This window comes from Bos grunniens, chromosome 28, assembly GCF_055505025.1.
Source record: "Bos grunniens cultivar Pamir isolate PY7600 chromosome 28, Bosgru_T2T1.0, whole genome shotgun sequence".
NCBI lineage: Eukaryota > Metazoa > Chordata > Mammalia > Artiodactyla > Bovidae > Bos > Bos grunniens.
The window spans coordinates 21,183,442-21,422,034 of NC_141192.1; the positions used below are offsets into that span (position 1 = coordinate 21,183,442).

The 238,593-nt window shown below is 38.1% G+C and overlaps 3 protein-coding genes, 1 long non-coding RNA gene, 3 other non-coding genes and 3 pseudogenes across 27 annotated transcripts; 7 read left to right on the forward strand and 3 right to left on the reverse strand.

Moving 5' to 3' along the window:
* Nucleotides 1-7,088: 7,088 nt before the first annotated feature.
* Nucleotides 7,089-139,471, reverse strand: TET1 (tet methylcytosine dioxygenase 1). Of its 10 annotated transcripts, XR_015157096.1 has the most exons (14): nt 139,163-139,471; nt 126,574-128,600; nt 94,649-94,702; nt 49,947-52,263; nt 46,878-46,968; nt 46,251-46,344; nt 27,806-27,895; nt 26,689-26,900; nt 22,888-23,038; nt 22,456-22,542; nt 18,884-18,973; nt 17,165-17,302; nt 13,818-14,166; nt 7,089-10,818 (listed from the first exon to the last, which is right to left on the reverse strand). XR_015157096.1 is itself a non-coding variant. In XM_086382635.1 (13 exons), exons 2-13 carry the CDS (start codon nt 128,476-128,478, stop codon nt 9,806-9,808), a joined length of 6,501 nt encoding a protein of 2,166 aa, XP_086238761.1. In that variant the 5' UTR covers nt 128,479-128,600; nt 139,163-139,471; the 3' UTR covers nt 7,089-9,805. The 10 variants fall into 10 exon arrangements, 9 of the variants coding, with proteins under 9 accessions (XP_086238761.1, XP_086238762.1, XP_086238763.1 ...); XM_086382635.1 differs by lacking the exon at nt 27,806-27,895; XM_086382636.1 differs by lacking the exons at nt 27,806-27,895; nt 139,163-139,471 and adding an exon at nt 139,002-139,128.
* On the forward strand, nt 10,507-15,254 carry LOC147343004 (uncharacterized). Of its 2 annotated transcripts, XR_015157102.1 has the most exons (3): nt 10,586-10,725; nt 13,905-13,970; nt 14,950-15,254. It is a non-coding gene; the product is annotated as an uncharacterized LOC147343004 (long non-coding RNA). The 2 variants fall into 2 exon arrangements; XR_015157103.1 differs by lacking the exon at nt 13,905-13,970 and having other exon boundaries at nt 10,507-10,725.
* LOC147343005 (cyclin-A2-like) lies at nt 56,299-58,141 on the reverse strand (annotated as a pseudogene).
* Nucleotides 69,679-69,785, forward strand: LOC147343006 (U6 spliceosomal RNA). The gene has a single exon (XR_015157271.1). It is a non-coding gene; the product is annotated as a U6 spliceosomal RNA (small nuclear RNA).
* Nucleotides 92,148-92,429, forward strand: LOC147343007 (cytochrome c oxidase assembly protein COX14 pseudogene; annotated as a pseudogene).
* LOC147343008 (small nucleolar RNA SNORA36 family) lies at nt 100,838-100,971 on the reverse strand. The gene has a single exon (XR_015157237.1). It is a non-coding gene; the product is annotated as a small nucleolar RNA SNORA36 family (small nucleolar RNA).
* Nucleotides 139,472-156,612: 17,141 nt separating the features above from the next.
* On the forward strand, nt 156,613-156,684 carry TRNAY-AUA (transfer RNA tyrosine (anticodon AUA)). Its single transcript has one exon. It is a non-coding gene; the product is annotated as a tRNA-Tyr (tRNA).
* A 4,058-nt stretch (nt 156,685-160,742) lies between these two features.
* On the forward strand, nt 160,743-189,731 carry SLC25A16 (solute carrier family 25 member 16). 4 transcript variants are annotated; one of them, XM_086382701.1, is made up of 9 exons: nt 160,743-160,969; nt 166,995-167,087; nt 171,953-172,086; nt 173,090-173,153; nt 177,893-178,014; nt 178,256-178,322; nt 182,539-182,701; nt 186,517-186,585; nt 188,109-189,731. In XM_086382701.1, exons 1-9 carry the CDS (start codon nt 160,846-160,848, stop codon nt 188,212-188,214), a joined length of 942 nt encoding a protein of 313 aa, XP_086238827.1. In that variant the 5' UTR covers nt 160,743-160,845; the 3' UTR covers nt 188,215-189,731. The 4 variants fall into 4 exon arrangements, 3 of the variants coding, with proteins under 3 accessions (XP_086238827.1, XP_086238825.1, XP_086238826.1); XM_086382699.1 differs by having other exon boundaries at nt 188,137-189,731; XR_015157104.1 differs by lacking the exon at nt 182,539-182,701 and having other exon boundaries at nt 188,137-189,731.
* A 7,787-nt stretch (nt 189,732-197,518) lies between these two features.
* Nucleotides 197,519-235,079, forward strand: DNA2 (DNA replication helicase/nuclease 2). 8 transcript variants are annotated; one of them, XM_086382710.1, is made up of 21 exons: nt 197,519-197,704; nt 199,290-199,475; nt 200,207-200,390; nt 202,163-202,308; nt 207,253-207,384; nt 214,392-214,611; nt 217,690-217,807; nt 219,043-219,202; nt 220,606-220,800; nt 222,301-222,531; nt 225,855-225,971; nt 226,053-226,162; nt 226,453-226,562; nt 227,539-227,763; nt 228,930-229,123; nt 229,217-229,306; nt 229,389-229,593; nt 231,128-231,217; nt 231,844-232,026; nt 234,063-234,209; nt 234,841-235,079. In XM_086382710.1, the coding sequence occupies exons 1-21, from the start codon at nt 197,631-197,633 to the stop codon at nt 234,928-234,930; spliced, it is 3,207 nt and encodes a 1,068-aa protein (XP_086238836.1). In that variant the 5' UTR covers nt 197,519-197,630; the 3' UTR covers nt 234,931-235,079. The 8 variants fall into 8 exon arrangements, with proteins under 8 accessions (XP_086238836.1, XP_086238829.1, XP_086238831.1 ...); XM_086382703.1 differs by having other exon boundaries at nt 234,816-234,914; XM_086382704.1 differs by lacking the exon at nt 197,519-197,704 and adding an exon at nt 197,804-197,924 and having other exon boundaries at nt 234,816-234,914.
* LOC147343012 (U6 spliceosomal RNA) lies at nt 209,783-209,858 on the forward strand (annotated as a pseudogene).
* Nucleotides 235,080-238,593: the final 3,514 nt, after the last annotated feature.

Here is a 238,593-nt window from a genome sequence, read left to right on the forward strand (position 1 = left end):
TGTGCAACTTATGGGATCTGTTCCCCTACCAGGGAATCAAACCCATGAACCCTGATGTGGAAGTATGGAACCCTAAAACTGGACTGTCAAGGAATTACCCACAAGATCTGTTATTAAAAGATAACTGTTTTAAAGGATTATTCAGGTTGTTGTCTCAAAGAGCATCAATTAAGATAAAGGAGGGCATTCTCTGGCAGTCGTGGTTAGGAATTAGTGCTTTCACTGCCCAGGTTTCAATCCCTGGTCACTGGTCAGGGAACTAAGATTAAGGATCTAGAACCCGTTTCACTAAAGAAATAGTGACGAAGTGTCTATTTGGCCTAGAGAAGACTCAAAAAACCTGATAGTTGTCTTGTAGGGTACCTGTCGAGTTAGGATATTAGCTGAGCTATTTATTCTTCCATCCCCTAGAGTGTTGTTCAGGTCTGTCTGTACGTTCAGCATCTCTAATGTCTCCCTTTTAACCAGTCAGGAAGGAGGTAATAAATGTAGTCTCTAGCTGCCTGGAGAGGAAGTGGAGAAGGGGAGGTGGGCCAGTGGAGTAGTTTCTATCACTAGAAGGAAGACTACTGGGATGCTACAGAGAAATAGGTTTCTAACAAGATGAATTTAAAGTAACTTATTTTTCTATAATATTTGCTGGAATATCACTAAAAACGTATTTGTTTTTTGTGTGTGTGTTTTGTTTTCTTTTGTTTTGTTTTGTTTTCATTTCGGATGGTAGAGAATCTGCCTGCAATGAGGGAGACCCGGTTTCCTTCCCTGGGTCAGGAAGATCGCCTGGAGAAGAGAATGGCTAGCTACTCCACTATTCTTGCTTGGAGAATTCCATGGATAGAGGAGTGGCAGGCTTCAGTCCCTTGGTTGCAGAGTCAGACATGACTGAGCTACTAACTTTTTAGGATGTCAAATTTAAAATAATGTTAGCATTCTGTGTTCAGAATTAAGTTTTATTAAAATAATGATAAATCCAAGGGAGGGCATGAGTCAATATAGAACAAGGTTGATTAACAGCTTTGCTAATTACTAGGGGTGTCAGCTTAACCACTTTAAGTTCCTGAATTCATCTGTAAAGTGGGGTTAGTAAGAGCCCTTACTTAATAGCATCACTGTGGGGATTAAATGGTTTAAAACGCAAGGGTTCTGCTACAGCCATCCTGATTTGGTTTTGAACCCAATGCATATATTTGGTTATCTCCAAATAAATCGTATAGTCCTGTGTAGTTAAAAATATGTGACTTTTATTGGATAGTAAATGTAAAAAATATGATTTTGAAGAGGAAAGAAAAATTAGACCACCAGGTGCAAAATAGAAGTATAAAATTTATTTAAAACCACCCACAAAGTTCTGTGTAATCAGGAATGATACAATTTGCAATAGTTTTTTTTTTTTTTAAAAACTCATGACAAAGATTTAAAATATAATTTCAATTACAGTATTCATTTAGCCTTATTCAGTTAGAACTAAAAAAGAAACTTTATGCTCTAAATAAATGAGACACACAGGAAAATATAATAGACAATTTTCACAACTATCTTTACATGTATTTTTCAAAACTAGTACATTTCAAAGCATTTTGCTACATAAACATGAAATCATGTACAACTGCTGTGCACCAAAATTTAGCTTAATTAGGTCTTTCAAGTAACATGCAATCCCAACTCACAAGTCTTCAAGTACTGCTGGTAAGTGTTCCCTTGTTTGCAGAGTCACTACCTATTGATCCTGAATTGAAATCATCATAATGAAGATTATCTTTCCCTTCTACATGTTGAAGTGCTTTTATAAAAACTGTTCCCCCCATGTGTTAAGAGCCAAAAATGGATATTTGTGGGGTTTTAAAATCTTTACTAACCTATTTCATTGTATGGGATATTTAATACAGTAGGACAGCAATAGGTAAAATCTTCCAAAGAAAAAGATCAAAGATACAAAATAAATAGTAAATACACCCCAAAGAGAGGAAAACGTCAGCTGGAGACATAAATATTATTTTGTAAAATCGATAATTCTCTATTGGGAATTTAGTACTACTCTACTTCACCATGGTGAAGAATCTGAATATTTTGTTCCCACTAATGATAAGCATAATCGGTATCCTCCAAACAGATATTGATACACCTGTGAATCTATTTGGTAGGTCACCACATAGCATAAGAGAAAATGAAGAAACCGATAATCAATACTTTTCTTTCTGCTGAGCAGATTTTTGAGCTTCTCTTTAGGGAACACTACATGATTTCTTAGTAACCGAAAGATGACTATCCACCCAGACATGACAATACAAAAGCTGCCCTTTACTTTTACTACAAAATCATTCTGGAAAAATATTTCTCTTAAAGCACCTATCACAATGTTAGCTCATAAAAGTTAAAAAAAAAAAAAAAAAAGACCGTATATCTGTTTTTTTTTTTTTAAAGAGCTCTTTTTGTAAAGTCATCAGGGATTTATTTAGCAATATCACAGAGAAGCATTAGGGTAGGCAATTATGGAACTGAATCACAAAAAATGTTATTTGACTATTTTTAGAACAGTCTGGACTATGTTTTTTGTTAGTAGCCCATAATATACTGATGAAGTAGCCCAACTTTCCTCTTTATAAAGAGCTTACTAAAAACTAGTACATCTTATTATTTTTCTTAACTCTCTGAACAAAGGTATATTTAACCTTTGACACAGATTTTACATGGCTGGAAAAGTAGAAAAAAAAAAGCAAATTCAAATAACTGGGAGACAGAGCTATTTCTGAGAGATGTCAACAATTTTACATGTTTACCATGAACGCCTGGGAACTAAAATAATCAGTTTACCCAGCACATTCCCTTCAACCATTTCAAATTACAAAACCATTGAATTTTGATTATGAGTTGTTGACCTTGTTTCCCTTTGTTTCAGTAGTATGGGGACATTCTTTAAACAAAACAACAACAAAAAAAACTTTTACAGGGGTAAAAATAAAGCTTCATTAATCTAAGCCCTAATACACAAGTCCTATGAATCTGACCGGACCTTCCAATATATGCATAAGAAAATAGCTGGCTAAAATAAATAGTGGAAACAAAATACTTCGGAAGCGTATTTTCTGTACAATAAGTAGACTTTGTATTATTCTTAGATTAGATCGGACAAAATATTCACTCAGTAACACTCTCTAAGTCATAGTTTATGGCAAAGAAATCTGTTCAGCAGTCTGCAATTATTACCTTAGTCTCAAATGAGTTGACTTGCTTTGTGATTAGGAGAAAGTCATTTGTTTTTCTTGCCAATCTGCAGCTTTATCACCAATAAGAAGGGAACATTGTTCTCTGTCCAACCATCAGCATTATGGAGAAAAAAGTGGCAGATAGGAAAGAGTTTGATAGCCTAAAACATTATAAAGTACAAGTATTATAATTCTTACTTCCATATTTTCTTTCAAAAGGGTTCCTCATTTTGAGTTGCTATTTTTTTGGAAAGAAACTGGTATGGAGTGAGGAGTAGAATCATTATAACGTGGTTTTGAGCTGGTAGGTGAACCCACAGGCTGCTTATAGGAACACAGTTCTTCCTTTCTGCCCCTTAACTTCCTCCACCTGTGCTCAGAAGAAAGCACTTCTGATGACTGAATTAAGAACTCTTCAGATTACTTTCAGTCCATTTAAAAAAAAACTTTTCGCATCCAGGTTATAAAACAGTTCCTATTATTGCCAACAACCAAATTCCAAAGGAATAAATCTACCTTAGAAAACAGAAACCATCCACAAAATTGAGCTGTGAGATAAGGAAGAAAACAGGCCAAAAAAAGAGAGAAGATACTATCTAGTCTATAGATCACACCCACTAATTCAAAGTCACTGGTCAGAAAATTGATAATTAGTATGATGTGTTACAGAGAAATAGCAAAGCTGGAGTGCTAGAATATCTAACTTCTCAAGCAACTTTTTGTAAAACATTCAAACACTAACAAATGAATTGAGGGTCAAACATCACTGGGATAGGTAAAGAGCACTTGATGCTAATCTGGGGGTTCCTAAAAACTGAATTTGCCTCTTAACCAAAAGGGCTGACTAAAAGCTTTTAATTCTTTTTGATATTATCCCAAAAAGAATTGATTGATGAAGTGATTTTAAAAGACAGGAAAAGACAACTGACCAAGTTCACTGCTATTCTTAAAATGAACCATGTGTATCTGTGTAAGGGACATACATGGGGGAATGAAGATAGAACAGAGAGAGTGGAAGCAACAGTCTTAAAGAAAATCAGAGGAAAGGACTAAAAACTGTAAAAAGAATGAAAGTACACTTGCTGACAATGTAGCTTCAGCAGTAAAATGAGAAAAGAAAAATAATACCAGAGTTTCTGCTCAAAGATGCAAGTTTATACCTAGCCAGATGGAGAAGAAACCAAATTACTTTCCAATATTATTTCTCCAAAAATGAAAATGTTTCTGAGAGTTGAGGTTTTTTGTTTTCTTTTTTGGTGTTTGTTTTTTTTTTTTTTGTGGTGATTGAGAGAATGCTTTTCGTAACAGCTACTAGGACTTTTTTTTTTTTTAGGAAAACTAGGTTTATACTCTTAACCAAGGGTTTCCAAAGTTGCACTCAGACATAAAGGGGTTAAATCCGTTTATATATAACATTTACCTTAGACTAAGATTTATTTTAATTTAAGGGACATCTATGGCTGAGCAAACTAGAAGAAAATTTATGATCCAAGGAAGATCATGAACATCACAGTAGGGATGGGAAAGGAGTACAAACAAAAGAGAAATGATTAATGTTAGACTTTTACAGCTAGAGATATTAAACAGTGCAAAAGACAAACACAAGGTGAGACCCTCACAGAAGGGAAAATAAGCAGTGACAAATACACCTGGATTACCTGAAGGAACAAAACACATGCCCTTTGAAGTCAACAATGGTATTTAATTCGATACTGAGAAGAAACAGGCATTGAAGGGAAGTCGTCCAGATGCCGGAATGCAGACAATTAGTTTGTCAAGTTCATTATGGACAAGAAGAGTGATGTACTGCATTAAAACCAGCTCCACCATCTCCAAAATTAACATAAGAACTCACACTCTTATTTTATACACTAGAGAAAAGCAAAGATTCCAATGATTCTCAATATATTCCAAGAAAATACACAAATTCCACTTCTGATAAAGAACATACTGATTCTTTCCAAATTCTTTATTTCAGAGCCATAGATGGCATCTTTTTTTTTTTCACTTGCCAAGTTAAGAATTATGTTTTATTCAGCGAAACTTCTAAGGACTTCAAGCCCATGAGGCGGTCTCTCAGATAGTTCTGAGGGACGGCTCCTGGCATCATTTTGTAAACCATTAGAAGAAAGCTCAACACGGAGCCTAATTTGGTTTAAATAAATCCAGACTTCTTCAGAAATCAGGGCACTGAATTCTATTTTGGTTAAGTGTGCCATATCACTGACATCAAAGTTACACAAGTTCAGTACATTTACGGGCAAGTTTAGGAGCTGTGCACAAAACAGTATTCTAACACACATAGACAGTCCCATCAAAATAACTAGTCTAGGACTCTGTTGTGAGGCCAACTATGCAAGAATGTGGATAGACTGTACAACTATGGCTAGGGAATATATACAATGGAAATATACTTTCCCCAATTATTCCAACCATTCAGTCTTTTATAACTCCCTTTATATGCCAAACACTTGTTCCAGGGGAAATAAAAACCTGTACTCTATCAGTACTTGATTTTCATTTATTGAAATAGCAAATAGGACAATTGCCACATTTTGTGAGATGAATTAACAGGACAGCTTCATAGGTAAAAGTCAGCTAGATTTCCCACAAAAGGCCCACAAAACTCTACAGGCAGGGAAATCTTGATTCAATTTCACTTCTTACCCTGAATTGCTCAGAAAAAGAACCCAAAAGCCATTTTATTTTGACTTGTACCAAAGATAAGATTACTTTATAGTGATAAAGTCCCCTGTGGGTGAGCAGATCAAATTTTCCTATAGTCCTCCTAACCAAAAAGTGGCCTTCATTTGACTGTTTAAATTTTATTTCCAAACATAATTGAACACCAACACTGACATCTGTCTGGGCCCCAGTGACTGGACTGTATGACTTCTAAGGTATCTTCCAGGGCTGTGAGGCCACTATTTTACCTTATTTCACAACTCTCATCATAAATTTCTACAAGAGATCAAAATTCCCAGTTGTACTAAATCTAGACAAAAAGGATTTCCATGCATCAGGAAGTTGTGAAATAGAAGGTAGCTATATATTAAAGGTCACATACAGCTACTGATTTACTGGGCACATTCAAAGGAAATGCTGTGCCCATTATTGGTGGAAGTTGTCATGCAATGTCATAAGTTCGTCCAAGATAAAAGATATAATTTAAGAATACTAAACTTAAATAGATTGGGGTTATTTTCATACATGCTGTTGTGAAATAAATGATAATCAGTAGGAATCCACTGAAGTAGTAACATTAGAAAGTAGGTTACTTCATATGAATTCGGTACCTCATTTACACAGCGGTATGCATTCAATTAACTATGTATTGGGGTTATGTCTTAAGTAAATTGCTTATGAATCTCATCTAGTTGAAATTCTATATTTAACAAATGAAATTATTTCATCCACATGCAGACTGCATAATAAGGAATGTGGAAGCGTATTTAAGACGCAAACATTTTGCAAAACTTTACCTATAGCTATACATTTTCAGCTAGCCTCAATTTTCAATATGTTTCAATCAGGTTTATGATATGATCTATTTGATACTTTGTGGATGAATTGAAAATATGAAGATGAGGCTGACAGGCACAAGAGAAAACTGTTTTCATCAATGGCCTGAGAGCCATTAAAGAGACATTGAAGGGCAACATGACATTTTGTAGGGTTCTACATCAAGTAGGAGTTATTCTCTCATTATAATTGGTAACTTTGAGACTATGATGAACAGGTTGGGCTAACTTAAGGGCCAAGTATAAATGAATTCAATTATCACACCATGAACAAAGGCAGAAGATGAAACATAAGGCTATAAAAGAGGTAAAGCAAAAGGTTTTACAGTAAAACGTAAGTGTAGAAATAATGTTAGATGACCAGTTTTCTGAGTGAAAATGTCATTTCAAACAAATTTATTTCCTTGCTTCATGATAAAGAGAATTCTAAAAACAGTAAAGCCAGCATACAATCACAATCCTGCAGGACATATAATAAGCATGAGCTTTGAAAAAAAATCACAGGGCACACAATGGGATGGTACACTGTGAAACCTGGGAAATAAAGAGTTCAACAAGGCAGGAATCATATGTGGTTCCCACCAAGGGGTTATCAGTAGAGGCAAGCCATTCATGGTGCTACTTACAATAAGAGAATGGAAATATTTTAGTTGAGATAGGGTATTTTCATGTATTCGTTTTGGTAAATTGCAACTAACTTCACAGATCTGAATGTTCCCCTACGTCAACAATGGTGTTTCAAGTTTAGATTGTTAAGGAATTTATTCAAACTTAGTGACAAACTGATTTAAATAACTGCAGATGTATTACAGTGGATTGTTTTGAAGGAAATTTGCTGTTTTTGGAAAAAAAAAAAAAAACAGTACCTTTTGGGATTTTAATTCTTTAAGTTTACTACGTCAGGGTGGTGACTTAAAGAAAAACAAAGCTAATACTTAAATTTGGCAGACATTCAATGAGAACTGAATAGAGAATGGATAGACGGATGGATGGATAAAGGTTCTTACAACTTTATCCATTAAATCTGTTGAGGAAATAATTTCTGGTGGGACCTAAGGCCTAAAGTCTAAAACAAAATATCACAAGGGTGTATTCCTGATAGTCTAATACTAGTAACATCTTATTGAAGCAGCGGAAACAATAAACAATCACTTATTTATATACTTATATGTATAAGAAACCTTAGGCTCACAAAAATATACATGTTTTAAAACAGAAATCTAAGGCACACAAAATACTAAAACAAGTCAATGATTTACTCTATTTTACATATTCAAGAAGCAGAAATCTACTTGACAAGATGATGGTCAATCAATGGACATTTTGTTATTTACAATCCCTTCATATTCCTTTAGTCAAAATCAGTCAAAAGCTTGAAACTGATACTTTGCACCATATATTATTTTAATATAAGTTACAATGAGTTTTCCTTTAGATAGCTTGTTGGAACTGTTTGCTTTTGCACCAGAAATGTGAGTGTTAGCGGTTGTGAGCTTCCTATGGCATTTCCAAGGGAGAAGCACCAGTAGGTTTTCCATACTCCCAAGGAATCTGACACTTTGAATGTTGTAGCACCTCTGCATTTTAACAGAATCAAGTATTTCATTGAAATTTCTTCTTGTTCTAAACATTTTAATTGGGAAATCACTTTTGCTTTGCTATAAGTTGAGTCAATAAAGCAATGGGAAAAATAATGGGAGAGCTAAAATAACTGGAATGCCTATTTTCCTGTTACCTAGAAAAAGATAAGTTAACATTTCCCCAAAACAATATACTTAGATAAACTACTTTGGATTAGCTGTTAACGGACAAACCATGTTTAGGATACCATCCCTACTGTTTATTTAGAGAGTGTGTGTGTGTGTGTGTGTGTGTGTGTGTGTGTGAGGGGGGCAATGTGTGATGATGATGATGATAGGAAATTTACTATCAAAAAAATTTCTACAGGAATTTTATTTGTCTTCTGAACCAGAATGACTTTCAGAATGAATAAGGGGTAGATAAGGTTCTTGCCACATAATTTTTTAATTTTATCACCTTGAAACTTTAGAAGCATTTGACTCTTCAGAATCATCTTATGTCTCATCTCCTTTTGGAAACATCTTTTACGGATTATATTACAAAAGCTGGGGTAAAAGTAAATCAGGGCCATTGTTGCTCAATCAGAAGAGATCACTCTTATTTAGTTCCAAAGAAAAGTTAATCAATATTGGTGATATGCTTCCTAATTCCAATTTTACAGAGAATTAACAATTTTTGCATGATCTAACTATTTTATATAAGTAGCTAACCTTTGAATGAGAAAGGACACATTTAAAAAACACAAACCATATACATGATTAGGATACACATTGCAGTTAACAAGATGGAACTCTACACAGCAAGAATAAATGATTTCTCTTGTATGCAAGTATGCACAAACAATAGACAATAGGATTCTTATACTATACTATTTCAAGTTACTTTTAAAAATAGAAAGTGCTTTTAAAATATATATTTACAATTTATGAACAGCCTCCAACCATTACTAACAATAATGAATTATTTTATACAGGAGAAATATTTTAAGAGAGAAAACACTTCATTGGTTTATTTCAAAGGAATATGCCGATTTCCTAGCAATGATTGGAAGATGTTGGAACAATGGCACCATGAAATAATAAATCAGCTTATTTTTGTGTCGATGTGGTTAAGCACCAGGAGCTGTGTAGAGTTAACACTGTGTGTCTTAATTTTACATCATAGCACATGAACCTGTTAAAATCCTCTAAAAATGACTCGTTTCATAGTAAACAATTTAAAGCACCAAACTGAGTGATTCTATCAAGGTTAACACCTAACCAAAACATTTCTTTATGTATTTAAAACTATAAAACTTTAATTTTTGCTTAAAATGTGCACCTTCTACCAATTGTCAAAATATAGTCACAGTTAAGAAATACCCACCCCCAATTTTTTTTTAACCTCAGCCTTCAAATGGGTGAGATGAAGCTATAGTAAACGACAACATGACTTTCTTTTAAGAGCACCTTGAAAAAATACACTGCACTCGCAAAGGCATTAAGAAGGGGAGAAAAGCCTTCAGACCCAATGGTTATAGGGCCCCGCAACGTGTGTGAGAGCATAAGGGGACACAGTGACAACATTGTCATGGGTTAATGTTAACGCTTTGTGAGAAGGAATCTGGCTAAATTCATTAACTTCTGTGGACAGTTCAATACCCTCGTTAGCTGCCTGGTCTTTCTGTTCGGAGGCTTTAGTTTTCTTATTCTTAGCTTCTTTTGCCTCAAATTTAATCTTGTTTAGTTCGAAACCGTGTTGGGGCTTATTCAGGTTTTTGTGCTGGTAGAAGACAAGAGAGAGGCGCGTAGGGTGATTTCGGTTGGGGTGTTCAACAGGAGTCGTGGCGTGAAGCTCCCGCCGGGCGCACTCGATCAGAACCGAGCCGTGGGAAGGCGCTATAGCCACGCCGCCAACATTGGCATCCAGGAAGATGTGCTCACTGTCTGACCAATACTCAACAATGTGGGGCAGTTTATCCTCAGCAGGTGACAAGGGGTCGTCTGACAGGGGGTCGTCTGATGGAGGCTCATCTGCTTCAGAAGGCTGCTCGTCTTCTTCCACCAGAGAGGAAGCAAGCTCATGAGGAGAAGTAATGAATGGAGGCTGCTGGTTTGGCTGATTGGAAGTTAGCTGCTCAGATGGGCCAATGGGAGGCTCAGAATAACCCAGGGAATTTGTCATAGGAGTAGACAAGGTGGGAAGAGGAACCACTTCACTAGGCTGTGCAATTTCAGCGCATTCCCCAGCAGCTACATTAGCACCACTGTGTCTCGCAGAAGGCATTACGCAGTGGGGATTGCTTCCTCTTTCTGAAAACCCGTACGAAAGTGATCCATCATTCTTAAAAGGAGCTGTTGTGACCAAAGCAGTCTTAGAGGACCAGGAGAAGGCTGGAGCGAAGTTTGCCTCTTTCCCTGGGTGAGGAATGGACGGGGTTGGTGAGTAGCTTTTAGTGTTGTCCGAACCTTTGAAGATAAGATGGGGTTCAGTTTCACTTTTTATTTCAGGTTGCGCAGGCTCTGTTTTATTTCCTAAACAGAGAAAAGGACACCAAATGTAAAGATAAACATAAACTAATTTGGTAGTTGTTGTCTTTTAAAGATAAATACAAAGATGAATAGAATAAAACCAGATGATGGCAATGATGGTCAGTTTTGTTCTATTTAAAGTCTGACATATGCACACATTAAAAATTATAGGTGGTTTGGGTATGCTTTTTCATTCAATACATTTTTACTTAGAATTGATTACTTTGGAAATAATCATTTAAAAAGTCCACAAATTTAGCAGGATGTCCATTGTCTAAAATGGTACGATACTAGAAATGACCCTAATTGGCTATGAAGTAAATATTAAAACTATACATCAGAATGCAGTGCAGATGATAATATGGGGACAGCAGGTTTTCACTACCCAAAGAACTGTTTAGATACATTTTAGATATTGCATGATCAAATTTCTGAAAAAATTAAAGTAAGTAACAATTGATAAAGATTTCTAGATAGCAAAAGCATCATAACTGGCAAAGTTTATTGTTAAGCAAAAGGAAGTAACATAAATAAGCTATTTGTAACCTCAAAACAAGTGTATTTAAGCTGCATTTCTTTCTCACAAAGTAGGTAGCAATTTATTATGATGATGATATTGGCCAAAATGTGGGCCATCCACTCTGACATATCCATGCAAATCTCATATCAAATGGAAACATTTTTCTTGAGGACGTTCTCCTTTTCAGAAGTTCTAGCAAAATGCTTGAAAGGTAGAGCTTCCCTGGTGGCTCAGTGGTAGAGAACCTGCCTGTTCCTATCCATGGGTCGGGAAGATCCCTTGGACAAAGAAATGGAAACCCACTTCAGTATTCTGACCTGGGAAATCCCATGGACAGAGGAGCCTGGTGGGCTAGAGTTCATGGGGTCACAAAAGGAAAAAAAAAAAGTTTGAAAGGCAAAAGCAGTAGATCTTAAGAATCAAAAAACAGCAAAAGTAAAGTGGTGCTGTTTTAAAACAATAAAAAAAGAAGAAGAAAAAGCTCTCATGGGTTATATTACAAAAGAACAAGAAGTTATAGGGCAAATATTGTACATTTGGCTACTAATAGAGTACATATTTTAAAAGAATAACATGTAAAGATGCAATTGGGAAATGACAGAAAGGTGAAAATGTTATGACTGTCTTAAACAAGCAGCATGGAACCAGATATGTGAATCTTAAAATAAACCTAAGTATCTGTAAAGTGGAGCTACCAGCATAAAGGAATGATAATTCTTCCTCGCCTCTTCCCTAACTCTGTTGAATCTTTCCCAGTGTTATATAAAGTCTGCACTATCAGTTCTCTCATCTTAAAAAAAAACAAACAACTTTTCTTAAAAATACAAAAATCGAAGAAGTTAAAGAATACCTTGTAGCTCTGACTTTGAGTATCAGTTTAAATTCATAGTATTAGTTTTTTAGGCTCCCTAGAGGAATGGCTGATTTTAGATATGGGGCAGGATTATATAAGAGGAGCCTAGAACATCTTGTCAGCACAGAAAATTAAGGAAGTTATCAAAGACAATCAGGGTCACGACAAAAGAATCATCTTCTCTGAATAACACTCTTATTCAACTGCTTTCCTAACACCTCAACTTGAATGTCTGACAGGTATCTTGAACTTTTACCATGTCCAAAAGTGAGCTTCAGATTTCATCAGGGTAAACCTTTACACTTTTTTGGTCCACACTCCAGATTTAAATCTATCAGAAATCCCATTGATTCTACCTCAAAACATCTAGAATCAGACATTTCTCATGTCCTCCTCATTAGCCACTCTGATCCAAGCCTCATTGCCTCTTTCTTAAGTTGTTAATGGATAGCTTGTTTATCAACACCTTAATATTTCTCTGCCCCATCTGACTCTAGCTACAATCCAATAACTAGAATGTTATTTTTGAATCGGATCATAGCCCCTCTCTATGATGAAATATCCAGAAACCTTCCTCTCCCTCACAATACAGGCCAAAGTTTTACAGCAATCTACAAAGCCCAGGGTGAACTGCTCAGATGTCCCTCTTACCTCTCTGATCTCATATCCTGCTGTTCTACCCATTTCACACCTTGCTCCAACCATACATGTGCTCAGTCGTGTCTGACCCTTTGCAACCTCATGGACTGTATCCTGCCAGGCTCCTCTGCCCATGGAATTTTCCAAGAAAGAATACTGGAGCAGATTGCCATTTCCTATTCCAGAGGATCTTCCTGCCCCAGGGACTGAACCACATCTGTTGAGTCTCCTGCATTGGCAGGTGGATTTCTTACCACTGCGGTACCTGGGAAGCCCTCTGTGCGCCAATTATAATGGCTTTTTTGCTTATATCAAGTATTCAAGGTAAATTCCTCTCTCCTAAACTTTGCATTTGCCACGTCTGCTACCTGGAATGCTATTTCTCCAAATAAAAACATTGCGGATTCTCATATTCTTTAGGACTTTACACAAATTTCTCAGTCAATCCTTTTATGACAACCCTGTTCAAATGGAATTCTTTCAGAGCACTATCTCCCCTCTTATTCACTGCTACAGTACCTAGAACAGTCCAAAGTAGTGCTCAGTAATATTTATTGAATGAACTACTTAAACTGATGCTGAAGCTGACGAAGTAAGACTTCAAGGAAGTGATGTCATTTTATCTGTGTTGAGACAGCTTATTGGTTCACAATAGCTGGGGAACAAACAATAGGAACATGCTTTGGTTTTGTACTTTTTTTTAAGTATAAATAGAGGGGGAAAAAATACCAAGAAATACTGATAGGTCACTTTCTGGTTGACTTTTAATTCTGGTAAGAATATGGAAATATACTGTGTCTTCCTTTGAATTCTAAATGAACTATATAAAAATAATTAGCTAGTTGGATTGACTGGTATCTGATCTAAAGTTTTCTTTCATAATGCCTCATTCTCAAAAGAGTAGCAAAGATGAAGCTGCAAAGGCCAAGTGCAAATGCAACTGCCAATGGAAGTTGCGCACAGAAGATTATCAGAGTCCATAAACCTTACCTAAAAGGGGCAGTGATGAAGCCTTACTATTGTTTGCCATTGAATTATTCTTCCGCTTGATTCGAGGAATAAATTTCTTTTCCACAGCCCTTATCTTATGTGCCAGAACCTCTGTCATCATCGCTGCTCTCTTCTTCCCAGAACGAGGAACAGGTTGAGTAAATCGCATTCTTTTTCTCTGGCGGGGTGCAAGGACCATGATGGCCCCAGATTTGATCTTGGCTTCCATTCCTTCCCTTGATCCAAACTCATCTGTGTCTGAAAGTTTATAAAGAGGAAGCACATGCAGCTGCTCATCTTGAGGAATAACACCAAATGAGCGGTTATCTTCTCGTGTTAAAGTGCAGACCTGATAGGAAGAAAACATGAAATGGGAACCAGAGATCCTGCACATTCATCACAGTTATTCCTACCTTCTTAGTGATTCCTACCTATTTATTGTTGCCATTGTGAAAGGGAACTATTTTCAATTGGTTACTGTGATAAGTTAATTCATTTTGGAAAAATATTTTATATATCAAGTTACTCAATGCTATTCAATATGAGTAACTTATCAATTGTTTTTAAGCAGACCAGTGTAATTTTGAGTTGATTTTCTAAGTACATATTATATGTGTTTATGCATTTTATAATATTTTCAATATGAAGGCTTCTTTGTTCTATTCCATCTTGTTCCACAGTTAATAGTTACTGAATTGTTCACTATCATCATATTAAATAGCAATGAATAAAAGATATTACTTCAGGCTACAAATCACACTATTTCTTACTATTTGAATAATGTCACATTCCTTGGTTAAAGGTGGCTAAATCATGAGGAATTTTCTAATTTGCTGTGATTTTCTCTATGATTTTTTTCACTTCTGCTTCTAAGTGAAATTCATCTACACATATATTACCCTGTCCTGTTTGTCAAGGTGAGTTTTTTTTCTCTTCTTCATTAAAAAATTTGGCAGATATTAATGAAGCAAAAGAAGCCCAGATTTCATTTTCTAACAGGACTTATATACCCCAATACTTTTAAAAATAAATTCGCTGAAATATTTTATCTGGATAAATAATTGTTCTGCTCCATTTTGATTTTAGTTAGGAGTATAACAGTAAGTCTGTCTTTTTCTTGGATGTAATATAGGACTTTTTAAGAAAACTTTGTCTTGGACTTCCCCAATGGTGCAGTGGATAAGAAGCCACCTGCCAATGTAGAGGACACCTTCTTCGATCCCTGGTCCAGGAAGATTCCAGACACCAAGCAGAAACTAAGCCCGTGTGCTTAGAGCCTATGCTCCACAACAAAAAAAGCCACTGCAATGAGAAGCCCACACTCTGCAATCAAGAACAGCCAATGACCATAACTAGAGAAAGCCAGCGCAAAGCAACGAAGACCAGCACAGCCAAAAATCAATAAATTTTAAAAATAAAAATTTTGTCTTGAATATAGCCAATCTCAGCCTTCTCTTTACTTTATAAGTTATTTTTGAGGTGGGAGGGAGGTTCAATAGGAAAAGGACATATGTTTACTTATGGCTGATTCGTGTTGCTGTATGGCAGAAACCAACACAATATTGTAAAGCAATTATACTCCAATGGAAAAAAAATTTTTTTCTAAATTATTTCTATTCATTGTAGAGAAATGAAAATACAGGGAAATGTATGAAATTCCTGATGTTGACACATAAAATTATATTTATCATAAATTAATATTTTAATGGTAATTAATTTTCAAATGTCATTAAAGAGCCATCAAAAATATACCCAATGATCTCAAAACAAAAATTTATCCAATGATCTCATTATTTTTCATTAAAACATTTCTTCCACAACTAAGATCTCTTCCTAAGACAGCAAAGTATTTTAAGACTGGAAACTGCAAGATTTGATTTCTCCAAGTTGATAGAACTTGATGGATACAGATAATGAAGTATGTTAAAGGTTTTTAAAGTCACATGCCTTTCTAAACATCTACTGCCACATTTACCATCAAGGCCTGAAACACTGAACTCTTTACGGTGTAATTTGTTAATAATTTTAAAATAATAATCTTTAGAATTGGAATATTTCATTTATAAATGTTTACTTCAATTTATTTGGTCACAGGGAGACTAAGAAGGGGACAAAGACAAGAGCATAATTACAAAGACCAGGGAAATAAGGAGGAAGAAAAGTTGGCAGAAAACTTTCAGTTCACGTTTTCAGAGGTGGGGAAATCTAGCATCACGCCAAGTTCTAGGCATGTGCCTCATTGCATAAGCAATAAGAGAAGTGCAAAGAACAAGCACTGAATAATACATAAGAAGAGAAGGGGAACCAAAACTTAGTTTGATTCTCAACCTAATCTAACCTGATCACTAATAATTATCTCTAATGAAGGAACTCATGGAAAATGTACTAGCCAAGCAAGATGTTGAATTACTCTTCAGCTAAGATTCATCTGGATGGATTCGTAAAATTTCAACATTTGAAAATAACATTAGTCTCAGAGACCAGAGTCAACATCAGTGAAAAGGCATGATACACCAAAAAAAAGTTATTTTTGCTCCTTAATCTGTTGCTGGTAGACCGCACAGACCAAAGAAGGAAGGAAGACTGCATTTTGATGGATCAGACGGTACACTTTCAATCAAAGTGGAACAATCATAGCTCTGTCTTCAAAGAGGCCAAACTGGTATAGTTCAGAAATAGAGGCAATCACTCTCTGTTTTACTGGGTAAGAAGATATCTACTTAAAGCAAACTCATTTCCCTTATAAAAGGACTATTGCATGATCTCTCCTGAGATCTTCTCCTTACTTCAAATATATTTTGATTGATTTCATGCTAGAAGCATGTGATTGTTTTCCATGGCTGTAAACATAACAACCACATATATGTGCAAATATTTCTTCTAAATATTCCTACAAACTAGTATTAAGAACCAACATTAAAATTTTGGCACACAGTTCCCTCACAAAACCCCTGAAATACAGGGGAATTCCTTGGTGGTCCAGTGGTTAAGACTCCACGTTTCCAGTGCAAGGGAGATGGGGTCCTATCCCTGGTCAGTGAACTAAGATCCTGCAGCCCGTGATGTGGGGCAACAAACAAACAAAAACCCATGAAGTACAGATGGCAAAAAAAGAAACATTAACTAGCTTAACTTCCTACCTACCAGTTTGATAGCCAAGAGTGGTAGCTTTGAATAACCATGTAGTCCTCCATCCCAACAAACCTACCACAATATATAATTTGAAACATTCAAAAAAATATTTCAGGCTGGTTCTATAACTTTTGGGGAGCACTGTTGATATCAGGATCTCAGCTTGAGACTGTGTTGATGGAATCTTTAGAATTAAAAGCTACCCAGGTACATACCACTGTGCTCCCATTATTCATGTTGTGAATGTCCCTGTGGGGATGGGCACAGAAGTCTAGGCAAGCAGTGACCCCAGAGAAAGGACGACCTTCTTTCTTCCCAAGCCGACATTCTCGGGCAATATGTTCAAGCGCCACCTGAAGAGTAATGAATTACCCACAGTTTTAAGAGACAAAAAGAATCACCTTCAATAAAGATAAAAAATCACTTTATGACAAGTTTATAACTTAGTTACACTTATTATTTCAGAGATTTAGATTATCACAGTGATTGTGTAGTTTAGTAATATTCAAGGTAAAGAATTTGAGGCTATATGAATTAAAATGACAATCACTGAAGGCAACAGGAGGACACTGATACTTGGTGGCGGGTAAATAAGAAGAGTAGCCTGAAATATTTCATTAGGAGAAAAGACTAATATAGTGCTTTGATCATGCATCCAGTGTTCAAGGTCTATAACAACAGTATAGAAAGTCAATTTGTAACCGTTTAAAATGAAAGGTTAGAGAAGCACCCTGGTGGTCCAGTGGCTAAGACTCCAGGCTCCCAGTGCAGGGAGACCAGGTTTGATCCCTGGTCAGGGAATTATATCCTACATGCTGCAACTAAGACCAAAGATCCCATGTGCTGCAACCAGCACCCAGCCTAGCTAAATAAATAAATAAAATGGAATTGGAAAGAGACCTTGTTATTCATGATAATACAAATAAATATTTAATTTTTATCATATATTTTAAAAATATGCACCCCTGGTTATGTTTTTCATTTTTGTTTGTTTTTGGCATAGTTGCTCAGTTTGCAGGATCTTATTTCCCTGATCAGAGATAAACCTTTGCCCTCAGCAGTGAAAGTGAGGAATCTTAACCACTGGACCACCAAGGAATTCCCTGGTTACATTTAAAAGGTATTTTACACTTATTTCTACTTTGTCTGCTATATGATTTACCATTATTTTCTCCCAATGTATGGTTATCCTTTTCTTTTCTTTAAAAAATGTTTTCCCACCTCACTTTGATTGATTTTACTGACATACATAACATATGTAAGATTAAGGTGTACAATGTGATCACTAGATACATGTATATGTTACAAAATGATTACCATAATAAGGTTAAACATAATTACAATTTTTTGGTGTGTAGAGGTAACATTTAAGACATAATTAAAACTTTTAAGTATAATACAATATTATTAAATATAACCAACAAGCTGTGCACCAGGTCTTATTTATCTTATTGCTGGGAGTTTGTACCCTGTGGCTAATATCTCCTGATCTCCCCCACTTCCTAATTGAATTAAATCTCATTGTGGATATTTAATTCAATTGCCATGAAAAGAAAGTGAAAGTGAAGTCGCTCAGTCCTTTCCTACTCTTTGCAACCCCAAGGACGGTAGCCTTCCAGAGTCCTCCGGCCCTGGGATTTTCCAGGCAAGAGTACTGGAGTGGGTTGCCATTTCCTTCTCCAGGGGATCTTCTCAACCCATGGATCAAACCCAGATCTCTTTTTTTGCAGGTAGACACTTTACCATCTGAGCCATCAGGGAAGTCCTCAATTGCCCTAATACTGTTTAAAAAAAACACTAGATAATTTTTAAAACTGTCAATAAAAGATCTACATTGAGGTAAAATTTGCAAAACAATTTCTGTTAACAAGGACATTGTTTAGATGTAAATTTCAACCATGTTTAAAAGCTCTATATAAGGTCCCAAAACATACCTGGTTTTGATAAGCAGCTGGAGCATACTGCTTATAAATTGGAGCTAATTCTGTAGCCAAACTCTGTAAATTATCTTCAAGGTTTTTTTCCTATAGGAAAAGACAGTCCATAAAAGTTGTTTCATAATTACATATGAGTGATGAATTTATATAACATATGAAAATGAATTATACCTCACTGCTGATATGTTCGTTATTGGTGCACAGTTCATACTTACCCTGATAAGCTACCAAAGAAAATGACATGATTGCTACCATAAATCTAAATTATTAGTCACTGTTATGCTTAGATTTAGTCTTTTGAAATTAGAAGTCTATGTTATCAGCTAATGAGAAATCTAACTGGTGTTAGAGGTAAGTTACAAAGCTGCTCATGTCACAACAAGAACCACATTTTATATTTATTCAATAGTAGAGGTCACTTGAAGTAAATCAAGACAACTTTCCTGGTGGCAAGTGGAGATGTGGAAGAATTCTCACAGTGAAACAAGGTTCTATAACAGAGATGGGAGAGCAACGCATATAAGGCACATACTGTGTATCAGATCCCCGTGCTAAGAGCTTCAAATATAATAAGTAGGCAATAGGCTGTCTAAATCCAGTGTTTTATTTTCTACACAGTAATGTCTACAAACTGAGGAAGATTTGATAGAACTGTGGAGAAGCCTTAACACTTTATCAAGATTCTGGGGTCTAATGATAGTAGAAACATGTAAGACTTTTTTCGAAGGACAACTGTCATGACAAGAGTAGTAAAAATGCCACTGATGACAGTATGAGGTATGGAGGAGAGGAAGGAGCCTTTAGTAACACTAGCTGGAAAAACATTGTGATAGTTTTTCAGAGATGATTGTATCCTAAATCAAATCAGAGATTGATAAATGATCAGTCACAAAAGACAAGTGATGAAGAACTGACAGCAATGAAGGGCTTCAGCGGTTTGAAGGTTTCTGTCTCATTTGTGATCTGGTAGATGAGGAAGGAAAACCTTCCTGAGGATCAGTTCACCTCTGGTATACAGCAAACTATTATAAAAGCCAAAGCCACATAGCAATGTAGACATAGGAAGTTAATTCTTGAGTGCTTTATAACAAGACCCAGTCTTGGCAACTGCAAAGCACCAGTGATAATCCTTTTAGTTTCCTACTCATTTCGGTTGGTGTGTTCATTGAAAAGGAAATTTATATACATAGGGTCTATATCTAAATTGCTCTCTTCTATTCATCTGTCTACTTATATATCTGTTACTTAATGTAGCTTAATAAATACAGTCAAGGAGGTCAGACCACTGACCAAAAAAAAAAAAAAATCCTTCCTGGCTATATTGACACATAATTTGAGGAAAACTTCAGAATTACTACTTAAATGGCTAGTTAAAAGACTTTATTACATTTTATTGCACTTGGATATTGGGTAGGGTAAATTGTGTTTTACTGCTAGAAGAATGTTACGAATCATTCAGTGTCACTAGTCAGGTTGGGCAATTTTTTATCTTATGAAGTAACATTTCTTGTATACAAATGAAATAAAGCACGTAAATAGAAAAAATTAAAACATTTAAAGATGATTATTATTGAATGCAGGTTCTTTATCCATATTATAAAAATCCTTACTAACTGTTTCATTAGAGTAAGTGGGTGTATGGAGATTTCTTATTAGATCTTTACACAATGGGGCTCACACCCTACATCCCTCTGCCCTTCTCACCCTGTACCTTATCTCTCGGGTCATCATCTCCACATCAGTGCCTACAACTACCCACCTGCATCACATATTAACCCTGAGGTTCTTATTAATGACCAGACAGCCTCATTTGGATTTCTCTTAAGAATCTCCAAGCCAGGGCATCCAAACTGAATCGATAATCTGTCTTCTATAAACCTAGTCTTGTTTCACCACACCCTTTGTCAAGGAATAGCACCTAGTTTTAACAACCTGTCCAGAACTACTACTTATCATTTCTTCTCTCACAACCACATTCTAAGTCACTACTATCGCTTCTTTGGACTATTCTAAGGCAATGGCACCCCACTCCAGTACTCTTGCCTGGAAAATCCCATGGATGGAGGAGCCTGGTGGGCTGCAGTCCGTTGGCTTGCTAAGAGTCGGACACGACTGAGCGACTTCACTTCACTTCACTTCAATAGCTAGCCTATCTTGCTAAATGAACTCTTGGCCAACTCCAGTCCACAGAGCAGCCAGAGACATTCCATTAAAAAAAAAAAAAGGTATCATTTTATTACTCTCTGCTTTAACATTCTTCAATGATCTTCCCATATTCTTAAAGGCCACTCTATGCACCTCACTTTCCCTAGCCTGCTGAGCCTCACACTGGTCTTTTCTCAGTTCCGGAAAAGAGGAATGCTTCTTCCTGTATTATAAACACTACATAAACATTACTCATTGTTAATAATAACCATAAGCAAAAACTGATCGTCCATTTATTATATGAGTGTTATAGAATATGGCAGCTTCATCAGATAATTATTTAGAAAAAAATTAACTTTAATTTTAAGGTTTATTTTAAGGAAGAATTCACATCTCATTATCCAATATTCTGATCTTTGAACATGTTACCTTCTCATTATCAGGTATTTTATATGTCCTTTTAGTATAGTTTTCTCCCTAAAGGTCTGATAAACTTCTTGTTAGACTTCTTCTAAGGTATTTTATCTGCAAAAGACAGTGCTCTCTAGAGTGATTTCCCTCTTTTATTATAGTAGATGGGAACAAATAATTTTGATTAATCTTTAAAGGGATTATTTACTTATTCTGAGCTTTCCTGAAAGATGTTACATTCCTTGTATTATAGATACAATTAGAGTAATTCCTGTTGCTTTATTTTGTGTTTCCTATTTATCTTATATCCCAATTAGATATTATCTTATATCTCAGTTACATTTTTTAAACTAACCTTGCTGACTGAAGAATGGGTTTTTTCCCACAACTAGTTCAAAGCTTATAAATTATATTTGTATTCATCTAAAAATTTTTAAATATACACTTCTCAAATACATATTTCTGACAACATTTAGAGCAGTATTTTCCAAGCTGTGGGTCATGACTCTTTAGTGGGCTAAGAATTCAGTTTGGTAGGTCAAAACTAGAATTTAAAGAAATGAAATTTTATTTAAAAAATGTTTTGCTGCATCAGTGATCCTCAGCAATAACTATCAGATATTAACTTTTTAATATTTAAATATTATCTTTGTTATATGTAGTAAGGCTAAATGTTATTTTGTGATAGTTTTATCTATTCATTTCAAGATATATTTTTCCAAATAGTTACTTGTAGTATAAAATGTTTTTACACTCTTGGTCACAGCACAAAGCTTGAAAAACACTGATCTTGGAGTTAATCATTATCTAAATTCTCCCCACTCCAAACAAATCATAAAACATTGCCACACTTAATTTATATAGGTGCCCCACCCCCTCCCATTGCCTACCCACCCCTGATTTGAGAAGAGTATTGAATTATACTTATAGGTTGTTATTTCAATTAAAAAATGTAAGTACTCAACTTATTTAATTTAAACTTAACAATAAGGTTGACTAATTTCTTTGCTCACCATGGCCTCGTGTTCCGGACAGATTGGTTCCGGTTTCATATATCTTCTTTCTGGATTACGTCCTTTAGTAATTCTTTCATAGTAGTGCTGTGGGTAGTAAACTTACTGAGTCTTTGAAATGTTGGCAAATAGCTTTATTCATTGTTCCTACTTTGGCTGGGTATAAAATTCTAGGTTTTTTTTTAACAGTGAATTCTCTTTAGGGTGAGGGAAGGAGGGAGTCAGGGACAATTGGAATTTGGGTTGATAATTAAAGATTTTACCTACATTATTTAGAATTTTAAACTATTTTCTTATATATACATATACACACACATATAGTTACTATTTTGTCACTACGTTCTAATATTAATTTTTTACAATTTAAAAAAAATTTAAAGAAATGTACTTATATATTAATAAGTATAATTCATAAGTAAAAAGGACACTTACATGTAAGGGAGAACTTGGATCAATTCTAAATCTTCTAGGACTTGGGCTTCTACCAAATTTGCAGCCATTGAAATACATACTCCATGAACAGCCAAAAGAGAAGGAAGCTCCACAAGTCTCTGGATCAATTCCTTGACATGTACAGGTACGACTGTAAGATGATAATTGCAAGGGAATGAACTGATAATGTAGGATAATACCTCAAACAGAACATTTCAGGTTCATATATATATATGGAAGCAAGGATGGATAATGAAATTATTTTAACATATCTATTTCATTACTTATTTTATCTAAGGTAGTGTTAACAACACTAAGCTAATAATACTTGAACGTAACTAAAGCTTCAATTAAAATGTTTGTTCAAGATTATAAATCCAATAAAAGGCAAGAAACCATACAGATCTGGAATATATATAACCTTGTTTGATTTGGAGATATCCAAGGTAAGAAATAAAAAGCCTGGATTTTAATCATAGATCAGTTTCCTATCAGAATTTGAAAATTATAGCACCTCATTGGACTTAAAAATACATTTTTGAAAAATGATAAATAAAAGAATATAGAAATTTGATTTTGATCAAAACTATATTTGATTGTGAAAGTCAGGAAAATGCTGAATATGAAGAAGGAATAGTTCAATTATTCTAATTTTCACAAAGATAAAACATATACTTTAAAGGGAGCAAAAGATTACAATTACTTGAAAAGAAAAAAAATAAGATACAAAGAGTATCAAAGAAGAGAAACTTTAAATTGCAGAATTTCAAAGAAGTCAAAAAAGTAGAAAAATGTACTGTGTTTAGTCGCTCCATCACGCCCAACTCTTTGTGACCCCATGGACTGTAGGCCACCAAGCTCCTCTGTCCATTGGGATTCTCCAGGTAAGAATACTGGAGTGGGTTGCCATGCCTTCTTCCAGAGGATTTTCCCAACCCAGGGATCAAACCCAGGTATCCTGCACTGCAAGCGGATTCTTTACGTCTGAACCACCAGGAAAACAGGAATACTGGCTTCCCTGAGGATCTCCCAGGGATCTTCCCGAACTGAGAATGTAGTTTAGCTATTAACTATGAGACCTAAAATTGTCTCCTAAATAGTCAACATCACCAATGATGAGACAAAAAGACTTTAATATAGCTCTTAATATTATGAACCGAGTGTAATATTCTTGCCAATAATTCCTGAATTGAATTGAATCAGGAAGACAATCAAAAATTGAGCAACAGTTTGCAAAATTACCTTGTCCCTTTCAAAAACACAGTGCTATGAAACACTGAAAAAATATAGATAAAAGTACCAAGGAACCCAAAAGACAAAATAACTTATTCCATCAAAGCCTGGGTGGGAGAAAATTAGTATGCAGTACCTCATAGGAAAGTAGATGATATTTGAATTAGAGAATAGCATTTTATCCAAGTGAAATAGCCTGGTTTTGATAATTGTACTGGTACCTGGTACCTGATTTTGATAATTGTACTGATAATTGTACTGTACCTCATTCTCTGAAGTATTATTTAGAACTAAAAGTTTGCAACTACTTCACAAATTATCCAGAAGAAAGTATAGAAAAGAGCAGTAATGATAATGACATGTAAGCTTATGTGTATTGTGTGATTATTTGTGGAATTAGAAATAATGATGCCACAAATAGGTAAGGTAAGGGGTATATAAGAATTCATTGAAGTATTCTTGCCTCATTTCTGCAACTATAAATTAAAAAAAATAGGCTTGATCTACATTGAGTAAAATAGCATAAAACTTATTTATGAATTATTGGGAAAAATAAGCTTATATGTACACAATTTACAACAGTTTCTTTATATTAGAGGTATTACTATTATTATGAAGCCACACAATAAAGTAGATATATTAAAATTATATATACATATTTATTGGTATTAGAAAAATAATAAAAAGCATAATGAAATGATTTTAAGCATTAAAAAAGTACTCTGGAAGATATACAAACAATCCTATGAGGAGGTTAGAGAGGGGATATTTTATAATTTGTATAACAACATTTCTTTTTTAAAAAAAGAGAACTTTTTGAGGAAAATCATACAAAACACTGTTGAAGAACACAAACACTTGAACAAATGAAAAGAAAAATCTTTTAATGGGATTGTAAGATTCAATATCAGAATAATGTCAGTTTATTCTAATTTAATCTAATCCCATTAAAAATACCATTAGATTTATCTTAAAACTAGACAAATTGATTATGAAGTTCATTTGAAAGCAGAAACATTTTTTAAAAAGCCTTGAAAAAACAAGAATGGTGAGCTAGTATAATGCCTCTATAATATACAGAATTCATAAGAAAAAGGATTTGATTTTTGTATAAACTTGGTATTTTGAGTCAAGGGGGAAAGAGGAACTCTTTAGCAAGTAGAGTTGTGATAAAAGGAAAAAAGAATAGAAATGGATCCCTTCTTCTCACTTCTGTCCAGCATAAATCTTAAATGATTTCTGTTTTAAAAATTTCTGATTTCAACAAGAAATAAAAGAAAATATGGGTGAATTATTCTAGAGCTCATGTGAAAGAAAAATGGTCTTAAATATCACAAAAAATTCAGATACAGTAAGGGAAAAGAGATATAATAAGTTACATTAAAAAAAAGTCCCTGAGACTGCAAGGAGATCCAACCTATCAGTCCTAAAGGAAATCAATCCTGAATATTCATTAGAAGGACTGATGCTGAAGGTGAAACTCCAATACTTTGTCCACCTGATGCAAAGAACTGACTCATTTGAAAAGACCCTGATGCTGGGAAAGATTGAAGGTGGGAGGAGAAGGGAACAGCAGAAGATGAGATGGTTGGATGGCGTCACCAACTGAATGGACATGAATTTTGAGTCAACTCCGGGAGTTGGTGAAAGACAGGGGGGCCTGGCGTGCTGCAGTCCATAGTGTTACAAAGAGTCAGACACAACTGAGCGACTGAACTGAACTGAACATACAAAACAAAGTCAATTTGCTGTACAGTTGAAATGAACAAATATTGTGAATCAACCATACTTCAATGAAATTAAAAAACTAAAACACAAACGGCAGATGCTCTTACCATATGAAAAAATATTCAGTCATAATATGAAATATGCAAATCAAAAGAAATTGAAGACATTTATCGGAGAAGGCAATGGCAACCCACTCCAGTACTTTTGCCTGGAGAATCCCATGGACGGAGGAACCTGATAGGCTATATAGTCCATGGGGTCTCGAAGAGCCGGTCGGACACGACTGAGCGACTTCACTTTCACTTTTCACTTTCACGCATTGGAGAAGGAAATGGCAACCCATTCCAGTGTTCTTGCCTGGAGAGTCCCAGGGACAGAGGAGCCTGGTGGGCTGCCGTCTATGGGGTCGCACAGAGTCGGAACGACTGACGCGACTTAGCAGCAGCAGCATCCCCTATTAAATGGGCAAAATTCAAGTTTGACTACAATGAAAGCTATAGAAAAATGGATATTCTTTTACACTGCTAGAGAAAAATGGAAAATGGTACAATTCCTATGGAGAAGCTGATCCTTTATAGAAAAATCTCTCTCTTTCAGACTCCAGGGCTAAGAAGGATCAGGTGTCAAAACGGAAACAAGGGAAGAATTAAAGAGAATATCCTAAAATGGCCTTAACTCACTATGAAATAAAGTCTCCCTTCTAAGCAATGTTCATTCTTTTCAGTTGCATAATACCTAAAATTCTGTTCTCACCTATAATATATATATGTCTATTACTTGGTAGTCAATTTAACAAGATATAAAACTGATGTTAAAACAGTACAAAACAGATTTGATTACTTTTCATTGAGCGTGCATCTTCGGTCTGTGGGATGACCATTGTATGACTTGAGACTCTCGGTAAGCTGTGAGTACAATTTGTCAGCCATCGGGAGAGGAATGCCGTCCCATACCATGATGAGCACCACCATCACAGCTGTTGGGCAGTGGTGGCCTGTACGCTGTCGAACCAGACAAAGAACTTTCTCTTCGTCGCTGCTTCTTCTTAAAACCTGCCAAAACAGAATGTATACATTTATGGAAAACAAGAAACCTAATGTCAAACGCAGTGGATATTGCTTTTAAAGCGCTTCATCACTACATTCTAGTTTTTTAAACTTACTATTTCTTAAAGAATTGACGCCTATTAGGCCTTTAGCTGTTAGACTAGCTGCCTCCAAACAACTCATCACAGGGTATCCAAGGTTACTTGACTAACAAACAACAGGCTGAACAGAAATCTGTGGAAACAGTTTGTGTTTTATTTCACTGTTAACACAGTATTGCAAAACAGACAACAGAGAATCCCATGGAAAAGAGCCTAATTAACTCATCTGCTCTTCCATAATTGTCACAATAGGACAAATCTAGCTAAATGGAAATAACCTAGTACTCCCAACATTAAAAATAAACTCTGAGCACTGATATTTAGCATCTGAGGAAAACTGTGGATATTTGCCTTGGGCAAATGGTTTTGCCATATAAAAAACAATTCATATGTACATAAAGCAATATTCCTGCAATTTTTTTCCATGCTGCCACAGATAGTTATCATACCCATCTTAAGATTAAGATGTTCCAGCTGACAGACAATACAAATTATAAGTAATTGTGAATTTATCTTACACTGCATCATACACATGGGTAGCTAAAAAAAGATTCATAAGTATTTAAAATACTGTCCAGTGGTCCTAGTGTTTACTTTTGTTAATTACATTTAATTACTATGCTTAAAACTCCTTCCATATATCACATATTACAGACAGACTAATTAGATCAATCAGTATGTACTCAGTAAATGATGAAACTGCCCACCCCTGTGACGACAATGGAGCACCCAATAGCATAATTAATATTCCATTTTTGTTGCTATAATATTACAAAAACTTGAGATGAAACTTCTTAAGATGTTAGTTACCCAATATCACTTTCTTCTGTCACTCCAGATGGTTAACAATCATTGCTACCAAGGCATCCCTTGAGTAGAGTTGGCTTTAGGACCTTCCCCCTAAACACAATTATTTACATTAAAAAAATTTTCTATGTTTTTATGTCCTTTTACAGCCAAAAAATACATTTGCTTCCAAATAAGCTCAAATGCAAAATGATATTGTATCAAACAAAGTCACACCAGATAAACTTCATGCTGTCAAACCAAAAAGTTATAGTGCTAGAGTCTTTGTGTAGGAAATGCTAAAATGCTATTTATTCATTGTATTCATGCCTTTTCTAGATCTGTCATAGCTCTTTCAGTGAATAAAAGAAAATTAAGCAAAATGAGTCTGTAAAAGTTTCAATAAGCTGCTTAAGTATCACTATCTTATGGATATTTATGTTCACTCAAAATTCATATAATGAATGCCAAATCTAAACAATGGTATCAATAGAGCCTTTGGGAGATGCAGATGATTAGGTCATGAGGAGGAAGCCCTCACTAATGGCATCAGTGATCTTATAAAAGAGACCCCTTTCTCTCTTTAGCTTCTTCTACCATTTGAAGACACAGGGAGAAAAAGGACCCACCAGTCATGCTGGCACCCTGATCCTCAACTTAAAAACCACAGAACTGTGAGAACTGAATTTGCTGTTTATAAGCCATCCATTCTGGTATTTTCTCTAGTACTCTAATCAGAGTAGGACAAATATTAAACTTCTATGAAATGTTTGAAAATTATAGAAATATTATTGAAAGAAATTAAAGAAGAGCTAAATAAATGGATATACTATTTTCATGGAATAGTAATTATTATAATGATGTTAATTTCCCCAAAGTTTGTTGCTAGATTTGATACAATTCCAATCAAAGCCCTACTAGAATTAGTTTTGTTTGGGCATGGAAATGGACAAAGGTTTTGCAAAGTTTATATGGAAATGCAAAGGACCAAGAAGTGGAAAAAAAGGAACAAAGACAGAAAAAATGGTTAATCAAGTATCAAGACTGATTGCAAAGATATGATAATTAAAACAGTTTAGTATTGGTGCAATAACAGATAAGGAGATCAATGGAATAAAACAGAATGCAGGAGAGCCATATATATGTGGTCACTTGACTATGACAAATGATACTGCAGTCCAATGCAAAAAGTAATCTTTTCCACAAACTGTAGTGGACAGACATCCATATGGGGGGAAAAAATGAATCTTGATGCCTAATTCACACCAGTAACAAATTATACTGTGGATCTAATAAGTTTTTAGAAGAAAATACCTTCATGACCTTGGAGTGGCTATAATATTTTAAAACAGATCACCAAATTTAATAATTCTAAAGGAAAATGTTAAGAAATTGGAATATACTAAGAACTCCTGTTTATCATAAATATTAACTAATAAAGGATTAAGAAAGCATAAAAGCAATCAGTACAATGGGAGACATATCTGCAATATATATAAACAACAAACTATTTTTACCCAAAATATATAAAGAACTTCCTCAAATGAGCAATAAAAGCAAAACAGAAAATTGGCCAAGAAAGTTAAACAAACAAACACAACATCCAAACAGATGATGAGCATATGAAAATATGCTCAACATTATTAGTCATCTAAGCACTACATATGTGAATGGGGTTTTAAAATGGTTTAACTGCCAAGCAAAACAGTATGAAGTTCCTCAAAAAATTAAAAATAGAACCAGCAGTCATATGATCCAGCAATCCCACTTCTGAATATATACCAGAAAGAAATGAAAATAAAGTCTGAAACAAATCTTTGCATTCCCATGTCCATTTCATCACTATTCACAAGAGCCCTGAGGTAAAAGTGATACCCAAATGGTCATCAATAGATGAAAGGATAAACAAAATATTGTATATGCACACAAAGAATAGACACAAAAAGGAAGGAAATCCTGTCACACACTGCAAATGAATGAACCTTGAGGACATAAGTCAAAATGAAATAAAACAGTCATGAAAAAGCAAACATTTTAGGAGTTATCTAAAGTAGTCAAATTCATAGAAACATAAACTAGAATGGTGTTAGGGGCAAGGGTGATAGACAAATAGAGAATTGTTTAATGGGGACAGAATTTCTTATTCGCAAGAAAATGTTTGGGAGATCTGTTTCAGAACAATGTGAATATATAATACTACTGAACTGTACACTCAAAAATGATTAAGATGGTACATTTTTTATTATTGCTATTTTACCACAATTTTTTTTTTAAAAAAAAGGAAAGGAAAGGAATGAAAAAGAAAATGTCATGTTGAGAAAGATGTACATTATTGCAACTTGTACATTATTCATGAGAATGCAAAAACAGATAACCATTTTGGAAAACTGTATTGACCCAAGCTGCACATAGGCAACACCCCCACTATCTCCTAGCAATTCCACTTCTAGGTATAAAACAAACAGAAATATATTTTTGTATTTCCCAAAGACAGCACCACTATTCATGACTACCTCAAACTGATAACAACACAAACATTAATCACCAGAGAACAGCTCAATAAGATGAGAATTCTCTAACAATGCTTAGTCTCACAATTATACTGCTATGAGATAGTTGATATATGCAGAAGACCACATACTGCAAGACTGCATTTACATAAGGTTCAAATTAGACAGGATTAATCAATAACAGTAGGGGGCAGGAGAGTGATTCAGAGGGGCAAGTAATATTGACTGCTGGTTACACAAGTTTGTGCACTTTAGAAAACTTGTGATTGAAGAATTTCTGAAGTCTTCTGCATGTATGATATACTAAAATAATGTACTTAAATCTAAATTTAAAACAAAAACCCAAAACTGCTTAGTCACTTACTGGCTCATGACACTGTAGCAAGTTTCTTAACTTTGCTATAGTAGCACAGACATAGGATCTAATAAATATTAGCCACTAACTTTTTTTGCTTTTTTAATGCATACTTGGCTCCTGAGAACAGAACTCAGCTCATGGAAGACTCTCATTAAATATTTGTTGAACGAATGGTTAAAAACCACAAAAACCCAATGTGGTTGGATTTTATAAAACTTTCAAAAACAAGTTATGCTATTAATAAGACAGAATCTCTCATTTCAGAAACAGTCCAACAAACAGTCCAAATTTTAAAACATTTGGCAAAAATCACATTTTTTGGTAACTGGAACAAAATATTAATTGGTGAGTGGTTGAAGCCAGGGTCTCACAACAGATTCACTTTACTTTTTATTTATTTACCGTGGCCAAGCACCATGTGGGATCTTAGTTCTCTGTCTAGGGATGGAATCCTGTGCCACCTGCATTGGAAGCATGGAATCTTAATGACTGGACCTCCAAGGGAGTCCCCAGAATCACTTTAGATGGTAAATGATGTGTCCAAAATCTGAGTAATGTAATGTTCATGACTACTGTCCTGTCATTTTTAATAGTCTTATTTTATGACATGCAAGTGTTATATCTTATGAAACATCATACATTCTTTTAGTACTTGTGCTAAAAACATACCCCATACTGAATACTGCCACTTCCCTTTCACTTCTCACTTTCATGCATTGGAGAAGGAAACGGCAACCCACTCCAGTGTTCTTGCCTGGAGAATCCCAGGGACGGGAGAGCCTGGTGGGCTGCCGTCTATGGGGTCACACAGAGTCGGACACGACTGAAGTGACTTAGCAGCAGCAGCAGCAGCCATTTCCTACTCCAGGGGATCTTCCTGACCCAGGGATTAAACCAGCGTCTCTTGAGTCTCCTGTATTGGCGGGCGGATTCTTTACCACTGCACCACCTGGAAAGCCCTCATGGATATTACCCTTCGTAAAAAACGGAAAAAATAGTTTGCCACCAGAAATAAGCTAGTATTGGATTGGCAAAAAAAAAAAAATCATTCAGGTTTATCTGTAAGATTACATGGAAAAACCTGAAAGAACTTTTTTGGCCAAGCCAATACAATGGCAATTCTAAGATTTTTGGAAAACCGGTCTACAAAGTAAAGGTGTTATTTAAGGAAGAATTCTGCCACTTGCAGTCATATCAAGTGGACCCTGTGATTATAAACCTCCCTTCATTAAATTAATATACATAATTGGTTCAATTTCTGAGATAACTTCTTGCTCAGTTTTTAAGATGTAGCTCAAAGGTCAACAGCTCATTAAAGTCCTTCCTGTACCCACCAAAAGTTGCTCTCAGCTACTTCCCTCTCTGCTCCCTCTAAAAGCCATTCTCAAGCAGGCGAGTGATAGGGGATTAGCTAGCACACATGTAGTCATGAACAAGATCACCTAAGAGGGTATATTATAGACAGCCTGACTTGAGCAGGTGAAGAGTGATGGGGGAGACCTGTTTTTCCCCTAGAAACCAGGCGAAACTTCCCAGAAGAGGGAGTAGAACCAATAGTTTGAACTGCTTCAGAAAGGTTCTGAGGATTTAGACTTTCTTTGGCAGATAAAGTATCAGTAGTAATCATTGGGATAGTGCTGAATAGCTCCAGAAGTGGCGATAAAAGATCAGTCTGATGATCATTAGGAAAAGATTTCCTAGCTATTTCTATGATGGAGTCTCCTTCTTCTGGATTATCAATTATTCTGCTTCAATAGCCTATCTATGTACAGCTCTGAAATGCACATTCTAAACTATTTCTGTTAACTTGGTCTGGATGGGATAACCTATTTAAATTCTAAACTGTGAGCTTTTGAGGCATGATAGACCATGATCAAGAATAATAATCTCAGATAGTCTAAATAACCTCTGACCATCTAGTAGGTTTAAGGCCACTCTGGAGAGAGAAGACTGCTCTGAGAAACAAAGTTACTGTTGTAATTTATGAGAAAGCAGCTGTAGGTAACAATTTTTTTATATTCTTAAGACATAGAAGAAAACAAAAAATATGGAAAGAAAAATCTCAAAAATGGAGGGCAGTTTCTACATAGCAGTCAAGCTTGACTTCTAGCCATAGTACATTTACATGGGTAATAGAATTACTTAAGTAGTTTTTTATTCCCCTGACTCCAAAATCCAGAGAATTATATACACACTCTTGCTTTGCACAAACAATAAAATAATAATAATGTTGATGAATAGTATGCTTGCATTTAATTATCTTCCATTATAATCATTGGAGAAGGAAATGGCAACCCACTCCAGTGTTCTTGCCTGGAGAATCCCAGGGACGGGGGAGCCTGGTGGGCTGCCGTCTGTGGGGTCACACAGAGTCGGACACGACTGAAGTGACTTAGCAGCAGCAGCATAATCATTAATTTACCTTATAGTATAGCCTAATAATTATATAACTGTTCTTTTGGAAACACAGCATCTTGTTTGTTGGGTCAGAATTACAACATTTACTGGTACCTGCAGATATCTGAACAAAGGCTAATCAAACTATTGTTTCTGAAAACTAGAATTAAAGGTGATTTTTTAAACATACTTTAAAAACAAGTATTATTATAATTGGGAGACAATTATTTTTTATACATTTGAGTCCTCCTAGGAAACTCAACAGAGGGCTTCCCTGTGGCTCAGACGGTAAGTAAACTCCAGAGAAGCAAAACTTTACTGGATTTTTAAAGAGAATAACACAGGTGGCTACTTATAAATTTTGAAGACTCAAAGGTTTAATATATACCAGCAATAATCAAATAGAAATTTGGTTTACAGCTTCAATTAAACATTAAATTAAATATAGCTGTGAGGATTATCTTAAGGGAAATGCATGTAAGTAAATCTTAATTAAGTTGTTCCTAGATGGAAGGTCAGACATTAAAAGATTTTTTAGTCACCCATCTATTCCCTATTGTACATATACTTAGTTTCTGAAAGTTCATAGGAAAGAATAAATGAACATTAAGTCATGAAAAAGACTTTTTACATATGAAAGATAAATGTCCTTTTAAATTTAAAAGTTTTCTGCAAAGCTATAACAAAAAACATAGTACCAGCCTAGGAATGGTATTCCCTAATGGGTCAATGACCAACAGCAGAAAACAGGGGCAAATTTCCTGGTGGTCCAGTGGTTAGGACGCCAAGTTTCCACTGCAGAGGACACAAGATCAATCCCTGGTCTAGGAAGTAAGACTCTGCATGCAGTGAGGTGCAACCAAATTAAAAAAAAAAAAAACTTTTTTAACCAAATACTAAATCAATACATAAAATTATAAGAATACGGGAGACACTATTTTTATAGTATTAGGGTGGAAAAAGTTTTCACAGCAAGATGAAAAATCTTTAAGGCACGTATTAAGTGACGTAAGTTTGACCTGCTAAACATTTCAAGCTCCTATAAAATAGGTCTTCCCTGGTGGCTCAGACAGTGAAGAATCTGCCTGAAATGAAGGAGACTTGGGTTCGATCCCTGGGTTGAAAAGATTCCCCTGAAGAAGGGAATGGCTATACTCCAGCATTCTTGCCTGAGAACTCCATGGACAGAGTAGCCAGGAAGGCTACAGTCCAAAAGAATAGGACATAACCCAGCAGCTAACACTTTCACTTTCATACTAAGATAACTGTCAGATCACTAAAACTAAAAGAAAATCTAGTATGAGATAATGGCAAATATATGATAAAGTGTTATTTATAAAAATACAAAAAATAACATCAACAAAAAAAGGCTATGAAGAGTGAATTCATAGAAGAAATAAAAATGGATAATAAATATATAAAGAAACCTAATTTTACTACTTAAAATGCAAATTTAATCAAGGTAGTTATTTTTAATTGCTAGTTAACAATGACAAAATAGATTTTTCACCAGTAGATTAATATATTTTTTCTATTTAAATGTTTCAACAATAAGAAAGAGATTTATTCTTTATCGTGAATTAAGAATTTGGTGATGGTGAAAACCAAGACAACCTCGTATAACAATTATCCTCCAATTAAAATTTTTTTTTAAAAACTGGGAAAAATTTATCCATTTCCAGCAATTTTTTTCTTACAGTAAACTAGTTCTTTGATGTCTATTTTAAAAAAAATTTATGATAGTGAATTCAAACCACTCCTGAAGAATTGAGCTATATATTCCATTTCAGTATGCAGAGAAGCAAAATCTCACGACTAGTTTCTGCTAAAAAAAACAAAACAAAACAAATCCTATGTTCACTTAATCAAACATTCTTGAAATTTAGGAAGTTGGAGAATTTGACTTCACTCTTCTGCTTAACATACTTCAGCAGGTACCCAATTTTTAACATCCTAAGTCTTCATTTGGGTATACTCAAAATTGCTAAAAATCATTATCTCTAAAGGAGAAAACTAAGATGTGTTTCAAAATTTTAAATTGTTTTGAAATTTAATATGGAGTTTTAATTTTCTACGTGGATACAAATTAACACTGAATTTAATTTTACTGTTATTTTATTGTTCTTTTTAAATTTTTAAAAAATTTTAATTGGAGGATAATTGCCTTACAATATTATATTGGCTTCCAGCATACAACAATGTGAATCAGCGATAAGAATACATATGTCCCCCTATTTTTATTACACAATTTAAAGAAAGGAAATTAAATAGTCCTTGTAATATTAACCTTAGCAGTAAAGATTCGAAGGTAACTGCTACTGCTAAGTCACTTCAGTCGTGTCCGACTCTGTGCGACCCCATAGACGGCAGCCCACCAGGCTTCCCCATCCCTGGGATTCTCCAGGAAAGAACACTGGAGTGGGTTGCCATTTCCTTCTCCAATGCATGCAAGTGAAAAGGGAAAGTGAAGTCGCTCAGTCATGTCCGACTCTTAGCGACCCCATGGACTAAAGCCTACCAGGCCCCTCCGTCCATGGGATTTTCCAGACAAGAGTACTGGAGTGGGGTGCCATTGCCTTCTCTGCGAAGGCAACTAGGTTCCTGCATAAGCTCAAACAAAAATCCATGGTCCGCAGAATAGACTATAGTTAAAGCTAGGAGCAACATTTATGTCAAGTGTGGCTTACATTAATTACCCAAGAGAGATCACTTTTTGAGTTTATCCATAACCGTGAGAGAAAATTAGAGTTAAATTTTCAATACAAAATGATGGAGGCCGTCCCCACCTCTCAAAACCCAAAATCATCCACTGATTAAGACCTTTAAATCTTTCTTCTCTTCCTTCCCTTCCCTGTTCACCTGAAACTACCACAGCCTTGTAAACTGACTATGTGCTATGCTTAGTTGCTCAGTTGTGTTCTACTCTTTGCGATCCCATGGACTGCAGCCCACCAGGCTCCTCTGTCCATGGGATTCTCCAGACAAGAATACTGGAGTGGGTTGCCATTCCCTTCTCCCAGGGATCTTCCCGACCCAGGGATTGAAACTGGGTCTCTTGCATTGCAGGCAGATTCTTTAAAGTCTGAGCTACTAGGGAAGCCCCAGTAAAAAAATAAGTAAAAAAATAATAATAATTTAAATATGTCCTATATATTATAGCTAATGAACTTCAACCCCATTTTTGGAGGGATGGTGGTGATTGGATGCATGAGAGGTTTTCTTGAGTTGGTGTGATGATTTATTTCTTAACCTGGATGATTTGATTTTGTAAAACTTCAGTGGCCTGCACACTTATGATTTGTGTAGTTTTGTGTATTTTACAGTTCAATAAAAACTTTCCTTAAAAAATGAATTCTATAAGCAAGTCAATTAGTTCAATTTAGTGACTCAGTTGTGTCTCACTCTTTGTGACCCCATGGAGTGTAGCACGCCAGCCTTCCCTGTCCATCATCAATGCCCAGAGCTTGCTCAAACTCATGTCCATGGAGTCAGTCGTGGCATCCAACACTCTCATCCTCTGTCGTCCCCTTCTCTTCCCACCTTTAATCTTTCCCAGCATCAGGGTCTTTTCAAATGAGTCAATTCTTCACATCAGGTGGCCAAAGTATTGGAGTTTCAGATTCACCATCAGTTCTCCCAAAGAATATTCAGGACTGATTTCCTTTAGGATTGACTGGTTTGGTCTCGTAGTCCAAGAGACTCTCAAGAGTCTTCTCCAACACCACAGTTCAAAAGCGTCAATTCTTTGGCGCTCAGCTTTCTTTACAGTCCAACTTTCACATCCATACATGACTACTGGAAAAACCATAGCTTTGACTAGATGGACTTTGTTGCCAAAGTAATGTCTCTGCTTTTTAATATACTGTCTAGGTTGGTCATAGCTTTTCTTCCAAGGAACAACAATCTTTTAATTTCATGGCTGCCGTCACCATCTGCAGTAATTTTGGAGCCCCCAGAAACAAACTCAGTCACTGTTTCCATTGTTTCCCCATCTATTTTTCCATGAAGTGACAGGACCAGATGACATGATCTTAGTTTTCTCAATGTTGAGTTTTAAGCCAACTTTTTCACTCTCCTCTTTCACTTTCATCAAGAGGCGCTTTACTTCTTTGCTTTCTGCCATAAGGAAGGTGTCATCTGCATCTGAGGTTATTGATATTTCTCTCTCCTTCATTCAGCCAGGCATTTCGAATGATGTATTCTGCATATAAATTAAATAAGCAGGGTGACAATATACAGCCTTGACATACTCCTTTCCCGATTTTGAACCAGTCCGTTGTTTCAGGTCTGGTTCTAACTGTTGCTTCTTGACCTGCATACAGATTTCTCAGGAGGCAGGTCAGGTGGTCTGGTATCCCCATCTCTTTAAGAATTTCCCACAATATGTTCTGATCCACATAGTCAAAGGCTTTGGTTTAGTAAATAAAGCAGAAGTAGATGTTTTTCTGGAACTCTCTTTCTTTTTCTTTGATCCAACAGACGTTGGCAATTTGATCTTACTATAAACAAGTAAGCAAACATAAAAGTAGTTCTAATGGTACATTGGTAAACAGTAGTGAAGAAAAATGTTTTATAACAAAAAAAGAAAGAACAGTGAAAAGGTAAGTCAGTACCAACCCCTCTGGTGTTTGCCCAATTTTAATCACTGAAGTATTAAATGGTTTTTTTCACATTAGCAAGATTTTGCAGATAGTAGCCAGCCCATGACTGCCTGTTTATTATTCTGACATGGTAATACACATAGAGTGCCTGATCTGGGCACAGACATAAGCAGCACTGTGGTGTAGCTTGAAGACAATCAAGGCAGGTTAAGAGTCAAAATCTTGGAAGAAAGGAATTCATAAAAAGGGAAGTCTTTGAAGATATGTGTTTAAATCAAGGCAAGATGGTTTTAAAACCTTTAGATACATCAGCTTCATTTACAAAACACCCTAAAAACTCTGATCACTTCACACCCAAGTAGGCAATAAAACATTCAGTAGTACACATTGTCACACCTGCTCTACTGACTAATAACAATCCTAGGTAGGGAAACCCATGAACTTGGTTGGGCCAGGTGTGAATTTCTCAGCATTTGAGTCATTTATAGTAAAGGGCATTAACAGAGCTTAGTATATTAAAGAAACTATATTGCCCTTTCCATCAAAATTTACTGAATAACAAGATATAACTACTTCCTGCCAAGACACAAAATGACAGAAGGAAGAGTTAGAAACGTCTGTCAAAAATTAACAATTATGGGAAAGTGTTAAAGACCACCTAGCAAAGAAGAAAGATTTTGAAGAAAAGATTAAAACTGTTTTTAAGAACAAACGCAAAATATAGTGAGATTGGCTTAGAAAGTTCTGCTCCCAGTTAGAATATGTTGTTAGGCTTCCTGTGTGTGACCTAACCCCAACAACTCCCTTCAAGAAAAGAAGGCAAGTGCAGCATGATAAAAGTAGGATAGAATTCAACCACTAGGGACTTCCCTGGTGGTTCAGTGGCTAAAACTGCATGCTGCCAGTGCAGGGGGCCTGGGTTGGATCCCCGGTTGGGGAACTAGATCCAACATGCTGCAACTGAGACCAGTGAAGCCAAAAAAAAATTAACAAATAAATATCTTAAAAAGAATTCAACCACTATTACCACACGTAAGTCTGCACACACATGAGAAAATATACATCAAATCACAAAATGCTTGATTTAGGTTAATGTTTAATATCAAATACAGGACAAATGTAAAGTATGCAAGATGAAAAGTAAGTTTAAGGCAATACTATATATATATATATATATATATATATATATATATATAAATTCTGCAATGCAACCTAAAAATTCTATCAGTGGTGTTGAAAAAGACTCTTGAGAGTCCCTTGGACTGCAAGAAGAGCCAACCAGTCCATCCTAAAGGAGATCAGTCCTGGGTGTTCGTTGGAAGGACTGACGTTGAAGCTGAAACTCCAATAATTTGGCCACCTGATGCAAAGAGCTGACTCATTTGAAAAGACCCTGATGCTGGGAAAGATTGAGGGCAGGAGGAGAAGGGGACGACAGAGGATAAGATGGTTGGAGATGGCATTACCAACTCAATGGACATGGGTTTGGGTGGACTCTGGAAGTTGGTGATGGACAGGGAGGCCTGGCGTGCTGCAGTTCATGGGGTCGCAAAGAGTCAGACACAACTGAGTGACTGAACTGAACTGCATTACTGTTATTCTAGAGAAGGGATGAAAGAAAGGAAGAATCATCCAAAATCCTACCACTTAACTCAGCCACCTTGCTCTTTTGGATCACTTAGTCAAGGGGAAGCCAGCTGCCATGAGTATACCTTCATGCCTTGCTGGTTTAGTTGGTATGTCTTGTCTGACTCTTGAGATCCCATAGACTGTAGTTTCCCAGGTTCCTCTGTCCATGGGATTTCCCAGGCAAAAATACTGGAGTTGGAGTGGGTTGCCATTTCCTTCTCCTTATGCTTTGTTACTTAAAAGCAAGTAAGTAAAAAAATATCAAACAGATACAGATTAACAAACCTATGTAAATTATCAGTGTCAAATATTGGGAACCAATCCTTACTCCTTATTTCTACAAATGTGCAAGGTATGATGTAGGGGCAAAATACAAAAGCACAGTAACCGTACCATAAGGAAATATAAAAGGTGGGGAGATGGTTCTTAGGGTCTCTGAGAACCTAGCAATGTTGTATTTTTCACTAGGTAGTAGCTTGTGTGCTCAGTTGCTCAGTTGTGTCCGACTCTTTGTGACCCTGTGAACTGTAGCCCACCAGGCTCCTCTGTCCATGGGATTTTTCAGACAAGAATATTGGAAAATGGGTTGCCATTTCCTTCTCCAGTTAGTAGCTTGATGTGTATTCAACTTATAATTATAGGTAAACTCTAACTTTATTACCTTTTTTCTTGAAATATTCCATAATGAAGAATGTTGGTGTTTAACAGCATTATTTTGTGAATTAAGATCTACAGATTAACGTTTTTTTGCCTTTTTGAGAAGCTAGAGCTAAGGAAGATAGTTACATTTTATAATGTCAATGTAGTATCTTAAACATATTGATGCGGGTTTACCTGATAGCTCAGAAGCTAAACAATCTGCCTGCAGTGAGGGAGATGGGTTCTATTCCTGGGTTGGGAAGATATCCGGGAGAAGAGAATGGTTACTCACTCCAGTATTCTTGCCTGGAGAATTCCATGAACAGAGGAGCCTGGCGGGCTGCAGTCCATGGGGTTGCAAAGAGTCAGACCCAAGTGAATGACTGACACTTTCACTTAGCATATTGATATTTTTAGTGAAGAAGTGATACTGAATTTTATGAATAGCCTGTCTCCAAGATGCCCCCAATCATCACCACCACCTAATATTTTGTCTCCTCATAGTCCTCTCCTACACTAAATAAGGGACAGCTATGCAGCAACTTCTGAGGTTAATGTCATAAATGACATTGTGGCTTCCTTGTTATATTTTGATTGACTCACCCTGGGGAAAAATAAACTGCTATGACTGAGAAAACACTTAAGAAGTCCTATGATAAGAAAGTGAGTCTTGGGACTTCCCTGGCAATCCAGCGGTTAAGAATCCTTCTAGCCACCTATTGCATGACACATGGAACTCTGCTCAAAGTCATGCACCAGGCTGGAGGGAGAGGGATTTGGAGGAGAATGAATACACACATAGGTATGGCTGAGTCCCTTTGCTGTTCACCTGGAACTAGCACAGCATTGTTAATCAGCTATATGCCAACACAAAATAAAAAGTTCAAAGTTTGGGGGAAAAAAAAAGAATCCGCCTTGCAGTACAGGAGACCTGGGTTCCATCAAAGGTCAGGGAACTATGGGACAACTAAGTCCTCATGCCACAACTAGAGAGTCCGAGCACTGCAATGAAATATTCCACATGAACAAGTATCCCAAGTGCCGCATCTAAGACCTGACATATCCAAATAAACAATATAACTAAAGCCTCCTGCAAATGACATGGAAAGTAGACTCTAGCAACTTCCTCTCCAGTCAAGTTCTGAACTGATGAAGCCCTCTTCTGGAAGCACCCTCCTAAGTTCCCACAGACAGATTTCTGACTCACAAAATTGATGAGAAAATAAATGTTTGTCACTCAGAGCTACTAAATCTGAGTAATCTGTAAAGCACCAACAATAAAGCTCATCAATAATAATACTTAAATAAGCTTAAAAGTGAAAGTGAAATCGTGTCTGACTCTTTGCGACCTTGTGGACTGTAGCCTACCAGGCTCCTCTGTCCATGAGATTTTCCAGGCAAGAATACTGGAGTGGGTTGCCATTTCCTTCTCCTCAGAATGCTCTTTATAAAACATAAACCAGATAGATAACATGTGTGTGTGTGTGTGTGCATGCATGCATGTTCAGTCCATTAAGTTGTGTCCCACTCTTTGAGACCCCATGGACTGTAGCCCACCAGACTCCTCTGGCCATGGGATTCTGTGGACAAGAATACTGGAGTGGAGACTTCCCTGGTGGACCAGTGGCTAAGACTCCATGCTCCCAAATCAGGGGGCCCGAGTTCAATATCCAAGTGCCCCAATTAAGATTTGGTACGGCCAAATAAATTAATTAACAGTTAAAAGAATACTGGATTGGGTTGCCATGCTCTCCACCAGGGGATCTTCCCGACTCATGGATCAAACCCGGGTCTCCTGCAACTCCTGCATTGCAGGTAGATTCTTTACCACTGGAACACGAGGGAAGTCATAGGGATTTTAAGATATCCCAAGTTAAAATACTTCAAAGATTTCATATTCATGGACTAAAACTCACGATGGCCTAATAAAACCACTTAGGCTATTGCTTCTGCCAACATTTCACATTCACTTGTTTCCATTCTCTACCTCCTTTACTTCACTAGATTTCTGATTATTAAAGAATGTACTGTCTCCCTCAACCTTTGTACCTGCTTTTTTCTCTGACTAGGAATGTTCTTCCTTATGCTCTTAGGGGTATTCTTTGCATACAAGCCTCCTTCTTGTCACTCAGTTCTCAGCTTAAAAGTTCTCTCCCAAAGAGGCCTTCCCTGATGACCCTTAAGGAGAAAACTCTGGAAGGTCTCTACTAAAAAGATGAAAAAGATAAGTAAATTTAAATTTGGAATTACTTTATTAGAATAAGCGTATTAAATGAAAAAAAGAATTTACTAGTTTAAATTTTAAAGGGGAATATAAATTTGTCATTATATATTATATGATTGTACACCTGAGATACACAAGAGAAATAAATTGAAAAACAGGAATCATGTAAACTATGGGGAAAAAAACACTACAGAAGGACAAAGAAAGACATCAACAAACAGAAAAGGATAGCATGTAGGGTCAGAAGACTAAATGTCAAAAATGTAAATTCTCCAAATTCTCTCGCCAATGATTTCAATCAAAATATCAAAAGAAATTTATTATTACAAAGACACTGGTGATTATAAACTCATATGGAAAAATAAACAAGGCAAGAAGAGTAAGGAAATTGCTGAAGGATTAGCTCTATCAGATATGAAATACATTTTTAAACCCAAATAATCAGAATAAGTTGATTATGATGCAGGAGAAACATAACAATGTGGTAAAATACAAAATCTAAATATGAACAAATATATCAATAGGAAGTAGATGAACAATTATTTAGGTAAGTAGTGTTGTTTAACTGGGTAGTCAGATGAAAAAATATAAGTTGTGACTAACATTTTACATACAAGAGGAATAAAATAAGTAGGTGTATGAAAATGAAATAAAAAAAGAAAAATGAAACCATTCAAATATTATAAAAAGAAAATGTGAAAAATATTTATAAGCTAGAGGTTGTAAAAGTTTTTCTAATTAAGATACACTAAAGTCATAAGCAATGGCAACCCACTCCAGTACTCTTGTCTGGAAACGCATGGATGGAGGAGCCTGGTGGGCTGCAGTCCATGGGGTCGCAAAGAGTCAGACACGAATGAGCGACTTCACTTTCACTTTCCAGTTTCATGCATTGGAGACGGAAATGGCAACCCACTCCAGTGTTCTTGCCTGGAGAATCCCAGAGACGGGGAAGCCTGGTGGGCTGCCGTCTATGGGGTCGCAGAGTCAGACACGACCGAAGCAACTTAGCAGCAGCAGCAGCAGCAGAGCCATAACAGCAAAGTTTTTCATTAAAAATTTAACTTAAATTTTCATCTCATTTAAAATTCAGAATGTTAAAAAATATGACAAAGAAGGACTTCCTTGGCTGTTCAGTGGTTAAGACTATGCTTCCATTGAAAGGGGCTTGAGTTTCATCGCTTGTCAGGGAACTAAGATCCCCCAAATTTAAAAAAAAAAACAAAAAAAGCAAACAGAAAACATATTTGCAACTTATCACAAATGGTTAATTTTCTAAAGAACCTTCTATAAAAATCAATAGAAGCCAAATAACGCAACAGAAAAAAATGGACAATGTGTATTATTTATTACTTTAAAATGTTTTGAAACAACAACTTTTTCAAGAGTGAATAAAATATAAAAATCACTAAATCACCGACTTGATGGACATGAGTTTGAGTGAACTCTGGGAGTTGGTGATGGACAGGGAGGCCTGGCGTGCTGCAATTCATGAGGTCACAAAGAGTTGGACACGACTGAGCGACTGAACTGAAGTGAAACAGTGTTTAGGTTTATCTTCATCAAAACTCTTACATGCGGTGATTGACCTGTTTGGGTTTATGTTGTGGAAAACCATGTAACTTTCACAGCTGAGTTGACAGGAGTGTACACAGCAAGACAAGAAGCTGATCCTTGGGAAACAGGACTTCACAAACACTGACATCATCCCGCTCCAAGTCACCTCAAACACTAACATGAAGGAAGCATCAGGGAAAATTCTACACTTCCAGGGAGCATTTCAGAAAATTTTAGTTCTTGAGAAGCAAGATGACTCCAGGAAACACTCGTGTTACTACAGAGTAAGCGAACTTTAGTCCAAAATGTGTTTGTGATAGCTGATATGTCTCAGGGCCAGTTTCTTCCCATCTACACAATGAAATGACTGATAAACTTTAATTCACACTTGTATCCCCAGTATCTAGCCTGGAGCCTGCCAATGAAAAGTTCTCAATAAATACAAGTTCCTTCACTTACCTTTCTCATCCTAAAATTCTATTTATCTTCCAAATTCACCCACACTGAACAAATTAAAGGCAGGTATCTTATTTGGGACTCAATTCTACTGCACAAAACAGAAAACTTCCTAATAGGTTTTAAAGACGTGAAAACCAAAAAATTCTGTTATGTTAGAGAAATCCAGGTTTAAGAAGCCTGAGGATGGGACTTCCCTGGTGGCCCAGAGGTTGATTCCGAGCTCCCAAAACAGGGGGCCCAGGTTCAATCCCTGATCAGGAAACTAGATCGTACAGCAGTTCTACTGGTATCAGAGATGCAGGCTCCTTTCGTCTCCCCATCCTAAAATATATTTTCTATTATCAAGTCAATTCGTAGTATCACATGATTTCTGTGTCTCCAACTATTGAACCCATGTTCTATAGATGATGAGGGAAAGGAGACAGATACAAAAGAGTACATTCTGTATGGCTCTAATTCTATAGAAACTATCTAAAAGATCTTTATAGACATGGAGGTTAAAATAGTGGTTATTATACATGGAGTTACCAATGGGGAGCAGGCAAAGGGAGCCTTCAGGGGTGCTACAAAGATTTACATCGCTGTCTGGAGTAGTGTTATATGTGCAGAGAATCACTTGATATTTTGACAAGACTATGCACTCCAAATAGACTGAGGAAACTGGAAGTATTCTAACACACTTAGTGTTCACGCCCAGTTCTTGTGCTATCACTGCTGTCACCTTCCAGAGGTTGGTTGAAAAATAACCAAGATAGGGATTTCCCTGGCATTGCAGTGGTTAGGATTCCCTGTGCTCCCACTGTAGGGAGCATAGGTTTGATCCTTGGTCAGGGAACTAAGATCCCACATGCCAGATCAAAAACAAAAACAAAACAAAGACATACAGTTTTCTAGAAGAGATGCAGGTGCACCAATCGTCTTGCTTCAGGAATAGCCAGGTCCAAACCCTCTTTTTTTTTTTTTAATGTTTTTTTGTTCTTCTGAAATGGGCATAAAAATAATGAGTTTTATTTTTCCAAAATCTTAAGAGTCCCTCTGTGGGGATTAATGAGGCAATGTATGTCAAGTACTTAACATGGTGCCTGATATTTAATGAAAGGTAGTGGTTACTGTTATTATTTATTATCATCATGATAGTCGTCATTACAAATGATAGGACAGGATCTCAAATGATCCTTTAGTGCAAATTTCCAAAGAAACTGGTCAACATACTTGTAAATGTGAATATCTTCCTGAAAATATACATTTGGCTAGGCAGGTAATGACATTGTTTCTCTGTTGAGAACTTTCAAAAGAAGCTAAATCCAGTTCTTACCTCTGATAGCACCACAGTTTTAGAAAACTCAAAGTAGTTATAGAAATAATTTTGGAAATATATTGTAAAATTTTTGATTTTGCCTTCAATATTGCATGACCTTCATTAAGGTGGCCCCATGAAACAAATGGGCTTTCCTGGTAGCTCAGCTGGTAAAGAATCCGGCTGCAATGCAGGAGACCCTGGTTCGATTCCTGGGTTGGGAAGATCCCCTGGAGAAGGGATAGGCTACCCACTCCAGTGTTCTTGGGCTTCCCTGGTGGCTCAGATAGTAAAGAATCCACCTGCAATGCAGGAGACCTGAGTTCAGTCCCTGGTTTGGGAAGATCCCCTGGAAAAGGGAATGGCAACCCATTCCAGAATTCTTGTCTGGAGATTTCCATGGACAGAGAAGCCTGGCAGGCTATAGTCCATGGGGTTGCAATGAGTCAGACATGACTGAGCAAGTAAAACACATACATATATATTTACTTACTATTTATTTATGCTGTCTAATTATAAGAGCACTCTACACTCTCTAAAAAGTAACAACAATAACAAACAAACAAAAAAAACCTGGTAAGAATGATGACTCTAGATCACTACATACAGATTAGGAATGCCATACCCTTTTGTTCATTAATATAAAAAGCCCAGGCTAAGACAGATAGCTTCCTTATTTCCTTGGGAATAAGGGAAGTGGGTATTTTCCTAGTCCATGTTTTCATGGAAAAAATTACTGACTTAGTTTTTATGTAGAGTAAATCCATTTTGGAAAATGTATAAGTACAAAATACTTACCCACTTAGCAACTGGACACCCATTAGAGCTTTTTCCTTCTTTCCCCGTGTACACTACTATTTCTATCCTTACTGCATTTCCTTTTTGACCATACCTAAGTATGAAACACAGTGAATGGAAAATCATTGAAATAAACTTTTAACATCGTTATGGGAATAAGATTTACAGAAGCACAAAAATCAAACACTCCTCATAATAATAACTTTGTTAAAAATGTACTTGTGTGTGGCAGATATTTTTGTTGTCCAGTTCTATTTACTTGTCCTTAAGGATCACTTTTTTAAAAAATGGCCTGGCTCCAAGACAAGCAAAACCAATGTGAATGTAGTGTTGACAAAGGTAATTTTAACTATTTCTATGATTATACAGTAACAGGAAAATAAGTATGTCTGCATTTAACAAAGACAGCCTTGCTTCGTGAGGGTCTTTATTGAGTTCCCAATGGCTCATGTGAATGACTTGGCAGGAACACCAGGACACTGGGCTTTTCCTGGGTGCTAAGAAACATCCAACTCATATTCCTGAAGGTTTTCCATTCACCTCCTATTTGTTCCCAGAGAGTATATCTCTGCATTGAGTTAGGTCCCCAATAATCAATGATTTTAACAGGGAAGCATATTTCCTCACCTATTCTCCATGATTTCCCTGACAGCAGCAACACTTGGTCCTGCCCCAAGGTGTGTATAATATGGGCCTTTGTCTTTTTGTATAACTCGATCTGTGGAAGGAACAAGATTATTAGACCCAAAGCTTTACAGAATTGCATAGGGGCGCGGAAGAGCTAGTTTTACTTTTTTTTTTTTTAAATTCAGAACAATGAATCTTGACAAGATTTTGGTAAGCTTTAGTAATTAAAAACTGGGACAACAGGCCCTGGAGTGTAACTTATCCCTTTTTTCTGCTCCTAATTAATCCATTCTTTCCTGAGAATCAGAGGAGGAAAAACATATTTTAAGTTGTGGTTAACATTTATTCTCAGATCTTCTGCTTTTAAAAAGACCTATAAAAATTGAGGTACGAAATTAAGTTATCCTAGAGCAATACATCTTAAAAGCTTTGCCTCAGAATCCTATTAAAATTGAGCCCCCCCCAAAAAATTGAGCCCAACAATTGCACTGCTAATTTATTTTACTACACACATGCATAATTATTTATAATGCACATGTACACAAGAATCTTCATTGTTACAATAATATGTAATATCAAAAGAGAGAAAAATGGAATCTTCCAATTAAATAATAGTTAAAATTTAGGGTTATTTATACAGTGGAATATGATACAGCTATTAAAACAATAGCATTTACAGACATTGAAAAATCCAAGTTAAAAAGCAAGCTGTAAAAGTAGTATGTTTTAAAAGCCTTAAATTTTGTAAAACTTATAAAATTTTTTTTTACAAAAAAATTTTGTTAATATTAAAATCACTAACAATATTAATTCAATAGAAAAATTGTAACAGCTAGTTTCCTCGAAAAAAAGTTATTCGCACCACATTTCTGTACCATTTGAGTTTTTGTGAGTATGAATTAAGTACTTCTTAGAAAATGTCATTTTTAATTTGGCCTCTGAGAATCATGTCTAACTAGAATCATTGGGGAATGCATGTCTACCTACATCAGAAGGCTATTACTTACCATTTTAATTGGATATCCAATAAAACATAGGATTATTTTTGTGGCTACTTAAGCAAGATAGCAGTGAATAATTTTTTATTTATTGGTGATCTAGGGCAGGACTTCCCAGGTGTCTCAGTGGTAAAGAATCTGCCTGCCAATACGGGAGACATGGATTCGATGCCTAGGTCGGGAAGATCCCCTGGATAAAGAAGCAGCAACTCACTCCAGGATTCTTTCCTAGGAAATCCCATGGACAGAGGAGCCTGACAGGCTACAGTCCGTGGGGTTGCAAAAGAGTTGGACATGACTTAGTGACTAAACAATACAACAATCTAAGGCAATGGTTCTTAATCATGGATGGTTTTGCAAAAGGGGATATTTAGCACTATTTTGAGTTACGACAACTGTATGCATGTATGTGTGTGCGTTTTTGCTAGCTAGTGAGAAGAGGCCAGGGAGGCCACTAAACAGCCTACAACAGATAAAGCAACAGGTAACAAATACACAGATAGCAAAGAATTACCCCACCTAAAATGTCAGTAAATTTGAGGAACACTAACTACCCTAGTTTTACTAGGACATAACACTTTCTTAGAAATCCTTTACCCTTGGATATGATTGGGATACTTTACCCTCACTTGGGATGATTTCTGAGTCTGCTCTTTTGTTTTTCTTTTTAAATTCCCATCTCTACACAATGAACACAATAATCTCAAATGGAACAATTATAGGAAAACATGTAACTGACAGTGTATTATTACATAGTTCCAGGTCCACTGCAGATACTGAATAAACTTTGAAAGCCTGGCTGTCTCAATTCCTACAATGTTACAAGATAGTATGTATAAGGAAAGAGTTTTCAAACTAGCTAATCATCTTATCGAAACTATGTATAGGGTTAAATTAGACTAGCTCAGGTCTATAACATATTTATGGCATTTTAAAGACTTCTTTTCCATGTTTAATGACTTATTAAAAAAAAAAAAAAAGGTCTCTTTTTCAGATTTTTGATGCAAGAGGATGGAAGTTACAAATACAGCCTCTGGAGTTGGGACTGCCTGTCTTTGAATTCCGGTTGAATCATTTACTAGCTATGAACTTCTCTGATTCAATCTCTTCACTTATAAAATGGGGATAATGAGCATTCCCTTTGGTGGGTTTTTGTTAATATAACAAGTCAAGGATGCAGCAGTTATGAGACCTGCAGGGAAAGATCTGGAATCTGAGCCATTATCATTACCACACTCTCCTGTCCTTGGTCTGAGAATCTCTCTTTCCCAATTCAACCCACTCAGACAGCGCTGTCACCCCTCCAGACTGTCCGACCCTTCTAAAAGGCTCTTCATTCTGAGAGGAGCCTATCTTTGGTGCCTGGCATGAGGTAGGCTGTCAAAACAGTGCTGAATGATGGGCAGAAAAATGGAAGGATTCATTTCAGACTATTAAATGCACTTTGAATAATCAAGAACTGAAAGTAATTGTTATACTTCACTATTTTTTCTATTGTGGTTAAAAAAGTATATCAGAATGATATACTTACTCCATCCTTCCAATCAGTCCTTTAAGTACCCATTCTTGAATCTACCAATGAATCATTTTCTTCTTGACTGGATTAGCAATTACACAGATACTTTTCTTATGGTTATTTAAGTTATATATATATATTTTATGTTCTCTGCATACATGTTTAAAATGTACAACTTAAAAATACTTGATTTTAAACAAAAGGCCTAAGGGTTGAAATTTTTCTGAATATAGGAAGAATAAACTGTGATAAAGTATTAAGGGATTCATTCTTATGATGTGCACAATAAACAACTTGAGAGACATCTAGCTTGAGCGAACTCCAATTTTCCACTTAAGAAAGTTTCTGGAGTACCAGTTGCATTTCCCATTTATCTGAGCTGCATGAAAAAAAAGGTCCCACAGAAAAATGGATATAGAATTATTTAGTCCATCCTAGCTAGAATATGAATGGGGCCAAAATGTCACATATAAAAACACAAATCAAACTTTATTTGATAATGACTTGAGGCAATTAAGGCAAAAAAAAAAAAGAAACACACATGCATACACTTACCAAGACAGTTGCAAGTAGGCAATTCAGAATCTTTCGTTGTGGACACAAGGGTTTTTGTAGGATTGGTAAAGAAGTTCATCGCATAATCATTAAAAGTTTTCTGTGCACTGTTTATTGGGGAAAATTCTGATGTTCCAACACTAGATGAACAGACATCCTCTTCATTTTTGGTAGAAACCACTGTAATTCCACCTGAACATACTACATTTAGGTTCCTGAGAATTTGTGCTGGGTCTGGTAAAGGGGTCTCATGAGAGATACCAGGAAATGTTGGCAGTCTCTGATGCATGAGTTGGTCTTTAACATCCTCTTGGAACTGTCTTTGGTCACTGCCATCCAGGACATTAGCACACTGGTTGGTTGGAGAGGCTGGCTGGAGTAAAGGATGAGCTTTCTGATTGACATTCACTGTTGGCTGTACCTGAGTATATGCATTTTCTGAAAATGCCTGCCCAGTGGATTCTGTTTTTAACGGGATTATGGGGATAGAATCCAAGGGTTCAACCTTCATCTTTTCCTGTGCTAATTCAGGATAATATCTCTCAAATTTTATCTGAGCAAGTGGAGGAAATAATTTTTTGTGTTCTAATGCTGAACTTGTTTGAGTCAGTGGTTTCCATACTTTAGTTAGGGGAGGAATTTTTCCCAACAGAATGGGAAAATCGTGTGGACCAAATTGACCAAATCTTTGAAATTTAGATGCTATCCAAATGTCATGTAATTTACTATACTCATATGACAACTGTTCCTGCTTTTTCTGGTCATTTTCTTGACAACTTATGACCATGTGCTTTTTTTTCCGTCTATCTCTTGATGGAGTAGATTTTGTCTTTTTCTGGATTGTGTTCTTTTGCTTTATTACTGATGAGCCTTGATTATTTTGAACACTGGAAGGTGGTTTCTGTGGTGGTGTGCCCATCTCCTGGTTATACTTTTGCTGTACATTATATGCAACAAGGCTTGTTGGTGTACTTTCAACTTTTTTGTCCTCTGGTTTCACATAATTGAATTTAATCATTGATGCAAGTTGTGTTAACTGTGCGGCAACATCTTCTTCTATTTTACTGTGAACTGAATCTTGACATGATGAATCATCCTTTGAATCCAACTTGATGCTGTTGTCCAGTGACTGGTTACAATACTCTGATTTGCTAGTTATTGTGGTCAACTGCTGCAAATTCCTAGAACTGTCAAGAGAAATCCTACCTTGTGGAATATTTTTATTGGTATCAGTTTTAGATGAATTTGAATTTGGTATAAAAAGTGAATTTGTGACGGTTGAATTTTCCTGTGCCTTTGTGGATGCTTGGTCACTAGGTGAGCTGTTGTGTGACTTAGAAATGCTGTTTTGGCCATTGAACACTACAGCATTGCACGAGCTTTGCTTTTCCAAAGACGGACAGTGATGAAGGCTCTGTGACTCCCCTTTTAAGTTTGGGTCTTGGAAGTCTTTTCTCACAGAATACAGAATAGCTTTACAGCTGCTAAGCAAACTAGCTGTTCTCTGTTCTGTTTCTTCATCCTTCTCTGACTTTGATGGAGAGGAATTTTCTGATGGGGCTTCTGAAAGTTGTGTGAGAGCTTCTATGGCCACTACTTGTTCTAGTGTTAATCTCCTATCTTTCATTAGGGATAGGAGACTTGGTTGAAGTGTTGATCCTTCTTTTAGTTCTCTATTTGCTATAATTTCTAGGGATTTTGGTTGATCACTTTCATTGTGTATAGTAGTATGACTATTTGAGTTGCAGTTCACAGGATCTGGGAAAGACTTACAATTAAAGCCAGGCTTCTGAATAACCAAAACATTACTCTTCCCCTTGAGATGATCACAGCTCGCACTAGAAGCAATGGTGCTCATGACATTGTTATGGTTTGCGGTGTCTTTCAGGAATTTATAAGGATTGTTTTCAAATGCCTTGCCAAGTTCTTCAATGTTGATTTTTTTAAAAGACAAATTTGTTTCAGTTGGTAAATAGTGTACATTTTTAATGCCATTTCTTACAGTTTGTGCAAACAATTTTTGAGGTTCAAGGAGGTCAGTAAGTAGAATTTTTTTCCTGTCATCTTCAGAGTTTTTCAAATTTTCAACTTCTGTTTTAATTGTATTAAATTCTCCTTTGACATGATCAGTTAAGTGTGATTTCTTGTTTTGTGTCCAATTCTCCACTTCAATACCTGTCATACTTTCTTCATTTTTAGTTACATTTTCTAAGGTACATGAATTCAATTCCAATCTCTGTTCTTCCTCATGAGCACAACTACTGTATTCCATGGATTCTGACTTGGGGCCATTTACCAGTTTGTTGTCAAAATCTGCCTATAAAATAAACACAGAAATTACTCATATAATCTACTCCGATACCTGAGGAAGAGTTATAAGAACTTTACAATTTAAAAGCAACTAAATGTGAAGTCCCTGAAAACATTTTATTTTCACTTTTTATATTTTCTAATAATTTATGAAAAATCAATAAGGGGAAAAGAAAAAAGAGAGGTAGAAACCATTATAATCCCATGCCTGTTAATGTTTTGGTATACTCATTTTTTCAAAAATAAAATTTTTTTACAATTAAAAAACAATTGTAAAATATTTTCACAATTGGTGTCATGGCAACCCTCTCCAGTGTTCTTGCCTGGAGAATCCCAGGGACAGGGGAGCCTGGTGGGCTGCTGTCTCTGGGGTCTCGGAGAGTCGGACACGACTTAAGCGACTTAGCAGCAGCAGCAGCAGCAATGAGCAATACCTACTATTTCAATGCAAACTGTAATGAGACACACACATACAAAAAAATCATACATCATCATAGGTAAATCTATGGCTGGTTCACGTTGATGTAAAGCAATCATCCTTCAATTAAAATAAATAAATTTAAAAATATATAAATCATAAATACTTATATAGCTTGCTGAGTTTTCACAAAACTGCTATGTATCCAAATCCCACCAAGAAATTTACATCTAATAAACAAGGTCCTACATTATTGCACATAGTATATTTAATTTCTTATGATAAACCATAATGGAAAAGAATATAAAAAAGAATTTATATACATATAGCAAACACTTTGCTGTACAGCAGTTACACTGCAAATCAACTATATTTTGATAAAAAAAATTTTTAATTAATTTTTAAAAACGTATCATCATCACTCCAAAACCAAAGCGTAACCACTGATTTGGCATCTTAGATTTCTTTTGCTTATATCCATACTTTATACAACTGACTTTCTTTTACTCAAAATTTTGTTTGTGGTAGTTTTCCATGTTGTAAAGTATAATTGTAATCCATTGATTCCTCCTGCTATACAGTAATTCATTAATTGAATATACAATGTATTTTTGTGTTCTACTGTAGACGGACATTCATTTTTACGTTTTTGGCTACAACAAAGTACACTATAACATATTACTGTTATCTTTTGGTGAACTTATATATACATGGGGTGGAGGGAAGTGCTGGATCATTCAGTGTGTGTATTAATATATGTGCATGCACCTTCAGCTTTAGGAGACAGGCCAAATAATTTTCTACAGTAGCTATCGATATATACTCCCACAAGAATTATTAATATGTTTCCATTTTTATTAACAATTAGTTCACATTCTTATCAAAACTTAGCATTTTCTGTCTTAACACATTAACCATTAGGGTGAGTGGGTAGTGACATCCCTTTTTAAAATTTTTTTGAGATGAACTTCCCATAAGATAAAATTCGTCATTTTACTATTTCAAGTTGTATAATTCTGTGATTGTATACACAATATTGTGCAACAATCACCTTTAATTCCCGAACACTGTCATTGCTTCTGAGAGAAACACTGAACTCACCAAGGAATCAGTATTCCCCTCTTTAATCCGTATTTTTTGTAAACCTTGAAACAAGGATTTCCCTGGCAGTCCAGTGGTTAAGACTCTGCACTCTCAACGCAAGGGGGCACAGGTTTGATCCCTGGTCAGAAAACTAAGATCCCGACTGCCGCACAGTGCTCATCCAAAGTTATACCACAGGATGACACAAGAGGGGACATTTCTGTCAGGAGTAAATAGAAAATAATCTTTATATTTAACATGGTGCTAGATGTTTTAGTCAATGCCTGAAAGACAGTAAAATCTAAATATAAAAATATTGAATAAATGATTATATAATTGACTCTAATAGAAAAACCAAGAGTATTGACTAAAAAGAAAAAAAGATTCAGAGTTCAGAGTTCATATCTAATTTCCTGTCAGGGTACAGGTTACATAGGCTATGTTTAACATGTCAAAATTCATTTCAAAAATGCAATATCATATATACATTATCCTATATGTATATTACATACACATAACAACTTTTTAAAAATAAATAAGATAGCCAATTTTTTTAAAGCAATATATAAAATTTTAATATTAAAAGGACTAATAAGTTAAGCATTCCGGGTAAATAAATTAAGAGAATAAGTTCAATAATATTTAATATTATTGTTAAAATGCTGGCATTTGTAAGCAGCAGAGAAAATTATCAATTTCTTAATAATGACAAGAAAGATGTTTGATCCTTATAACATGCAACAAAAATTCCAGATATATTAGTAATTTAAACAGAAGAAAAACTAGAAAATAGGAAAAATCTTCCAAAGCAAGAGCAAAAAGTGGCAAGCCATAAAAAAAGACAGAATCCTTTGACTACATATAATATTAAGACTCTGAAAGGCAAAGACACCATAATATGCTTTTTAAATTGCTGATCACAACCTGAGTTCCAATACAAATTTCATGCTTTGTAACAAATGCTTTTTTAATAGAATATTAAAGAAAAATAAGTATACTATATTTAGTAAAGATAAGTATTATCATAAAAATCTTTTATGTATGGTTTTGTGTCCATGTACTGAATAATGATGTAAACTGTATTTACTTCCTGATATGCATAGCTACTTATAAAGGTAGGAGAAATATTGTCAAAATTAAAGTGAAAATTTCATTGAAAAATTTTTATATTGAAATTTTTAAAAAATCAAGTGACAGACTGGATAAATACAAGATATATAGTTACTGTTCTTAATGAAAAAAAAATTTCTGAGAAATTAAAAAGGAAAATGACTCAATAGAATACTGAGGAAAGAACAGGCATAAGTACTTCACTTCGGTGGAAATCAAAAGGATCAAACTCTATCCAACTTCTTACTAGAAGAAAATGAAAATAAATGCAATCCAAATTGCAATAATAAAATGTAAGCAAATCATAATGCAATATAACATTTAGAGAAAATACGAAATAAACCCTCATATATTCACATTGTGAATTAATGTGCAGTCATTACTCAATGTATCAATCTAGTGATTGCATGGCAAGTTATTAATAATACATCATTAACCCAAAATAATGTGTGATAACATGTGATAAATTAAAATATCTTTTAATTTAAAATATACAAACAGTACGAATTCCCTGGCAGTTCAGTGCTTAGGACTCAGCACTTTCACTGCCTTGGCCCGGGATCAATCCCTGGTCAGGGAACTAACGTCTCACAAGCTTTGCTGGCATGGTAAAACAGAAAGTACGTCCAAATAATGTATTCATCACAAAGTGGATATAGAACGAACATACCTCAACATAATACAGGCCATTATAATAAGCCATAAGCCCAGAGCTAACATCATATTCAACAGTGAAAAGCTGAAAGCATATCCTGTAAGATCAGGAACAAGACAAGGATACTCGCTCTTACTACTTTTATTCACCATAGTATTGGTAGTCCTAGACATGGCAAACAGACAGAAAGAAGAAATAAAAGATGGCTAAAGATATCACATCAAAAGATGTTCAGCATCACTAATCAGAGAAATGCAAATCAAAACCACAACTAGAATTCACTTCACATCAGAATGGCTATCATCAAGAAGACCACAAATAGCAAATGTTGGTGAAGACGTGGAGAAAACAGAACCATTACACACTGTTGGTAGGAATATAAATTGGTGCAGCCACTATGGAGAACAGTATTGAGGTTCCTCAACAAAGTAAAAATAGAATTACCACATGATCCAGCAATTCCACTCCTAGGTATTTATCTAAAGAAAATGAAGACAGTAATTCAAAAAGATACATACACCCCCAATGTTTATAGTCGATTTTTTTTTTCAAATCAATTTATTATTATCCTGACAGCTGGCATCATTAATACTTTGATAGAAACCACTTAAAATTAGCCAAACATATAAGATAATCACATGCAGAAGATATACAAAGTATAACCATTTAAACGGAGAAGGCAATGGCAACCCACTCCAGTACTCTTGCCTGGAAAATCCCACGGATGGAGGAGCCTGGTAGGCGGCAATCCATGGTGTAATAGATATAATTTGTACTTGACCATAACTTCTGTACCCAGAAATGATTGTAAAATTAAAATCTAAGATAAAATCTGTATACCATATACTTTGAGTGCTTTACATCTTAGAAAACAAAGGTAGTCTTTCACTGTTACATATTTAGTGTCTCCGGTGAGTTGAGAGAAACACCATAAAACTTTGAATTTTTGTGCTTTTCTCTTATTAACCATTGTGCATGCTGTGGTGCTCTGAGGTAGGTCTGGTGAAGGTCCATGAGACAAGGCTTTAGAATTTCCAGCGGATATCCAGTCTTTTATACTAATGAGTCAGGCCAGCTTTGTCTCATGGCTGTGTAGACTGCTAAATGAAAGACCACAGTGGTGATAACCGATGGCATATATTTTAGATATGAGTCAGCGTCTATTCAGAGAAGGCAATGGCACCCCACTCCAGTACTCTTGCCTGGAAAATCCCATGGACGGGGGAGCCTAGTAGGCTGCAGTCCATGGGGTCACTAAGAGTCGGACATGACTGAGTGACTTCACTTTCACTTTTCACTTTCATGCACTGGAGAAGGAAATGGCAACCCACTCCAGTGTTCTTGCCTGGAGAATCCCAGAGACAGGAGAGCCTGGTGGGCTGCCATCTATGGGGTCACACAGAGTTGGACACGACTGAAGCGACTTTGCAGCAGCAGCAGCACCAGTGTCTATCAAACTTCGCTCTCACAAAAGCACTGCTAAACTTTCAACTTTGCCTTTTGCAGGCTGCTGATGCAAAAAGTACTGGGTAAGAAGCTGATTTATTGTTTGTACAGCTAAGTCAAAAGCAAGGACTTTCAAGACTAGGTGCTCCATTCTCAGAACCTGTTTCTTGATACAAGTGTCATCTGTAATGTATACAAATTCTGCTACTTCTGGGGGTCTGTATCTTCAAACTTTGAGGCTAACAGCATAGCAGCAGTGCCCCTAAGTTGAAGTTTTCCTCTCAACACAGACATGGATGAAAGAAACCTATCAAGGTAGTTCACAGTCAAATGCAGGGTCTCATTTTGTAGTATATTCTTCTCCTACGTCAGCTAACCAGCCTGCGAGGATAGCCTTCATACTGTTAGTAATGTCTGGCTGTTTCTTCATGTAACCCATGTTAGGCTTACATTTAACCCCCATTTCCTAAGGTATGTGTGAACATCCTCATGGTAGTCTGGTACTTCATTAACATTCCCTGGCTTTTCATCTTCCAACACAATTGATGTGAACATAGTATGTGGTGACTGCAAACTACAATCCACGGGGTAATCAAGAGGTACCAGTGGTTTTCTTGGTCCTGGTAAAGTAACAGCCAAGACATCTTCACTTTCTGCTTTTTTAGATTCAGTTGGCCTCTTTTGCATCCTTCTGCTTCATCTATATGAATGGTAAAGGCAGGCTGTTTACTGTTTAATTTCCAGGGAGGAACAGTGATATGCTCATCATTTATAGGAAGATCCTTAAGAGGTGCAACCCATCAAGTGTTAGGCCTCTGGGGTGCTGGACCCCGCGAGTTTCCGGCCTTCAGTACCACCAGCCCACCTGGTCCGGGACTGCCTCCTTCTCAGGGTTGATGTTCTCCCAGTCCTCCTGGAATGCTATCCGCTGCAGTGTTAGCGCCGAATCCGCCTAGCGGGCCAGTGGCCGGGGCGGGGAGCTGCCCACCATCACTGGGGCGCGGTGGTTCAGCCCTGCGCCAAGCAGCTTGCACTGCATCCCGCAGACCCCCTGAGGAACTCTCCAAACGTACCCCCGTGGCAGCCTGAGCCAGCCTGCTCGCCCACCCAGGGGGACCGTGTAGGAGCAACAAAGTTGCTAAAGGCGGAGGCAAGCACTGCCAGGCCTGGAGGGGCAAGGACGCCTCGGAAATGAAGCGAGCCTGCTAAAGTAGCCCGTTCTTGCAGTTCAAATGTATAGCAGAAATTATTTAATAGCCAAGATATGGACACAAACTGCATGTCAATCAACAGATAAATGGATAAAGATGTTGTTTTATTATAGAAACTGGAATGTACTCAGCCATAAAAAGGGATGAAATTTTGCCATTTGCAACAACATGGATGAACTTGGAGAATATTACGCTTAGTGAAATAAGTCAGACAGACAAATACTGTATGATATCACTTATATCTGGAATCTAAAAGATAAAATGAATGAATTTAACAAAACAGAAACGGAATCATAGATATAGAGAACTAGTGGTTACTAGCGGGGAGAAGAATGGAGGGGAGGGTCAAGTTGGGGTAGGGAATTAAGAGATACCAACTACTATGTATAAAATGAATAAGTTAAAAGGACCTAGTATACAGCAGAGGCAATGTAACCAATATTTTTTGTATTTTTTCTTCTTTTGTAACCAATATTTTATAGTAACTTTAAATAAAGTAAATAATCTTTATAAAAATTTTGCATCCTTTGTCGTATACCTGAAACTATTATTTTAAATAAACTATTCCTCAATTTAAAAAATACATAAAATCAACTTATTTAAATAGATAAAATCTAAATAAAGTATATATAGGTTTGTTTTTAAAAAGAAGTGTTGAAAAGAAACCAATTTATTTGCCATTACTATTTAATCTTGAATACTAACACGGGGAAGGAAAGAGCAATCCTTAGGAATTGTACAACCCAGGATGTGCTACTTAACCTTAACTAAACCTTAACTTAAAGTTTTCTCTTTTTAAGAGATCATATATGATTGTGATGGTAATTAAGTGAGATAACTGTCAGATAATAACCGACTCAAGAGCACAGTGACAATGAGCTATCACTAAAAGAGAGTATAATTTCATCACAACAGTTATAATTCCAAAGCCATTAGCTCTATTCTAATATAGTCATTACCTGCAATAACTCATTTAATCTTCATACAACCCTGACATAGGCACTGTGGAAAGATGCTCAACATTAAAAGAAATGCAAATTAAAATGACATTTTTCATTTATCAGAATAGCAGTCAAAAAGTTTGACCACCTAGACCCTTGGACAAGCTGTAGGGAAATAAACTCACATATTGCTGGTGAAAGTACAAAAGGGTGCAATCTCTATGGAAGACAATTTGGCAATAATTATCAAAATTAAGTGCAACTTTAATACAGCAGTTTGAAATTTATCCCAGTTATACTTGCATATAACTACATGTTTTGACAGCTTTGTATATTTAAACAAATAGCTGAAAAGATTCCAATGTCCATCTGTAGCAGGCTAATTCAATTGTGATATAGCTATATAATGCCTTGAAACCATAAAAAAGGATCAAAAATTCCATAGCTAACAGGAAAAGATTATATGTGAGATACATTTTGTATAAAAAGAAATAATATACACATTCATATTTGCATAAAGTTACTCTGGAAGAAACTAATGGTGAATAGAAAGAGTTTAGGAGCAATTCTTTATAGTGAGGAAACAGCAAAGGTTTATTTAGGCCAGATATGATTAAAAGCTATTTTGACTTTTTAATATATTTCCCTTAAAAGTAAACCAAAATTGACAAAGCACTCTATGCAAAGACTTCTATGTATAGTAAGTGAAAGAAATCTAAATGCAGAATAGTTTATGTAGTATCAAATTACAAACAAATTAGAGCATGAGGAAGAATGCAGAGTACATATTTTTTTATAATATTTGTTTAAGGTATTTTAGGAAAGCTACATACAACAGTCAACATTTGTCTTTTAGAAACTCTACTCAGTGGTATTCTGATAAAGGTTTAACAATCAACTTGGGAAGTGGTGGGGAGGAAGCCCTATTTTGTAGGGTTGGCCAATTTTTGTGGTGCCAATCCACTATCAAAGTGACCAACTAAGCAAGAGTTGGGAAGAAATGCACACACGTAATAAGCTGGAAGGAGCTGTTTCCATGACATCACCAAGAGCGTGAATCCAACTACTTGAAACAGGCCCCAGTGGCCACAGTTTTTAATGATGATTTTATTGGCATTTAATCTGCCTAGGTATAGTGTATTTCCTGAACATCCATCTTGAAGTGCAAATTATTGGGTTGGCCAAAAATTTCTTTTGGGTTTTTCTGGAAGCTGTCTGTTACGGCAAAACCCAAATAACTACCTACCTGTGTTTGTGTCTCTTCTCCTACCCCAGCCCCTCCCCCACAGTTCCATTCCTGTCCTCTACTACTCCAAAAAGACCCAAGGGTACAGTTTAAAAGACAGTAAATGATTTCAAAGTCCCCTAGTTGTCTGTCTTCCATTCAATACCCATCCCACGATTACAGGTTGCGCGTACTCTGAACTAACAGGAATGTTGAACTCCTGAGATGAGATCTGGATCCAGTAGTTCCCAAGCTATTGCCATGTTCTCATTTTTCCACATTCCTATCCTCAGGACACTTATACCTAATTTTGCAGGAGCCAAATGGTACTGAGGAAGTCAAATGAAGCCGTTCACTCGTGTCCGACTCTTTGCGACCCTAGGGACTGTAGCCCACCAGGTTCCTCTGTCCATGTGATTTTCCAGGCAAGGATAATGGAGTAGGTTGCCGTTTCCTTCTCCAGGGGATCTTCCCGATGCAGGGATCGAACCTGGGTCTCCCGCACTGGGGGCAGACGCTTTACCATCTGAGCCACCAGGGAAGTAGGAAAGAGGGCTTCTCTTCTGAAAATTCTGACTCTGCCCTTTGAACAGGATCTGATTGTAGCCCTCCCAACACATGCTCACATTCCATACGTGCTGTATTTCCTACATCCAGAAACAGGTACCCAGACTACATGAAAAAATAAAAACTTTCAAAGTATTTTCAGAGCTTTGGTCCAACAAGACTATGACCTTTACTATACAGGTAAATCAGTTTGTTTCTTAACCTAGTTTTCATTTTTTTCCCACCCCTTATTACAGAAGTCTTTTAAAACATTTTTTCCCTAATATTCCTCCCCAGAAGATCTTAATACCTCCCCAAAAGATCGTCATATCATAGATATAGTGTGTATGTGTTTACATACAGTGACCTCATTGTGATATCTTAAGTTTTTTCAACCCCTCCCCCACCAAGAACCAATCTTTTTCACCTCCTTGGAGGAAAAAGCAATTTTAAAAACTAACAAGTAGAGCAGCAAGAGCAGCCCACAGTGTATTTATCCCTAATCAGAAGAAATACCTTCCAAGTCTGCTTTCTCAACCTGAAAACTGAGCATATGAAGAAAAACCCAAGGAAAAACCACTGAGGCCTCTGTTAAGTTTGACTTTAAGAAAACACAATCATTCCTGATACTGTATTTTCCTCTCTCACATTCCCTTTAAAATACACCAAGAAAAAGATGCAGAGGTCAGCCCTGCTCTCCAACCTACCACCAAACAATGCTCACCACAACTGCTTGCTAACAAAATCAAATTTAAGTCAAAAGTAAAGACGAACCAGTGACTCACCAAAGATCCACCTAAGGAAATTCTAAAATAAGCATTTAACACACACATACATCAAAAATATCCTCCTTCAAAGGGGATCTATTTTATTTTATTAGAGCAGTGACATTATCTACTCCAGAATCCCAGCCATTAATTTCCCCTTTTCCTTTTTTAGGCATAAAAAAGGAATATCTGCCCTACCAAGATTTGTAACCCTAACATTCTTTTTTAGTTTTGCCTCTTATCTGTTTCTCCAGTTTGCCTACAGCTACCCAGTGAGGGGTTTCAAAGGCCACAGATAGGCAGGGCTGGGTGGGTCAGCCGGATGAGAGGGAGCATAGAGACTGGATGACTATACACCCCAACCTGTCCTACCTTGGTGCCACAGGGCCTCATGGTTTTTCCAAGCTTGTGCCGAATGGGAGCCATGGAAGAAACTACAGATGTTTCTCAATTTTCTCCTTCAGATCCAGAAGCCAGATCCAAAAGCTTTCCTAAAGTTTTCATTCTTAACCCCCAAAACTCCACCCTCATTTGGCCACAGGGTTTTAGAATCCACAATAAATCCTTTACTTGGGGGTGGGGCAAAGGAGGAGACTTAACTAAAGGGAGGGACAACTTCTATTTAGTCAAAAACCAAGCTAATTGCAAATGAGTTCCAAAAGTATAAACCTAAGAGCTAAACCTCTCTAGCCGTAGATGACCTTGTCTTAGACCACCTCCTCAGAAGCTAAGAGCCAGTATAATTTATTCCTAGTCAAAAAGATAAAAATCCAGAACTTCCCTGGCGGTCCACAGAGCTCAAGTTCAATTCCCTAGTCAGGAAACAAAGTCCCCACATGCCTCGAGGCATAGCAAAAAAAAAAAGTATGTAAGACATTAAAAAAAAAAAGAAAGAACGATAAGAACCCCCTCTCTGGTGGCAAGGCTAAAAGCACTAAGGCCAGGACTGTCTGTCAATAAGAGCCCATTATGGTACCTCCCTCAGAAAAATGATGAAGAAAATTGAAATCAGCCAGCCCACCAAGTACACTTGCTTCTCTGGTTGCAAAAACAAAATGAAGAGACAAGCTTTGGGGATCTGGTTCTGTGGTTCCTGAAAAGGTGGCAGGTAATTCCCAAACCTACAGCACCACTTCTATCATGCTATAGTTTGACTGAAGTAACTCAAGGTCCACCGTTCATAACGTTGCTAGCCTATAATAAATGTGTTAATTCACGTAAAAACAACAAAAGACAAAAAAAAAAACCCAAAAACTCAGACTCCAAATCTGCCTCAAGCTATCAACCCACTAAATCCCCTCCTCATTCAATTATCTTCAGGGGTTACCCCTCAAGGTTATGAATGACTTCTGAACTGCCAAATCCAAACATTCCTTAAATATCACACACCTACTCTGCTCTTCTGTAGATCCCCAAGGGCATTCTCTAATGACACTAAAATCTAGATCTCCCCTGGAGCCCCTCTGTCCCTTGAATGTCTGTCCCTTGGCTGTAGGTGTGTCTCCCAAGCCTGTTCCTTAGAAGATTCTAAATCCACTGCCTTTTTGTTCTTCACACTTTTTGTGAACAACCCTATCCAAGCTTAAAATTAATAACCAACTCTATGTTCAGTGTGTTATTCTTAACACTTTTTTACATACCCTAACTGTTCCATATATTTTTAATAATGTGAGCTTTCCCGGAATGAAAATGGTAACTCCCCTTTCTATTGCTTACCAACCACATGGCATAAAGCTCTATAGATCCCTTTTGCACCTCAATTTCCTTATGATAACTCAACTTACACACACGACTATATATAAAATAGATAACCAACAAGGACCTACTGTATTGCACACGGAACTATACTCAATAATTTATAACAACCTATAAGGGAAAAGAATCTAAAAAAGAATTGCACCTGAAATTAACATGACATTGTAAATCAACTAGTATTGTTGCTGTCCAACTCTTTGCGACCCCATGGACTGCAGCACACCAGGCTTCCCTGTCCTTCATCATATTCAGCAGCATGCTTAAACTCATGTTCATTGAGTCAATGATGCCATCCAACCATCTCATCCTCTGTTGTCCCCTTCTCCTCTTGCCTTCACTCTTTCCCAGAATCAGGGTCTTTTGTAATGAGTCAGCTCTTCGCATCAGGTGGCCAAAGTATTGAAGCTTCAGTTTCAGCATCAGAACTTCCAATGAATATTCACTATTGATTTCCTTTATGATTGACTGGTTTGATCTCCTAGGAGCTCAAAGGACTCTCAAAAGTATTCTCCAACTTTACAGTTCAAAACACTAATACTTAAATTAAAAAACAATAATTTCTCAGGACTTAAAAAATAATTTTAAAAAGATAAATAACTACTGTATAGCACAGCACATACTACATCTATTTATCCGTCTGTGAGTTATAGCAGAACAGCATTACTCTTTAAATAAAATATCATAACTTAATCTCCAAATTCAGTATATGCACATAGGTTTCATACAGGGCTTCCCTGGTGTCTCAGATAGTAAAGAATCTGCCTGCTTTGCAGGAAACCCGGATTCAGTGCCTGGGCCAGGAAGATCCCTTGGAGAAGGGAATAGCAATCCACTCCAGTATTCTTGCTTGGAGAATTCCATGGACAGAGGAGCTGGAGGGCTACAGTCCATGGAGTCAAAGAGTCAAACATGACTGAGAGACTAACACTTTCACTTTTCACACAGGGTTCTCACAAATTATTAAGGAAAGGAGTGAAACTGGGACCCAATTTAGAGGCTAGTTCTTAAGGAAGCAGTCAGAGGTCACCGTCTATTTCTCCCACAAATATTCCTTGACCTATAAATCCTCTTCAGAATAACCCTGGTATGTTTTACTTTCTAGTATAACTTTTTCTTCAAATTTGTTAGTTTCATATAATTAGGAGAAAAAGATACAGTGAAAACTTCCTGGTATTAAGTAATACCATAATATGAATTGCCATATTAATTTTAAAAACAAAAGAAGAACGTACAAATTGCAGATTATTTAATCTGACCACAGTTTTTGCAAATGCAGTTTACATGCACTTTTTTGGGTTTGTTTGTTAATGGCACTTAAACTCTACTCAAGATTTCTGGAGATTAGTAACCCTGTTTTCCACTAGGGTTTAACCCCTGTCAAGTCACTCCACCTGGAATGTTCCCTCATGATCAAAGATAATATTCAAAGACCTTGCCTCACCTAACTCCCTCCAGAAGGCCATCAGATAACTAGCTAATTCATGATCCTATGAGGAACCAAGAAAGTTTTAGTTTTTGATGCATTCCACATTGCCCATATGCATGCGTGCACACTGGTGGCACAGTGGTAAAGAACCCTTCTGCCAATGCAGGAGACACGGGTTCAATCCCTGGGTCAGGAAGATCCCCTGAAGAAGGAACTGGCAAACCACTCCGGTCAGTATTCTTGCCTGGAAAATGCCATGGACAGAGGAGCCTGGTGGGCCACTCTTTGGGGTCCCAGAGTCAGATATGACTAGCCATGGACACACATCCAGGCTTATGGCCCACATGCCTTGGGTCTCTGCTCCCTTCCTCCAACATTTCCCTTTGAAGAAAATATGTCTATTTCAGTTTAGACTTTCTAAGAATAATAACATAATCTCCAAGAATACTGACTATTTATTCAGCACTTAGCTGGTGATGGTATGCACAGAGGTATTTATACATTCCTAACAAAAAAGTCAGAGAGCATTCTGGAGTCAAAGATCAGTAAATCTCTCCCAGCTACCTTCTTCCCCACGGCCTAGGACACACTGAAATCTTTTGTCTTGAGAAAACAAAAGCCTCCAGAAATATTTAGCTCCCACCCTACCTCACTGCACTGTTCACAAAGAATGTCATCCAAACTGCAATCACCTACCATGTACCTTCAACCCACTATAATTAGGCTTCTGCTCCCACTACCCGACTGAAACTATCCAAGATTCACCACTGTAGTCCAGTTGCTCACTTAAGATCCTCCTTTCAGTTCTGAGTCCATCATTTCAGTCTCCCTGGTTGGCTTCTTTCCCCACATATAAAGGATAGTATTTCCCTTTGTCTCCTCTCCATTCACCCCATTTACTGGCACACTTGCCCTTCAGTCTATGATTGCCTGCTGTTGATTCTCACATCAAGAAAAGATATTCCTCCTGAATGTGAAATTTATCCGCTAACTGGACATCTTTACCTGGCAGTTACAACTGAACCATGTCTAAAAGGGCTTCCCTGATGGCTCAGATGGTAAGGAATTTGCCTGCAATCCAGGAGACCCAAATTCTAACCCTTGGTCAGGAACATCCCCTGGAGAAGGGTATGGCTGGCAACTCCAATATTATTGTTTGGAGAATTCCATGGACATAGGAACTTTGGTGGTCTACAGTCAATGGGGTCGCAGAGTGTCAGACAGGACTGAGTGGTTAAAACTTTCATGTCTAAAAGTTAATGAATTACTTCATTCTTTGGGCTTGCTTTAACCCCCAAATCCACCTAATGACCCATGAGTCTTCTGAGAAGCCATTAAGTTGAGCAGTTCAGTTCAGTTCAGTAGACCCTTCCATTTATCCCTGTGTTCCCCATTCCTACTTCTTTGCCTCCGTACATTCATTCAAAATGCCTATAGAGACCAATAACAAGGCATGTATCCATCAAAAGTAGAGAAAAGGGACCAGTTCTTATGGAGCTCACATTTTAATGAGTGTTAGATAGCAAACATTGTCAGGACCTAAGCTACCCTGAGTGGATTAATCTCAGAATTCAGATTGGCTTGCAGAATATAGCACTCCGAAACCTTCATGCTGTTCTAAGGAAGCACTGTCCAATGTAAGTACAATGTGAGCTACAGAAATCATTTCAAAGCTTTTAGGAGGTATTTTCTTTAGGTAAAAAGAAGCAGGTAAAATAAAATTTAATATATTTCTGTTTAAGTCACCATAGCAAGCATATTATTTCAGCATGGAATTATTGTAAAAATTATCAGATAGTTTACATTTTTACATAAAACCTATGAAATTTAGTGTATATTTTATACTTAATGAACCGCAATTCAATGCTAAATATTCAATGATTGAAAGAAAATGCAGTGGTACCAAAATAAAGTTGTATTTTAAATTTTAAAATTAAAATAAAATAAAAATTGGTTTCTCAGTTGTCCTACCCAAATTTCTAATTATTAGACAATGCAGTTATTTATGGAATTCATTTGAAATGCAAATCTAATTGCTTTAGGCTATATTCCACACTGCACCTGGCTAAACAACAACATCACCCAAGGGGGTTATAGAAACCACACATTCTAAACTAACCCCTGCCTGGTTCCCTTAGATCTAAAGCTAAAAAGCCCATAAAGACTCAAAGAACAGCCTGGTAAAGGAAAGAGGGAATCAAGATTCCCCAGAGCAAAATTCACATTTTTCAGTCTAGCAAGCAAGGCCTCCAAGTTCCTGGCTTTGGGCCATATTTTACAGAATGTCTCTTAAACCAACCATTCTCCCCTACCCAGCCCTACCCCCCAGCCTTGCTTCCTCTAGGCTATTTTAAGCAGGCCTATGATCAAGTAGAACTTAACATAGAAAGCTTTTTGGTCTTCCAATTTGCCTCTAATAAAGAACTAGAGGAAATGTGACACTGTGGAATCAAGTATTTCTTAATTCCCCAGCTTTTTATATATTTTCTTCTTGCTGTTGGTGGTGGTGTTTTTATTTTTTTATTTTTTGGTCCACATCACAAGTCACGAGGGATCTGATCTCTCAAACAGGGATGAAACACTTTCCCAGATGAAACACTTTCCCACTTTCCCACATCAGTGGTAGCCCAGATTAAACACTGGACTGCCAAGGAAACCCCAGATCAAATATTTCTTTTTGTTTCAAATCAATTATTTCTTATCCTGCTGCCTCACTCAGATAAAAGGGGCTTCCCTGGTGGCTCAGATGGTAAAGAATCTGTCTACAATGCAGGAGATCCAGGTTCAACCCCTGGGTTGGGAAGATCTCCTGGAGAAGGAAATGGCAGTTCACGCCAGTATTCTTGCCTGGAGAATCCCATGGACAGAGGAGCCTGGCAGGGTACAGTCCATGGGATTGCAAAGAGTTGGACATGACTGAGGGACTAATGCACTCAGATAAAACCGAACACTCCCTTCTTTACTATCTCTGCACACATATTTAACACATCAATTGATTGCACTTACTTGTTTTGTTGTTCAGTCACTCCATCATGTCTGACTCTTTTGAGACCCCATGGACCGTAGCAAGCAGGCTTCCCTGTCCTTCATTATCTCCTGGAGTTTGCTCAACCATGTCCACTGAGTCAGTGATGCCATCCAACCATCTCGTCCTCTGTTGTCCCCTTCTCCTGCCTTCAATCTTTCCCAGAATCAGGGTCTTTTCCAATGACTCTGCTCTTTGAATGGTGGTGGCCAAAGTATTGGAGCCTCAGCTTCAGCAACAGTCCTTCCAGAGAATATTCAGGGTTGATTTCCTTTAGCATTGGCTCGTTTGATCTCCTTGCAACCCAAGGGACTCTCAAGAATCTTCTCCAACGTCACAGTTTGAAAGCATCCATTTTTGGTCCTCAGCCTTCTTTACGGTCCAACTCTCACATCTATACATGACTACTGGAAAAACAATAACTTTGACCATACAGAACTTTGTCAGCAAAGTAATGTCTCTGCTTTTTAATATGCTGTCTAGGCCGGTCATAACTTTTCTTCCAAGTAGCAATCATCTTTTAATTTCATGGCTGTAGTCACCATCTGCAGTGACTTTGGAGCCCCCAAAAATAAATCCGCCACTGTTTCCATTTTTTCCCCTTTTATTTGCCATGAAGTGATGGGATCATATGCCACAATCTTAGTTTTTTGAATGTTGAGTTTTAAGCCAGCTTTTTCACTCTCCTCTTTCAGTTTCAAGAAGCTCTTTAGTTCTTTGCTTTCTGCCATAAGAGTGGTGTCATCAGTTTATCTGAGGTTATTAATATTTCTCCCAGTAATCTTGATTCCAGCTTTTGCTTCATCCAGCCCAGCATTTCACATGATGTACTCTGCATATAAGTTAAATAAGCAGGGTGACAATATACAGCCTTGAGGTACTCCTTTCCCGATTTGGAACCAGTCCATTGTTCCAGGTCTGGTTCTAACTGTTGCTTCTTGACCTGCATACAGGTTTCTCAGGAGGCAGTAAGGTGGTCTGGTATTCCCAACTGTTTAAGAATTTTCCACAGTTTGTTGTGATCCACACAGTCAGAGGTGTTTGCATAGTCAAGGAAGCAAAAGTAGATGTTTTTCTAGGATTCTCTCGCTTTTACTATGATCCAACAGATATTGGCAATTTGATCTCTGGTTCCTCTGCCTTTTCTAAATTGAGCTTATACATCTGGAATTTCTTGGTTCACATACTGTTGAAGCCTAGCTTGGAGGATTTTGAGCCTTACCTTGCTGGCACGTGAAATGAGCACAGTCGTGCAGCAGTTTGAATAGTAGTTCTTTACTAATATGAGAATATTTATGTGAGACTTTCCTAGTGGTCCAATAGTTAAGATCCTGCGTTCCACTGCCTGGTGCATGGTCTCGAATTTAGGTGGGGAATTAAGATCCCACTGTGGTGTGGCCAAAAAAAGATTAAAAAAAAAAAGTTTGGAGAATTTTTATGTAAAGCTTGTTTGAGCTGCATCATAACAACAAATGTTTCAAAAGGATACAGGACTGGGTGAATAAAGTACCGTAGAATATGTCTGTACAATGGAATTCTAGGTATTCACTAAAGTAGCCTGTATTGCAATGACAAAATTTCAAAACATAGTATTAAAAAGGGCAGCTGAAAAATTACATATGATACAGTCCTCTGTATGTGTATGTGGAAAGTGTTAGGGAGAAGTATCTATGTAAGTGTAGATTCCAATCATCAGCTACCTTTATAATAAAGGTTGTAAAAATTCTAATTACATTAAAAATAGAAATAAAAATTCAGAAAACCACATCCAGGAAACTTCAGTATCAATAAACTTTCTATGAAAAACTGTCTCAGTGCTCGCTTCAGCAGCACATATACTAAAATTGGAATGATACAGAGAAGATTAGCATGGCCCCTGTGCAAGGATGACACGCAAATTCATGAAGGGTTCCATATTTTTATGGAATTTAGAAAGATGGTAATGATAATCCTGTATGCAAGACAGCAAAAGAGACACAGATGTATAGAACAGTCTTTTGGACTCTGGGGGAGAGGGAAAGGGTGTGTTGATTTGGGAGAATGGCATTGAAACATGTATAATAGCATATATGAAACGAATCGCCAGTCCAGGTTTGATGCATGATACAGGATGCTTGGGGCTGGTGCACTGGGATGACCCAGAGGGATGGTATGGGGAGGGAGTTGGGAGGGGGGTTCAGGATGGGGAACACATGTATACCCATAGGGATTCATGCTGATGTATGGCAAAACCAATACAATATTGTAAAGTAATTAACCTCCAATTAAAATAAATAAATTAAAAAAAAAGAAAAGACAAGAGTATATGTATATGGAAAAATAAAACAAATAATTTTTGAAGATAAAAAAAAGAAAGAAAAACTGTTTCATTCCAAAAATAATAAGTAAATAAAAATTAAGGACTTAATGGATATTTTTTGCAAGAAGACAAACAGGTGGCCAGCAGGTACATAAAAAGAAGCTAATCATTATTCACTATTAAAAAAACACAAATCAAAACCACAATGAGATACTACCTCAAATAAAGTAGTGGCACTATTCAAAATAGTCAAGGTAAGGAAACAACTTCAGTGTCTGTCAATTGATTAATGAGTAATGGGTACAAAAAATGTGGTATATATACAGAATGGGATTTTATTGTCTTTCAGTTCAGTTCAGTCGCTCAGTCATGTCTGACTCTTTGCAACCCCATGAACCACACCTTGCCAGGCCTCCCTGTTCATCACCAACTCCCAGAGTTTACCCAAACCCATGTCCATCGAGTCGGTGATGCCATCTAACCATCTCATCCTCTGTCGTCCCCTTCTCCTCCTGCCCTCAATCTTTCCCAGCATCAGGGTTTTTTCAAATGAGTCAGCTCTTCACATTAGGGGGCCAAAGTACTGGAGTTTCAGCTTCAACATCAGTTGAATCAGTTCAAAATCAGTTCAGGACTGATTTCCTTTAGGATGGACTGGTTGGATCTCCTTGCAGTCCAACAGACTCTCAAGAGTCTTCTCCAACACCAGAGTTCACTGATTCCTAGAATGTTGACGTTCACTCTTGCCATGTCCTGTTTGACCACTTCCAATTTGCCTTGATTCATGGACCTAACAGTCCAGGTTCCTATGCAATATTGCTCTTTACAGCATCAAACCTTGCTTCTATCACCAGTCCCGTCCACAAATGGGTGTTGTTTTTGCTTTGGCTTCATCACTTCATTCTTTCTGGAGTTATTTCTCCACTGATCTCCAGTAGTGTTTTGGGCACCTACCGACCTGGGGAATTCATCTTTCAATGTCCTATCTTTTTGCCTTGTCATACTGCTCACGGGGTTCTCAAGGCAAGAATACTGAAGTGGTTTGCCATTCCCTTCTCCAGTGGACAACATTCTGTCAGACCTGTTCACCATGACCCGTCCGTCTTGGGTGGCCCCACGTATAGTCTTTAAAAGGAAGGAAATCCTACCATTTGCAACAACATGGATGAACCTAATGGGCATTATGCCAAGAGAAATATGTTACACAGAGAAAGATAAATATTGCATGGTATCATATATATTTATGGAATCTAAAAAAAAAATCAAACACAGAAACAGAGTAAAAATTGATTCGTAGGAGCTGAGGCATGAGAGAAACAGAGAGAGGTTGGTAAAAGGGTACAGGCTTTCAGTTATACAATGAATAAGGTCTGAGGTCCTAATGTATAATTTAGTAACAATAGTTGACAACAATGTACTGTATAACTGAAATTTGCTAAGAGAATGGAAGGCTTTCCAGGTGGCTCAGTGTTAAGAATTTCCCTGCCAACGCAGGACACTTGGGTTCAATCTCTGGGTTGGGAAGATTCTGAGAAGGAAATGGCAACCCACTCCAATATTCTTGCCTAGGAAATCCCATGGACAGATGAGCCTGGTGGGCTATGATCCCTGGAATCTCAAAAGAATCAGAACGATTTAGTAATTAAAAGAACAACAACAAGAGAGTAAGATTTACATGTTTTCAGAAAGAAAAATGAAAAACAAAGGTAAATCTATGAGAAAGGGAAAGATAAATCCATGCTAATTAACTCAATGGAGGGAATACTCTTCACATTGTACACTTTAAGTAGGTTGCAAATCTATTTGTCAATTTTTTTGAGGTGGTGGAGGGAGAAAGCTACACTAGGTAATCTGTGGGATCCAACTAGTTTCCTGACCAGGGATTGAATCTATGCCTTCAGCAGTGAAAGCTCAGAGTCCTAACCACTGGACTGCCAGGAAATTCCCTTTATTTGTCAATTATACCTCAATAAGACTGGAAAAAAATCTCAGTAATAATTTTTAAAATGAAAATAATGTAATCACTTAAAAATGTCAGACTATAAAGAATAAGGATTGATAATATCTAGAGGTGATAAATTTGTTGCTCTTGGTTTAAGTTTAAATTTAGAGGAAAATAACTATCAAAAATTTTTAATTTACACCTCAGGTACATTATTTTTGTTTACACTTTTCTGGAAAATCTTTTGCCCATCTTTTGCATTTCAACTCACATTGCTTTTAGGTGTCTTGTGAACAATAGATCATTTATATTTTGTTTTATTTATTCAGTCTGTGGGATTTCTTTTAGGTTGGGTCTATATTTGTTAAATGGGTCATTTTTCTTTTCTTTTACTCTATTAATTTAAAAGACAGACTATTTTGATTTTATGACTGATTCCCTTTATGTCTTTAAACTCTTAAATTTAAGAGTACTATTTAAAGGATTTAAGAGTAGTGTCTTTAAATAGTACTCTTAAATCCATATTTCTCAATTTATTAAAATCATGATAGAAATCTACTTACTCTGACCCAACAAGAAGTACATAAATTTAATATTACAAGAATGAAGCCTCAAAAAAGTAATATAATACAATCTAATTTTTATAAAACCATAATTAATGTTAGTGTAGTTATAGGAACATAAACCAAATGTTTATTATTTGCTATGGAATTAGTGACTGGGGAAACATTCTTGTAATGAGAAAAAAATAATTTTATTCAAGAGAAAAAATTTTCTTTCAACTACATGCTCATCTCCCTCCTATGTATTTATACTATAGAAATTTACCCTTAAGAACTATAGTATTGAAGATGCATGCAGGAATGACAAAACTTTATATAGACGAGTAAAGAAATGATTATGCTAAGGGCAGGAAAGAAATTTCCTCTTGGGGGTTGGGAAGATGATGAGATGTTAGAATGATATGCACAGATGGTTGCAGTATTGGCAATATCCTATTTCTTAACCACTTGACTGGTGATTGACTGTTCTTGTACTAATTCTGAACTACACAAATGTCTTACATGAACTCTGCATGTATTATTTCAGAAGTGAAATTTAAAAAGCATATGGCAAAATGATAGCGTATGATACCACTCTCTGTATATATGCTTTTATATGTAACAAAAGTGATTTGAAACAATATGAGACAAATGTTAATAATGTCCATCTGGGTGAGTTGGAGGCGGCTCTTAGTCCATACAAACTCTATGTATACATACTCTATGCATACATACATATGTATGCTCTTATATGTAACAAAAGTGATTTGAAAGAGTGTGAGACAAATGTTAATTCTGTCCATCTGGGTAAGTTGGAGGAGGCTTATAGTCCACAACAAATAAATTTACTATTAAAGGAAAAGATACTTAAGTGTCTGCTTGGACACATGTTATTTGAAATAAAACATTAGCACTGGCATTGCCATCATTGTTTCAAATACTTCATAGGGCAAACAAAATGTCATAGATGAAAATGAAGGCATTACAAGGAAATGTAGACATTACAAAAAAAAATAATAATAATTTAGAAGTCATTTAATGATATAGAGGAAGGCACTGCATTTTCCCCTTTCCTTTTAAGTATTTCTTTAACAATTAGAAACAGGCAAATTCAAATCTACAGCTCCATTACTTTTCAAAACCTCATAAACATCTTAAACATAGAATATAAATCAAATAAAGGAAAAGGAACACAAGAATAAAATCATAAATCAGAAAAAAGATTCTGAATTTTACAGTTTCCAAAAGACTGGTGTTACATGATGAAACGGGAAATCCTTAAGGTTTAATATCATCCACTAAGTATGGTTGTAAAGACTGACAACCAAATATAAGGCTTTTAATAAAAGAAAATGAAAAGAGCACCAGAAAATGATTTCCTAGTCTATGAACACTGATGGTTTTTTGTTACTGCTGAATTTTTCTCACCTCTCTTTTAAGGATTACAAAGTCACAACTTGACCCTAAATTTACCTCTCTGGCAAGCTGCCAGCTAGCCCTTAGTGGTCTGTTCCTAAACCAGTTTGATGCTTGCTAACAAATGAGATGACATCCATGGAAACTAATGGGAGTTTTGAGAACACAAGGCTCCAGGCAGGAAGAAACCTCAGCAGATGTTATACATTTGGACATTGATAATGAAGCAATTCCAACAAGGTCTCTGGGTATTCTACTTGCAAAATTGATTCAGACAAATCAGCTTGGGGATGAGCAATCAGAGGGACTAAAGACTGGATTAAATATGGTTAACAAAGGACTTTTACCAGGGACAAGCAATACTTGTCTCATAGAGATTTAAATGATATCTAAGACCTTTTAACTAATAATTAATTTTAAAACAGCAAAGAGCAAAATTTTAGCCAGTAATAAATGAGACTAATGCTACAAACTACTAAAAGGGAAGAAAATTTCACTGATTCCAAAACAACATAAAAATGTGAAAATCATTTCAAAACATACACATATATCAAATTATCACATTACACACCTGTATGGATCACAATAAACTGTGGAAAATTCTGAAAGAGATGGGAATACCAGACCACCTGACCTGCTTCTTGAGAAATCTGTATGCAGGTCAGGAAGCAACAGTTAGAACTGGACATGGAACAACAGACCAGTTCCAAATAGGAAAAGGAGTACGTCAAGGCTGTATATCGTCACCATGCTTATTTAACTTATATGCAGAGTACATCATGAGAAACGCTGGGCTGGAGGAAGCACAAGCTGGAATCAAGATTGCTGGGAGAAATATCAATAACCTCAGATATGCAGATGACACCACCCTTATGGCAGAAAGTAAAGAGGAACTAAAAAGCCTCTTGATGAAAGTGAAAGAGGAGAGTGAAAAAGTTGGCTTAAAAGCTCAGCACTCCGAAAACGAAGATCATGGCATCTGGTCCCATCACTTCATGGGAAATAGATGGGAAAACAGTGGAAACAGTGTCAGACTTTATTTTTGGGGCTCCAAAATCACTGCAGATGGTGACTGCAGCCATGAAATTAAAAGATGCTTACTCCTTGGAAGGAAAGTTATGACCAACCTGGATAGCGTATTCAAAAGCAGAGACATTACTTTGCCAACAAAGGTCTGTCTAGTCAAGGCTATGGTTTTTCCTGTGGTCATGTATGGATGTGAGAGTTGGACTGTGAAGAAAGCTGAGCACCGAAGAATTGATGCTTTTGAACTGTGGTGTTGGAGAAGACTCTTGAGAGTCCCTTGGACTGCAAGGAGATCCAACCAGTCCATTCTGAAGGAGATCAGCCCTGGGATTTCTTTGGAAGGAATGATGCTAAAGCTGAAACTCCAGTACTTTGGCCACCTCATGTGAAGAGTTGACTCATTGGAAAAGACTCTGATGCTGGGAGGGATTGGGGGCAGGAGGAGAAGGGGACGACAGAGGATGAGATGGCTGGACGGCATCACTGACTCGATGGACGTGAGTCTGAGTGAACTCCGGGAGTTGGTGATGGACAGGGAGGCCTGGCATGCTGCGATTCATGTGGTCGCAGAGTCGGACTCAACTGAACTGAACTGAACACCTTAACCTTGTACAGTGTTATATGTCAATTATATCTCAATGCAGGGTGGAAAAAATTAATTTAAAAAAAAATAAAGTTTGATATTTTTGTACAGTAAAATAAATAAACACAAAACAAGAAAAATAAGTTTGTTAAAAATAATATATTGCTTCATGGAATTATCATGGAAAAAAGGACAAGTGTAGAATTCATCTGAAAAATATGAAAATGTCTGGCGGGAATAAACCCAAAGCTGAAATTCTAAAGAAGTGATAAAAAAGGATTTGCAGTGGCAGTAGGCAACAAATCATAAAACAATGTACTTGGTACTAGGAAACACAATGATACCAGCAAATACAATCATCTCCTTTACACATCCCAAGAAAAATTCACCTTGAGCTAAACTTACACATCATTATATGTAGTTCTAAGAAGTGAGAACCCAGCTACATAAAAATAGTGGAATCTTTCATGTCTGGCATTTTAAGATTATTTACATTGAAGTTTTATACATCTTACCCTTTGCCTGCAGTGCCAGCTGGGTTTTACTAATTATGGGACAGATACACCAGAGGCTAACCATGCTCTGATATAAAACCCTTACTACACAAGCTTAGTGGCTAAGTAAGTTATGAAGTGGCCATCTGTGTTTTCTGCTTAAGCTGCTGAGAGGATCGCAAGGTTAGAAGAGACTTTCAAGGGCATGGAGTCCATCTAGTAAGGCCAAGCACCAACTATCTGCAACTCCTCTATCAAGCAATCCACCAACCTCTGCTTAAGTGCAAACAGTAACAAGAAACTGTCCAGTGTGCCGTTTCGTCCCACCCTTCATCCATCAGTCCTACTTCATCCTGGGAACCTGATATGGCAAGTCTCCCTTAAGCCTTCAGTTATATATCAGTGATGGATTATACTCCACAGAATAGAACAAAGGGCTATGAGTCCTTTCTTTGGACTGAAGTAGCCATATACTTTCAAGACTATCCAAATTGCTCTCCAGAAAGATAGTGGTAGTGCTCAGTGGCTCAGTGTCTGACTCTTTGAGAACCCATGACTGTAGCCTGCCAGGCTCCTCTATCCATGGAATTTTCCAAGCAAGGAGGCTGAAGTGGCTTGCCATTTCCTACTCTAGGGGATCTTGCTGACCGAAGGATCAGACCCACGTCTCCTGCATTGGCCGGCGGATTCTTTACCATTTCAGCACTTCAGGGAAGAAGGAAGATAGTACCAATGTATTTTCTCACAGAGTGCATAGACTGTCCCATTTTAAGTCAAATTTTCCATATTTTCTGATCATGTTCTTTTAGCTTTCCAAATTCATATGGAAAGGAAAAAAGATAGAATAATGTATGCTTTTCAACTTATTATAGAGGCTGACCATTTAAAACTTATTTCTTGGACATTTATATTTCTTCTTTTGTGAAGCTGACAACTTACTACGTTTTTTTCTCCTTTATTTTAAATTTCCAGGCACCTCTATCGTTCCCCATAACATCATAAATCTTACTGATGTTATTTGTAAGTGCTCTTATTTCCAACTACTGTCAGTATTATCTGATGTAATCTACCTTATTTAGAAATTTGAACTCTTTTTAGACCAAGCATGAGGTTTTTATGCTATCAGGAAACATCTTGAACTTCAATTCCTCTTTTCTATGTTCTATTTATGTTTTAATCTAAAGATTAAAGGCCGATAAACAGCAAAGCTACAGGATAAATTGTCTCCTCTCTACAGTTAACAAAACTAAACACAAACTCTTACAAAAAAAACTTACGTCACCTTTAACTTTATTTTTTTTCATAGTTATTATAGGCTTAATGTTATCTGACATTATATAACATCTTTATAACCTATGCTGCTGCTGCTGCTAAGTAGCTTCAGTCGTGTTCGACTCTGTGAGACCCCAGAGACAGCAGCCCGTCAGGCTCCCCGTCCCTGGGATTCTCCAGGCAAGAACACTGGAGTGGGTTGCCATTTCCTTCTCCAAAGCATGAAAGTGAAAAAATAAAGTGAAGTCACTCAGTCATGTCCGACTCCTAGCGACCCCATGGACTGCAGCCCACCAGGCCCCTCTGTCCATGAGATTTGCCAGGCAAGAGTATTGGAGTGGGTTGCCATTGCCTTCTCCGTTATATAACATCTTTAAAAAGATAATTATATAACATCTTAAAAAATCTGTGTTCAATCAAATATGTTTACTTTAGCAATAATTATAATGATGAAAAAGCAGAAGCCAATTATTTCTCCTGAACAATAATATTTTCCTGACAATGCTATTGTAATTTGATAATGCTACTATTTTAGGTAATATATAAACTATTATTCAAAAATAAATTACAGTAAGACTTTCCTGGTGGTCCAAAGGCTAGGAATCTGCCTGCCAGTGCAGAGGACACAGGATCAATCCCTGATCCAGGAAGATTCCACATGCCTGGGGGGACAACTAAGCCTGCTCGCTGCAACTACTGAACTCCTGCACCTAGAGCCCATTCTCCCCAGCAAAAGAAGACACCAAAGGAGAAGCCCTTGAACCACGACTAGAAACTAGCCCAAATGCAGCAACAAAGACCCAGTGCACCAAAAATAAATAAATAATAAAATGTTTAAAATGAATACATTGTTATAATTAAAGCAGCTATTATAGAGCCATTTAATGGGTAACAATTGACAAGAACACAGCTATAACTAGAATGACTAAATAAAACAACTGACAAGCCAAATGTTGGAGAAGATGCAGAGCAATTAATAGTCTCATAATTTCAGTGGAAGAGTCTTAAAATATTAAACATACATCTACCCTACAAGCAATTCAAATTCTACTTATGCAAGACAAATGAAAATATATGTTCACACCCAGAAAAAGCCCTTGCATAAAAATGCATTGGCCTGAATGTAGAGAAATTGGATCTTTCATACACTGGCAGTTCCTCTAAGAGTTAAACATAGAATTAACATGACTGAGCAATTCCATTCCTAGGTATGTACCCATGAGAAATGAAAACATGTCTACACAAAAACTTGTAGTGAATCCACATATCGGCATTGTTCAGAAGAGCCAAAAAGTGGAAATAACTCAAATGGACCTCAGCTGGTGACTGAGTAAGTAAAATACGCTGCATGCATACAATGGAATATTATGCAGGAAGAGAGGAAGGTACGTGCTACAACATGGATGAATCCTGAAAGCATTATGTTAAATGAAAGAAACCACTTATAAAGTATGATCCTTTTTCTGTGAAATACATTATTTGGGGGGATAAGGAAAAGGTTCTAAAATTGATTGTGGTGATCCATGCACAACTGTGAGTATACTAAATACTCCCAGAAAAATATATTCTATAAAATTCAATATGTGAAAAAATTATAGAAAAGGCAAAATCAACCTACGGTGATAGAAATAAACCCAGTAGTTGCTTGGAGGGGGAGCAGATTAACTAGGAAGAGGTGCTGCTGCTGCTGCTGCTAAGTCACTTCAGTCGTGTCCGACTCTGTGCGACCCCATAGACGGCAGCCTACCAGGCTCCCCCATCCCTGGGATTCTCCAGGCAAGAATACTGGAGTGGGTTGCCATTTCCTTCTCTAATGCATGAAAGTGAAAAGTGAAAGTGAAGTCGCTCAGTTGTGTCCGACTCTAGCGACCCCATGGACTGCAGCCTACCGGGCTCCTCTGTCCATGGGATTTTCCAGGCAAAAGTACTGGAGTGGGGTGCCATTGCCTTCTCCAGGAAGAGGTGCTAGGATGACAGAAAAGATGGATGTCTTACTGTGCATTCATCAAAACTGGTTAAGTAATATTTTTAAGACCTGGGTATTTCACTGTATATAAAATACATTTCAAAAATAAGGCTAGGGACTTTCCCAGTGAGAGTCAAAGTTTTATTCCCTCACTCATGCAATCCCATGGATTGTAGCCTGCCAGGCTTCTCAATCCATGGAATTCTCCAGGGAAGAATACTGAAGTGGGTCGCCATTCCCTTCCTCAGGGGATCTTCCCAAAGCAGGATGTATCAAACCTGGGTCTCCTGAATTGCAGGCAGATTCTCTACCATCTGAGCCACCAGGGAAGCTGGTGGTCCAGTGATTAAGACTTCATGATCCCAGTGCAGGAGGCCTGGGTTCGATCCCTGGTCAGGGAACTAGATCCCACATGCCACAACTAAAGAGTCTACATGCTGCAACTAAGACCTGGCACAGCCAAATAAATAAGGCTGTTATTTAATGCCCACAAAACTACTAAGAGGATCTACCCTTCAGATGTGAGAGTAAGGAGGATTAAAGAAGGGAGGGACAATGAATACAAAGAACATTTTTCATTTTCTTCATATATTTCTTCTTTTTTTTTTTCTCTGTTCCTCCAAATTTATTCTTGTGCGAGGACATGCTGGGGCTTTTTTTCTTAAGAGCTTATGTTGTATGTTCTCTTCCCCAGGTCACCCCTCTAGTGGCTGCAGCCTTTCTCTCCCAGTCACCTGACTCATAATCGGCAGGATGTTTTGCGGGGTCCCAGCCACTTCTGGCATGGGAGGTGAGTATGGACCATGCTGGGCCTAGGGACCCAGAGGGCTAAGGCTTTGAACCTGCAGAGGCTGGGGGTTGCCGGCAGGCTATAAGTCCCAGGGGGTGGCCAGGGGCCAAGAGACCTCCTCCAAGTGGGGTCAGCTGGATGCAGAGATGACAGCTGTAGTGTGGCTGGACTTCTCTAGTATCTCAGAGTCCCGAAGCCAGGTAGATAGTTGAAAAGCATGTGACAGACCTTGTATGCCCACAACCATGTCATAAGCAAGGTGTGGTCACTCAGCTATAGGGGCAAGTAGCTGAGCAGGAGGGGTGGAATGGAGCACCAGGCCTCACATGCAGCCCCAGGACCCAGAGGCCTGTGCTCTGCTTGGGTCCCCTGCAGATTGAGGGGGCCCTGACCTCTGATAGAGTCCCCTGTAGACTGAGGGGGTCCTGTCCTCTGCTTGAGTTCCCCACAGATTGAAGTGTGCTGTCCTGCTCACATCCCCCGCAAATTGAGGGGGGACTGTCCTCTGCTTCTTCATACATTTCCTTCAAGATTATTCTTTTTTTGTAATTTAAAATTAGTTTAAATGAGTTCATTGGATTTCCTTTTAAATCATACTGATGTTTGTATTTTCTTGCTCAACAAAATTTTGACTACACTTTAATATTTGTTTCAGATCATTAATTGTACCTTGGGTGCTAGTATACTTTTCCTGCTATTCTGATAATCTATAAATATCACCTGGACGTAAAGTTTTGTAATTTATACACACCCTGAAAGATGATTAATGTAATTTATTTCCTATCTAGCTCACAATCAACAACAAAAAAAATTTTAATGCTACTTTGTCCTAGATTGAGGGAATAAGCTGTTACTGATTGACTGGTTATCTTCTATTTTACTTTGTCTCCACTGAGTTCCTCTGAGTTAGACTTCTCTCTTTTGCATTGAGTTTTTTGTAAGATAGGGTTGTGTGGAAGATAAGAGTGGAAAGGGCAAGATAAAGAAGGAATGAAGTCTGAGTCACATTCTCTTCCAATCCTAAACCTACTTAGCCTCATCATCTTCTCACTTCCATTTTTCAACATCCCAGATACTTACTATGCCCATATTTGATCATATAGTGACCAGAATCCAACTTTCTCAACCAAAATGAACCATTTGGTCACACTGTGCAATAGGACGTTAAATAGTCAGAGGCATTTTTCATTATTATTGAAAAGCTTCCTTCATTTAACCTCCAAAACTTAAAATATGTGCCATTATTATGTCCAAAGAAAAGTTAAGATGACTTAAAGATAACCAAATAAAATGTTCAGCTTAAAATGAAGTCCATCATAATTATATCAGTCAAGAAATATGAATGGATACTAAAAACTAAGAAGTAACAGAATGCTTACACAGTCTTAAAGCATCTCTACAGGAGAAATTTATTACAGAAGGAAAAAGGGTAATTTAGGAGAAACTTGGCAGATGCCACCTTAACCAAGAGATCAATGTTAAGAACATAGTTATGGAACAAACTGACATCATGTGCTTTCAGATATAAATTCACTGAAAAAAAACAAAAAAACAAAGAACTTCGCTGGTGTTTCACTGGTTAAGAATCTGCCTTCCATGTTGATGTATGGCAAAAATCAACACAACACTGTAAAGCAATTATCCTCTAATTAAAAATAAATAAATTATTAAAAAAAGAATCTGCCTTCCAATGCAGGGAACGCAGCTTTGAGCCTGAGCCCGTATGTGTACTAGAATGAAGACCTAGCACAGGCAAAATCAAAAACAAAACAACCAACAACAACAATAAAAACCAAAGCACTGCTAACTCACTTCTGTGGCATTCTTGTTAAAAATGCATAATCTGAATCTAATCATGAGCAAACATCAGTTCAGTTCAGTCGCTCAGTCGTGTCTGACTCTTTGCGACCCCATGGACTGTAGCACGCCAGCCTTCCCTATCCATCACCAACTCCTGGAGCTTGGTCAAACTCATGTCCATTGAGTCAGTGATGGCATCAAGCCATCTCATCCTCTGTTGTCCGCTTCTCCTCCCGCCTTCACTCTTTCCCAGCTTCAGGATCTTTTCCAATGAGTTAGTTTATCGCATCAGGTGGCCAAAGTAATGGAGTTTCAGCTTCAGCATCAGTCCTTCCAATGAATATTCAGGACTGATTTCCTTTAGAATGGACTGGTTGGATCTCCTTGCAGTCCAAGGGACTCTCAAGAGTCTTCTCCAATACCACAGTTCAAAGGCACCAATTCTTTGGTGCTCAGCTTTCTTTATAGTCCAACTCTCACATCCATTCATGACTACTGGAAAAAATTGAAACTTTAACTAGATGGATTTTTGTTGGGAAAGTAATGTCTCTGCTTTGTGATATACTGTCTAGCTTTGTCATAGCTTTTCTTCCAAGAAGTAAGCGTCTTTTAATCTCATGGCTACAGTCACCATCTGCAATGATTTTGGAGCCCCCCAAAATATAGTCTCTCACTGTTTCCACTGTTTCCCCATCTATTTGCCATGAAGTGATGGGACCAGATGCCATGATCTTAGTTCTCTGAATGTTGAGCTTTAAGCCAACTTTTTCACTCTCCTCTTTCACTTTCATCAAAGGCTCTTTAGTTCATCTTTGCTTTCTACCCTAAGTGTGGTGTCATCCAAAAATCTGAGATTATTGATATTTCTCATAGCAATCTTGATTCCAGCTTGTGCTTCATTCAGCCCGGCATTTTACATGATATACTGTGCATGTAAGTTAAATAAGCAGGGTGACAATAAACAGCCATGACATACTCCTTTCCCAATTTGGAACCAGTCTGTTGTTCCACTGTTGCTTCTTGACCTGCATACAGATTTCTCAGGAGACAGGTCAGATGGTCTGGTATGCCCATGTCATTAAGAATTTTCCACAGTTTGCTGTGATCCACACAGTCAAGGCCTTTGGCATAGTCAATAAAGCAGAAGTTTTTCTGGAACTCTCTTGCTTTTTTGATGATCCAGCGGATGTTGGCAATTTGATCTCTGGTTCCTCTGCCTTTCTAAATCCAGATTGAACTTCTGGAAGTTCATGGTTCACTTACTGTTGAAGCCTGGCTTGGAGAATTTTGAGCATTACTTTGCTAGCGTGTGAGATGAATGCAATTGTGCGGTAGTTTGAGCATTCTTTGGCATTGCCTTTCTTTGGAATTGGAATGAAAACTGACCTTTTCCAGTCCTGTGGCCACTGCTGAGTTTTCCAAATTTGCTGACATATTGACTGAAGCACATTCAAAGCACATTCACAGCATCATCTTTTAGGATTTGAAATAGCTCAACTGGAATTCCATCACCTCCACTAGCTTTGTTCATAGTGATGCCTCCTAAGACCCATTTGACTTCTCATTCCAGGATGTCTGGCTCTAGGTCAGTGATCACACCATTGTGATTATCTGGGTCATGAAGGTCTTTTTTGGATAGTTCTTCTGTATATTCTTGCCACCTCTTCTTAATATCTTCTGCTTCTGTTAGGTCCACAACATTTCTCTCCTTTATTGTGCCCATCTTTGCATGCAATGTTCCCTTGGTATCAAATAAACCCATATAAGAGACATTCTAACTGAGGTATACTCTTTGAAAATGTCAGGCTGACAAGACTAATGAGATAGAACAACTGAATGCAATTTATAATCTGAAATTATTTTTGATATGCACTGCATTAAGGACAGATGGTGAATTTTGATCAGTAGATGGTAATAGTATTGTATCAATGTTAACTCCCAATTTTGATTATTGTATTATAGCTATGCAAGATGAGGTCTTTGTTTATAGGAAATACAAACTTTAGTATTTAGGGGTAAAGAAACCTCATCTTTACAACCTCAATTTCACATCTGAAATTACTCTCAAATAATTTAAGGGGGAAAATCTACATGAGAAGACATAAAACAAATAAGATAAAATGTTAACATGAGTAACCTAGGTGAATGGTATATGAGAATACTTTGTAGTATTCTTACAGCTTTTCTGTTGTTTGAAATTATGTCAAGGTATTTTTTTAATTTTAATGAAGCTAACAAGAATGAAGTAGGAAGATGAGATGCTTCCTCATTTTGGAGTTGAGCATATTACATGGTTTGACCAACAAATACTACTGAATTTTCTTAGTTGAAAATCAAAATAGAAAATTCTGGCCATGGGCAGCACATAAGTTAGTCTTGACAGACACTTTTTCACTAGAAATTATACTGAGAAGTTAGACTGTCCCTTATATAACTATGGCATGTCATGATGCACAGTATCTTAGAAAACATGGCCCAGGTAACTCAGCTTTCGGATGGTTCCAACTTGTTTTAATGAAGTGATCAAATATCAGAGGCTTTAAATAAACCCTGGATAGCTGGATTAAATTTCTGATGAAATGTTCTAACCTGCAGTGCAGCTATTTTATACTGTCTGTTAAGTGAGACATAAACGAGATTTCAAGTGTGCTGAGTGACAAAAATCATTGTTTTGAAATAGCTTCCTTTTGTTTTAATCTGCAAATAACATTCAGAATTTTATAAGTTTCATCAATAACCTGACTTCAAGCCAATAATAGTAGCTTTACAAGTGCTTCCCCATGGCTCTATAAATACCTCTGCTTCTTTTTTTATTTTTCATTTCTTTATTTCAGTTAGCCAATAATTAAGGCATCCCTTTCTCTTCCACTCCCTGCTACCACTTGGTATAGATGTGGCAGGTCAATTTAATCTCTGAGTTTAGCCAACCACATTTAGTTTTCCAATCTGCTAATCTCTTCTAATTAAGAATTTAGGATCCAATCCAGGAAGCATTGGACAATCTCCAACAAAGGCCCCAATAGTTAATGTAGATTGGATAACCTATCTGAAACCTGAAATTTATTGTAATTTACCCAGATGACTTGATCCTCAAATCAAAACATTTTACAAAAATGTGAAGAAAGAGAAGTAGTGTTCAAAATCACCAATGAAAAAACACTTACACACACAATGGTGGGAAGAGGAGATAAAGGAGTGCAAAGAGGCAAGACAACCAAATCCAAGACATGATCTAAGATTACAGGCTGGATCAGGAGGAAACACCTAAAAAGGATTTGTGGGGAGGGGAAGAACAATTGAGAAGATTTTTAAAGGGACAGTATCCTCTGAATCATTAAAGGTCTGCAGTATGATCATTGTATTGTAGTTAAGGAGAGGCATGCTGCAGTATTTATAGGTAAACTGTCACATGGCTCAGCAAAAAAAGAAAGAGTACTGATGCACAATGTGTTATTCTTTCATCTTTTTTGTAGGTTTGATTTTTTCAAATAAAATTTGAAGAATTAATCAAATTAAAAAAAATAAATATATATATATCCTGATTTCCATAGCAATTCATTATCAATACTACCCAAGACTGGCTTGATGATTTCAGAAAGTGGTTTTCCTTACATACCTAGATGTCACTATAATAATTTCAGCAGTTCAGACCTAACTGACTAAAGTTAGGCCATAAAATGCATTAATTCAATCATTCATTAAACCAACAAGTATTGAGTTGTAGGTAGAAGGTATTACACTAAGACCGCAGAACATAGAGTTAAATGCTGCTCTAAACTTAAGAGGTTGACAATCTAGCTTAAAGAATAATAAAAGCAACTACAAATCTAAACACATCAATATTCTATAAAGGATTTTATTTGATATTAACAGTCATAACAAAAACAGTCATGATGTTGACAGCTATCATTTAATGAACATCCACTCTGTGTGGGATAAATTTAGTAAAAATTAAAATTAGGTAATCTGCTAAACAACCCTGTGGATTAGTTATTGCTCCCCCTTTAAAGATAATGAAAACAGTTCTCAGAGAGTTCAATTAACTTTCTCTCAGTCAAGCACCTGCTTTTGGGTACTGTTGATACCACAAAAAAACACACAGTTTAAATTTTAAAATTAAAAAAAAAATTTTTTTTTTTAATGAAAAGTAATCAAAAGCACTAAATATCTTACCATATCAAAATTTAAATACTCAGGGACTTCCCCGGAAGTCCAGTGGTTGCGTCTCCATGCTTCCAGTGCAGGGAGCACAGGTTCCACCCTTAGTAGTGGACTACTATAGTGGAACAACTGCATCTTAGTAGTGGAACTAAGATCCCAGAAGCCAAGTGGCAAAAAGTCAAAAAATAAACACTCAAGAAAATTTCAGATTTGTGTTTTCCATTATCAGAGAAGTTACATCTAAAATAACATTAGTTAAACTTATTTCAAGAAATGGAATAAACAGTTATTAGATTTTCCCCCTTTCTAAAGTAGAATGAATACACAAGATGATAAGTATGAATAAAAATATTTTTCCAAGAAAAAAATATATTCAGATATTTAAGATATTTAAACTTTGTGACAATTGAGTGAGAGTGTTCTCATGTGATTCTTATCTAGAAGAAATCACGCTTAAGGCACATAACTTGCAAACAACACTATAACTTATATCCTGTTTCAAGTGCTCATCCTAGTCCACATTTTTCTTTGCAGCTGAGGCTTTTTTAACCTGTTTATTTTTAATTGATGGATAATTGCTTTACAGTATTGTGGTGGCTTCTGCCAAACATCAACATAAATCAGTCATAAGTATATGTATGTGCCCTCCCTTTTGAGCCTCCCACCACCTCCCTCCCCATCCCACCCCTCTAAGTTGTTACAGAACTGTCCCTGAATCATAGGGCAAATTCCCATTGGCTATATTACATATGAAAATGTATGTTTCCATGTCACTCTCTCCATACATCCCACCTTCTCCTCCCCACCACACCGTGTCTATAAGTCTATTCTCTATGTTTATCTCCATTGTGTAGCTGAATTCTATAATAGAAACTAATTATCAACTGTGAGATTATATTTCATACAGATGATATTCTAGTCTTTATTATAGAATTATTGATTCTATAAAATATATACATATAAAAAAGGGGGGAAAGAGAAATTTAATATTTTCAAGGTTTAAAGTCTTCTTTCTGATACTTCTCATTTACAAAAAGCAGAAATGACATTTTTAAAAAGAAAGGAAAGGCTTTGGGGGATATAAAGAAAGGGAATACATTGGTAAAAAAAAAAAATACACATTTTCCTAAAGGCTCACTTAATATTTTTAGTAGGATAAATTATATTTTTAGATTTAATAATAATACCACTGATTGAGAAATTTCTATGTGTCCAGCTATCCTAAGCAATGTAACATGCATTAAATAATTTGCTTATGTGTATAATTATCTTATGATCCTATGTGTATTTTTGTGTACTAAATTTAAAATTAAACAACACACAATATAATGTTTAAAATAAATAGTTTTGTTATTTAAACATAACTAACTTCCTAAACTAAGTTTATTATTTAACATCTGGTTCTCTAAAACCATGAAAAGAACCTATGCTTTAATCAAATTCATATATCACTAAATTATAGACATAATAAAACTGTACCATCTCTTAAATTTTTTCAAGTGCAGAAAGTCCTGTTTTTAGTTCAAAAAGGAATAAAAGTTAGTATTTAAAACTATGAAGCACAAGAACAGGTTAAAGAATGACACTGTAATCTTCTTTCTCTGGAATAAGCCAACTACAGTGGGCAAATCTTGCCATCACATCTTTAAAAACATATTTTTATGACACACTTTGAATACTGAAAGGCATTCCATTATCAAATTAACTACAACTTGAAGATGATTTCAGACACTAGTAAGGTTTTAACAAAAATTTAACTAACAGTTCCTATCTTGGCTCTTTTTCCCTATCTGTTGAGATGATATTCTAGCCAATACATGGAGAGCTATACAGTAAAGAAGGCAGACATCTGAAAACAGTACGAATCTAGCACTATCAAAACACAAACACATTATCAGATGAGCATAAGGATTCAAGACACAAAGCATATGTTCTTTTCTGAGCTCAGAAGAATTCAACAGACTTTTTTTGTAGCCTGAATGAAATTTTCTTCAAGCCTATTTACCCTACTTGGCTTCTATTCACTCTCATTCTGTTTGGGATCATTCCTAGAAATTACAAAATGGACATGAGTCTTGAATCACTGGAAATGTTCGTGTTCCAGTGATAAATGAATGACTTGACTGTGTGTGAGTTGGCTTAGTGAGAACTCAGCCCTGAAATCAGTCTCATCATCCCTGGGCAAAATGCTATGTTACAATTTCTGGATATGCAAACCAGAAGCCCCATGTGTGCCTTTGAGCGTGTGAATAAACATTGATGAATGAGCACACATCTTTGATAGTTTTTGCCAGCACATGACATAAGGAGGAAAATAAGGACCATGTGTTGTTGAATCATAAAGCTACATTCTTAAGTTTTATATGATCACCTTATATGCTAAGATTATCTTCTTCCAAATTATATGTTTGTGGGGTTTTCTTTTGTTGTTTTTTTTTTAAAGCTGGTATCCCTTTGCGAATACTCTTACCACTCACTCTGAATTTTTCCCTCCTGATGGTCTGTTATATTCAGATGTCTGGGATTTCTTGCCTGGGACTATGTAAGTCATAGGACTTCCCAGTGGTCTAGTAGTTAGAATTCTGAGCTTCAGCTGCACAGGGTAAAGGTTCAGTTCCCTGGTCAGAGAACTAAGATTTCACATGCCATGTGGTGTGGCCAAAATTTTTAAAACAAAAACGAAACACAAAGAAACTATCACTATGCCTCCCTATGCCCCCAATAACCATCAAGATCACTATAGGATGTCACTAAAATTTGCAGCGAGTTGCTGCTATAAGTCATAGAAAGTTACTTTATAACTAGACTTAAATCACTTTACCAATGATTTAACCAACTGAAACAAAGTTGTAGATAAGTGTGCAGAGACAAAGCTTTAGTAACCTTGTTATCTTTCATTTCTAGTAACTTAATGAGTTTTTAAGATAAACAAGGTAACTCAATTGTATCTAATTTGGTACTTTTGAACCCTCACTAGTATATGTAACAATTTACAAATGAAGGAAATAGTTTTCAAAGGTACCAAGTAAATTTCCCTAGGGGGTGTTTTGCTCTATCTTGGAAATTTTTTTGGTTTGTTTTTTTCCCTCAAAGTATATACCACAATTTGTAATTTAATAATTTGTTTTTTTTTTTTTTTGCCCTCAATCTCTTTGAGGGCAGGGATCACTTTGGACTTATACACCATTGTAGCCCAGCATTTAGTATGGGCTAAAAAAGTATCGACTGAATGTTAATAATACTGTTTTTCAAGAAAGAAGACTCATTGAGCATTAACTGTGTGCCAGGCAATGATGGTACTAAATATTTTGAATATCACTGTCATGTAAATCAAGATCACATATGAAAGGTGATTCATTTATGATTTGATTCTCCTTTTAAAAGATATTTCAAAAAGACTAATCAGTATAGCTACATGCCATTATCTTGTCCTTCTCTTAGTGAGACGTGTCTTATTTCCCCTCATTCCATACCTCCCTGCCCCCTCAACCACTTTTTTTTATCAGCATCATCAAGGAAGGAAGGAAGCAGTGAAGAGCAGGGCTGCCAGCACAGAAGCTAGCAGGAAGATCACTTGGTTTTCTTTTCTTTTTTTTCTTTTCTAAATCATTTGTAGACAATTTCCTGGTTTAATGTCCCCTGATATTTCTTTGTATTTGTTCAAAATATAATACTGTGATGATATTTTATAACCAAATAGCTAGAAAATGTTTCTTACCAGTCAAGAAATTACAGAATGAATAAATGCAGTTCACTCTCAGGGATACCCACACTTTTCATGCTGACATGATTTTAGGTTTTCAGATACGTTGCAAAAATAGTATAGAGTTCTTATATAAACTTTACTCAACCCTGTCAGTGTTACTTTCTTACATAATCATGGTTCTGTTTTGACCCTACCATACTGTCCCTGTGGTCATTTAGTGATGCTGAATATATTTTATTTGTCCTTTCAGGTCCCCACTCCATCTTCTACATCCTCTTATAAGACACAGGAGGCTGACCAAGATATATCTCATTAGTAGGCTCCCTTGCTCCTTTTGGGTTCTGGTTGGGATAAACCAATGAAAGCAGCAAAAAACTGGAGGGCAGAGTATTTATTTCCATACCCACCTCCCCATGACTTTCTTGCTGAAGAAAGATCCCATTACCACAGGCCACTCAATAGAACAGTCCTGTTCTATTTAGCAACAGCTATCCTACCTGACTTTCTGCTCCCAAGCCCTTATCCCTTCAGGCCTGCTGCTGCGTCACTTTAGTCGTGTCCGACTCTGTGCGACCCCATAGATGGCAGCCCACCAGGCTTCCCGTCCCTGGGATTCTCCAGGCAAGAACACTGGAGTGGGTTGCCATTTCCTTCTCCAATGCACGAAAGTGAAAAGTGAAAGTGAAGTCACTCAGTCGTGTCCGACTCTTAGCGACCCCGTGGACTGCAGCCTACTGGGCTCCTCCGTCCCTGGGATTTTCTAGGCAAAAGTACCTGAGTGGGGTGCCATCCCTTCAGGCCTAGGAGGGGCAGTATGTCTGCTGTCCTCAGCCCTAGGATGCTTTGTCATCCCTAAATTTTTCCGAATCCTGCCCTCACCCTTTTTTAAAAAAATCCCTTTCTTAAATTCTCTCCAATATTTCCAACTAATTGTGCAATCTGATTTTCTCCAGACACAATGACTGACAACCTAACCAAAGTGATGTTGCCTTGAATTGACTTTTTCTAAGGGTATATATCCTTCTACCTCAAAACATAAAGCAATGGTTATTTACATACAGGTTTCTGCCAAGAAAAGTTCCAAACCATGCCTCTCATAAGTACACATTCATGAAACACGGCCTGGAATCATCTCATGCGCTTACCTTTCTCAAGAATCAAGCGAACAATTAAAGCACAGCTAATAAGCTATCATCTATAAAAATAACTCCAGTGAGTTAAGGCAGAAACGTGGCCCTCTAACACCAGTAGGGAATGAGTTTGTGCTGAGCACCCTAACCTCATCCCCCAGTCATTTGATACCCATTCTGGCCATGAGAGTACTTTGAAAAGAAACTGTGCTTTCAGCTAGAGGAAAATGCTCTCTTTAGTCAGGAATGTGAGATCACAATTTATAATTCTAAATATTGAATTATAACAGCATGAATACAGATTACCAATTCAAATAGATTGTTTAAAGATGAGAGGTGTGAGACTCAACAGGCAATTTTAACCCATAACTGGATTCAGGATTTAGTTAGTAGGTTCACAGTAGGATGAGACAAGCTTCCCAGTTTCCTTAATCAGACTCTTCATTTATCCTGCTACTGCTGCTGCTAAGTCACTTCAGTCATGTCCGACTCTGTGCGACCCCACAGATGGCAGCCCAACAGGCTCCGCCGTCCCTGGGATTCTCCAGGCAAGAATACTGGAGTGGGTTGCCATTTCCTTCTCCAATGCATGAAAGTGAAAAGTGAAAGTGAAGTCACTCAGTCGTGTCCAACTCTCAGCGACCTCATGGACTGCAGCCTCCTCCATCCATGGGATTTTCCAGGCAAGAGTACTGGAGTGGGGTGCCATTGCCTTCTCTGTTCATTTATCCAACTACTTCCTAATAGATTATGAAGATGAAAATCAGTCAGGATACTTATAGGTAGCAACTACCCTGACCAAGAGCAAGGACTGAAGAGATTTGAAGACTTCAGAGGCCAGAATCCAAGGAAGAAGAGCAGCACTCAGGCATAAGGCCAAAAGCAAAACTGTAACCTGAAGAGTCCCATCACTGATCCCTGAGTAGCAGCTGACTGTAATGTTAAGGCCTCACCCATAAAATCCTAAATGGAAAGTTTTCCTTTTTCTCCAGCCTCCCTCCCGAAATGCAGATTTAGTTTTCTTAACATCTCCTTTAGGGTTATATCTATGCTTGAACTGGTCCAGTCCAGGTGCTGCTTCCAGCTGCGCTAAGAGATCAAGGCAGGCTGGAGGCCTCAGTTGGACAGGAGAGAGCGGCAGCATCCAGGGAACAACATGCCAACTGCCAAGCAACTACCTGACATGGGCTGCAAGACCTTCTTCACCTCCATGAATCTCCTCAGTGTGTACGGGGGCTACTTCTGCAGTGTCCGAGCCTACCACTGTTTCTAGCGGCACAGCTCCCAGCGCCGGGCTGCAGAAGAACGGAAGACCTCGGGAACCCTGTAGAACGGGCGGGCTTTTCCCCTTGAGCAGAGAAGCCCAAGGCCTGCTGTGGAAAGACTGCACCTGCAATCATTTCTGAGTCCAGCGGACCAGGGCCTTAACAGCTTTCGAACTCTGCTGGGGAAAAGTGCCCATGTTTTCTCTGATACGTCCACTTTGGAGAGGCTATCGAATCAAAACAGGAATGGGAGGGTGAGGCACACTTACTGACATTAAATAACTTGCCATTACAAAAAAAAAAAAAATTCTACACTTGCTCAACTGTATTTTACACATATCAAGCTGAAATCTGAAAGTATCTTAGCATTTCTTCTGTGGTGCAGAGAAACAAAGCTGTCTTTGGAGAAGAACAAAAAGGTATGCCCAACAGAAAATTAAAGAAAACATTTTAAAATGTCAACATCAGAAAATCATTAATTTTTTTCTTTTTAGAGCATTTCCTTACTCTTGTACAACAACTGATAACTACAGAGGAAGTGAGCAACAATTTGGTTCTGCTTGTTGTGGCACATGAATATCAGCCACACACAGGCACTTATTTCTTTTTAAAAGTCAGAGTTCATTGCCACGATTCAAAAAAGCAATACACAGTATATTTACTTCTGGAATTTATTTCAGGTAACAGGACACCCACAGACTAACCAAATAAACAGAATTCAAGAGTATTCCCAAGGCCCAATTCTACCTCATAGCAAAGGGAGGTAATGACTTAGCTACCAGGGTTAGACCATATTAGTTTGTCCATGTGGTTTCCTTCCTTTCTTCTATGCCCCCTTCCCACCCACCCTCAACCTGCCCCCCCACCTGCCTCCCCACCTCACCCCCACCCACCCACACACACACAAATCTGAGGGCCATTTATAACAGCAAGACTCAAACTACTTCTCCCTTGAAGATTTTAAGACAAAATACCTGAGATGGATATACCCAATACAGCGAGCGTGAAAAGAGAATAAGATATACATTTAGGGATTGTAATGATATTCTTCTATAATTTGGGGAGGAGAAAAAATTAAAAGGAGGCAGGTGGATCAATATGCAGAAGAAAAACAGAGAAGGGTTTAATTTACCTTGAAAATAACCAGTATTCTATTTGTCTAAGCCCAGTGAGAATTTGTGCCAAGCAATTTCATTCATTTCACAGTGCCTAGCACACAACTGACTGTGCGGTAAATATTAAATAAATACTTGTTGGTTGATGAAAAATGTACATGGCAATGCTGTGTACACACAGGAAGCAGAAACTTGAAGTGGTCAGACAAATTAGAAAGCAATGTAAGGTCTGGTTCTGCACGTCAATAGCATTTTCAAGGTATACAACTGAGGAAACAGATGAGAAAAAAAAATGTGTCCCATCCATAGTTCAAACATGTTCTTCCTCTTTGAGTGCCAACACTTTATTTGCAAAAGAAAAACTAAGATTAGGATAAGATATTTTTAATTATATATACACAATATACTTTTAAAGACCAGTCATTTTATTGCTTAATATGTCTTTTTGAATTAAAAAGGTTGCCTGCTCAAGATACTTACATTCAGAATAACAACATACTACCTGAAACCTTTAACACATAAGCACCTATTTACTAGACTAAAGCTAGCCTTGAACTTTTAGTAGTGTATATGATTTTAAATTAACCCTGCTAAATACCAGACAAAGCTCATAACACAGACTGCTAGCTTATAACTGAATTAGGTAACTACTAAATACTCATTAGGCAAATTACAGAAAATAAAGGAAACATACTCATTCCTACAGCTTCATGAATGCCAAAATTAAAGATGATATAATGAGAATTTGGGATTAAGCAATTGTAATTTGGCTGTAAAATCTCAATGGCTTACACATTTTAAATTGAAATAAAACCTCTAAGCATCTTTTCCTTTAGAAAAATCACACATTTTAAAATAGTGTCTAATGGAAGGACTATTAAAACTACAATGGATCATAGCTGTCAACTTTAAATAGTGTCTTTCTCCTTAAGAGCTTAAGTTTACACACTGGTGCAACATCACAAATGCAGATGCTACAAAGAGAGCTACAAAAAAAGCCACAAATTTTATTCACAACACTTTGCATATAAAGTTTTCCTTCTGCAGACTTGTGTGGAGTTGAAAATAAAGGATGCTAATATGCACATTATGTAGCATATAAAAAGAGAGAAAGAAAGAGAAAGAGATAAAACACTTTAGTTGAGTGAAAATTCATATATCTACTGAAAATCTGGGAGAACTCATATCCACTGTACTCCAAATTTACCCCTCAGTGACAGAAAAATACTATATGAAATGGAAAAAAATTAAATATGATTTAATCAATAGCTGATTACCTTTAAAACTTTGGGCTTCTTTTCCCTCTGGGGCCTCTTGTTTTCCTTTACAACCTAAAAAAAATCAAATTGCAAAATGAGCCTCCGTTTAAGAGAAAAAAAAAATTAGCTCCCACACCCCCCCCCCAAATTTTTTTTGGCTATTTCTCTATAAAACTACTTATCCCATCTAAAATCATCAACATGTTTGCTAGGCAGAACCTAAAGAGCTTATGTAAAATGTATACTTTAAAAGTCACTGAAAAAAAAGCCTTGCATAAAGATGAAGTAGGGAAATACCCTTTTTTCCCCTTAAAGTCTGTCTTAATTAGCCTCTGCATTCTTCACAGCGAAGCCCACGAGGTAGCCATCTTGCTTGCTTCTGCAGAGGAAGCCTCTACAGTGGAACAGTTCTGCAAACTGCTTTTTGGTATTATTATCATGGTGTTTAAAGGCAGCCCTGGCCTGCCAGCACTGTAGACGTGCTGGGCATGCCTTTTGCAAAAACAGCCCCACAAAGAGTGCAGCCAATGGCAATGCAGAGCTTAGCAACTCCAAAGTGATCTTCTCTGCCTAGCCTTCCTAGACAAAGGATCTCCTGTGCGGCTCCGCTCTCACCACAGGACACAGGCAGCCACAAGCTGCGACATGGAGTTCGCTGCAGAGGATCTGGTCCCGCCGAAATCACAGGAGGCTTCAGCAAAAACAATGCACACAAATCCCCAGGTCTCCACCATCGGATCGATGGCGGAGTCTCCCTGATTAGTAACCTCTTGGCGGCTCCGAGGGCAGGTCTGCGCGGGGGGGTTGGGGTGGTGGGGGTGCATGGCCCTGCCTCCAACATACAGGAGATATAACTGAGCTGAGGGGGGCATTTGGGCTTGCTGAAACTCTGGAAGGTATTGTGCATTTTTACTTTATAAGGCAAGGCTAAATATTGGCGATATTTAAGGCAGGGAGGTTATGTGAGGACACTGTAGGCTCAGCTGTTGGGCTGCGTGTCTCATTCCTCGGGAACCACACCTCTCTGCAGCCGGCGCTTTGCCCAGAAACACAGCAATTTGATTTCTGTCAATAAATGTCCAATGACAAAGGCAGATTAAAAAATAATAATAAAGCCGCTTAAAAGGAAAAGGACAGGATGAGGACAAGGGAAAGGGGAGGAGTTTTCAGAATACACTTGCCACTCTGAGTGGCTGGCGATTTCAAAAAGCTTTCTCTTTCTTGCTCTGGATGTTTCTGATGACCTTCATTTCCCCCAAGAAATTTGTCGCTTCCAGAAAGTGGACTCATACTTCTGGGACATAAGAAGCACCTTTGGCTCCTCTACCTTCCAAGATCTTCAACTGTCACCGAGCATCTCTCCACAAAGCTGCCAAGCAGGTCCCCACGTGGAGCCTGTCTGTGCACGGGCTGATGATCGGACACGGCCACTTGGTTCTCAGGGACTGGGAGCTGAGCCAGAGGTAGAACTAGCAGCCACCCACACTCAGCACACCTGGACTACCCCCCGCCCCCGCCCCCATGCCGAGTGGGTGGCAGGCACTGGGAGAGCAAGACACCACAGTTGGAACTTGCCAGACTCTGGGAAGGACAGAGCCAGAGGAGTCTAGCCCTTCCCTTCAGCCCCTTGGACAAGTAATAATGGCAATAGACAAAGAACCAGGACAGCTGTTTGAGCTGGCAGGTCTCAAGGTCACTGCCAAAATTCGGTGCAGAGGCCAGTCACAGTGCCATCACAGCCACCTTGACAGCTGCACAGATCTCGGGAAGACAGCTTCAGCTCCATCCTCACAGGGCCAAAGTCTCAGCAGCACATTTGGGGGATTGGCAGGAGGGCCTCTCTGGCTGCTCTGCCAAAGATGGGTTTTCCACTTGCAGTTGGATTCAGAACAGATTCCCACAACCAGAAATCAGGAACAGAGTGAGGGCCGGAAAGCCTGTATTTCATCACCCTTGATTCCTAGCCTTTCGGTTTGCCACAAAAGCACGCTTTTCTAGTTGGAATGGGAAATCCAACATGCATTGTTTTCCCGCTTTAAACTACCTCACCCCCACCCATCCACCCTCAAAAATTTTAACAAATGTAAGAAGCAAGCAAAACCAGTGGATTGTAACCTAACCACGTTCACCACGGCAACTTCAAGCACACTGAGCCCACACTAAAAAGCTCTCTGTGGGGAGTGAAGCAAACATGAAATGGGTCAAAAACAGGACCAAATATAACAGGATTTGAAAATGGGTGCAAAACCTTTTAGCCCTATGTTTCTTTCTCTTTGGAGGCTTGTGTGTATGTGGTAAATTATAGAAAACAAAAAATGTTACATTTTTACCATTTTAAAGTGTATAATTTAGTAGCATTAAGTATATTCATAATATTATGCAAGTATCACCACTTTGCATTTCTAGAACTTTTTCATCATCCCAAGCACAAAGTGTATACACGAAGTTACTCCCTACTCCCTACCTTCTGTTAACTTTCTGTTCTACTTTGTCTCTATACATTTGCCTGCTCTAGGTACCTCATATAAGTAGTATCAAGCAATATTTGTTCTGTTGTGAATAACACTGGGTATGCAAGTATCTGTTTGAGTCCCTGCTCTCAATTTATACCTAGGAGTAGAAATAATGGATCTTATGAAAATTTTGATTAATTTTTGGGTGAGGAAACACCAAACTATTTTCTGCAGCCAAGCCACTTTTTTCTTTTTCTGCCATGTTACATTCCCATCACAGAGAAGGCAATGACACCCCACTCCAGTACTCTTGCCTGGAAAATCCCATGGATGGAGGAGCCTGGTGGGCTGCAGTCCATGGGGTCACTAAGAGTTGGACACGACTGAGTGACTTCACTTTCACTTTTCACTTTCAGGCATTGGAGAAGGAAATGGCAACCCACTCCAGTAGTCTTGCCTGGAGAATCCCACGGACGGGGGAGCCTGGTGGGTTGCTGTCTATGGGATTGCACAGAGTCGGACATGACTGAAGTGACTTAGCAGCAGCAGCAGCAGCATTCCCATCAACAAGACATGCAAGGATAATCCTACATTTATTTCTTAAAGTGTTTTCCATTTCAATTAAAGATTATGTCTCTCCCCTTGAATACCTGAATAAAAATTTTTTAAAGCGTGAACATTTTCTCAGGTTGATTGCTCATTGTTTAGTAAAGTGGTCATGATATATTAAGATATATATATATTTTTTCCCCTCATCATATGGCTTATGGGATCTTAGTTCCCTGACCAGGGATTGAACCTGGGCAGTGAAAACACAGAGTCCTATCCACTGTATTACCAGAGAATTCCCATAATTATATATTTTAAATAATTTCATTACCTGTGTGACCCATAATGTATGCCTCAATAAAATAAAATAAATAAAAATAAATTCAGGATCAGGGTGTTAGGTCTACTAAATATCCACACTGGTGAGAAGTTCATTTTTTTTTAAAGCCCCATGGGCAGGCATTTTCACTGCATGGGATACTCATGAAACTGCATAATACTCCACTTGATAACCTAAGCAAAACAAACATCGAAGGTCTGTGTGCAGTGTTCTGTAAAATGAATTAATAAATAAAGCCAAAGTTCATCCCAGCTAATTAGAGTTAATGGAAGTGATCATAGCTAACATTAACTCCAAATATCCAACTGATACTACACCATGAAAATCTGTACTTGTTTGAATACAGAATACATTGGTAGCCTCTACTGGTTGTGACCATCTGTTCTAAATCCTACACTTAGCGATTTATCCATCTCAGCTCAAGTCTTAGGTGATAGTGAGCTTTGATGGAGAAAATAATCAGAAATTACTTGCAGAGAAAGTGGAGGTCAAGAGAGCCATTTCCACTCTCTTATTATTCAGAGCAAAATGCATACAACTAGATCTTATTGAATGATAAATTCAGAAACTAAGAAACATGATGTTGTAGTCCTACTTATTCAGAACTGATTTTTGTTACTTAAGTCTATTTGTTTATTCCAACCTAACCCTAATCACAAGGAACTCATTGCATGAGTTGATATTTAATTTTGTAATTAACTCATGTGTACTAGGTTCTTTCAAATGTTACAAAATACTTCTATCTCTTTACTCTTAAAAAATCACATAATTGGAACTTCCCTTGTAGTCCAGTGGATAAAACTCTGTGCTCTCAATGCCGGGTGCCTGGATTCAATCTCTGGTCTGGGAACTAGATCCTGTACCCTGCAACTAAGACCCGGAGCAGCCAAATAATAAATATTTAAACCCCTCTCCCCCACCTCCCCAAAATCACATGATTACAGAGATTAAAAAAGAGTATCAGGGACTTTCATGGTGGTCCAGTGGTTAAGAATCTGCCTTGCAATGCAGGGGACACAGGTTCCCACATGCCAGGGGGGAACTAAGCCTGCGCACCACCACTAAAGAGGCCACATACGCGTCAATGAAGAAAGACCACACGTACAGCAACTAAGACTCAACACAGCCAAATAAATACATAAACAAAATCGGAGAAAATTTAGGTCATAGATAAATCTAAAAGGTGAGACCCAGAGAAGTGAAATTACTTAACTCAGGTTACATAGCCAGTTAGAACTTGAGCCTGAATCTAACCATCTTACACAGCTCTCTCTATAACTTCTCATTTTCAGTACTCAACAATAGACATTTATAAATATCTAAAAAAATAACCTTAAAGGAACTGTCTTCGAAACCATACCCTTCAGTATAAGAATATTGAATCATTATGTTGTACACCTGAAACTAATACTGTAAATAAATGATTTTTTAAAATCAATTATATTAAAAAAAAAAAAAAAAAGAACACTCACATGCATCATTTCTAGCCTAGAACAGCAGCTCAAGAAGGTTAGTATTTTAGGGGCTTCCCTGGTGGGCTCAGTGGTTAAGAATCCTCCTGCCAATGCAGGAGACATGGGTTTAATCCCTAGTCCGGGAGGATCCCACATGCCATGGAGCAACTAAGCCCATGTGCCACAGCTACTGACCTTGTGTTCCAGAGCCTGGGAGCTGTAAGTACTGAAGCCCCTGTGCCCCAAAGTTCCTGCTCCACAACAGGAGCAGCCACTTCAATGGAAGCCTGTGCACGCAAGTAGAAAAAAGCCCACACAGCAATGAAGACCCAGCGCAGCCAAACAAATAAATAATTTTTAAAAATTTTAACTAGTATTTTAAATTAACATTACATCAGGTGTACTTTTTAAAAATGTATTTTTTGCCCTCAGAGGTAAATCTATGAATAATTTCAAAATCCTACTTCTATTTCTAAACATAAGCAGTTCTGCACCCACAAGAAACTAGATATACAAATACTGACTAGGAGGAGTCTTCTAAATTAATCTCAAGAGTTATTCACTATGCCCCAATATTGACACCTCTGCAGCACAAAATCCTTCTAATATAAGCTATTGTCTCATCTCCCATGAAATCATTTTATATTTCTTTTCTTACATACTGTTGGGAGACTCATGGCTTTTGCACTGAAACCTTGGTAAGATATTCCAAGTACCATCTTTTGTAGATTTTCAATCAACAAGAATAAAAAAAGAGCAGCTCATACTTTAACAATTCTAATGGAGATCTTAAAATCAGTTTGATTTTATTTCATGTGCGAAATAAGAACCTGAACTGCTAACACTGGAGGTCTTCCTGGATTATAGGCACAGTCTTTCCCTGTGCTTTCCTCCCCCAGTTCCTTCTCTGAGGCTTATCTACAGTAGCCCTTTTCTTCTCTAAGGGGCCAGGTCTCCCTAGTACCCAACTGCATTCTCTCTAGCAGTCCTGCTTAGTGCTGGTAAAAATAACTGCTCTTCAATAGCTAGAACTAAGGAACAAGTGAACAAAAAGTGATCTTCTGCAGTTGCCAAGCAAGGGCAGTTGACAATGAGGTGAACCATAATGCCCAAGACTAAATGGGGCTGAAATATCACCTCGCCCCAATTTCTTCTCAACGGTTCTTCATGCTAACTTAAAACTGACAATCATACTCCCTCTATTACAGTCTAGATCCATAATTTGAACAGAGAAATCCAATAACATCATCTATGTGCTTTTTTTGTCAAAATCAAATCACAAAGGATGCTGTGATTTAGAAAAAAAATTTCCCCCTTTGTGAATGATAAGATGAAGTTTCCTTCTTATTATTACTAGTCTGTCCTATATTTTATAATTAATATTACTTATTTATTTGCTTTTATGCAGTGTATCTGTAGACTAGGCGGTATACGAATAGAGTAATGCTTTCCATCCACTCATCCCTCCTAGCCTGTGTTTCAATGTCCCAGAGTTCAATTAACAGAACAGGGAAGCTGCCCTGAACTGAACTCAACACTCTGGAAATCTTTCTTTGTTTCTTTGTTTTTAAAGGAAGTTCTGTACCTTTGGGCTCCTTCTCTACATCATGCAAGAAAGCTGAAAGTTGACTCTAGAGAACCTTGTATCCTCAGTTTTTGATCTAACAGCAAAATCTTAAAAATATTTTGTTTCACTGAGAAGCTCAAAGCATTTACGCACATACAACTTGTTTTTTAAAAAGTCAGACCTAGGTGTCTCCTAAATTTAGGAAAATCAACCTCATTTGTTAATTCATGTTTTTACAATGAAATTCCCCAACTTAATAACCAAAAATCCTTAAAAGAATAGTGTTGTTTTATAAACAACTGTTGGGCACTCTCAATATGTACACATGTTCTGGGCTTGCCCTGCAGTCCCTCAGAATGTACCATCTCAGAAGACACATAAATAGATAGTTATAAAGTAGTATAGAATGGAGATGAGCCCAGAAAGCTATATAAGACTAGAGAAGTCTCCCTAGAGGATGTGACATTTATTTCCACTCAGACCAAAGGATAGGTAAGAAGTTGGTTAAACACAGGAGAGAAGAAAGGTGTGTGCCCCAGATGAAGGTAACAACATGTTCAAGGACACTGGGAGCACTGTGGCTATTGACAGTCACACTATGGGGAGAAATGTATGTAAATAGATGCACTACTACTTGGGCATTGTTGTTATTGTTCAGTCACTCGATCGTGTCCAAGTCTCCTGTACAATGTTACGAACCTCCGTCCACAGTTCTTTAGGCACTCTGTTTATCAGATCTAAATCCCTTGAATCTATCTGTCACTTCTACTGTATAATCATAAGGGATTTGATTTAGGTCATATCTGAATGGCCTAGTGGTTTTCCCTATGTTCTTCAATTAAGTCTAAATTTTGCAGTAAGGAGTTTCTGGTCTGAGCCCCCTAGTCTTGATTTTGCTGACTGTCTAGAGCTTCTTCATCTTCGGCTGGTCATTAAGCATGCATATGAAGAGATGTAATCAACCTTTAATTCTATACCATTCAGGTTTCAAATGTTTCTATTTCAACCTTCAACTTTCCATTATTGGTCCCTTCAAAACCTAACAATGATACTCCTGTTAAGTTGTTCATCACAAATGTCAGCTACCTTTTCAAGAGAACTAAGGGCTCCCCAGGTGGCTCAGTGATAAAGAATACCCCTGTCAATTCAGGAGACATGGGTTCAAAGCCCTAGGTGGGGAAGATCCCTGGAGGAGGAAACAGCAGCCCACTCCCATATTTGCCTGGAAAATTCTGTGGACAGAGGACCCTGATGGGCTACAGTTCAAGGCATTACAAAGAGGTGGACACAGTTGAGTGACTGAGCATGCACAAGGAGAAATGACTGGTTTATCCCAGATCTGAAACCCTTGTATTTTACCTGTTTAAAATTCCCACATATAACTAAGTCTCCTAATCAAAGAAAAGCAATATTTTGAAAATCAGTGTATGTAGGTTTTTGTTGAGATGAGGCCAGTTACTCCAGAAGGGTTAATGTCTTTAGTTTTTTAGCTAATTGACTAGAGTCCCACACAATATTTGGAGAAGAAAGATTTGTCTGCCTAAAAATGTCAGTCTTTCATCTGGGTAACTGGTTGTACTAGACAGATGCTTCTGATGGTTGGAGAAAGGGAAGTCCTTCCTTTGTTCATTCCAGAAATAGAACAGAGAACACCAACTATATTAGAGGCACTGCTTAACACCTGTGGAATCTCTGACTCAATGAATAACTTCTGCATTGAAATTAACTCAGGTAGAGAGAAAACACAGAAAACTTGCCATGGAACCCATAATATCTACAATTATAGAATGCCTAAAATTAGTCTTTTTCTGAAGTTTGTTTGACTTTCTTGATAGCCAAATACTGGGCACATCAGTTCTTGTTTAAAATAAATGATTCTCGATATTCTTAACAGAGACGTTTCTTCTAACTTGCGAGTACCATTTCACTGTCTGAAGGGATCCTTTTGGGCTTTTGCAATGTAAAGCCCTTTAGGAATACCTTGTGGGATCAGAAGGAGACATATTTGTCATAACAGGAAAACTAAAAGGTTATTTTTCACTACAGTGCACCTTAGATAACAGGTATGGAGCACAAACTTCTACCTGTGTTAACTGTGCAAGTTTAAATGAAAAACTTGTCTATGATTATCAGGACTGTTTTAACCTAACTGATTATAATGGCATTTCCATAGATACTCTTAACGACCAGTTGAGAAAATGCAATTTCCTCCCAAATCTGTTTGATTTACCTGATTTCAAAATACTTATTCAAAAGGCACAGTAGCTCTTGTTGTTTAAAATAAATGGCCCTTGATGTTTTTACTAGATATTTATAAGCTATGAATTGATATTTTCCTTGCTCATAACAACAATTCTTTCATGCACATCACTTGAGAGTAAGTCAAACTGCATTCATTGATGCTGTGGTTGTTTCTAACTTGATGAAATATATACCCATATTTTTATAGGGCTACTTTTGCTAATAATCATAATGAAGCCTTAGTGACTTGGTGGGGGGGATGACCAGTATACCTAAAAATTCCCTGATCGTAGCTATGCATGTGATGAAAGAAATTACTTTAGATTTTTTTGAAACAAAAATATTCTTTCCTCCAGGCCCCCTGTTCACCTTAAGATGTTATATTACACATAAAATATAATTTATTTTATATACTATAATAAAATAATAAAATATTTATAAAATATAATATATTTTACACATATTGTTAAAATATGATATTGTACAAGATCAGTATGTTCCTGTTGTTGCTGTTTGGTTGCTCAGTTGTGGCCAAATCTTGGTGACCCCATGCACTGCAGCACACCAGACTCCCCTGTCCTTCACCATCTCCCAGAGTTTGCTCAAATGCATGTTCATTGAATTGGTGATGCTATCTAACCATCTCATCCTCTGGTGGGATCCAGATCCCAGTGATGCTTATTAACTGTGTGACCTTGAGCAAGTTAGCCTCCCGTAGACTTTGTCCCCATGAGGGACAAAGCTGACATTAGGGTTAAATGCTATAATGGCTATGAAAAAGCTTATGGTATGGCAGCTGACTTCCAGGTGTTCCACAGAGAACAAGCTGCTTCCAGGTGTAGCAACAGAGAACAATGTCTGTCATTAATTAAGAAAACAAGTACAAATAAACAAGGTATTGAGCAGTAAAAACTCATTTAATATAAAAATGGAGGTATTCAAGCAAACAGTATTTCAGGACATTGGAACCTCTCCCAGATAAGTCTAATACTAACAAGATTTCTGATAGAGTTAGGGCATGCTAATTTCACCATGGAATATAACCTAATCTTACATTTATTAGTTTAAAAGAAAATGAGGGAGTTCCCTACAGCAAGTGGTTGGGATTTGGCGCATTATCACTGCCGTGGGCTGGGATCAATCCCTGCTCAGGACACTAAAATTCTGTGCTGGGGTGTTGGGGCGTGGGGAAGAGAATGTGAAACTGTCACTTCCAGTTGTAACAGAATTGGTAATTTGGAACAACTGCTTAAGACAAAGAAAAAATACACAAAATATAAAAACATTTGCATAGAGGCATAGAAGAGTGAAAAATTACCATGATAGTGTAGAATTAATTACCAGACCAGAATTTAGAAAGGAATGAGGTCCAGGGAGGGTAAAAGTTTCTTAAGGAGAAACTAAAAATGGAAAAAAAAAAAGAGCTAGAAAGATGGTTTAAAAGACTGTAACCTTTAAGATTAAAGATCTAAACATAAGACCAGAAACTATAAAACTCCTAGAGGAGAACATAGACAAAACACTCTCCGACATACATCACAGCAGGATCCTCTATGACCCACCTCCCAGAATATTGGAAATAAAAGCAAAAATAAACAAATGGGACCTAATTAAACTTAAGAGCTTCTGCACATCAAAGGAAACTATTAGCAAGGTGAAAAGACAGCCTTCAGAATGGGAGAAAATAATAGCAAATGAAGCAACCGACAAACAACTAATCTCAAAAATATACAAGCAACTCCTACAGCTCAACTCCAGAAAAATAAACGACCCAATCAAAAAATGGGCCAAAGAACTAAATAGACATTTCTCCAAAGAAGACATACAGATGGCTAACAAACACATGAAAAGATGCTCAACATCACTCATTATCAGAGAAATGCAAATCAAAACCACTATGAGGTACCATTTCACACCAGTCAGAATGGCTGCGATCCAAAAGTCTACAAATAATAAATGCTGGAGAGGGTGTGGAGATAAGGGAACCCTCTTACACTGTTGGTGGGAATGCAAACTAGTACAGCCACTATGGAGAACAGTGTGGAGATTCCTTAAAAAACTGGAAATAGAACTGCCTTATGATCCAGCAATCCCACTGCTGGGCATACACACTGAGGAAACCAGAAGGGAAAGAGACACGTGTACCCCAGTGTTCATCGCAGCACTGTTTATAATAGCCAGGACATGGAAGCAACCTAGATATCCATCAGCAGATGAATGGATAAGAAAGCAGTGGTACATATACACAATGGAGTATTACTCAGCCATTAAAAAGAATACATTTGAATCAGTTCTAATGAGGTGGATGAAACTGGAGCCTATTATACAGAGTGAAGTAAGGAAGGAAAGAAGGAAAGTAAAGAAGGAAAAACATAAATACAGTATACTAACGCATATATATGGAATTTAGAAAGATGGTAACAATAACCCGGTGTACGAGACAGCAAAAGAGACACTGAGGTATAGAACAGTCTTATGGACTCTGTGGGAGAGGGAGAGGGTGGGAAGATTTGGGAGAATGGCATTGAAACATGTAAAATATCATGTAAGAAACGAGTTGCCAGTCCAGGTTCGATGCACGATACTGGATGCTTGGGGCTAGTGCACTGGGACGACCCAGAGGGATGGTATGGGGAGGGAGGAGGGAGGAGGGTTCAGGATGGGGAACACATGTATACCTGTGGTGGATTCATTTTGATATTTGGCAAAACTAATACAATTATGTAAAGTTTAAACATAAAATAAAATTAGAAAAAAAAAAGACTGTAACCTTGAAATTAAAATACAGAAGCAGTGGATTGGCAAACTCAAAGAGTTTAAATATTTGATTCCTGTCAAAAAATTATATTTTTGTAAAATGAGCTTATAAAATTCTTTTCTTAAAATTTTTATTGAAGTATAGTCAACTTACAATGTTATGCTAGTTTCTGGTACATATCAAAGTGATTCCGTTTTTTATATGTATTTTTTCTTTTCCATTATAGGCTATTACAAGATATTGAATATAATTCCCTGTGCTATACAGTAGCTCCTTGTTAAAATGATCCTATAAGATTCTTATACAACATCTCTTTCGAAGTTTCACAGGCCTAAGATAGCAGCAATAAACTTAGCATGGCTATCTTCAACCAGTCCACATTTTGGTCCTGCTTCTCTGAACCCTCCAGGTTCTTTGCATTTTGATTGATGCCCTTGCTCAAGGACATGGTGGTTAAAATGAGCCCTTAGCATATAGACCAAAGGCTCTAATCCAAGATCAACTGTGTAGTCTTAGACAAGTTACTTGGCCTATCTAAGCCTCATTGTCTTATTTTATACATTGGTGGATGAATGTACATTTCATAGGACTATTGTAAAGATGAAGTGAGACAATGAGCATTTCAGTTTTTAATACAGTTCCAGGCACTTAGTATGTATTCAATACATAATAGTTGTTATTAACCTCTTTGGATGTCAGTGTTTACCACACACCAGTTTCACAGCCATGACTAGTATCATTCAATTAGACCAACATTTGCTTGATGCATATCAAATGACAAGCACCACACAATTTTTGTGCCCCCCCAAATTAACTTGTTTTAATCCTAATGCCTAATATAAAGAATTCGAAAGTTGGGCCTTTGGAAGATTCTTAAGTTATACCAGTTGAATTGAATGAGATTGTGGGGTCTCTGGGAGTCGGACATGACTGAGCGACTTCCCTTTCACCTTTCACTTTCATTCATTGGAGAAGGAAATGGCAACCCACTCCAGTGTTCTTGCCTGGAGAATCCCAAGGACGGGAAGCCTAGTGGGCTTCCGTCTCTGGGGTCGCACAGAGTCGGACACGACTGAAGCGACTTGGCAGCAGCAGCAGCAGCGCATTCTAATGGAGAAGGCAATGGCAACCCACTCCAGTACTCTTGCCTGGAAAATCCCATGGACAGAGGAGCCTGGTGGGCTGCAGTCCATGGGGTCACTAAGAGTTGGACATGACTGAGCGACTTCACTTTCACTTTTCACTTCCATGCATTGGAGAAGGAAATGGCAACCCACTCCAGTGTTCTTGCCTGGAGAATCCCAGGGACAGAGGAGCCTGTTGGGCTGCCGTGTATGGGGGGTTGCACAGTGTCGGACACGACTGCTGCGACTTAGCAGCAGCAGCAGCACATTCTAAAAGAAGCTCCAGAGAGTTCCCTAGCCTCTTCCACCATGTGAGGACACAGTGAGAAGGCACCAGTTATAAACCAGGAAATGGGCCTTCACCAGAGCTATGAGCAGTGAATGTCTGTTGTTTATAAGCCACCCAGGCTGCAGTAGTTTGTTGTAGGAGTCCAAATGGACAGACTTGAAATAGACACTTCTCCAAAGATACACAAGTGGTCAATAAACACATGAAAGGATGCTTGACATCATTAACGAGAGAAATGCAAACCGAAACCATCCTGGAGTATCACTTCACACCCACTAGGAAGGCAATCACAAAAAAAGTCAGATAATAAGCTTTGATGAGGATGTGGTGAAACTAGAACCCTCATACATTGCTGGTTGAATCTGAAATGATATGGCTGCTTTGAGAAACAGTTTGGCAACAAAAAGTTGCCATAGGACCCAGCAGTTACACTCCTCAGAATATACACAGCTCCAAAGAAATCCCTAGCCTCTTCAACTCAGAAATTTCCCTAGCCTTTCCACACATATTTTTGTGTGAAAAAATATTTTCACACAAAAACCTGTACACATTTGTTTGTAAATGCATTATTCATAATAGCTAAAAAGTAGAAACAACTCAGAAGTCCATCAACTGATGAATGTTTATACAAAATGTGGCTTATTCATGCAATGAAAAAATATTCAGTCATGAAAGTACTGATAAATGCAATGACAAGGATAAAACTTGAAAACATTAGGCTAAAGTGAAAGAAGTCAGATACAAAAGACCAAATATTGTATGATTCTAGTTATATGAAATACCCAGAATAGACAAATTCATAAAGACAAAAAGCAGATTAGTGGTTACCAGGAGATGACAGAGGGAAAAATGAGGAGTCACTGCTTAATTATACTGGGTTTCTTTTTTGGGGCGATGAACACATTCAAGAAATAGATTGTGGTAATGGTTGCGCAACCTTGTAAATATACGAAAGACCGGGAATTCCTTGATGGTCCAGTGGTTAGGAAACCAAAGTTCCAGGCCGAGGGCATGGGTTCAATCTCTGCTCAGGAAATTAAGATCTTGAAAGTCATGTGGCCAAAAATAGATAAAAAATACGAAATATTATATAAATATAATACGTATTTAAATATATATATAAAACACCAGAAATGTCCCTAGAAAATGAAATTAGGTGAATAAAGAATGTAATTTAATTTTATGTTGCCTAGTAGACAAACCTCCCTGCAATTCTGTATCAACTCCTAAACAAGTTACTTACTCTGTCAAGAATGGAGGAAACTAACACACACACACACAAACACACACACTTCTCTCTAAACCTAAACTGGATGCTGCTGATGCTAAGTCGCTTCAGTAGTGTCCGACTCTCTGCGACCCCTTAGACAGAAACCCACCAGGCTTCCCCGTCCCTGGGATTCTCCAGGCAAGAACACTGGAGTGGGTTGCCATTTCCTTCTCCAATGCGTGAAAGTGAAAAGGGAAAAGTGAAGTCACTAAGTCGTGTCCAACTCTTCGGGACCCCATGGACTACAGCCTACCAGGCTCCTCTGCCCGTGGGATTTTCCAGGCAAGAGTACTGGAGTGGGTAAAAGTCCATGGCTTGCATGGAAGCAACCTAACTGTCCATCAATAGAGGAAGGGGTAAAGAAGATGTGGTACATATGTATAAGGGAATATTACTCAGCTATAAAAAGGAACAAAATGGTGTCATGTAGGTGGACCTAGAGAGTGTCACACAGAATGTAGTAAGTCAGAAAGAGAAAAACAAATACATATTCACATATATATGTGGAAACTAGAAAAATGGTATAGAAGACCTTATTTGCAGAACAGAAATAAAGACACAGACATAAAGAAAAACATGTAGACACCAAGTGGGCGAAAGGAGTCGGGGCGGGGACGGTGAATTGAGAGATTCAGACTGATATATATGCACTACTATGTTTAAAACAGATAAGTAATGAGACCCTACTGTGTGTCACAGGAACTCTATTCAATTGACATAGCACTGTAAAGCAACTATAGTCCAAAAAAAAATACCTCCATGACTTGAATCAACTGTGGGCTTCCACTGTCTTAACCTCCTACTTCCTCCTGCCTTGAACCTACTTTTGTACTTTAACAGAAAACTCACCACAAAATGGTGTTCTATATGAAATATGATATGAAAATTAGCTGTGTAGTGTGAATGTCTAGAATACAGCAGAAACACCAAAACCCTTTCATTATACAAGGACAAGAAAATAACTGTGGCATCATTGTCTGGCCGGAAACCATAATTATAATTCCGTATCACATGGGAATGGTGAAATCAATTCATTCATAATGCGTCTTAAACCTCTAGCAGGAAAAATGCATTTGCAGATACTGTGAAATGGCACGAGCTGGCTACTTCTGCAGACTTTAGCTGCTGCTGCTGCAGCTAAGTTGCGTCAGTCGTGTCCGACTCTGTGCGACCCCATAGACGGCAGCCCACCAGGCTCCCCCGTCCCTGGGATTCTCCAGGCAAGAACACTGGAGTGGGTTGCCATTTCCTTCTCCAAAGCATGAAAGAGAAAAGTGAAAATGAAGTTGCTCAGTCGTGTCCAACTCCTAGTGACCCCAGGGACTACAGCTCACCAGGCTCCTCCATCCATGGGATTTTCCAAGCAAGAGTACTGGAGTGGGGCGCCGCTGCCTTCTCTGCAGATTTTAGCTACTTTCCTCTAAAAAACCAGAGTCAAATAGCAAGAGGGAAATGGGTGAAAGTAATGAAATGGATAGGCAAATCTCCACAAGAATAAAACAATAACCACCACATTTAAGCATCCATATGTAGCAGGGACTCTTCCAGGCTCTTTGTAGACCTCAGCGCTGCTCCTCAGGACATCCCTGCTTCACGGGTCTGACTATCACAATGTTAAATCCATTCTCACAATGGAGGAACATCAGAACTCTTCATATAATTTAATCATAGTAACAGTTGTCAATTTCATTCCTGCCAAGCTGTAAAAGATTAGTGTGATTCTCTTGTTTTTATTTTGGAGGGTAGAAAATATTTCTGTGAAATCTAATGAAAGTTAAAGATCATCTTTCCAGAAAAACGCATAGAAAGCATATAATTTTGAGGGGATGGCATTACAGAGCACTGAAGTCCATCCAGATTAAAAACCTCTGCTGTAGTTCTAACTTTATCATTTTTGAAACATTATATGAAAGACAAGTGTTGGGATCATTGAAATTAGGATCAAATTAATCTTAGGAATTCTTGTCTAGCAACCAAAAACATGTGGAAAGTGTAGCAGGACTAAAGCACTAATATAATAATAAATTTAAAAATTCTGTTTTTTCCATAGTAGCTAAAAATACACCAAGTACCTAATCTGATCTGGCTAGTATCCAGTCATTAGTTAGGAGGTATGCTGAAATGCTGGCTCAAGCTCCATCTATGAGAGGGCGTGAAGATGTGTTTAGCAAAAAGAATGTAACAGAAACTTTAGTTTCTCATTTTTTGAGAAGGAAATGCACTTGATTTTCTAAAAACAAACAAACAAACAAAAACCTGTACTACAAATTTTAGGTTTCCAAAGGTGACAAAGGTTTAAGAAACTGTTGTGTGTGTGTTAGTCACTCAGCTGTGTCAGACTCTTTGCCACTCCATGTACTTTAGCTTGCAAGGCTCCTCTGTCCTTGGGATTCATCAGGCAAGAATATTGGAGTGGGTTGCCATTTCCTTCTCCAGGGGAATCTTCCCAACTTGGGGACTGAACCCGGGTCTCCCACATTGCAAGCAGAATCTTTACCACCTGAGCCTCCAGGGATGCCCCAATAGGCTTCCCTATTTAGGCAATAATAAATCATAAATTATTAGCAAAATACCCAAATTTCAGTTACGCTAATACTTCTAGCTTGACGTAAAGGACTAGTAGATTCCAGTGTCAAGAACACAATTTTAAATGGGAACCAAGATTTATACAGATAAAAAAAGTTCACTAAATATAAAATAATTCATCCAGTTATGAAAAATTATTTAGTGGGTTATGTTCATTATCCCAAAGGAATATTATACACATATTTTTAAAACCTTTACAGATTTTTACTTACAAGGGAAATGCTGATGATATACCAAGTAAAAATAAAAAGGAGAAAAAATTTTGCCCCAATCAACTTTAACGATGTGTGTGTGCACACATTTAGCTTTATTGTAACAAAGCAGTTTGTATACCTTTAACATTTTAAACTGAGATCATCTTTCCTTTCCAGTGAAACAAAAAAGAAAAATAATTTAAAACAATGGTATTTTTCAAATGTAGAAAAAATACTATATACTCATAGCGGAGAAGGTAATGGCACCCCACTCCAGTACTCTTGCCTGGAAAATCCCATGGATGGAGGAGCCTGGTGCGCTGCAGTCCATGGGGTCGCTGAGGGTTGGACACGACTGAGCGACTTCATTTTCACTTTTCACGTTCATGCATTGGAGAAGGAAATGGCAACCCACTCCAGTGTTCTTGCCTGGAGAATCCCAGGGACAGGGGAGCCTGGTGGGCTGCCGTCTATGGGGTCACACAGAGTCGGACACGACTGACGCAACTTAGTAGCAGCAGCAGCAGCATAGCGATTGCCTCTAGATAATAGAATTAAAGTTTATCTTTTCATATTTGTTTCTTTTTTCTTTCTTTTTTGCTGCATGGCCTGCAGGATCTTAGTTCCTGGAACCAGGGATTGAAACTGTGCCCTTCGCAGTGAAAGCATTAGTTCTAACCACTGCACTGCCTCTTCTAAACTTTCTAAATGCAAATTACATCACTTTGATTTAGTATGTTTTATTACTTTTTAAATAAAACGTAAGTTCTTTATGTAGAAACTCAAACCATTTTAGAAAAATTTAGTCAAAAATTTAAAGTCATATATTTTTTAATATATCCCTCCTACATCCAAAAAATCCAGTCCTCAGAGGTAAACGGTTCCAATGTTTGGTTTGGTAGGCATGTATCCTTCTAGAATTGTTTTCCAAAATTCCATTTACAAGTAGAAAAATGTAATTTTGAGTTTTCATGGTCTTTTTTCTTTTGAATTTTGAGCTGTCTAAACTTCGCATCTTGGTATAACTCAAACTGCAAATGGACATGGCTGTAATTTTAAACAACACCAACAACTGCTTCTTTTTAACATATTTTTAAAGCACTGCTTACCTTCCTAAAAACATTTTTCTCAAGTCTTCTTCTTAAATTTCTATTATAGGTATGTCATGATTCTAATATCTTTGGTACTTGAAAATGACATATATAGGATAAACCCCAAAATTTTTGGAGTCCTAGTTGCTAAGATGATATAGTAAGGATATATGGAATATGATGGTTTACAGTGCACTTTTTTTTAAAGATACACTAGTATGTGACATAGGCTGAATCTTACATTTTTTTTATGATATTTCATTCATTCATTGAGTCATTTGTTCAACAAACATTTGTTGAGCACCTATTATGTGCTGGCACCTTCCCTAGCCTGGGCTTTGGCTTTAGAAGTAAACATTTCACCTCTAATCATTGCTTTCTCATGATCCCCTTCTTTTTAAAGCTTCTCTGGTAGCTAAGCTGGTAAAGAATCCTCTTGCAATGCAGGAGATCCCAGTTTGATTTCTGAATCAGAAAGATCCCCTCGAGAAGGGATGGGCTACCCACTCCAGTATTCTTGGGCTTCCCTGATGGCTCAGATGGTAATGAAACAATCAGCAATGTGGGAGATTTGGGTTCAATCAGTGTTCAGTTCAGTCACTCAGTCGTGTCCAACTCTTTGCAACTCTATGAATCGCAGCGCACCAGGCCTCCCTGTCCATCACCAACTCCTGGAGTTTACTCAAACTCATGTCCAGCAAGTCGGTGATGCCATCCAACCATCTCATCCTCTGTCGTCCCCTTCTCCTCCTGCCCCCAATCCCTCCCAGCACCAGGGTCTTTTCCAATGAGTCAACTCTTCGCATGAGGTGGCCAAAGTTTTGGAGTTTCAGCTTCAGCATCAGTCCTTCCAATGAACACCCAGGACTGATCTCCTTTAGGATGGACTGGTTGGATCTCCTTGCAGTCCAAGGGACTCTCAAGAGTCTTCTCCAACACCACAGTTCAAAAGCATCAATTCTTTAGTGCTCAGCTTTCTTCACAGTCCAACTCTCACAGTCAGTATTAATGGGACATAAATAAATCAGAAAAGAACAAGATTTCTCTTGTTGCTTACTCGTTGCAGACATGAGCTGATGCTAATTACCATAGAATTTCTGGATAATCATGACTTGAGCACCTAGTCTCATTATCAAGGTAATGATTTGAATTGCTTAGATTAATCTGAATCATTTGTTAGTTGTGTTTTATTTTACTATGAAATTAATGCAAAAATATTTGATTACCAGGTGTCACTTAGTGGTAAAGAACCCATCTGCCAATACAGGAGACAGAAGAGATGATAGTTCAATCCCTGCATCAGGAAGATTCCGTGGAGGAGTGAAAACCAATCCACTCCAGTATTCTTGCCTGGAGAATCCATGGACAAAGGAGCCTGGCAGGCTACAATTCATGGGGTCGTGAAGAGTTGGACATGACTGAAGCGACTTAGCGCACACACACACAATGCAAAAATATGTGATTTCTGGTTTTACTTGTGCCACATCCATTATAGTATCACAATGACAGCCTACTTTATAAAGAGAATGACTTTTGAAGCTTTGAAACAATCAACTCTTGAAACACTAATCTGGAATAATTAAAAAAAAAAAAAGTCAAGAAGCTAACCAGAAAGAACTGGGGACACAAGCTCTATAGCAATATAAACGTACCAAACTACAATGCTCACTAGTAAGTGACAGTATAACTTGGATAATATGGATATTAGATGAAGGTGTTAAGTCAGTTTCACATTTTTTTTCTGGATAAGATGGTCTACACAAAATGGCAAGGTAAGATTTGAACCATATTGACAAGATTCTAGAAATTAGCATACACTGATCAGAATCAGTCAAGATCAGCATGGTTTTGTTGACATACTTTATTTATTTTTTATTGAAGTATACTTGATATACAATGTAGTGTTAGTTTCTGGTGTACAGCAGAGTGATTCAGTTTATGTATTCTAAACATGTAAGGTTCCTAGACACCAAAGGCTCTTTTTCCTATGGTCAGCTCTGTGGTGAGGTATGCTACTGAAGACTCAGCAGTGATCCAAAGAGATTCCTTAAAGGCATATTTAAGGACATATAACATCTGCCCTCAATTGCAAAACTTGGTAGCAAAAATTTGTTCCATATGCCATATATAACACATGCCAAAATGAAATCCGGCTGTTTGAAAACAGTAAGAAAAGCAGTGGCCAGGAGAGGCCTGTCCCACTCCACTCCTACTAACATGGATAAAATAAAATCAAACAAGTATGTCAACCAATTCCGAAGAGACATCTCCAGAACCAGACTGTTCGCACACTATCCACTGGATAGTGAACAGCTACTTGTTCCATTTGTATCATATAATACTATTAACTTTTAGCCTTTCAAGTACAACCTATAGGTATTGCTATTTTTCCAGGTGCACTTTCTATTAGCTAGGAAGGTAGCATGGTAACAAATAGCACATTTATGGTGTTATCTAGTAGCTATTAATTTAACCAAGCATAGAATAACCCTTTAATATTTGGGGGGGTGGAAATCAATATTAACTGGAGTACGGAATTTCCTGGCAGTCCAGTGGTTAAAACATAGAGCTTTCACCATGGTAGCCAGGGTTCAATCCCTGATCTGGGAACTAAGATCCCACAAGCTGCCTGGTATGGCAAAAAAAAAAAAAAAAAAAACAACCACGCACACACACACACAAAACTGGAATAAATATTGAGACTATTTCACCTTGGCAACCAATTCACAAAGTGCTTAGTCATTCAATTATTCAATTCATGTAATTAAAAGGTCAGTTTTCATTCCGATCCCAAAGAAAGACAATGCCAAAGAATGTTCAAACTACCATACAAATGTGCTTGTTTCACATGCTAGGAAGGTAATGCTCAAAATCCTTCAAGTGAGGCTTCAGCAGTATGTGAACTGAGAACTTCCAGATGTTCAAGCTGGATATACAAAAGGCAGAGAACCAAAGGTTTAATTGCCAGCATCCATTGGATCAAAGAGAAAACAAATGAATTCCAGAAAAACATCTATCTCTGCTTCACTGACTACACTAAAGCCTTTGACTGTGAATCACAACCAACTGTGTAAAATTCTTAAAGAGATGGTAATACAAGACCACCTTACCTATCTCCTGAGAAACCTGTATGTGGGTCAAGAAGCAATGGTTAGAACCAGACATGGAACTATGGATTGGTACAAAGTTGGGAAAGGAGTACGTCAAGGCTGTATATTGTCACCCTGCTTATTTAACTTCTACGCAGAGTACATCAGGTAAAAGGCTGGCTGAATGAAGCACAAGCAGGAATCAAGATTGCCGGGAGAAATATCAATAACCTCAGATATGCAGATAACACCATCCTTATAGCAGAAAGCAAAGAACTAAAGAGCCTCTTGATGAAAGTGAAAGAGGAGAGTGAAAAAGCTGGCTTAAAACTCAACATTCTAAAAATGAAGATCACAGCATACAGTCCCATCACTTCATGGCAAATAGACGGATTTGGCAAAATAGTGACAGATTTTCTTTTCTTGGGCTCCCAAAATCACTGTGGATGGTAACTGCAGTCATGAAATTAAAAGTTGCTTGCTCCTTGGAAGAAAAGTTATGACCAACCGAGACAGCATATTAAAAAGCAGAGACATTACTTTGCCGACAAAGGTCTGTATAGTCAAAGCTATGATTTTTCCAGTAGTCACATACGGATATGAGAGCTGGACCATAAAGAAGGCTGAGTGCAGAAGAATGAATGCTTTCAAATTGTGGTGCTGGAGAAGACTCTTGAGAGTCCCTTGGACAGTAAGATCAAACCAGTCAATCCTAAAGGACATCAACCCTGAATATTCACTGGAAGGACTGATGCTGAAGCTGAAGATCCAGTACTTTGGCAACCTGATGGGAAGAGCAGACTCATTGGAAAAGACCCTGATACTTGGAAAAACAGGATAGGAGGAGAAGAGGGCAACAAAGGTTGAGATAACATCACCAACTCAACAGACATGAATTCGAGGGAACTCTGGAAGACAGTGAAGGACAGATAAGCCTGGCATGCTGCAGTCCATGGAGTCACACAGCTTCAGACACAACTTAGCAACTGAACAATAAAGGTCTGATACTGAAAAGCACCCTCGCTACTTGTAAACTTCTTTCACTATTCAATAAATAGAATAATGCATGTGTCAATATGCTAAATCACAAATACATATAAGGAATACCTAGCCAAGGGCAAATTCCTAGATGACTATGAGTTACTAAGTTAGTGGTTTTAATTATCTGTATTTCTTAATATGGAGAACTGAACAAAATTAGGTAGAAGAATAACACTTTAACTCTTGTCCAAAGATATCACTGGGAAGACTATTATCACCTTGTTGTACAATTAAAATAAATCATTGGGAGGCAAAAACACAATTTCCGATCAAAAAAAGTAAATCAAAATTGCTTTTATTTCTCCCAGACATTATTATTAACGTCTTGAAAACTGGCATATACCTTTGGGGGCTAAGTATATTTTATAAGAAAAAATAATTCTGTTTTAAAAATGCGTATTTATTTCATATAAGCATTAATAACAATATTAAGATTTAAAAACTATAAATGTATTTTCTCTCTCTCACTCCAACCCTCAATAATAAGTAAAATAATTCTGATGTGAGGAACAAACAAACATATGAAATATATTTGCTTAGAAATATTCTTGGTTATCAAAGTAAATGGGCTTCAATCATTGATAAGCATGTAAAGTATCAAAAGTCTGGTATCAAATGGTTAAAAATAAAACAAATAGGTCTATATTGAAAACTATAAAATATTGAAGTAAAGTAAGACATAAATATAGTATGGTCATGAACTGGAAGATTCAATATTGTAAAAAATGTCAGTCTCTCCAAATTGATATATAGATTCAACAAAAACACAATAAAAATTTCAGCATGGCTTTTGGTGGAAATTTACAAGTGGATTCTAAAATTTGGGTATTCCCTGGTGGTCCAGTGATTAGAACTCTGAACTCTCACTGCCGAGGGTGGGTTGGATTTCTGGTCTGGGAATTAAGATCTGACAAGCCAAGCATGCCCGGTCCCGAAAAAAGAAAAAAAGTCATGGAAGAACAACCAAAAAATAGCATAAATAAATATTTTAAAAAATTACTGAAGGACTTATATTACCAGTCAGCAAGAGTAGCAGTAAAGCCTAATAATGATGCGGGTTTAGATACAAAGATAGAAAAAAAGGCCAATGAAAACAGTCTATAAACAGATTCAGAACTAATCAATCACCTGGTTTGTGACAAAGTTGATGCTGTAGTGGGGAAAGTACAGTCATTTCAGTAATGGTGCTGGTCAAGTAGATACCCAGATGAAGAAGCATGAATCTTGACTCATCTCTCACACAATATGCAAAAGTCAATTCCATATCTTCATACAGCTTAATGTGAATGGTTTTAAAAAGTAGCTTTTAAAGAAGAAAACAAAAGAAAACAACTTCATGACCTTGGAATTTGCAAAATATAGACAAAATATTCTTAAACAGGAAATAAAAAGTTATTAAAAAGTTACCATAAAGAAGAAGAGTGGTAAACTGGACTACATTAAAGATAAGAATTTCTGTTCATTCAGTACTTCCCTGGTGGTCCAGTGGCTAAGACTCCGAGCTCTGAATGCAGGGGGGGCCCAGGTTTGATTCCTGGTCAGGAAACTAGCAAACAGATCAAACTAGTCAATCCTAATGGATATCAATCCTAAATATTCATTGGAAGGCCTGATGCTGAAATGGAAGCTCCAATACTTTGGCCCCTTGATGCAAAGAACCGATTCATTAGAAAAGACCCTGATGATGGAAAAGTTTGAAGGCAGGAGAAGGGGAAGACAGAGGATGAGAATGGCATCACCGACTTAATGGACATGAGTTTGAGCATGCACCAGGAGACGGTGAAAGACAGGGAAGCCTGGCATGCTGTAGTCCATAGGGTTGCAAAGAGTTGGACGTGACTGAGCGACTGAACAACAGGGAGCTAGAACCCACATGCTGCAACTAAGACCTGGTGCAACCAAATGTATCAATAGTTTTTAGAAAAAAGAAAAGAATTTCTGTGCATTAAAAAGCACAGGGAGCTCCCTTGTGGTCCAATGGTTAAGACTCTGGGCTTTGACTGCCAGGCCTGGGTTGTATCCCTGGTTGGGGAACTAAGATCCTGCAAGTCTTGAAGTGTGGCCAAAAAATAAGAAGCACAACTAAGTGAAACATTGTCATAAAAAAGATAAAGATATCTGCAACTACTTATTCAACAAAGAATTTGTTTCAACAGAATATAATAAACTCATGAATTAGTACTAAAAAGCCAATTTAAAAGTGAATAAAAGTAGGACTTTCCCGGTGTTCCAGTAGTTAAGACTCCACGTTTCCACTGCAGAGGGTAGGGTCAAGGAACTAAGGTCCTGCAAACTGCACAGTGAGGGGAAAGAAAAAAACAAAAAGAGCTCAATTTCATTAGTCATCAAGGAAATGCAATGTAGTGATATTACTAAACAGCCAATGAAATTATTGAAACTAAATAAGACAGAAAATACCAACTGTTGGATAGGGAGCAAATAAAGAGTCTTATGGAGAAGGCAATGGCACCCCACTCCAGTACTCTTGCCTGGAAAATCCCATGGATGGAGGAGCCTGGTGGGCTGTAGTCCATGGGGTCGCTAAGACTCGGACACGACTGAGCGAATTCACTTTCACTTTTCACTTTCATGCATTGGAGAAGGAAATGGCAACCCACTCCAGTGTTCTTGCCTGGAGAATCCCAGGGACGGGAAGCCTGGTGGGCTGCCATCTATGGGGTCTCGCATAGAATTGGACACGACTGAAGCAACTTAGCAGCGGCAGCGGCAGCAAAGAGTCTTAATTGGATCAACCACAGCAGTTTGGTAGTATCCATGAAAGTTAAACATATGCATATTTTATGACAAAGCAATTCCACTCCTAGGAATATAGTCAATAGAATGCATGCATATATTCACCAAAAGGTTTCCATAAAAATGTCCATAGTACCACTACGATGTTTGTCCTCCTGTTCAGTTCTATACTGTAACATTCCACTGTGCATTAACAATAGGATGGATAGGCAATATGACATATGACAAAATAGAATAAATATTGTTAATACATGATATTAACAAGAGAATTTCTGTATTGCGATATATACATACACTGGAAAATAACACTACAATGAGGATGAATAACTATAAGCAAGACTATTGATGAGTCTAATAAACATAATATTAAGAAAAGGTGACCATAAACAAGAGTGTACAACTGTTCGTTGCTCTATTAGAATGAACTTCCCTCAGAGAAGTGTTCCCGATTTTCTTCTCTGCCTCTCCATACACTGTTGGATGAGTAGGTCTATAATAGTGTGAGAGTTCAATATAAGGACAACACAACACATCTTCAGAATCAGCTTTGTCTGGAAAAAGGTGATATTTTGGCAAGAGAGAGCAAGTGATGATATGTGAAGCAAGAGATGATATGTGAATATCATCTAATATAGGGAAACTTTGAAATAAGATATGAACAGAAATTAATTAATTAAAATTGTATTTCAAATGAACAATATAACCACGCTGAAGGGTGAGGGTAGTGTGTGTGAGAGAAAGAAACACTAATTCAACAAAACTAATTCAACAAATGCATAGTCTAAATTTGAACACACCACTGACATTTCAGTAACAGCAATAATTTCTGTCACCAAGATCTTGGTTTCTAATTACCATTCTCTACTGAAAAGAACCAAGTTTTCTTGGATAACTGTCATTTCATCTAGGGCAGGATGGGAAATAGAAAACCTTGGAACATTTGTGACAGAAAATAATTATTCAAACAATGGTTGAAGGTGCTCCCTGGCCAAATTTGAGCATCAAAATAAGTAATGATAATAAAGAAGTATAATCTACTGAATATAACAAAAATCTACAAGTTCACGCTGAAATAAATATATAAATAAAGTAAGAAGAAAAAGCTCTTCCTTGGAGTTTAAACCTAGTTAATAGATTTAGAAGAAATGATGGAAACAGCATCAGCTTTTGACAACTATCAGGCAAAAATCAGCAGTGAATAGTAAAACTGAAGAGTGAAAATTTGAGGGATAGCTGTGTATTTACAAGCCTCAATGTCCCTGCAAGATATTTATTAAATACAAAGTGAAAAATACTGATTATACCATGGAGACACTACCTTTAACCAAGTGATAAAAATTAAGATCATAGATAGTGGGACAAAGGACATCATGCCCCTTTTATAAGAAGGTATTCAAACAAAGATGCATAACCCAGATGAAGTCACGAGGAAGCATTAGACAAACCCAAAGTGAGGGACAAAATAAGTAATCTGCACTTTGTAAAAGTAGCAATATCATAAAATATTGCAAAAATATTCTAACTCCCCCCTAAATCTTTGTATTATACTATTCCATTTATATCAAACCCTGGAAAATACAAACAAGTGTACAATGATGAAAAGATGTTTGCCTGAAGAAAAGGGGTGCAGGTAGGGGTGTAGAGACTATGAAGGAATTTTTGGTGAGTGATGGATTTTGACTGTGGTAATGATCACATAGTGTATGTACATCATACTTATAAATTGCATACTTTGAATATGTGCAGTTTATTATATGTCAATTATACCTCAGTAAAGTTGTTTTATAAGTCTAAGGAATTACTACAAATTAACAGAGGCCAAAGGGATATTTTCTTATAGGCCAAATAAAGTCTGTGGGTTAGATAATAACAATGGTTCATTGTTAATTTCGTAATTTTGATAATAATATGTGAGAATATACTTGTTTTCAGGAAATCTATTCTCTAGTATGTCAGGATAAAGGAATATCATGTCTATGAGAAACTTAGTCTCAATTAATTCAGAAAACCTATTTATGTATATGGAGAAGACATATCTGGAAGAGAAAGGGCTTCCCTCATAGCTCAGTTGGTAAATCATCTGTATGCAATGCAGGAGACCTGGGTTTGATTCCTGCATCAGGAAGATCCCCTGGAGAACAAAATGGAAACCCACTCCAGTATTCTTGCCTAGAGAATCCCATGGACAGAGGAGCCTGGCAGGCTACAGTTCATGGGGTCGCAGGAGTCAGAGATGACTTAGTGACTAAACCACCACCATGGAGGAGACAAAAAGAGATAGCACAAGGAACTCTTTTCAGTACTCTCTAATGGCCTAAATGGGAAAAGAATCTTAAAAAGAATGGAAGGACTTCTCTGGTGGTCCAGTGGTTAAGACCCTGTGCTTTCACTGCAAAACACATGGGTTGGATCCCTGTTTGGGGAAATGAGAACTCACATGCTGCATGGGGCAAGCCAAAAAATTAAATTTTTAAAAAGTTAAAAAAGAAAAAAAAGAGTAGATAGATGTATACCTGATTCATTTTACTATACACCAGAAACTAACATATTTTAAATCAACTATACTCTGATAAAAATTATTTTTTTAATTAAAGTGATACAATAAAATACAAAAACAATAAAATGTGTAAAACAGATAGCTAGTGGGAAGCTGCTGTACAACACAGGGAGCTCAGCTCAGTGCTCTCTGTGATGTCCTAGAGGGGTGGAATAGCAGGTGGGTAGTAGACAGGCTCAAGAGGGAGGAAATACACATTTATTTATAGCTGACTCAGATTGATGCACAGCAGAAACCACACAACACTGTAAAGCAATCATCCTCCAGTTTCAGAAAATGTTATCATTTGCCTGAAAGCTAAACTAAATGCTCAGTACTGCAATATTTCCATAAATATATTTCTATAAATCTGAATTATGCAAAGTAAAAGTTTTTTATGCAGGCCAAGAAGCAACAGAACCGTACATGGAACAATGGATTGGTTCCAAATTGGGAAAGGAGTACATCAAGGCTGTAAACCGTCAACCTGCTTATTTAACTTATACGCAGAGTACATCATGTAAAATGCTGGGCTGGATGAAGCACAAGCTGGAATCAAGATTGCCAGGGGAAATATCAATAACCTCAGATATGCAGATGACACCATCCTTATGGCAGAAAGTGAAGAACTAAAGAGCCTCTTGATGAAAGTGAAAGAGGAGAGTGAAAAAGCTGGCTTAAAAACTCAACATTCAAAAAAATGAAGATCATGGGTGGGCAGCCCTCAGCTGGACCGGTGGTTGTGTGGGTTGTAGTGCTGGGCGGTCTGCAGGTGCTAGCAAATCCCACCCAGGATGTAGAGTTAGTGGTGTCTAGGTAGTCGGAGAGAAGGAGGAGGCAGCGGTGAATCACTTATAAATGACTCCGAAGCCGGACATGGAGCCTAAATTCCAAGGTGAGAGAGTGCTGTGCTTTCATGGGTGGCTACTTTATGAAGCACAGGTACAAAATCTGCTTTGAGAAGTTAGCTGAAAAAACTACTGGTCGGATAATAATGAGATTTCAGTGATTGGTAGCTTTAGGGAGAGCTACCTTTTTCACAGATTTTCAGGTTCATAGTTCCTCATCTTCTCTTTATTGGTGTCTTACTGCTTGCTGAGTGGGTCACATACAGCATCCTGCCATTCATGTTACTGACCTGCTAAAGGCCAGTAGTTGGAAAGAGCATTTGAGTGGAAAGATAGAGGTTTGACTGTGGAAGCAAAATAGCATTGTTAGTGATTTGTGAGAAAATACTGCCAAAGTCAATTTTATTGGCAAATAGTTGGCTTAAAACTCAGCATTCAAAAAACTAAGATCATGGCATCCGGTCCCATCACTTTATGGCAAATAGATGGGAAAACAATGAAAATGGAAACAGTGACAGACTTTCTTTTCTTGGGCTACAAAATCACTGCCAATGGTGCCTGCAGTCATGAAATTAAAACATATTTGCTCCTTGGAAGAAAAGCTATGACAAAGCTAGACAGCATATCACAAAGCAGAGACATTACTTTGCTGACAAAGGCCCATATAGTCAAAACTGTAGTCTTTCAGGTGGTCATGTATGGATGTAAGAGTCTGACTGTAAAGAAAGTTGAGCGTCAAAAAATTGATGCTTTTGAACTGTGGTATTGGAGAAGACTCTTGAGAATCCCTTGGACTGCAAGGAAATCAAACCAGTCAATCCTAAAGGAAATCAGTCCTGAATATTCACTGGAAGGACTGATGCTGAAGCTGAAGATCCAATATTGGATCACCTAATGCAAAGAACTGACTCATTGGAAAAAACCCTGGGAAAGATTGAAGGCAGGAGAAGGGGATGACAGAGGATGAGGTGGTTGGATGGCGTCACTGACTCAATACACATGAGTTTAAGCAAGCTCTGGGAGTTTGTGATGGACAGGGAGGCCTGGTGTGCTGCAGTCCATGGGGTCGCAAAGAGTCGGACACAACTGAGTGACTGAACTGAACTGAAAGGTTCTTTTACATTTTTTAGAAATAAAGAATGTGGTACTTAGGAGAGTGTGAGCAATAGCCAATATATTGATTCACTCCTTAACAAATACTAGTATTTCCCACCCTGACAGACCTTGACCACAGTGGCCACACTTGCTTACCAGAGCAAGTTTACAGAAATAAACCACACACCATCTAAATTTCTAAAGCTGATTATTTGAGTTACAAATATATTCTTTTCATTCAATTATCAAGTATTTACTTAGCACCTATCACTGTAACAAGGCTAGAATGCACAAGAAAGACAAAGTTCCCTGGAAGTAAACCTGAGGAACATGCACAGATACAGGTGTTGCACAGGAAGGGGGGAGTGAAGGGGTTTTGTCAGGCAGGAAAAAGGAAGAATATGTACCATGAGCATGAACACGGAGACAGGACCATGCACAGTGAGCCTGGGGAAGCAGAAGCAGCTGGATGCGGCTGAAAGTTCGAGTATAATGTAAGAAGTGACATCAAATAAGACAAAAGAGGTCAGTCATATCAAGACCCTAAAGATCTCATATTCCATGCTAAGGAATCCATGCTATAGGCTTCACCTATAATTGGAAGGCACTATTTTCCATTGTTTTGGGTGAGATGAACCCCATATGCAGAAAAGCACTAATTGGATTAATCTAGGAGAAACAGCATTATAGAAAGAAAACTTGAATTGCACCTAAGGAGAGCTTGTTGTTCAACATCCTGACTTCCCAGCTGGCTGGTATGCTCATCCCACAATAGAAGTGCCATAAATACTTGCCAATAATAAAGAGAAAGTTGAAATTGTCCCAGTACGAGATAAATGCCTCAACAGCTGGAGCAAAGAAAATGGAGAGATAGGAGTGCTCTTATCTTGTAGACAAGAGATAACTAGAAGAATGAGAGAAAGGCCGTTAAAGATGACTGAGTTTTCCATTTAGGGTGACCATGTAGATGGTAAACCATTGAACCAAATGTGCAATGCCAGAAGAGGAGCAAGTTTAGAAAAGAGCAAATGTGTTTACACCTATTAAAAACAGGGTACCTTTGGCAACAATGTCACTTGGCAATGTTACAAATCAGGAGCTTACCAGTGAGATCTTTCTGTTACAAAAAAAATTGCTACTAAGTGTTTTAGAGATAAGTTTGTAAACTATTAAGTTACTGGCCACATTTTGATCTGCTCCCACATATGTGAAGTGAGGAGTCAAGATTATTCATTGCAGTAAGGTTTGTAACAAGTATTTTAAAAACACCTTAAATGTGGGATTTCCCTGGTGATCCAGTGGCTAAGACTTCTCACTCCCAGTACAGGGGGTCCGGGTTCAATCCCTGGGCAAAGAACTGGATCTCACCTGACACAACCAAGTGTTTGCATGCTGCAGCTAAAGATCCTGCTTGCCACAACTAACACCCATCACAGCCAGATAAGTAATAAATAAATATTTAAAACAAAACAACTTAAATGTCACTGATACACAAGGGCTTAAATATCTGATCTCTAGTTTATAATGGTTTAGTCAAACAGAAAGTCAGCATTTTTGAACAGATAATTTAAGTCCAGAATGAAATAGAAAAGGTTGCCTGAATTTAAGTTCATAATATTTGAATCTATTCTACTATACTCATATTCATAGTAGACTCAAAAAATTTCAAGTGAGTAATCTAAAAATCATAAAACACCACAGTTGACAGGTATTTAAATTTAAGCACGTTTGAGTATTAACCAAGCTCCATAAAATTCCTTTAAACAAAGTAAGTCAATGAATACTTTGACTACCTTAGTTTCATAACTGTAATAGTAAGTATGAGTGTTATTATGTATATATCATTTTGGACTTTACAAACAATTTTCGATTTTTGATCACCATTGAATCCCAACAATCCTGTGAGATATGCAGAGCAAGTGGAAATTACCTGCCAAAAGTTGAAGCGAAAATTCTATTATTGTTATACCTCCAAGGCAAAGTTTCAAGATAAAAGATAGAGACAATTTTATTCTCTCAAAAGAAAAGTTTATTTCCTCTGGTTCCTCAGGATGCAAGGCATTTAGTGACTTTGTTCCACTCCTAGTTTTTAAAAATGTAGCTTTCAAAATAAGACACACTAAAATAAGGCACAGTGGAAATCTTTCCAAAATGACATTTCATACAATTTCCCTATTCTCCATCAAAACCTATGATGGAAAAACTTAATGTTCTAGCTTTCTGAGACAAATTCTAAAAATAAGCTAATGTATCACTCAGTGTGCAAGACATGCCTCAGGTAGCTCCTCAAATTCCTCTAGATAACTTAAAGCAACATTTTACCAAAGCAAAAGAATGTAATACTGAAGCAAACTCTCCACATGGATTTCCCTGGTGGTCCAGTGGTTGAGAATCCACTTGCCAGTGGAGGTGACAAGGGTTCGATCCCTGATCCGGGAAGATCTCACGTGCCATGCAGCAATTAAGGCTAAGCACTACAGCTGCTGAAGCTGGTACACTCTAGAGTCCCTGCTCACTGTAACTAGAAAAAGCCTGCATGCAGCAACAAATACCCAGCACACCAAAACAGAATACAATTTTTTAAAATTATTTTTAAACAATAGTCTCCAGAGATCACTCTACCAAGTTTCACAGGTGTCCCCAGCCCTTTGGGTATTTGCTTACCTCCAAAGACACAATGACAGATGGCTTCTTTTTCAGTTCCTCACATTTCCTCTTCTTACAGATCTGATGGCTGTTCTTTCTATTCTTACAGTAAGTACATTCACCACAATTGGTCTTCTGCTGGCAGGGCTCACAGACCCCACATCGCTTTCGTTTCTTCTTTTCCAAGGTAGGTAGCAGAGTTGTGTAGGAAGGAGAAGAGGTACTAGCAAGTGGCACTGGCCTAGACACCACTGTGGTGTTGATGTCAACCAACCTGGTGGCGCTGATCTGGGAGCTCCCTCCTTCCAATGTGCTGGGACTCACCAGGGGGAGCTGGGCAATGCCCTGTGGAGCCGGCTGAGGTCCTCTCTCAGGGGCTAATGTGAACCCCTGAGTGTGAGCTGGCAGAAAGCTTATATGAACCTTCTTCTCATTTTCTATATTGTTCATAGGTATTACAGGAGGTACCAAAATTATCTCTGAGTTTGATGATGGTTGAGGAGTGTGACCTGAACCCAAAGGCAAAATCTGCATAGTGCCCGGGACCTCAAGCCCAGATGAAACAGTGCCCTGGGGCTCGGGCCATGCTGGGAGAGCATTACAGGTAGCAACTGGGTTAAGAGGGGCAGGAAGAAAAATAGGTGGGTCTGAGGCAGTACCACCACCCATACCAAGGACTTGTTGATTTAAGATAGCACCAAAGACCTCTCCTTGGACTGGAATAGCACCAGGAATCTCTGGTGGGTCTGGAGTCTCACCCAAAGGCTCTCCATGAACTGGGTTAGCACCAGGAACTTCCCATTGATGTGGGACAGCACTAAAGGCCTGTCCTAGGACAGGGGTGGTATCAGGAACTTCCTGTTGATCTGGGGTAGCTCTGAGTACCTCTTGATGATCTGGTTTAGCACCAAGGGTTTCTTGTTCTGAACCTGCCAAGAGGAGTTTTATTAATGAGGTAGGATATATCGACCCACCAATAGACAAACAGTTTCTAAGGTCCAACGCAGGTACAACCTTATTAAAGCTGGAGGTGGGGCAGCAATCATGTTCACTTTTGATGGGATCCAGGTAAGAATCAGACAGCTTAAGAGATTCTACTCGTGAACCCAAATCTTCTAACTGAATGCTGGGGTTTCCTTCAGAGGTAACCTTGAGGGCTGCTCTTTGGAGCAAAGGAACACAGACAGTGTCCTGAGCAAACATTCTAGGGGAATCACTGATATTATTCAATGTCTCTCTAGAGAATAGTCCTTCTCCACCACATGTCCCTTCCAGTGACCCAGAAAGAATCTCTGCTGCAGGGTCACTAGGAGTAGAGCAAATTATTTTGGAATCCTGGACACCTTGGGACCAAGACTGGGTTGTCTCTTGGCTCTCGTCTTTAATGAAAGATGCATTTTGTATGCCAATTAGCTTCTCTATGTCAGGGGGGACTGGGGGGTCTTGCATTGGGACTGAATCATTTTCTGAGTGCTTTACTCCCATGTCTGTAAGTACCTTATAATTACACTCATGTTGCTTTCCTAGATTCTTAGGTGGTGGAACTTTCTTGGGTCTGGCTATGACCATTGGGGGTTGGGAGAGTCGTCTGCTAAGAGAGGTGCTTCGCAGAGCCATTGTAAACCCATTGCAAGTTAAGGACTCTGGGTTCTGAAAAAGAACCTCGGTCCTATCCAAATTCATTCGTGCTGCTCCAGCTCTTGTCAGAAGGCTTCTGACTGGCACAGTCAGTTTGGGTTCTGTTTTTTTCTTAACATCTCTTTCTTGCACGAATTGCTTCAATTTTCCAGGGCTCACAGTCTTGACAGTCGCCACATTTTTGTTGGCTGGCTTAGATCCCTTCTTCAGTTGGTTGTTTTTCTTCTTGTTTAGATCTTCCCTCCTGACTAATTTGGAAGGTCTTGCGTGGCGAGATCGAGACATAGCTATGAAGTAGGAAAATCTGAAAGGGCATGAGGGACAGAGTCATTGGTCCTTTGGAAAGTCTCACTTCAGAAGAGAATCTGCATGCACCATGGTTGTGCTCAGTTGCACGAGGTTTTGGTCTGAAATAAAAAAAAACATTGGCAATGAGTCTTTTTTCTATCTAGTCTCTCATTTGAAATAGAATATTGGAACTTCCCTGGTGGTACAGTAGATAAGAATCTGGCTGCCAATGCAGGGGACACAGGTTTGATCCCTAGTCTGTTAAGATTCCACATGCTTTGGAGCAACTAATCCCATGTACCACAACTACTGAGCCCGAATTCTAGAATCCATATGCTGCAACTATTGAGCCCCTGTGCCTAGAGCCCATGATCCAAAATAAAAGAAGCCACCACAGTGAGAAGCCTGTGCACTTCAAGAAGAGTAGCCCCTGCTTGTCAAAGCTAGAGAGAGCTTGTGAGTAGCAACAAAGACCCAGCACAATGAAAAAACTGTTTAGAAAAGAAATGGAATATTCACTAGCAATTATTAATTAAAATTAAGAAACAATATTTACCACAAAACCAAAGTATAATAGACACAAAACATGCTAAAGTACCCTTTAAACCTTGGATTCACAAATAAAGCTCCTTTAATTTCTGTGACAATTGATTAAGTTAATGAAATTCTTTGAATAAGCTAAGCATGGGGGTTTCTTTAAATTAGAAGCCACAACTATTCTAGTTACAAGTAGTTTAAAGCTCAAACCTAATCTTTACAAATGTGAATATTTAAAAGTTACCTCTTTATCCCTTAGTTCCCCAACCAGGTGGCGAGGGAAGGAACCAGGGCCACAGCAGTGAAAGCACAAAATTCTAATTACTGGACCACCAGGGAATTCCCCAAAAGATACCTCCTACACCCTTTTCTCAGTCCATCACTACCCAAGCAGGGTATTGCCTGTTGGACAGCAAAGCTGCTAAAGCCAGAGGAAGAAGAGCTTACATTATCCAGGAAACTCTACTCCTGGAGACACAATAGTATTAATAGCATATTTCAGTTAACAACCTAAATTTTTCAGACATGTTTCTAATAAGCAGCCATGTTTAAAAAACAAATTGACTATATGAGGATCTTATCTAGTTTGTTTCACTTTTTCTATTTCATATTCAGTGCTCCAGTGGCACCCCACTCCAGTACTCTTGCCTGGAAAATCCCATGGACGGAGGAGCTTGGTAGGCTGCAGTCCATGGGTCACTAAGAGTCGGACATGACTGGGCGACTTCACTTTCACTTTTCCCTTTCATGCATTGGAGAAGGCAATGGCAGCCCACTCCAGTGTTCTTGCCTTGAGAATCCCAGGGATGGAGGAGCCTAGTGGGCTGCCGTCTATGGGGTCGCACAGAGTCGGACACGACTGAAGCGACTTAGCAGCAGCAGCAGCAGCAGCTCCCATTTCACTTGGTTTATGTTTTCCAATTTCTCCATCTCTTCTTTTTTTTAATATTCTTTTTAAAGCTTTTATAAAGCATAGTAGAAAAGCTCTTGTGTGTGTGTGTGTGTGTATATATATAAATCATACATATAATATATACCTTTTAGAAAACTTATGAATTTTTGCCTAACTAAAAAATTTATAACATTTTGAGTCCAGTTGTTTGACTTAGCATAAACAGAATGCTAGATTTCTAATTTAAAATAGACATGCAGCAAACAATAAAAGTTTACTGTATACCATAGGGAACTATAGCCAATATCATATAATAATCTGTAAAATAACTTCAAAAATAATATGTGTAACTGAATCATGAAAAAAGAATTCTACTTTTTGAAATTTAGTAATGTTTCTATTTTGACAGTTTTTCTAAATGTTCTATGGACATCTAATAGCAACATATGAGATACAAAATTTTAAATATATTTGTGTAGGATATAAGATTAATATAAATAGAAATCTATTATATTTAAATTATTAATGACATCATTCAAGATACTCTTCTCATTTTTTTCTACACTTGATAAAAATATTCTCAGAGAAATGTTAATATGTTGCACTATGATTATACATATATTTATTTTCCCTTGTTTTTCTTCTGATGTAGCTTTATTTATCCTTGTTTCTTTGTTGTTAGGTATCTAGAGGTTTATGATGTTTATCTTCTTTGTGAATTGTACTTTTTACCATTAAAAATATTCATTTAAAAATAAATAAATTTAATTTAGAATCTACAAATTTTTAGTTTTATACACACACACAAAAACAGCATAAAATCTGGGGAGTTAGTATCACCAGATTAGGTTACAAATAGATCTCATGGGTCTGTAAATATCTGAGTACCTCCTCAGCATAAGGAAGACATTGTCATGGGGACTGTCCACACCCAGAAATGATGTCCCTCTTTCCTCCTTCACCCAACTTAATCCAAAGACTGCTGGTTCTAGGTTCTCCTTGGTGGCCCAGTAGCTAAGACTCTGTGCTGTCAATGCAGGGGGCCAACATTTGATCCCTAGTCAGAGAACTAAATCCCACATGTTGCAACTAAGGGTTCAAAAGCTATAACTAAAGATCCCACGTGCTGCAACTAAGACCCAGTGCAGCCAAATAAGTAGATAAATTAAAAATCCAAAGAAACAAAGACTGATGGTTCTAAAGCCCTTCTACCAAGGGTCCCAAAATTTTCATGCTGAATATCTAAGCAAGGAAATTGGAAATAATGAGAAAATGAGATAATACAAACAATAAAGAATAATAAATCAAGCAACTATTATTTGAAAGTTCAGAAAAGAGGAGAAAATGAAAGGGGACTGGCCAAGAACCATCATCAAATTGCACTGTTGTCTCCTCAAATGGCCTGACTCTGACCTCAAAGAGATGGGAATACCAGACCACCTGATCTGCCTCTTGAGAAACCTATATGCAGGTCAGGAAGCAACAATTAGAACTGGACATGGAACAACAGACTGGTTCCAAATCAGGAAAGGAGTACGTCAAGGCTGTTTATTGTCACCCTACTTATTTAACTTATATGCAGAGTACATCATGAGAAATGCTGGGCTGGATGAAGCACAAGCTGGAATCAAGATTGCCAGAAGAAATATCAATAACCTCAAATATGCAGATGACACCACCCTTATGGCAGAAAGTGAAGAGGAACTAAAGACCCTCTTGATGAAAGTGAAAGAGGAGAGTAGAAAAGTTGGCTTAAAGCTCAACATACAGAAAACTAAGATCATGGCATCAGGTCCCATCACTTCATGGCAAATAGATGGGGAAACAGTGGAAACAGTGGTTGACTTTATTTTTCTGGGCTCCAAAATCACTGCAGATGGTGACTGCAGCCATGAAATTAAAAGATGCTTACTCCTTGAAAGGAAAGTTATGACCAACCTAGACAGCATATTGAAAAGCAGACACATTACTTTGCCAACAAAGGTCTGTCTAGTCAAGGCTATGGTTTTTCCGGTAGTCATGTATGGATGTGAGAGTTGGACCATATTCTCCGGATGTGAGCGCCGGAGAATTGATGCTTTTGAACTGTGGTGTTGGAGAAGACTCTTGAGAGTCCCTTGGACTGCAAGGAGATCCAACCAGTCCATCCTAAAGGAGATCAGTCCTTGGTGTTCATTGGAAGGACTGATGTTGAAGCTGAAACTCCAACACTTTGGCCACCTGATGCAAAGAGCTGACTCATTTGAAAAGACCCTGATGCTGGAAAAGATTGAGGGCGAGAGGAGAAGGGGACAACAGAAGATGAGATTGTTGGATGGCATCACTGGCTCAATGGACATGGGTTTGGGTGGACTCCAGGAATTGGTGAGGGACAGGGAGGCCTGGCTTGCTGCGGTTCATGGGGTCACAAAAAGTCGGAGACGACTGAGCGACTGAATTGAACTGAACCAAATGATCATCAGTCTGTGGTGAAATGAGAAAAAAAAAGAGGCTGAGTACACCTGAAACTAACACAACATTGTAAATCAATCAGTGAAAAAGTGAAAGTGTTGGTCTCTTTGTCATGTCCTGACTCTGCGATTCCATGGACTGTAGTCTGCCAGGCTCCTCTGTCCATGGAATTCAATAGGCAGTAATACTTGAGTGAGTTACCATTTCCTTCTCCAGGGGATCTTCCCCAACCCAAGGACTGAACCCGGGTCTCCTGCATTGCAGGCAGATTCTTTCCTATCTAAGCCACCAGGGAAACACAAATCAACTATATTTCAATTTTAAGAATAAAGAAGTAAAAAAAAGGCATGTAAAGTTTTTCATAAGCCTGAATTAATTTAACTAATGTCTTCCTTTTTCTCTTATTAAAATTTCCTTTCTAAATATATAGAGTGCTTCCCTGGTATCTCAGTAGTGGAGAGCCTGCTTGCCAATGCAGGAGACAGGGGTTTGATCCCTGGTCTGGTAGTATCCCACATGCCTCGCAGCAGCTGAGCCTGTGTGCCACAACTATTGAGCCTGTGATCTAGGACCCAAGAGCCACAACTACTGAGCCCATGAGCAGCAGCTCTGAAGCCTGCTCACCCTAGAGCCTGGGCTCCCCAACAAGAGAAGCCACAACAAGGAGAATTCCCAGCACCACAGCTAGAGAGTAGCCCCGCTTCCTACAATTAGAGAAAAAGCCAAACAGCAATGAAGACCCATTCTTAAATTCTTAAATAAACAAAATTTATTTTAAAAGTAGAAAATTCCCTGGTAGTCCAGTGGTTAGGACTATGTACTTCCATTGCAAAGGGAAGAGGTTGCATCCCTAGTGTGGAAGGTAAGATTCTGCAAGTTGCATGGCCAAAATAAAAATTTTTTAAAGTAATAAAAGTCTTTTTTTGTGAAAAGGTGGAGATGGGTTTTTTTCTTTTCTTTTAAAATTATTACCTGGTACAGTAAAAATTTGACAGTGCTCTACCATCCTCAAATTTTGGTTTTGTTTTGGTTGTACTTTTTTGATCCAGGTAATCCTGGGATACACTATTTGGTTTTGTGGCTAGAGATGGTGTTGCATTAGAAAACCCTCCGTTTCAAGCTGTGATCACCAGCTGTGTCCTTCAGCAAACTATTTAACAGGAGTCAAGTTTCCTGTGTTTGAAATGAGGTTGTTTGGGGGAACCAATGGGCTTCTCTGGGGAAAACCTAGTGGTAATGGTTTCATCCTTTTGATATCTGAGGTAAGAACAAAGACTTTGAAAATAGATGTGGGTTCAATTTCTAGATCAGAAACATTATCAGCCATGTGATTTTGACAAATTCCTTGGTCTCTCTATTCCTCAGTTTACTTACGTATATTAGAATAAGAAGCATAATAAGAACTTTCCTAGCGGTCCAGTGGTTAAGACGGCACACTTTCAGTGCAGGGGTCATGGGTTTGATTCCTGGTCAGGGAAATAAGATTCCACATTCCTTGGGGTATAGGAGGAAACAAAAGCATAATAGTACTGACTTTACTGGGTTACTACGAGAATAAAATGAGATGATCTATGAAAAGGCTTAGCACAGAGCTGGCATATAATAAATGTTTTATAAATGAGAGCTTAAAAAAAAAAAGTCTGCCTACAGGCCAATATACAAAAAAAAAAAAAAAAAAAGAGAGAGAGAGAGAAAATAAATTTAATAGTAGTTATCATTATTATAGAACCAATTTAATTCTGAGTCTGCCATATCCTGCAAAATAAGATCTAATTCTTTTTTTTCTGTCTTCACCTAACACATTGTAGGCCACACGCTATAATAAAAGATCTCAGAGCACAACATTTAGAGTTAAAGCATTGAGCCTTTAAGAAAGATTTTTAAAATAGACATTAGTGATAACATTAACCACAAGAAAAACAGCATTTTGATACATCTGTGCTAAATACAAATACTAGGCTAAATACAAATCCACTTGAATTCTTAGCATTTAAGCTTACTGCTTTTCCTCCTTTCTTAAAAAAAAAAACAAAACAAACAAACAAAAAAAACTAGCTCTTTTGCTGTGAAAAGCTGTAGGATATTTTCTCCAAAGACCACTGGTTTTCACACCACCATTTTTAGAAAACAAAGACATTCCAATTCTAATCTCCAGAAAGTCAGCAATCTTTATAAGGATGTATTTTCAGATAATAAAAAGCAATCCATCCCATTCAGTAGAAATTCAGAAATTCAACAATATCGGTATAAGCATACTTTATGTCTTATATCGGGATTACATGGCTAAAAATTATTAGGGGCATATAATCTAAGTACTGCAATCAGTCATGAAAATTAAAATTTGTATGCTGAGGCAAGTAATCTGTATATGCCAGAGGGTGTCATGGGATCTGCTTTTGAAAGTAGTTTATAACTTGATCTCTGTCTCATATATTCTTTTATATTTTTTAATGGAAGTGCTTTAGAAATTCAGACTTGTAATTAAGATAATGTTTACCATTCAAACCTTATCTCCTGAAAAAGAGCCTGTCAAGGAAATGGAAAAGGTATGAGCAACAGGGATTGGAAAGATGTGGCCTCTTTAAATGATAACAGCATTTTTATGAGATCCCGAAAGAGGCCAATGACCCCTAAAAACCCAACTGCAGGAAAGAAACCACTGGGTACCACTCAGCTAAAGAAACAATCAGAAACAAAATAAGGACTCCCACAAGATCTTAATTTTATCACTTGACTCCACTGATGAAATGTAACCCCTTTTGTGATAAACTAAGTTATCCCCAGGGCTGAACTCTGAGAGGAGAGGCAATAAGCTTTTTCCGAAATTTGGGAGGTGGGGCGAAGGGAGGGAACCTATTCTATTATATAGATTCATATTTAAATATGGAATTTTCTATACATCTTATTTCCTTATTAATTTATAAACATTATTAAATGCTTTATTTCATTTTTGGGGTGCTTTATTTTTTATAGAGTACTTAAGTCATAGAAAAATATATTTACAATTGAATACTAATTCCACTTCCGTTTTTCATTTCTGATGAAAACTGACATTTCAGTATTTCTCAAAAATCAGCTTTATTCTACTCTAAAGTATATCCTAGAGTCTGAGTGCATGGAAGTAGCTACAGGATAACATGATTGGAACAGAAAATAAGAGAATTATGTCCTTGTTATCAAACATACCTAGGAGGTCCCAGAGGGGGCCTACATGCAATTAATTGATACTATCTGGTGAGCTCTATGTTCCTGGAGGAGAAAACAAAGCAAAATGAAACAAGCAAAACTTCCAACAACTGTGGGATGCAAAGCATCACTTGGGTAACTAGTATTTTCAGCAGAGGGCATCAAGATCCCCAACCCATAATAATTTCCCCCCCCCCTAAAGTGTCCTTGTGACATAAGGGACTGGAGTTGGAGTAGTACATGAGATCTAAACATTACTGCCCAGGAGATAAGGGCCAACTTATAATTTAAAACATGCAAAGAGATTCTAGCCCAAAATAGAAAATCGAAGGTTACAGAGAAAGTAGAGAAGAGGCTAGATCGGGTCCCAGGGCCTATGTGTATATCTGCTAATTATTCACACATAATTTAAACATAGCTAACCAAATTGATCAACAGGATCAGACTTCTGCCTCAGTATTATTTGAGTTTACTAAGTAGTCTTTCCCTAAAGAAGCCTTAAAAAGGGGAGATGGGGGGAAGCAAAAACAATTTCTGATGCAATCACCTTGCCTAGAAACTGAAAAGCTGTCTTCCTAAACTGTATCAGTCGTCTGTAAAGGACAATATTGACAGTACTGTGATAGAAAAATCTTCTCCCACCTACATCCCTCCTCCTTCTGGATCTCCTAGTCCCCTGAGGCAGGAAGTGGCTGAACTGATGTAACCATCCAGCCCACATGTCAATTTAAAATTATACTGCAATCCTTCCCACCACCAGTAGTGGCCAAAAGAGTGGTGAGTATTTGCATACATAGAGCTAGTTTCGAAAGAAACTCTGATTTCATAGTCACTCCATTCAGCTTCTTAGAATTTAAAGGCTGCTGCACTTGACTGAGAAATACAAGACTTAAAGCATTTCTTTTTAAAGGGCACCACTTCGCTTAGTTTCCTCCAGTAACTAAGTTCTGAAGGAAAAGGAGGTGGGCGGGCTGCTTGTAGTTCCTAGATAGTTTTCTACCACAGGAAGTGTGAGAGCTCTCCGCACATGGAAAGACTGTGGAGGGAAACTCAGTAGAATGCCAGCAGATTTAGTCAAAGTCTCCTTCCATATGTAAAACACCCTTGCTGCCCTGCCGAGAGCGAGGGGGAAAAAAAGCCAAAAAGGGCCACAGAAAGGGAAGGGATAAGTTAAAATGGAAAGAGAATGACCCCGCCAATAACAAGAAAAGCATAAAACATGTTGAGAAGAAGAGGGAAAAGCAGAAGGAAGAAAATGTCTAAAGGAAAAAAAAAAAAAAGCAAAAAAGTAGAGGAAGGGGGAAGAAACATGTAGCAATAAAGCTAGAATATAAAAAGACAACTGGATCAAAACACAAGACTAAAGTTAGAAAGATGGAGGGGTGGGAAAAGAGATAAAGAGTAGACGAAGGAAAAATACAGAGGCAAAGAAGAAGGTGGGGGAGGGGAGGGACAAACAAGATAAAGAGTGGAGGAGGAAGAGAAACAAAGGGCAGGGACAGAGGTGATCCAAAACTCCAACCCATCAATTCTAGAAGATCCGAGCTGGGAGCCATAGTTAACCTTCGGTTAAATGGTAAGCGGTGATCCAGGAGTTCTTAATATGAGCTACTAGTCTTTGCAAAGAGATAGGGAGAGTGGATACTAATAACTCTCATACTTGATTCTGAAGTTTATTTGAAATAATAACATGGTTTTAAACACTGTCATACATTGACAACCAAGCTAATTAAGATCTCTTAACTGGGGAGTGAAGGCACTTGGGTTTCAACCTGTGTAACCAACACAAACCAGTAAAATCAGGAAATTCACTCAAAATCAACGTTACCTGAGGCTTTTAGTTCTTAGAAACAACTCTGACTAATCCCCAAACCTCTCCTTATCTGCATAACCCGCCTTGTTTAACCGTACGCATAAATTCCTAATATGTCTTAAAAAGTTCTCGCCCTAACCGGTTCACAAGCACATTTTCCAAACTCATTTTGGCATCCTAAGTGAGGCCTAAGGAGGCCGACATTTTTAAATTTTACTTTATAACATTGAGGAGAGGGGAGGTGGAAAGGATGGGCACTTTGCAGTTCAGAGCGGACCTGAGGTTGCTGCCCTGTAGCGCCGCCCTTAACCGTCTGGGTGCAGCGCTCAGACTAGACTGTGCACCTAATCGACTCCTCGCTCAAAATCTTGAAACACTTTTCAAACATGTACTTATAAACTGATCATTACTGTATTATGCAGCTCATTTTGTGCTCAAGAGTGGAGCCGGGGAGTAGGGGAAGAAGCAATGGGCGAGTTGGAGCTGGGGGAAAGACTCCCACTTCAAGTAATATTTATTCTCTTGTTGATACATTAATTTTTATTGGGTCAGAAATGCCCAATTTGTGTTCCCCATTACAGTGGGAGGTATACTGTGAAGGGCCAGCAACTTCCCGACCGCTTTTTTGTAGAGACTGCGCACAGCCCTTAGTAGCTGAATCGCTTTGGGAGTGTGGGTGAGAGGGAGGGAAGGAAGAGAGGAGAGGGAGTGAGGAGAGGGAGAGAGACCTAGCCCAGTCTCTTCCCGACACGTGAAGTGGCGGCGGTCCCTGGCACCCCCAGACCCGGCCCCTCACGTGCCGTCCGAAGTGTCCCGGCACCCAGCTCGGCACATCTCCCACCCTAGGGCCCCACTCCAGGATTCCGTGCTAGTGATGCGACGGCAAGCCGGCGCTTTCGGCGACCGAGAGGCGCCCGTAAGGGTTTTTAGAAGGCCATTTTGACAGAACACTATTCTATTCCCTACTCCCTTCCTCCCGGATCCGCAGAACTCCAGGTCAACCTCTGGCAAGCCTCTCCTGCTACCTCCACTCCAAAATTTTCGTCCCTCAAGCCTCCTCCCCGAAAAGCTCAGGGAAGGCAAGTGCCAAATGTTCTCCCAACGAACTGGCCCCCTGTATTAGCATGGGGGAGGAAGAAAACTTCTTTTCGGGACACACTTGAGTGTGGGACAGCCCGGGTTCCCCATCCGAAACTTGCCCTAACTCTTCGCTCTCCTCAGCCCGAGGCGCTCAGACCTCCGTTTCTCCTCTGAGGGGCATCAATCACGGGCACAGTCGGGGAATCACCCCCTCCCAAAGCCACGCTTGCCCTCCCCGCAATCCTCCCGTTTTCAGCGGAGCCCGGGGTCCTAGCCTGAGGCGCTGGGCTCTCCCCACCCGGCGTCCCAGCCCGGCCTCAGGGCAGGCGACCGCGTCCTCTGGCCGGGGGCATTGTTTACCACCCGCAACAAAAGCGCCCCAAGCGGCCTTGGGTGGGGGGTCGCCGCAGGGAGTGGGCCCATCCCTGCGACCCCCGCGGCCCCGCGGACACGGAACCCCGGCGCACGTCCAGCCCCAGCCGTGCACTGCCCTTCGCAACCCCTTCCGGCCTCCGCGTGTGCCTCCCCAGACCCCTGCCCTCTGTCCCTCTCCCAGCTCACCACTGGCCCCCTCAGGCTCCGAGGACTGCGCGCGTTCCCCCGGCTCCAAGCCTGCAGCAGCCCTCGGGGAAACTTTCCAACTTGCGATCGTCCCCACAACTTCGGAGTCAGGGGCCCCGGCGGGCGCGAGGGGCGCGGGAGGGCCCCGGGAGGACACCTACCGGCTGCCTGGCAGGGTCAGGGCCCGAGCCCCCGGGGTGGGCGACTGCTTCCCAAAGGTCCACAGCGCAGAGGCAGGTAGAGTTGCATGACTGGGGCGGGGCAGGGGGGCGTCCGGGGGGGCAGACCCGGGAGCAGAGGGCCCAGCGGCTGCGCGCACAAAGCGGCGCGGGAGCGGGCTGCGCTGCCGCTCCCCGCCAGGTCAGCCCCCCGGAGCAGCACTGTCTCCCCAGGACAGACCTCAGGGAGTGAAGCTGGGGCTCTGCCTTCCCTGGACCCTGCTCTGCTGAGCGAGAGGCAAAACGCGAGCTGGATTTCCCTAAACTGGAGCTGGACTCTCCTGTGGACCCTTACCCCTCCCCTTGGCCCTCTTCTCTCCCAACCATTTTTTTTTTAAAGGTCAAAGGAGAGTATTGGAGAGGGAAAACGTTATCAAGATCTTCTTGTCATGATATATATATGTTTTTTTAACTAGGTACTCTGGGGCTGACAGAAAAGTTTTGGGGTCTCTGAATTGAATGTTTATAGATACATTAATGGGGATGCGAGGTCAGAGATGCCACCATTGAGCAATATTTGGGTCGCAAGCAATGGAAAACTGCCCTCAGCACCTTAGAGAGAAGCCAGAGAAGGGTTGTGTTCCCTTGACTCAGAGCTTGATGTCTCAAGGATCATCATAACATTTTTGTTCGTTATTTGCCTTTGTGCATTGGTGGTATTCATTTTCCGGATGAAGAAGACATAGGAATAAATAAGTTTTCATCATTAAGACGAATAACCAGTGCCAGTATACCAAAAGTAAGACTGACTGGGGCGTTCCAATTTCTCCCGAAGTGTCTGATGGGCTGTTGCTTCTTCCAGCAGACAGTTATTAAACAGACATGGGAATCTAGATCTTTAACGGAGTCACAGTGGTAAGGAACATAGAAATCATTCCTTCCAGGTCAAATTTCAATGGAAGGGAAAAGACTACTTGTATTGCCTTCCACACCATTCTATCCTTATCCTGAACATAATTTTTATTCTTTGTTATACCTGCTTTAATAAACATAACCAGATTGTTCTTTCGAGAAAGATTCCTAAACTTTCAAACTTTCTCACTGATTGATTCATTCAAATTTATTCTTGAGCTAGGAGCTGGGCATACAGAGTTTAATGCAATTTGCTTCCTACCCAGGAGTGACACACATTCCAGGTTTGCAAGCAGAGCAAATGAATGGCTCCACTGCAGTATTTTCAGGGCTACAGTCAGATAAATACCTTGATTGGAGAAAGAAATGTGGTTTTTAAAATAAAACTTCTGCAAAAATGCCACTCTTCTTAATGTTTGCGAAAGCCTAATTGTCAGTATCTTGTCAGAAACAATCTCCTAGGACCGAAATGAAAAGAATGTTGGGAGAGTTTGACTCAAAACTTAATTTTCTTAAAGAACAAAGGGAGAAAGGCTATCATGAACTAGCAATATCCTGGCTTTTGTCAATTAATTGAAATGATTTACTTTAAAAGGTATTGAGGGGCTTCCCTGCTGGTCCAGTGGCTAAGACTCCCATTGCAGGGGGCTAGGGTTCGATCCCTGGTCAGGGAACTAGATTCCCTGTGCTACTACAAAGATCAAATATCCCACATGTCCCAGCCAAATAAATTATTTTAAAAAGAAAAAGAAAAGCTATTGAGATGGAAAAATCACACAAAGATATAGAGAAATGTCCAAGACAATGCTTATTCTCTCCGTTTCATAAACATTATTTGAGTCCATACTGTGTGCCAGGCACAGTTTCATACTTTGGGGAAACAGCAGGAAGCAAACTGAAACCTCTTCTCTAGTGGTGACTTGGTGCTTGTATTCAATAATGGAGTATTCAATAATGGAGTGGGGGCAAGGAGAATAAAAGCTAGAAAGCAGAATACACATAATGTGTTAGATGGTGATGGTGAGAGTGGGAGGAGGGAGAAGGAGAGTAGGGGACACTGAATCCTGGGGAAAGCTGCAATTTTAAATCCAGCAATCAGCTCATGGAATAGATCTGAAAGAGATTAGGGAGAAAGCTGGGGGCGGATTTTATGCTTAGGAAGGAGCAAATGCAAAGGCCCTGAAGGTGGGTTTGTATCTGTGGTGACAAAACAATTTCACTGTATTTCCCAATGGTAGAAAATTGGAAACTGGAACTTCCCTGGTGGTCCAGTGGTTAAGACTCCACTGCAGGGAATGCACGTTTGATCCCTAGTCAGGGAACTAAAATTTCACATGCCATGTCCAAAAAACAAAATTCAATTAAAAAATCAGAAACTGAGTAACAGTCCATTAAAAACAAGGGAAAAAACAAGATAGATAGGTCCCGATGACCAAGTCTGAGACAAGTTTGAGTTTGGAAAAGAGGTTTAGCTTGGAAAAGCAAATTTGAAAGTCATCAGCATGTAGATGACAATGAAAGTCACCTTGGTATCTGAGACTTAAAACATAGCCCTAGCAACATCTGGTTCATTTGAACCTGTTAGAAAAGGGGTCTGATAATTATAACAGACACTAAAAGGTTGAATAAATTGTGGGAAACTAAACAATAACATGGATCTACCCAAAGAGAAGGAAAGAAAGTGCAATTCTTTCCAGACCTCAGTATCAAAGAATAAATGTTTAAGCAATTTCCTACTATCCTTACCCATTCTTAATAACAAAGCAAGAATTCCAGTCTTATTTCCAAAAACCTCTCTAGAAGAGAGAGGTGAAAATAAGGTAGGTATAGGATCTTTGCTTATGTAACTTCCTAAATACATAACTGTAATTTCAGTTTAGTTGCCCTGTTTACTAATTAACTTCACTAATGTCCTCTATTGGCAAAAAAAAAAAAAAAATTTTTTTTTCTATTGGCAATTTTTTTTTAATTTGGCAGAACTAACTGCTGGTGGAGAACTCTTACACATCCATAAAAGTAAAAATTGTGCAAACAACTAAGAAAGACAGACTTACTATTCTCTATAAGGAGAACAGGCGTGGATGGATGGATTGATAGATGATATAATGATATAATAGTAGCTAGGAAAGAGTTAATAGTCCCTTGGTGATGTGGGACACTAACTACAATCAGAGAGGTCCTGGAAGAGCAGGGGAGGATGGGCAAGATAAACCTGTGCTAATAGGTCAGCATCGAAAAAGATGTAACGCTATCAATTCTGCTAGAAGTCCAAGAAAGCACGGAAAACCTAGAGTTGAAAGACCCAAGGGAATTCTCAGAGAATTTTCATGGAGCAGGTCTGCAGGAATTGACATTTACTTGTCAGTTTACTGGCAGATGCAGACCCAAAATCTTTTTCTCACTCAAGTTTCTAAACTGTATCAAAGATTGTCAAGAAAACATAGGGTACATATAACATATGGTAGGTACAAACCAAAAGACACCTCAGTTGAGAAGGTGGTAGAGGAAATCAAATTGATATTCTGAAGGAGAAAAAATTTTAGGCTTGCCAAATTGGTTTTGGAACTGGTTTTGGAAGGAAGTGGGAAAATTAGCATACCTTCACAGTAACTATAGAGAATGAAGATATATTCTAGTTATGATAATGAAACAAGATCTTTTATTATATAGTCAGCTTCCAAAAGAACCATATCCTTTGGACTTTCCTGACAGTACAATAATTAAAACTCTGAGCTCCTATTACAGGGGGCGCTGGTTCTATCCTCGGTTGGGGAATAAAAGATCCTACATACCTAGAGTTGTGGCCAAAAAAAAATTTTTTTTAATTAAAAACTAAACATATCCCAAATCAAGAACTATCTGAGTGTGGTCAAACTCAGTCTGTTTTGGTAAAAACTCCTTCCCTACTTCTATGACAAAATTCAGCCATTTTCCCCATTTATGCCTTGTCCAGCAACTTTAATGATAAACTTTCCAACCCACTAATTCATTCATCCTCTTAACCTCTCCAGAATTTAACCTATCCTGGAAGCATCCTGATTTGACTTCTACATCCACATCATCCATTTTCTCTACTGTTTGCAAACAGCAGAATTCTGTGAGGGCCTTAGACAGCTTTGACATCATAAGACCTAAATCTGCATTAGGTCTTTATTTCTCCTCAGCAATCACTATTTTGGGAGCTTTTGAGTCTCTTCCTGCCATGAGATCTGTTTTAAGCCTTTATTTTCTTAACCTCCAAAGCTGTCCACAGCCCAGGCTGTCAAGAGAGGCTCTTGATTTCTTTTTTACTTCTTCCAGTTTTATTGAGATATAAATGACATATAGCACTGTATACCTTTAAAGTGTGCAACATAATGATTTGATTTATACACATCATGAAATGATTACCACAATAAATTTAGTGAGTAAGTTTTATCGCATGTAGAGGTACTTCCCTGCTAGCTCAGACAGTAAAGCGTCTGCCTACAATGCAGGAGACCCAGGTTCGATCTCTGGGTCAGGAAATGGCAACCCACTCCAGTATTCATGCCTGGAAATCCCATGGACCGAGGAGCCTAGTGGGGTACAGTCCGTGGGGTCACAAAGAGTCGGACACGACTGAGTGACTTCACTTTCATTTTCACTTTCATGTAGAAACAAAATGAAAGAAAATTTTTTTCCTTGTGATGAAAACTCTTACAATTTACTCTCTTAAATTTTACATATGACATATAGCAGTGTTATATTGTGTTGTACATTATATCCCTAGCGCTTATTTATTTTATAATCAGAAGTTTTTGTACATTTTGACTATCTTCATCCAATTCCATCTCCCCCCACTCTCCACCTCTGATAACCACAAATCTGATCATTTTTTATATGAGTTTCTTTGTTTGCTTATTTATTTTTGAAGTGTAATTGACCTACAACGGTCTGTTAGTTTCTGGTCCACAACACAGTGATTCAATATTTCTACCTATTACAAAATGATAACCACAATAGATTTCTTTTTCATATATAGCATTTTAATTATTTGGCTGTGATGGGTCTTCACTGCTGCGTGGGCTTTTGTCTAATTGTGGCGAGTGGGAGCTACTCTCTAGTCGTGGCTCATGGGCTTCTCACTATGGTGGCTTCTCTTGTTGGGGAGCTCAGGCTCTAGAGCACGCAGGCTTCAGTAGTTGCTGTGCAGGAGCTCAGTAGTTGCGGCTCCTGGGCTCTAAAGCACAGGCTTGACAGTTGTGGCGTGGGGGTTTAGTTGCTCCATAGCATGTGGGATCTTCCCGGACCAGGGATCAAAGCTGTGTCTACTGCACTGGCAGGCAGATTCTTCACCATTGCTCCACCAGGGAAGCTCTACAATCGATTTCTTAATTACCTCTCCCTCCCTTCCTGAACAGTACTGTTTCCGTCCTTACCTGAAGTTTTTTCCCCTGTTACGTGGCCGTCCATTTTCTTGTGCCCTTCAGCCTAGTCTCCATGCTACTTTATTGAAGCATTTCTACATTAATGAATCCTTCTTTTTAGTCTCTTCAGGCTCTTCTTCACAAGTACCTTCTTGTCTACTGTCTAGAGGTCTTCCATGTTTATCATACTTAGGACATGCTTTTGCTTTGTCTTGCCTTCCCGTCTATCTTTAGCCCTATTTCTCTCCATGACAAATTCTATTTCATGCTGTTTCCTGTTCCTATAACAGCTATTTGTTTCTGAGTCCACTGACTTACTCTCCTGAAGTTACATTCACAACACAGCTTCTTCATTCCCTTTTTTCATCCCCCCCCCCCCGCCCCCACTCTCGGAAAAGGCAATGGCACCCCACTCCAGTACTCTTGCCTGGAAAATCCCATGGACGGAGGAGCCTGATAGGCTGCAGTCCATGGGGTCACAGAGAGTTGGAATGACTGAGTGACTTCACTTTCACTTTTCACTTTCATGCATTGGAGAAGGAAATGGCAACCCACTCCAGTGTTCTTGCCTGGAGAATCCCAGGGACAGTGGAGCCTGGTGGGCTGCCATCTATGGGGTTGCACAGAGTCGGACACGACTGAATCGACAGCAGCAGCAGCAGCAGCCCCTACCCTACATTTTGAAATTTCTCATCCCTGGAATTTTGTGACACCTATAGGCCATCCTGGTTCTTCTCCTAGAAGTCCAACCAAAATGCCTTCACCATCTTCTTCCTCTGGCTACTTCCTTCTTCAGAGCCCTCTTGGCATTGCAAACACTTTGGATCTCCTGGTCCAGCCAACTTCCAAAGCTGACTCTCCAGCCCTGAATGTTTTGCTCTGTGGCTGCAGTCCATTATCTCTGACCCCTGAAGCCGTGTGCTGTGTTCCTCATCTCTTTCTTTGCATTTTCACCCGAGACATGCTGGGACCTGCTCTGCTCTGCTCTGATACTTGTTTCTCATTACATCACACGTGGTGACTTCTACCTAGCAGGCACATTAAAGCCACCTGACTGAATTATTTCCAAATGTTTCCTTCCTCCCTTCTGAGAATTCACTTAAGGCTGTTGATAATTTGGCGAGTCTCTTCTAAACAAATGTACTTTCTCTAGCATTGTGAATAGAGGGGATGGAAAAGTTGGGACAGATACAGGTCTGCCTGGAATGTCCTTCTCCCTCCTGTTCTCTCCTCTCTTTCCTCTATATTACTCTCAATCTTGCCAGGCTGGCACACTTATCTTCATCCCTCAAAACCCAGCTCACAAAGCTCCTTGTCTATGAAACCTCACATAATAACCGAGGCAGAATTAAGAGCTTCGTAGCTCTCTCAACAGTGCTTCTGCAATAGTCCCATATCTGTCATAGTACTTCTCTCTCATGCCACCCCGTTACTAAACTGTACATCTCTCAAAGGACTTCTCTTCCTTTTCTATATTTCCAGTGCTAGTTCCTGGTCCACACATAGTGATTCAGGACATAAAACAAAGCAGACACCCAATATTTGTTAAATGACTCTCAAAGGTCCTATCTAAACTATCTAAACGCTGTGACCACAATTATGTAATTCTCTGTGCGAGTGCTAAGTCATTTCAGTTGTGTCAGACTCTTTGAAACCCTATGGACTACAGCCTCTATCCACGGATTCTCCAGGTAAAAACATGGGAGTGGGTTGCCATACCCTCCTCCACGGGATCTTCCCGACCCAGGGATCGAACCTGAGTCTTTACGTCTCCTGCATTGGCAAGCAGTTTCTTTACCACTGGTGCCACCTGGGAAGCCCATATCATTCTATATGTTTGTACAAAAGAGGCTAATTTCTTGGTAATCTTCACATTGTCACAATACCTTACACATGGCAGAAAATGTAAAGTGCTAAGCAGGGACACTGTAGGTCCCTTTCCCATCCCCTCTTCATAGATATAAGATGCATTTCAAAAATATCTATCGTTGCCTTAAAGTTTGCTAAAGCCTTCACCATCTGAAGACTTCTATTATTTAAAATCCACTGATAACTCAGTTCCTCTAGAAAATTGTTCTTTTTTAAAAATTAATTTATTAATCAGTTTATTTGAATGAGCTGAATCTTCGTTGTGGCATGCAGGATCTTTGATCTTCATTGTGGCTTGTTTTTTTGTTTGTTTGGGTTGTGGCATGTGAACTCTTAGTTGTGGCATGTGGGATCTAGTTCCCTGATCAGGGATCGAACATAGGCCCCATATATTGGGAGCACAGAGTCTTAGCCACTAGGCCACCAAGAACCCTAGAAAATTGTTCTTGAACAATCCTACTAGGGAATTCCCTGGTGGTCTAGTTGTTAGAACTCTGTGCTTTCACTGCTGGGGCCTGGGTTGGATCCCTGACCAGGGAACTAAGATCCTACAATCTGTGAGTGGCCCAGCCAAAAAAATTAAATTAAATTAAAAATTAAAATTAAAAAAAATTAAACAGGAAATAACCCTACCAAACATACATAACCTCAGAATTATCTCCCCTCCTCAGCATTCATGAAGAATAGTGTTGAACTTCATTACTTTATACTCACTGATAATGTGATTTTGACACTGTTTATTAGTATTATCTATGTACACATTTTGTTTCCCCAACTATGTGAAAACTTCAGAGTAAGACTCATATCTTCTATTTCTTTTGTGTCCTATCTCTTTAGAGAAACTGATACTATAATACCCTCAATAAATATTCCTGACAGGCCAAATATTGACTGACAGAGCAATTGGATAATATATCCCATGTTATCTTCTCAGTGAAAAACACTAAGCAAATCCATCAGTGTTATTATTGCTCCAGTGTGTGAATAATATAATTGCTACTGTTGATTGAATACCATCTTTACACATTATACTATACTTTCTAAACAAACATGGCTTTAAGTTGCCACGTAAATGCCCTAGACTTCCAAGTTTATCTCTCTAGCCTGACTCCCATTTTTGAGCTCCAGACTATTTTGACTTAGATCCTTCACGGACTTTTTAAACTCAACATTTCCAATATTACATTACTCTTAAAACACTCCTTACCACTGACTTCTATACACACTTTCAACCCCCGCCCTACCCTGCCTCTACCATATATCTAGCTACTCCTCCATCTTCTTTACCAGCTCATCATTCTCCAACTGGCCATTAGGTATTACAGTTACTCAAGGCTGGGGCTTCCTTGGTGGCTCAGACAATAAAGAATCTGCCTGCAATGCAGGATATCCAGGTTTTATCCCTGGGTCGAGAAGATCCCCTGGAGGAGAGAATGGCAAACCACTCCAGTATTCTTTGGAGAATCCCATGGACAGAGGAACCTGGAGGGGTACAGTCCATAGGGTTGGAAAGAGTCAGACACGACTAAAGTGACGTAGGACGCACGGACACGCACAAGGCTGAGTTCTAGGTTCTCTCTCTCTTTAGCTTGGACTTAACTAATATTATATTTTCAGCCCAGACTGCTCCATATATTCACCTCTCCAGTATCTCCTCTTAGAGGTCTCTGAGGCCTCTGCGTACTCCATATGTTGCTACCAAGCAACTCATTCTCTCCCCTGTCCTTTCACTTTGCCCTAGAGTAATAACAAACTGATCCTCTCCCCGTGATCCTTGCCTCAGTGAATCCATCCAGTCATATAACCAGGAACCTAGGAATTAGCTTTGATATCTCCCTTTCCTCAGTCCTTTTACTGAATCCATCACCAAGTTCTATCCCTTTCATCACTTCAGCATGTCTCAAATCCATCCACTTCTGTCCATTCCCATGGCCTTTACTCTAGACCAATTGCCATGTTTTGCAATAGTGTACTCACACCCACTTTTGTCCTATTTCATTATCTAAGCCACAGGCAGAATGACCATTTTGAAATATGCCTCACTATGTTAGACACAGCTTAACACTGGCTTCATGTTGCTTCAGGGATAATGTCAAGACTCCTAAAGTGGCTACAAGGCTGCCAGTGGCTATAAGACTTGACCTATTTTTCTACCTCATCTTCCATCACAAATATCCTAGTTTTTCCCACTCCAGCCTCAATGGCTTTATTCTAAAATTGCAAGCCAATAATTCCGTTCTTGTAAACCAGTGAATTTCATTGGCAGATATGTTTTATTTTAGGCAAAGCAAGCACTTTACAGTTCTTTCGTTTAGCAGCTCCCTCTATTATCTTACCAGGGAAGGCAATGGCACCCCACTCCGGTACTCTTGCCTGGAAAATCCCATGGACGGAGGAGCCTGGTAGGCTGCAGTCCATGGGGTCGCTGAGGGTCGGACAGGACTGAGTGACGTCCACTTTCACTTTTCACTTTCATGCACTGGAGAAGGAAATGGCAACCCACTCCAGTGTTCTTGCCTGGAGAATCCCAGGGACGGGGGAGCCTGGTTAAACGAGCCAACTTAAACGACTGAAGCAACGTTTAAGTCGTGTCCGACTCTGTGCGACCCCATAGACGGCAGCCCACCAGGCTCCTCTGTCCCTGGGATTCTCCAGGCAAGAACACTGGAGTGGGTTGCCATTTCCTTCTCCAGTGCATGAAAGTGAAAAGTGAAAGTGGACGTCACTCAGTTGTGTCCGACCCTCAGCGACCCCATGGACTGCAGCCTACCAGGCTCCTCCGTCCATGGGATTTTCCAGGCAAGAGTACTGGAGTGGGGTGCCATTGCCTTCTCCGGGCTATTATCTTACACATTTGTCAATATAAGTGACCTGCCTGAACCCTGGAGGGGCATAGTATGGTAGTGCATTTGAAGTTGTGATTAGTCCCTTCAAGACCCCAAACTCTTCTACCATTAGCTCTGATTCTTTTTATATCTTTTATATCTAATTGTAACGACATTGAGATAATGCAGTTTGTCTTCTGAAATACTCAGAAAATTCTTACTCATTTTTCAAGGCTCAGTTCAAGACTCTAGCTTTTCCTAATGTTCCTCTCACCACCCCATCCCAATAGACCTGGCCTCTCTCCTCTTTGTACCTTATAATACTTCTTGCACACCCCTAATATTGGATAGATACTGACAAATTGTACTTTTTGTGTATACTTTTTTTGGAACAGCTTGCTCTCTTGCAAAAGTCTTTGTAGGAATTTTATCTGATTTTTATAGCTTGACCATCTAACATAATGGCTGGCATACAGTAGGTGGGTGGTACATATGTATTGGTTGGATGAATAATGATCTGTTCTGCAGGTCTATGGGTACGAAGGAAATGAAAGGAATATAGCACATACCATAGCACTGTGGTAGGTCCTTTGCTGAAATGATCTTATTTGATATTCACAACATATCTCAGGGGAAATATCACTCATCTTTTACAGATTAAAAACTGAAGATCAGACCTTTATTGCCTTTAAGATCACTTACCTGTTAAGTAGAGAAGCAGACAGTCATGTTTCTGTTTGTTTTCACTATACTGTATTAGAAATTTAAGGTACATCTTTGGTGGACTGTAGAAAAAGACCATTAGAAAATGTTACTTTTCATTTTTTGGATACCTGATCACTAATGCCATAATTTAAAAAAAGCCACCGTTTCCTAAAATTCCTGCTTTCAAGAATTCCCTGGTGGTCCAGTGGTTAAGATTCTGTGCTTCCACTGCATGGGGCATGGATTCAATCCCTGGTCTGTCCCTGGTTGGTGAAATAAGATCCCACATGTCACGAGGAGAGGCCAAAAGAAAACAAAAAATCAAAATATATAAAATATTGTACAATGAAATGAAAGGTGTAAGACCCGCCCCCTTCCTTCATGCATTCCACTCTACAGAGGTAATCTCTGCTGACAGTTTCTCGTGTATCCTTTCAGAAATTATTATGATATTTCTTCTAATATACTAAAATGCTATACTTTATATACATATAAAAGAAAATGTGGATGTTTAATTTCATGTGAAGTTGTATAGCATCTAAAATATTTTAAATTTTGTTTATGGATACATTCTACTAAAAACACAAAGATCATGTTGCATGAGTGCCAAGTTGCTTCAGTCATGTCTAACTCTTTGCGACCCTTTGGACTGGAGCCCACCAGTCTACTCTGTCCATGGGATTTTTCAGGCAAGAATACTGGGGTGGGTTGCCACGCCCTCCTCCAGGGTATCTTTCCGACCCAGGGATGGAACCTAGATCTCCTTCAGCTCCTGCATTGCAGGTGAATTCTTTACTGCTAAGACACCAGGGAAGCCCAGATTATATGTTATACATGGATAAATTATGTTGTCGTTATTCAGTCGCTAAGTCATTTGTGACTCCATGGACTACAGCATATCAGGCTTCCCTGTCCTTCACTATCTCCCAGAGTTTGCTCAAACTCATGTCCTTTGAGTCAGTGATGCTATCCAACTATCTTATCCATGGAAATTATATATGACTCCAAAGTTATTTAAGTTATAAGGCATCTCTGATATATGATGCTTATTCCTGGTAAAAATAACTAAATAAAAGTTAATGATCTGTGGTCTAAAAGAGACTAACGGAAGACTTAAAAAGACAACTAAGGTTCATGACAATGTTTGTTGAAATGGGGCCTCCTCTGGAAGTTTTTGCACTGCAATAAGAAGCTTGCACACAGCAGCTAGACAGTAGCCCTGCTCGCCACAACAGAGAAAACCCTCCTGCAGCAAGGAAGAGCATGTTCCCCACAAGGAAGACCCAGCGCAGCCAAAAAAAATAGGGGCCTCTCTTGGATTTTGGGAAGCTTGGGTTGGGGTGGGCAGTGGGCAGGGATGACCCCCGTCTGCAGCTGGCTTAACCTACTCAAACTTGGTGTATGACTGGGTGAAGGTGGCCATCCTCTTCAGCGTTGTCAACACCATGGTGCACCTCGACCCCTTGGATCCCCAACAGGCTCCCCAGTGTATCACAGTGCTCTACACTTTTTTTTTTTTTTTTAGTGCTCTACATTTTTGAGGAGATGCACTTTGACCTTGGCATCAACGATTGGCTCTGCAAGTGTGTATATGACCACATTGTTGGGGAGCACTCTGCAGTGATCCCAGAGCAGCTGGCCACTGGGGCCACATTTGCCATCACCACTCTGTGGCTTTGTCTTATGATATTGTCTACCTGTGGTCATGCTTTAACTGCTTTGGCCTCAACTTTGAACTCTGGGTACAGAAGCTGGCAGAGTAGGGGCCTCTAATGTGAATCGAAGCCTCACGTTTGGAGCAGATGTTCTGCAGGCTCTGAGCTATCTTTGGGGCCATGCACTTCTAAGCCATTATCGCGTACAACCTTGTAAGCCTGAACAACCTTGAGTTCACAGAGCTGGTCGCCCAGTCCCTGCTACTCACAGGGTTCCCAAAGACCATGCTAGCTGTCCTATTTGTCACCTACTGTGGTGTCCAACTGGGGAAGGAGCCAGAACAAACCCTGGTGCAGGAGGAGGAGCAGACGAAGGAAAAAGAGAAGCCGGAGGAAGAGGGAGGAGAAGGAGAGGTCCTGCTCAGCTATTCCCGATTCCAGGTCGAGGCTAGGCCAATGGGCCTGACCGATAGAATAAAAGACTTTTCCACCTCTAAAAAAATAAAGAAAAAAATGGAACATTGATTTCTCCCTGTTTCATGAAAAGCTGGGGTATATGTGGGGTGGGGTGAAGCTTTCAAAGATGACTTTTTAGGTAGTTATTGCTATATTCACTCTATATGGTATTCACATATTATCCATATTTTTAAATAACTTTTGCCAAACATTTGGCCTTTGGTATTTTGTGTATTTTCATCTTTACTGTTTCTGCTGTAATTCCTATTCCCTTTCTGTGCCTTAAACCTGTCCCTCTTTCTGTTTTCCCTCTTCTGTTAATTCTCCATCAAGTCTCTTAACCGCCCTAGCAAAACCTGAAGCAGTTTTGACTTATCCTATGCCTTGCCTTCCATATCTAATTTCTTACCAAGCACAAAAGGTTCTGTGTTTTCCATCTATTTTCTTTCTGATCATGTTTTCATGCTCTCACCAACTCTTTTGTCTGGAAGATTGCAAACGCTTCCTATCTCACTTCTTTACTGTTGTATCTGTCAGTGTCTGTCTTCCCAATTATCATGTTCATCTTTTCCAGATTGATTCTTCTAAAACATAGTTGTTATCAGTTTCTCATTAGCCACTGAATTGAACCTTTAGCCCAAGATTGAAACTGTTCGTGATATAACCTTGACTTATTTCTCTAACGTCATTGGTCAGTGGTCTGCCATACAAATGTTGGGGAGTCATGGAGAAGGGGTGAAGGATCCTAAAGCAGGCAAACTGGATAATTCTTTGTTTTTTGAACGAGTTGAGCTTCCTTATGTGTGTGTCTGTGCAACCTGTGTGTATATAGGTATGTGTGTTTGCCCTGGATGATGTTTAGCTTGTCAAAGGACAGTTCAATGACCTCCTTCCCAGGTTCAGTTCAGTTAAGTCACTCAGTCCTGTCCGACTCTTTGTGACACCATGGACTGCAGCACACCAGGCCTCTCGTCCATCACCAACTCTCGGAGTCCACTCAAACTCATGCCCATTGAGTCGGTGATGCTATCCAACCATCTCATCCTCTGTCATCCCCTTCTCCTCCTGCCTTCAATCTTTCCCAGTATCAGGGTCTTTTCAAATGAGTCAGTTCTTCACATCAGGTGGCCAAAGTATTAGAGCTTCAGCTTCAGAATCAGTCCTTCCAATGAATATTCTGGACTGATTTCCTTTAGGATGGTCTGGTTGGATCTCCTTGCAGTCCAAGGGACTCTCAAGAGTCTTCTCCAACACCACAGTTCAAAAGCATCAATTCTGCGGCGCTCAGCTTTCTTTATAGTCCAACTCTCACATCCATACATGACTACTGGAAAAACCATAGTTTTGAATAGACAGACCTTTGTTGGCAAAGTAATGTCTCTGCTTTTTAATATGCTGTCTAGGTTGGTCATAACTTTTCTTCTAAGGAGTAAGCATCTTTTTATTTCATGGCTACAGTCAACACATTTTGGAGCCCAGAAAAATAAAGTCTGTCACTGTTTCCACTGTTTCCCCATCTATGTACCCTGAAGTGATGGGACCAGATGCCATGATCTTAGTTTTCTGAATGTTAGTTCTAAGCCAACTTTTTCACTCTCCTCTTTCACTTTCATCAAGAAGCTCTTTAGTTCTTCTTTGCTTTCTGCCATTAGGGTGGTGTCATCGGCATATCCTTCCTGGGTGACCTGTGACAAATATGATCGATCTTTCTTCTGTATCCTTACTTTTTACTTGTGTATATTTATTTTACTTTTAGGTTCACATTCATCCTCTGAAATAGTATATTAATCTAGGGAAAGGATTAGTTTTTCTCCATTTCTTTAGCCTCTGGCCACTAGATGCTAGATATTCTAGAAGTGAAAGTCATAGAAAGAGTTGGTCTTTAAGTAGAGCCATCATTATTTACTATCTATTCAGTGTCAAAAGACATAGCAAACAAACAAAACAGATAATTCCTACCTTCATGGAGCTCACATGCTAGTGGGGGGAGACTGATAATAAAAACTTTTTACAGGCTTCCCTGGTGGCTCAGTGGTAAAGAATTCACTTGCCTGTGTAGCAGACATGGGTTTAATCCCTGGTCCAGGAAGATCCTACAGGTTGCAGAGTAGCTAAGCCCATGCACCACAACTACTGTGCCTCGGCTCTTATTGTGGTTCAGTTGCCAAGTTGAGTCCGGCTCTCTGTGACCCCATGAACTACAGCATGCCAGGCTTCCCTGTATTTCACTATCTCCTTGACTTAGCTCAAACTCATGTCCATTGAGTCAGTGATACCAATCCAACTATCTTATCCTCTGTCACTCCCTTCTCCTCTTGTCCTCAATCTTTCCCAGCATCAGGGTCTTTTCCGGTGAATCAGCTCTTCGCATCAGGTGGCCAAAGTATTGGAGCTTCAGCTTCAGAATCAGCCCTTCCAATGAATATTCAGGGGTGATTTCCTTTAGGATTGACTGGTTTGATTTCCTTGCTGTCCAAGGGACTCTCAAGAGTCTTCTCCAGCACCACAGTTTGAAAGTATCAATTTTGGGAGGCTCAGCCATTTTTATGGGAGGCTCAGCCATTTTTATGGCCCAACTCTCACATCCATACATGACTACTGGAAAAACCAGTAGTGCTCTGTAAGAAAGTGAAAATGTTAGTCGCTCAGTCATGTCCGACTCTTTGCATCCCCATGGACTGTAGCCTGCCAGGCTCCTCTATCCAAGGGATTCTCCCGGCAAGAATACTGGAATGGGTTGCCATTCCCTTCTCCAGGGGATCTTCCTGACCTAGGAATTGAACTGGGGTCTCCTGCATTGCAGGTGATTCTTTACCAGCTGAGTTGAGGGGAATCCAATATATATATTTAATAAGCACTGATAAGTATCATGACAAAAAACTAAAGGAGAGAAAAAAGAAGACAAAAGAGACAATGAGCTTCAGTTCCCTTCTTTTCTTCTGTTCCCTCCTCCCTCCCTTTTTTCTCTCCCCTCCTCCCCTCTTTGCACAGGGCCCCTGGCCATGAGATCAGACTCCCAGGGTTCAGTGCCATCTGCAGGCCACTGACCAGGCTGAAGGACACCAAACTGGGAGGATCAGTTCTGAGGCAGGAGGGCCACATTAGTGACTTAATTTAGCCAGAAGGCTGTGGGCTTCAGTGCTTGAAAATATCTAGTCACCTTGGTCCTGGGGCAGCCCTGCTGGATCACTGCCCCTCAGGGCCCAGTGTCCTCACCTGTAAAACAGGCACAAGAGTCATTGGTTGTCTCCCTGTCTCCTCCCTGCCCCTCCTGTCTCCCTCTCAGGTCCCAGGAGACTTGGCTTTTGGCTCCCGGCCTCAGGGAGAGCACCTAAGACTGAGTTCCTGGTGTTGCCTTGCTGAGGCCCACAGAGCATGTCTTACTCCTGGAGCAAGGGGTATGGGCGGGGAGAACTGCCTCAAATTATGAAGAGGCTCCAAGCTCAGAGGAGGAGGGTATATTTATCAAATAAGCCACAAAGCTGGGCTTCCAGACCGGGCACCCACCTTCCAGGAGTCACTGGGTCACCACTGTAGTGACCTCTGCACGCTCCCCTCCCCCACACCTCAGGGAAGCAGCACAACTTTGAAGAAGGTTTCAAGGACCCTCAAGAGCCCCTCATCCTGCAGTTTTCCATCACCCCTGCTCCAGTGGTCTGCCTGTATGCAGCGAACTCTCTTTGATCACCCCAGAGCAAGACTCCAGCCTCCATGACCTTCTCTGAATTCCTAAGGGCAGAACAGTTGGGAATCAAAGGAGAAGCAGCCAGGAAACCACCTGAGGCAAGATTAAAGGGACCATTGAGGTTCATCAAGATTAAGGAGATCCAACCACCACTGCACACACCCTAATTTTGTCAGCAACCTCACCCCTTTGAAACTTTACAGAAGAAGGAATGAAGACTGTTACTGCCTTGATCCTTATCACATACCCTTGCCTGACTATATAATCTCTACCTAGGCTTCCATGGTGGCTCAAAAAGTAAAGGATCCTCCTGCAATGTAGGAGACCCGGGTTCGATCCCTGCATTGGGAAGGTCCTCTGGAGAAGGGCATAGCAACCCACTCCAGTATTCTTGCCTGGAGAATCCCCATGAACACAGGAGCCTGGTGGGCTACAGCATAGGGTCACTAAGAGTTGGACATGACAGAGCAACTGACACATATCCTCACCAGGCATGGAGGCACAGTTCTTGAGGCACTAGCCTACTATGTTCCCCCTTTACTTGGAAAAGTAATAAAGCCACTCTTTCCTTTTCGTCTTAAAAAAGGAAAAGAAAGAGAATGAGTTTTGGTAGGGGTGAGGGTGAAGTGGGTAGTAATTTTAAATATTACAGTCAGGAAAAGCCTCCTTGAGAAGCTAGCTGTTCAGTCTCCCAGTCGTGTCCAACTCTTTGCAACCCAATGGACTGCAGCATGCCAGGCCTCTCTGTCCCTATCTCCCAAAGTTTGGGAGTCCCAGAGTTTGCCCAAGTTCATGTCCATTGCACCAGTGATGCCATCCAGCCATCTCATGCTCTGATGCCCTCTTTTCCTTCTGCCCTCAATTTTTCCCAGCATTAGGGACTTTTCCAATGAGTTGGCTGTTTGCATCAGGCGACCAAAATACTGGAGCTTTAGCTTCAGCATCAGTCCTTCCAACCTCCCTGGTGGCTCAGGTGGTAAAGCGTCTGCCTATAGTGCGGGAGACCCAGGTTCGATTCCTGGGTTGGGAAGATCCCCTGGAGAAAGCAATGGCCACCCACTCCAGTACTCTTGCCTAGAAAATCCCATGGAAGGAGGAGCCTGGTAGGCTACAGTCCATGGGGCCACAAAGAGTCGGACACAAAAAAAAAAAAAAAGAAAAAAAAAATTAAAAAAAAAAGTTAAAAAACAAAAAAAGAGTCGGACACAACTGAGCAACTTCACTTACTTACTTAGCTTCAGCATCAGTCCTTCCAATGAGTATTCAGGGTTGGTTTCCTTTTAAATTGACTGGTTTATCTGCTTGCTGTCCAAGGGATTCTTAGGAGGCTTCTCCAGCACCACAATTCAAAGGCATCAATTCTTTGGCGCTCTGCCTTCTTTACAGTCCAGCTCTCACAACTGTACGTGACTACTGGGAAGACCATTGCCTTGACTTTATGTACTTTTGTTGGGAGAGTGATGTCTCTGCTTTTCAACACACTGTATAGGTTTGTCATAGCTTTCCTGCCAAGAAGCAATCGTCTTCTGATTTCATGGCTGCAGTTACCATCTGCAGTGACTTTAGAGTCCAAGAAGAGAAAATCTGTCACTGCTTCCACCTTTCCCCTTCTATTTGCCATGAAGTAATGGGGCCAGGTGTCATAATCTTAGTTTTACTCAGAGTTTTAAGCTGGATTTTTCACTCTCCTCCTTCACCCTCATCAAGAGGTTCTTTAGTTCCTCTTCACTTTCTGCCTTTAGGGTGGTATCATCTGCATATCTGAGGTTGCTGATGTTTCTCATGCCTATCTTGATTCCCCCCTTGTAACTCATTCAGCCTGGCATTTCCTATGATGTGCTCAGCGTATAGGTTAAATAAACAGGGTGACAACAGACAGCCCTGTCATACTTCTTTCTCAATCCTCAACCAAGCAGTTCCATACAGGGTTCTAACTGTGGCTTCTTGACTGGCACACAATTTTCTCAGGAGACAGTTAAGATGGTCTGGTATTCCTATCTCTTTAAGAAGTTTCCACAGTTTATGACCCACACAGTCAAAGGCTTCAGCGTAGTGAATGAAACAGAGGTAGCCAAAGATGGAGAAGCTGTATACAGTCAGCAAAACCAAGACCTGGAGGTTGACAAGCTTACATATGTATAAAATCTGAAGCAGGAGATTGGAGGAAGTTACATGGAATACCTAGGGGTAAAGAAGTACAGGTAGAAAGAACAGCTTGTGCAAAGCCCTGGGAGAGGCATGCCAGGTATTTATGAGGAACAAAGAAGCCAGTGTAACTGAAGGAAGCTCTAGGCATTGAGGTCAGAGACATAACAGTAAACCATTGTAGGAATTCCCCAAGTGATATGCGAAGCCATCAAAGGGTTTTGGGATAAGATGTGACAAGATATGCTTTAGGTTTTAAAAAACTGATTTGATTGCCATCTTGGGAATAGATAGTAGGAAGCAAGAGAAAGTAGGGAGAGTATTTAGGAAATTAGTCAAGATTTATGGACTGACGATGGAGTTGTGATTTAATGAAATGAGAAAAGGTTGCAGGTGTAGCATGTTTGCGAAGAAAGATGAGGAATTTAGTTTTGAATATGGCAAATAGATGTGCTTCCTTGGTGGTTCAGTTGGTAAAGAACCTGCCTGCAATGCAAGAGATCGCCTGCAATGCAGGAGACCTGGGTTGGATCCCTGGGTCAGGAAGATCCCCTGGAGAAGGAAAGGGCAACATACTTCAGTATTCTGGCCTGGGAAATCCCATGGATGAAGGAGCCTGGCAGGCTACAGTCCATGGGGTTGAAGAGTTGGACACGACTTAGTGTTAAACCACCACCAATGGCAAATAGATGCCAATTAGATGAATGAGTGGTGAAATGGGAAATATGAATCAATACAGTTGGAGAGTGAGTGGGAAGGGCTGGAGATTGGGAGTCATCAACCTATAAAAAGTGAAAGTTAGTCACACAGTTATGTCTGACTCTTTGCGATTCCATGGACTGCAGCCTGTCCCACTCCTCTGTCCATGGATTTCTCCAGGCAAGAGTACTGGAGTAGGTTGCCATTTTCTTCTCCAGGGATCTAACCAACCTGGGGATTGAACCCAGGTCTCCCACATTGCAGGTGGATTCTTTACCAGCTGAACCACAAGGGAAGCCCCATCAACCTGTAAATGCTATTTAAAATTCTTATGGTGGTGGGTTAGTAACTAAGTAGTGTCCGACTCTTGCGATCCCATGGACTGTAGCCCACCAGGCTCCTCTGTCCATGGGATTTCCAGGCAAGAATAATTTAAAACTCTAAGGTTGGGTAAGATCTCTGAGAGTTGTGTGTAGTAACATCTGTAGGTTGAGTAGTTTAATAGTAGCCAGCTGAGTAGAGAAGAAATAATTGGCTATTTAAAGTCACTAGACTTGTCAGTTATCATGTGTATAAACTTTCCATCTTGGACCTGGACTCAGTTTTGGAGTTGAGGGCCATTATGTGATAATTTAAATCTATAAGGTATGTTTCATTTGAAATGGAAATAGATGAGAAGAGATACCAGTACAGCTTACAGGACAGAAAAAAAATACATGTTAGGACTAGGAACCAGACAATTTTGCTAGTTATTTAATAAGAAAGCATAGATCTTTCTCTTTTTGGATATATAAAAAAATCTTATGGAAGTTTTTCTTGTACTTTTTAATTGTAATAAAACATACTTCACAAAAAAATTACCATTTTAACCATTTTTAAGAGTACAATTCAGTAGCATTAATTACAATCACAATGTTCTGCAACCATCCACACTTTCAGGGCCTTTAAATTCTTCACATTAGACAGGCAAATTATAAATAATGATAGTATTTTCTGGTGGAAATTGAGTATTAGGAAGATGGGAAAAGACAAGTTTGAAATCTGAATTCTTCATTAGTGATAAATGTTGGCTAGAAAGACTGCAGAGGCTTATCCATAGAAAGAGAAATGGGGGACCAGTGTCAAAAATAGGAAAGGTTGGAGTAAATACTAACAAAAATCTTAATAGATACTCTCTGAGAGGATAAAAGTTCAGAACAACTTTGGTCACAGTGAATAGGAATAAATTTTGGTCAACTTGAAGTTGATGAGGGATGCTCAGAAAGAGAATAGTGCCGGGTAAGGGGTGGTTTAAAAAGACAGTCTATAATGCAGTGGGACCAGGAAGAAGAAACTTGGAAGTTCCTGGGAGTTTAGGAGTTGGTGGGGAACAGGGCGGAAATCCAGAGCTAAGCAGAAGGCACAGATTCAGAAAGTCCTGGCAAAGCAGAAGTATTTGCGTAATTCCTAGGGCCCCAAAGAGAGATCTTGCTTTAGCAATTATTTCTTTGGCAGAGTTGATGGGAATGGAATTGAAGCTTAGTAGGGGGTTGCTGCTGCTGCTGCTGCTAAGTCACTTCAGTCGTGTCCGACTGTGTGCGACCCTATAGACAGCAGCCCACCAGGCTCCCCCAACCCTGGGATTCTCCAGGCAAGAACACTGGAGTGGGTTGCCTTTCCTTCTCCAATGCATGAAAGTGAAAAATGAAAGTGAAGTCGCTCAGTCATGTCTGACCCTCAGCGACCCCATGGACTGCAGCCTTCCAGGCTCCTCCGCCCATGGGATTTTCCAGGAAAGAGTATTGGAGTGGGGTGCCATTGCCTTCTCCTAGTAGGGGGTTAGAGAGGCAGAAACTGAGGCTCATTAAGAAGTTCAGAAAAGGCAGAACTGATTTGGTGAGAAAGAGTGTGCAATGTGAGTACAATTCCATAAGTTCCTGGAAGGCGTGAAGAACCGAAATTTGGTTCTGAAAAAGGTTCATTATAGGGAATTCAGAAGGCAGCCCGATGGACGGTTACAGCACGGGAGAGAGCTTTCTGAGGCGGCGGGTTTGGAAAGGATCTTCTCCCCTGGCCATACTTCCCTTCTTCTCTGTAACAGAAGAGGCCTGAAAAGCGAATCCAGAAGTAGGGACGCGGGGTGAAGCTGGGTGAAGGGGAGGCGCCCTGCCGGGGCGACTCCCCCAGCGGGCCTTGACCCAGGCCCCGCCCCTGGTATACGCAATCAGCCCGCGTCGCGCGGTGCTGCCCTTGGTATTCCGCCCCGCCCGCGCGGCGGTCGGTGCCCTGTCACTGCCTGCTCCGTCCATGGCTAGGGCCCTTGGGTTGTAAATTGACGACCAAAGCTCCCGACGCGGCCCTGGTCCTGATGGCGGCGGCGGCGGCGGCCCTGGCAGCCACCGAGCCACCTCCAGCGATGCCGCAGGCGGCAGGAGCCGGAGGGCCCGCCGCCCGCCGAGACTTCTACTGGCTGCGCTCCTTCCTGGCTGGAGGTGGGTGTCCCCCTGGGGGACCTGGCAGCGCGCGGAGTGGCCAGGGCGGGATCCCGGGCAGATCGGGTGTAAACGGCCGAGATGACATTCTTCAACTCTGGCTGCTCCAATGCCCAGCCAGGTGTTTGCCCAACCTGCTGTAATCTCTTTCTAATAATTACTGGACTAGTGACAGCAGGATTCTGGGGAGAAACGGCCTCGAGGATAGGCTGGGGATGTGGAAGGGCATAACCAGGCACCCATTCTTCAAGTTTGGATAGCAGGGAAAAGAGGGGAGCCCCGTAAAGGAGCCCAGGGTTTCAGTGAAACATGCTGGACACTCCTCTCTTTTATAGAGACTGCGCACTATCGAGTGTAGAATTGGATTTTGCTGTTTACTTAAAAGCAAGCAAGCAAACAAACAAACAAACAAATACTGGAAGACAGCTGTTTAAGAATGACTGGGAAATTGTGCAAAACTGTCTACAACCAAAACTGGTTCCGGTGGTTCTAGCAAACTGTGCAATAGCTACTTGACATGTAGCTGGTGCAACCCTACTGTTGGTGTGACTGTGGGGCCGGAAGTTTCATGTTATCTCTCAGAAATTTCTTCTGCTTTCCCATAAAGAGATGTTTCAGTCTCTACCCTCTCTTAATTGACTGGGTTGTCATCACTTAATCATTTAAGGCTGGGACTTTTTAAAATTTCCACATCATAAGCACTTGTAGAAAGATATGTGTACGTTGCAGTAGTATTAATAATTATTTTGTTCTGCTGATAAAAACGGAGAAGGCAATGGCACCCCACTCCAGTACTCTTGCCTGGAAAATCCCATGGACGGAGGAGCCTGGTAGGCTGCAGTCCGTGGGGTCGGGAAGAGTCGGACAGGACTGTGACTTCACTTTCACTTTTCATTTTCATGCATTGGAGAAGGAAATGGCAACCCACTCCAGTGTTCTTGCCTGGAGAATCCCAGGGACAGGGGAGCCTGGTGGGCTGCCGTCTATGGGGTTGTACAGAATCAGACACGGGACTGAAGCAACTTAGCAGCAGCAGCAGCAGCTGATAAAAAGGTCATTATTTATACAAGGAAATATTTGAGTGCCTGCTCTGTTTCTGTTACAAGCTTAGTGTACATCAGGGAACAAAACAAGGATCTTAGAGTTTATATTGGTTGAGGACTTGTGGTGAGAAAGACAATGAACAACATGGAAAAATAAGTTGTACGGTGTATTAGAGATGACGAGTGAAATGCGAAGAAGTGAAAAGGACAATGGGCCAAAGAAATGGAGAAGCTAACTGGTACAGTATTAAATAGGATAATTTGTGGTACGTCTCACTGGAAGAATGACACAAGCAAACTTGAAAAGGGGATGGAGTTTAGCAAGTTGATTTCTAAGGTGGAGCATTCCAGGTGGAGAGAAAAGCTAAAGCAAAATCTTCAAAGTCAAGGAGGGCCTTATCACTCAAGGAACATCAGTGAGACCTGTGCAACTGGAGCCAAGTGGTATTGATGGGGGAAGGAGGTTAGAAAGTTAAAGGGGACAGGAAGTGAAGGGTCTTGCAAACCATTGTAAAGATTATGAATTTTATTGGAGTGAAGTAAGGAGCCATTACAGGTCTGTAGTAGAGAAGTGACCTGATATGACATGTTTCCAAAGGATCACTTTGGCTGCTCTGTGGAGAATAACTGTAGGGATGTAAATATGGGAGATGGGGGGCCAGTTTGGTGGTTTTTGCAATAATTCAGATGTTAGATGATGGGTACTTGAATCAGGTTAGTAGCAGGGGAGGTGGTGAAAAATTATGATAATCTGAATATGAAAAGAATACATGGTTTTCTGACAGGTTAGAGATAGGGTAAGGAAGAGAAGTCAAGGGGGACTTATTTTGGTCTGAACACCTGAAAGGATGAAGTTGAAACAGGAAGCCTGTAGTTGGAACAGCTTTCATGATAGTGGTAGGGAAAGATCAGGAATTCAGTTTTGGGCATGTTATATTTTGTGATGTTGACACTGGAGTCTTGGTACCATGTAGGCCAGGTTAACAACTAGGACTCTCATATGCTACTGATGGTAGTGCAAATTGGTACAGTCACTTTGGAGAACTGGTTGTGTGGTTATCTATGAGCATTTGTATACCTGCAGTTGATCCAGCTATGATCCAACAGTTCCACTCTGAGGTATATACCCAACATATGTATTTATGTTCTTATCTTTGATATTCATACTATCCCTAAAGCAGAAGCAACCTACATGTCCATCAGTGTTAGAATATATAACTGAAATATGGTATTATCATAGAGTGAAATACTAGTAACACTGAAAATGAGTAAATTCCTGCCTCACCAACAATGTGTATGAATCTCACAAGTGTAATAATGAACAGGAGGAAGCCAGATACACTCACTACATACTGTGTGATTGTATTTGTATAAAGCTCAGAAATAGCCAAAGCTAAATTCATATTGTTGGAACTCAGAGGACATTTGGTTGTCTCTGAGAAGCAACAAATAGTGATTTGAGTATAAGAGAGGGACTTTTGGGAGACTGGTAATGTTCCATTTTTTTGATTTGGGTGACGTTTCTCTGGATCACGAAACTAAGATCCCATGTACTGAGAAGAGTTCGCATGCTGCAATGAAGATCCCCTGTGTGGGACAGCCAAATAAACAAATCAATATTAAAAAAGGAGTACTTACCTCAGAATGTAATTGTAATGATTAAATAAAAAAGTACCTGTAAAAGCCTAGGCACAGTGCCTGTGGTTGAATCTCTTAACCTAGTAACTCTTACAAAGGAAAGCATACTTGTTTTTTTGCTGATGATTAGCAGTGGTCTTTGGCAAATATCTCAAGTTGCTTAAAATGAAGATAAAGGCTACTTGACCTAACTCAGTGGACTTTTGTAATGATTAATCGAGCTATAAAGTAATATGATGAACAAGATATTATAAAAGAAACTACTTATTCGGCAGATTCTAAATAATTTTTATATGGTTAATTCATAATGACTGGGAAAATAACAAACTATTCTGAAACCAAATATACCCCAATGCAAATTATTTTTAGTTTATCCTCAATTTTGAGTGACCATGACTGTTACTTCCATTAGTTCAGATAAGAGAAGCTTGATATAGAAGCTTACATGTGGATTTAATATTTGAGTACAAATAGGCAACTTATTTCTGGATGTCTCAGAATATGGATTTTAGTACCAGTTACATGCTGAGCTATTAAGTAAATGTGTGTGGATTTTAAATGATTTTGTCTTACATTTTAAACAATTTTGTAAAGTAAGATTCATTCATTCATTGAGTAAATAGGTATTGAGTACCTGCTGAATGCCAGCCCCTGAACTAGTCTCTGGGGATGTAGTAGTGAAGCAACTCAGGAAATTCCAGTACTCTTTTATCTTTCTTAATAAATATGTGATGATGAAGATAATCATAGAAAAAGACACCAAGGACTTTTTTTGTCCATCTTTTTATAATAGTAAAAACTCATTTGGTTGAGTGCTTGCTACATATAAGGTACTTCACCAAAGTGTCTTTAGTCTGTTCAGGCTTCTATAACAAATATACAATAATCTGGGAAACTCATAAGAATAAACTTCTTTCTCCAAGTTCTTGAAACCAGGAAGTGCAAGGTCATGGTACCAGCAGCTATCTGGGGAGACCCCGCTTCATCATAGCTGTCAACTTCTCACTGTGTTTTTACACAGTGCAATAAGCCAACGATATCTCTGAGGCCTCTTTTTGCGGGGGATGGTGCTTGTGGGATCCTAGTTCCCTGACCTGGGATGGAACTTCTGCTTCTCTCAGCGGGAGTACAGAGCCTTAAGCACTGGACCACCAGGGAAGTCTCTCTGGGGCCTCTGTTATAAGAGGATTGGTTCATGCATGAGTGCCCTAATTACCTCCTCTAATACCACCTCCCACCTCTAAATACCATCACTAGGAATTAGTTTTCAACATACAAATTTTCAATTCAGTTTAGTCGCTCATTCATGTCCGACTCTTTGTGACCCCATGGACTGCAGCACACCAGGCTTCCCTGTCCATCATCAACTCCCAGAACCTACTCAAACTCACGTTCATTGTGTCGGTGATGCCATCCAACCCATCCAACCATCTCATCCTCTGTCGTCCCCTTCTCCTCCCACCCTCAATCTTTCCCAGCATCAGGATCTTTTCAAATGAGTCAGCTCTTCGCATCAGGTGGCCAAAGTATTGGAGTTTCAGCTTCAGCATCAGTCCTTCCAATGAACATTCAGGACTGGCTTCCTTTAGGATTGACTGGTTGGATTTCCTTGCAGTCCGAGGGACTCTCAAGAGTCTTCTCCAACACTACAGTTCGAAAGCATCAATTCTTTGGTGCTCAGCTTGCTTTATAGTCCAGCTCTCACATCCATACATGACAACTGGAAAAACCATAGCCTTGACTAGACGGACTTTGTTGCCAAAGTAATGTCTCTGCTTTTTAATATGCTGTCTAGGTTGGTCATAGCTTTTCTTCCAAGGGGCAAGCGTCTTAATTTCATGGCTGCAGTCACCATCTGCAGTGGTTTTGGAGCTCCCCAAAACAAAGACTCTCACTGTTTCCATTGTTTCCCCATCTATTTGCCATGAAGTGATGGGGCTGGATGCCATGATCTTATTTTTCTGAATGTTGAGTTTTAAGTCAAATTTTTCACTCTCCTCTTTCACTTTTATCAAAGGCTCTTTAGTTCTTCTTTACTTTCTGCCATAAGGGTAGTGTCATCTGCATGTCTGAGGTTATTGGTATTTCTCCTGGCAGTCTTGATTCCAGCTTGTTCTTCATCCAGCCTGGCATTTTGCATGATGCACTCTGCATATAAGTGAAGTAAGCAGGGTGACAATATACAGCCTGGGTGTACTCCTTTCCCAATTTGGAATTTTGGGGAACACAAACTGTATACAGCAAAAAGTCTTTATATATTATCACCTTAGAAGCATGCCAAGCTAGTAGGACTGAACTGGATTCTGATTTATGTTAAAGCCCATGTATGTACTTTACTCTCATCAACATGTCTGCACAGTGGCATGTGGTGGGGACAAAATACATAATTGCTGGATGACTGAATGTAGTAGTGAAGGGACCCACAAAGTTCCAGTACTCTTGCATCTTTCTTAACAAATATGCAATGATGAAGAGCTGAACATAATCATAGAAAAGACACCAAGGACTTTTTTGTCTACCTTTTTATAATAGTAGTAACTCATTTGGTTGAGTGGTTATTACATGTAAGGTACTTCACAAAAATGTCTCAGTCTGTTCAGCCTTCTGTAACAAAAGTACTATAATCTGGGTAACTTGTAAGAATAAACTTCTTGTGCTGTAAATGAATAACGGGATTTTATGGGTTAAATTTGGTTATTTCTATGAGAAGTCATCCAGAAGAAGATGTTTCAAACAGAGTCTTGTAGCTGTGTAAATACCTCCAAGTGTCTGTCCCATCACCACATTTAGCAAGATTCCAGTGTTCATCAGCAATTAAGGGGCAGATTTACACTCTTTGAACTTATTTTCAAGCCTGACATGCTCAATTATTAAGTTATAGAGAATGGGAGCCAATCGTCTTCATATCTCTGCTTCTGGGCAGTTCTATTTGTGGGGATCAAATGAGAGATTAGAGTTTGCTAGCTGAATCAGTCAGTTCAGTTCACTTGCTTAGTCATGTCTGACTCTTTGCAACCCTGTGGACTGCAGCACGCGAGGCTTCCCTGTCCATCACCATCTCCCAGAGTTTACGCAAACTCATGTCCATTGAGTCGGTGATCCCATCCAACCATCTCATCCTCTGTCTTCCCCTTCTCCTCCAGCCTTCAATCTTTCCTAACATCAGACTCTTCAACGAGTCAGTTCTTCGCATCTGTTCAGTTGTGTCTGAATTTATTTATTTTTTATTTATTAGCCAAATTTGTTTATTTATTATTTGTTTATTAGCCAAATAAATTTAATCATGATTTCTGTTTGGAAAGAAATGGTATGCCATGTCTTCCTGATCTTTTCAAATTTTGTAGGTATTGCTGGATGCTGTGCCAAAACAACAGTTGCTCCCTTGGATCGAGTAAAGGTTTTGTTACAAGCTCACAACCACCATTACAGACATTTGGGTGAGTTGACAGATGCTGAAGATAAAAATGAAAATGTTATCCTTTTGCTGGCTTGGTTTCTAGTTGTGAATTATAGCGGAAAGAGGACACAAAAGGGAGTTCAAGTTTGGAGGCAAATTTGCAGGAGATGTAGCTGTTACCATTTTAATATTTTCATTTGTGATAGTGGTTATGTAGTTATCATTTTAGGGTACTAATGTACTCTGAACTAAAATCTTTGAATCATTTAAGTAATTACTACATATTTGTTTATGGAGATTAACAAATCACATCCTTAACAGACACACTTAACAGCTTAGCTTGATTAAAAAAAAATACAGTTAGTGATACAGATTAGGTTGTTCCTTTAAACGCTTAAGTGTGTGTTGTAGATACCTTAGGACAAACAGAATCCAGTGCAGTTAGTATATATTGATAAACTTGCATTGTTAAAGAAATATCAAGTCCTTAGTTGTTCCTTACAGACATAAAAATCAGCTATTTTAATTAACTTGGACACTCTAATAACATATCATTGGTGGAAATAAGAATTTTTTATAGCTCTTTTTGGAGGGCATTTTGATAATATGCATCAAAGTCTTGAGAAGACAGGTCCTCTTTGGCTTTGCAATTCTAGTTCTAGAAGTTGTTTTAAGAAAGTAATCAGAAATATGCTCAAAGAGGTATATACAAGAATCAAAGTATTATTTCTGTTGGTTTAAAAAATAAGAGCCAACCAAAATGTTTAATAATAGAGAATTGGTTAAGTTAAATAATAAGTATTATTTAAATAAATAAGTCCATATTATAGACTCTTTTGCAATTATAAAAATTATAAAAGAATATTAACTGACTAGGAAGGATGTTTATAACAGTTAAATGAAAAAATATTGCAAATGATCTAATGACATTGCATTTTGTCTAAGTAAATGTCTGTTTAGAGAAAATGCTAGAAGGAGAAATATGAACATTAAGTGCTTAATTTTCAATGGTGAGATTATAGGTAATTTTTTTCCTCTAAGCTTATTTGTAATACATATTGAACATATATTAACTTTTAGAGAGCAAAAGATTTAAAACAAAAAAATTAATGTGGACAGACACCGAGAAAAAGGTTAGGTCAAGGCAACTAACTCATAACACTCCGTTGCTTTTACAGTTTTATGCTTCAGTGATGTATACTCTGCATAATCTATCCATCATTTTATAAGAAGGATATTTAACAGAGTGAATAATTCAGTTATTTTAACAATTGGGTTTTTAAAATGTGATTTTATTTTTATTTATTGTGGCTCATTTTATTGTCAGTAAATAAATCTGCTCTTTAAATTGAAAGAAAAAAATTGCTAATATCTCCGTGTCCTACTGCTCACTCAGGTATAGAAAGAATCAGATATTTGAAATTGTTGAGAGACTATATATAAAACTGGAAAGGAAGGAAATGATTTTCTTTTGTTGTCTAAATTGAGGATGAAAGGAGTTATATTACTCAGTATCTGGTGGTGTTTAACAATGACCCAACATATGAATGTCTGAGCAGTATTGTTTCATTCCTTTAAACTTCTCCCCATGCTGATGTATGTTGTTTTGTTTCCTGATTTGTAATCATTAGGTTACATATTCACATTAGATTTCACGCTCTACAGGGCTGCATGCCATGGGTTGCAGTGTACCCTACAAGGCATTCAGAATTTGAAATAGAATTCCTGGAATGCAGCAATGAACATATTGGTGTACTTTCATGTATCTTTGAAATATACAACCCCCCCAAAAAAAAGTGTTAGTGGCTTTTTAATTTATTTGAAAAATGTTGTTGGGCATTTTATTCTAGATGCCTCCCTTTTTACATGCATAAGGTAGTTTTTAAGCTTTGCTTAAATTTAAAAGCAAACATGATTTTTCACAAAGATGAAAAAGATATGCTATTGAATAAGACTTCCACTTTAGCTTCTTTTAAAAAGTGTATAGCATTACTTCCAAGGCATCAAAAACTTTATTTTGAATCAAAATTATTCTGACCAAATGAAAAACAAGGGTTATAACTAGAATTTCTTTTTCCCCAATTTGCAATGAGTGTAAGGAATTTTTTTCTTGTAATATATTGAAAATCTTTGACCTCCATTTAACTTTTTATAACCAATGTGATATAAAAATAGGGATTTGAATCATAATAGGCTTATTTAAAAATCCTCTTAATTTTGCTGTCTTTATGTTTTATTTTTATTTTTTGAATGTACAATATTTTCACAAGTTCATAATTCATAAAGTATAAAAGCAAACACCTTTCTCCCTCTTTATCTCTTCATTAGAATTAAGCATTTTTATAATTTTCTTCCATTTCCCTTCAGAGGTTATGTGTATATACACAAGCGTATGCTTATATTTTATTAAATGTTCCTTGCAATTCTAGCTTGATAAAAATAAGGATATAGAAAAGGATCTAAATAACACACAAGCTTGATATAACATAGACACAGAAGACTTTGCACCCTACAGAGAATATATATTCTTTCCAAATATGCTTATAACACATGCAAAAATTTGTTCAGTGTTATACCATAAAGAAAAATCTCAATTTCCCAAAGTAATAATAGTACAGAGTATAGGTTGAAGGAGAAAAAACAGTGTAATTATCTCAAGGGATATTTAAATGCCATTTGAAAACATTCAACATCCAGTGGTTTTTTTTTTTTTTCCCTAGGTGAGATGTTTGTGAAAAGCATATAGCTGGACTTGGCCTTTTAACAGAATTTGAGAGTCTTTGGCTTTTAACAGAAGAATTTATATAATTTAGATTTCTTTTTCAATTATAGATTTGTGTTTTCTGTTCATTGTGCTTTTCTTGTGTCCTCCCCAGCCACCCTCCCTTGCTCTTTGTCTCCTGATTTCCTTTTTTTGAAAGTACTCTATTTCACTTCTACTAATTATTTCTCTTTAAATATTTGTAACAAAGAGTCTTAGAGAATAATTTAATAAACATATTTGGAGCCACACAGAACTTCAGAAATAAGCATTATCAGTACAGTTGAAACCTGATCTATGCTTCCTGTTCCTGCTCCGTGGCCATTGTTCTAAATTTAATTACCCCTAAATTGTTAAAAACACATTTGAGTATCTTAAACTGAGCTTAATGTTAGTCTTCTCTTCCAGCAGGAAGGTGTTTTTGATAGATCTTAGGGGTGGTGTCTAAATATATTTAGTTTTATTATTCATATATTTTGGAAGAACTTTATGTATTATATGTATATATGTTTATATATATAAATAGAATTATTTTAAATAATTAGTTCACTTAGATATCTGTTTATTAAAAATGCTTTAGGGTTTATCTTTTCTTGGACATTAATAAGTACCTACCAGTTTTAATTTCTGGGAAGAGATCAAAAGGTTTCTTGAATTCTAAACTTTGAAATTTACCTTCATATTTGATAAAATTTTTGTTTGGAAAATTTGGAAGGAAACTTGAACTTAAATAGTTTAATGATATAATTTAAATAGTTTAATAATGGAATGTAGAAGTCTGTACTACAAACAGAATTAATGATTGGTATTATTGGAATAATAAACATCAATATGTCAGACCAGAAGTTAGTCTTTTATCTGTACTAATTGAAGTATACTATTAATAAAAATTTGCCCTGAATTTAGCTTTTTTTTTCACTTTTTATTATAGAAACTTTCAAGCATACAGAAGTAGAGAGAATGATATAATGAGACCCAGGTTTCCATTACTGTACTTCAACAATTAGCAACATATGGTCAATTCCATTTCTTATACCATTCCCCCTCTCCACTGGCATATATTTTAAGTTAAGCTCCAGATATTATTCCATTCATAATTGCCTCAGCATACATCTCTAGACTAGAAAGACCACCCCCAAAATAATAATAATAATAATTACGGGCAGACACTTTAACCTCTGAGCCACCAGGGAAGCCCTTATTAACATATAATATTCATTAAATGTTCAGATTTCCATGGAAGTCTTGTCAACTTTCTTTTTGTTTTTACACTTTGTGTGTTTAATCAGGATTCATATGACATCATATGTTACAGTGTTAGAATTGGTTGATATATTGCTTGTGGCCTATAACATTTTCCTATACTTCTTTACTTTTTTCCTGTTTATTTATGGGGAAAGAAAACTGGGTTATTTATCCTATAGAATCCTCCATGGTCTGAATTTGGTTATTATGTCCCATGTTATTTTTAGAAATTAATTAATTAACTAATGAGTGAACTAACCACTGGACCGCCAGTGTCCCATATTATTTAGTGTCTTCTTGTATCACCCACATTTTCTGTAAAGTGATAGTTAAATCTAGACTTTGATTGGATATAGGTTCATTTTTTATTTATGGTAAGAATATATCATAGGTGGTGCTGTGTACTTGTGTAAATAGTTTTTAATTTGTAGGTTTTTTGTTTCTTTTATTAGCAGTTTCCTGCTTGAACAAACCACATATGTATCTGGGTCAGTCTAGGAAACCTTCTTCATCCTTCTAGATACCTAGTCATCTGCATTGCAATATCTGGACTTTGAATATAATTTCTATTAATTTTTTGGGTTATTTTAGATTTAATTAACAGTTTACCAAAACTTGTAGCTATTCTTGCTATGTTTTACATGTTTACATGCTGTGCTAGTCACTCAGTCATGTTCGACATGTTTACATGAGGAATGTTTGTGTTATTTGGACATATGATGTATTTTAAGTAGCTTTAAGTGTTATACAGAAATTACTATTCATGTAATTCGTCAAGCAAAATTACATCATGAATGATAGCATAGTAATTTTTATCTGTGATTGTCATGAAAATTTGGATTTAGGTAGTTTTCTCTGTTGTAATAGTATTTCTCTTCTAAAAATCTTTCTGAAAATAGGAGTATTTTCTACATTGCGTGCTGTTCCCAAAAAGGAGGGATACCTTGGATTGTATAAAGGGAATGGTGCAATGATGATTCGAATTTTTCCCTATGGTGCAATCCAGTTTATGGCATTTGAGCAATATAAAACGGTACTTGAACTTTTATCTTTTTTTTTTCCTCTTTTATATCTTTGAATAGCATACTTAGTTGTCAAGGCATTTGCTTTGGCCTTTAATGTTACTTTGGATGAATGGGTAAAGTAATGCCTTTTTGAAGGAATAAGACTTCTGATAATTTAAACTTTTAAGTATAACTTGAGTTTGGAGTTATCTGTTTCAGAATTGTTAGTCATTTTTGACTAGATTGTTTGTGTTCAGACTTATGAAGAAGAGCCAAGTGGATAATAGTAAATCCGTAAAATATCAATAGCTTTTTGATGTGCTTTTTGTTTCTCAGTTGTAGGAGAGGAATAATTGAGCCTTTGGATTTTCCTAATAAATAAAATAGTGAACCCATATTGTGAAAGTCTGTTTTTAAGTGACATTATAAGTTAACACCTTTCCCCATGTACTAAGTTTCTCTTCTCTGCCTGACTGAAAGTTTATCCTCTCAAACATCTTAGTGTAGAAAGGGATTAAATGCATTACATCACAGGGTATCTTAAAATGAAAAGTAAGCAGTAGAGATTGGGAACAACATTCTAACCTAGTCAGACAGAGAGTCAGTGCTATTATATCAAGACCTCCATAAATGCTTCATTTACATTTTATTCCTACTAATGCCATTCACACTTTAAGTATTTGTGGTCATCAGTGTGTAGTATAGTATATTTGGCAATATTGTTTCTGTCAAAGTGCATAATCAGAGCAGATGCTACAGAGGAAATTGTTGTTTAGTCGCTAAGTCGTGTCCGACTCTTTTGCGACAGAGGTTGCGACAGAGGAAATAACTGACCTCCTTTTGATGTGATATAACACTGCTCAGCTTTATATAATTGTGCTCATTTCACTCACATTCAGTACTAATTTCCTTTTTTTTTTTTTTTTAAAAAGCTAGTTCTAAAACCCTTTTGAAAACAGTCTTTATCATTAAACAGTGAAGTTGGCAGCATTTAAGAAATATCTCATTTAATTTGTTGTTTTTGGTTTCTAGCTAATTACTACAAAACTGGGAGTTTCTGGTCATGTGCACAGATTAATGGCTGGATCCATGGCAGGTAAGGAGTGGGTATATTTTATTTCTGCAAATTAATTTCCTGGTATGTGTGACATTGATCACATAGCACACATTTGTTATCTTCCTATGCTCAATTATGCAAGAAATCATTTATATCCCAACTCAGAGGCTTTTACAGTAGGAGATGGTAAGGAGTAGTCTGCACTTAAAACTATGTGAAACATATGTTCCCTTTGACAGATCTACTTCTGGAAATGTGTATTTTTTTCTTTCAAAAATTTTTTAAAAATTATAATGGCTATAGTAATACATATTCCTATACAGTGAAAAATAGTTCCACTCCCTGGAAGCAGTCATATTATTAATAGCAGTTTCTTATGTTATGCTTTTTTCTAATACTATTCTATAGGATAAGAACTTTTCTTTTACAGTTATCTCAAGACTCTGTCCTGTATCAGTACATAGATCTTTCTTACTTTTGTAAATAACTGTATTGTATTTTAAGGTAAGAATGTACCATTATTAAGACCACGGGAAGGTGATATATCAAAATCTTAAATTTTTGTGGATATCACAAGGTTTATAGGATTTTGATTTTTTTTGGACCTAGATTTACAGTGTGCAACCTGACCTACCTTATCCATAGTTTTGCCTTATCCAATGTTTACTTAGTTCTTTTTTACTTCTGATAGGCTGACCCCAGATCAGTAAGTAGAAAAAAATAACCAGGAATAGTGTTCAAAATGTTCAGCAAAACAACTGTAGAGATGCTAAAAAATAGGGCAGGTTTTGAAAGCCTCCAGTTAACTTTTTCATGACTGGATCAGGAAATGGTATGTGGTGGTGGTGGGAGTTCTGGTTATGGGAGAGGACTATCACAGGCATGATGGGGGCAGATCTTGGGAGCTGGAGCAACAGCTTTCTGTCAACTGGTATTTCACACTGGCATGACAGTGCTAACATGTATTGTGCACTTTCTTTGTACTGGTCACAGACCTGAGTACTTGTAATCTTTGGGCACTTGACATGTAGTTCAAAGAACAATACTATGAAGAAAGTGCTATGATTATCTCTCATTTTACAGAAGGAAAATTTTAATAAAGTTTTCAAATCTTATAATTTATCATTTCTAACATCATTTTAAAAATTTTTTGTCTCTTAAATTTTATAAGTGACTGGTCAAACTCTTTCTTTCAGGGTTGTAGGAAAGATGAAGTAGGATTATGAGTTAAATCCTGCTTTGTATTATTTTCTTTTCATGACACTTGATTACTGATGGAATAGCATGTTCATTTGGTGCTTTCAGCTTCATTTTTCTGAAATGAAAGTCATCTTAACATCAAAATTTCACTATATACTGGAAAGTAATAATAAACCAAAGGCACTTCAGTTATAAATTATTTAAAGGCTTTGGCTGTGCTAGGCCTTGTTGCCGCAGTCTTCTCTGGTTGTGGTTCGCAGGCTTCTCACTGCGGTGGCTTCTCTTGTTGTGGAGCCGGGCTGTTGGGCAGGAGGGCTCGGTAGCTGTGGTGCACGCAGGGGCTTTGTTGCTTCACAGCATGTGCAGTCTTCCTGGACCAGGGATTGAACTCGTGTCTCTTGCATTGGCAGGTGGATTCTTTACCCCTGAGCCACCAGGGAAGCCCCTCAATTATGTTTTAATTTTAATTTATTATTATTATTTTGGCTGTTCCAGGGCAGGTGGAGTCTTAGATCCCTGACCAGGGATGGATCCCTCACCCCCTTCAATGGAGGTGGATGGTCTTAACCACTGGACCACCACTGAAGTCCAGTGTGGTATTTTAAAAAAGCATTGACAGAGTCATCATGAAGTGAATCAGAACTTAGTTGAATAACCTCAAACTTACTTTACAGCACAGTATTGATTTTTGTTTGAACAATGTAAGATGTCATAATCTTTTCTCTACTTAGGGCTTCATAATTTTATACTTCGAGTGAAGGGTAAAATATGATTATCAGAAGAATAGTTCTCACCTCCCACTTATTCCAAGGATAAATAAACATATTTAAAATCTTCAGGGATTTTCAAGATTTATCAGAGTACGAAAGTACTAAAAATTTTCTTGCTAAATTCTAAAGTTTAAAATTACATTTAAATCATTGAGTTGCTTTTAGAAATATCAGACAACAACCCCTGCACACTCCCCCCCCGCCAAAATTTGTAATTTTTAAACATCCTGGTTAAAAGATTTTGTTTTTCTTTAGGAAGATTTGATTAATTGCTCAAATTCAAAAGAAACACACCATATAAAAACATGCTGAAATCAACTGGCTGAAAAATTGTAAAACTAAATCATCAGTTGAGTATTATAGTAATCATAGGCATTGTTTTTACCATTCTCTGAGGTATAGTTATGTTATGGCAGCTCCTCAGCCTGACTTATAGTGTTACAGCTTTTAAGCTAATGCCTCCTTTACCTTTACAAATTTCTGGATGACCTCATTTTCTACAGAGTTTACTGTAGAAAAAAAATTTTGGTCACTTTGTTAATCCATTTATTTCATGTTAAGCCACTTGAAGCCAGTAAGAAGACAATGAGAAGGCTTGAGGGCATGTAAGAGGAAAGAAGAAATAAATGAAGTCTGGGAGAGCAAATGGGAGAGGAAAGACAAAAGTGATCCAGATAGGAAGCAGAAAAAAAATACAGGAGTTGTAAAAGTTTACAACTAAAAAATAAAATGAATAGTGATGATTTGGATAAATAAATTCTAGCAAAATCTGATGTTTAACCAAGTTGTGTCACTATGATCAAGCCTTAAAAAATGGTCAGTTTTTAAATTCTTTTCTATAGTTGTTAAACTCCTTAATATGAACCATTTCAATAAACATGAAACTTGTTTATAGAAAATCTCTCTTTATTTTGTTAAAATTTCCCTTGTAAAAAAAAAAAAAATTTCCCTTGTAAAATATTTAGCACAAGCTGCAAAAAATTAAACCACGCTGCAAAATATGTAGTTTTTAAAATATCTGGATAATAAGATATTTGCTGTGAATTAAACATGGTATTACCGCCAAACCTTGTCTTAGGAACATCACATTTGCACTGTATTGGTTTAGATTCAGACTTAAAAGAGGCCATTTAGAAAAGTCACTGCCTGGACTGCCAGACATGACTAGTTTGAATACCAATAGATAAAAAAAAAATGTTAAATAGTTGGGAAATGAATAGCTTGAAAACAAATAGCTCAGATGGAGAGCTTAAAATCAAATTGACTGAAATGAAGGATTGACATTTCCAACAACTGGACTGCTGGAATTCTTCTTCTTTTTTAAAAAATAATTTTATTTATGGCTGTGCTGGGTCTTTGTTGCTGCAGGAGTTTTTCTCTAGTTGCTGCGAATAGGGGCTACTCTTTAGTTGCGGTGGGCTTCTCATTGCGGTGGCTTCTCGTTATGGAGCGTGGGCTCTAGAGCCTGGGCTAAGTGGTTGTGGTGCACAGGCTTTGTTGCTTTATAGCATGTGGGAATCTTCCTGGATCAGGGATCAAACCTGTGTCTCCTGCATTCTGGTGGCTTCTTTACCACTAAGACACCAGGGAAGCCCTGACTGCTCGAATTTCTGAACTAAAAATTTCAATGTTAGAAAATATTAAGTAAATGTTTGAGAAAATGTAATTATAGGGAAGGAAATATATGTTGTGATATGAACCAGAAAATTTAGTCTCAAATTGTACTCTGTCATACAGAAACTCTGTGGATTTGGTCAAGTCTTTGGTGCTTTACAAAAATAAAAGACTATTTTTAATTTAAAAAGTAACTCATACATCAACTATACTACAATAAAGAAGATAAAAATAAAAACTCAGCTTGTTAGTTTATGGAATTTTTTATAAGTCATATGTTGATAAAAATCTAGGACTTAATAACTAAATTAGCTTAACAAGAGATTTTTATCCCTAAAACAAATTGTTTCTATTACTTTGGACATTATATTTTTATTATGTTTAAAGTGAAAGTCGCTCAGTCATATCTGACTACAGTCCATGGAATTCTCCAGGCCAGAATACTGGAGTGGGAGCAGCAGCAGTAGCCTTTCCCTTCTCCAGGGGATCTTCCCAACCCAGGGATTCAACCCAGGTCTCCCGCATTGCAGGCGGATTCTTTACCAGCTGAGCTATCAGGGAAGCCCCTTATTATGTTTAGTCAGTAACAAATTTATCTAAATATTATATATTTTTCAGATTTTTTTTTCTGTCATGCCACAGGGTATCTTAGTTCACTGATCAGGGATTGAATCCAGGACCTTGGCAGTGAGCGCATGCAGTCCTAACCACTAGACCACCAGGGAATTCCCCTTACTTAAATTTTAAAAAGAAGATACTGATTATGCTTTGAATTTTTTTTAAAAAGTGCCCTTATTTTATATTTAAAAGAATTCTTTGGGTAAGTTAAGCATATCTCCATTTTAGGATTAGAAAAAATAAGTAAAACATCAAATGTCCTGCCTACTGCTACGGAGATAGTCAGTTTTTCTTTTCTGATATCTTATCTGACAAGTAATAGAATTTTTAAAATACTCATGATCCACTAACACTGTAGTCTTTTGGTGCTAACATTTTAACTTCACAGTGGCAAGAATTTGAAAAGATGGTTTTTAGCTGATGAAATTATTATATAATTCTGTCAGTAATATTACCTTTGATTTCATTGGGTTTTCATCATTACTATATAATTTGAGACATTACTAATGATAGGATCTGATCTGATATATATATAAAATGATTCTTACACATTTTAAGTTTCTACTTTCTTTTCAGGTATGACAGCAGTTATCTGTACTTACCCTCTTGACATGGTTAGAGTACGCCTAGCATTCCAGGTGAAAGGGGAACACACTTATACAGGAATTATTCATGCATTCAAAACGATTTATGCAAAGGTATTTCATTTTTACTTTTCTTGTCTATAACATGCCCTTTTATACTTAGGCAATTATTTTTAATGTTATCTAAGTAGTTTTTCTTTTGTAATTATTAACATTAATAATAATTATGAAAACATATCTGTGTTTTAGTGTGGGTCCAGGATAATATATCCATTATAATGTATGCTTTTGTTCTTTTGCATTTGTCATAATGAGCTCAATGTAATTTTACTTCTAATTTTTCTTCATGCAAAAGGAAGGTGGTTTCCTTGGATTTTACAGAGGCTTGATGCCTACTATATTAGGAATGGCTCCATATGCAGGTATGTTTTACATTTGGCAACATCTTGCGTTTTTCATTTTGTTGTAGGAATGATTTTAAAGTTGAGCATTTATTATTTAAGCCCCTAATCTGTCCAGAATTGCTTTTTTTCCTTTCTAAGGATAACCATTGATTAAATAATTTCTTCTTTTCCCAGTGATCTGTAGTGTCACTTCTTAAAACAATAATAGAGTGCAGTTTTATAATAAGTCCTTACATTTGGTAGGACAAGTCCCTTGACCGTATGTTTCTTTTTTTTTGAGTAATATAAGGACTGTAGATATCTTGCTATTCCACATGCATTTTAGAATCATTTTTTGATGTTGTACAAAAGTCTTTGTTGGAAGTCTGAATGAAATTGCATACAGAGCTTCGACATTTTTTGTTAGATATATTTATAGACACCTTATAAGCTTTGTTGTGTCTTTTACAAACATTATGTTTTAAGTTTATTGCTTGATTTAATTTTTATATGATTTTATAGCTAGCCATTCTACTTGTTGGTATTATAGCCAGTTACCATGTAAGTGCTTTGGATTTCCTGTGTGCACCATCACATCCTGTGCAAATAACATCATTTTTCTCACTTCAGTTCAAATCATTATTTGTCTGTTTATGTTTATCTTGCTGTACTAGCTAAGGATCTACAGTGCATCAGTGAATAAAAGTGGTGATAGTTGGCGTTTTGGCTCATTACTGAATTTTAAAGGAAATGTTTCTAGTATTTATTTAGCCTAATGTACTATTTATCAGGTTGAGGTAGTATGGTAAGAATTTTTATCTGAACTGGTGTTGAATCTTTTCAGACACTCTTTTCTGCATTTACTGATATGATAAGTTTTTTCATTTAATCTATTAATTTGATGAATGACTTTAATAGATGTTCTAATGTCAGCCCAAATTGGTTATGATACAGTGATCTTTTTATATCCTATTGGGTTCCATTCACTAATTGTTTTTAGAAGTTTTACATCTATATTTATGAGTGAGGTGTGAGATTAGTTTGCAATTTTCTCTTCTTGAACATCCTTGTGTGGTTTGGGTATCATGGTTACATAGGTCTCATAGAATGAGTTGAAGAGTATTTCCTCATTTCTATCCTCAGGAACAATTTGTATAAAATTATTAGAATTATCTGTTTCTTGAAAGTTTTTATTGTGAGATGATTTTTAAATACTGGTTTAATTTCTTGAATGCTTATATGACCATGTAGGTTATATGACCATTTAGGTTTTCTGTCTCTGTGAGTGATTTTTGGTAATTCATACCTTTCTTTACCATTTTGAACTTGACTGTTTTGTGTTTGTTTTCAACTTTCTTGGCAAAAGGTTTTCCTTATTTCTTCATATTTTTTTCACATCTGCTCTATCTGTAGTTCTGTTGTTTTTTTATTTATCGGTTATCTGATTTTATAAAGAATCAGTTTTGGCTTTCTTTCTGTTTTCTAGTCTACCTTTATTTTCCATTTCATGGATTCTTGTTCCTGCATTAGTTATCTCTTTTCTCTTGGGTTTATTCTTCAGTTGTGTGCTTACCTCATTAATTTTTGGCCTTTGGGTTTTTTTTCCTTTAACTACCTGCTTTAGTTTCATCCTTTGACTTTGTTATTTTATTCATTTGTTTTTACTTAAAATTGGAAAATTTCAAACATATTCAAAAACTGGCAGTAGTATAATGAACCACCGTGTACCCATCTAACTTCATAGTGGTCACCTGATGACATCTTGTTTTATCTATTCCCATTCCTTACTCTCTTCACCTTTTACCCCCCCCCCCAATTTTTTTTAAAGCAAATTCACTTTATTATATTTCACCCACAATATTTCCAGTATTCAGCTCTATGCTTTTTTTTTAGTGAGTATAACCACAGACCATTATGAAACTTTTATTTTTACATTCTTTTTAAAAAATATATTCTTTTCCATTGTGGGTCATCATAGGAGTTGAATACAGTTCTCTGTACTACACAGCAGGACCTTGTTCATCTGTTCTCTATATAAAAGCCTGAAACTGCTAACCCCAGCCTCCCTTCCGCCAGCCCCCTCTCCCCTGGGAACTACCAATCTCTGTGTCTCTGATTTTGTTTCTTGGATAGGTTCATTTTGTCATATTTCAGATTCCACATAGAAGTGCTATCATATGGTATTTGTCTTACTATTATGAAGCTTTCTTAATGTTATCTAGTGTATTGTCATTGTTCAAATTCCCTGAATTCATAATTTTTAAACCTAGACCCAAGTTAATATTTGCCTGGGTTATCTTTCTTCATCCTTTCATTTTCTACTTTTGCATGTTTTTGTTTTAGGTATTTATTTTGTAATCATCATATAGCTGAATTTTTTTTAATCCTGTCAGTAAAATCTTTAATTGCCAGTTAGTCTACTTAATGGTTGTTGTGATTATTGATATATTTGGATTTGTTTCTTTACCTTGATATTGATTTCCTCTTGTTGTTTTTCTTTTTATGTTTCTTTTTATTCCTTTCTTGTTTGCTTGTTTTCCTGAATCCTTACTCCCCCAATTTTTATAAATATAGAAGTTTATTTGCCTCCTCCTATGCCTGGTGGTCTTTGTTTATTTAGTTTGTTATTTCCTGTGGGTTTTTTTTTTCTCGGATGGTCTTTAACTATGAGTTTCTATTACCTTTTTTTTTTTGCCACATCACATGGCAGGTGGGATCTTAGTTCCCTAACCAGGAATTGAACGCATGGCCTCTGCACTGGAAGTGTGGAGTCTTAACCACTGGACCACCAGGGAAGTCCAACATGTTACTGGATCTTAATTTGAGTTTCTGACCCAGTGATTCCATCTTCTCAAGGCCCAACGGCAGGATCTGTCTCAATGGCTTGACTGTTAGTATCAAAACGTAGAGTCACTCCACTTCTGTCATGGGCCACAACTCCCAAGTGGACCTCAGATTATATTTTTGGAAGGTGATGCTGCTAGGGATTCCTAGAAACTAGGGATTCCTTTCTGTAAGCCCAGCAATGGATATAGTTGTTCTATAATGATGAAGACTTGGAATACCTTCATTGCCATTATGCTGGAATAAGAAAGCTTTACTTTTTTTACTATATGTTCTTCTCTTTCTAATTTTTTGTTCTTAGTTTTATTTTTGAAACATTTTTTACATTGTTATTGTATGTACATAATTTTGTTTCTTAATTTTTCCAGTTTCCCAAGTCTTTTTCATATTTCTGAATACTATTCACATTTTTAAAAAATCTGTCATATTTCACTGAATACCATTCTACATAATTTAGGTATTTCAATTTTTTTCTTACTTGTGTTTAATTTGCTATGAATTTCCTTTTTGTGACCTATTTTTGTAGTTAAGGTTTCTGTGTTTAAGTTTGGTGAGTAGATTTCCCAAATATAAAAGTGTATGAGTATTCTAAAGTTGTATATCATCATTTTTAATACTATAAGTTCGTAAGAATTTTTTATAAAGAATACATGCATATATTGAGTTATTATTCTAGACTGAATTTTTGTTAGGGCTTATTTGTTCTTAAGGTTAAGTATTTTTTTAAATATGTTTTTAAAATTTAGTAGATATCAAGATTTCTTGAGTAATGTTTAGTTGATAGGAATGCTTGAATTTTGCTTATTTTTTTTAACATATGACTTTTAATGTTTCTATTATAAAATAAATCATGTACATATTCAGCCAGTACCAATTGCACATTATCAATAACTTAACTCAGTATTAATTAGATTCCATGTGTCTTCTGAGTCACTCATTGTCATAGCTATTCCTTGAAGACAAAATTAGACACTGAATGAAATAATGCTTTGTCACTTCTAAATTTGTTGCCTCTTCCTTACATTATCATCATTATTACAAATATGTTATATTTAGTTAAAATTACTAATCATTAGTTTAACTTTTACTTATGTGAAATCTTGCGAAACTGTTTAATTCTATTCATGTATAAGGTGGCATTATACTCAACAACTACCTTTATTCAGTGAACTGAACATTATACTAGTGCGTGAAAAACCAATGCTATAATTTTTTATAGGTGGTAATTTTGTTGTCTTTAGGTTATTTATAAACATTAATTAAATCTTTTCATCTTAGATTAAGCCAAATATCTGAAATCAGGAAATGCATAGTTAGTTCCTTGAGTTAATTGGTTATTATGTAAGAATGGTGTCTTCTCACAGCTTACATTCTGTTAAGCATCGTGGTGAATTTATATTTTGTCTTTCAGGTGTTTCATTTTTTACTTTTGGTACCTTAAAGAGTGTTGGGCTTTCCTATGCTCCCACCCTTCTTGGCAGACCTTCATCAGACAATCCTAATGTCTTAGTTTTGAAAACTCACATAAACTTACTTTGTGGAGGTGTTGCTGGAGCAATAGCACAGACAATATCGTAAGTTTCTAATCAACTTAAGTCAAATACGTTTATCCAAGCCTGATTTTTAGCATTGGTTAGTTATTTTATTTTTTTCTAATAGGTTATTAAAAACAGGATCCCTTGAAAAATATAAATATTAATTTAATACATTTTTCCAATGTACCTGCCCTTAAAGCGTATTATAAATAACTTTGTGCCAAATTGACCAAATTAGCTTGAACCTACTCAATTTCTGTGGATTTTAAAAGAAAGGAAAAGGAAAGCTAGAAGGAAACACTGAGTATAGTCTTCAGCCATGTTTTCTTATGAATTTGCCCATATGAGGTTTCTGAAATCTGAGCCATTTATCGAGTATGTGTATATATGTGTGTGTGTGTAGGCACAAGTTTTCTTGCAGTAAATCTTAAAGACCTGCTTTGTGCCAGAAACTACGCTAAGCACTGGGATTTTCACTAATGGAAGAACAAAACTGTTGCCTCAAGAAGCTAATACTCTTATTGAGACAGTAGCAGTCAAGGGAACTCTATATTAATATAAGTTGTATTAGGGACATGGGATTTCCCAGGAGGCTCAGCGGTAAAGAATCTACCTGCTAAGCTGGAGACCCAGGATCCATCCCTGGATCAGGAAGGTCCCCTGGAGAAAGAAATGGCAACCTACTCTAGTATTCTTGCCTGGGAAATCCCGTGGACAGAGAATCCTGACGGGTTACAGTCCACTGGGTCACAAAAGAGTCGGACATGGCTTAGCGACTAAACAATAACCAGTTAGGGACATAGATGAATTAGGTGGAAAGTGTAATGGAAAGGTGGCTTCTAAGAATTTCTGTAGACCAAGAGAGATTGGATAGATGAGATAAAATGAGGCTGGAATACTATGAGGCAGGAACATTTCAGGAACAGGAAGAAGGAAAGATTTCTGTGACTGAGGAGTATCCTGAAAAACAGGAAGACAACAGGAAGTACTAGAGTCACAAAGGCTCAAAAAAAATAGTATCCAATGGAAAAAAGAAAAGTCAAAGTAGGATAAGTACTGAAAGGTAAGGTGTTCATTGAAGTTTATGATTAAGGATTACTTTTGTGAAAGCAGACTCAGTATACTTTGTAGGAGCAGACTAGGTTGAAGGTAAAGAAAAAAAGTGTAGTTTACTTTTAGAAATATAGCTGTGGAACCTTGTTCATTTGGAGAGAATGCTCACCTCTAGCTATTCTGTATTCTCTTCTTGGTTTTACTGCCCTTTTCTTTATTATTTACTTCCAATTTAGAGCCTTAAAATCTGTCTTCTCTTTTCCACTTCTCTTTGTATTCTACACGCATTGACTCTTACAGATCCAGTGGCTCTTCTCAGTTCTTTTATCCTCTTTCTAATTGTTTTGTTTCCTTGGTTTTTGTAAACAGTGCCCTCTCTTGGCCATCATCCTCCCACCTTTCCCTTTTCAGGTATCTTGCTGATTCCTGTTTTCCTCCTCCTCCCTATCTGTGCTGATACTGTTAAGACCTTGCCAGACTTTAGTCCTTTGCTCTTCCTGTAAATATCTAGAGTAGCTCATCTATCTTTAAGGATTCAAAGGTCAACCTCTGTACAGATAACTAATTCTATTGAAATCTTCATACCGGTTCCCTCTGGTAACCTCTTGAATATTTCTACCTGGACTTCTGTCGTCAGTGCAAACTCCATAATTCATATACTACGTTCTTGTTTTCTTTTTTGTGCCCGTCCTTAGCCCGCAACTTTCCTATTGTTACTGATAACCATTAATCTTATAGTCCTGATAATACCTTGAAATCATTTTTCACATTGCACATATCCAAACAGTTTTGCAATTTTTTACGTAAGAACATTGCCTGGAGTGTTGTTTTCTTTCTTTCCCATTGTTACTTCCCTCGTTCTGATCCTTGTACTTTGTCTCCTTACTTTCTCCCTATTAGTCAATTTCTTCTACCCAGACACATCTTCTGCTTAGAGACTGAATTGTTCAGGTTGAGGTTTTGGTCCCTTTATTCCCCACAAAATTTTTTTATCTCTCCACCTCCCATTAAACGATAGTTCGTGGGACTGCTCTGGCAGGTGCCCAGGTTTGATCTCTGATCAGGAAACTAGATCCCATGTGCTGCAACTGAGAGTTCGCATGTCCCAACTAAAGATCCTGCAACAAAGGTTGAAGATCCCACGCGCTGCAACTAAGATCCGGCACAGCCAAATAAATAAATGATTTTTTTTTTTAAAGATAATTCATGGAGGGGAATTCCCTGGGGGTCCAGTGGTTAGAAGTCTTCACTTTCACTGCAGGGGGCATAGGTTTGTTCCTTGGTTGGGAAACCAAGATCCTGCAAGCCTTGAGGCAGGGTCAAAAAAAAAAAAAGATTGGTAATTAATGGAGATGCTATTGAGATGTATAACACACTTCATCTATTACTAATGTTATTTCTTAAGCTGTTTGGTTGGTATATGGGTGGTTTTTAAATTATGACTATTGCATAGTAAATTTAAGTGTATATAGAAGTATATACTTATTTTTCTCATATATCACTATGTGTATATTATATATGTATTTATAACATGTGTGGCTCAGCTGGTAAAGAATCCACCTGCCATACGGGAGACCTGAGCTCAATCCCTGGGTTGGGAAAATCCCCTGGAGAAGGGAAAGGCTACCCACTCCAGTATTCTGGCCTAGAGAACTCCATGGAGTGTATAGTCCATGGGATCATAAAGAGTTGGACCTGACTGAGCGACTTTCACTTTTATATTTATATATATATATATATATGAATGAGAGCTTTGAATAGGAAAGTAGAAAGCAGTTTTATGGTAGGGAAAATGTCTCTAAGACTCAATTTTCTTAACATTGAGATAAGAGTACCTGTCTCATGCAATTATGTAAAGATGGGATGAGATGATATACTTTATCTTGCTTAGCACAGGACCTAAGTAGTCAATATTAGCCCTAAAAATATGATTTAAAAAATGACCTGAGTCTTACTCCAAAGAGATTATTTTTGTATATTTCATTTTAGACAACCTAAAAATTTGTAAGTTGAGGTATAATTGACATATTACTTTCTGGTGTACAACATAATGATTTGATACTTGTATATATGGCAAAATGATCATGACAGTAAGTCTAGTTAACATTTGTCCCACCATACGGAGTTACAGAACCAGGCAATCTTTCCACATAAAATTACCTCTGTCCTCTCAATACAATCATCTGCATTGTTAATTTTCGCCCTTAAGGAGACTTTTTGTTGGCCTGCTGTATACAAGGGCACTTGCTGAATGCTCTTAGGGTAGTGATTCTTAACTGGGGGTGGTTTTGCCTCTAGTAGATGTTTAGTAATGTCTGGAGACATTTTTGGTTGTTACAGTTGGGGATGTGCTACTGGCACCTATTGGGCAGAAGCCAGAGATGTACCTACACATCCTACTGCCCAAGACAGCCCCCACAACTGAGAATGGTCCAACCCAAATGGCAGTAGTGACAAAGTTAAGAAACCCTGTCTTAGGGTCACAGCAGCGGAAAGTACTCAGTTTATTTCTTCAGGAAGTGCATTTCACTTTCCTTTGGGGAATAAAGAGAACTTGACATTGGGTGATGAAAGAGAAGAATCACCAAACCCAAGAGAACCACTTCTGCAAAGGGCAAAGAGACCTCGGTTTTGTTATTTGGTTTTATTCATGTGCCTATATCCTGACTCCCAGGTTAGACAAAATAATCAGAGAATAGGAACACATTATTTCCTAGCATACATGGGACTTTGTATTCAATAATTGCTGAGTAGAAAATTAAAAATCGTTTTTAAGTCCTTCTGTCTTTTTCTTCTTTTAGCTACCCATTTGATGTAACACGTCGGCGAATGCAGTTAGGAGCTGTTCTTCCAGAATTTGAAAAGTGCCTGTAAGTTCTGCATTTGTCATTGTTCAATTTCTTTAGGAAATGTAATGTGTAAAATAAGTAGGGAGATAGGACTGTGATCTCATAAGCAGTCTAGAGATTTAATTTTATCTCCCATAGTGTGCTTTGGTTAACTTTATAAGAATTTAATCAGGTCCTAATCCTCCTATTGGGTTTCCCTAGTGGCTCAGACGGTAAAGAATTTGCCTGCAATGCAGGAGACTCGGGTTCAGTCCCTGGGTTGGGGAAATCCTCTGGAGAAGGAAGTGGCTACCCACTCCAGCTCCAGTATTCTTGCCTGGAGAATTCCATGGCAATTCCAGGCAGAGGAGCCTGGCAGGCTACAGTCCATGGGGTCGCAAAGAGTGGGACATGACTGAGCAACTAACACTTCACTTTCAATCCTCCTATTAAAATTTTATTTTAGGGAATTCCCTGACAGTCCAGTGTTTAGGACTCAGAGTTTCACTGTGGGGGCCTAGGTTCGACCCCTGATTGGGGAACTTAAATCCAGCAAGGCATGAAGCCAAAAAAAAAAGTCATTTTAGAGCAGCTCTGTTAAGTAGAAATATTATGTGAATCACATGTAATTTAAATTTTTTTGGTAACCACATTTAAAAAGTATTAAAAGAAACAGATGAAATTGTTTTAAAATATTTTATTTAAACCAATATATATAAAATTTACCAATATATATAAATATATATATATATATAAACCAATATATATAAAATTTACTTATTTTACATCATTTTTATTTATTTATTTAAATTTTTAATCCCTTAAAAAAAATACTACATATTTGAAGTCCAGGGGATATTTTACACTCAGGGCACATTTCAGTTTTGGATTTGCCACTGAGTTTCATGTACTCAGTAGCCACATATGGCTAGTGGCTAACACTATTGCATAGCATAGCATTATAGAATTTTCTATAATTTATAACTTTTGAATCATTCTGTTTGGTGACGTGTTGTCCCTCAGGGAAAGAGCAGAATATTTATTCAGGAACTTGAGTTGCCTTTATTCACCCAAAAGATTTTTTTGAAGATTTCAGCCCACATTGCATATTGAAAGAGAAAGACAAAGCCCAAAATGTTGGTTTGAAAGGAAAGAACACTGAAACAAGAAAGTCTTCATTGCTGAAATCTGAAAGACAGTCCTTCAAGCTTTAGTACTATAACATCTACTCATTATAGCATACAACTTGAGCAGAAATGAGAGCTTAAAGGGCAACTGTTCATATATCCTTTAAAAAGACTACATTAGTATTTCAAATATTATTATGAAATTGTGTTGCTAGTAAATGTCACAGACATAATACAGACAAAATATATTGTATTAATGAACCCCAAAATTCTATGCCTAATGCTTTGATCTTGTTCGGAATGAATTGCTGTTTTATTGTGAATTTTCAGCTTGTTTTAACACTTGCTTTCCAAAGGCTACTCAAGATGGAATTTTAGCTTCTTTTAAAAAAATGCTGTTATGATTCTGAAGTTGTCTGTTCATGACTGGGCATAAAGGTGTTATCATTTTATCTTTCTCTTTCAGTACCATGCGAGAGACTATGAAGTATGTCTATGGACACCATGGAATTCGAAAAGGATTATATCGTGGTTTATCTCTTAATTACATTCGCTGCGTTCCTTCTCAGGCAGTGGCTTTTACAACATATGAACTTATGAAGCAGTTTTTTCACCTCAATTAAAAAAAATCATGATTTCTTTTCCTTTATAAACTCTCAGAGGGAAAAATAAAATGTTAATTTAATTTGGGGGAGAACATTACTTGAAGGGGGATATTTACCCTGTCACAGGAACCACTGGTATTTTAGTACTTGATTTTTCTATTCATCACAAATCAAAAGTGCTTACTATACTTTTTGATGCCAGTAGTTATATTTTAGAACATTGCAAAAAAAAAAAATTCCTAAGCTGATGCTGGTTAATCAGTAAGGTTATTGGAAACCATTTTAAAGTGTTATTTGAAAGTAGAACTAACTTGAATTCAAGAGGTTGCCATTAGTTTTATTATGCTATTCCAAGCTTTTAATTATAATCATGATTTTCAAAGACTGTAATATTGGTTTTTGTTATTATAATAAACAGGCTTGGTTATATTACAGCAGAATGATGAGAACTGACATTTTAAGTTATATGAAACATAGGTTAGAAGCCAGCATTGAAGTATTATTCATATGTCTCTTCTCATAATTCTGCTCCACTGGATAGAAGGACAAACACTTTTTCTCTTCATTTTTGATAAATATTGTATTTAAAAAGTAGCCATGTAGACACTCATCAGTAAGTCACGAATTTTCAGGTCTTGCTCAAATGTCATTTCCAGTTTCTGAGTGATTTAAGTATGTTTTTAAATTTCACTGTATTTCCCAAGGGCAGTAATAGTAAATATTGAGTATCTTTGCTCTCAAAACAAATTAGCATTATAGATTTGTTTTTGTTAGATGATTTGGTGTATGTTAGAAAATTTATTTAAGTGGACTGTGAAATATCCATTAATATAGATGTGAATGTTGAAGAATGTTTCCGAGGTATTATGTTATGACACATCAACTAGTTCTTCCACATAAAGTAATTTAGTGCAATATAAACTTAAGTAGAAATGTAAAACATGAGCTCAATTGCTATCCTTTATAGTATAATGGTTTAAAATGTAGGAATTCCATTTATTATGTTCAGAGTACTTTTTTATGTTTTATTGTAAGCATGACAAAAAATGAGAGGGGAACAGTTATAGTTCTCTCCTCCAAAATAGCAATTTGTAGAGTTAATATGATTTTTAAGGCATTAGAAAACTAAGTTGAAAGTGTTATTTTTGTTTCAGTTTTTATTTTTTTTTTTTGCATAAAGATTTCTTGTCATATCTTGGTGAAATTATATGAACTGGTTTCATTTTCAAAGTCTTTATTTTACAATAAATGTTTATCTTTGTATGATTTATAAGTATACCCACAGGTGTACATGTGTTCCTAAAACTATTTTGTATATTTTCATTTGTGGGCTACACTGTAGCTAAATACTGTTATCAAATCTCAAGATAATTTAAATGTATAAAATAAGTATCTCAGTTATGTTATCAATAAAGGAGGACTGCAAATATTTTTTTAAATAAAAATTTGCATTCTATATCTGTTACAGAGTACCTAGGTTATTAAAAATAAATTTTATTCATATCTCAACAATTACTCCTCTCTTTTAACTATTTACACTATTGAAGCATAAATAAACATAAGTGGTCAGAATGGAAGAATACTTGAAATAATGACAGTATTTATATCTAATTTATTTCAGATCGATAACTCAAAGTGAATCTTGATTGATTATCTTGCATTTGAAGATCGACTATGTCTGTTTTGATTGCCATTGTAATTCTTTTCTTGCCTTTTGGTGGGTACAGCGCTCTGGTCTATGGAATGGGAGAGTGATTTTGTCTAGGGATCGATGAGTGATGTACCCTTCCTAGCTCTTAATGGTGGCCTGTGTGGAGATTGAAAGTTTAGTGGTGATATATATATATGTACACACACACACACACACACATAGTAATGTCTTATCCCATTTTCCCCCGGGTACTCAACATTCATTTATTCAGCACCCACTGTGTGCCAGGGATTATGTCAGCATTTTGTGGGCATACCTTGAGATGTCTCTCAGCGGTCCTTACAGTGTGGTTTGGATTCCCAATAGCATCTATCTCTGGGTACTACACTGGCGGGGTATGTACCACACTTTTTGGTTACTGCGTGTTTACTTATGTTCTCCTAGTTGGTTCTCTCATGGGCAGAGTCATCCCTTCATCTCCTTTTAAGGAGCACAGTGTATGGCACCATAGTAGTTGTTCAGTGATGTTTACTGATGAGCTAAAGGAAGGTTTGGTCCCTGTTTTTGGAGAAAATGTTCTAGTAGGAAGAAATGAGGTACTACTAGTGCAAAGAAAGAACAATTTATTTTATTTATTTATTTATTTTTTTACCGTACGAATGACCTTTATTGTTTGCAGCGGGAAGTGGAAGAGGGGATATGACAGCTCCGGCTCTTGGGGTGGCTCCACAGACCAGACCACACTCCAAGAAAGAACAATTTAGAAAGTTTTTTTTTCCCCCCCCCCACAGAGATGTCTTGCTGCTAATTTGAGCCAGGATGAATGGCAAATAATAAAACCTATATTACATGAATAATTCATCACCTTGCAGAATGGGCCGATGATATCTGACACACTTATATAGCAACCATATATTTAAACACTTCCTCACATCAATTCTTTGAATATCAGACACTGTTAGGCACTAGGAATCAATGACAAATGATGAGTTGTGTATTTCCTGAGGATTTACTGTGTTCTGTTGCTTATTTTAAGCACTTCAGATGCCTTAACTCTGTTTCTGCAACAATACTGATAAGAATGGTACTATTAAATACTCCTTTTTTACAGTTGGGATGATTGAGACCCAGGGAGATCAAGTAACTTGTCCAGGTTCACACAATAAGTGGTGGATCTACGGTTCAGATTCAGCCAGTCTGAATCTGCAGCTTAGCCTATTAGACACGATGCTAGTAGACACACTAGTATCCTTCCTATTCAGGTAAAACTCTAATATGTCAAGAAATACAAATCAATTAATAGAATGATTACAGTTTTTGGAAAGTGCCTTTGTTGTTTTCCCCATTCTTGAAATTGGTAATTTATGTTCTTTTTAGTTACTGGTTTAGCTGGAGTCTTTTGAATTTTCTCCATTGTCTGAATTTTTTGTTAATTTCTGTTTCTAAGTACAAATAATTGCTGATAGAGTAGAGTGATCTTTGTAAAAATATAATCAGGCAGGGGCTTCCCTGGTAGCCCAGTGGTGAAGAGCCTGCTGCAAGTTCAGGGGATACAGGTTCAGTCCTGGTCCTGGAGGATACCACATGCCATGGGACAACTAAGCCACAACTAACTGAGCCTGTGCTCTGGGGCCTGTGAGCCACGACTATGAGCCCGTGAGCTGCAACTATGGAAAGTCCTTGAGCACCTTGAACTCGTGCTCTGCAACAAGAGAAACCACTGCAGTGAGAAGCCCAGGCACCGCAGCTAGAGAGTATCCCCCACTTGCCGCAACTATAGAAAGCCTGTGTGCAGCAATGAAGATTCAGAGCCACCATAAATAAACATAAATCCCTTAAAACAACAACAACAACAAAACCCCATAATCAGGCAATTTTATTCCCCTGCTGAAAACCTTCCAGGGCTTCCCATTGCATTTAGAATAAAAGACAAAATCATTACTAGATCTTATACAGCCCTGTAAGTCCATCTGCCTTGTGTCTACTCCAGCCCTGTTTGCTGCTACTCACAGCATGTTGTGAGGAAGCTAGGCAGTCCCTGTAGAGGCTGGCCTCAACTTGCCAGCCATTTGAGTAAGGCATCTTCAAAGTCGATCGCTCAGCTTCCTGATGATGCTTTATGGACAAAGAAAAGCTTTCCTCACAAAATCCTGCCCAAAATGAAAATTCATATGCTAAAAAAATGGTTGTTTGGTGGTTCAGTGGTTAAGACTCCATGCTGCCAATGCAGGAGGTATGAGTTCAATCCCTGGTTGGGGATCCAAGATCCCACATACTGCATGGCTTGGCCAAAAGATTAAATAAATTTTTAAAATGATTTTTTTTACATAGATTAGATAATCATAGCAGGTATTCATGGAAAGCCTACAGCTAGCATCATATTTAATGCTGAAATATTAAATGTTTTCCCCCTGAGGTCAGTAGAAGGCAAAGATGCCCAGTGTCAGAACTTCTGTTTAACCAGTGAACTTAAGTAAATGATGGAGAAGGAAATGGCAACCCACTCCAGTATTCTTGCCTGGAAAGTCATGGACCAGGGAGCCTGGTAGGCTACAGTCCATGAAGTGACAAAGAGTTGGACACGACTGAGCGCTTCACTTCACTTAAGTAAATGAAGTTAAAAACAAAGATCAGAGGAAGAAGTAGAACTTCCTCTATTTGTAGATGACATGATTATTTACATAGAAAGTCTTAATGAACTACTATTATCAACTTCTTGCAATTACTAGCAAGGTCTCAGGATATAAGGTAAATTTTAAAAACTATTTTTATATACTAGCAGGAAGCAATTGAAAAACAATCCCATTTAAAGTAGCATAAAAATATAAAACATTTAAATTTAATAAAATATTAATATACAAGAGTTTTACATTGATAATTACAAGATGTTGCTAAGAGACATTAAAGGAAATATATATAAATGGAGAGATAAACCAGGTTTATGAGTTAGAGGTCTCTATATTTTAAAGAAATCAATTCTCAAATCGATTTTTAAGTCTAATGCAATCTCAATTATACTTCCAATAGGCTTTTTGTAGAAACTCACAATTTTTATACTGTGTACAAATTTTTATACAATTCAATTTTTATACAAACTCATTCTAAAGTTTGTATAAAAATTTAAAGGACCTAGAATGTCCAATGAAGGAGGAAATGGCAACCCACTCCAGTATTCTTGCCTAGAAAATCCCGTGGACAGAGGAGCCTGGTGGGCTGCTGTCCATAGGGTCGCACAGAGTCGGACACGACTGAAGCAACTTAGCGTGCATGCATGCATGCATTGGAGAAGGAAATGGCAACCCACTCCATTATTCTTGCCTGGAGAATCCCAGGGACATAGGAGCCTGGTGGGCTGCCGTCTGTGGGGTCACACAGAGTCGGACACAACTGAAGTGACTTAGCAGCAGCAGAATGTCCAAAGCAATCTTATAAATAGCAAAGTACCTGTCTGTATGACTTACTCTACAGCTGTAGTAATCATGACAATGGGGTGCAGACACAAGGATTGACAAACATCAGAAGAACAGAATTGAGAGTCAGAAATGGACCAGCATTTAATTTGATTTTTTTCTTCAACAAGATGCCAGAACAATCCAGTGGGCGATGAGAAGTCTTTTCAGCAGGTGCTACTGGGAAAACTGGATATATACATGGTTGGGGGGAAATGGAGTGGGGGGGAATCATGACTCATTCTCTACCTCATACCACACACAAAAATTAATTTGAGATGGATCATAGACCTAAACGAATAAACTGGTGAATTTCAAGAAGAAAACAAAGGAGAATATCTTTACTTCCTCAGTTCAGTTCAGTTCAGTTCAGTCACTCAGTCATGTCCAACTCTTTGCAACCCCATGAATCGCAGCACGCCAGACCTCCCTGTCCATCACCAACTCCCAGAGTTCACTCAAACTCACGTCCATCAAGTCAGTGATGCCATCCAGCCATCTCATCCTCTGTCGTCCCCTTCTCCTCCTGCCCCCAATCCCTCCCAGCATCAGAGTCTTTTCCAATGAGTCAACTCTGCATGAGGTGGCCAAAGTACTGGAGTTTCAGCTTTAGCATCATTCCTTCCGATGAACACCCAGGACTGATCTCCTTTAGAATGGACTGGGTGGACCTCCTTGCAGTCCAAGGGACTCTCAAGAGTCTTCTCCAACACCACAGTTCAAAAGCATCAATTCTTTGGCACTCAGCCTTCTTCACAGTCCAACTCTCACATCCATACATGACCACTGGAAAAACCATAGCCTTGACTAGATGGACCTTTGTTGGCAAAGTAATGTCTCTGCTTATCTAGGTTGGTCATAACTTTTCTTCCAAGGAGTAAGTGTCTTTTAATTTCATGGCTGCAGTCACCATCTGCAGTGATTTTGGAGCCCAGAAAAATAAAGTCTGACACTGTTTCCACTGTTTCCCTATCTATTTGCCATGAAGTGATGGGACCAGATGCCATGATCTTAGTTTTCTGAGTGTTGAGCTTCAAGCCAACTTTTTCACTCTCCTCTTTCACTTTCATCAAGAGGGTTTTTAGTTCCTCTTCACTTTCTGCCATAAGCGTGGTATCATCTGCATAGCTGAGGTTATTGATATTTCTCCCGGCAATCTTGATTCCAGCTTGTGCTTCCTCCAGCCCAGCGTTTCACATGATGTATTCTGCAAAGAAGTTAAATAAGCAGGGTGACAATATACAGCCTTGATGTACTCCTTTTCCTATTTGGAACCAGTCTGTTGTTCCATGTCCAGTTCTAACTGTTGCTTCCTGACCTGCATATAGGTTTCTCAAGAGGCAGGTCAGGTGGTCTGGTATTCCCATCTCTTTCAGAATTTTCCACAGTTTATTGTGATCCACACAGTCAAAGGCTTTGGCATAGTCAATAAAGCAGAAATAGATGTTTTTCTGGAAATCTCTTGCTTTTTTGATGATCCAGCAGATGTTGGCAATTTGATCTCTGGTTCCTCTGCCTTTTCTAAAACCAGCTTGAATATCTGGAAGTTCACGGTTCACGTATTGCTGAAGCCTGGCTTGGAGAATTTTGAGCATTACTTTACTTCCTAGGAGTTGGCAAAGATTCCTTAGGTCACAGAAAGTGAAAAGCATAGATGAAAAATGGATAAATCAGTCTTGATATAGATGAAAACTTATGCATAGCTAAAGATCTTGTTACTGAACTGAACTTGGGTCTCCTCACCTGTGCAGTAGAGCCACTGACACTGTGTTGTGGTGAAGGAAAGTGCAGCATTTATTATAAGATGCTAATACAAGAAGACAGAGAAGGCGATGGCACCCACTCCAGTACTCTCACCTGGAAAACCCCATGGGCGGAGCAGCCTGGTAGGCCACAGTCCATGGTGTCGCTAAGAGTCACATACAACTGAGCGACTTCACTTTCACTTTTCACTTTCATGCATTGGAGAAGGAAATGGCAGCCCACTCCAGTGTTCTTGCCTGGAGAATCCCAGGGACGGGGGAGCCTGGTGGGCTGCCGTCTATGGGGTTGCACAGAGTCGGACACGACTGAAGTGACTTAGCAGCAGTAGCAATACAAGCAGAATGGGTGGCTCTACTCTAATATCCCAAAGTCCCTGAAAGCGTTTCAGCAAAGCATGTCTTGATAATTTTATACGAATAAACATGAATATGAAAGATACCTTTAAAAAAAAATTCATTGGAGTATAGTTGATTTACAATGTTGTGTTAGTTTCTGCTGTATAGCAAAGTAAATTAGTTTTACATATACATATAGGTCATTACAGAGTATTGAGTAGAGTTCCCTGTGCCATACAATAGGTTCTTAATATCTATTTTTTCAAAGTTATCTATTTTACATATAGTAAAGATTATTTTTGAGTTGGGTTATACCCATATACAGTATTTATTTTTTACTCATTTCTGTATATTTTAAATATTCCATTGCATATTATTTTTTTTTCAATTTAAAATTATTTATTTTAATTGGAGGCCAAACATGAATCCACCATGGGTGTACACGTGTTCTTCATCCTGAACCCCCCTCCCACCTTCCTCCTTGTACCATCCCTCTGGGTCATCCCAGTGCACCAGCCCCAAGCATCCTGTATCATGCATCAAACCTGGAGTGGTGATTAGTTTCTCATATGATATTATACATGTTTCAATGCCATTCTCCCAAATCATCCCACCCTCTCCCTCTCCCACAGAGTCCAAAAGATTGTTCTATGCATCTGTGTCTCTTTTGCTCTCTCGCATACAGAGTTATCATTACCGTCTTTCTAAATTCCATATATATGCCTTAGTATACTGTATTGGTGTTTTTCTTTCTGGCTTACTTCACTCTGTATAATAGGCTCCAGTTTCATCCACCTCATTAGAACTAATTCAAATGTATTATTTTTAATGGCTGAGTAATACTCTATTGTGTATATGTACCACAGCTTTCTTATCCATTCATCTGCTAAAGGTGGTTTTTAATTGTGTATGCAAAGAAATGGATTTTTAATTCAAAAATTAAAAAATAAAAGTAAAAGAAAAGTGAATAGGAGTTGAAATTAGATATAGGCTTGATAAAAAATTCTTTAAAGCAGGTTTCCTCAGGAAGGTGGCTAAGAGAGTAAGTTCCATCAAGGTAACATTTTCAGGATGGGAGGTGCTGGGTCACATTACAAGCCTGGGAGCTATCTGATAATGAGGGCCAAACTGATAACAGAAGAGAATGCCCTAGAGAATGTAAGGTGGCTCTAGTGGTAAAGAACCTGCATACCAATGCAGTAGACTCAAGAGACAGGGGTTTGATACCTAGGCTGGAAGATACCCTGGAGGAGGAAAATGGCAATCCACTCTAGTATTTTTGCCTGAATTCCACGGACAAGAGGAACCTGGTAGGCTACAGTCCACGGTGTCACAACGAGTTGGACATGACTGAACACACACACACACACACACACACAATGTAAGAGTGCTTGGGATCTCCTACACACACACAATGTAAGAGTGCTTAGGATCACATACACACACACACACACACACACAATGTAAGCGTGCTTGGGATCTGCTACACACACACAATGTAAAAGTGCTTAGGATCACATACACACACACACACACATACACACAATGTAAGAGTGCTTGGGATCCCACTGTACAAGTGGAGGGACTGTCCACGAATAGGAGGCATTACTGAAAAAAATGGAAAAAGGTTATAAAACAGGGAACAGATAGATATAGCCATGGCACGATGAGGAAGTTCTCATCTGACAGTTTGAATTTTCTCAACTGAGTTTTTCAGAAAAAAAAAAAAGGAGGAGAGGTGTTTTTTTTTTTTTCCCAAAGAGTGAAAATTTCCAGATTCAAACAAGGGAAGCCTGAGTTTGGACAACAGCAAATAGTTCATTCATTCTAAGTGCCTGTGTTGGACACACGGGTCTGCGAGTCTAGAGAAAGGGCGGAAGTATTTAGAATGGGCCAGATTACGAAGACTCCCAGTTTTCCAAACCCTAAGGCAAAGGAGCAAAGGCGCCTTCCAGTTCTTGGTTCCCCAGGTGCGACTCTCCACGAGAGGCTCACCTGGCACTGGAGGAGCTGCCTGCGCATGTCTCTTCGGACCGCTGCTGGTCAGCGCATGCGCACGGCACCTCGTGGACTCGCGCTCCTTTTCCCCGCCACTGTTGTTGCCCCGGGGTTCCCCTGATTTTACCCGGCGGTGGTTTGCGATCTCGGCGGCCAGAATGGAGCGAGTGGACGAACTGGAGCTGCTAATGGAGAAGAGTTTCTGGCAGGAGGCTGAGCCACCAGCGGAGCTGTGAGCGGAGCGGGGGGTGGGCCTGGGAGTATAGCGGGAGATTTGAAAAGAAAGGAGCGGAAGAGGCTGCATCCACGCCTCCGCGGACCCGGGCTCCGAGCACAGTGACCGAGCTCACGTCCCGGAGTTCCCGACGAACTTCCGGAGCTGGGGTCCGCTTCGCAGCTTCTCTCTGGGGCCAAGCCCGAGCCAGAGCTTGAATACTTTTCCTCCTCCAGAGGTTCATTCTTAACCTCTTTCCTGAATTTGGGGAGTCTCAGCCACCTTACATGTCTTCAGGAAAGGAAATTGCAACTGCTAGGTCCTTTTCTTGAAGTTTAGGTGAAGAAAGTTATCCAGGGAGAAGTCTGTACTCTCAAGTCGGCTTAAATGATTGGGGAAACTTGACCCGCAAGCGTAGTGTAGAATTTCTGTCAGTAGTAATGATCAGATCAGATCAGAAGCTCAGTCGTGTCCGACTCTTTGCGACCCCATGAATCGCAGCATGCCAGGCCTCCCTGTCCAATACCAACTCCCTGAGTTCACTGAGACTCACGTCCATCGTAGTAATGATAATGAGGCTAATTATTGTTGACGGATCTTTGCGCTTTGGGTTTTGATCAGCAATACCTTTTGGGAGATCCTTAAAGCGTCCCAGCTGATTTTGGGAAATTCATGGCCCGTGGGTACGTGGGGTAGGTGAATGAAGCGGTTACAAGATAATTGTGAAATTGACTTTCCCATTAGAAATAAGAAATTTCTGAGTTATTCTATGAAGAATGGTTAATGTGACAGGTATTAAGCTTGCTTTCTCTACAAAGCATGAGCTAGTTGATCCCCAATGGAATTTTATAGGATTTCCTGCATTAAATAGTAGGTTGGACTAAATGTCTAAGTACTCGCCTAATTGAAATGTTAATATAATAATGAAATTCACTGTAGGACTTGCAACAAACCGCCCATACTACATTTTCCCATAACAGACATCTTTTATGTTCAAAAGGATAGTGTCCTAGACATTTCCTTTTACTTGTACTTTGGGAAGGCTTGCACCAGTGGTAGGAATTTGTTGTTTAAAATTTTTCAATTTATCATTAGCCCTCATAATCATAGATGTCCCAAAGAACTCCTCATAGAGCTTATATTTTGAAAAACTCGTATCATGAACGTTTTAAATGGCATTCCTTCTGGGAAGTGGGGCTTCCCCTGTGGCTCAGAAGGTAAAGCATCTGCCTGTAATGCTGGAGACCTGGGTTCCATCCCTGGGTCGGGAAAATCCCCTGGAAAAGGAAATGGCAACCTACTGTAGTATTCTTGCCTGGAAGATCCCGTGGATGGAGGAGCCTGGTAGGCTACAGTCCATAGGGTCTCAGAGAGTCCGACACAACTGAGCGACTTCACTTTCTGGGAAGTTGTTTTTTTGTTTGTTTTTTTCTGTAATAGGAATTCTGCTATGCCCTTGCTCTCTTAATTTTTACCTCTTTTCGCCAGTGATCATTGTGATAAGCTTTCCAGAAGAAACCTAGAAGGTTTGTGGATAAAGGAGATTGGATGGCTTCTAATTTCATGCTTGTGCTACAGTGGTTCTGTATGTGTTATGCTTTAGATTTCAGAAGAAGAAGGTGGAAGCTTCCTTTTCTAAGATAGTTCTGAGCAGAGGAATGGATAACCGGTACCTGGTATTAGCAGTCGATATTGTACAGAGTGAAGAAGGAAACCATGAAAAGCACCTAATCATCACTGCTTCCCAGTCGCTAGAATATAAAGAACTGTGTATCCTTAGGAATGACTGGTAATTTTTGTGTGACTTTGAGCAATGATGTGGCAGAAGCTTAATGGTACTGTCTTAAAAACTAACATGTGGGCTTGTGTGGATGTTGCAATAATTTAATTGTTAATAAAGAGAATAGATATGAACTCAGATTAAATCTGCAAAAATTGTGCATCTCAGGTCCCTTATTCCAAAACTTGATTTTCATTGTCATTTGAAAATCAAGTACAAGGGGACTTATTACATTACTACTTCCTATTTCCCAGTACTTTCTGGGATTGCAGCTTAAAAACTCATTTAGTTCTCACTAAGGGCAAAATTAGTCATAAGAACATCCTTAGACTCTGAATTTCGCTACTCGAGCAATGTATGGTATGTGAGGGGTGAGGGGGAAATGCAGAGGTGAAGGTCTGACTTTGTCTAGGTTGCAACTTTGATGGTTTGAACTAGATAAATATGATTTTGTTCTTGGTATATTGGGTTTGGCATCATGCCTCAGAACTTACAGAAGCTGTAGACATAAGTTTTACAGAATGAGAGAATCATTAAGAATGAGAGAATTATTATTATAACAACCTCATCGATACTTGGAGCTATATGTTACACTATTAATGATTTGATAGTTTTTGCAGTAGGTGATGGAAGACCCCAAAATTTAGAAATTATTTCTTTACATAAAATACTCGTTTATTTTTAAAGCCCCTTAACATGTTTAAATGTAGGAATCTAAATTTTGTGTACCTTATTTTTAGGTGCTCTGTACCAGTAGAGCCAGGGGACATCATTCATTTGGAAGGAGACTGCATATCCAATACTTGGATAATAGATGAAGATTTTGGATATTTGATTCTATATCCCGACATGCTGATTTCTGGCACAAGCATAGCCAGTAGTATTCGATGCATGAGAAGAGCTGTTCTGAGTGAAACATTCAGGGTGAATAATATTAACAGCCAATGTTTCTACAGGGTCTTAAGAGTTTACAGAGCACTTTTACACTCTTACTTAATCCTCCTAAAATCTTGTGAGTAGATGGTATTAATCAGCTGCATTTTACATTTTACAGACAAGGAACATCAGGCTCAGAGAAGTTAAGTGACTTGTCCAGAGTTACTGTAGCTAGTAGATGGCGAGGCTAGGAGTCAAGGCCAGTACCCTAAGAATCCTTTGAATCTTATTTAACATTTAATAAAATAAGCAATTCTAATAGTAAGATAAATAATTTAAGTGATAAAATTTTTAATTTAATACATCTGGGTATTTCCAAACTTGGCTTCATGTGATTCTCAGTGAAAGTAAATATGACAGTCTCTTTTAAAGATATTATAATGGAAATTTTCAAACATACAAAAAGAGATGGTTATTATAAACTCCCATGTACCCATTTTGTTGTTCTTAAAGACTGTATTTTGCAACTTAAAACTACTTTGCAAATTAAAGCTGAGGATTTAAAAAACATATAAGTACAATATCTTTATCATACCTGATAAAATTACCAGTAATTCCTTAAGTTAATCTAATTCTCAGTTTATCTCTTAATGTCTTTTGTCAAAAATGTTTTTATTCAGTTTGTTAGCATCAGTATGCAAATGAGATCTTTGTATTGTATTTGGTTGATGTATCTCATAGTTTATTTAATCTGTATTCTGCTTTTCACCCACTCCCTTTCAATGCCATTATTTTTTGAAGAACTTGGGTTTTTAATTGTTAAGTTTTTTCTTTCTCTTAGGGTATTCTTTATACAGTTTGTATGTATATAGAAAATAAAATACAGCTAAACAAAAAGAGAAAAAGAAGGAACAATACCTAAGTAGATTTTCTAATAGTCTTAGTTATCACTTATTTGTAGTTTTTTTTTTTTTTTAATTGGTTGTTTTCTTCAGCTGTTGGGGGGGTGGTTACTATTAATTTCTGTTTTAACTGCATATTATAAAGCAGACCTGAATACCTTAATCTTTTAAAACTTTATTTTGAAATAATTTTAGACTCACATAGAACTTAAAAAATTAGGACAGGGAATTCCTCTGTAAGTTAATTTTAAAATTACTGATGGGTGTTTTGGTGAACTTAATCTTGTTTTTTGATAGTTTCAAGGGGAAGATCCAGGCTAATAAAAGAGTTCATTGAAAAATAGTTTTTGAGTGTCAAGAGCTTGTCAAAATCTCTGCTGTAGGGAATTCCCTGGTGGTCCAATGGTTAGGACTCTGCACTTTCACTGCTGGGGCCTGGGTTCAGCCCCGGATTGGGGAACTAGGATCCCACAGCTGGGCAGTGCCACCAAAAAAAAAATCTCTGCTCTGAGTTTATTTTGTGTTTGAGTATTTTACTCACATGAGTTTATAAGCTATGTCTTTATTAACTATTCTATGTGGGTTTATTATAAAGTGAAATTAGAGACAAATTATGTTAAATATTAATATTAGAATATATTGAACTTTTTCCATATAGGTTATTTTTAATTCTTTCAAAATGGAAATACAGTGATTTGAAAAATATCTTACTCATAAAATAATTCAGGTAATTCTAAATTGAAGAAAGTGAAAGCCACCTATAATTTCACTCACCAGAAAAGAATTATTTAATATTTTGGCATTTGTCTCACCAGTGCGCTTTGGCTATGCTAGTTCAATACGTTAGGTAATAAATATAGGATCATGTCCATTGATATGTTGTGAAATAAAATGTTTGTATGACTTTTTTTTTGATAGAGCTCTGATCCAGCCACACGCCAAATGCTGATTGGTACTGTTCTTCATGAAGTATTTCAAAAAGCAGTAAGTGATAGTTTTGCCCCAGAAAAGCTACAAGAACTTGCTTCTCAAACTATTCAAGAAATAAGGCATCTGAAGGAAATGTAAGTAGTTAGGAGAGGAACTCTAGATACAGTTTTGTTATATAACTTCTTCCCTGGCATCTGTAAGATATTTGGCTCTTAGACTATTACATATGTCAGTATAATACTAGAATGCAGATTTCAGGGTTGTCGTATCCCGCCACAATTCTGTGAAGAGCTTCTGAAATTGCAGAACAGGAATTCTTTGGCTAAAAATATCTAAATTTTCTCTGTATGCACAATAGGCCCCATAGCTGCACTCAGAGAATGGGAACTTTTTGTTTTACTTCTAGAAACATTGTGACAGCCTGAAAATTGTCTGGGGTTGAATATCAGATGGACCTCCTTTCAGATTCTAGCTTTGCCAGGTTTATGACTAAACAAGTTACTGAAAGATTCTGAAAAGGGTGATAATACCTGTTTTGCAGACTTTCTGTGACAGTGGAGATAATGTATGGAAACCTACAAATGGCTAATCATTGGCATCTTATGAGTGACTACCTGCAGAGGGACTGGCATATTCTGTCTTTGTTTTCTCCTTCACTTTTATTGCAGTTCATCTTTTTTTCACAGAAGTGTTTTTATTAGTGCTGATTTTGCTTTCCAGACTAGTTGACATAAACCTACTTCTCCTGATTGTAGTTCTATTTATTTCATTGTTTAAATAGGAAAAACGTGTTCCGTAATTCCATACCAATTTACTAATACGTACAACCTATTGTCTCTTTTAAAAAGATTTCTTTATATTTTGGCTGTGGTGGCGTGGCTCTTCGTTGCTGCACTTGGGCTTTCTCTAGTTGCAGTGACTGGGGGCTGCTCTTCATTGCGGTTCACAGGCTTCTCATCGCGGTGGCTTTTCTCTTGTGGAGCACAGGCTGTTGGCGTGCAGGCTTCAGTAGTTGCAGTGCTTGGGCTCAGTTGTTGCAGCTCATGGGCTCCGGAGCTTGCGCTCAGTAGTGGTGCACAGGCTTTGTCGCTCTGTAGCATGTGGGATCTTCCCCGACCAGGGGTCAAACCATTGCACTGCAAGGCAGATTCTCAGCCAGTGGGTCACCAGGGAAGCCCCAACCTATTGTCTTAAAAATGTTTTAAAGAGGACTTCCCTGATGGTCCAGTGGTTTAGAATTCACCTTCCGCTGCAGTGGATGTGGTGGGTTCAATCAATTTTGTCCAATAATGTTCTTTGAAGTGTTTTTTTCCTCTCTAGGACAGGATCCAGTCTGAGAACATTTTTTTTTTTTTTGAGAACATTTTTTAAGAAAATATTTGTCTATTAATTTATTTGGCTGTGCCAGGTCTTAGTAGTATCATGCAGGATCTTTAACTGTGGCATGTGGGATCTAGTTCCCTCACCAGGGAACAAATCTGGACCCCTTACATGGGGTGTCTTAGCTGTTGGACCGCTAGGGAAGTCCCCTGGTCTGGGTACATTTAAAGTTTTTATATATACTGTCAGATTGGTCTACATAGACCTTGTCCTGTTTCTTTCTTTTATTTTTTCCTGTTTTATTGAGATGTCAGAAAGTGTGTGTTAGTTGCTCAGTCGGGTCTGACTCTTTGTGACCCCATGGACTGTAACCTGCCAGGCTCCTCTGTCCATGGAATTCTCCAGGCAAGAATACTGGAGTGGATTGCCATTTCTTTCTCCAGGGGATCTTTCCGGCTTCAGGGATTGAACCTGGGTCGCCTTCATTGCGGACAGATTCTTTACCATCTGAGCCACCAGGGAAGCCCATTGGGATGTCATTGACATATAATATTGTATTAATTTAAGGTATGAAACATAAAGGTTTAATATGTCTGTATATTTCAAAATTCATTTTGCATTTCTGTAGACAATCTATTGGTCCTTGTTTCCCCCACATCCTCACCTATATCATCTTTTATCCACTGGAAGGTGCCAGATTTTAAGCAGCCATTTTCAAACAAATAGCTTTTGCCTTGTGTGGGCTGATTGTGTTTCTCTAGGTCATTTGGGGCACTTTGCGGGCACCTTGGTGTTAGCAATTGCTCCCTGGTTTGAGATATTTCAGTTTTACCTTCAACCTGAAGTTGGTTTTGTGCTTAGGCCAACCTATCTTGGCAGAGCTAGGGTTGCTAATTCTGTCTTTCCTGCTGAACTGGCTCTCCTAGAGGGACTGATAGGGCTCTGCTCTGTTAGTTCTGGTAAGCCAGAGTTAGCAGAAACCTAGGAAAGAGGGAGCTTATTAAATTTGATAGCCCAAATGTTGCAGAGTTATATGGTAAATTTGCAGTGTTCTGGAGTCTCAGAGTTTGATGGATATGTTATGGTGCTTTCTTTAGAAGGTGAGAAAATGGTAAGGTTTGTCGTTTGAAAGGAATTTGCAGAGTATCAGTGGTTATGCTAGTACCCAGGTGAACTCAGGGCTGCAGGGAGAAAATAATGCCAATAAATTATTAAAACATAGTGTGAAAATGAAAGTCGCTCATTTGTGTCCGACTCTTTGGGACCCCATGGACTGTATGGTCCATGGAATTCTTCAGGCCAGAATACTGGAGTGGGTAGCCTTTCCCTTCTCCAGAGGATCTTCCCAACCCAGGGATCGAACCAGGTCTCCCGCATTGTGGGCAGATTCTTTACCAGCTGAGCTGCAAGGGAAGCCCAAGAATACTGGAGTGGGTAGCCTATCCCTTCTCCAGCGGGTCTTCCTGACCCAGGAATGGAACCGGGGTCTCCTGCACTGCAGGTGGATTCTTTACCAACTGAGCTATGAGGGAAGTCCCGAAACACAGCGTAGAGGGAGCATGAGGGTTAAGAACTTAAATTCCCAAGCTGGAGCTGTGTGTCCTTTGGAAGTAACTGCTGAGCTTCAGTTTCCTCAGTTCTAAAAAGGGATGACGATAGTAGTATCTCATAGAGAGAGAACGAGGGTTGAAAGTGTTCATGTAAAGCACCTAGAATAGTGCCTGGCCTAGAGTCAGTGCTATGTGAGTATTCACTGTTACCATTTTCATATCTTGTTGAATTCTTGTCATATGCCAAGTACTTTACATAGGCTGTTTTACTTGATCCTCAAACCAATTTGTGTGGTAGTTATCATCTCACCTTATAGATGAAGAAACTGAGGCTTGGTTAACAATGAGTGGCTCAGGGCTTCCCTGGTGGCTCATTGGTAAAGAATCCACTTGCCAGCGCAGGAGACGCAGGTTTGATCCCTGGTCTGGGCAGACGTGCTGCAGTGCAGCTAAGCCTGTGTACCACAGCTATTGAGCTTGCACTCTAGAGTCTGGGATGCGCAACTCCTGAGCCCTTGTGCCGCAGCTGCTGAAGCCTGTGCGCCCTGGAGCCCGTGCTCTGCAGCATGAGAAGCCACCACAAAGAGAAGCCTGCACACTGCAGCTGGATAGCAGCCCCCGCTTGCTGCAGCTAGAGAAAAGCTGGCACAGCAGCAGAGATCCAGCACAGCCAAAAATCAATAAATTATTTTAAAAAAGAGAGAAACAGTGACTGGCTCAAAGTTATACATTTAGTAAAGATGTGTAAATAAAGAATTAGGATTCAAACCTAAGTGTGATCTGACACAGAAACACGTGTGCTGTTGATATTCTAGAGTAGTTATTAAGGTTGTGATGCTTAAATATAAAGATGGAGCTGGGAGAACCATCACGGAAGGTGATAGCAATTCTCAGAACTTTTTGCTCTCAGGACCTTGTTAACACTAAAATATTATTGAGGACCCTAAGAGCTTTTGTTTACTAGGGTTATATCTGTAGATAATTACTGTATTAGAAATGAAAGCTGATGCAGTTTTTAAATATTTATTGATTAATTTAAAATAATAACAGCCCATTCCACATTAACATAAATAAGTTTAATGAAAAATAACTATTTTTGAAAAAAATGTAATGAGACAAGTGACATTGTTTTACATTTTGGCAAATGCTTTAATTTTATAACTTAATACTAGACACCTAGTTTCTTATATCTGTTTCTGCATTCTCTATATTGCTATATTGTGTGTGTGTATGTGGACTCAGAAATCTCCACTGTGTACTCAGGAGAGAACAAGAGCAAAAAGGCAAATAATGTTGTAGAATTATTATGACACAGTTTTGACCTTGCAGGCACCCTGAAAAACTGAGACTAGATTCTGTTAGTCTTTCCTGACTTTTGACCCAACAAGTTAATAGTCCTACAGATTGTCCTTTGACCTAGTAAGGCTGATGTTCCATTTCTGTTCCTATGGCCTTTTTTCCTCTTTTACATTTCTACTTTCCATTGCTGGGCTTTAGGACCAACAATTATGGTTTATTTCTTTACCCTTGAAGTGTAACTGGGCCCTATTAGACCTGAGATGGTAGGAGTTGGAGCAAATATAAAACTCGATGTCATGTCACTGTTACTTGGATTCTTTTTGTGTATGTGGTAAAATACACGTAGCATTAAAAAATCATAATCTTTTATTTTTTACTTTTGGCCATGTGGCATGCAGGATCTTAGTTCCCCTGCAGTGGAAGCACAGAGTCTTACCGCTGGACCACCAGGGAAATCCCCCAAATCACAGTCTTAACCACTTTTAAGGGTAGAGTTCAGTGTCATTAGTACATTGACGTTGTGTAAACGTTACCATCATCCACATCCAGAACTTTTTTGTCTTTCCAAACTGAAACCTTATATCCATTGAACAACTCCTCACTTCCCCCAGTCCCTGGCAGTCACCATCCTTTCTGTCTCTATGAATTTGACTAGTACAGGTACCTCACGTTAAGTGGTCATACAGTATTTTTTGTTATTGGCTTATTCAGGATAATGGCAAGTTTCATATATGTTGTAACATGTATCAGAATTTCTTTCCTATCCAAGGCTAAATAGCATTCCATTGTATCACATTTAATTGACTTTTTGTCGTTGATGGGTGCTTGGGTTGCTTATATGAATGTTTTTGTCCTTGTTTACTTTTTTCATATTTAAACTTTCATATTTAATTTTTCTTATTTTGATAGGTATCGCCTAAAATTGAATCAAGATGAAATAAAACAAGAAGTAGAGGAGTATCTTCCTTCATTTTCTAAATGGGCTGGAGATTTCATGCATAAACATACTTCAACTGACTTCCCTCAGATGCAGCTCTCTCTGTAAGAAACCCATTTTTGTGTATATAGTGTTTATGTGTTTAGTCCAGGATTTTATTCAAAATGTTGAATTAAAGCTTTTTAGAGGTCAAGTTGAACTTACCAGGTGGCGCAGTGGTAAAGAATCTGCCTGCCAGTGCAGGAGACGCAAGAGATGTGGGTTTGATCCCTGGGTTTGATCCCTGGGTTGGGAAGATCCCCTGGAGTAGGAAATGGCAACCCACTCCAGTATTCTTGCCTGGAAAATTCCATGGACAGAGGAGTCTGGTGGGCTGTAGCCCATGGGGTTGCAAAGAGTCATACACCACTGAGCGCCTGAGCACACACACAGAGATCAAGTCCTGAAAACTAGCCTTTTTGTTTGCTTTTGTTATAAATTGCAGTCCTGAGTATCTTTCTCGGACCAAAAAAAATAATCTAACAAATAGAAAATTCTATTTTCATTTTAGTAAAATTTATAATTTTTGGATGTAGGTATGTTTTTTTTTAATAAAATTTTCAGTTTGTAAATATTTGGGGGTGTTTCTTAATATCACGTGTATTTCTCTGTGTTACTATCATGTATGGACTGTCTCATGTTGATTGCCATGGATTTGTACTTTATGTTTAAATACTGTGTTTAGCCATTCAATACTGTTTGGCTTTTGGTTGGTTTCTTTTTCTTCTTTTCCTGCTTAAAGTAGCATTGGTATAAATTTGTAGGTAGTCCTTTTTTCCTCCCACTGTTTGCCCGTTTGGCAAATATTTATTACAAGCCTAATGGGTGCCAAGTAGTGATCTAGGCACTGGGATCGCAGTAGTGGATAGAAAAAAAAGCTACTGACTTCATGGTGCTTCTGTATTGCTGAACAAGTGAACAGCAAGGTGCCAGATCATGATAAGTGTAATGTAGAATAATGGGGAGGGTAAGAAAAAGGAGTTGAAGGGACATATTTCCGTAGAATGATCATGAAAGGCCTCTAATAAGGTAATGTTGAGCAGGAACCTGAAGAAAATGAAGGAGGGAGCTGTGCAGCTATTTCTATGAAGAGCACTCCAGGCAAAAGCCCTGTGGCTAACGCACCCCTGCCCGTGTGGCTGGAACAGAGTGAGGTGGAAGAGGACAAGCAGCTGTCCGAGAGCCTCTGCAGCCTTGCAGGGCATTGGCTGCCATTCTGATTCCAGGGCCAGATGTGATTTGGCTCCCATGGGAAGCTGTTGCAGGGTTTGCACAGAGGGTTTTGATATCATTTCTTTCTTTCTTTTTTTTTTAATAGGCACTGTTTTATTTTTCTTTAAATAGTCATAACTTCCTTTTACATCAATATTCTTCATCTTTTCTCAATATTCTGGATATTTTATATCATGACATTTTGTGATCTGAACTCGTTTTAAGATTTTGAGTCAGAAATCTTGGGGACAGTGAGTTCTCTGGACCAACATGTTTTCTCAAGTTTTCTGTGGTTCAAAGGACAGACTGAGCCTGGTTGTGAATCCCAGTTTTGCCACAGTTTTGCTGTGTAACTTGAGGCAAGTTCCTTTACCTCGCTTTGCTAGTTTCTATATTGATCTGATTTACTTTTGAAAGGATCAGTCTGGTTGCTCTTTTAAGACTATGTTGTAGGATAGGGCAGAGGTTGTGAGACCAATTTGGAGGTTCTTGAAGGAATCCAAAATAGAGATGGTGGTGGTTTAGACCAGAGTGAGAGTTGTGGAAGTAATGAGTATCACTTGGAGTATAGTCAAGTTTTCAAGGTAGAGGTGATAGATTTTGGTGCAAGGTGATGGATTGGGTGCAGGGTATGAGGGGAACACAAGTCAATGGTGATTCTAGAGGAGAAAACATGATGAGAGTGGGGTCAAGAGAGAATGGTAGAAGAGAATTTGGAATCAGGGAGTGTAGATGACTGTATTGACAGGTTGTCGTATAAAAAGGTACGTAGAAATGGAATGTTAGCCAGAGGCTTATGTGGGGTTAAGAGAGTTTTGTTTTTGTTTTAAAGATGGGAGATACAGCACATTATATGCCAATGAGAGGAATTCCATAGAGGGCAACATTATTCTTAGAGCTGTGTCATTGAGTAGAAGAGAGGGAATGAGAGTACACAAGTTGAGGCATGGACCTTATGGAGACAGTTATTTCTGTATATTAAAACCTCAGAACTGGACTGCTTTATCCAAGGTACTTGGAAAATGTACAACCTTTTACATATGGCTAGAATCCTTTGAGAATTTTTTAAGTCATTTTAGAAGGTTACCAGCAATGTTTCAATGTTCTGTGTCTGCTGGTAGGATTTTATTTATTTATATTTAATTATTATAATTATTTATAGTTGAGTGACTTTCAGTGTATTCATCGAGTTGTGCAACCATCACCACAATCAATTTGTCAATAGGAACTTTGATATGTGTTTAAAAAGTTGTGTTCATTTTGGCAGTACCATACAGGAAAATATGAATGATACAGAGAAGATTATCATGGCCCCTATACAAGGATGGGGCTTCCCTTGTGGCTCAGCTGGTAAAGAATCCACCAGCAATGTGGGAGACCTGGGTTTGATCCCTGGGTTGGGAAGATCCCCTGGAGAAGGGAAAGGCTACCAAATCCACTCTTCTGACCTGGAAAATTCCACGGACTGTATAGTCCATGGGGTCACAAAGAGTCAGACATGACTGAACGACTTTCACTTTACTTTACTTTATACAAGGATGACACATAAACCATTCCATATTTTTATAAAGAATGCATATCACTTTGTTTGTATATCTGAGACTAACACATTTTAAATCAACTATACGTCAATTAAACACTTAGTGGTAAAAAAAAACTAAGGCTTATCTTGCTGAATTGGGTGTATTTATCACATTTTTTACTTTTATGTGGTCACAAATTTACAAACCAGGTACTTATCTGGAAAAAAAAGAAAAAACAGCTAGAGTAAATTGGTTAATGTTTCTTGTTTTTATTTTCTTAAAGCATTTATTTATTATTTAATTTTTGGCTGTGCTGGGTCTTTGTTGCTGCGGAGAGCATGTGCCACTCACTGGTTGTGGAGCGTGGGCTTCTTAAATTATGATGGCTTCTCTTATGGCTGAGTACAACCACTGGAGCACAGGCTCAATAGTTGTGGTACATGGGCTTAGTTACTCTGGGGCATGTGGGATCTTGCTGGATCAGGGATCGAATCTGTGTCTCCTGCACTGCAAGGCAAATTGTTTACCACTGAACCACCAGGGATGCCCCTCTTGTAGTTCTTAAAAATGAATTGATAAATGCTTTGTTCTTTGTTTCTTTGGAGCAGATTGCTCCTGTCTTGCACAGGGGGTGACTCTTGGTGCATCAGTCTTCATTGTGATAATCTGCTAAGTGTTTATCAAACACGGAGAAGGCACTGGCACCCCACGCCAGTACTCTTGCCTGGAGAATCCCATGGATGGAGGAGCTTGGTAGGCTGCAGTCCATGCAGTTGCTAAGGGTCGGACACGACTGAGCGACTTCCCTTTCACTTTTCATTTTCATGCATTGGAGAAGGAAATGGCAACCCACTCCAGTGTTCTTGCCTGGAGAATCCCAGGGACGGGGGAGCCTGGTGGGCTGCCGTCTATGGGGTCGCACAGAGTCGGACACGACTGAAGTGACTTAGCAGCAGCAGCAGTTTATTAAACAGTCATTCTTTTCCTGGTTCCGTGGCTTTGTTTTGTAGTGTTTCTGTCATTTTGGCCTCTTGATTTTCTGTAATAATTACAAACTTAATTTTGCTTTCCATCGTTCCTCACTATTTCTTCCTAGTTGTTTTACCTTCCCTCCCTACCTTTCTTTCCTTCCATATTAGAGTCATTCCTTTGTTTTTGAGGCATTTGAATTTGCTTGAGATTTAGAATTGTGGTGGATATCCATTTTATGGTTGCTTTAGGTATTAGCTTTTCTGTCACTGTTATTTTAGCATTTTGTTCACACGTTTTTTCTTCTGGCTAATCATTTTTGCAGTGTCAATAAGCTGCCGTTTTCCTTATAGTCTTATTGACTTACTCATTCAGCAAACATGTATTACATGCTCTATCTGTGCCCCAGATCATTCTAGATGTTACAGGGAGACTAAAGCCCTCCAAGAACTCAGTGTATTGGTGGTAGTTGAAAACGTAGAAGTGGAGGGGGGTTTCTGAGAGAGAACAGCAATCTGCAGAAGGCAGCAGAAGAGGCATAGAACCGTGGGAGGTAACCATGTAAGAGGACACAGGGAGAGGACTTCCCCGGTGGTCCAGTGGCTAAGACTCTGAGCTCCTAATGCAGGGGGCCTGGGTTCGATCCCTCGTCAGGGAACTAGATCCCACGTGCTACGACTAAGACCCGGTGAAGCCAGATAAAAATAATAGTAATAAAAAAAAAGGACACAAGGAAAGAGTAGAATTCATCAAAGGAGGCTTAGGGTGGACCCTCGAGGGATTTGGTAGCTTAGAAACAGTGTGTCCTGGAAGTTTAGGAAAGTTTGGGATTCCAAATCATCTTTGATCTGAAAGGGATTTTGTGATTAAGCCTTAGATTTCCAGTAAGGAAACTGAGGTGGTGTGACATGGTTTTCTGTGAAAAAACAGTGGTAGAGCAAAGTCCAGAATAAGGAATTTCTTGATTCCCAGCTTGGTATTCTGATCTCTGTGTCTTGGTATGAGACTCTTTGTTTCAGTTATTTCTGATAGGGTTTCATGTGTCTGTCTATGAAGCAGGCACTTCTCTGTACTTTAATTTGCATCATTTCCCCAGCAGTTTATAGCTAGTCTTTAAAAAAAAAAAAATTCTTTAGGCTTTAGAGCAGAGAACGAGACCCTTAAAAGCTATTTAAAGAGATAACCTTTCTTCTTTATCTTCATGACATTATATTCTCTGCCAGGTGGTTCTCAAAGGAGTTTTACAACATTATGTTGATGAAAAGGAGAGTAGTTACATATAAAGTACTGTCATTTGTTCTACAGATCTAAGTCTAAAACCATATTGCTTCTTTTTCTAGAGGAGTGAATTTTAGTATAGCAACATTAAAAGTTTCATTATCTGTCTTCTATTAAATATATGGGCTTCTCAGGAGGCTGGGTGGTAAAGAAACCACCTGCCAGTGCAGGAGATGTGGGTGCAATCCCTGGGTGAGGAAGACCTCCTGGAGAAGAAAATGACAACCCACTCCAATATTCTTGCCTGGGAAATCCCATGGACAGAGGAACCTGGTGGGTTATAGTCCATAGGGTTGCATATGACATTTGATATTTAATAAAGTTTGTTTTATTTTAGAGACATATATTTAAGTGTGTCATGATCAGATAACTTCTAGTGAGAAAAAAACAGATTAATATTTAAGGAATTTCTGAAAAGTTGTGGCTTCCCCGAATTCTTTGATTGTCCTCTTCTGAGATTGCACAACTATACAAGTTTTCTTGGAGATTATATTTGAAGCATTCTGAAACAGTTTGTAAAAAATTATTGAAGATAGAACTCTTTTTCTTGGAATATTTTCTGATTTATTAAGAAATAGTTGCTTGGGACTTCCCTGGTGATTCAGTGGTTAAGAGTCTTTACTCCCACCGCAGGCAGCATGGGTTTGACCCCTGGCACGCAGAACTAAGATCCCACATGCAGCATGGGACGACCAAAAAGCAAGCAAATAAAAAAACACCTATGAAATTAGTAAAACAAGTCAACTAAATCATGTATTTTGAGAGCAGAATTCTTATACTTTTTAAATCTTGATTTTTATATGATATAAAATGTTTTATTACTAGAAACTTTATCCTTTTCATTTATCCATTTCATTTCCATTAGGTTTAGTATTCAGTTCAGTTCAATCGCTCAGTCGTGTCCGACTCTTTGTGACCCCGTGGACAGCAGCATGCCAGGCCTCCCTGTCCATCACCAATTCCCAGAGTTTATTCAAACTCATGTCCATTTTACTAAATCTAATTCCATTAGACTTAGTATTTTATACAGCTTTGAGTATAAAATAGGATTAATAAAAGATTGCTCTTATCTGGCTTTATTTCTGCAGAATCATTTCCTGCTCTGAAAATGAATAAATGTTAGATAAGAGTACAGGAGGCATTAAAAGTTATTTTCATCTCTTCTGATTCCTTTGACATTCATAAATTCATTTTTTCCCTCCTTCCTGTGCTCTTGCCTTATTTAACAGTTAAGATATTAAAATCAGAACCTCTTTTGTAATACTAAAAAAAATTGGATATTAGTTTTAAATATTGATAGTGGCAGAGGTGTATTCATTTAATGATTAAGTAAAGGATATAATGAGTATAGGAGCACCCAAGCTTCTCCAAGGATTGTCATGGGGATAGTGGGGTAGGGATGATGTGTTGGATGATCAAGCCCCAGATTGCATAGATAATAGGAAAAACAGCTCATCCTTATTCAGTTTAATAGAGTATTACATGAAGACATAGGTCTGTTGTTACCTAGGGTACAACTGCATGCAAGCCATTATATATTAATCTGTGTAATAATTGTATATCAAAATATACAAATTGTCATAGTGGCTCCAGCAATCTAAGTAGTGAGCTTTTTGCAATGATATTGACCTGAGGAAATAAAGCCCTGAATTAGGAAGATTGTCATAGGAATGAACTGAATGGACAGATGATAAATATTAAGAATATTTAAATTATATGAGTTAGACACTGTAGGATTCAAACTTGACTGTGCATCAGAATCACTTGGAGTTTGTTAAATTGCTGGGTCTCACCTATACAATTTCTGAACAAGTTGGTCTGGAATGGGGCCTGAAAATTTGCATTTATGACAGATTCCCTGGGTGATGCCGATGCTACTCATTCAGGAAGCATGCTTTGGGAATCACTGCCATAAAGCTCTATAGACTCGTTCCCATCCTCACATTCCCTGTGTGCAGTAGAGAGTCAATGCTAGCATAAAAGAAATGAGCAAAGTGTTCTAATTAAATTAAATAAAATATTTTATTATTATTTTTTAAATAAAATATTTTAATTAAATGTTTCTATTTAAATTTTTTTCTTTTTTTTAGGCCAAGTGATGGTAGTAACAGTAATTCAACATGTAATATTGAAGTTACAAACTCACTGGATATTGAAGAAAGCATTTGGTCCCCTAGGTTTGGATTGAAGGGCAAAATCGATGTTACAGTTGGTGTGAAAATACATCGAGGATGTAAAACGAAATATAAGATAATGCCATTGGAACTTAAAACTGGCAAAGAATCAAATTCTATTGAACACCGTAGTCAGGTATAATAAGAAAATTGTCTGAATGTGTAATATGTTTAAATTTTTTAAATGTTTAAAAAGTAGTCTGCTTTATATATTTTGATTTAGTTCAGGTAATTTTTAATTTAACCCAGTGTTTCCTAAATGTAATTTACCACAGAGTTATTATTTTCATGTAACATCTACATAGGATACTCTTTAGGAAACAGCAGTGTAAATTCATTCATTTTTGACTTTTAATCTGATTAAACTGATTTTTATTTAAATGAAATATAGAACTAACTGAATCTTACCATTATGTTAAATTCACGTTTTTTAAAAATCATCTTCTCTTTGGTAAATATAACAATCTTCTGTTGGCCTTCACAATTGCCTGAAATATTATATTAATTATAGTGAGTTAACAAATCAAAATAATTAACATAAAGTTATGTGTTTTTTTCTAATTATTTCTGATCCCTCTGCCAACCTCCACATTAGCAGTCTATGGTATGTCCTAGATGGCACCTGCCTTCAGTACTCTTGCCTAGAAAATCTCATGGACAGAAGAGCCTGGTAGCCTGCAGTCCATGGGGTTGCTAAGAGTTGGACACGACTGAGCGACTTCACTTTCACTTTTCACTTTCATGCATTGGAGAGGAAATGGCAACCCACTCCAGTGTTCTTGCCTGGAGAATCCCAGGGACGGGGGAGCCTGGTGGGCTGCTGTTTATGGGGTCGCACAGAGTCGAACACGACTGAAGCGACTTAGCAGCAGCAGCAGCAGACACTTTTAAATAAGCAGATAGAAGCTTCCCTGGTGATCCAGTGTTAAGACCCACACTTCAATGCTGGGGCCTTGAGTTCAATACATGGTTGGGGAACTAAGAGCCTACTGAATTGTATAATCAGGGATTAAAGAGATTTTTCTCTTATTAAGTCTTTCTTGTCATTCTTACTTATGTAACAAATACCAAAGGTAGAAAAATTAAATTTCCCCTATTAGAAGACTCAAATATTTCACTTTAGTAAAACAGATATAGCTGAAATTATGAACAAAGACTTGGTTAGATTAAAGCCCTCTTGAGAAAGGAAAATCATGTCACGATACAAGAAAAGTTGTTTTGGAAGTCAAAGGTTTGAAGAAATGTGTTCTATATATAATAGAGGCTGAAAGTTTTCACTTGTTTAAGGACATGTTTGATTGAACTCACTTTTGAATGCTAACAGAAGAGAAATATAAAGGCATTTCAGTGTCTAAAGTGGTCTAGATTCCAAGACCTTTTTTCTAAGGCCACTGCTCTAAATTAAAGTGCCTTCAAGACAAACAATATTATTGTATTTAATTCTGTTTAGTTGGAACTTTTATCTTTGCAAGATGAGAAGTTGCAGGAAGAACTTCTAAGAATATAGTTGTATTTGTTGTATTTTTAAAATGAGAAAATTGATTTGAACAAGGCTCAAACAAATATACTGGTGTGTATATTGCATATTCAGGGTGTAAGAAGCAAGCAGACAGAGAATTATTGTAAATCATTGATATATATATAGGTATTGTGGGTGAGGAAAGATAGATTTCTCATCTTATGGGGTTTGACTTTCTCCACTTTGGTAATGCAGAAAAAGCTTATGTTATAGACTAACTTCATTTAAGGAGGATTTTTATTTTTTAAGTGGGATTATATTCTAAAAATTCATTTCTAAGTTAGAAATTTGGCATTTGAAACGTATTTTCTAAAGGAAAAATATTATATGGAGCTGTGATGTCTAAACCAGCTCACAAAAACCTATTTAACTTGTGAAATAGTTGAATTAAACCTGTGATATAATTGAACTATAATAATGTTGTAAAATTTCATTCCTGCTTCCTTTTATCATTATATGAAGGGAATGTCATTCAGATATTTTTCCCTTTTAATAAATCCCAGAAGCAGAGTCCTCTTCCTTCTGCCTCAGTTCCTGTGTAGGGAAAAATTAACATGGAAGGACCATTAATTTGGATTGACTCTCTTGGTCCACAGCCCCAAGACTCATAAACCTTGTCATTTATGAGTTCATTTTAATTTTTAAAAATTTTATTTGGTTACCTATGCTGTATCTTTGGATACCTATACCATATTCTTGGGCTTCCCTAGTGACTCGGATGGTAAAGAATTCATCTACTGGAAACCTGGGTTCAATCCGTGGGTTGGGAGGATCCCCTGGAAGAGGGCATGGCAAGCCACTCCAGTATTCTTGCCTGGAGAATCCCCTGAAAAGAGGAGCCTGATGGGCTATAGTCCATGTGGTCACAAAGTCCATGGTGGGCTATAGTCCATGGGGATACAACTGAGCACCTAAGCACAGCACGTGCTGTAATAGGCAACACAAGCAGAGTGCCTGTAAGAAGGCCTCCCAAAGCATGTTACATAGGTTTAAATGTTACTGCTAATGTGTTTTCATGAACTAAAGAACTACATCTAACTTGTCTTAGATGGTTTCTCTGAAGAGTGCCACGTAAACCTAATGCACTTAATGCCACCTTCTGTTCTGGAAAAAGCAGTAAACTCTGTAGAGTTAGTCTCGTTTGGTTATCACAGTTACTATGACATAAATAATATGCATTTTATAGTGTTTAATTCATTTACTTATTTTAAACAGGGAAAATAGTGTCTAACGACTGTTAACTTCAAAATGTAAAACATCTCTTAATTTCTCTCTTACGTTTATTGGAAACCTAAACATTTACTATCTAAGAAAAATTCTAAATATTTATTTTTGTCTGTAAAGTGAGAAATATATACTACGTTTGTTTTGTGGAAATTAAATAGTTGGCATTGAATTTATTGTATTACCTGTACTGAATTCAGATCGTGTTATTTTCAAAATGGAAATAATTTAATTGACCTTTTGATTTTGAAATTATAATATGTATTCAGAATTCCCTGGTGGTCCAGTGGGTGGGACTCTGTGGTTTCACTGCCCAGGGCCTGAGTTTGATCCCTGATGGGGGAACTAGGATCCTACGGTCATGAGGTAGGGCCAAAAAAAAAATTTTTAATATATATTGACTGTAAAACATATTTGGAAATATAGAAAAAATTAAAGTTTTACTTGACAAAACGTACTTTGTTTTCACAGCTTGTTCTGTATACACTGCTAAGCCAAGAGAGGAGGGCTGACCCAGAGGCCGGCTTGCTCCTCTACCTAAAGACTGGCCAGATGTACCCTGTGCCTGCCAAACATCTTGATAAAAGAGGTTAAGCTGTTTTCTTTCAATTTTACTTCTCAGGGTTTTGTTTTTTCATTGTTTTTTCCCTTTAACTTTTGCTGACACTCATTTATACCTGACAATCAATCACTGTGCTTGCTAGGCCTAAAACATTTTGTAATTTATAAGTTGTGGTACTTTTCAAAAAAAAAAAGAATTTTGACAGTGTACTATATAATTGAAAACATTATTAACTTTTTTATTATATAAGTTTTTTTGTGTCATATTTTAGATTCCACATATAAGTGATATCATATGGTATTTGTCTTTCTTTCTGACTTACTTCACTTAGTATGATAATCTCTGGGTCCATGTTGCTGCAAATGGCATTATTTAATTCTTTTTTATGGCTGAGTAGTATTTTGTTGTTTATATGTACCACATCTTTATCCATTCCTCTGTCAATGGACATTTAGTTTGGGATTAGCAGATGCAAACTGTTATGTATACGATGGATAAACAATAAGGTCCTATTGAATAGCACAGGGAACTATATTCGATATCCTGTGATAAACCATAATGGAAAAGAGTATGAAAAAAAATATATATGTATAACTGAATCATTTTGCTGTACAGTGGAAATTAGCACAACATTATGAATCAATTATCCCAACAGTATGAATCAATTATCCCTTAATAAAATAAAATTTAAAAAATCTTCCTATACAAAACTTTATTTTAAACTTCCTATCTTATATTTGAGACACTCAGTTCAGTTCAGTCATTCAGTCGTGTCTCACTCTTTGCGACCCTGTGAACCGCAGCACACCAGGCCTCCCTGTCCATCACCAACTCCTCCTGGAGTCCACCCAAACCCATGTCCATTGAGTCGGTGATGCCATCCAACCATCTTATCCTCTGTCGTCCCCTTCTCCTGCCCTCAATCTTTCCCAGCATCAGGGTCTTTTCAAATGAGTCAGCTCTTCCCATTAGGTGGCCAAAGATACCTAATGCACCAAAGGCACCTAATGAGACACTCTAGATAGCTGTATTTTCCCTAGGTTGTTTAAAAACGTTAAAAACTTAATCAAGTGAACCAGAATTGAAAGAAATATACCAAAATGTTAACAGTGGTTATTATTCTGGTGTAGTGGGATACATGAATGTTGCTCCTTCCTTTTTATGTTTTTGAATCTGAAAGTTTTGCTTACATGTAATGGAAAAGATATATAATAAATTTTAATTAATTCTTAGAAAACACCCATCCGTTTTTTCCCCCACAGAATTATTAAGGCTAAGAAATCAGATGGCATTCTCCTTGTTTCACCGTATTAACAAATCTACTGGAGAGAAGACAGAGCTTGCTCCTTTGCCACAAATAATTGAGGAACAGCAAACCTGTAAATACTGTTCACAGATGGGCAACTGTGCTCTCTATAGCAGGTAAACACTGTCTTCTGAAAGTATTAATTCCAGTTAAGTAAGCACTCAACTCAGAATGATTTAACATTTTTGGCTGGTCTGGCATTGATGACTTCATTTTGGTTATTTAAAACGAAGGGAATAGGAAAGAGAAAAAAGCATAGTTAGTTCATATTACATAACAAGCCTATTTCTTTGGAGAAAAATAGAATGCTTTTAAAACTTTTTCCAAAAGTGGATATTTTAATCTTGCGGCATACAGTTTCTGAGGAAATGAAGTAATTGTAGAACTTATAGGATATAGTTAAAGATGTAGTATAGGCATTGTAACTTTTCTTAAATGTTATTTCAAGAAATCTTCCATTTTTTAGTTGATGTTTTAATTTCAAACCTTTTGTAGTTCAAAACTGGGAAATTGGTTTTTTTAGACAATATAATCCAGTAGATCTGTCTTGATATAATCCAGTAGATTGTCTTGTTTATACTTGTATATTTTTCTACATATGGCAAGTTTATTAGCTGTCTCATGAGCAGTTATATGTATTTATACCTTCATTGAGCTTCCCTGGTGGCTCAGATGGTAAAGAATCTGTCTGCAGTGCAGGAGACCCAGGTTTGAACCCTGGGTCAGGAAGATCCCCTGGAGAAGGGAATGGCTACCCACTCCAGTGTTCTTACCTGGAGAATCCCAGAGACAGAGGAACCTGGCGGGCTGCAAGTCCATGAGGTCACAAACAGTTGGACACAATTAAGTGACTGACACACGTACATACTATCATAGGCCAGTGAGAGTCTTGGAGGACGCAAGAAAGTGGTTAGATGCAAATTCAGACTAGGAAACAAGATCAAATCAGAACCAAACTTCTAATTCAGCCTGAAAATTCATATAAAGGACTTTTAAAAGTACGGTTGACCCTTAAACAATGCTGGAGTTGGGGGCGCCAGTCCTCTCTGCAGTCGAAAATCTGAGTATATCTCATAGCTGGCTCTCCACATACAACTGCGTGGTGAGCCAGGATTGAATACAAGGTTTGTCCACATTCTTGTATTCAGCCAGTCTTGGATCGTGTAGTGCTATTTACTATTGAAAAAAATCCATGTGTAAGTGGATCCATAGAGTTCAATTCATGTTGTTCAAGAGTCAACTGTATTGGATCAAAAGATCTCTTAATGGCAAAAACCATGAACTTGGGAAATTTGGGACTATAATACAGGCACATTTTTTTGACACCTTGTTTTACTCTCCATGTTTTCTATGCTATCCTATAGCATATTTGCCCCTGAAATGACTTTTTTTAAAAAAGTGGGTGCTGTGGTTGTAAAGTATGATGATTGTCACATATGTGTACTTATTTTAGAAATATCTCATTTCATAGCCAGTGAAATGTTTTATATGCATCTCTGACTTGGAGCTTTATCTTTAGGGCGGTTGAACAACAGATGGAAGACAGTTCAGTCCCGACCAGCATGTGGCCCAAAATAAAAGAAGAAACCCAGCATCTCAAGCCTATACACTTAGAATATTTTAGCCTTTGGTGTCTAATGTTAACCCTGGAGTCTCAATCAAAGGATAATAAAAGAAATTACCAACATATATGGTTAATGCCTGCTTCAGAAATGTAAGTGGTCCATTTAATACAGTAAAACTTAAGTAATGTGGATTAGCCAGTGGGATGAGATTTGTGATTCATAACAAATACAGGTTAAGGACCATGTTAAAGGCATGAAGTTTCATATATTCATGCCAACTCCAGATGGCTGTCAATGAATTTTTTTCTAAGAAGAAAACCATTGTTATTTTTAGTAGATTAAATATACCTCAAGAAATCTTATTTTAAAAATTATTAGTAAAGTTACATCCTTTTTCATCAATGAAAAGAGTGAAAAACTTGAGTATATCATAAGGTGAATTTTAGCATATTGACACAGTAGAAATTAATGAAGTTTTACTGAATATTTTAAATACTACAGTATTTTAAAAGTTTTTTAGTAAGTTTTCATAGAGATTCAAATTCTCTAAAGCATGTCAATATTGTATTTTGTGAGGTCTTTTTTTTTTTTTTTACAAGTTAGTTATAAAGTTATAATTTTGTGCATTTTGCATAGTATTTTTTTCAGTAATATTTAGTTGTTTTTGACCCATTCTTTTCTTTTCAGAGTGAATCTTGATAATAATGTGGCTTGAGACCTAAGAACGTTATTTCTTTAATACTAGACTTTAACACAATGTGCCATCACAAGTGAAGAAAGTTGAAGTCATTTTCAATAGACTACATAAGTATAGTAAATATGTCAAATGTGTGCGCCAGCAGACTTCTGCAGTGTAGTATTATAGCAGTGCCCGAGAGACTATAAATGCTTAATGCTGACTTCTGAGACACAGTGGAATTGTCAGTGTGCTTGCCATTGTTTTAGTAAGAATAATTATAAATTCTCTAGTAAATACTTGGTGATGGACAGGGAGGCCTGGCATGCTGCGATTCATGGGGTTGCAAAGAGTCAGACACGATTGAGCGACTGAACTGAACTGATGTTACTGCTTCCTTCACTTCAGGTTCAGAGTTAGATTATTATGATTTGTCTTCTGTAGTGTTAACATGTATCAGAACAGGAGGTGGGGGTGTCAGTCAAGAATCAAAGTGCTGATAAGCATGTTGTTCAGAAATCCTCCCTGTGGGTACAGTGAGGGGGATTCTTCCCCCCTCAAAAAAAGAGGGGAGCTCTCTAGCACCTGCTTAGAGATCTGGTGATGAGAGGTTTTTGTTTTGCTTTTTGCCTTGCCGCGCGGCTTGTGAGGTCTTAGTTCCCTAACCAAGGATCAAACCCATACTCACCACAGCGGGAGTGTGAGTATTAACCACTGGACCACCAGGGGAGTCCCGAGAGATTATTATTTTTTAAATAGTATTTATTTATTTATTTGGCAGCACATGAGACCTTCCGACTTCATTGTGGCATGAGGAATCTTTCGTTGCGGCATGTGGGGTCTAGTGCCCTGACCAGGGATCAAACCCAGGTCCCCTGCATTGGGAGCTTGAAGTCTTTGCCACTGCACCACCAGGGAAGTCCTCCGCGAGCGTATTTTAAAATTAATTTCTCTTTTTCTTTCTCTTTCATAGGGAAGAGAGTGGCAGCTGCATTGGGAGCCTGATTAGAATAGAACATGTAAAAACAGTTTGTGATGGACAGTATTTACATAATTTCCAGCGTAAAAATGGAGCCATACCTATCACAAATCTAATGGCAGGTGACAGAATCATTTTAAGTGGAGAAGAGAGAACATTGTTTGCCTTGTCTAGGGGATACGTGAAGGAGATTAACTCAACAACAGTAACCTGTTCATTAGACAGGTGATGAAATGTTCCCTTTTTGGGTGGGGAGGGTAAAGCTTTATTGATAAGTAAACATATACCATACAGTTCATACATTTAAAGTATACAGTTCAATGGTGCTTAGTATATTCACCCAGCTATGCAGTTAGCACCAAAATCCATTTTAGAGCATTTTCATTGCCCCTGGAAGACTCCCTGTACCCTGTAGTCACTCCCCCAACCCCTGGCAACTACCAGTTCCCTTTCTATATTTATAGATTTGCCTTTTCTGATTCATACACTTAAGTGGTCTTTTGTGACTGGCTTTTTTTACTTAACATACTGTTTCTGAGGTTCATCTTCATATAGTAGCTTGTACCAGTGCTTCATGCCTTTAAAAAAAAATTTAGATAAAATTCACATATCATAAAATTAACCATTAACCATTTTAAACATGCAGTTCAGTGTGTGCGTGCTTAGTCACTTCAGTCGTGTCCGACTCTTTGCAACCCTCTAGATGTAGCATGCCAGGGCCCTCTTAACCATGATGATTCTCCAAGCAAGAATACTCGGGTGGGTTGCCATGCCCTCCTCCAGGGGATCTTCCTAACCCATCGATTGAACCTGAGTCTCTTATGTCTCCTACTTTGGCAGGCAGGTTTTTTACCACTAGTGCCACCTGGGAAGCCTATATAGTTCATTGGCATTTAGCAGTTATCCAACTGCTGAAGTTTTGTTTAGTACATTATGTTCCCTAGTAGTAATGTGGACATGTGTGTGTGGGTGTGTGCTCAGTTGCTAAGTTGTGTCCGACTCTTTGTGACCCCAGGGACTATAGCCCACCAGGCTTCTCTGTCCATGGGATTTTCCATGTAAGAATTCTGAAGTAGGTTGCCATTTCCTTCTCCAGGGTAGCTTCTCAGCCCAGGGACTGAACTCACATCTCCTGCATCTCCTGCATTGGCAGGTGGATTCTTTACCACTGAGCCACCTGGGGAGCCCCATATGGGATGTAATCTTATCTAAATAATTCTCACAACCACATGTGTAGCAGGCGGGACAGATGTCCTGTGTTGGCTGTAACGCTTATTTCTCCTCCTCAGCCCTCTGGGCGCTCACCATTTTGTTCAAATTGCTTTTTTCCATTTATAGTTGTGATATAAAGTATAAATTAACACAAAGTAAATTAATTTAAAGAAAAGTATTAAGTAAATAGTAGAATAGTTGGTATGAAAATTTGTGATAGAAGCTAATATCTATGTTCGTTAATATCCATATTCTCCTCTTCCTGGACCCCCAGCCTTCCTTGCATTTAAGTGCAGGCATGCGTCACATTTCTCAGTGGATGGAGATCAGTAATTGGATCCAGAGAGTAACTGCAGTGGAAATATCCAGGCTTGCTCTCCAGTAATCAGTAATCCTGGTTAAGCAGTAACCAGCCCTAGCCCGGGTTTCATGATATTGGAGTATAAGCTGTGATATTTCTGCTGTTTCTTAGGAGTCCCTTCAGTCAGTCCTGTGAGGTATTTATTTAGTACCTAACATGTGTTAGATACTTTGCAAACTCTTGAAGAATTTGTAGTCTTGTGGGTAACAAATAAATATATATTTGAGTCTAATATGACAAGTGTTGGAATTAATGGGAAACAGGAGAGGCATTTAACCCAGTTTTAGGAGGCTCGGGGAAGGCGAGTGAAAAGGGGTTCTAGATCTTCATCCCGTGGGGGAATGTTAGCCCTGTGAAGCAGTGTGGGATGAGTATACCAGACACAGGGGACGGGGTGTGGGAAGGCCTGATGGTGTGAGGTGGGGGGGTCTGCAAAGTGTAGGTAGTAATTACTTTCTGAAATGTAAAAGATAAAGGAGTTATTGGAGAGGTCAGGTCATAGAAGGGTTTATATACCCTGTTAAGTGAACAAAAGAATGATAATCAGATTTGCATTTTCTCTGTGAATGCACTGTGGAGAATAGAGTTAATCAGAGGCGGCAACACTGAAAGCAGAGGAACCAGGTGCCTGCTATAGTGGCCGAGGCTTGAGGTGATTGAGGGCAAGGTAGTTTTGACAGAGAAGGTCGAATGCCTTTGAGAAGTATTTGGAAAGTAAAATTGTCTGACACTGAGATCCTGATTGGATCTGCAGGGTGGGAGAGGGAAGGATCAAGACAGTCATGTAGATGCAAGAGCCATTACCTAAGGTCAGGTCCACAAGAAGAGGATAAGGCTTCAGCAGGGATAAAGAGTTGTTCAGTTTTGCAAACTTTGACTGCCTGAGTTTTAGCTCAGTGGAAAAATCTTGCTGCTTGCTGGACATTCAAAGCTGAAGCTTGGATGAGAAATGGGGTAGGAGAGGAATGTTAGGTCAGGCCTGGTGATGTAGATTTGGGATTCAGATGGAGGCATGGGACCAGTGGGGAAATGACAAGAAAGAACGGTACAGAGGACCATGGAAGGGACCTCGGGAACATCACAGGTTAGCCTGACAGAGGAGTGGGAGAAGCCTATGGGAAAGAGACATGTACTCCAGGCCTGAGGAGGCAGGGGCCATATGCTCAGGATCCTGCTGGGGGTGGTGAGCCCAGGTTGAAGTTCAAGGAAGGCCAAGTGAGTTGTCAGCAGATGTTGCAGGTTTTGGATTATTAACTGCCTTTATTATTATTATTATTTAATTTATTTATTTGGCTGCTCCAGGTCTTAGATGCAGCAAGCGAGAGTTTTACTTGTGGCATATGAAGTCCTAGTTGTGGCATGTAGGATCTGGTTCTCCAACCAGGGATTGAACCTGAGCCCCCTACAGTGGGAGCTCAGAGTCCCAGCCACTGCCTTTTGCCTTCCCCTTTTCTGTTTGCTCACCAGTCCAGGGCCTTAGCCTGCCTTTGGTTGGCAAGTGTGTATTAGGGGCTGGTAGCCATTTTCATAGTTATTCTGGCCCATTTACTTTTTACTTCTTTTTATTTTTGGTTGCACCGGGGTCTTCATTGCTGTGCGTGGACTTTGTCTGGTTGCGGAGAGTGGGGCTACTCCCTAGTTGCACTGTGTGGGCTTCTCACTGTGGTGGCTTCTCTTGTTTCGGGGCACGGGTTCTAGGTGCAAAGGCTTCGGTAGTTGCGGCATTCGGGCTCAGTAGTGGGAGCTCCCGGGCTCTACAAGTGAACTCGAGAGCACAGTCTCAGTAGTTGTGGCGCATGGGCTTATTTGTTCTGCAATATGTGGAATCTTCCCAGACCAGGGATCAAACCCATGTCCCTTGCACTGGCAGGAAAATTCTTATCTTCTGTATCATCAGACAGCAACGCATTTCTTATACCAACCCCTGACTATGTTAAATGAAAAATATTCACATACATATGTTTTGCTGTTTCAGGAACTTGTCAGGACTCCCAGAATCAACTTTGTTCAGATTGGACCAGGAAGAAAAAAATTGTGATATAGATACCCCATTAGGAAATCTTTCTAAACTGATGGAAAATACTCGTGCCAGGTTTGTAACAATAAATGAATCTGAATATCACTCCATTTTCCTGAGGAATATTATAAAAAGCACTTTTTTTTTGCTTTTCAGCCAAAAACTTCGAGATTTAATTATTGACTTTCGTGAACCACAGTTTATATCCTACCTCAGTTCTGTTCTTCCACATGAGGCAAAGGACACAGTTGCCTGCATTCTGAAAGGTATGTTATAATCAACATGCCTGTGTCCATTAATTTTTCTTGGTTCTATTTATAATGTAATCTGTATGATAGTCCAGTATCTTAATAATTTATTAAGCTTCTAATTATGGTTTTTAGACAGCATCGCTTTAGAAGTAGTTTACATGTGACTTTTAATATCACCATGATATTTCCTTACTTTGAGAAGACTATTGAAGAACAGACTAGAACACAGGCTGCTTTTCTTATAGTTAAGTTGCTCATTGAAAATTCAACACTCTTATTCTTATTATTTTTAAATTTAAATGTAGGTTTGAATAAGCCTCAGAGGCAAGCCATGAAAAAGGTACTTCTTTCAAAAGACTACACCCTCATCGTGGGCATGCCGGGAACAGGAAAAACAACTACAATATGTACTCTTGTAAGAATTACTACTCTTTTGCTTAGAAACTGGGTATTTAAATCCATTTCTCTTCAGTTCAGAGAACGTAATACCGGATGTCAAAAGGGCTGAATTTCAAATCAAAATGTCTTTGTTTCAAACTAAGAATGACATGAGAAATAGAAAAACTAAACTATTATAACTATTACCATACATTACCATACCATTACAACCAGTAGTTGTAATCATCATGTATATACCTTGCATTTAAGATTGTCTAAAATCTCTGTGTTTTTCTTCACTTTAAAAAATGACAAGTTGTACGAGGAGGTTGAAATAGATTCTTTTTTAAAAAAAAATTATTTATATGTTTGGCTGCAACAGAGGTTAGTTGCAGCCTTCAGGATCATTAGTTGTGGCACGTGGGATCTGGTTCTCTGACCAGGGACCGAACTCGGGCCGCCTGCATTGGGAGCACAGAATCTTAGCCACTGGACCGCTAGGGAAGTCCCTGATACAGATTCTTATTGAATTTTTTTTTTCATGTCAGTAAATTTCTGAGCAGTCTTAGAATAATGATGATGATGGCACCACATATTTACTGATTGATACTTTGTGCCAGGCACTAGTTAAAGTTTATATGTACTCAATTTTGTCATGATATAATTAATATATTGGTAACATATCATTGATAACATGATAATAATGCCATGTTACTTTCATAAGACATTTTGGCTTTATAATTTTTTAAAAAGTTACTTTGGGGAATTCCTTGGCAGTCCATTGTTTAGGACTCTATGCTTTCACTGCCAAGGTCCCAGGTTCGATCCCTGGTGGGGGAACTAAGATTCCTCGAGCTGTGCAGTCAGAAAAAAAAAAAGGCAATGAAAAGTTACTTGGCTTGGCTCTTAGATATGCTTCCTGTTGTTTTCTAATTCTTTTTGAAAAATATAAATGTTAAAAATTATCAGGAGCTAAAAGTAATGATCTTTTCCATTCTTTTGTTTATTAATAGGTAAGAATTCTCTATGCCTGTGGTTTTAGTGTTTTGTTAACCAGCTATACACACTCTGCTGTTGACAATATTCTTTTGAAGTTAGCAAAGTTTAAAATTGGATTTTTGCGCTTGGGCCAGATTCAGAAGGTACATCCAGATATCCAAAAATTTACAGAGGAGGAAATTTGCAGATCAAAGTCCATTAAATCTTTAGCTCTTCTAGAAGAACTCTACAACAGTCAAGTAAGTACAATTATTGTATAATCATACTGACAGTAATTTTTGCTGTCAGAATGAGGGGAGAAATGGCACTTTGAGAAATCCAGTTGCATTGACTGAATTTGCAGATTCATTTATATAAACCATAAGACCAGTTTATGAGTTTATAGTTTGCTCTTTGATTCTGAACTGAAACAAGGTTTCTGGTCTATTTTTCAGGGCTCCCATCTTCTAGTTTAAAATATCCTGGTAAAGGAAAACTGTTTCTCTCTACTCACACTTCTGACACTAACTATGTAGAGTTAGTGGAGGCTCCACAAGTTAAGGGCAGTCCCACAAGACTGTCCCCTACTTCAGTTCTGAATTGCAAGTTCAGATCTCCTGTGCCCATTTTGGGAATTCCTATGTCTTCCTCCTTGGGTTCCATAATTTGCTTGAATGACTCACAGAATGCAAGAAAGTCACCTTATTAGCATGAACTCAGGCATGGTTAAAAGGGGCTTATCAGTCTGCCCTTTGGAACTCTGAGGAGATCTAGGAAGCTGAAGCTTTTATCCTACAAATAAGAAATGAGGGACCTAGAAAGGCTTTTTTGCCCAGGAGGGCCCCATAAAGTCCTGCTTGGTTTCATATATCGTATGTGATCTTTTGGGATTGGAATTTTTCACTTAGAATGTTCCAAATGTCTGAAATCTGGGATATGTGAGGCAAAAAGAAAACCCAGGGAACAAACTACTATGCTGTTCCTCATGTCCCAAGCTCTCCAGCTGATTTACCTTTTCTCTACCTTTCAGAGGCTTTATAGTTTTATATATAATGTCTGGGGTTTTTAGTTGTACTTTGTGGGAGGGAAAAGTACTCCATCTTCCCAGAAGTGAAGTCCTAGTTCACATTTAAAAAAAAAAAAAAAATCCTTAACTTACTGCCTCTTGAAATGTTCAGATTTCCATTTTGATAGATCTAAACTTGAGCATTGTTATTGTGTCTGGAAAATTAACTTGATTTTTAAAAATTTATAGAAAAAAAAAGTTTGCATGTTGTAAGTGTTTCTAAATTAAAAAACATTAGGGATTTCTGTTTGGGAGCACAAAGAGCTCTTTTTTGATCTTTTAATTTCAAACATGGGAAAAACAAGGTTTATTTCTTGGACATATTAAATACCTGATCTATTTTTTTTTCTTTGTGTTTAGCTTATAGTTGCAACAACATGTATGGGAATAAACCATCCCATATTTTCTCGTAAAACTTTTGATTTTTGTATAGTGGATGAAGCCTCTCAAATTAGCCAGCCTGTTTGCCTAGGGCCACTTTTTTTTTCACGGAGATTTGTGTTGGTGGGGGACCATCAGCAGCTTCCTCCCCTGGTGTTAAACCGTGAAGCAAGGTAAGTAGACATTAAGGTTTCAGTTTTAAACTAGATACTTGTTTAAGGGATGCTTTCAGTAGACTGATAATCCTGAATTTGATTCGTTGACAGAGCTCTTGGCATGAGTGAAAGCTTATTCAAGAGGCTGGAGCAGAATAAGAATGCAGTTGTACAGTTAACTGTGCAATACAGAATGAACAGGTATTTGTAACAGTGTCAGCTATGAGTGATTTTCATATTTGTTTTCATCACCAAACTAAAATTATTTTTGTAATTCCCTTAGTAAAATTATGTCCTTAAGTAATAAACTGACGTACGAAGGAAAGCTGGAGTGTGGATCAGATAAAGTGGCCAATGCAGTGATAAACCTGCCTAACTTTAAAGATGTAAAGCTGGAACTGGAGTTTTATGCTGATTATTCAGAAAATCCTTGGCTGATTGCAGCATTCGAGCCAAACAATCCTGTCTGTTTTCTTAATACACACAAGGTAAAACACACACACACAAACTAACATTTCCTGCGTTTTTCTCCGTTTGCCCTATCATTTAAATTCCTCCGTTTCAATAGCGATTGCTTCATTACAGCTTATGAGTTAAAGCTAGTCTGCTTCTTGTGCTTTCACACAAAAGAATCTTTTTTTCTACAGATTCACTATCTTTGGGAGGAGGTTTATTCTGGTGATTGATATAGATGTCAAATTGTTTTGAAGTAGGAAAGCTAGAAAGTGAACGCAAGTGTATAATTACATTTCCTAGAAAAGTAATTGGCATTGATACTGTCAAAAGTTTGGGTTTACAAATGGACAGAAGGTAAGATAAACTGATGTTCTTTTCAGGACCTTTAAAAAAAAAATAGACTTTATGTTCCAGAGCAGTTTTAGGCCCACAGCAAAACTGAGCTAAAAGTAACAGAGATTTCCCACGTGTCTCCAGATCCCACATATGCACCTAAAGACCTCTTTACGAATTTATCATTAAAAAATCTGCACAAGGACTTTAAATGACTTGGTTCTTATTTCTAGGAACTAAGAATAAAGTTTTGACTCTGTGTTCCTACAGTTTGTTTTCTATACTGCTTCTCATTATTGATTTGGAAATCTTTACATAAGTTCAACATAAGTTCAAAATATAGGCATCAATTTGATCTATGTATATCATTCTTAATATAATTATATATTTTGTTATTAAGATGGGTGGAGTCAACGGTTATTAAAAATAGGGCCTTACCATTGATGTACCATGCTGGAATTTTCATTGTCTTGGACGTTGCTCTAGTGTTTCAGAATGAAGAATCATTCTCATAAATGACTGCTTTTATATTTTTATGTAATTAAAATTTTTATTTTATTTTTTATTGAGGTATAGTTGATATGACTGCTTTTATAAACCACAACTCTAATCTGTTAGTTAGAAGTTATAATTATTAACCTCACCAGTGATTTTTAGATTCTTTATTTTTGCTACTCACATTTCCTGTCTCTTGGCATCAGGATTCCAAATAAGTTATATTAAAATTAATCAAGGTGATGTAGGGGTGACGTAGGAGCAAAATAATCCTTTAAAATTTTTACTAGGGGTGGTGGAACCTGGGGAACTTTATGGCTCTATTATTTGTATAAAAAGTAACAAGAAAATGGAAAGAACACAGATATTGGAGCCAGATCTAAGTTGAATCTTAGTGCCACGGTGTATTGTAAGGCTTGGGCAGGTTACTTATCTCTTCTGGCCTTTGATGCCTATAAAATGGGGGATAACACAGTAATGTATGTGAAGCTCAGTGTATGGTCGACTTTTGTAGAGATTTTAGTATGAACTTTATGTAGCATGTTTAAGATGGGTTTCCTTCTAAAAGTGACTAATATCATTCATTTTTGTCAATTCTTTTGCATTCAACTTTAAGAGGAAGATACTTTTCATCTGTGCCCATATCTGGTAGTACTGTCTCTGTGGCCACTTGTATACTGACAGTACTCTTTACTTCAGAAATTGTTTCACAAGCAGGATGCATATTTTTCTGTTTAGGTTCCAGCACCAGAACAAGTTGAAAAGGGAGGTGTCAGTAATATAATGGAAGCCAAACTCGTTGTTTTCCTGACGTCAGTTTTTATTAAGGTAACTTAAAATTGAATTTTGAGGGCAAATTAATATTAAGGTTCAGAGTAATAGAATGTTAGAATTCATGGAACTTTAGATCTAGCATTAACTTCTGTTGATTAAGATAAGAGGACTGAAGCCTGAATGTTTTTATTTTGACAACATTTATCTAAGACAGTAATTACTGTATCTAATACAGTAATGGCATTTTGGGTTTCCACTGAGGATAAGTTTCTGTAACATCAGATAATTCTGATTGTGTCAATTTAGTGCAGAAGTCAGTATGATTGGAGATTGGAAACTTCAGTGAAAAGGGAAAGCAGAAAGTAAAATTTATTTCTTTGTACTTTTTTGGTATGGCATCACTGCTCTGGTGGCATACAAACCATTTATATTGCCACGAACTTCTTAAAATTCAGGGAGCAGCGTTTGCAGAAATTATTTCCTCTCAGGAAATGTAGATGTAGCCTTAGAGTAATTCAATATTTATTTCCTCCTTGTAGGAACATGTGTTATACATAGGGACATGTATTATAAACATCAGTTGTCACATTATGTAAACATTTAATAAATTTAGTAAAGTTTAAATAGCAAAAGTCAGGATTTTTTTCATTTTAAATTGTGTTCTTTTCTGTTTAAAACAGGCTGGTTGTAAACCCTCTGATATTGGTATCATTGCACCATACAGGCAGCAGTTAAAGGTCATCAGTGACTTATTGGCACAGTCTTCTGTTGGGATGGTCGAAGTTAATACAGTTGACAGGTACCAAGGAAGAGACAAAAGTATCGTTGTAGTATCTTTTGTTAGAAGCAATGAAGATGGAACTGTGAGTTGATTGTATTTTCTGCTTTGCTTTCTGATTTTTATTTTCTATTTGTTTGGGACATTATTTACCTCTCTTCTTTAAAATTATGTTAAAAAAACCACATAGCATAAAATTTGCCATCATAACTGTCTTTAAGTGTACAATTCACAGGTATGAAGTATATTGACAGTGTGTGCAGCTGACCTCCAGAACCTTTTCATTTTGCAAAACAAATTCTATATCCATGAATAACCACTCCTTAATTCCCTCTCTGTTCATTTCCTGTCAACCACTTTCTATCTCTGTGAATTTGACAGAACTTTATGAATTCATGAATTTTCCACGTAAGTGGTATCATACAGTATTTGTCCTTTTGTAAGTGGCTTATTTCACTTGTCATAATGTCTCAAGGTTCATCCATATTGTAGCATGTAACAGAATTTTCTTTTAAAGTCTGATGGTTATTCCATTGCATGTATATACCACATTTTGTTTATCAGTTCATCCATTAGAGGACATTTGGGTTGCTTCCACCTTTTGGTTATTATGTTTGGCGCATTTTAAACATATAAACTTTCCTAGCTTACTTTCAAATTTGTAGATAATTCCAGGCTGGTTTTTTTTTTGTGCTTTTATCTCTCCTTGACTTATTTTTCTTGACTATGTGATACCTGCATATAGTTTTTAAAATACACAGAGTAAAAAGTCTCCCTTCTTCCCTGTTACTCTTCTACTCAGTTCTTACCCTCACATGTTTGGTTTTTTGGATTGTTTGTTTTTGCTAACCTTCTAGAATTTCTTTAAGCATATGTAAGCACATGAATCAGTATTCATGTTTCCCTCCTTTGGGCACAAAAGGTAATATATACACTATTCTGGACTTTGCCTTTTCCACTTAATAATAGAGCTTGGAGATCTTTACATGTCATTACACAGAAAGAGATTTCATTCTTCTCTTAAAGGTGCAAAGTTTTCCACTGTATATATGAATCGTGGTATATTTAACCACTCCTTTGAGTCCTCTATGAGGTTTTATTACATTTAAAAACAATGCTACAATAAGTGGAGACAACTTCAGTTCTTTATGATACGTATTTAATGTTTGAAAATTTTATTTGTTTTTATTTTTTTGCTGCACTGTAGGGCATGTGGCAGAGAAGGCAATGGCACCCCACTCCAGTACTTTTGCCTAGAAAATCCCATGGACGGAGGAGCCTGGTAGGCTGCAGTCCATGGGGTCGCTAGAGTCAGACACGACTGAGCGACTTCCCTTTCACTTTTCACTTTCATGCATTGGAGAAGGAAATGGCAACCCACTCCAGTGTTCTTGCCTGGAGAATCCCAGGGACGGGGGAGCCTGGTGGGCTGCCGTCTATGGGGTCGCACAGAGTCGGACATGACTGAAGTGACTTAGCAGCAGCAGCAGCAGCAGCAGCAGCAGCAGGGCATGTGGGATCTTAGTTCCCTGACCAGGGATTGAACCTGCGCCCCCTGCATCGGAAGTGCAGAGTCTTAAACCACTGGATTGCCAAGGAAGTCCCTAAAATTTATTTTTTAATATATTTAAAATTTTAAAATACATTTTCATTATACATATTTAATCATTTAAAATTATGGCAAAGATATCATTGTTGTCGTTGCTTAGTCACTAAGTCATCTTTAACTCTTTTTCGACCCTCTGGACTGTAGCCCACCAAGCTCTTCTGTCCATGGGATTTCCCAGGCAAGAATACCGGAGTGGGTTGCCATTTCCTTCTCCAGGGTATCTTCCCAACCTAGGGATCAAACCCATATCTCCTGCACTGACAGGCAGATTCTTTACCATTGACCCACTAGGGAAGCCCCATGGATATCACACCCACAATAAAATACTTGAGGTTGGCATCATGGGCAAGTTTTTTTTTTTTTTTTCCGCAACTGTCTGCACTTTGAATGTGTTGATGAATCTTTTTTGGAATATGTTTTTGAAAGTAGGAAGATGGCTCAATAAAAACTGTTCTTTTTCAGAAAAACCTCAAATAAGAAAACTCAAAGAATGAAAATTATCTTTCTTTCAGCTTGGTGAATTGTTGAAAGATTGGCGACGTCTTAATGTCGCTATAACCAGAGCCAAACATAAGCTGATTCTCCTGGGATGTGTGCCCTCACTAAGCCGTTACCCTCCTTTGGGGAAGCTACTTAATCATCTCAACTCAGAAAAATTAATATCCTTTTCGTTTTATATACGGTCACATTTGATTGTGCTATGTGAGTACTTTATGTATTTGTAGCAATTAAAACTAAGTGTCTTGTGTTTTCCATGGGCATATTTCAAAAGACCTGATTCTACAAAGGAGAGAGAAAACAATTCACAGGAACTAGGTCAATGCAACAAGTGAAATAATGAAGGTGATGGAGAAGAATAGTTTGTGAAATGAGAAAGGGGAACAAAGGGACTTGATTTCTCGCCCCGGAAACAGAGTGCATGTTTCCTAGAACACATCTAGGAAAACTGGTATCCCTTCAGGTTCCTCTCACCTCGATAACCTTAAAAAATATACATCTGGGACAAAGTATTATATTTAAAAATGGAGATTATTTCTTGTCATGTCATAGATAATTTTAAAAATAGATCATCTCTTTAAAAAATTATATGAAGGTCTCACACTAAGACAGGTAAATCATATTGCTTAAGTACATTATTATCCATAGAGTGTCACAAAAATACAAGTTTTCTAGTAGCCTTGTTAAAATTACAGAATGTTAATAATGTCATATGTTTTAATGTAGTTCCACATTGTGTTAAATATATCTTCCTTAATTTATTTTATATCATTGATCTTCCATCAGGAGAACATGAAAGCCTTTGTCATCTATTGGGTGATTTCCAAAGAAAATAAAGCCCTGTTTTCCTTGCTTTTTTCATACCATGATGATCTCCTTTAACTATTGCTTATTATTTATAATTTGGATATGCTATAAAATCAGTGACTGGTTACACTGTGATGATAACTTTTATCCCAAGGGTAAGAAATGATGTAAATATATATACTCATTCAGAGTTCCAGTTTTTGGTTTTATTTATTTTTTTGGTATAACCTTGTTAAATATAACTCTACAACATTTAACATAGAATTTATTTTTTCAGTACAGGTGTACCCAAAACTAAAAAGTCTAAATTTATAGGCATTATACATGTGTCTCTGTAAGACGTAGAGTTTGATACACTTCTACCAGCTTTTAAAGATGGATTAACTTTTCAATCTGAGGTTTAAACTTTTAAGTTTAGATTTTTAAGATTAATTTGATCTTGTAGATTTTTATCCTGTTTTATTTGAAAAACTAGGTAAGAAAATGGATTTGTTTTTGTCATTTAAGCACAATCTTGTGATAATGAAAAGTATGATTCTCTTCTGTATTTTGAGGTCCCTGATCCAAAGGCCATTTTGGTGTTTTTTTCCTGACTTTTGCTTTCTGTTATCAGAGATGTTTTACAAAACTTTATACTTAGTGTTTTAAATTATTACTTATAAATTTATTATTTCCAACTAATTTCCCTTACTCTCCTAGTTATTTCCCCTTCCTCTCCCACTTTTTATTTTCAGTTTTTAGTGTTTTAGAGTAGATTTTGATATTAAAGAAAATAATAATTATTATTCTTTTGGGAAAAAATTTTGCTGAATTGGTGACAAAAAAGGTGTATCCCTATTTTCATCTATTTATGTTCATATGCCCCTTTGTTTTGCGGCATTACTCAATTTTCCTTTTTTGTATGAAGATGTTTTATAAAACAGAATTATCTCAAGGTGCTTAGTTACTTATATGGTGACCAATTTTAGTGTATCCAACTTTGGGGGAGGATCTCTCATTCTCTCCAAGTTTGTTTTTTTTTTTTTTTTAATGAGAAGTACATTAGAAATTGTTGCCTCTACCACACCTGTTTTTTAAAAAAATATAACTTGATGTTTTTATTAAATAAATTTTTTTTTACTCTAAGATCACACTGTGTCAATGATTAATACTAAATAATAATTAAGTTCAGGGTTGTCCACCATTTTTTCCAGTATTGAGAAGTGAAATATTGACAATGTTCTAAAGCTGAAACCAAGGCGTGCTGACATGCATAGGATGGAGCTGATCACGGAGAGACTATGGATTCGACAGGAAAAACAAGGAAGTTGCAGAGATAAGGCTTAAATTATTGGTTGGTTATCATTAATTTACATAACAGGAATGAATCTAAGATAATTTCAGTTCCTAGAATAAGAAAATTCTTTGGCTTCACTAATGGCTGCTTTACAGATTTGTATGGCCTGCACAGTAAAGCCCAGTGGAAGAAGAACCTAGGGCGGAGTTCCATGTTTATTGTCATTTGGGAATCTGTATTGATTACAAGATTCTAAGCACTTATTTCAAAGAAATAGGACTCATCTTTTATACATAAGATGCTGTGAGTTGGCGGGATTGAGTGAGCTGGAAGTTAAACCCAGACTGGGCCCTCAAATTGTTAATAATGCAGTTTATGCCATCCATGCCAAGGACTAAGGCGGCAATGGCTACCAGTCACTGATGTTATCGGACACTCAACTTTGTGCAGGTCCACGTCAAGAGCACCATTAGCCTAGACAAGGTCTTCCTTATGGTGGCAAGCCAGGTTGTGAGGAAAGGGTAGCCATTCCAGTGTCCCCATTCCTGAATCAGCTCAGAGTTCCTGTCTCCTGAGTTCTCTTGCTGCCTCTTCTGGTTCTCTTCTTTTCTTCTTCATCTCTCACTTTCTAAAGACTGGTCTTTCCCAGAGCTCTGTGTTTGGTCTGGTCCTGTTCTCCCTCCTTGGACAGTCATTGGCTTCAACCATCACCTTTGTGGCTGTTAACCAAATCTGTATACTCAGAACAGACTAATATTCTAGTTTAAAATTGTTCAGTGTAATAAGGTTTAAACATACACCCTAATTCCAAATTCTGTTCAATACAAGGTGACTAGAGTATCTGGCAAATGTGTATTTTGGAGCTTAACATCTCCCTCAAAGAGATATTTCTTAGCTTTAAATAAAGTGAGTCTATTACTGAACAAGATTTGTTTACTACTTGTTACAATGGGGGGAAGCAATCTAGGAAATAAAACTTTTCCTTTGTTCTCATGGTTTTCTAAAATAAATATATAATCTTAAATTTACTTGCTTTTCTAAATGCACTTAGAATACAAATCCCTCCTTTTGTACTCATCATTTGGAGAGGAGAAAAATGAACATTCATTCATTTCAGTGTTTAACAGCAAGATAATGGAAGGGGTTAGACATGTGAGTTTTAGACTCCTTGAAGCACTGTAAAAATCACAGACAGGAACTTTTTTTGTCTAGCGGTTAAGACTCTATACTTCCAACGCAGGGCATGAGGGTTAAATCCCTGGTTGGGGCACTAAGATCCCACATCCCTCGGGATATGGCCAAAAAGTTAAAAAAAAAATACCCACAGATGTATTTTGAGATTATAAAAATAGAGGCTACTTTTTTATTAGTTCAGCTTATGGTTGTGTCAGTAGTACTGTGACTTTGGGCAAGTTATTTAATCTTTCTGAGGTTAGTTTTATCTGTAAAACAGAAGTAATTCCTTTCTCATGGGGTGGTTCTGAAAATCAAACGAGGCGTTGGCCTAGGAACTGACAGCCAAAGAAATGAAACTTGACATTATCTTTAATCACTAAAATTCTGGGTGCAATAACAGGCCTAAATATGAAAGGCAAAACTATCATTCTTTTTTAAAATATTTATTTGTTTGCACGGGGTCTTAGTGGCAGCACCCTGGGATCTTTAGTTGTGGCATGCAGAATCTAGTTCCCTGACTGGGGATTGAACCCAGACCCTCTGCATTTGTGAGCTTGGAGTCTTAGTTGCTGGCCCACCAGGGAAGTTCTTGTAATTAGTAAAAGAAAAAAATCTTCATAACTTTGGAATAAGGAGGCTCCTTAAGATACTAAGGCATAAACTATAAATTTACTACAGGAAAATTAAGAATTTATATTTAGTCAAAAGTTGCCATAAGGAGAGAAAAAAAATTAGCCCAAAGTTATTGGCAACACACAACTGACATGAAATTAGTATGTAGAACATTAAGTAACTTGCACAAGTCAATAAAAAGGTAAGTCAATAGTAAAACAGGCACCATTTCTTTGTAAAAATGAAATTCCAAGTAGTAAACATAGAGTTCTCAATGTCATCAGTAATGAGAGAAATAAAAAATCTGCCATGCAATCTACCCACAAGACTGGCCAAAAAAATGAAGAAATCCTCACAATTCTAGGCATTACAATGGACACAGCAATAGAAAAACGACACTGCTGATAGTGTAAATTATGAGAAATTTTGAACACACTTTGGCATGAGTTGGTAAACTTAAAGAAAGGCATACTTGATTTTCAGTAAGTCTATTCTTTTTACATGGCCAAGAGACTCCTGCACGTAGGAACCAGGATGTACGTATAAACTGGAAACTCCTCATGGACATAGATGATGTTGAACACCAGAAACAAGTAATGTTCGTAATGGTATCCCAAAAAGTTTGTGAACAGGAAAAATAAACTACGTTGATTAGGGGCACATACTTATGTGGT

Coding starts and splice junctions, on each gene's coding strand:
- SLC25A16 (XM_086382699.1), top strand. CDS start 160,846: ATGGCGGCGGCGGCGGCGGCCCTGGCAGCCACCGAGCCACCTCCAGCG. Junction 173,154..177,892: donor AATGGCTGGATCCATGGCAG/GTAAGGAGTGGG, acceptor CTTTCTTTTCAG/GTATGACAGCAGTTATCTGT. Junction 178,015..178,255: donor TCAAAACGATTTATGCAAAG/GTATTTCATTTT, acceptor TTCATGCAAAAG/GAAGGTGGTTTCCTTGGATT.
- DNA2 (XM_086382710.1), top strand. CDS start 197,631: ATGGAGCGAGTGGACGAACTGGAGCTGCTAATGGAGAAGAGTTTCTGG. Junction 214,612..217,689: donor CTATTGAACACCGTAGTCAG/GTATAATAAGAA, acceptor TTGTTTTCACAG/CTTGTTCTGTATACACTGCT. Junction 225,972..226,052: donor ATGGAAAATACTCGTGCCAG/GTTTGTAACAAT, acceptor TTTGCTTTTCAG/CCAAAAACTTCGAGATTTAA.
- TET1 (XM_086382635.1), bottom strand. CDS start 128,478: ATGTCTCGATCTCGCCACGCAAGACCTTCCAAATTAGTCAGGAGGGAA. Junction 94,703..126,573: donor CTGTCATTGTGTCTTTGGAG/GTAAGCAAATAC, acceptor GATTTTTTTTAG/GTTGTAAAGGAAAACAAGAG. Junction 46,345..46,877: donor AGGGAAATCATGGAGAATAG/GTGAGGAAATAT, acceptor TTTCATACTTAG/GTATGGTCAAAAAGGAAATG.